We start from the raw sequence: 288,358 nt of genomic DNA, 5'->3' as shown, positions 1-288,358 counted from the left end.
AGATTCTTCATACGGACATAAATTTTTACAAACTTTCTGAAAAGCAGTTTGAAATACATATCCTGAGCTTGAGAAATGTTCTTACCTGTTGACACAGTAATTCAACTTGTAGGAATTTATCATAAGAAAATAACCACAAATGGAAACCAATTAGACATAGATGAAGACGTTTGAGAAACCATTATTTGTAATAATGAGGCTTTGGAAATAATCTACATGTCTAGTAGTAGAATGCAAAGGTAATTATGGGATATCCACATGACAGTATTATCTAGCTATTGAAAATAAGGTTTTGAATTCTTTTTATGATGTAGACAGTGCTTACTGGGGCTCTGCAACTTATGAGCTGTGCAAAAAAAATACGCTCTTAATAAAATAGAATGGCAATAGCAAAGTTTGAATGATAACAATAATGCATGGAGGGATTATGGTTGATGTTTTATTTGATTCCTTATATCTGTCTCTATCTTCCAAGTTTTCTCCAATAAACATATATTGCTTTTACCATTTCAAAAAAGAACACATAAAAACCATACATATTTTGAGGTTGGATGAACCTCCTTAAGTGAAAAAGACAAATTCTTATTTTGAATCTCTAAGTAGCGAAAGGAATGGATGCATCTGTAACAATGGGGCTGATTCCATAGAAGTTTCCCTTTAAAAGTGATGTTGAGGTGCTGTGACAAGAGCACCTGGGGTGGGGATGAGGGTTGGATTTTGTGCCCTTTTCCTCCTCAGGAACAGAAGAGCCTCCTTGGGTTTGGGGACTGGCACCTTAGCTTTGATTTCCTCATATTCATGCATGAGGAACAATGTGTGTGGAGCACCAGCTATGTACCAGATCGTGCCTAAAGTCCTTGGACTTCAGTGGTGAATCTTAGATGGATTAGGAAGTGTTCTTCTTTCTTTTTTAAAATATATTTTTATTGATTTTAGAGGGAGAGAGAGAGGGAGAAGGATAGGGGGAGGGAGAAGGAGAGAGAGAAGGGGAGAGGGGGAGGGAGAGAGAGAGGGGGGAAGGGAGAGGGGGAGAGGGAGTGAGGGGGAGAGGGGAAGGGAGAGGGGGAGGGAGAGAGATCGTTGTCTCCCACAGGAACCCCATCGGGGGCTGTGGATAGAGCCTGCAACAGAGGTATGTGCCCTTGACGGGAATCAAACCCAGGACTCTTAAGTCTGTGGGCCGATGCTTTATCCATTGAGCCAAATCAGCTAGGGCAAGTTAGATATTCTTACTCCCATTTGAAAAATGAAGAGTGAATGAACTTAGCCATGATTTCCATCTAGTAATGGTGGATCCAAGATACAAACTCAGGGTTTCTCACCCCAAAGCTGTGTTTTTAACCAGCCCAACAGTCTGTGCTGGGAAAAGACTGGTGACAAATGATTTGAATTGGGCACCCAGGAGCAGGAGGGAGCCTGAGGGAGTGGGGAGCCTTTGGGAGGCTGTGTCAGACATCTGAGCTGAGTCTTGACGATGAATTGGAGCTAGGTCAGCAAAAAGGGAGAGGCCAGGCATGAGCGTGGCCTGTGTTTGGGAGCTGCCAGGAGTTGGAGTTGGCTGCACCTGGATGGATGCTGGGCGGGTGCAAGAAATGGAGGAAGGGCAAGATTGCAGGCTATTCTCTATTCCAGTGATGGCGAACCTATGACACGCGTGTCAGAGGTGACATGCAAACTCATTTTTTTTGGTTGATTTTTCTTTGTTAAATGGCATTTAAATATATAAAATAAGTATCAAAAATATAAGTCTTTGTTTTACTATGGTTGCAAAGATCAAAAAATTTCTATATGTGACACGGCACCAGAGTTAAGTTAGAGTTTTTCAAAATGCTGACACGCCGAGCTCAAAAGGTTCGCCATCACTGCTCTATTCCCATGTGGGCATTTGGATCTTGTGCTGCAGATATTGGAGCAAGGGAGTGAGAACCATCAGTTTTATGTTTTTGAAAGTTTTCTTTATTTGGAAAGAAGATGCAGAGCTATTGTTGTTGACAGGTGATGGGATTCTTTAACCCAGGGAAGCCAGGGAAAAAGCCTTAGATTAGAACTAATAAGAAAAGGCAGTAAAATAGCTACACAATAGTTTTCTTATATGTTAGCAATCAGCAGTTAGAATATAACAACAGCCCTATAGAATTTGATTAACCAATGTTACCCCAATAAACTCAATAAAAAATAATAACAGAAAACAATCTTATTCCCTCATAGTAGTGAAAAAAATAATTTGTTTTTAAACCCTTCAGGAATAAGTTATAAAATTATAAAACCTTACTGAGGAATATTAACAAATACTCGGCTTCACGGAGAAACTCATCATATTCTTACAAGGGAGGACTCAATATTATAAATAGGTTCTTTCTTAATTAATTTACTGGTTTAATGCAATTATGATATAAATCCCAGAAGGACAGATTTTGGGAAATTTGACAAAGTGATTCTAAAATGCATTTGGACAAACAAATGGGTGAAAAGAGCCAAGAAAAAAAATATTAAGGAAGGCAGTAAGGTGAGATTATAATATATTTAATATCTGTGAGTGATGGGGGGGAAATAAATTTGAAAGTGTGACACTGCTACAAAACAGACAGATTGATGGAACACAGAAGAGAGACTGGCAACAGATGCTAATGTAACACACACACACGCACACGCACTTACACGCACACATACACATGTACCAAATTCATGAAAAAGTTGCTGTTTCAAAGTGGTGTGAAACAGGATTATTCAATCTATAGTGTTGGAACACTTGGTTAGCTGTTTACTTTAGCAATACATCAAGCAACATTTCTGGTGGCTAACTTTGCCATTCTTACTTAGTTTATAACTTGCTTTCTCCAGTCATCTCGGGTTAGTGCAACCGGATCCTGCTCCCACAGCTGCCTTCAGCACTGCCCTCAGCACAGGGAGGTCATGTTCTGATTAATTAGCTGTCTCGATGTCTAGACCACGATCTCTTAGGAAGGCAGCAACTTTGCCTTATTCATATCTGGGTCTCCTAAAATATAGTAGGTGCTCAATAAACACTGTTGTGTGCATGTTATGCACCTGCCTCCTCTTGGTTCATACATTCTAGATGGGCAAGATGACTTACTTCATTTTGCAATCTCCAAACCTTATAAACCATGCATCAACTATAGCTCTCAACAAACATTGGGTGCAAGAATCACAATCACATTGACAGTTGTTTCCATTTTCCCCAACTTATTTTGAGCTTCTGTATGTTGCTATCTTCTTTGTATATTGCACTTTTATCTCTTGAATGCAATTTAATTAGATCACAGATGGGAGGGGCACTGGCAGGAGAAAAGCATCTCAGTATCTGAGACACATTCATTCAGTCTTTCTTCTGTTTTAATTTTTTAATTACAGTTGACATTCAAAATTATTTTATATTCGTTTCAGGTGTACAGCATAGTGATTAGACATTTATATAATTTACAAAGTGATCCCCCCTCGATAAGTTTAGTAGCCACCTGGCATCATACATAATTATTACAATATTATTGACTATATTCCCTATGCTGTACTTTACATCGTCATGACTATTTTGTAACTACTGATTTGTATTTCTAAATTCCTTCACCCTTTTCACCCAGTCACCCAACCGCCTCCCATCTGGTAACCATCAGTTTGTTCCCTGTGTCTATGAGTTTGTTTCTGTTTTGCTTGTTTATTTTGTTCTTTAGATTCCACAAATAAGTGAAATCATGTGGTTGGTTGTCTTTCTCTGTCTGACTTACTTACTTAGCATAATGCCCTCTAGAGCCATCCATGTTGTTGCAAACGGTAAGATTTCATTCCTTTTTATGGCAGAGTAATAACATTCTATTGTACATATGAACCACATCTTCTTTATCCAATCGTCTATTCATGGGCACTAACGTTGCTTCCATATCTTAGCTATCCTATATAATAAAGGCCTAATATGCTAAGTGTCCAGTCGTCTGGTCAGTCATTCAACCAATCAAAGCATAATATGCTAATGATATGCTAAGGCTGCTCAACCGCTCGCTATGACCTGCAATGGCCATGAGGGGCAGATAGTTGACTGGTTGACCAGTCGCTATGATGTGCACTGACCACCAGGGGGCAGATGCATCGACCGGTAGGTTAATTTGCTGCTGGGGTCCGGCCTATCAAGACTGAGTGAGATGGGCTGGACACACCCTGGAGCCCTCCCTCAGTCCCTCCCTGGCTGGCCAACCTCCCACGTCCCTCCCTGGACCTGATTGTGCAACAGTAGGGTCCCTCGGCCTGGCCTGCACCCTCTCACAATCCATGCTGAGTGACCCCCCCACCCCCCCGCCAGTGCATGAATTTCGTGCACTGGGTTTCTAGTTGTAAATAATGCTGCAATGAACATAGGGGTGCACATATCTTTTTGAATTAATGTTTATGATATATGCATTCCTATGGTCATTCAGTCCTTCATTCAACACACATACTTTGACACCTATTATGTGCTAAGCAGTGTTTCAAAGACCAGTGAGTTTCTTTGTTTATTTTAAATATATATTTTTATTGATTTCAGAGAGGAAGGGAGAGGGAGAGAAAGATAGAAACATCAATGATGAGAGAGAATCATTGATCGGCTGCCTCCTGCACACCCCATACTTGGGATTCAGCCTGCAACCCAGGCATATGCTCTTGACCAGAATCAAACCCGGACCCTTCAATCCAAAGGCTGATACTCTACTGAACCAAATCAGCTAGTGCATGAGTCTAAGTTTTAATGGTCTCAGTTTGGGCAACTTCCTGTGTATTATCTCAGCTCTTCCTCTATTTTCTGACTCCCGACAATCATTGATATTCTTGAGTCATTTCTATGATTTCTTTTCCTCCTTGGGGCCTCGAGAAAGAGGAAAGCCATCAGGGAAGTTCTTCATGCAGTAATAATGTCCACTTGAAGTGGCCTGTTCTGGAAACTGCCTGGATGGGTGTGGAGAAGTTTGCCTCCTTCAGCTGGAGAAATGCCATTAATCAAAGCTCCACATGCTTGTGGGAGGCACCAGCCCCAAACAAAGCAAGATTGGTTTCCACTTTCTCCTCTTTCATCAGCAGATGCCTTTAACCAGTTCCCGTTTGACGCAGTTCAGTCATTCTCAGTCAACATGGTCTTTGCCTCTCACCTTCACATTGAAAAATCCCTTTGATATCTTTATTTGCCACTGGTTCTACGGCTCAGGGTCTTTAATCAAATCACAGCGGATGATTTATTGGAACACATTCATCCATGTGTGTGCGTCCTTCTTCAAACCAGTGCCTGTGTTGGACTTACCATAAGACCCGGAGTCATTAAATCTGGATTCTTCCTGTGTGTACATTAACCTCTACTTTTCACCACTTCCAGGGACAAAACAAGGAACCTGGGACTCAATCTTAGAAATTGTCATTATTACCATCATCATCACTACCATTAATTGAGCTCTTACCATGGCCTAAGCGTTGCACATATATTATGTCCTTTAATCCATTTAATTTCCACAATATATAGCCTTAGGAGACAGGCACTGTTCTTGAGGCTATTAACTTAATTAAGCCAATTTAATTTTTGATCCATTACCTATATAGTACATTCACAGCAATGTCATTTCCTCCCACTTCTACTTTACTTTTACTAAACTTATTTCCATCAGATCAATCCTTTTCACATAAATATTGGTTAGAAATGTTTTAACCTCATGGCCTTGATGCCACTTTTTGACCTCGTGAATATTTAACGCCATCATTCTAAACTGGCAAATATTCAACAATTTTGATTTCTGGGGTCTTTGTCTTAAGAATTACTGAAATATTTGGGATTAATGGGGCATTGTGTCTTCAACAAGCTCACAAATGGTTAAAAAAACCCTTTTATTTGACTATGCCCACCATTTGTCTCCATAATTATAATTATCCTGAAACACAAAATCCAAACATATTTTATTTCAATTATTAAATATAAAATACTTCTATAAACCGAAAGAGGTGCAGAAAATAATGTCACAAAAAAGGAACCAAATAAAGAGCATGACAAAGTAAAATAAATATTGAAGAGCGCAAACATTATAACTGAATATCCCGGCTCCTGTTGCACCGTCTGCCTCTATTTGCTGCTCGATCTATCTGGGCAAGTCCCACAACTCCCTTTGTCCCCGTTACATCAACTGTCAAATGAAGGTGACATTAATCTCAGTCTTCCAGTGTTATTTGAGAATTAAGTAAAATAAATCATATGAAGTGCTTATCATATTGACTGATCCACAGAGAGCTCCGATTAGTGTTAGCCATTTAAAAAACATCTTTACTAATTTCTTAAAACTAAATCAAATTTCCCCAGGTAAAATTTTGCATGCCCAAATTTTGTCAAGAATATTTGAATCTTCCAACGACTTTTCTTCAAACACAGACATTACCAGTCAGCACAGTTTTAGCTGTTATCAGTGTTTCTTTCTGCTCATCTTTCAACACGTCTAATTTTTTCCTCGGGTCATTTTTGTGTGTGTGCAGATTTCACTGTTATCAAAAAGTTGTGATTCTTCCGTCAGTTTCTCCATTATAACAAATGTTACCATGTGCAGATTTAACAGCTGTCAGGTTTAGTTTGTGTCATACATTGCTGTGAGTAATATGCATCGTGAATTAGAAAAACAGCTAAAGATGTTTTCTCATCTCTTGCATTGGAAAACACTCATCTGAAAACCAGATGTGTAGTCGTGGATGTGCATGAAAGTCAAAACGGCGAGGCATGAAACGTGCCCTGCATCCTACCACTTGTCTGGGATACAGAGGACTGAGACCCTGGGCAAGCGACTGCATTTTGATTCCTTTAATCCAAAGATTTCAGGATGCTTGTATAAACAAGTCTACACATACATAGCAAGACTTCAATAAAAAGCAAGTGATTACTGCAGAAAGAACCCTGGGTTTTGAATCCAAATAGCTTTGGTCTTAGACCCCAGCTCTCCCCCACCCAAGCAGTGTGACCTTGGGTAAGTTCCTTGACCTTTCAAAGCTCTAATTCCTTCAACCCATGGACACAGACAATAGGGTGCTGAAGGCCTGGGGTAGGGGATGGGGAGGTTGGAGGGGGTCAATGGGAGAAAAAGGGGAGATATATAATACTTTCAACAATAAAAATTATAAAAAAAGAAATAAAAAATGGGGGGGGTACTGTTCACTTTTAGAATTTTGAGGATTGAAGGTGATAATATATAGAAAGCATTATCCCTAGGGCTTTATGGACAATAGGTGTCAACAACTGAGAAGTCCTGGAGAACCTCACAGTGAAGAGATTGAGTGACTAGATACTAGAAGCCCTAGACCTTCGGTGTCCAATATAACTTCCTGTGATGATGGAAGTGTCTATATAGACATTGCCCAGTATTGTTCCCACTAGACACATGAGGCTACTGAGCACTTGCAATGTGACTAGTGTAAATGAGGAACCGACTTTTTAATTTAATACACATAAATTATTTTTTGAGTGTTCTGAAACTATGTATTTTATAAAACAATATGAATCTATTAATGAAACAATTCAATTACTGAACAAGTCATTTCCTGGTCGTGTAATTTCCTGTTTTGGTGATCAGAATTGGCCGCCCAGATCATGCGATTTAACGCCATTGGACTTTTTTCTTTGGGGTTTTTTGAAGTCTAAGCTTTATGCCAACAAGCCCACGACCACCTACGCCTTGAAGGAGGAAATTGAGCACTGTATCAACGAAATTCAGCCACATTTATGCAAAACGGTCATGGAAAATTTCAACAAAAGAGTGTGTATGTGCCAGCAAAGCCGTGGAGGCCATTTACCCGATATGCTATTCCACACATAACCCTATACTGTATACTTTATGAAGAAATAAAAAATTTACAATTTTTAATTATAAACCTGTGTTTTCTATCAAAAGTACTTCTTGCGTGAATTTTGGGACACCCTTTACCTCCTCCCACCCCCACTTTCCCTCTGGCAATAACCGTACTGTTGTTTGTGTCTATGAATTGTTGTTTTTTTGTTTAATCCCTTCACCTTTTTCATCCAGGTCCCCAACTCTCTCCCCTCTGACACTCTTTTCTCTGTATCTATGAGTCTATTTCTATTGTGTTTGTTTGTTTATTTTGTTCATTAGATTCCATATATAAATGAAATCATGATATTTGTCTTTCTCTGACTGGCTTATTTCACTTAGCATAATATTTTCCAGGTCTATACATACTGTTGCAAAATGTAAGATTTCCTTTCTTTCTTTTTTTTTTTTTTTTTTTTTTTTTTTAGGGCTGAGTAATATTCCATTGTATAAATGTACCACAGCTTTTTTTTAATCCACTCACCTACTTAAAGGCATTTGGGATGCTTTTAAATCTTGACTATTGTGAATAACACTGCAATTAACATAAGGGTACATTAATATACATTAATTTAAATTGAAGCAGCCACATATGACTTGGCAACAGTATTGAATGGCATAATCATAGACCTATGCATTTTCAAACTTCCCTCCAAAACACTTACACAAATACCCCCAGATTTAGTCATGACAAACCACCTAGAGTCCTAGACGCCACGAGAATAAACCAAAAGTGCCGTTTGGACACCCATATTTCAGGACTCAAATGGCTTCATGAAATATCTGCAATTCCACTGTTTTCTATCGAGGGCAATGTTTTGTGATCTGCTTGCCAGACCTGGCAGAAGGTTCCAGAGGATGGTAAGAACACACTCCTGAATGGATGCTGCCCAGGGCATTGTCATAGGAATCACATTTGCTCAGGTCTTTGCAATCGTTGAGGTCTGTGTTTTTCTCTGAACTCAGATACGTCTCTTCCCCATTCCTGCCCTCAAGCGCCATGCACTGACTGACTTATTCAGTCATGCATGATTCAACCATTTATGGAGAATGTATGATGTCTCAGGCACAGTTTTAGGCACTGGAGATCAATCAGAAAACCAAAAGAGACAGCCCCTGCCATCATGAAATGTATAGTCTACCAGGGGACCCTAACAAGTGCCTCAATGACATGGTTCCATGCATAGCCCATGTTTTAATTACTATGGCTGGGTAGCAAAATCACTGAAAAACTTAGTGCCTTAAAATCACGGTTGGCTCTCTCTCATGGTTTCTGTGACTCAGGAATTAGAGAGCAGGACGCTGGGCAGTCTCTCATGAAACTGCAGTTAGATGGCGACTGGGGCAGAGGTCATTCTGAATTCTCTACTCACATATCTGGCAGTTGATGCTGGAGGACTCACACAGATGGGAGCTCATACATGAAGGCTCCTTGATCATCTCTCTCACGGTGTTGAAATACAGGTGCATCTTGTAAATATGTGATGAGTGGAGTCAGCATGCATGACCACTAGGAAACAGCACGCTCTCTTTTCTGATGCTCACACTGACGTCCGTAGAGCTCAAAGAAGCAGGAAGGGGATGGCTAGCTCACAGCAATGACCTCTAAATCGGATTGGAAACTTAAAAGGGGCAGCATCACCCCTCCCTTCTGCCCTGCTGCCCTTCTATTTGCTGAGAAGGGAAACACTTCTTTAAAGATAAGAGTAATGGGATTTAGTGTCCACTCTAGATATGCTCAGTTGGTTTTATCAATACATTCATTATGGTAAGCAGTAGTTTATCACAACACCTGGATTGGGAAAACTATAAGTAACTGGTTTATCAGATGATGCCTTTTTGCATGAAAACATTTATTATTTCTGCTATAGAAATGAGGCGTCTGCATTCAAGCATTTTTATGACTTGAGCAGATGAGAAAGCCATATATTTTAAAAGGCCTTGAAATCGACCAAACTGAGGCAGGGGGGTGGGGGTGGGGTGGTGGGGAGGGGACACATCTAAATTCCAGACATTGTCTTTGAGCTCTGTGACCTTGGATAAATCACATGGCAGCTAAGTCACCTGATTTAGTGAAATGACCAAAAATAGGCTTTGGAAATAGAAAGGTCTGGTTCAGATCTTGGATTTCCACATTCCAATTGTGTGACCTTGGGCAAATTAGCCCTCTTTGAGTCTCACATTTGTTATGGGTAAATGGAGAATGAGAACACCAAGCTGGTAAGATTGCCTTGTAGATGAACTGAAATATAACAGGAAAATGGTACAGCATTTGGCACCAGGAGTGTGCTCAATTAATGTCCATACACGTCAATTCTTTTCCCCTTTGTTTTACCTTCTCTGTTTCCTTATCTTAAAAATGGGCAGTTGACCTCAATGGTTTCTAAGTTTCCTTTAAACCCAAAATAATTCTGATTAATTTTTGGGGCTAAGAACCAGGACACAGACAGGTCATGTTAACTTCAGAAACATTCAAACCTGTGAAGAATTTTGTTGTGAGTTTGAGCTAATTTGTCGACAAAGGTTGGGAAGCAGAATCTCAACAGATTGAGATTATGCTCCCAAGAATGGCAGTTTTACACCTTATTTTATACATTACAATCAAGAGAGAAGATGTAAGTGGGTTACATGAAATCCACTGGTGATAGAGAAAGCAAAGTGGGGAAATCTCTGGGATTTGAGGTTTTTACCTAGGTGGCAGCAGAATAGTTAATAGTCCACAATTAACTCAATGACAATGAATGTATTTGTGGTCTCTACAGAGTGGTGCCTGTGCTTTGAAGGGTCCAGAAAAAGGAAAATTACTTTGACATTCCAACGATATATTATTGTAGATGCAAAAAGACAATAGACAGGTTCAGTAAGGTAAAGATTGACCTTTGTAAGAGAAGATATCAGCCTAGGACATGACTACCTACCATAAACTGCTCTTTAGTTAAAAAAGTTTTAATTTAAGACCATCCTTTAAGTTTCTGAGTTTGCAAGGCCACCATGCAGGCTTTCCCTGAGATTGTCAGGTTTAGCATGTGGTCCCTTTTCATCCACAGTCATACAGACATGAAACCAAGACAAGTGGACACGCGTTAGATGTGTGTGGGCACAAAGTTGAAAAATGGTGGCAAAATCAGAGGAGCCACTTATAGGTGAGTAGGATCAAAGATACACTAAAATAGCAACTATTCTTTCATGGGACATAATGAGTGCTTCAGCTGAGGAATGTCAGACCTAGAGAAATCAGGTGAAATGGTGAGTTCAGTGGATTTGCAATTATAGGTTGAACAAGGGCCTTGTACCTTGTGAGAGATGAAGCAGGTGGGAAAGGTCAACATTTTTCATCGATAAAATGCTGCAAATGGAGCTTTGCCAACACGAGAATAAAAACTCACGAACAGCTAGCTTCTTTTGTGCTCCTTATAAGACCCTGTTGTAAATATGTAACATTTGTAACTCATTCTTGACAATCACCTTGTCATGCAAATACTGGTATTATATGGGGTACAGGAAACTAAGTGGCCCAAGATCACAGGTAAAGACAGGGTGGGGATTCAGATTTTCTGAGTCCAGGAGCCCTACTCTCAATTACTGCTTGTGTATGGAGTGTGGGGGGACTGGGCATCTATTATAGTCACAGTGGGCTGAGGCTCAAGACAGGTCTGCTTGGTTACCTGGTGGTAGTCAGGGGTCAGTCTGCGGAAGGGTATTATTGGTTACATAAAGACCAACTCTGATTGGGGCATTTGGGTTGTATCCACCTATCAATCAATGACTGCCACTCAAGCAAGACTATGAGGCCAATAGACTGAAAATTGATGACCCTGCCTGGACCCTGTCTACAGTTTATGGAGAAGAAAGCTTCTCCCTGGTCATGGTCATCCTAGCTAGGGGTCATCTCTAACAAAACCAAAGCTAGAGATATGTTCCCCACGTGGTTCCAGTTTCAAAGAGAAGGCTACCACCGTGAGGTTATAACTAAAGTCAATATCCGGAACTTATCCTAAGGCCAATAAAACTCAAAATTCTCATCAATGATTGAAGAGCACAGAGAATGATCTTTTTATAAGCCTTGCATGCTTGCTGAGTAAGATATTACAAGAATGCAGAGGGGGGAAAAAACACATAACATTTTAAAAACCAAACTAATTTGAGTCTTAAGAAGTATTTTTGAGATGTTGTTCCATTATTTATGAACACCATGACCTTACTTGCCTCACAGGAGCGTTTTGTGAGTCAAATGGTAATCTAGACAAGTTGTATGTAGAACGAGGCAGACACGTCAGGGGTGAAGTCAGCAGAGAGGGGCAAAAGGGGGCACCCAAGCCTCCCCCAACATCTAGCAGAGACAAATCGCTTCCATCTGTTTAACTTGATTCTTGATTTGGTAAAATCGTCCTGTTTCTTAGAACAGATGGACAACTGTGATGGATGTCACCGTGCATTGGAAATGCTAACGCCTCTTAAATGTCAGTGTTCAGATTCATTTAGTGTATGTTTCCCAGGGCTGCTGTAACAAATTGTCACACACTTGGTGGCTTCAAGCGATGAAATGTGTTCTCTCTCAGCTCTGGAGGCCAGAAGTCTGAAACCAGGATGTGGGCGGCTCTGAGGGAGGATGTGGTCCAAGCCCTTCTCCTGGCTTCTGTGGTTGCTGGCAGTCCTGGACATTCTTGGGGCTGTAGATGCATCATTCCAATTTCTGTCTCCAGTGTCACATGGCCACCTTCTCTCTGTATGTGTTTGTGTTGTCTCCTCTTCTCGGGACACAGGGCTCTATAATTTCACCTCAAGGTCTTTCAGTTAGTACCCTAGTTCCAAACAACAAGCAAAGAAATGATATTTGTGGGGGGAAAACAAAAGTCACCTTCTGAGATTCGAGGTGGGCATATCAGTTGTGGGGGACACAGTTCTACCGACTGCAGAAGCCTGGGCCGGGCCTGAGACTCTGCTTTTGTAACCAGTTCTACTGGTGCCCTAGGCCCACAGACCACATTTTTAGAAGCATATTTCTAAAAGACACACAGGATCGATTATTTGCAGCATTTCAGGTGGGTTATATGTCACACAGCTACACACACACACACACCTACTGTAGGTTTCAATTTTGATTAGTCAAAATTCTGGGACTTCTCAAGAGTGCAGCATGAATGCCTAAGAGCAGGAGTAGATGTAGCATGACCCAGATAGGCATTTTCCTGGCCCCCAAACATGACACTGGCTACAAATGGGTAGGTCCATGCCAAAATATGAGAGCTTCACAATCATTTTGTCTTTTTTATTCTTGGGGCATACAGAAATCTCTCCACCTCCCAGAATACCTTATACTAATAATACACATGTTACTATTTAAAGGGATGTTTATAGATATCTGAGTCTCCTGCCATTGAACCAAATTCACATCAGCAAGGGCACATTTTTATCTGGGAGAGAAAACAGGGTCAGTGGCTTGCTGTCTCTAGATTCGAGGTAGCTGCCCAGGTTCAAATCCCAGCTCTGCCACTTGATAGCTGTGTGCCTTCAGGCAAGTGTATTGCCTTCTCTAGTTCAGTTTTCTCATCTGAAGCACTGAAAAGTATTAGTTCTTATTTCATAGAATTATTTAAGAGCTAACTTAAGAATAGTATTTGGAAGAATAGTATCTAGGGCACAGTAAACACTCAAAAAACTTAGCCACTATTTTTATATTTACCATTATTATTATTTTCTTATAGCCCACTTATGAGTCTGACTTAATACCACCTTCTTATCTGGGTGTTTTTTAATAGAAAGTTTGGTCCCAGGGACCATGACAACAAAATCCATTTCCCATTGCCTTTAATATTTCATTTCATTTCATTTTTTTATCTGTTGATTTAATTTATCCCTCAGCTCATCCCCTGAAAGATATGAAACAGAAAGAGCTCTCTAACCCTTCACACTGACTATTTAGGGTCTCCTGATTGTTTTCTGACCTTATTCCTTTGCACGTGAGAAATGCTACACAGCTGCTTACCATGTCTCCAAGTTCTCGGGTTGAGATTGAGAATTAGGAGCAATATGGCCACTGACCTCCCCCCCGCCCCAAGCTGGTGTGGATGAAGATGCTGTGACAGGCCTTCCCTGGAAACCCGTTTTCAGAGGAGCATGGCGTAAGTGCAGATCAGGAAGAGATCACATGTCAACAAGAAGGATCCAGGAGACGACCCATGTCCTGACTCAAACCTCCCCTCTCCTCCCCTTCCTGGTGAAAGCTGTTTTCAAGTTATAAAGTTTGCTATTTATCCAGAATTCCTTCTTCAAGCTACAGTTCTTTGAGGGAATAAAGCAATGGTCCATCCACTAAACTTTAAATACTAATACACAGAAATATGACCTTCCATAATAATAACGTATTTGATTTATGAAGCACAGATGGTGTATTAGGCACAATACTAGAATCTTAGATGTAGTTTCACATTTAATCTTTATAACAACCCTGTGAAGGAGACATCACTGTCCTCATTTACAATGAGATAAATGAGTTTTAAAGAGAATACATGAATTTCCCCAGGCCACAGGATTAGCATATGGCAAAGCCTACATTTTAACCTATGCTCTCTGACTCAAAAACTCTGCTGCTGTAATACACAATATAATACATAATATTCAATATGTAATGTATAATATATAATTTCATCTACTATGGCTACCGTGTTTTTGAAGCCAGGGGAATTACAGTTAGTTTATGTACTATATATGATTGTGAATGTTTGTTTATTTCTTATTTATTATTTTTAATCCTCACCCAAGGACATTTTTATTGATTTTGAGAGGAGAGAGGAAGAGAGAGAGAGAGAGAGAGAGAGAGAGAGAGAGAGAGAGAGACTGAGAAAGAGAGAGAGAGAGCAACATGAATTGGTTGCCTCAAATGCCCAGACCAGGCCAAGGATCGAACTCACAAGCTAGGTATGTGCCCTGACCAAGAATTGAACCCATGACCACAACTGAGCCACACCTGTCCAGGACTGTGAATGTTTTACATTTACTATCATGCACATTTATTTTTCTAATTGTATTTTAAAGATAAGGTTTATCTGTAATAATAAAAGCATAACATGCTAATTAGACCACACGTCCTTCCAGATGAAGCTGGTGCTGCAAGGGAAGCCCGGGTCCCGGGTGCCAGAGGGAAGCCAGTGCCGGCAGCTGGGGGCGGGGGGGGGGGGGGGGGGGGAAAGGAAGGCCTACTCTTGCACAAATTTAGTGCATCGGGCCTCTAGTATAGACATAATATCAGGGGTTCTCAAACTTTTTAAACAGGGGGCCAGTTCACTGTCCCTCAGACCGTGGGAAGGCCGGACTATAGTTTTAAAAAAAAAAACTATGAACAAATTCCTATGCACACTGCACATATCTGATTTTGAAGTAAAAAAATAAAACGGGAACAAATACAATATTTGTATTTGCATGTGGCCCGCGGGCCGTAGTTTGAGGACCCCTGCATAATATCATAGTTTATCATGCTTTAAAGCAAATAGCACAAGGCCAACTAGACAGGGGATAATGATAAAAGATGAGCTTTTTATAAAATTCAAGGCAAATGAAACTAAATTCACCTACGGATTCTAAAAATAATCTGAACAGGCCATTGAGTTTCACGGTCTGCTCAGAGTCAGCCTCACAATATGTGATGGATGCTTTTATATATTTGCTGCATATGAGGAATCAGTGGATAACTGGTAAGAAAATTACATGTCAGTTTCCAGAAAGAACAGATGTCGATAAGCAAACTAGGCTGTTGTGCAAATGGGAGCAATTAGAACTTATTAGACATGGCTTGGAAAGTTGCCTCCTCTTGCAGCTAGAAGTTGTTATTCACACCATTTTCTGAGTAGTTCAACTGGGTGTACAAGAGAAGAAATATGGTAGCAAGCATTTATTGAGTTTTGTGATATTGAGGACACCGTTCTGGGTGCTTTATATATAATAAAGTATTCACTTCTCACAAAAAATCCATTAAGTAAGTGCCATTCTAATCCCAATTTTTATTTGAGAAAACTGAAGTGTAGGTTTTTGAAAATTTAATGGAAGCACCAAGGACATCCAAGTGCAAAGGATATCCAAGTAATTGTTGATAACGGGTACAAAGTTGGAGAACTAATGCTATCCGACTTCTTATAAAGCTACTATATTGACACATTGTGATATAGGCACAATGACAGACTTCTACATTAAAGGTCTAGAGAATCCAGAAGTAGGCTTAAACTTACATGATAAAATGACTTTAGACAAAGACACCAAAACAATTCATTGAGAGGGAAAATAAACCTGAATCTCTTCCTTACACTATCCAAAACAAATCAACCTGAGGTGGATCAGAGGCCTAAGTATAAAAGTAAACAGTACAAAGGTTTAGAAGAAAATATAGGTGAACAAATAAACACACAATCTGGGAGTGGTTAAAAATTTCTTAAGTAGAACACACACAAAGAAGGAAAAAAGGTAAATTAGACTTAATCAAAATTAAATATTTTTGCTCATCAAAAGTCACCATTAAGAAAATTAAGCAAGAAGTCATAGATTGTGAAAACATACTTACAAAACACATACATGATAAATGACTTGCATCAGAAAATATAAGGACCACCTGCAAGTCAATAATAAAAAGACAAACAATTTAATTAAAAATGGACAAAGCCGTGAACACCCTCTCACAAACAAAGATATAGTATAAATTTTGAATAAGCACAGAAACGTGTTCAACATCGTTAATCATCAGGGAAATGCACAACCATAGCTATGCTGACACATCCCTACACCCTCGCCTGAACAGCTAAAACTAAAAATAACTGATAACAGCAAATGTTGGCAAGAAGTGGAGCAACTAGAACTCCCATGCATTGCTGGTGGGTGTGCAAAATGTTGCAACTACAAAGAAACAACAACAAACAAAAAAACAAAATGTTACAACTATGTTGGAAAGAATTGGAAGCCTCTATCTAATAACTCAGCAATTCCATTCTTAGGCATATGCCAAAGAGAAATGAAATCATATATTCACATAAAAAGCTTGTACCAGAATGCTGATCACAGCTCCCTTATAATACCTAAATATTGGAGACAACCAAAATATCCATTAACAGAAAAATGCCATTGACAGAAACAATTTGTAGCATATTTATCTAATGAATTAACAACTTGACAATAAACAGGATTGAACATGTAACAACATCAATAAATCACTTCAATGTTATGCAGAGTGAAAGAAGCCAGGCACAAAAGAGAACATGCTATATCATTTCAATTTTATAAAGTTGTTTTTTGTTTTTGTTAATTCTCACCCGCGGATATTTTCCCCATTGATTTTTTTTTTTTTTTTTTTAGAGAGTGGAAGGGAGAAAAGGCAGGGAAGGAGAGAGAGAAAAAAAAAACCCATGTGAGAGAGATACATTGATTGGATGCCTCCAGCATGTGCCCTGACCAGGGCTGGGGATCAAATCTGAAACCCAGGGACATATCCTTGACCTGGAACTGAACTCTCGACCCTTCATACATGGGCTGACACTCTAACCACTGAGCAACCCTACCAGGGCATCAATTATAAAAGTTTTAAAATAGACAAATCTTGTTGATGATGAAAAACATGGAAAAAAAAAGATTAACTCCTGTGGGAAATTGACTGGAAATAGACTTAAGGGAACTTTCTGGCAAGATAGGAATGCTATCTATATTGATAAAATAGACATATGCATTTTCCAAAACTCATTAATTGTATGTTTAAGATTTGTGCATTTCATTTTATGTAAACTTTACCTAAAAAAAGAATTAAAAACAAAATTTGAGCTCCAGCTAATTGGTTTGCTTTTCACAGTGACATGAGTTAGCAATTCTAAAACTACTTTTTGTGTATCCTGGGCTTGAGCAAACGAGTAAATATTTTGAAGATAGTGAGATCCAGGTTTCTCACTGTTGGAAAAGGCAGTGGCAAATGTGGAAAGGAGGAAAACTAGCATGTTTCTTGTACTGTAGGATTAGAAGTATCAATAAAACTCATGCTTTTAAACATAGGGGGCAGTGTGTGCATGTGTAAGTGTGCATATGTGTGTGTGTGTGTAGACATATGCATGTTCTAGCTCTATTGTTGAGAAGGTCTAGAAGCAATGACACAGTAGTAGCAGTGAGCGCATCTAGACCCAGATCTTCATTTCCAAATATTCTTCTCATCTAAAAGGAACCCAGATTCCTTGGTGAAAAGGCCAAATCCAGGGCTGGGGAAGGAGAGTGTAAATTGGATCTAGAATTCCTTTTTGTGCCAGAAAGTAAGGAAGTGCTCAAGAATGATGTGGATGACATGGGGTCAATGTGAAGAAGTTCCTACTGGATCAGTCTGTACAGTGTAAATATGAAAATAGATAATGATAATCTGTCTATATAAAAGCCTAAGTGACCGAACGGCCAGTCAACCGGTCGCTATGACGTGCACTGACCACCAAGGGACAGATGCTCAATGCACAAGATGGGGCTCCCTCCTGCTGGATTGAGCTTGCAGGGATCGGGCCAAAACTGGCTATCTGACATCCCCCAAGGGGTCCCGGATTTCGAGAGGGCACAGGCAAGGCTGAGGGACCCCACCAGTGCATGAATCTGTGCACCTGGCCTCTAGTAGATTATAACTCATTGAATAAAATAAGAACACGTGAATTAATAAATGAATAAATAAGTAAATGGGAAAGGAAGAAAGTGCTATCTGATGGTAGGATGTCAACTAAGAAATACAGAGAGATTGATGGGTGGGGAAATCATCAATTAAAGTGAAGCCATTGCTTCAAAAGTTTGTTAAAGGGATAGGATATGTACAGTTTCAAGGGGAAAGTAGTGAGATAGTGGAGAAACCTGCAAGACACGTTATCTTAATATTCTTGAGGGACATTCTACACAGTAACCAATCAGAATTCTTCAAAACTATCAAGGTCACGAAAGACAAAGAAAGGCCGAGGAACATTTCAGAAGAAAAAGACTAAAGAGCTGTGACAACCACATGCAATGCGTAACCCTGGATTGGATGGTGGAGTAGACTGGGGGGAGAAAGGAAAGGCATTGTTGGGAAAATTGACAGCATTTGAATACAGACTGGATTTTATGATAGCTTTATATCACTATTACATTGATACTGTGTTGTTTGAAAGAGAATATTGTCGATCCTAAGAAATACTCACTAAAATTAATAATAAAGGGGTGTGATCTTCAACTTCTCCAATATTGCAGAAAAATACATATGTAGAATATGAGTAAAATGGGGCAAATATTAAGAATATGGTTGCCTGGCCTGTACGGGTCAGTGGTTGAGCGTTGACCTATAAACCAGGAGGTCATGGTTTGATTCCCGGTCAGGATACATGCCCAGGTTTTGAGCTAGATCCCCAGTAGGGGAGGGCAGGAGACAGCTACTCAATGATTCCCTTTCATCATTGATGTTTTTATTTCTCCCCTCTCCCCTCCTCTCTCTGAAATTAAAAAAAAGAAAGAAAAAGGAAATCCAGAGTGGAAATCAGACTTAATCCATTAAAAAAAATAATATGGTAAAAGGGTATTGGGATTTCCTTGGGCTGATCTTGCTGCTTTTCTGTAAGTTTGAAAATATATCAAAATCATAGAGAGAGAGAGAAACCCAGATATGCTTCCTGAAGAGCAGGCCTCGGGCCAGGCTGTTCAACTCTGTAAGGTCTTGGCTAAACAAGCCCACACCGTTCCTGGGATTGGCAGGCACTTTCAGGCAAAAAATGATTACAAGTCTGGAAATCAGGGAGCTGGTTAAGACCATATAATTGGAAGTTAAAAAAAAAACAACATGTTGAGCTACAGGTAATTTAATCCCCTTGCATATATTATTCTGAAAGTTACTTTATAATTACAAGCATAACTAATATAAAGTTACATACTTGTTACTAAAGATTTTGTGGAGTCAGGGAAAATAACATCAGAAAGGGGGGCTGGCATTTCTCTGCTCGTGTGTGTGCCAGGCACTGGGCACACAGCGCTTCCCAGGATCTTCCCAGCAACCCTCCTGGTGGCTGTTATCCTCTGCATCTTACAGAAGAGTCTTGTTTTGAAAACTGGCCCTGTACCTTGAATCTAAGAAAAAGCCGGGCCACTGCAGATAGGCAGGTGACTGTTAACAAACAAGGGAACTTACATAGGAGGCCAGTCTTGGATAGTCACAAGACAAGGAGATCTCTGTAACCACAGAAAAATCCTAAAGTTTCTATGGAGGCGTTAATGAGGTTCCACCACCTTTACAGACTAGATGGGCTCAACAACACCTTACTCTCTCGAGGGTGCATCCTTGACACAGCTCCAAAGACAGGTGAGAGGGGAAGAGACTCACGTTGCCTGGGTCCAGCTCAAGCATCAACCACTAGTCACGTACTCTAGTTGGACTCCTCCAACAAGGCGGGGATTGAAACACTGATAGTTTATCTTGCCCAAGGTCACACAGGTAGAAAGTTTTTCAAGAAGGAGGGCTGCTGCAGAGAGAATTGAAAAATGATGGCTTTCTACCCCACTATTCTCCTCTGGAAGGTAAGCTCCAGGTGGGTAGGGATCTCTGCTTCTGATGTTCAGAGATATATGCCAGAACCCAGAGCAAACATTGTTTAAAGAAATGCTCAGTAAGTGGCTGTTGAATGAGTTCCCCATCGGCTTTGGCACCATCTGGGTCATGGTCAACTTCTGGTAATAGCCATTACTGTGCAGTGGGTTGAGGAGAGGATGAGAAGTGAGGAAGTGAAGACAGTGAGTCAAGTCAACCTTTTAGAGGAACTTTGCTGTGAAAGACAGAAGAGACAGTGAGCGTTATCTGGAGAAAATGAGGGTCAGTGGGGGGACTTCCTGTAGGACCTATCAAGTAACATTGATAAACCAGTGGGATGATCCAATGAAGGTAGAGAAATAATGCAGGAGAGAAAGGGGATGCCAGGGTAACATGAAATTCCAGTGAGTCTGGTCAGAAGGGACAGAGTGAGAGCAGAGGGTACCCAGCAGGAGATTCCAATACTAACTATGGAGGAGTGTGTATTTTGTCAGTGTTTCGGACATAACCATGACTGTAAGTCCTGGGGAGAATGTTCATGTTAGAATATGATACAGAATTCTTCCCTGAAAGTCAAAAATTTTCTTTATATTTTTTCTCTGGAGAAAAAGATCCACAACAATCTCATTTCTGTAAGAAGCTTCTGGAAACCTTAGTCTGAGAAGCGGTTTCTTTCCAAATACTCATTTTCCTACTACATATCAGGGTTTACCAGATGCCTCATTGAAACCTCACAATCCTATATATTACAAGGCTAATATGCAAATTGTCCCCTCCACCGGGAGTTCAACCAGGAGTTTGATGGGGGGAGGGGGGTTGGCCTGCCAACAGCCCGCAGCTCCTCCCCCCAGTTGGGTCCCCCTCCATCATCCCCTCCCATCTCAATTGGGGGTGGAGCCAGCCCACCAACCATCCAGGGCTCCTACCCCCGGCCGGACATGCCCTCTATCAGCACCCCCCATCCCGATCTGGGTGGGCCAGCCTGACCCCACCCATGCACAAATTTGTGCACCGAGCCCCTAGTGATATTATAACGTTTGTATTATAAAGCCCACTTGATGGAGTGGAATCAGAGGGCTACAACATCTCAGTAGCTTTCTAAAGGTAACTTCCAGAAATGGAACCCAGTTTGCCCGTCTGGGTTCTTGCTTTTCTACTATGTCTTAGCAAATTTCATTGCATATTTGTTGACAGCAGTTGCGGGGCTCCCTGGACCCAGAGTCCAGCCTGAAGAGAGGCCCCTGTGCCCAGCAGTGTGGCTTCTGATGCTTGTGACCAGCCTGCTTCTCCCAGAATAGCCCCGGAAAGGAGTCTACCTGTCCCTGCCAGCATTCTGAGACAGAGCGAGACAGACCCAGCAGACTTTAATGTCCCAGCAGCGACAACAATATTGTTGCGTCAATAGCACTAGTTTTCTTTCTCTTCCCACAGAGAACTTTTCCCAATATCAGCATTTAAAATGTGCCTTCTCTTACCAGAAGAGTGGATGAACAAATTGTTATCCATTAAAAAAACAAGACAAAACAACTGCTACTTGCAAAAACATGAATGAATCTCAAAATCATGTTGGGCAAGCAGAAAGACACCACAGCACACATACAGAATGAGTCCATTTATATGGAGTTCAAGGGCAAGCGAGACCAACCTATGGTGGCAGTTGTCAGAATAGTAGCTGGTACGCACAGGAAAGGAGCAGTAATGTTTCTGGAATGATGGAAATATCCAATGTCTTGATCTCACAAAGGTTTGGCTATGTAAAAATGAATTGAGTTAAGCACTTAAAAATTATGTATTTTACATATAAATTATACTTCAGTTTTTAAATATCCCTTCCCTGAGCTTGGATGGGGGTGGTTCAGTGGTTGAGCATCGACCTATGAACCAGGAGGTCACAGTTCGATTCCCAGTCAGGGCACATGCCCGGGTTGCGGGGGATGTGCAGGTGGCAGCCGATCAGTGATTCTCTCTCACCATTGATGTTTCTAACTCTTTCTCCCTTCCTTTCTGAAATCAATAAAAATATGTAAAAATAAAATAACATATCCCTTCCTTGAGAACATGGCCTTGTAGAGAAGGGTGGACACCCAGGAAAAACACAGTGTGGAGAGTCTTCCAGAGAAAGAGATGCTGGACGAAGGCAGGTGGATGAAGGGACAACCAGCAGGGTCTGCAATTGGGATGGATAAGAGGGAGGTCTGTGCTGGCCCCCAGGGCTCTCACAGGAGCCTGGATCCCTTAATGGGGTTGGGACTGTCCACACCCTCAGCTTGGTTACTGGAGCCTGGGTGGGAGAGCTTTCCCTGCTCTCTGCCCCTCCTAGTAGCTGGGCAGGGAGGAGGCACTGGGTGCAAGTGCTCTGCAGAAAGCCTGTCTGGGTAGAAATTCAAGTTTGTGCTCAGTTGGCCTTGTTCCTAGGAAGCTCGGAGCTTGCCCTGAGGGAAAGCCCGGGCACAATCAGCTCTGTCAGTGGCTGCCCCTGACACACATCCTCTCTCACCCCACCCCACCTTGGTTTATCACCTGGCAAGCCAGGGCTGTTGTGGACAGAGTTTCAGTCGGTGCTCCATCTTTTTTCGCCTCTCAGAGCCTTTATTTGTGAGTTCATCAAAGAATATTTTTCACAGAGCATTTCAAACAAAATCACAGGCTGTGTAAGGGAGGGAGGGAGGAGTTGAGATCAGGGGAATGAGGGAGGGAGGGAGGGAGGGAGGGAGGGAGGGAGGGAGGGAGGGAGGGAGGGAGGAAGAGGAAATAAAAGCAATGGGATGAGGGTGCTAGAGACAGTGAGATGGCGATCAGGAGGAAGTCAGGAAGAGATGGGAAGGAGATAATATAGACTTCAGAGACTAGATCTGCTTTGTCCTTTGCACAAATCCTCTCCGCATTTCTCATGTTAATCATGATATCCTAGGAAGCATGGAAGATAGAGTGCCAATGATGAATGAATGGATAAAGAAGATACGGTATATAAATATGAATATAGATGAAATATACATATACCTATAAATATTTTTCGGCCTTGAGAAAGAAGGAAATCCTACCCTTTGCAACCACCTGGACGGACCTTGAAAGCATTACGCCAGGCGTCCTCAAATTACAGTACGCCAGGCGTCCTCAAATTACAGCCCGCGGGCCACATGTGGCCCGCCGAAAACATTTATCCGGCCCGCCGGGTGTTTTTGCTACGGCTGCCTGTCCTGCTTAGCAGCCCACTCGTCTCGGGCCCGCAGTGCGCATGTGTGGAATGTCTGAGGGACAGTAAACTGGCCCCGTTTAAAAAGTTTGAGGACCTCTGCATTATGCTAAGTGAGATAGTCAGACAGAGGAAGACAAATATTGTCTCATCTCACTTATATGTGGAATGAAGAAAGCCAAACTCATAGAAGCAGAGTAGAGTGGTGGTTACCAAGGGGCTAGAGGTGGGGGATCGCTTGTATAACGTTGTAATATTCCCTGAAGTTTTAACCATATTTATTAAGTTTTCTGGATAAGAAACCTTTTCAACCTCTTTAGTGGAGAGAATAAGAAAAAAAAACCATAAACCTCAGGCCGCCTCATCTTTACAGCTCCCGCTAAGGAATGAGCAGCCCAACTTTAACTTAAAATCCTTCCTCCCCATTGATGCTGGGCGCCTCCGGGGCCCACAGAAATGCATTGCTTGCCCGCTGTGCATGGAGCTCTGACAGGTTTCGCTGTGCGGAGGAGCAAAAAAAATAAAAGGGAGAACAAATACACATAAATACACAGCGTATCAGTTGTGACAACAAATATAAACAGATCTAGTTCTTGATCATAAGGCAAAAACTCCTTGTAAAAATTGTCTTAAAAATCCAAGTCATGTTGCCTGTGTCTTAAAGGACAAATAGAGGTTACAAATAAAAGAAAAATCAGCAAGTAAATCTCAGGAAAGAAACTTTAATCGTAAACGAAAAAAATCCAAAAGATAAAGGCCACATTCTAGTCAAAGGCAAAGCAGTATAAGGCAGTGAGAAGTATCTGGCCTTGCACTTAGATCTGAGTTTATGTCTGAACCTCAACTGATCATTAAGTACCTCAGTGAACAAGCTGGGATTAACTAATACCTACATTTCTGGGTAACTGTGATCATTAAAATGAATGCTAAAGCTTATGTATAAAACTTACTAGGCACTCTGGCTCAGGGCAGCTAGCCCATTAGAGGGTAATGTTGGTTAGTGATCACGACCTTAAAATAGATTTCTGCTCTAAAAAAGAAATACAGTAGATCACTGACAGTTTCAATGTCTAAGTCCTGAAATACGTATGAATTGTTAAATTCAGACACAGCAGCAACTAAATGACTGGTTCTTGTTCGCTGTGGGCTCCCTGGTTGCTCATAAATAGAACAAACCTCATATTGACAAGACCTCACATGCTATTGAGCTATTGAAATGGACTGTCTAGACCAGGAGCTGAAAGTCAAATCCATAGAGAGATCAAGCTGGAAATGAAAATGAATGAAGCCATCTGGGTTAGATAGATGATTTTGATACAAACTATGATTATATATGAAACACGCAGGATATATTTCAATTCTATAATCCTACATTTTCTTGAGAGATGTGGTCCTGTCTGTTGTGTTTTCCTGCATTTGATGGAGATGGTATAATAAATGTTTCATCTTTTCCTTAATTGCCCTGAAAGGAAAATAGCCCAAATGCAATGATAAATGTTGAGGAGCACTTGGATTTGGACTAAGAGAAGCAATAGGGAGTGGCAAGGAGGGCGGCGCACCAAGGAGTGTAGCCATTGTCAGCGCCAACAGATGGCTGCTAAGTGGGCCTAATAATGCTAGAGTTCCCAATCTTTCCAAAGACATAGGAAATCTGGACTTAAATGGGGGGTATTCCAATATTATAACTCCATTTTTTTTTTAACAGGATGTAAGTGGACATTTGGCCAGCCAAACAAAACACATTTGTGGATGTCTGACCAGTACAGGCCCCTGATCAAAATCGCCTGGCTGCAGATTCAGCTGATACGAAGCACACACTCATTAATTTATTCCACACACATCCACTCCTACTGCGTTCAAAGCATTTGTGCTCGACACTGGCGGAAACCTCAGCTTCGGGGGAGGTGGAATGGAATCTTTGCAATCATGGCTTTTGAAATCAGACATCCTCATTACTACTATTTTATTTAAATTCTTTATTGTTTAAAGTATTACACATGTCTCCTTTTCCCCCCATTGACCTCTCCCCAGCCCTTCCCACCCCCCAGCACAGGCCCTCACCCCCGTACTGTCTATGTCCATGGGTTACTTATATGCATGCATATAAGTCCTTTGGTTGATCTCTTAACCTCCCCGCTCTCCCGCTTTCCCTCTGAGGTCAGACGGTCTGTTCAGTGCTTTTCTGTCTCTGGATCTATTTCTGTTCATCAGTTTATGGTGTTCATTATATTCCACAAATGAGTGAGATCATGTGATATTTATCTTTCTCCGGCTGGCTTACAGACATCCTTATTTTGAATTTGGCTTTGCCCCTGTTCTAGCTGGGTGCCATCAGACAATATTCTTAACTCTCAGATCATCCATAAAATGGGGGTTATGCCTCACTCCCTGGGTTGTTGGGAGAATTAAATGAGATAATGCATTGATTGTGAGTATCAGTTTGTTAATTATTCATAGCCTGGCACCAATAAAAGGCTAGCTCTTATGGTAACGAACAGCCCAGCGATGTGGTCCTGGCATTTTGTCCTGCGTGTTTCTAATTTCCTTCCCTGGCCAGCATCCTGCCAGCGTCTTTCTTGATAACATCCCTTCATGCAGCTACCATCCAAATGAACACAGCTGATGGAGGCACAGATGCCTCCTCTCTGGACATTTCAGACGTCATGTTGAAATATGTGGCTTGAGCCTCATTGTGCCTCCGTGCTTTGCAACACAGTGGTTTACATCGGATACCATGAATCACCGTCCTGTTAGACTCGATTTATGTCCAGCTGCAGAGCTGTAGTTTCTTGTGTCATGTCTTATTATATGCATCCTTCCAGACTGACCGACAAGGTGGCTGCAAAAGTCCCCTAAATTCAGAGTTCTAGACTGTGCCGCTATATCAAAGACCTTCTCTTTCTAGTCCCACACATCCATTCCCAGCCTCTCTGGAAGGCTCTACCCTGTTCCAACCAGAAAGTTCCCTTCCTAATGGCCCCTGACTTCTGCTACTTGCCTTTTCTGCTTCAAGGCATGTCCAAATGCTTGTCCAATCTGCTTATTTGTGTTTGATACAGAAGTGATGCTGACTATACTCTCGATGGTAGTATATATGGACCATTATGTCCTCCTAAATCCCCTCTCTTCCCGTGTGTGTTTTTTCCCTCTACTCTTATTCAATTCTGAGGACGTACAAAACTCTGCTCATTCTTATGGCATTTCTCAGGATTGGGAATAAGCATCCTTTATGTACAGTATGATGTAAAGTAAAGTCTAAAATCTCTGGGATCAGACGGTCACGCATTTGCGTGCTGCCTACCTGGCAGCTGTTTGACTTTTGGCTAGTTCCCGTTCCCCTCGTGCTCCAATTCATCATCTGTTAAATGAGGTTGTTAATGGTAACTGATTCACACAGTTGTGAAGATTGAGTAGACATTTCTGGCACATAATTAGCATCCAACAAATGTTTGCTCCTTCATTCTATCAGAAAAAAAGCTTATTAATAACATGTCACAGGATTTTTAACACCTGCAGGTAAGGACTGTGCCTTAATCATTTCTGAATCTGCAGGGGCATCACAGTGCCGAACGTGTGAAGAAAGAGAGGAACATTGGAGAGGGGGCGTGACTAGAAGACATGAGCCCATGATGCAAGTTCCTTGTTACCTGAGGTGAATAGAGATCTCAGACCCTCTCACCAGCAGCCATGAACTTCCCTCCATATCTGGTCAGAGTGCTTGTAGCACTCTAATAATCTGCATTTCTAACACGTCCCCAGATGCTGCTGCTGGTGGGAGGACCACACTTTGAGAACCCTTGACTTTTTTTTTTATTACACTCCTCTTTACCCCAGTGTTTCTCAACCAGAAGTTGATTTTGCCTCTTCCAGAAGATGTTTGGCAATATCTGGAGACATTTTTGATTGTTACAACTGGATTGGGGGTGGCTGCTACTGGCATCTAGTGGATAGAGGCCAGGGATGCTGCTAAACATCCTACAGTGCACAGGATAGTCCCACGACAGAGAATTATGTGTCCATCATGTCCAGGTTGACAAGTCCTGCTCTTCCTCCCTCATGCCAGTAAGTCAGAATGACAATGTCCATCTGTCCATCTGGAAGTCAGCAGGCCTTCTACTGCTGTCTCTCTCCCTTACTGCTTCACAGAAACGGCCTAATGACTTCAGTCTACCCCAGGGCTTTGTCATTCTACAGCCAGAGCTGTCTGATCACATTGCTTCCCAGCCAAGAGCCCTTTGTGGCTCCTCGCTGCCCTTTTGATCAAGACGGAGACCTTCCTGCACTCACGGAGCCATTTGTTTTGCCAGCTTCCTCTCCTGCACGTGTCTCACTGACTCTGCCCTCCAGCCTCTCAGATCTTCTCTCAGATTCCCAACAGCGTGAAGCCTCTCTCACCCTGAACCTTAGCTCATTTGTTCCATTGGTCCAGAATGTCCTTCTTCATCTAGTTTGCAGGAGCTACCATAACAAAGCACCAAAGTCTGCTGGCTTAAACAACAGAAATTTATTTTCTCACAGTTCTGGAGGCTAGAAGTCCAAGATCGAGGTGTTGGCAGGGTCAGTTCCTTCTGAGGCCTCTCTCGTTGGCTATCTAGCCATCTTGTCCCTGTGTCCTCACATGGTCATCTGCTATGTGGGTCAGGGTTACAATCTCTTCTCACAAGAACACCAGTCATATTAGGGTAGGGCCCACCCCAATAATCTCCTTTAAACTTCATTGCCTCTTAAAGATCCTGTCTCCTAATACAGTCTTATCTAAGGTACTAGGGATTAGGACCTCTACATGTGAATTTTGGGGGACACAATTCATCCCATAGCAGTGGGCAACCAAAATATTCTCTAAGCCTTAACTTCTCATCTCTCAAATAGTGAAGATGATACATGGAATGCCTCAGCACAGGATAGGAGTTTGATAAATAAAAATGTCCTTTCCAGTAGCAACTCAATGGCCTGCCATTCATCTAGCTCAGCCGTGGGCAAACTACGGCCCGCAGGCCGGATCCGGCACGTTTGAAATGAATAAAACTAAAACAAAAAAAGAGACCGTACCCTTTTACGTAATGATGTTTACTTTGAATTTATATTAGTTCACACAAACACTCCATCCATGCTTTTGTTCCGGCCCTCCGGTCCAGTTTAAGAACCCATCGTGGCCCTCGAGTCAAAAAGTTTGCCCACCCCTGATCTAGCTTCTTCTCTAGGGGCGTGTGGTGAGGGGCAGAAGAGAAGGACAGATGAAAGCCTCCTGCAAAATTTACAGTCTGGAATCATGTTCTTAAAAGTGTGGTCCCTGAACCATCAGCATCACCTGGAGGCTTGTTGAAAATGCAGAATCTCAGGCCCCACCCAGACCTACTAAGCAAGCAGCTTCATTTTAACAAGGCCTTTAGGTGATATGCAAGCACACTGAAATGGAGAAACACTGGTCTAGACTACATACAAAGTCATTCAATTGCCTCTCCTGCCACCTGCCTCTCCGTCTCCAGAACCAAAAAGTCTGCCACGCCCTCTTTACCACGCTGATCAAGTCTTCATGCCCCTCCCGGGGGTCATTTTCTCCAGCAGACAAGAAGAGAAAACATTTTCTCAGGAAGACAAGCCTCGGCCTCGACAGTTAATCACTATGGTTTGTAACCTGTCAGTCAGGAGGGGGGCGAAGCTCACCTACCTGATCTTCATGTGGTCAGGCTTCCTGCCTGCTCTTGGGAAGATCACCAAGTCCAGCTCTAAACTCATGCAGCAGAGAAGCAAAGTCATCAGGACAGGCCAATAGCAAGCATCAGGCAGACGGTGTGGGTGGGGAATCGGGGGCCAGAATGTCTGATTGCTCTTAGACCTATCAGGAGGAGCACTCCGTTAATTCTGACCTTCAACACCTTCCCCCAAAGCTTTGCACATAAGAGCGACTCACATTATCGGTTCTTGGAGCTCTCTTCCATGCTGCTAGCTTAAGCCCCACGAATCTGAAGCCAGCTCCACACAAATCAAGCACATCTCACTATGGGCCAATACTTTCAGCTGTGGTCATGTGTCTGGCCCAGGGAGAGCTTTTACCCCCACTTAAAAACAAAAAAGGGCTGCCTCATTGTTCAGCATGGCTTCAGTCCCACTGTTTGGCTGTTCTGCTCTCTCCAACGTAGCTAATCCCACAAAGCCCATCAGCATCTCAGCCTGCTGCCTTCTGCTTCCAAGACTCTGCCTTCTGCAATTGGACCTTGTCGTAGCTACCGAAGCCACAGATGGAACAGTTTAAGAGACAGTGGCACCATTCCGTGTCCCTGTCCATGGGCTTCTCATCGGTTATCTATCTGGATGAATGGCTGCACAATTTCCTAGAGACCTAGACTCTTTGGTCTGTTGCTCAGACACCTGGAGTCCCAAACCCGTGTCCTTTGCAGTTCCTAATTTCTGGCAACTTATAACACACTCGCTGTTAAATATCCATCACCAAATGTCAGCCAGGCCTTTGCCTGGGATCTGCTTCCTAATGTTGCATTCTGTGCCCCCCTTCAGGTACAGAAATAGTCCCCTGACACGGGAAGCAGTCCTGTGAGTAGCTGGTCCCTGCGCCATCCTACTATCGGCGAGTGACGCTCTGAGGATTTAGATGAGCTACCTGAACTCACTTCTCTTCAGTTCTTAAAAGGCGAGTGGTTTTGATTGGATTTGATTCCTCAGCCCCTCTGAAATATCTGAAATATTTTAAAATATAATCTATGGGCCATTGAGTAATGGCAGCGATGACTTGCTGAGACCAACCATGGTAGTAGCATGGTGCGTCCTGAGTTAAATGATTTCAGCACCACTCTCATTTTTTTAAAAACTAAACTTTTTTATTTTAAGATTACATAAATACACATGAAGTTGTAAGAATTAATATAAAGAGATCCATTGTACCCTTTATCCAGTTCCCCCAAATGTAACATCTTGCAAAACTTTGTACAATGTCACAACCAGAATATTGATATTCATGCATCCAACAATACTGTCACCACAAAGGTCCTTCATTTTGCCTTTTTTATATTCACACAACTTCCCTTCATAACCCTCATCTGCTGTAATCTCTATTTCTATAATGTTATCATTTCGAGAATGTCTTATAAATGGAATAATACAATATATAACTTTTTATACTGCTTTTTTCACTCATAATAGTTCTCTAGAGATTCATCCTGGTTGTTTGTATATATCATTTGCTCCTTTTTATTGTTAGGCAGTATTTCATGGTATAGATGCGCCGGTTTGTTTAACTAGCCACCCACTGACAGGCATATGGGCTTTTGGCCATTGTGACTAAAGCTTCTGTAGACACCTGTGTACAAATTTTGTGATAACATAAGTCTTCATTTCTCTGGGGTAAATGCCCGTTGCAATTGTTGGGTTATATGGTAGTTGCATGTTTAATTTTTAAAGAAACTGGAAAACAGTTTTCCAAAGTGTCTGCACCATTTTGCATTCTTGCCAGAAATGTCTGAGTGATCCAGTTTCTCCACATCATCACCAGCATTTGGTGTTGTGACTATTTTTATTTTAGCCATTCAGATAGATGCGTGATAATATCTCACTTGTTTCAATTTGCATTTCCCTAAAAGCTAATGCTGTTGAACATATTTTCATGTGCTTATTTCTACTTGTATATCTTCTTCAGTAAAACATTTCTTCATATTTTTTTGCCCATTTTTTTCTAATTGGGTTATTATTGTTATTTTTACTATTGAGCTTGGAAGTTCTTTAAAATACGTTTTTATTGATTTTAGAAAGAAAGAGGAAGGGAGATGAGATGGATAGAGAGATAGAAACATGGGTAAGAGACGAACATGGACTGGCTGCCTCCTGCATGCTCCCTACTGGGGATTGAACCTGAAACCCAGGCATGTGCCCTGACTGGGAATCAACCAGTAAACTCTTGCTTCATGGGTCAATGCTCAACCACAGAGCCACACCAGCTGGGTTAGCTTGGAAATTCTTTACATATTCTAGATACCAGTCCTTTGTTACATATGTGGTTTGCAAATATTTTCTTCCCAGTAATACCTCGCCTTATCATGGTCTTTCACAGAACAAGAACTCTTAATTTGTTGAAGTCCAGTGTATCAACCTTTTCTTTATGGATTGTGTTTTTGGTATCAAACCTAAGAACTCTGCCTAACCTGAGATCCCAAAGATGGTCTCCTGTGTTTATGGTTTTTACATTTAAGTTTGTAGTTTCATTTTGAGGGTTTTTTGTTTTTGTTGTTGTTTGTTTGTTTTGTTTTGTTTTTTGTAAAAAGTATGAGACTTAGGTTGAGGGTTTTTTGTGGGGTTTTTTGTTTCTTTTTTTGCCCCTCTGATGTGCAATTTCAGCAGCATCTTTTGTTGAAAAATTATCTTTCTTTTATCAAATTACTTTTGCATTTTCATCAAAATCAAGGTAGTTGTATCTGTGTGAGTCTGTTTCTGCAATCTCAGTTTGATTCCACTGATCTACCCCTCCATCAACACCACCAATTCTTAATTACTGTAGTTACGTAATAAGTCTTGAAATCAAGGAGACTGATTCCTCCCACTTTTTCCCTCTTTTTCAAATTTGTTTTAGCGATTCTAGTTTGTTTTTCCATAAAACGTTTAGAATAATCTTGCTCCTTATAACCCTTGCTGAACTCATTCATTTATTAGTGCTAGGAGGTTTGTTTTTCTTTTAGTAAATCACTTGATGTTTTCCACATAGACAATTATGTCATCTGAAAATAGGAAGGATTTATTTCCTTTTCTGGCCTTATTACATTTGCTAGAACAAAAGGAGCAAGAATAGACATTCTTACCTTGTTCCCAAACTTAGAGGGAAATATTCTGTCAAATTATGAAAGTTTCTTTTAATTCCTATTCTTCTAAGTTTCTAAATTTAAAAAAAAGGGCATTAAATTTTGCCAAATGCCTTTTCTTTGGCAACTGATATAACCATGTGATTTTATTCTTTAGTCTGTTAATATGGCAGGTTACACTGATTGATTTTCAAATATTACATCCTTGGGATAAACCCCACTTGGTCAGGTGTATAATTCTCTTTACATATTGCCAAATTCTGTTGGCTAATATTTTGCTAAGGGCTTTTGTGTCTATATTCATGAGGAATATTGGTCTACACTTTTCTTGTCTTGTACTATTTTTGTCTGGTTTTGGGATCAGGGAATCAGGGTAATACTAGCTTAAAATAAATTGGTAGTTTCCCCGCCTTCTCTATTTTCTGGAAGAGACTATGTAGATTTGGTGTTGTTTCCTCTTTAAATGTTTATTAGAATTCTACAGGGAAACTACCTGGGCCCCGAGGTTTCTTTTTTAGGAGTTTGTATTACAAATTCAATTTCCTTAATAGCTATAGAGCTATTCACATTATCTCTTTCATATTGAGTGAGTTGCCATAGTTCGTGATTTTCAAAGAAGCCCATTTCATCTATTGTCAAGTTTATGTGCATAGAGTTGTTTATAGCATTCCCTTATCATTTTGATGTCTGCAGAGTCTGTAAGGAGAACCTTGTTTTATTCCTGATATTGCTAATTTGTGCCTTCTCTCTTTTTTCCTTTGTTAGCCTTACTCGAGGTGTATCAAGTTATCTTTGTAAAGAACTGGTTCTTTGTTTCATTATTGTCTCTATTATTTCTCAGTTTTTAATTTCATTGATTTTTTTTGCTGTTACGTTTATTATTTCCTTCATTTTACTTGCTTTGGGTTTATTTTTGTCTAGCTTCTTGAGGTAGAAGCTTAGATTGTGGATCTTAAACTTTTACTGTTTCCTAATACATGCATCTAGTGCTATAAATTTCTTTTTCAGCACTGCTTTTGCTGTGGACTACAAATTTTCATAAGTTGTACTGTCCTTTCATCCCGTTCAATGCATTTTTAAAATTTTCCTTGACACGTTCTCTTTGACCCATGGATTATTTAGCAATGTGTTGCTTCATTTCCAATTCTTGGGAGATTTTCTTGTTACCTTTCTGTTATTGATACCTAAGTGGATCACATTATGGTTGGAGAACACACTCTGCATGATTTCAGTTATCTGAGGGTTGTTGAGTGACCCTGGACATGGTCTTTTTGGAATGTGTTCCATGGGCACTTGGAAAGAATATGTATCCTGCTGTTGTCAGAGGGAATGTCCTAAAAATGTGAATAGATCTTGTTGGTTGATAGTGTTGTTGTGTCTTTCTATATCCTTGCTAATTTTCTAACTGCTCTATCAATAGGAGAGAGAGGTTGAAATCTCAATTATAATTGAGAAATTATATGCGCGTCCCGGCATATTTTTTTCTACCATTTAAATTTTTATTAATAAAACAGAAAACAAAAGTCAGATAACTGCTTTGTTACTCTTTGATCTGACCATATGCCAGATAAGTGATTCTTTATGAGGAGGTAGGAGAGAACTGTCAATATACCAGTTCCATTAAAAATGACATACTGGAATATCTAATAAAGTTAGGTAAATGAAATTATAAAGAGAGCAAATTAAATATTAAAAGTAACAAGAATCTTTCCCTCAAATATCAGGGATCTCCTTTAACAGTCTTCAATGCAGCTCATTTGCAATTAAGATCAATCATATTGCAAACAGTGTTTTTTATTGTGCTTTTTGTGTAGCTTTTTCAGTGCTGCTGTCGTTATTCCATTATGCATACAAAACTTATCACGGTTTACTGGTTTCACCATTTTACCAGTTCCAGCAAAATATAGACATTTTGCCAACCTTTATGTGGCTTTATCATCTCCATTTATAATATAACGATCCTCTGGTTGGGGCTTTTTTAGTCTTTTCCTATTTGCATTTCTAGGTAGCCAGTTTCTTCATCTCCATATCTGGGAATATGAGACAAAAAGAAAACCCAGAGAGCTCATTACAGTCCCAGTCCTCAGACCCTAAGGTAGCATGCATCAGCACATCATTCCTTTTCGTGCTTAAATAAGATTCCATTAAATAGATACAGAACATCTTGTTGGTAATATCGTTAGTTCAAATATGTTTAGCTTATCTCTCCTTTTCAGATTATTATGAATAATACTGCTATGAATATTCATGTACAAGTTTTGGTATGGACATACATTTTAATTTTTCTTTGGTAGATACTCAGCAGTGTAATTGCTGGGTCATATGGTGACTCTATATTTAACATTTTGAGGAACTGCCAAGCTGTTTTCAAAGCAGCTGCAACATTTTATAATACCATCAGGAATGTCTGAGGGTTACATCATATTTTTTAACATCTCTGAAATTGTCATGTATCTTTTAATTGATAGCACTTTAAAATTGAATTGGCAATGTCTTTTTGCTTTCTTTGTGGCAAATAAAAGGATGCATTTTTCAATCCCTATTAGCTTAGAGTTGACGATATATGGAAACTGTTCAGCACCACATAAATACTATCAGTCTTGATAATAATGTAAAAGCACTGGTGATAAAAATTTGGAAGTAGAAGAGGGAGCAGAGTTGAGGGGTGAATTTTAGATTTTATCTCTAGTTGAAAGAACAAGGAAAGGAGATACGTAAGGAATATTTGCACTAGAAGAACTTATAAATGTGTTATATTTATGAGAAGGAGAAAGGTGAAGTACTTTAAATGAAGAAAATCCTCAACTATCATAGCAAGAAATCAATAGATAATTTATGAAACCCATTGGTCCATAAATAGCAGAATAACCACAATATTTAGAAATATAGACTTAACTATCATGAAAAACAATGAATGGTGAGATGGCTGGTATCTTTGTCATTATGTGTTCTGGGAGAGGGAAGGATGTAGAGTTGGTGATGGACAGGGGGCTGTTCCTCTATAAAATGAATTTAAAGATATACTTTACTAAACTAAACTCTCTTGTGATGAACATGTTGAGAATGCTAAGAAATATAAGCTATGGACCCTGAATAAGATGACAAAAGGGAGGGGAAGTGATAGCAGGCAATGGATCAATCAAAATTGTCTACTTTGCAGTTGCTATTTATCCAACATGGTTCCATGATACCATTACTTATGCTTTTCTCCAACACCTAAGAGCAGCATAAGCTCAAAAAGAGAAAGGAGAGGAAAAGCGTATTTTCCATTTTACCACATATTAGTGGCTCAGAGTTTCACGATGAAAGGAGGTTAACACTGGGTTTCTGATTCTGTTTACGACATTTTCCAGGTGTGTGACTAAACTAAGCTATTTAATCTCTCTGTGAGTCAGTTTTCCCATCCCTAACATCGGAATATAGTTCTCCACTGAGTCCACAAAACTGTCATGGAAATTAGATATAATCAAGAATGTTAAAACCTCTTGAAAAGTATAGATAAATGTTCTTTGTTAGGACTTTCTGCACATTAGCACCGTAGGTGTTTGAGATTGCAACATGGAACTCTTCACAATATGCTGAAAATAATAAATACTTGACATTTAAACTATTAAATTTTCTTTTATTTTAAAATATTAAATATTAAAATTTAAAACACTTGCACATCTTTGTAGGAATCGTGACATCAGAAGTGAATCTGTTACATGCCAGTTGGAAATAAAGTGTGACGCTAACATCTTATGCAGTTTCATGGACAAGAAAACACGCCTTGGGCGACTGTGAAATATTTTAATGCGGTAAATGACCAAGGGACTCTGTTTATGTATATATTTTAGGATCCTCCATCTGGTTTCCTCATCCCAGCCCAAGTGAATGTGGAGCATCCTGAGCAATTTCCATCAGCCACAATAGGACTGAAAGCACTTGCTAGATGATGATGATTTATTTGCCTTTCAGACATATTTCACATATCAGAACAGAGTAAACTCTCCCTCCATCCTTTCTATGAATTCCAAGGGCTTGGTAATAAATGTTGATACCTGAGGGCTGTATACTATGAGCCTTGCCACTCAGCTATTTACTGGACACATACTTCCTCATCTAACTGTTACACAGCTTAAGGTGTGGTACTCATTATTCCCATCCTACTCATGAAATCACAAGCTTAGAGAGATGGGCCAAATTGTTCAGAGCCTTGGGATGCAAGGGGAGGAGCCATAGCTCAAATATTGCCCCGGAAGTCTGAGCTCTTAATCATGATGTTGTTCCCCTCTTTGTGTACACCGGGAACTCACAGAAGATGCAGAGAGAAGAGGCATAATATCATCAGAGCTTCTACTATCTGTCAGGCATTTACATAGAGGCTCATTTAATCTTGGCATCAACCCTGAGGGATTGATTTTACTGCTACCTTTTTCTTTTGTTCTCACCAATAAGGAAATAGCGAAGCTCAGAGATGAGGGTGGAGGGAAGTAAAAGAGTCATGGTCAGAACTGGTGGCCATGAAGCCTGTGGGGCTGGGGAGGAAAGAGGAAGAACAGTCCGTTGAAGGGCAGAAGTTGAGATACAGGTAAGGGGTGCTAAGGATCTCGGGTCAGTGCTCTGGTATGTTATGATGTGCTCTGGGCTGAAAGTATCATGAGCCAACTTAATTATAGTGAAATCTGGAGCTGCCCATGGCCAACTAAGCTAGAAGAACGTAAACCTGGTGTTGGACACAACTTTGATACCATTTGGGAAGCTGATAGTGGAGCCCACAGATAGGATACCAGAATCAAGAGATGAAGAGTGAAATATTCCTATCGCTATCATTTCAGCACCTGGAAACAGCTCTGCCTGAAGTCACCACTGGACTTTCTGATATGTTGAATGATGCTATTCTCTGTTGTACTTAGTTTGAGATGGGTTCCCATGAGCCTTGGTTGCAAGAGCCCTGAAAAGAGATACCTACAACTTTTCAAGGCACACATGGCCAACTTTTCTCTTCATAGGACCATAATGATATCTGGAAAGCAGGAATTGACATGAGAGATTTCCATGATTAGGCACCTGCTGGACACTGAGGCTGAAATCAAAGATCAGAATTAAATCCTGATTTCAACCCCCAACCCCTAGGTAAAACAAAACAAGTATATTTTTAAGGTACTTAACTGGTCAGTATGCTGATCTTCTTAATATTATTTTGGATACTTCAGATCATGTTCCATAAACAGTTTCACACAAAAAACCTGAAAAACGGTTCCTTTTTGTAGGTCCTATTGGAATTCTTTTGGGGGATAAAAGGGTGAAGAAGGGAATGGGAAAAGGAAACTAGCATTTATTGAATACTCCTTATTGTCTGGGACTGTGGAAGCATTTTGGCATAGATTATCTCATTTGTTTCTAATAAAACCCACGAAAGGTGATTATCCTCATTTCCACTGTGTGGATGAAAAAACTAAGAGTCTGGTCCAACTCCATATCCCATATTTTAATAGCTGCACTATAGGCCTCTAAACACAGTGAAATGTGAGAGAGGGTCTCTGTTCATAAAGAGCTTATGCTCATTCTGTAGGATTCATAGCAGAAGGAGCAGGCAGTCCTGAGGTGAAGTCCAGCACCTTCATCCATTAACTGTGATCTTGGACAAGTCACTTCACTTCTCTGAAGCTCAGTTTCCCAAGCTATCAATTCAGGATAATACAATGTAACCTACAGGAGTATTGCGAGAATTCTTGATTAAATGTATTGTAGTTCTCACCACAGTAAAAGGGTAACTACGTGAGGTGATGGCTGTGCTAGTTAGCTTGATTGTGTATGTCATTTCACAAAATCTGTATATCAAATGATCTCAATGTACATTTTAAATAAACACAATTTGTATTTGTCAATTATACCTCAAGACAGCTTGGGGTAAAACACTGCTTATGGAACATCTCCTATGTGCCAACAGAGGGCGGCAGAGGGCACAGTGAAAGCAGTAAGACAGTGGTGGAGAGCAGAGATTCAGATGTCAAGGAAATTGATGGTTGCAGCCATGGGCAAACTACGGCCCGTGGGCCGGATCCGGCCCGTTTGAAATGAATAAAACTAAAACAAAAAAAGAGACCGTACCCTTTTATGTAATGATGTTTACTTTGAATTTATATTAGTTCACACAAACACTCCATCCATGCTTTTGTTCCGGCCCTCCGGTCCAGTTTAAGAACCCATTGTGGCTCTCGAGTCAAAAAGTTTGCCCACCCCTGGTAGGGTCTGTCACCTACTGGCGGGGTGACTTTGAGTCAACCACTCAACCTCTTTAGACTTCATTTTCCTCCTATGTAATACAGAGATAACAACAGCTGCTTCCTTTTAGAATGGTTACATAATGAATGAAACAATGCATATAAGTTGCAGAGCACAGTGCCCAGGTCACATAATAAGGGATCAATAAATATTAGCTGCTGTTGCTGTTACCGAATCTCAATACTAGATGCCAGGGTGGTGGTTCTCAACCATTAGCTGCCTGCATATTAAGGTCACCGAGGGAACTTTTAAAATTTTGATTTGCAGCTATATCCCAGGGCATATAAATAATAAACTTTGTAGGTAAAAGCCAGGGATCAATATTTGTAAAACTCTCCAGGTGATTGCAAGATGTATCAAAGATGTACCTGGTTCCATGGAATCAGAGATGATTTCAGGGAGTGTGCCCTCCCTTGGTGGAGCTCACAGCCTTCTTGAGATGTGCTATTATAACTCTATATTCCAAGAAAGGAGCTAGGAGAAAACAGCAGGAGTGGTCAGTCTGAAGGTGTCTTTGAACTTAAAAGGCATAAAAAATAAAGAGAAAAAGGAACTGCACACTATTTTAGTTGTTGTTTTACATACAGAAGAAAGTAATTGTCCATGACTCATATTCTGGCAAAAGTTTGTTCTCCTGAAAGTAACTAGGTCATTGCAACCCAATCACTAGCAGTTCTAAATCGGTCCCAGGTGTCCATTAACCTCCTTGCTTGCTTCTTCATGAGATGGGTGGGTAACTGTGATGTTCTTTACAGGGCCTGCCAGATGGCGAAAAGAAAAGCTGTTGTCACCTGCCTCAAAGAAGTGTTAAAAGATTCAATTAGACATGGAAGCCCCGAGGAGACACACTGCAATCCAGTCAAGGTGTGTGAGATCAGAACTACCCTTTGCCAGGCAGTAATGCCATCTCACCTGCACTCCATGATTCCTCTGGTTTCTTTTGTTTAAAGAGCTTGATTAAGTCAATTCCCCCATTTGCAGTCACACCAAGAACAAAGAAGCCTGATAAAACTAGTTTGCCTGATGTTGTGCATTGAGCTGTGTTCCCTTGAGGGACATGTTGAATTCCTAACCCCTAGAACCTATGAATGCAACCTTATATTTCAAACTAGGGTCTTGCCCAGCCAGCATGGCTCAGTGATTGAGTATTGACCTATGAACCAGGAAGTCATGGTTTGATTCCCTGTCAGGGCACATGGCTGGGCTGCAGATTCAATCCCCAGTTTGGGGCATGCAGGAGACAGCTGATCAACTATTCTCTCTTATCATTGAAGTTTCTATCTCTCTCCCTTTCCCTTCCTCTCTGAAATCGATTAAAAATATTTTTTTTAAAAAAAGAAACTAGGGTCTTTGAAGATGTAATCAAGGATGGGGTCTAAATCTAGCGACAGGAGTCCTTATAATGCAAGAAAGATGCAAAGTCAGGTGACAACAAAGGCAGAGATTGGGTTGATGCAGCTACAAGCTAAGGAAAGCCCAGAAGCTACGAAGAGGCCAGGAAGGATTCTCCCCTAGAACCTTTAGCAGAACATGGAGCGTAATCAATTTCTGTTGTTTTAAGCCATATAATTTGTGGTAATTTGTTACCGGAGCCCTTGGCAACTAATAAAACTGGTGACCTATCACTTAGGGCCACTGGCTCTGACAGGGAGGAGCAGAACAGACAGGTCATGTCCAATGGGGATTGAGCTGACTGAGTTGACTCTCAGTGGCCAAGGTCTCAGGTGTCGGAAGCTTCATAACTACCTCTCAAGCTGCTCACTACTTTATTTTGCTCAATATGGCTGTGATAGAATTTGTTGAAATAAATTGGATTTAAAAAGACCTAAGTGAAGATGTCTATCTGTGTTGGATCCATCTGGCCACATGGGCACCAATGCCAGGACCCTCCTTGACATCCACAGTAAAGAAAGAGATTGATCTTAGATTCGTTTAGCTTCTTGAGAGCAGACTATACTTAGCTTTGTGGACAAAAAAGGGCCACATGCTCACCTAACTCAGGAAGGCCTGTGTAGCGGCCTTGCAAACTCAAGAGATCTAAAGTAACCACAAAGGATAGTCTGAAATTAAAAACCTTTCATTAAAAAGCAGTTTATAGTGGGTAGTCATGACCTAGGCCAGTATCTTCCCTGACAAAGATCAACTTTGAAACTCCATCTTTACTGAGCTTATTGTCTTTTTTTTTTTAGTTTCAATAAATACAAGGAATGTACCTGTATATTTATTTACGTTGTTCTGAACTCACATCAACAAGAAATACATACTTGCAGTACTGTATGGTAATATAAATGCACATGACACCCCCCTGCCCCCCCCCCCGCTCATCAGCAGTGTTAAATACTGAATATTCATTATTTATTGTTATTTTATTGTTATTTTATTTTATTGTTTAAAGTATTTATAAATAGTAGTACATATGTCTCCTTTTTTTCCCCATTGACCTTCCCCCAGCCTCCCCTATGCCCCCCCCCCCCCCCCCGCACATGCCCTCGCCCCACCCTCCCAGTGTCTGTCTTGTGTCCATTGGTTATGCTTATATGCATGCATACAAGTCCTTAACCCCCTCCCCCCCCAACACTCCCCAGACTTCCTGCTGTAATTTGACAGTCTGTTCAATGCTTCCCTGCCTCTGTATCTATCTTTTTGTTCATCAGGTTATAATATTCTTTATTATCCATAAATGAGTGAGATCATGTTGTGTTTTTCTTTCACTTCCTGGCTTAATGCTCGCCAGTTCCATCCATACTGCTGCAAATGGTAAGAATTCCTTCTTTTTTATAGCAGCGTAGTATTCCATTGTGTAGATGTACCACAGTTTTCTAATCCACTCATCTGCTGATGGGGATTTAGGCTGTTTCCAAATATTAGCTATGGTAAATTGTGCTGCTATGAATATAGGGGTGCATATATCCTTTCTGATTGGTGTTTCTGTTTTCTTGGGATATATTCCTAGAAGTGGTATTATTGGGTCAAATGGCAGTTCCATTTTTAAATTTTTGAGGAAACGCCATACTGATTTCCACAATGGCTGCACCAGTCTGCATTCCCACCAGCAGTGAAGGAGGGCTCCTTTTTATCCACATCCTCTCCAGCACTTGTTGTTTGTTGATTTGTTGACGATAGCCAGTCTGACAGGTGTGAGGTGGTACCTCATTGCTGTTTTCATTTGCATCTCTCGGATGATTAGTGACTTTGAGTATGTTTTCATGTGTCTCTTGACTTTCTGAATGTCCTCTTTTGAAAAGTGTCTATTTAGGTCCTTTGCCCATTTTTTGATTAGATTGTTTATCTTCTTTTGGTTAAGTTGTATGAGTTCCCTGTAAATGTTGGAGATTAAACCCTTATCAGAGATAACATTGGCAAATGTTCTCCCATACAGTGCGCTTTCTTGTTGTTTTGTTGATGAGCCTATTGTCTTTTTGCATAACACACCTGTGAAATGTCAGGGTAACTTGTAACTTTTGTCTTTCCGGACCCCTCAGGGCACAACCAAATGTGCCTGGGCGCCTGGATGGAGACCACAAATTCCTTCTTTGTTATGTTATCAGTGTTAATTGTCTACTGTTAACTATCCTGTACCCACCTAAGTAAAAGAAATATGTGTCTATCAGTTTACTTTTAATCCAATCCCAGAAGTCCCCTCCAGCCCTGCTCCCTAATCTATCACCAATGGATTTCTTGTAACCCACTTACATCTCCTCCTTTTGTTGTAAAGTATAAAACAAGGTAAAAAAAAAAAATGCCATTTTTGGAGCACTATCTCAATATGCTGAGATTCTGCTTCCCAGCAATTGTTGACAGTTTGGCTCAAATAAACTCACAAAAAATTATTTACAGGTTTGAATGTTTTGTGGTTTTTTCTTTATTGATTAAGGTATTACATATGTGTCCTTATCCCTCCATTGTCCCCCCTCCCCCTCTCCCACCCTGCTCATACCCTCACCCCCCTGGTGTCTGTGTCCATTGGTTATGCTTATGTGCATGCATACAAGTCCTTTGGTTGATCTCTCCCCCTGACCCCCACCCTCCCCTGCCTTCCCTCTGAGGTTTGATGGTCTGATCGATGCTTCTCTGTCTCTGGATCAGTTTTTGTTCATCAGTTTATGTTGTTCATTATATTCCACAAATGAATGAGATTATGTGATACTTATTTTTCTCCAACTTATTTATTTAGATTAGCATAATGCTCTCCAGGTCCATCCATGCTGTTGCAAATGTTCCTTCCTTTTTACAGCAGTGTAGTATTCCATTGTGTAGATGTACCACAGTTTTTTAATCCACTCATCTGCTGATGGGCACTTAGGCTGTTTCCAAATCTTAGATTTGGTAAATTGTGCTGCTATGAACATAGGGGTGCATATATCCTTTCTGATTGGTGTTTCTAGGGATTTATTCCTAGAAGTTGTATCACTGGGTCAAAGGGGAATTCCATTTTTAGTTTTTTGAGGAAAGGCCATACTGTTTCCCAGAGTGGCTGCACCTGTCTGCATTCCCACCAGCAGTGTTAACAGCTTGAAGTCAGAATTACCCAACATTTCAATATTGTCTCCAGTTTCTTTCACAAAATCAATGCTTGTTTTCACCTTTCCAAGAACTCCTGACTTCACCGCAGACAGGTTTTCTTCACTTACCTCAATACTCGTTTAGGCCCTATTATTTACCTGTGTCTGAAGCACCCTTATTGTTCATTTAGACATTTGTTACGGTGTCCTTTCCCTGAGAACTGGTATAGCTGCTGGAGATGGATGGATTGGAGAATGGATTAGACCAGCTCCCTGTATTTCTGGAGCTCAGGTTTGGCATTGTCAAAAATCCTACAATACAGAGACTTTAAATAACAAAGAGGGGAAACTTAGGCCTCTGTCCTGAGAGCTTTAACCCAGTAGAGAAGAGGGAAAGCCTGGGAGGTGATAGGGCTCAGGTCAGGCTGCTCCAGAATGTGCCACTTTGGCTGGGCATCGTTTTGAGCTGAGGATAATCAAGGCCCTATAGAGTCAAGAAGAGCCTGTTACCTCCTCCTTAACTGCATAACGAATTCAGATAGGGGGCTTGTACCAGGAGAGAGCTTTACAGAGATAGTTTTGTATCTGCATGGCAGGGCAAACATCTGTTTACCAAACATTTGCTCTCCCCACGTCCTGCAAATTGGCTTTCTCCCCATTGAAGTCCCAGATTCCTACCCCCTTCTCCTTAGTTCAGAGTAGCATAGAAGCCTCAATTGCCTGTTAGTCGGGAGCCCTTACGTATGACATTACATTTGTTTTGTTTTTTCCCCCCTTCGGTTAATCTCTTGGCTGGGCATCGTTTTGAGCTGAGGATAATCAAGGCCCTATAGAGTCAAGAAGAGCCCGTTACCTCTTCCTTAACTGCATAACGAATTCAGATAGGGGGCTTGTACCAGGAGAGAGCTTTACAGAGATAGTTTTGTATCTGCATGGCAGGGCAAACATCTGTTTACCAAACATTTGCTCTCCCCACGTCCTGCAAATTGGCTTTCTCCCCTTTGAAGTCCCAGATTCCTACCCCCTTCTCCTTAGTTCAGAGCAGCATAGAAGCCTCAATTGCCTGTTAGTCGGGAGCCCTTACGTATGACATTACATTTGTTTTGTTTTTTTCCCCCTTCGGTTAATCTCTCTTAAGTCAAGTTAATGATTAGACCAGCCAAAGAACCTAGAAGGGAAGAAGGGAAAAGTTTTCCTCCCTTATGGTGGTAAAATATATTTGAGAAAGTGCTTAGCTGGGAAAACAAAGAGAAAAAAACGGAATCAATTATGGAAATAAAGGGATTAGTTCTTGAGAAACCTAGAGATGCTTATTAGAACACAAAGATAGAGGGCGAGGGAGTACTTTTTTTTTTTTTTTTTTTTTTTTTTTTGTCCTTTAGCTTAGGTCATTTCAATTCTGCTTGAATATCAAGGTGCTGACTGGCTAACAGTACTGCAGCCACCCATGGGCAGTGTTCATACAGAGGGAGGTGGAAGAGCAGGGTGGACAGTAGAGACCAAATCTGGCCTCACCACTCGTCAGCCCAGTGATTCTGACAATTCCCTAACTTCTGTCTACCTTGAATTTCTTATCTCTATGCACTTTCACAGAACAGCAGCCATTAGAAGGAATCACCTACCACATACAGCAGCTGCAAAGGACTAAGTAAGATAATGCATATAAAATGCACCTAGAGTGGTTGGCAAGCAGTGCTAGATGTGATTTTCACAAGTTGTCTATGAAATATTTACTGATAATAGCACTCTTACTTGGCAGCTTTATTTTGCATGCTTGGATTCACAAGCCCCTAATTTGTTTTCCCTGCAGATGCCAAGTACCGCCTCCCGTTTCTATTCTCACCTTAAATTTGGAATTCAAGATAGGCAGCTCCTTCTATCAGGGCTAACTGTGGCTCTTCCTGCTTTATTTCTCCAACAAACGCTGATGGAGTGCCTCTTCCTGGCGCTGGAGACAGAGCAGCGGAATAAAGAAACAAAGTCTCTGACCTTTTGTGGCTTAAATTCTAAGGATAGAGAACAATAAAAGGCACACACAGGGTGCGGCAAAAGCGTGTTTACAGTTGGTCATATAGAAAATCATGCAATAATTAGTACATAAGAATACAAGAATAAACTCTGTGTTTTGCATTCTCTCAACTGTGAACCTACTTTTGCCCCACCCTGTAAATAAGGTCAGGTAGTGTTACTTGTTATGAAAGACACACAAAACAAAATTAACCTGTAATTATGGGACAGCTACTAGACATGGGGGGCTGGGGGTGAAGCTGGGCTGCAGCCACCTGGTGCTGGAACAGAAATAGCATTACCAGTGCTGGACTAATGGTAACAGAGTAGCAAGTAGTCTTTGTTTGGAAGATCGAAACTGACGCAGCATAGAAATAACCAGTGGCATGCTGATTAACCAGCAAAAAAAATGAACATGCGCAGAAGGTGAGGACCTCACCAATAAAGCTGGGAAATTTATCCTCTAATCCCCAGTTAGGTTAACTACCTTTGTTCTAAACTGAGATGTAAATGTGCAAGGAGGAGAAGGAGGAGGAGAGGAAGGAAGGACGGGAGGAGGAGGAAAACCAGTCGTGATCTTTCTAAAAAGGTCATTGTGGGATTTTAATTTCTTCCTTAAGCAGGAAATGGATATAGAGTTTGCCCAAAATAATTTGAGAATATTGCTTCTTCATTTGATTAGAAAATTCTTCCAGAAATGTGTTCACTGAAAAATTCAGTTAAATATAATTTAAAAGATAAACATGCAGATCCCGACCGAGGAGGAAACCCAAGGCTTAAGAGTGGAGGCAGCTCCCCGAGGACCCACTCAGCTCCTCTCTCCCCAGGCAGCTCTGCTCTCCCAAAGACATTCCTCTGTCAGGCAGGTGACGGGACAAGGGCTTTGGCGAAACAGCAGGTCCCGGGGTGATCAGTCCTGTAGGGCATGTGACCAGCGCTGGGAAAGAGCTGCAGCAGGGCCCTGCTCCGGTGCAGGCAGCTGAGGCGTTTTCTCTGCTCACCATCTCTGTAGCCCTTGACAATTACAACATCCTGTTGCCCTAGGGCAATGATGGCGAACCTATGACACTCGTGTCAGAGCTGACACGCAAACTCATATTTTTGGTTGATTTTTCTTTGTTAAATGGCATTTAAATATATAAAATAAATGTCAAAAATATGTCTTTGTTTTACTATGGTTGCAAATATCAAAAAATTTCTATATGTGACACGGCACCAGAGTTAAGTTAGGGTTTTACAAAATGCTGACACGCTGAGCTCAAAAGGTTCGCCATCACTGCCCTAGGGGACAGTGAGCTGTGAAACACCCTCAGAGTCAGAAAAATATGGGTTTGATCACCTCCTCTGCTGGTTTTCAGTGGTGTGGCCTTGGACGTGAACGTAGCCTCTCCGATGGTGTTTCCTCCTCTGTACAATAAGGGTCTGTACGTAGGGATTCAACGCCAGCACATGTGTCAATTGTCTGGCACATAATGAGTGCTTCATAAATGGTCTCCAGAACTGTTGTGATTGACCGCAGATAAATGAAAGTCCACGTAGAGCCTGTGGGTCCTAAAAGCAGAGGGGACTCACAGCCTGGCTGAGGATGAACAGATAATTAAAGTGGGAAGAAGAGCGGTGGGAGTGTGTGATTCTAGTCCCTCTCTGTCTCTCTGGCTGCCTGTGCCCACTCTCGCAAGCCATTTTAGTCCTCGTCCATCTGTTCTCATAAATGGATCTGATGCTTCCTCTCTCTCTGATTCTGTCATTTGACACTCACTGGTGCCATAGGAAGCCCTTTCAAGTTCAATGAAAACGAAGACCTTCTGATCAGTACTTTCCAGCTTACAGACGTATCATTTGATTTGATCATCACAAACTTTTATTTATTTTATTTTATTTTATTTTATTTTATTTTATTTTATTTTATTTTATTTTATTTTATTTTATTATTTTATTTTATTTTATTGTTAATCCTCATCTGAGGATATTTTTCCATTGATTTTTTTAGGAAGAGTGGAAGAGAGAGAGGAGGACAGAGAGAAACATCAGTGTGAGAGAAACATTGATTGGTTGCCTCCTGCACAAGCCCTGACCAGGTCCCAGGCTGGGAAGGAGCTTGCAACCAAGGTAAGTGCCCTTGACAGGAATCAAACCCGGGATCCTTTGGTCCGCAGGCCGATGCTCTTCCACTGAGCCAAACCGGCTAGGGCCACAACCATTTTTTTTAGATCTCATTTTCCAGTGGGTAGCTGAGGTCCAGAGCCACAGAGGGGCTTGCACCAAACCTCAGCGAGATGCAGAATTAGTTGAACCCACTTCTCACGACCAAAGTATGAAGCCCAAATCCCAAATGAACTCTTCTTCCCAGTGCATATAGTGTGCCTAGCACATAGTAGGCACAGACCGATGGGGAAACGAAGTGAATTGATGCCCATGATGAGCTGTAGAGGGCCAACTCAGAGACATGGAGGGAAGCCTTCAAGCAACATAAAGAAACATCACTCTGGTCCTGAGGCCAGGGGAGGACAGAGTGTGGGTGAGCTGATGCTCATTTGGGCCAGTCTGCTCTTTCTCAGTGCAGTTTCCATAGCTGGAGCAGCTACCACATTCTGTGGCTTTTTTCTATGCCTTTGATTAATTGCATCTTTCATGATTCATATTGCCTAATTGCCTCCCAAATGGGTATTCCTGGGTGATCACCTCATGAGGGGAGGCTTGTGGGTCTCTGGCGTGTCTTAAGTATGATGTTGCAAAGCTACAGCTAAATGAGGCATGCTCTTCCAACAGCACAAGGCAGCTACAGAGTCAGTGTGTGTTCTCTCTACAGCGGCGCTGTTCCACAGAACTTTCTCACTGATGGAAAGTTCAGTATCTGCATTATCCAATAGGATGGCTACTGTCTGCTTGTGCAACTTGAAACTAAATTGTACTTTTTATTTCATTTGAATTAATTTAAATTTTATGCGAATAGCCACATGTCCAGTGGCTATCATATTGGGCTGTGGAATGCTAGAGTAATCAAAATATTTGTTTTACAGAATGAAATTAAAATCCTAGCTCTGCCATTCATTGCCCGCATCAGCTTGGACACTTACAATTGCATGTATGAGGAGATTTAAAGCACAGAGGACACTGAAGTGGCAACTTTCCCATCTTCTGAGCTCTCAGGGGCTGTAGAAGGAATCCAGGACCAAATTAGCTGGAATTTATCCATCTAACTATCTACATTCATATGGAGATTACGGAGTGTAGCTGTGGAGACAGTTTATGGCAGAAAGTTTCACCTACTTAGAACACATGTTTGAGTTTGTTGAGGTCCAGGAATCTGCTGTGGCCATGAATGCAACTTAGGAATGTTGGGAGGAGTCATCAGTTCTGCTGATGACCACAGGGACCTTCTGATCCATGACCAGGCTTTGTGCCAGGTAATGTAACTCCCTGAATGCACCCGGCAGGTCTGGGTCTCCATGTCTTTCCTGACTGAAATGTTATCTTGCACACTAAAACAGCTCCCCATGGTCTACCTTATCAATTTCCTCTCTTCAACCTTCTTAAAGAGCCAGCTGAACATTGGTCCTCTTGGAAGTCTTTATTCATTTCTGCTCTGTTCCCCTGGAACAAGCCTTTGTTGCAGCACCTGTGGATGTCTGCATGCCAACTTCCTGTTAGAGGATTATACCTTTCAATCTTTAGGAATTCTCCAAACCTAGTACAGAACCTGGTAGGTTGCAGGATCTAAGTAAATATTTGATAAGACAGTAATGATGACAACAGTAAAGATGATGATGATGAGGAGGAGGATGGTGATATTGGTGGTGGTGGTGGTGGTGTGGTGGTAGTGATGATGATGATGGTGATAATGATGGTGATGATTGTAAACATTTATGTAGTGGTTGCCATGTTCCAGTTACTGTTATAAATGCTTTAAATAGCATTCAACAACCCCCACAGTAGCTGCTATTTTTGTCTTCATTTTACAGGTAGGTAGAATGAAGATTAGCAAGTTTAAATAATTTACCCAAGGTTAACTGAGCTTGGAAGTGAATTCCTTACTAAAATGGCTGCACCTTCAGAGTGCTGAAGGACCTGCTCTCCCAGGAGATCAGGTCTCCCAGCATCTTCTCCCTGAGGATCCCACCATGAGAACAAAGCCGTCCTGACTTCTATTGATCGGGGAGCGAAGGGACCAACACCCTGAGTTTCAGCATAAGTTACGGAGCCTCGGAAATAGCCCTGTGTGGCTCCTGGGGGCAGGAGCATGTCCCCACATCCCTTCCCAATTCCCAGGCACTTATTGCTCGGACAGCTGCAGTGGAATGATTTACAACCACTTGGTGTTTTTCAGCAAGAAGCTGAAAAAAAGTCACATACTGTGGAATACCAATTGCACAACCTCTCACAGAAAGCAGCCACTGGTGACTTTCTGCAGACCTGCCTACCTTCTCCCCCAACCCTACACACACTTGTTAATGAAGGGCTCACCCTGTGGCAGTCCTGCCTCAACTTGGCTCTAAGCTGTAGGGAGGGAAAGACATTAGGGATTGAGTGGGATAAAATTCATACAATGGTGGGTTTTCCCACGCCTCCACTGAGCGTAAGGTTTGTTTCCTTCACAGTCTCCTTCTTACCTATCACAAATGGACTCATTTAACAAATATTGATGGAGCCCCTTCCATGTGCTAGATGCTGGGGACACTGCCTTGAAGAAATATCTAGCCTCTGCTTCTTAGTCTAGTTGGGGGGGGAGGGGCTTGGAGTGAGTATTCGCTGTGCAGTGTGATAAATGCTGTAACAGAATGGAGCCCAGGGTATTATGGGAGCACCAAGGAGGGTCTCACCCTGCTTGAGGAAATACGGGAAAGCTTCATGAAGGAGGGGCCATTTAGATGGTGCCCCTCAGGCTTGTGAAACTGAGATAGTCGAGAGGGAGCTCTAGATGGAGGGAATAGTTTTCAAAAGGCATATGAGGATGAAAGGACACTGTGATGGTTAGTGTATATGTCCACCGGGCTAGGCTGTGGTATCCAGTCACGTAATCAAACACAGATTAGTTACTAATCTAGGTGTTGCTGTGAAGGTATGTTGTAAATGTTATTAACACCTATAGTCAGTTAATTTTATGTAAAGGACCCACACTCTTTGGCATGTGCCCACCATATCATACTAAGAATTCAATGCATGGTATTCATGGCTAGTTATTATTACCATAGTGTCATTATACTTATTATGATAAAACTGAGATACAAAAAGGCCATCTGACTTGCTTACGGTTATACAAATAGCTTTACTTTAGCAAGAACCCTGCATATGCTAGCTGCGTCTTATATACAGTAAATGTCAGCAGCCATTACCATTTACAGGTGAGAAAACTGAGGCACAGAAAGGTGAAGACACTTGACAAAGTTGGAACAGCCAGTAAATGCCAGACCCTGGATTGAAACCCAGAGATTTGGGACTTGCCTCGCCCTGTAGTCCAACCTGAAATTGATGTTCGACTCTGTGCCTTCTCTGTTCGGGCTTCACCAGTCAAGACATCTCTGTTTCTCATCACAGCCATGCCCACCTTCTGAGTAGATCAAATCAGACTGTGAGTTCATCTGTCTGCAGAAGCTGTGAGGGACTGGGACCTGTGTGAGACAGAGATGGGCCAATCTCAATCAAATGTGTAATTTATTGCTGGAAGATGCCCTGGCATCAAATCAGAACATTATCTCCAGATCTGCCAGAACACCTCCTCTGACTGCCCTCAATCATTTGGATTCTGAGAGTGTTTGTCAGGCAGTCAGATATGTCAGCTCCCCAGGATGGGGCTTGCAGGGTGTGCCCAGCCCTGCTGGATTGCTGATGGGTCCTGGCTGACAGCCTCAGGTAGTGGATTTCTCGTGCTGGATAGTTTGGGTCAATACTGCGCTGTCATCAATTATGGCCTAAGGCTGGGCAGCTTAGTCATCCATCATGTCTTCACAGCTCGCTGGAACCGAATCGTTGGGAGCCTGCTGCCCATTCTTCCAGGCTAGGGCCTGAGGTTTCACTGTGAGAATTAAAAGGCACATGCTCTCTCCTCTGATTTGAAACTTCTTTGTATTTGAATTATTGGTATTTGTTGGTCTTTCCTCTGGTGAATGTTTAATGTTAGAGTAATGGGACTTTGAGGTTCAGTAATTCCCTTAATTAATTTCATTTCAATTTCTTTTTCTTCTATTATATCCAGAGAAAAACAATCTAATATTACATTTTTTAAAAAGTCAGGATACTATGATCCCTTTCTTATCATTTTATTTCTATCTCTTGCTCTCTGTCTATTAGTATATAAGCATGGAAAGATGTCTGGAATGATCTTCATCAAATGCTAACCATGATTATTTTGGGATGATGGGATTTGGAGTATGGTTAGTATTCTTTCTTTGTACTTTTCTGAATTGCTTAAGTGTTTTATGGCAGTCATGTATTTTTTTTTCCACCAAGATAGTCATAATAAAAGAGAGAGAGATGTATGAAAGCTCAGAACTAAGAATAGGGGCCCCATATATTTTCAGTTCAAGCCTTGGTAACACAGATGAAGAAATGGAGGCTCAGAGTGGGCAAGGGGTTTACCTCTGGTCATATTGTTATTTGATTGTTGAGGCAAGACATAGATGTCAGTCTGGGTTTTTCTCCCAATACTCATCTGTGCATTCATCAAAATTTAGTGAACATGTACTTGCAAATAAGATGAATCCAATGCAGTACCTGCCCTCAAGGAGTCAGAGAGTTGAATCAAGGTTTATATTGTAATTGATGAAGTTATGGAGGAGAACACAGGGGCTGTCAGAATGCAGAAGAAGAGAGACCTAGTACAGGCAGAAGAGAAGAGGGGGGCTCCAGGTGAGTCCCCTGGAGAAGACATGAATGGCCATTGGTTAGATACAAAAGGAGGCAGGGAGGGGTCCAGGCAAGAGAACTGCATGAACATATCCACGGACTCAATAGAGAACATGGGCCACGTATCAGATGAGGAAGAGTCACCACGTGGCTAAAACAAAAGTGAGATGTAGTGGTTAAGACTCTGAGGCATTGAGCTGGAGAGTTAGACATGGGCAGGTGAGAGTCAAACTCCCCAGAATCTGCATGGAAACCACATGAGGACATGAACCTTGTCTTTCTTTTTCACTGTAGCATCCCCAGCACCTGGGATAAGTGCTCCATAGATATGTGTTACATAAGTGGCTCAGCAAAAACCGGCATCCTCTGCAAGAAGCCTTCTCCGACTCCCTCCTCTTCCCAATGCCAAAGTTAACCTCTCCCTTATTTCTATTTCTTAAGTCTTTGTCCATTTATTTTAGCGCCTACAAATCTGTCTGGTAGAAGAGATCATTTTTCCATGCCAGTCTTCCCCACTGGACCACAGCCTATAAAAAGAAAGGTGAACGTTAGCATGTCTGATCCCTCTCCTTATTACCCCAGAGATTCTGGCACACAGTAGGTGCTCAACACAGGATTGATGAAAAGATACTTATCAGATTCCCCTTGTCCAGGTTTTCCCTCTCACCTTACCTGGAGCTTTTTACTACACGCGGTCACAGTGCCTACCATTCTAAACACCTAAGGAGCTCTGCAGGAAGGCGCCTGTTGGGATAGCAAAGGCTGTAGTGAATATATTTTGGTTCCACCTATTCAAGATTCATTCCATTTTCTTTGGGGTTCCAACACGTTTGTTTTCCCTTGGTAAGCTACTCATTGAATGCAATTTTGGTGGGAATGTCAGTTGAGATGATCCATCCAACCCCAACCTGAAGTTGACCAACAGGGTTAATCCGTTCCTCTCTTTTCAAAATTAAGCAGAGTGATGCAAAGACCAAAACATACTGAAACTAATTTTCCCAAATGTGTTCCCCATATCCTTCCTTATGGGTGACAGAATCTGTTTTTGTTGCTTGCAACTAAAGAATCTCTGCAAACACGGGCACTGAATCATTCATTGCTTGGCGTTTTTCATGAATTCTCTAGGGAGACAGGCCACCAGCAATGGGCCATGCTTTCTGTTCTCGTACAACTAATCAACAAGTCTTCTTGAGTGCCTACTTTGCTCAGGGCACTGTGCTATCCTTTTAAAGTTTATATTACCTGGATATTAACAAGAAAATTTAAGTAACTTCAATTTTAAAAAGCAGGCAAAGTATATAATTAGCCAGTGTTTGGAAGCCCAAAAGACCACCAAACATTTGAAGAGATGCTCAAACTCATTAGGAACAGAGAAATGCAAAGGGAATCTACAACATGCTATTACCATTTACACCAAGGAGATCAACAAACATAAGAAAACTGGGTGATACCAAGTGCTGGCGGGGGAGATGCGGCTATGCCTCTGCTAGAGGAAGTGTGGGTGGTTCAGGCATTCTGGAGCAACCGGGCAGTGCGTGGTCACATGAAATATACTCGTACCCTGGGGGGCAACAATACAGTCCTTAAGGGTAGGTCACATACCAATTTTCTCACTTGTCCATAAGGAAACATGCATGAGAACTGAAGCATTATTTGTGGTAACAGGAAGTTGAAGAAGACTGGGGTGCCCATCACAGAGAAAGTGGACAGGTAAGAAATGAAGGACACCCCTCAAGGAGTACCAGACTGTAGTTAGAGTAAGTGGACTAGCGTCACATCTAGCAATAAAGATGGAATGTAAAAACAGAGCGTAGGGGAAACAGAAGAGAAAGAACAGAATGAGAAATGGCACAGTGCCATTTGTAAATTAAATGACACATCACTGAAACAATAGTAGTTTGAAAGAACATATACAGACAAATGATGCACATTAAATGCATTAGAGTGCTTGTCAGTGGGAAAGAGAAAATGAAATGGGAAGTGGGATTTATCAGTAAGTGGAATAAATACATAAAACAGAAGAGGATGGGGACAATTAGCATGGTTGGGTCTTTTCCCAAAAGGCAGTAGGGAGGAAGCTGACGTTAATAAGGCAAGAGGACGGGACCTTGAGAAGTGGTAGAATCTGACCAAGGACAAGCTTTAGCTTTCTCCAGGGACCGATGTGCAGGCACTCCTGCTTCCTAGAGCTCCCGCTGACATGTTGTCCATGAGCCGGACACTGTTTTATGAAAGACTGTGAGGAGTGACAAAGTCCTTTGCTGCAATCTGTGTTTCTCCTGGGCACCGTGCGTTCTGATATCATGGAGTTACTGACCAGTGACGGTGACCAGACCAGGAGAGGAACACCTTCTTGTGCTGGTTATGTGAGTCACCGCATTTTAGGGCGGAAGGATGAGAAGTTAGCAGCACAAAGACACCACATTACTATTCGGTGTTGGATATCACTAGTGCCAGTCAACTTAGGATAAGTTAGATATAGTTCTCATTTCGTAATCATTTTAAAATTCCTCAATGAAAAAAATCTGTATGTATAGGTGAGTGGTTGAAGGAGCTGTTAATAAAGAATAATGTGGTCAAGATTCTGTGGTTCTCAGCAATTCTATTCCTTTGTGTCTGCCCAAGAGAAATAAAACATAGTCCAGATGGATTGGGGCTTGTGCACAGTTACTGAGCAACCTTATTCCCAACATCCCAATACTGGAAACAGCCCCAAAGTCTGCCAACTGATGACCAGGTGAACCACTGTGCTGTGTCCATACAATGGGATACTACTTAGCAATACAAGGGAACAAACTACGGACAAAACCCATGGGTGAGTCTCAAAAGCACTGTGCTGAGTGAGAGAAGCCAGACGCTGGTGAGTACATACTGCACGGTTCCATTTGTATGAAATTCTATAAAGACAAACATAATTTGCAGGGTCAGAAAGCAGATCAATAGGCAACTGGGGCTGGAGGGTGGGGACTGACTGGGAAAGGGGACAAGGGGACATTGGGATGATGGAAATGTTCTGGATTTTGCTTGTGGTGGAGGTTACACAGGTGTGATAGTTTGATAAAAGCCCATGAATGATACACTTGAAATGTGAGCATTTTATTTTATGTTCATTTATAACTCAATAAAGTTGATTTTAAAAAGGTAATAGGATATTAAGTCAACAGAATAGACAAGAATCCCCCTGTAGTAGGGTGCTAGTATTGCAAACCCTACCCCACTCTGAGTGGATTACACTGCTTTAAAATGACGCTATTCCTTTTCTTACAGGCTGATTAGAAAGATCTAACAAAATAGCCTGTTGGAAATAACAACAACAGTAATGAGGAGGAGGAGGGAGAGGAAGAAGGGGGCATTTATTGATGACTTACTAAGGGTTAGCACCTTCAACAACTCTCTCAGGTATGTACTGTTATGAACCTCATTTTATATAAGGAAATCAAGACATTGAGAATATAAGCAATTCGTTTAAGTTCACAAAGGAAGCAATGGAGTTAGGGTTCAATAAATGCCACTTTCTTCATCTCCCCCTTCTCGTCGTTACTGTTGTTATTTCTAGAAAGCTTGAGTACAGAGGCACACTTTTGAGCGCTAATCCTTGCAGGCTGCAGGGCTCTGTGAGAGCTGTAAAATATATAAACGTCGTAATCAAAAGGAAAAAAGTCAAGAATGGGAAATTTATGCATTAAGTCAAGCAAAACTATTGGAACCCTCACACCTTAGAGGTGACAGTTATCTATATACTTAGTCACAGGGTCCTTTGAATGGTTGAGAATAAACCTTCTATTTTTTTTCTAACCTTTCTTACAATGAAACTCTCTTATTTACTCTCACACCTGCCACCAAAGTTGCCACAAAACCAGTAAACAAATTAACACAAGGGATCAATGAGTAATGGCTGTCTTTCTCCCACGGTGAACAAGATAAATGACATTGGAGGATGACTCTGATTATTTGGACAGGAACATGAAGAATCGTGTGGGCCTCAGCAGCCACTGGGCTCCCCACTCATTGGAAAGTCAAGCTCCTGGCACTAACACAGCAGTGTGGCCAGGCTGGCCTCACACCTGGCGGGGACCATCTTCTCTGAGGCTGGGGAGTCTATGACATTTCCATGTTGCACTTGGCCTGGCACGGGGAAATGAGCACAGAGGGGGAAGGGGCAAGCCCAAAGCGATAGGATGCATCACCGGGTAAGGACTGAGCCCCCTTCAGCCTCATCCATTGGTACTCAGCTCATCAACTATCCCCAAACCAACCGAGGGAAGAAAAGCCCATCATGGAGATTGGAGCTGGGCCGCAGTTATAAAGCTTGGTCATGTGCACTGGTTATAACATTCTGGAGCCAGACCTCTGCATTCAAGCACCGGCTCAGTCAGTCCTCACAGGGTGACTCTGGGAAAGCATGTCAGCCTGTCTCCATCTCAGTTTTTCCACTTGCATTTTCTGAGGTGCTTCTCTTCCCCCCACCCCATTTTAATATATATTTATTAGAGGCCCGGTGCACAAAATTCATGCACTGGGTAGGGGGAGGGGGTGTCCATCAGCCCAGCCTGCACCCTCTATAATCTGGGACCCCTCAGGGGATGTCCAACTACCGGTTTAGGCCTGATCCCTCTCACAATCTGGGACTGCTGGCTCCTAACTGCTTGCCTGCCTGCCAGCCTGATCACCCCCTAACCACTTCTCTGCCAGCCTGACTGCCCCAAGCTGCCCTCCCCTGCTGGCCTGATAGCACCCAACTGCCTTCCCCTGATCTTGCGATGACATGGGAATGGCCATCTTGTGATGACATGGGGCGGCCATCTTGTGATGATGTGAGGGTGAGACACCACCTAGGCTTTTATTAGTATAGATTTTATTTTTCCCATCACCATTTATTCCCCCATACACTCCTCTACCTACCCCCATTTTCTCCCCCCATAATCACACACTGTTGTCCATGTCCAGGAGTTATTTCTTTTTTGCTCAATTCCTCCACCCTCTCAGCCCCTCCCCCACCCCCGCCCCAGCTGTCAACCTGCTCTCTATCTGTCTCTATTCTGCTTGTTAGTTCAGTTTGACCTGGAGAACATTATGCCAAGTGAAATAAGCCAATCAGAGAAAGACAAGTACCCTATGATTTCACACATATGTATTTTTGATTACTCAGTACAGAGTTGGTAAATAGTGAAAACTCAATAAATGTTAGCTGTGATTGTCATAATCATAAAAATTGCCTGTGATTGTCATAATCATAGAAATTGCCGTAATTCCAAGGTGCAGCTCCTTCACATTTTGAACCAGTTAACAAATTAACACAATGTTAATCAAATTGACATTCTGAAGTTCAGAATGTATCTTAAAATTTATGGTCAAGCTAAAATGATCCCAAATAAGAAAGTTTACTTAGAAATTGGTGTATTTCAATTAGATATGGCAATAAAGCTCTCACTATTTTTTAAAATTCCACATTAAAAAAGAATGTTAATAAACCATTGGGTACCTTATAATCACTGGCATCTTAGAATCAAAACAATTAGGTATTAAGGACCCAAGTTTGTGCTGTCGATGGCGATACAATCACGGGTTTTGTATTGTAGCTCATCAGGTGGAGCTACACTGGCTTTTGTTAATCCTTCCTACCCACAGTGCTCTTCCCAGCACAGGACCTTTGCACATGATATTCTTTTGAGATCCTTTCTTCTTCAGCTAGCTAATGCCTCCTAATACATTAGTCCCCGGTTCTAACATTATCTTCTCAGGGAAGTCCTTTCCAATTTCCCCTTCTAGGTTAAAACTTTCTATGTTGCCATTTCATTCTAGTCCACGTCACAGTTGTGGTTTTATGTAAATCACACAAACATGTGGTTACTATCTGTCTCTTCCAATAGACTTTAGGCTTCATGGGAGGGAGGGGCTGTGTCTTCTTTTACTCACACTGTATCTCCAGCACCGAGCATGGTGTCTGGCCCAAAGCGGGAGCAGAATAAGTGTCCTTTGTAAGAAGGAACAATTAAATGAGTTGTGGAGACACCATGGATCTGGTTGGAAAGTCTGGCACCTAGGGTTTTAGCAAACATCTAAATGATAATTTAGTTCATGCCTCTTAAAATCCACTGCAACCTACGCCCCCTGAGAACAGGACTCCTGTCTGCTCTGATCTGTTGTAACCTGGCACTTGTCGCATTTCGTATCGTATGAAAATATTTCTTTCTATACTAAACCTCATCTTTGGGAGTCAGGAGAGCAGGTATTGTCCTGGCCACTCGTACAACAACGAGTCATAAACCTGCAGCTCCAGCTCCAGTTGGTTTCCCAAGCTTCAGTGCAGGGAGTCTCTCTCTCTGAGGCAGTGCACTTGGCTCCCCACAGACAAGTTAACGTGCACATCACAGTCAGAGTCAGCCCTGCCCTCCCCCTAAACACACACAGAGCTCACTCGTTGCACAAGTTCCTCTAGTACCCAGGCTCGCCTTCGCTGTACCACAGGTGATTTAAAAGAAGGGATTACCTCCCCCCTGGCCATTGCATCATCACAGTGGTGGGGGGAAAGGTTCCGGGCAGCGTGGGGAAGCAAAAAGAACACGGGTTTAGGGGTCAACTAGTCTGGGTTCAAGCTCCAGTTCTATTCAACATGAAAAAGGAAGGTGGAAGGAGCAAATAGAATGAGGATTATGAAGCAGTGTGTATGATGTTAAGGCCTTTTTATATAAGAGTAAATCTATGGGGTGGGCATTACTGTACCATTTTAATAACTAGGAAATGGTCATTAAATGTTAATCAGCAGAGCATAGTTTAAAACCCAGATCTCTCTGACCTCAAAAGGGATCTTTTTTCTTTATATCGTCTTACCTTATATCCTGCCTGTGTGACCTTGAGCAAGCTGCTTAACCTCTCTGATCCTTCGTTTTCTGGTTTGTTACCAAGATGATTCCCACACCTACTTCCAATGGCTGCCCTGAGGGTCCAATGACAATGCATTTGGGGCAATACATAAATTCCAGTTATTACTGCACTCAATATCCACAAACAGGTAGATCAGAAGAAATTGATTCTTCTGTTGGTCTCTTTAGGGCAGAAGAGAGCTTTTATTATTCCAGAAAAAGTCACCATAGCTCGAGAAGCAGCAATACAATTCCCTCAATAAATGGGAGTTGTGTGGGCAGGAGGGGGTCACAAGGCAACACAACCCTGTCTTCCAATCCAGCCTGTTTTCATTTTTACCAAAATACAACTTCAAATTAGATAACTTACTCTTCGTCTGAGGTCTGAGGATTTACAGCCCCACTGTTGGGAGCAGGAGCACAGCAGTTAAATACTGCTCTGTGCCCTGGCCCTCTGCTGGCCGCCCGCAGGTGACTCAGCACCTCAGCAGGCAGACTCACAGGCAGCACCATTTCCCCCAAATGATTGCCCTGGTATTGCTTCCTGCATCTCACCACAGGCCCTGCCTTTCCCTGCACAGGTGCTGGTTTCCATGGGAACACGTAATCAACTCTCTCTACTGTCACCTGTTGAAATGATCAATCGTAGCCACTAAGTTAGCAGCTGGCATAGCATTCTGGCTGGTCCCAAAGGATGGTGCTTTCGCTACAGCTCCAGCTTGTCTTGGCTCAGTTTACCTATTTGCTGAGATTTGCTTCTGGGTGAATTTCCCCTATGATGAAACCCAGTTGTTAAGGCTCACAGTACCCAGAAAACCAGTCTCCCTTTGCATCAGAGGAAAGAAAAGAGAGCAGACAATAAACATTCAGGGAACAGAGGGGAAGGAGCCACAGTCACTCCCTCAACGAGGCTACAGTTGACAAGGAGACAAACTGTGAACAAATAAAAACAACAGCAACCATTTCTAAAGTCCTTACTATATGCCAGGCACTGCTCTAAGTGTGTTAAATAAGTGTACTATTCTTTTTTAAAAATATATTTTATTGATTTTTTACAGAGAGGAAGGGAGAGGGATAGAGAGCTAGAAACATCGATGAGAGAGAAACATCGATCAGCTGCCTCCTGCACACTCCCTACTGGGTATGTGCCCACAACCAAGGTACATGCCCTTGACTGGAATCAAACCTGGGACCCTTGAGTCTCCAGGCTGACGCTCTATCCACTGAGCCAAACCGGTTAGGGCAAGTGTACTATTCTTGTCCCCCATTTTACAGATGAGGAAACTGAGGTGAACTTCTCCAAAATCATGGCTACAAAGTGGAAGAAGCAGGAAGTTGGATTTCAAGAGTCTGTGCTCTTAACCACTATATTATAGCTTTGCTCAGATGACTATAATATAGTGTAGGCTTTATAGAGAGAGAGGTTTAAAGATTGTTTGTGGACTAAGGTGTTCCAGACAGGCAATCACACATGCAAAGGCCTTGAGGTATCAAAAAGCCTGCACATACAGGGAACAGAAAACAGCTCATTACGGTTGGAGCATAACAAGGAATGGGGGACAGGAGAAGATGGAGACCTGTGGTAGACACATTACTGGGCTGGAATGAGCCTAGAATGCCAAGTTAGAATCTTGGATTTGACCTAGTAAGATGGGGACCCACAGGAATTTAGAGAGGAGAGTGACATGAGCAGCTTAGAGTCGAGAATAATCTTTCAGGCAGTAGTATGGAGAATGGATCTAAGAGGGAGACCGGAGAGAGGCTGCTCTGGGATGGTGACGGAGGATGGGAGGAATCATCATCTCCTTCTGTTTCCTGTTTTTGGAGGGATATGTGCCTTTAAGGATCTCCCTGTCCGAAGTGACCCTTCTTGGCAGCAGCTTGCTAGTATGCAATCAGCATGTAAATGGGGTTGTAAGGCTTCCAAGGAAGGAGAGTTGGCCAAATGAAACCATTGACAGAGAAGCCAGGAAGCCCTTCCAAGTCAGGAAAGTCTAATGATAAAGTCACTTTTCCAAACACCTGACAAGGATAAAGGAACCACTCAGAGCTGCAAGGAACTTTGGAGAGCAATTGGATTTTGCCTGCTTTGGGGAAGCTACTCATTCTCCACTGGGAATAAACCTCATGGTGCCTGCCTGCCCTACTTCTCCGCAGCTCTGAGGGTGACTGGACCAGTTATAGAACTTCATTTTCCCAACTGTGCTTGCCCCAAGTGGTGGGATGTGCAGACAAGTGGGATCAATCAAGAGATCTGCAACATTTGACCTATGATGGTAGGCCAGAGAAGGGCCTTGCTGGGAGCCAGCATTCCTGACATGAATGAACCTGAAAATGAAGCAGCACTAAGGGAAACAGGACCAGAGATGGAGGACAGAATCTTGCTTATATATTGAGCATAAGGATTTAGCTGAGCTAAAGTCAATTAGATCTATTTGCAATTTGCATCTATATTGCCAACAAATCGCAGTTAAATCTCATTGGCTTATTCAGGAATCAATCAAAGAGGTCAGGGTGATGAAATATGCTGATTGGTCAGGTTTGAATCACATGACCTCTTTTAGGGACGAGGGCTGGGATGTGAGTTGGGGTAACTGGGAGCAACCACATCAGAATCACATAAATTAAAAGGAGGGGCAGGTGGCTTCCCAAACAAAGTCAAGGTCTTATTAATAGAAGAAAGAGAAATGGTTTCCGGGCAGGCAAAATATAACAGATGTGCTCCAAAACCTTTGGTAATTCAAATGATAAGATTACATCAATCTTTCAAACTCATTAGTCCTTGAGCTGGGTTATTTAAAGAGTAAGTAATTCCACTGAGAGCTCTTGGGATGGAGGGACATGGCAAGTGGCTCTTCTTCATTTCTGTCTCTGTTTTTAACCATATCTCCTTGTCACTGCCTTATTAAAAGCCATTGGGTCAGCTAAAACACAAAAGTTTTGTTTCTGTAGGCCTGCGGCCTCCATGTTAACTTCTTATGACTCTGCCCTTACATTAGCATTCATGAACTCAAATTGTCAGAGAGTCTCGGGTAATTAGAAGTAATAAACAAATGCTAATTAGCACCCTGGCAGTACGCAGAGAATGCCACAGGCACCGATCCAAGCCCAATGTTTGTGTTTCCAGGATTCCTTGAACTTCCACCTTTAGGAACTTGTTATGAACTTTCTTTATAAAAGAAAGAGCTCAGAGACAGCATAGTCTTTGTGAAAAGCATTGCCCTTTTAGTTTACAGACTTGCATTTCAATCTCAAGTCCACCACTTACAAGAGCTATATCCATAGGCAAGTTACTTAACCTCTCTGAGTTCCAGTTTTGTCATCCACAAAATGGGAATAATAATCATCTCTCCTTTAATGTGTTTTTTAATATATTTTATTGATTTCAGAGAGGGAGGGAGAGGGGGAAAGAGATGGAAACACCAATGATGAGAGAGAATTATTAATTGGCTGCCTCCTGCATGCTCCCACTGGGGATGGAGCCCTCAACCTGGGCACATGCCCTGACCAGAATCCAACCCATGACCTCCTGGTTCACAGTTCGACGCTCAGCCATGCTGGCCGGGCCCAATAAGTTTTATGAATGATTTCCAGAGCCAACCAATAGCTCTGATTAGGATTGGGAACGGAAGAGATAAAGCTTTGGAAAACGATAGCTATTAAACTCTATTAAAAAGCCCTATGTGCATTTTTTTTAATGCAGAGAAAATAATCCAACTGTTGGATGTTAATATGTGAACAAGACTGGGCTCCAGCAATTCCGGGAGTTGGAATCAAAACCCCTGCAAACTGCCGAGTGCACAGCCGCGGAAGCTTGCTTTCAGCTTTGAGCAACACTGATCTGTGGGTGCGATTGTTTGGGACTTGGCGGCAAGGAGCAGTGAAAAGAATTATTTGGAAATGAAGAGAATCAACAAAACATGAGGGGGAAAAAATAGACAAAAGAAGAGAGCAAATGGAACAAGAGAAAGACTGTCGGAACAGGCAGATTTATTCTGCCTCATGCGGCTTTGGTGGCTTGCGGTAAATGAGTTTCTAATGATGTTTTTAAAAAGCTGGTCCTATTTAGTGGGGCTGATGTAACTCCTGCTGCTTCCAGGCCGGTGTCCTGGGGAACCAGATGAAAGCAGGAGGGAGAAGACTTGAACCTGGAGTTGCCATTCTCTTTGTCCTCCTGGGAAGGTAGCCAGCCAAACGCTCCTCCCTTTCCCACTCCCTGCACTGGATATTCAACTAGCCCTACTATGTGCCAGCAATTCTGACCTTCAAGGATCACAGTCCCGTTGTGGAGAGAGACACAGACAGTAACAATACTGTGCTAATAAGCAGTTCTTTGATGCCTACTGTGTGCCAGGCATGGTATTTCTTTGAGTTGAGGAATGGAAGTATGAATGAAGGAGGAAATGAAACAGATGCTCTGTGGGCCCAGAGATAGAGCACCCCACCTTTGGGGTGAAGTAGGGGGAAAGGAAGGCTTCCTGGAGGAGGTGATGCAGTAGTATTCAGGGAAAGAAGACACAGAGGGGAGTTTGAGGCAGAAGGGAAGGTGGAAGCAAATGCATGAGCTGCCAGAAAGGACATTTCAGTCCAGGGAATTTCAAGTCATTGTATTTAGGCAGAGGCTTTTAGAGGCAGGTGCTGGGAGGTGATAATGATAAACCTCATTGCCTAGGGCAGTGGTCAGCAAACTGCGGCTCGCGAGCCACATGCAGCTCTTTGGCCCCTTGAGAGTGGCTCTTCCACAAAATACCGACTTCTGCGCATGGGCCACAAAGTTTCAATCGCACTGTACTTGCGCGCCCGCACGTGGTATTTTGTGGAAGAGCCACACTCAAGGGGCCAAAGAGCCGCATGTGGCTCACAAGCCGCAGTTTGCCGACCACTGGCCTAGGGGATGGGGTGAAGGAGGAAGAGTTGGGAGTGACTGCGAATGGGCATAGGGGTTCTTCTTGGCATGAGGGAAATATTCTAAAATTATATTGTGGTTATGGTTGCATAATTATGTAAATATCTCTATATATAAAAGCCTAATGTGCAAAGTGTCCCCTCCGGAGTTAAACTGACTGGGAGTTCAATCGCTCGCTATGATGTGTGCTGACCACCAGGGGGCAGCGCAGAACGAAGGAATGCCCTGGTCAGCAGCTGGCAGCTGCTAGGGACCCTACCCATGCACGAATTTCATGCACTGGGCCTCTAGTACTGAATAACATTGAATTGTACACTTATAATAGATAAATTGTATGGTATGTAAATTCTACCCTAATATAGCTGTTAAAAAGATGACTGACCCTAGCCAGTGTTGCTCAGTGATTAGAACATTGGCCTGAACACTGATGGGCTGTGGGTTCAATTCCCAGTCAAGAGCACATACCTAGGTTGCAGGTTTAACACGTGTGGTAGGCAACCAATGGATATGTCTCTCTCACATTGATGTTTCTCTCTCTCTCTCCCTCTCCCTCCTTCCTTTCTATTCTCTCTGAAAAGCAATGGAAAAAATATCCTCAGGTGAGGATAAAAAAAAGATGACTGGTCCATTGCCCCAACTAGTGAGGGTCAACCACTGAACCCCAAGCAGTCTGACTCCACTCACCCACAGCACAACCTTACTCCAGTGGGAGGGTAAATCTTAAACCTACTCAGTCACAGAACCCTTTTCTCACGGGGCCTAGGCACACAGCTTGGAAGACAGGAATGACCAGCGCCAGCTTTGTTGCTAATGGAGACAGTACTGGCAATAGTTCTCTGTGCTGTGCAGTCACCGGCCAGCCCAGAGGCGAGAGGGAACCGGCCTCTGATAACATCTCAAGTGTGATTAAGCCAGCAAGATGTCCAATGTGCCTGCTGTATTTGTATCATGGCTCCCTGCTCCAGCCATTCATCTAGAACAAACTTGGCAGGACTGGGCAGCCAACTAATTAATTGTTGCATCAATAAAACCCAGGTTTGGCCATCTCATGATGAATTACATAGTGTAAACGAACTTAACAGCTGCATTAAAGAAAGAACACAAAGGAAATCAATGCAGAAGAATTTTCTCAGCCAAACAGTCAGCATTTCTCATGGATCAGGTCAGTGGGGTGAGCACCTATTACATGGAGAGATGGTGTTTGTCATTGACAAGACCATCCTAGTTTACATGCGCGGTTTAAAACAAACAAACAAATAAACAAAAAGCACAATGCGGCAGCCCCAGACAGTAGACTGTGGTTGGCACAAAGCCTAGACTCTGGACTTGGCGATACCTTGATTCAAATACCAGCTGCTCCACTTCCTAGCCATGAATTCGGGCAAACCATTCAATCCGGGCCTCAGTTTCTCTTATCTGAAAAAATAGGGACAATAATAGCACCAATATCTTGTGTTGTTAGGAAGATTAGATGAAATGGAGTAACACTGCAGTTCTTGCCAAGTAGGTATTTAATAGAGGTTTGCTATTGATCATGTAAAGTTTTTCTCTTATTACAGTGTCCCCAGAAGTGGCAGCATCATCATTTCCATCTCCCCACCATGGTTCTATTTCTGAACTCTCTATTCTTTCTATTGACCTATGCATGTCAGTCCAGTTGTCAATCCCATAATGTGGTCATTACTGTGGTTTACAGTAAGTCTTTTATTTTTAATTGTTGACAGCAAGCATTACAGATGTCTCCCATTCCCCTTCCTCTCCCCCACCCCCCCCGCTCCCTTTACCTAACCCCCAACCCACCCCAGGCCTTCATCACACTATTGTCTGTGTCCTTGAGCTATGCATATGTACATATATGTTCTTTGGTTAATCTCTTCCAGCCCCTTCCAGCCCCCACCCCCACCCCCAACCCTCTCTTCTCTGAGATCTGTCAGTCTGTTCCATGCATCCATGTTTCTGGACCTATTTTGTTCATCAGTTTATTTTGCTCATTAGATTCCACAAATAAGTGAGATCATGTGGTATTTGTCTTTCTCTGGCTGGTTTATTTCACTTAGCATAATACTTTCTAGGTACATCCATGTTTTCATTTTTTTTTTTTTACAGCTGCATAGTATTCCATTGTGTAGATGTACACAACTTTTTTATCCACTCATCTGCTGATGGACACGTGGGCTGTTTCCAGATCTTAACTATTGTAAATTGTGCTGCTATGAACATAAGGGTGCAGATATTCTTTCTGATTGGTGTTTCAAGATAGGATATATTCCCAGAAGTGGGATTACTAGGTCAAATGGGAGTTCCATTTTTAATTTTTTGAGGAAACGCCATACTGTTTTCCACATTGACTGCATTCTCACCAGCAGTGTACTAGGGTTCCTTTTCTCCACATCCTCACCAGAACTTGTTTGTTGATTTATTGATGGTAGCCATCATGGTAGGTGTGAGTATAGTAAGTCTTATAAAACTGGGTAGTATCATTTCTCTAACTTTATTCTTTATTTTCAAGTTATTTTGTTGGTTGAAATATTATTTTTGGAAGGCTTTTTTTAAAAAAGTACTATGGATAAAATTTTTTTGGTATAGCTAAATCCATTCAGGTTATCTGTCTCATCTTGCTGAGTTTGGTAGTTTGTACTTTTTAAGAAATTGGTTCATTTCATATAAATTCTTGCATTTATCTGTATGGAGTTGTTTGTAGGGTTTCTGTATTAATCTTTTAATGGCTGCGGTAATATTATCCCCTCATTGATTCCTAACATTGGTAATTTGTGTCTTTTCACATTTTTCTTTTTCAGTCTTGTTGGAGGTTTATCAAAATCAAAAAACCAGTATCTTTTGGTTTTATTGATTTTCCATACTCCTTTTCTAATCTCAAATCCATCAATCGCTACTTTTCAACAACTTTGTTGTTGAAAACAAATATAATAATATTGTTCTGTTTGCTTCGGGGGAGATATTTAGCTCATTATTTTCCGATTTCTTAAAGTGGCGGCTTAGACGGTTGATTAGAGACCTTTCTTTTTTTAAATGTAAACATTTAATGCAAATAAATTTCCCTCTAAGCACTACTGTTTCCATTCCACAAACTGCTAGTGCTATATTTTATTTTCATTAGTCCCAGATATTTTGCAATTTCCCTCGCAATTTCATTTGAACCTTGGAACCATTTTTGGTTTCTCATAGCCCAAAGCACTTCCTTTATCATTTCTTTTGGGGATGATTTGCTGCCAACAAATTCTCTTATTCTTCCTTCATATAAACGCTGTATGGTGCCCGGTGACTACTGGACTTATGGACTGGGAAGAAGGGGAATCACTTCATAAATTATATAAACATCTAATTGATGCTGTATACTTGCACTAACATAATAATATTGACCGTGACCTGTAATTGAAAAAGTAAAGAGTTAAAAAAAAGAATGTCTATATTTTACCTTCATTCTTAAAGTATTACTGTCTCTGAATATCAAATTCTGCGTGGACAGTTTTTTTCTTCCACATTAAAAACATCATCCTGCTATTTTTTGTCTCCATAGTTTCTGATGAAAAATTTAGTCAGTCAAATTGTTGTTAATGAATATTCTGAATATCACACTTTCCCTGCCTTAGTTGCATTCAATATTTTTCTTTGTCTTTAGTTTTCTGAAGTTTGATTATGATATGTCTGGGCATGAAGGTTTTGGGGAAAGTTTTCAGCAATTATTATTTGAAGTATTTTCTACTCTGCACTCTTTCTACTGATCTCAGGACACGGCTCTCATACCTGTTAGTGTTGTCTCTGAGACTGTGTTCAGTGTTAAAAATCTTGCCTCTCTGTTGTTCAGACTGGGTAATTTCTACTGATCTATCTTCAAATGCTCAGACTTTCCTTTGTTATTTTCGTTCAGCTATTGCATCCTTTCAGTGAGCTTTCATTTTTTTTATAGTGCAAAAACAAACATATGTACAGCAATGAAGGAAAGCAGTCTTCTGTCAAGTGGAGAATAAGATTAGGAAGGAGCTGATTTGGGGACCGACTACAATGAGAAGACTTGCTTTGTAGCCTTCAAAGGTTACCTCTCTTCACCTGACACTCCAGCAGCTTTTTAAATGGGTCTTCCTGCTGGCCTGCTTTTCTGATCCTTTATGATAGTCAAGCTGGTGTGCCACACAGCCTGTGCTCCTCTCCCGTCTACCCAGGTGCTTTCCCAGGTAGCCTTAGAGATCAGATTCATTGTTGGCAGAAGCCACCGCCTTGAGGTCTAGCAGGAGCTCAGTTAACTTGCTCTCCAGCTCCAGAGCAGACTCTAGATGTGTACGCCACTTCCCCAGCTTTCTCGGCCAGGCCTCTCAATCACCAGAAGGCAGATTTTACCCCCACATTTCCTTAGATATTGCACGAATTGCATTTTCCCGAGCTTCTATCTTCTGCCCTGTGATCTTCCCAAAATCTTTTGATTCCTTGGTTCTACCCATTTTGGTCCTGAACATCCCCATGTATGAGGTCAAGAGGGAAAAATGGCAAGTTGTTGCCTCACCTTCTTGAGACCATAGCTTCTTCAATCAGAAACAAAGTTTCCTGCTCAAGAATTTTAGGTGCCCTGCTGCTGCTGTTCTGACCAGGGTACCCCTCTCCTGTTCCCAGAGCCCAAGCTAACGGACTTTTCCTGGAGCTCTCGCTGTCTTCACGTGCTCACGTCTTGGTTTGGGGGCTACTTTGAGCCCAGGCCAGGGGATTTGAGAGGAAACGATGCTAAACGTACTGATGGTCCTATGGGGCTTCAAATTTTAGTCTTTCCTCCAACCTGCCTGTTAATTTTTACTTCTCAGAGTTCTCAAAAGCTGATCCATACCTGTACCAGGTTTTGTAGCTCGATTCAGTCGGAGAGGCAGGGTGCTGAGCGCTCACCCTATCTCACCCAGAAGTGGCACAATCCGGCTGCTTTTGAGCCACAGCAATATCCTTATAGACAAGAAATAGGTAAGGGCTTATTCACTAAAGTCAGAGTAGTTCAAGTTTGAAAATGGTTTCTTACCTTACAGGTTTGCCCACTTACCTTGTGAAATCAGTATTATCCCTTTTACAAGGGCTTACCTACATTAAATAAGTTCGCTAAGAGCACACAGCTGGTAATTAGCATAAGCAGGACTTGAACCCAGTGTGTGTTCGCTTTAGGGCCCATTTGTCTTGATATCAGTACCATGTGCTGATATCGTATCATCATTTTATTACCTGCAAGCATAAAGCTTATGCTCTCCTTTCTCAGATAATGTTGATTGACGACAGCCCTTGAGTGCCGGAATTAGATCATCAAGTCCCAGTGCAATTCTGTTCAATAAAAACAATAAAAACCAAAGACAATGCATTGCTTTCTGAGCCTTTGTTCGTTCACAGTGATTTGTGAAGGAAATGGCCACCTTCTCTCAGTGTATGCCTTATCCTTCGAAAACACTGCAGCGGGAGAATCCTGACCCTTCACTCCAATTTTGCAGATAAGCATTTTGGAAAAGAGACAGAGATGAGGCTCCTCATGTCAAATGCAGGTAACATATTTAAGGAAAAACAATCCATTTTTTACTTGTGAAATTGAGAGACCTGTAGCTAGCAGCTGAGACCCAGAGGAATTCTGTAATCACTACACACTCTGTCTCTAGAAGACATCTGCCCAATAGGTTGGCTCCCTTTGATGCTAACGTGCCTGATAAATATTGGCCAGGTGTAGGAGAAAACGGAATTCACCCAGGCAACTTTCTGACCCACTGGAATATCTCAGTGAGTTGGTAGCTTTCAATCAGATGTAAAGAAAGGCCTCTTCTATTCAGACCAGAGAGAAAGTGGTGTCTAAAATGACTAAGGAGTTAGGATAGGAAGCCTTAGCCTTCTTAGAGAAGATAGTGGGGCTCTGAAGTCCCTGTCAATTTTTAAATCACAAATGCCAGGTAGAGAGCATAGAAATAGAAGTCAAGAGACTGCAGTAGCTGGGATTCTTTTAGGTGGTGGTGTCAGAATCCATCTCAAATTAGGTTAAGGAGAGGTACAAAAATCTACGGGCTTCCCAAGTAATTAGCTTATGTCTCTTCAGATTCTCAACATTGTGTTAGCTCAGGTGTGGCTCAATCTGGGCACTCAGCAACATCAGGAATCTCTCTCTACTACACACTCTCCTCTGTGTTGGCTTTATATCCAAGATGATTGTCCACATATGATGGCAAGGATGGTCCCCAGCAGCTCCTGACTCCCATCCTAGCTCTTTAGCAATCCTTCTAGAAAAATAACATGTCTTTCTCAATCTCAAAAAAAGCTTTAGGGAAGATTCTCAATGACTCTTGTTGAGCCAACTTGGGTTAGATGCCCACTTTCTAGCATCACTGTGGTCATGAAGATGCATTTCTCTAATTGGCCACGCCACGCTTGGACTGTTTGGACAAAACCTGACCTAGGATAGGTCAGCTTAACCTAAATCACAGGGATGGCGAGGCAGAGAGAGGTGTCATCCAAAGGAAAATTGAAGTCCTGTTGCTAAATGAATGGAGAGGGCAGTGGATGATGGATAGAAAAATAAAATAAAGTAAAATAAAATAAAATAAAATAAAATGAAGGAAGGAAGGAAGGGAGAAAGAAATGGTATGCCCACTACATCTGCTGTCCAGTACTGGCTCTGACATTTACTAGTTCTCTGTGACTTTAAGCAAATCCCTTTCCTTTTTGATCTTCTATTTTTTCATGTAGAAAAATGAGGGATGTGGACAATGTGTTTAAGATGATTTCCAGTTCTAAATAGTCTTTGATTATGAATCACGTACATTCACATGCTCCTCAAATTTCATATCATAGTCTGGGAGCTCAAAGGAGCACCACACCTGGAGCTCGAAGGAGGCAGTTTTAGGAAAAATACAAGAACTGGCTTTCTCAGAGAAGTTACTGCTTGAAGAACATAGAAGCTGGAGCACAGGCTTGCATGCCAGATGACTGAGCAACCCTGGCAAGTATTGAAGCCTCTATGCTGACATGCACAATGGCTATCATAAAAATTCCCACCTTGCGATGTGTGATGAGATGTCTGGCAAGCACAATGCTAAGATGGCCCCAGGATTCCCACTCTGGCATCCATGGCCCTGACAATCCCTGCCCCTGAGTGGTGTGGAACCTGTGCATTGCTTCTATCCAGCAGATGGGATGATTACTCCTGCGATTGCATTACATTATATAGGACTCCATCTCAGCCACTGGAGCTGGAGATTCTGCTGTCCTGATATGAGAGGAGGGGACCAAGGCAGGAGCCAGAGGGCAGCCTCTAGGACCTTAAAAGGTCCCTGGCTGACAGTGGCAAGAAGACAGAGTCCTCAGTCCTACCACTGCAAGGAAAAAAATTCTGCCAAACAACTAGGGGAAATGTAAAGTGGAGTCTCCCCCAGTCAAGCTTTTATTTATTTATTTATAAATACTTATTTACTTATTTTACTTCTAACATTTACCCTTTTTTAAAAATATATTTTTATTGATTTCAGAGAGGCAGGGAGAGGGAGAGAGAGACAGACACATCCATGATGAGAAAGAATCATGGATCGGCTGCCTCCTGCAAGTCCCCCACTGGGGATCGAGCCCACAACCCGGGCATGTGCCCCCAACCGGAATCAAACCTGGGACCCTTCAGTTTACAGGCCAACGCTCTATCCCCTGAGCCAAACTAGGTAGGGCTAACATTTACTTTAATGTCTATACTTCAGGCCATTTTTAGACAGACTCTTTCATTGGTGCTTTGTCCATTTTAAATTGTGTGAATAGATTCATCCATTTTAAATTGTGTGAATAGAATAAAGTTGTAGGTACCACAAATTAATTAGGAGGCACATTTAAACCAGATACTCTAGATAAACACTAATTAGGATGTTATGAGTAATTTTCTGTCAGATTTCTGTCATCTTAAAACACAACAGTGAAAATAATAAAATGGTCCAATTAAAGGTAAACTTACAAATTCTGTGTTTGTCATTTACAAAGCAATTTTAATCGAACCAGTTATAGTCATTAAGTCCTAAGTAGTCCTTGACTTTTACAGAGAATTGACTGAAACATCAGAGTGCTTGCCACGTCCGAAACACTGTGCCAGATATTAAGAAACAAGTTTAGAATGCAAAGGTCAAGTGACTATACAGAGGAAGAGAGGGCAGTTATACTCCAGCTATGCAGAGGGAGGAGCAAGAAATAAAGGTGCAGAGAAGTACACTTGGTCTCAACATTCCAAAATGAAGCAGATGTGGAAAAGCCATTTTCAAACCCAGTTCCCTCAGTCAGGCCTTTAAATAGGAGGACAGTCTAGCCAACACCCCAAGGGCAGCCTGTGAAACCCTGAGCACGGGAACCATCAAGCCAGCCTGGAACCCTACCTAACCCATGGAAAAGGGAGATAACACATGTTTGTTGTTTTAAGTTGCTCAATTATTATAATTTGTTATGTAACAATAGAAAACTCATACAAGGGGTACATAGATCATGCATGTAAAGTGCATACACTTAGCATGGTGCCCTGCTAAGTAGTCTATATTAGCTACTGTTAGTCTATATATATATAAAAGCCTAAGTGACCATTATGACCGGTCGACCGAATAACCGGTTGACTGGTCGCTATGATGTGCACTGACCACCACGGAGCAGATGCTCAATGCAGGAGCTGCCCACTGGTGGTTGGTGTGCTCCCACAGCCAACCTCCTGTGGCCAGCCAACCTCCTGCAGTCCCCCGCCACTCCCCCCCCCCCCCAGCTGACCGCCACAAATTCGTGCACCAGGCCTCTAGTATTATAATGAAAGAGTTTGGCACTGTAGATTCAAGGTAGTACAAGGCTATAAACTTCCCTGCATCCATCAGTAAAAACCTTCTAGGCTGGATGGTCCCTGGTCTAAGGCCACACTTCCATCCTAAAAGTGCCATCTTTGCAGACACCTATACAGCCAAACGATGACCAAACTGATGCACCTTTGATTTGAAACACAAGTTATAATCATTCAATTTCAGCAGAAACTGTTTTAGTGTAATGGGAACTGATGCAGAGTATTAGTGTTGGAAATGTACCACTGCGCTTACCCAATAATGAGGCAAGAGCAGGTAAGGACGAACAGGTGTTTCCAACCACCTCAGTGTAAAATACTAAAATTGGGTTCATCTAGTGCAGGGGTCCTCAAACTATGGCCCGCGGGCCACATGCAAATACAATTATTGTATTTGTTCTTGTTTTGTTTTTTTACTTCAAAATAAGATATGTGCAGTGTGCATAGGAATTTGTTCATAGTTCTTTTTTAAACTATAGTCTGGCCCTCCAACGGTCTGAGGGACAGTGAATTGGCCCCCTGTTTAAAAAGTTTGAGGACCCCTGATCTAGTAGGCCAGTGGTTCTCAACCTTGGCTGCACATTAGAATCACCTGGGAATCTTTTTAAAATCCTGATTTCTGGGCCTCATCCTCCGGAAATCCTGTTTCTTTGTTACGGGGTGGGGCCACAACATTAGTAACAAAGAAACAGAATTTCCGGAGGATGAGGCCCTGAAGTCAGGATTTTAAAAAGATTCCCAGGTGGTTGTAATGTGCAGCCAAAGTTGAGAACCACTCATCTAGGCTTTGGAAACTAAGAGAAAGGAAAATAACATTTACTGAGCACTGCCAGGTGGTCTAAAACACATTGTGGCCTTTAATACAAATGGCTGATGGGAAAGAAATTATCCTCTCCATTTTATAGGTGAACAGGTGAAATGAAAAGTGAGCTCAGAGAAGTTCAATGACATGCCCAGGGTCACCAGGTCTGACCCACATTGTCACTGACCTTGATAACTGGGAGAGTCCTTGGAATCTACCATGACGTAATTGTAATATTTGTATGTGAAAGGAATGCAGCCCACAAAAAATGGGGGGAGAGAATGGAATGGGTGAGTAGGATCTGAAGCCGAACAGCTTCATTTGAAAACATTGACATTTGGCTTAAAAAGTGTGTCAAATAATATGTTTCCAAGGTGGGGGGAGGGAGCCCTTAAGAGAGACAACAGGGACACATATAGCCATTCCTAGTGGGAGAAAGGAAATAAAAAGCAAATAATCTTCCTTTTAAAATGTATTGTGGTAAGAGCACTTAATGAGATCAACCCTCTTAACAGAATTTCAAGTGTTCAGCAGTTTTGTTATCTATAAGTGCTGTGTTGTAGAGCAGATCTCTAGAATTTACTCATCTGGCCTGACAGAGTTTATATCCATTCATGAGGAACTCCCCACTGCCCCCTCCCCCCAGGCCCTGGCAACCACCACTCTCCTCCCTCCTTCTCGGAGTTACTATGTAGGTGTCTCATATAAGTGGCATCTTGCAGTATTAGTCCTTCTGTGATTGGCTTAATACACTTAGTCCTCATCATTCATCCATGTTGCAAGATTTCCTTCACTTTATGGTACAAAACTCTCCGTTATATGTATACTAGTAGCCCTGCACACGAATCTGTGCGCGAGTAAGTTGCTGCCACTTGCCTCAGCTGGCCACTCCACCCACCGCCACGGGTAGCCCTCCACTGCTCATATCTCGCTGCCCCACCCTCCTGTAGCTCTCTGGCCACTGACCCGTCCTGCTATAGCTCTCCGCCACTTGTAGATTGGTCATGACATTACAGTGTCCTGGCTAATTTGCATATTCCTCTATTATTATATTAGATATCACATTTTCTTTATCCATTCATTCATCAATGGACATTTAGGTTGTCGAGTGCATATATCTCTTTGAGATCCTGATTTCAATTCTTTTGAATAATTACACAGAAGTGAGATTGCTAGATAATTTGCTAGTCCTATTTTTAATTTTTTTTGAGGAAACTCCATATTGTTTTCCATAGTGGCTACACCATTTTTGGATCCAATGGAATACGAGGGTTCCAATTTTTCCACATCTTCACTAATACTCGTTGAATTTAAAAAGTATACAATAACCATCTTTTTTTAAAAAAAAAAAAAAACACAAACAGAATTTTATTGATTTCAGAGAGAAAGGAAGAGGGAGAGAGAGATAAAAACATCCATGATGCGAGAGAATCACTGATTGGCTGCCTCCTGTATTCCCCATCACTGGGGATCAAGCCCACAACCAGGGCATGTGTCCTGACTGGGAATCAAACTGAGAATCAAATCGTGACCTCCTGGTCAATAGGTCTAAGCTCAGTCACAGCCATGCCGGTTGGGCTATCATAACCATCTTAACAAGTGTAAGGTCATATGTCTTTGAGGTTTTGATTTGCATGTCCGTGTTGACTAGTGACATCGAGCATCTTCTCATGCACCTGTTGGCCATTCATAGGTCCCCTTTGGAGAAATGTCTGTTCAAGTCCTTTTACCACTTTTTAATTGGGCTGTTCAAAAAGCACCAGCAACAAAAGCAAAAACAGACAAGTGGCACTACATCAAACTAACAAGCTTCTGCACATCACAGGAGACACCCAATACAGTGAAAAGGCAACCCGCGGGATGGGAGAACACATTTGCAAACCACATACCTGACAAAGAGTTACTTTTCAAAGATACTTTCCATTTCTAAAGAGTGGGCATTAATCATTTTCTTCGTAGCCTCCATATTGATTTTTTCTTCTTCCAATATTTAACAAATTGACCACTGAAAATTGAAATGCCAGAGGCTGCAAAGGTGTTTTTTTTTTTCTTCCCTTTTGTACGAGAACCTTTCTATCCTAGCTCTTCTAAATAGGATTTGAGGCAGATATGAAAGATATATGGAGTATTTCTGCAATAATAAATCATAACTGATTAATTAAGAAGATGCAACTATAAAAAAGCCCCAACCAAATAAACAATGACGTGAGGGAGAACCAGGAGCAATATTTGTTACACAAAATCCATGCCTGCCGGAGGGTGGCCACAAATCTGCTTCTGCAACCTGCCGGCATCTGACTAGAAGAAGCAAAGACGATTAGTTATAAGAATTGCATGTCTATACATAGAAACAAACAACATGGCAATGAGCATTTATTGAGCACAATGCAGTACCAGGCCTCCACATATATAATCTCACCTAATCCTCACAACAAACCTGCAAGCTAAGTCTTAGTATTAGCAAGCTAAGTACGAAGTATGAGCCTCCACGTCTGAGGATAAAAGAGAGGTCCAAGCTTACTGAGCTAAAAGGTGGGAAGGATGAAACTCCTGCCCAGGTCTGAGCTCTTCCAGACCTGCCCTTCCCATTGCACTGCGCTGCACGTTCCCACTGCAGCACTTTGGAGAAACACAACCAAAGCTACCCAAAATTTACCCCAAGGCATCTCAGCAGGAGGGCCCAGTGTCATGTACTGAGCCTGGCTGTCAACAGCCACCTCAGAGCAAGCCAGAAACAAGTGGAAGGGTTGTTTCTCACCTGGTCCCTCAATATTAGTGGGTGGCACCCTGTCAAGGTCAAGTGTGGCACGCAGGCATCCTACAGGGAGGCATCCAAGACATGACAGGTTGTTGTTTTATGTCTTAAACGTGCTGTTGTCAAATGACTTCAACAGAGAAACTTCTGGTCCGCAGCGCAGAAAGGTCACGGAGGCCCCAGAAATCAAAGTCTACATTCTATGTGGGCCTCTGACTAATGAACTCCTAGGAGGCCAGCTCTGCTTCACTGAGCACCTCGGGGAGGTAATGAGCTGCGGCGAGGACCGAAGCAACCATCCAGGTTAGAAGCAGAGGGAGGCGGAGCTGTGCCCACCAGACACAGAGCTGCCCAGAACAAAAGCCATGCGGGCATCTGCAGGAACCAGCAAGAGGAAGGAGAGGTGGTGAGATGTGTTTGGGAGGCTGTGAATTTCAATTAAGCACAGTCTTAATTAGGACTGAAACAGCTCAAACAATTTTTTTTATGTCCTCCCACAAGTACCAGCACAATCTTGGCCTGATCCTAGACCCCAGTCCTTTTAACCATTTCTTTATGCAATAGCAATTCTGAGGATACAGAGTGGGCCCTTGCCCTCATGGAGGTCCCCTCTGAGGGTGTCTGGACTCTATCCCTCCACTGGGCTGCTGAGGGAAAAGATCTCAGGAAGGGACAGTGGAAACAGGCTGTGTCCCCGTGGTTGGAGATTAAGGTGGACAGCTTCCTTGAGTGCCCTCCACTTGGCATCCATAAACCTACGCACCCCCAATCCCAGTGGATAAGGAGCTAGCCTCCCCATGGTATTTGTAGGTCACCAAGTCTGGAATTAGAACCCAGTTCTGACAGGCTCTAAAACCCATTTTGTTCTACAGCATCTCACTGTTCCTGGGCTGGACAATCAAGAGGTCTGTGTCATGACCCGGCAGGTGCATTGGCTTATTCGCAACCCTCTCCTTTCTTGGGCAAATCTCAAATGAAATAAAACCCCTGACGCCTGTTATGCAGATAGGATGTGTGGTTAGTACGCCAGTGGTTATTTTTACAGCAGCCTTGCCGCTTCAAATCTCAGTGAGGAGCGGGGATTGAGCCAGCAACCACCACATCAAAATGCCATAGAGAATCCAAAAGCAATGTCACCAATATTGCTCAGAGCCAACTCTAGCCTCTGACGTCTGCATTGGAGGCAAGTTATCTCACACTTTGCATCCAACTGAAGAGACAGGAGAAACACAGGGAAGCAGGTGGGAGAAGGGAAGGCAGCTCACAGCCCCTCTGCGGAGGACACAGAACCCCATGAAGAGCAGATACAGCTCAAAAGTTCATTATTCCTAACATCTAGCCTACTCAGTCTTGGATATTTCTGAAGCCTCACAGTATCTTGGTGATGTTCCCGGAGGTGCCATGTGCTCAAGGATATTAATAAGTCGGAGTTACCTGGGCATAACATTGCTTGCATCAGGTTCAATATTAGTTACACTGAATGTTCCCCCTACTCACCAACATTCTGGTAAATAGCATTTGACATCATCTCCAGGAAAATGGCCATGAGTGACCGGGTATTAACATAATTGATTTTGCTTTCATTTCTATGGGCATTTCTATTAACTCAATTAATTGCTTTAAAATGCCTGTTATTTCCATTCATCCTTCAAAGAGGTGTTCAGCTCCATTGATTAGGAAAAGCATAGATTAACAAGGCATCCTCAAAGTGGAGTATTGAATGTCATGGTGGGTCTGTAAACTTTGGGGGCATTAGATTGTATTATTATAGCTGAACAGACTGGACAAAAGCTTCCTCAGAGAGCTCGTTTTTTCTTTTCTTGGCGGAACTTCTGGGTCCTTTGGGCAGAGCAGATGTCTCCAGTACTCACCTGAGCAGAGAGAACACCTAAGCAACACCAGTCATTCAACCAACATGCTTCTCTTCCAATTAATTTCACAGCCTCTTCGTCACCTTGCATTCACAGCTCAAAAATCCTTCCAGAGATTCCTGCTACTCCCCCCACCCTTCTTGTATTCTAAAGCCACAGTTTTAAGGGTGTGTCTCCTTAAGTGAAGGCAAACAGATCTAATAAAGGTGGAGCCGACACAGCCTTGTCATTGGCTGAACTCATGCTTGGTTTAGAGGGAGGCATGGGGGGAAATGCCCATCTGTGGAGTCTGTTACCAAAAAAGTAGTTTGTGTTACATTCTGGGGTTCTTAGAGCCAGGAAAGATTGTTGACATAATCTTGTCAGCTATCGGTGAGTGTGAGGCGAGGCTGTATGGAATCCCACGGAACAAGGTGGAGTTTGAATTCTGTGGTTTGGGGGAGTTGGAGAGAGTCACACAGCGAGAGGTGGGCGGACCCCAAACCACCAAGGACCTTCTGTTTTCACCTCAGGACTTTTAATTTTATCCTGTAAGCTGGGTAGTGATGTACTCAGATATGTTTTGGAAGGTGGACATGAGTAAATGAAGCCAGTTAAGAGACAGGGAGACCATGAAGTTCCAGAATCCGGGATGTCACAGAGACAATTAGGGATGAGGAAAGGGCTTGTATGGGGACAGGAGGATGCTGGCTAGCTCAGTAAGGCCAGCCCCTCCAATCAGATCACCTGCGTGGCTCTGTTCTGTGACAGCAATTCACCTTTCTTCCTAGTCCTCCCCTGTGGCTTCCAGAGGTCCCGATTTATTGGTTGTCCTGATGCAGGTGCTCGGATTAGCCTAAGCTAGGACCTCCTGGGTCATTTTCCTGGCTGGACTCCAAGTTCACCTCTCAAACATTATTCTCTGGCCTACGCCCTCTCACACTAATACTGCTACACTGACCTTTCTGTTCCTCAAACTGCCAAGCTCATCTCTGCCTCAGGACCTTTGCACATACTATCACTGCTGCCAAGAATGTACTTTCACCTCACTCTTCATCTGCAAATGCTGCCTCATCTTTGAGGGCTAAATTAATATCATATCTTTAAAGCAGACTTTCCTGGTTAAACACCAGCCCCCTCCAGCTAAGTTAAACCCTTCCTTTTGCTTTATTTTAATAGCCGTTTTCACAATCTGAAATGATATAACCCATTCTGTGTTTAACAACAGTCCTTGTACTAGACTCCATGACAAGGACTGCTTCTGTTTTTCAACTCTGTATCCGTAGCATTTGCCCTAGCACGTGGCATAGAGTTGATGGCCAATGACCATTTATACAAACACTCTGGGTCCACCTTGCAGCCTTATTCTGTTCCTTCCTTGCCTGATGCTCACACAGTTATAGGAAATGGGTTTCTGGAATATTAGAACAGTCTTATTAGAAAGGAACCCCATTTGATGGACCTTTGGCAACCCTAATACCGGGCTCCAAATCCCAGCTCTGCCTCTGGGTGGCTGAGTGGCCCTGGGAACATTACCTAATCTGAGACTCGGGTTTCTCAGAAGAACAATGTAAATCTTCACTTTATTTATAGGGCTGCTCTGAGATTCAAATAAAAATCTATATCCATCCCCAGGGCAGTACTTGGTGAACATCAGCGTCCTTCCCGGCCACGAAGTGAAAGCTGTGATTGGACCGGAACTGGCATCTATTAGGTAGAATTAATTCTAATCTTCAATACTGACCAGAGCTCGGAGCATTTTTTTCTTCTTCCTGGAAATAAAATAATATTTTAATTCAGTTCCCCTTAGAAAATAAAAGTAGTTTCCTTGTATCCACCGGAAGCCACTAACCACACTTTCACACACAGAAAGCTTAGGAACAGCCCGCTGGTTTACCAGATGTCTCCATATAGTGCATTTACATCCCTGGGAAGTATATGAGCTTATGTAATTGCCTATATTTGTGACTTCTGTCTCTGGGTTGGAAGCCTGACTCTGCCACTCACAACCTCAAGGACCTCAGGAAATTTACTCATCTTCTCTGAGCCCGTTTCCTCACATGTAACATATAGATGATCACATGAGGTTACTATGAGATTGCAGTGAATTCATATAGAAAGCACGTGAAGCGAAATCTGACACGTGTCAAGTTCAACATCAATTTCAGTGATGATTGTTAATATGCTTAGCACAGTGCCTGGCGTGCAGTAAATATGTTCTCACGTTAGCTTTGACTGATTAACTTCTGCTGAAGTCCATTGGATAAGATCAGGAGCAGTGAGAATGGACAGGGCAGGTGGGGGCTGTGCTGATGACCAGTTTATAAAACCTGATGGTTTGGCCTTGCAGGCACTGATGGGGTGCTATCACTTTAAGGGAGGAAATCAAAGGATACTTTTCCTCTAAAGCAGTGGTTCTCAACCTTGGCTGCACATTAGAATCACCTGGGAATCTTTTTAAAATCCTGATTTCTGGGCCTCATCCTCCGGAAATTCTGTTTCTTTGTTACTAATGTTGTGGCCCCACCCATAAAAACGAAACAGAATTTCCAGAGGATGAGGCCCAGAAATCAGGATTTTAAAAAGATTCCCAGGTGATTCTAATGTGCAGCCAGGGTTGAGGACCACTGCTCTAAAGCCCACAAACAAGTGAGCATGTCAATGTTTTGAAAGGGAGCTTGAGATTTACACATTTCACGTGATATGACATGCACCTCACACGTGCAAGCCCATCTCCTCTTTGCAGCATACTCCCACAGTTATATTGAGTGTCTATCCAGAGGTTTTGGAGGTTTTTTTAAGCACTTGGAAATATTTGAGGCCTTTAAGCCAGAGTTTGGAGCGAAGGGTAGAGAAGAATCCTTATTTTTCCTCTGATAACTTATAGCTGGGCCTCCTCCCGAGAAATGAAATGGGAACAATTTGATAGCTAGTGTCAAGGGCAGGGCACTCCATCTGGTTGAAATTTTTCCCCAGCTTATAACTAGTAAATTAGCACATGCTTAGATCGCCTGGGATGTAATTCTCTTTAATGCCTGCTTTCTTTTGGCCTCTGAGTGGTTTGTCAAAGAGAAAATCGAAGATGCCAAAAGAACACTGCAGTTTGCTGGGTTCTGACTTCTTAAGACTCAGAGAACTAGGACCCGAGAGAGCTGTTTGTCCATTTCCAGAGCGGAAGCTGCAGCCTGGAGGGGCCGCCAGGCCACACAGTGGGTAAGTAGCCAGGACTGAGATTTGAACCCAGGACACTGTGGCCTCTGGGGCCAGGGCTCTTCTTTCTGATGCTTCGGAGTCTTTATTTATTGACTGTCCCACTCCGGGGGGATCATTGTCTAACAGCAGGGTGCTTATCTCGGCACAAAGCTTTCCTTCCAGGAGAAGAACCCGAGACCCTAACAACCTCTTTCCTGACACTGGCTGATACTGCCTTTGTGTGATGCCTGGAACTGTGGCAGCCGTCTTGCGGCCATGAGATAAGAATAAACCCTGTATGATGATGGCATATCAGAAAAGGGAAAGGACAGGAGCCTCTCGCATCATGCTCTGTAAGGTTTTAAACTTGGAGCCATCCAGAAGATCTCATGGCCTTGGATGTAGAAAACTGGGCTAGATCTTCCCTGTAAGACAGCCAGTAGGATAACTTTGATAGATTATAGAAGAAGTGACATATGCAGTGTAGTCTCTTTATATGCACACAAAGGGAGGTCTGGTCCATGTTTGACCAGGACAGTGCTACCCACGGTGGGGGTGGGGGTGGGGCAAATAGTATCTCTCTCTGTGTCTCTTTTTTTCTGAATGGAAGAAAAGCTTTCTCAGACTATCCTACAGCTGATTTAGTCTCAAGGCTTAATGATCAGGTTGATGTCACCTGCCCAGAGCACAGTATCAATCACTTGACAAAAGGAATGGAGTCTCCATGACTGCCTTAGATCAGTGGTCTTCACTGCTGGCTGCCCATTAGAATCACGTGGCACATCAGTTCTCCCCGTGGACTAGAACTCTTTCTCCTTGTCCCACATCTTACGGTCTTGAATCTGGAAAACTCCCCTCATGTTGAAAGGTAAATTTTTTATGTTATAAACCTGACTCTGTGATACCCAAATGGCATGTAACTCTTCATTGAGCATCTACAATGGGACAGACATTGTTCAGATCATTGGAGATGTTATTTTAGTGAGACAGGGAAGTCCTGGATCTCATGGAGTTTTATACTCAATTGAAGGGAAACGAAAGAGTAAACAGAAACCTAAAATAATTTTAGATGCTGTTACATGTCAGGAATAACCTAAAACAGACGAATTTCATAGAGAGAGACTGGAGATGGGGTGCCAATTTATATTGTCAAGAGAGGTCACTTTGAGACAGGGTCTCTGAGTTGCGGCCGAATGGCTAAAAGGCAACATAACATTCTTAGAAGAGGAAGCAGCATTCCTGATTAAAAATGAGCCTGGTGCGCAGCTGGTATGGCTCAGTTGGTTGAGCATTGTCTATGCACCAAGAGGCCACGGGTTAGATTCCCAGTCAAGGCACACGCTGGGGTTGTGGGTTTGATCCTAGTAGGGAGCATGCAGGAGGCAGCCGATTGATGATGTTCCTCTTTCATCGATGTTTCTCTCTCTCACTCCTTCTCCCTTTCTCTCTCTAAAATCAATAAAAACATATATTTTTAAAAATGAGCCTGGTGTGTTTGAAGAACAGTCATGAGGCCCAGGTTCCTGGGATGAGAGGGTGGTAGGGAGCCTGGTAGGAGATGAAGTCAGAGGTAGGAGCCTAATGTCCTAGAAATTATAGTGGGTTGAGTGGTGGCTTCTAAAATATATGTCCATCCAGAATCTGTAAATGTGACCTTATTTGAAAAATGGGCCTTTTCAGCTATCATGAAGTTGATAATCTTGAGATCATATCACCTTGGATTATGGTGGGCCTTACATCCAATGGCACATATCCTTTAAGAGAAAAGAGGAGGAGAAATACACACAGGACAGGGTGATATGGAGACTCAGAAGAGATTGAAGCGATGCATCTGGAAGCCAGAGGATGCCAAGGATTGCTGGCAGATGCTGGGAACTGGAGAGAAGCATAGAGAGGATTCTCCCTCAGAGCCTCCAGAAGGAACCAAACCTGACAGCACCTTGACTTTGGACTTATGGCCCCCAGAGCTGTGAAGGAATACATTTCTGTTGTTTCGTGTCATCAAAAATTGTGATAATTTGCTACAGCAGCCACAGAAAACTAATACAGAAGCCGTGACTCAGAGAGCCCTCCATCGTTCTGCTCTGAACTGGTGCTACATGTTGGCAGCCCATCCAGCCCCCGAGGAGCCATGCCAGGCTCCTACACACTTGTCCCCTCCCTGGAAACATCTGCCTCCTGATTCTGCATGTTCTAGGAAATGTATAAGAGACCATTATTGCGCTGCAACTCAATTCACTGGAATCCATGTGGCTTGAAAAGATTACATCTCCACGTTTGAAATTTTAGTTCAATTGTTGAGCATGCCTTGGCAGCCATCCTTGCAGTGAGCTGAAATTATCTTTCTGGTATCATCAAAATCCAACAGTAGCATTACTTGTGCTGGGTCCAACTCCAATGGCTTCAAATAATTATTAGCAATTGCTCATTATCTCTTTTGGAAGCCCTAAATATATACCTATTTTGTAAGACATTGGCTCAATGGGACTGGAAAGGATATGAGACTTTCTTTCTTGGGGTTGATGTGAACGAGGGCATTGTTCAGGAAAACTCAAGTCTGTGGGTGGGTGGATGCCAACTTGAAATACTGATCAGCTAAGCCAGCTGGGATATGAAGCCTCAGTTTTCAGATGTGAAGCCCAAAATAAGATGTGGGGAATAAGAAGGAAACTATTTTAATTTGTTCTCTTAGCCACCTAAGTGCCTTTCAGGGTTGCTTTCTCTGTATTTCTCTGACACCATCATCTCATACCTTAAATGTTCAGCTGATCTGGACTGATCTTGAAGACCATCTATGGTCAGCTGGCTGGGGCTGGCCCTCACCTACAGGACCTCACTTGCCAGTCCGGTGGTTGGCTGGCTATTGGTTGGGGCAGAGAGTGATTGGGTCACATGTCCCTCATCGGTCAGCAAGCTAGTCTGGGCTTCCTCACCTGGCAGTAAGTTTCCAAGAACAACAGCAGAAGCACACAGGGCCTCTAAGAGCTCGGCTCAGAATCGGCACATGCCGTTGCCTCCACCGCCATGTTTTTTTTACTAAAGCATGTCCTGAAGCCAGCCCATGTTCAAGGGGTCTGGAGGTCACCTCTGCCCTCAGGATCCCAATTCTCTGAGGCTGCCTCTGTTCCAGCCTTCACAGAACCAGTGTGGAATTCAGACCTTCCTGAAGTACAAGGGCAAACGTACACAGCATTTATGAATGTAATAAAGTTGACTGAATACAAAGACACCTGCACAAACAACTTTAAACTAGGAACATGCATATCCTTTTTCTTTTAAATGTCCATTCTCTCTTCAGAAAATTTCCACTAACCCATAACCTCACACAATATTTGTGACTCCTCATTCCTCTCCTTGTCTTCTCCCTACTCCTTCTTCTCAAGAGCTTTGTGAACCTTTCCCTCATCTTTCTATACAAGAAGAATCTCTCTCTCTCTCTCTCTCTCTCTCTCTCTCTCTCTCTCTCTCTCTCTCTCTCTCTCTTTCTCTCTGACACACACACACACACACACACACACACACACACACACAGCAGTATGCCTAAGCTCAAGCTCATATTTTACACCAAGTATCTTTCCAAAGTATTTTTTCAGACCCTAAAAGAAATTCATGGCCAGGCCTTAGAATAATATTTTCACTTTATATCTTCATAGAAAACTATCAGATAAGAAATACCCCAACATTTAAGTAGTGTCCGATTTTTATTTCTTCTTAAAAACAAACCTATATTTCTAACTAACTTTCAGTGGAAGACATATTACATCATTATATAAATATCCCGCCCTCGCCCCCCACAAAGAGTTTAAAACTTTATTTGTAGCCCACCCACACAGCAGTACTAACTGGTTATACTTAGACGCACAGAGCCTGGGCTCTTCCGACAATACATGGGCTCAGGAAGTAATATCTAACACATCTGGTTCTAGCCTCTCTTTCTGGAACAACTTCAAGGCCATTTTTTCCTGCTAAACATTGATCCTCACAGCTCAGAGAGGTTGAACAATTTTTCCAAGATCACACAGCTACAGAGAAGCAGAGCCAAGATTCAGACTCAAATGTCTGACTCCAAAGACAATGGTCATTTTGCTATTGCACATCTCCACCCAGAGAGCCAGAGGCTGGAGATTCAAGGAGCCTAGACTGTGGAGAGAAGAAATATAAAGAAGCTGGGAAACACTTGGCCAGGTATCATTTGTGGTTTTTCTCAGCGCTTACACTCTGTCATAATAGTGACAGTATAGGCATAGGAACATGCTGCTAGAGGAATGGGTAACTTTCACCTCCCTCCTTAGGCAACAAGCACATCTGAGAAGACATGCCCAGCATTCCTGAGCACCTCAGAAACACGTTATCTGTGCGAAATCATGCTGGGAATGACCTCGGGAACAATTACCTCTATCAAATCATGTGATTGGAACATGGCCTTATAAAAATGGATGTGATCAAGGCTCAATTTGGCAGTAGTCATTGGAGACACTAAATCATCAAACCTCTGTTAGAACCAGAGATGGGTCGCCATGGTTTTCTGCCTGGGAGGTTCTGATCGAGTCCCTCCACTCCCTTTCGGGAACAAAAAGAAAGTGAGCTCTGAATAATGTGTCTCCATCCATGTGCATATTGGTGATTGCGCACTGAATTCTAGGGGCAGGGAAACCAGCGATGCTCACAACAGACCCCTTCCCCAGCTTCTTCCTCCAGGCTTTGGGCTCTGTTTTACTTTGAAGGCAATGAACTAATGGAGGAGAGAGTGCTACTAGGCATGACCACTGGCTGACTTGCAAGCTGGTCCCAGGCCAGAAGGGAGGTTGTTTGTCATTGAACTTCCCATTGAAGCTCATTTTTATCTTAATCATTGTGTGTTCTGGCACAAACCATCATTCCTTCCCTGTCTCCTACTACAGGCTGGATCTGGAAACATTCCTGTAGTCCTGACCTGGTCAAGCATGCAACACAATTTCCTGTACTTGGTAGCTGTCACGCACTAGTACTTGTGACTGTCACCCCCTTGTCCTTCATAATTCCTTAGCACTTGTTAAAAATTATGAGCAGGTCCTGGCCAGGTAGCTCAGATGATTAGAATGCTGTCCCAATACCCCAAGGTTACGGGTTCATTCCCCAGTTCGGGCACATACAAGAAACAACCAATGAATGCATAAATAAGTGGAACAACTCTCTGTCTATCTATCTGTCTATCTATCTATCTCTAACCCATCTTGCAGCTGCCTAAGATATATCTTGTATGTCAATTCCCTTCATAACTCTACTAATTACTGCATTGGCGTGGCCAACCCCTTTATTCAGTCCTTCCCTGCCCTCTGCTTCCAGACATAGGTTTTCAGTCCTAACCTTAACTCTAATCATGTAAAAGAAGGTGATATAGTACAGTGGCTAGGAACTTGAATTGGACTACTTGGCTCCTTTGATCATTCATTTCACAAACAGTTATAATACACTTACTATGTGCCAGGTACTAGTGTAGGTGCAGTCCCTAAGCTAGGATCTTTGCTTTCATAATGTGTCAGGTCAAGTTGAGGGAGAAAAGAAATAATATATAAGCAAGAACATAGCAGATGGCGATAACTGATGTAAAGAAAGCAGAATAGGGCAGGAGATAGAGGTGGGGGTGGGCTGCTTTAACTGTAGTGGGGGAGAGGTCAGGGAAGACCTCTCTGTGGAAGTGACTTTTAAGCTAAAACCTGAAGATTGAGAATGAACCAGTGTGGGGATTTCTGGGAGTTGAATTTCAGGCAGACATTGCACTTACCAGTTGTGACCTTGGAAAGTTCCTTAACCTCACCAGGACTCAGTATTCTCAAGTACGAGATGGCGGTAACAAAAGGCCATTGTTAGAATTGCATGCCATGAGCCATAAGCCATAAACCATAGGAAGCCCAGCATGCTGGGTGAGGCTGAACCACAGGAAACTAATGAGAGCAGGATGGGAGTGATGGACATGGAGGGAAGCGGATGGAGTCTGAGAGAGGTAGGGTGGGGCTATGTATCGGTACGTGTGGGGCTGAGACAGAAAAATGACAAGAAGGTTCTCTGCTCCCTGTATTGAGCTTGAAAGATGGTGGTGGTGGCCTCTGCAATGGGGGCGGGGGGTGGTTGGTGGGACTAATCTGCAGGGTGAGCAAATGGACTTTGGGATGAGACCAGGTTTTAGTTGGGGCAGTGTTCACTCTAATATTACTGTTAGATATCCAAATGGAAGTGTTGAGTAAACAAAGGAAAATTACAAGTCTGAAGCTCTCAAGGGAGGTCTACAAGAAATATGAATTTGAGAGTCATCAGCTTACAGCTTGGATTGATGTCATGAGACTGAGTGGGGCCAGACAGAATACAGGCCGAAAGAACACATGGAGAAATGCAGATTGAGCCTTATGTGCTCTGTAACACACATGCACCATGGACAGTGAATGGGGGTCATGGCTATTTGAATTCTGTCTCTGCCCTTCACAACCTTTGTAACTTTGGGTGTTACCCCACCTCTCTGAACCACACTTCCCTTACCCATAAAATAGGAAAATGTCATATACATCCCAAAGTTTTTATGAGGACTGGCAATGAGGCAAGTTAATCCCCTTGGGCATGTCCTAAGGGCATTACACGTGGGTAGGCTTGGGGGCTGCTTTTCCTCCTAGACCCCACCCACCCATCTCCCAGCCTGTGTTCCCAACTCTGCACTTCCTTGATTCATACCACATTCCTTCCTCGTCTCATTCTAAACCCCCAGCAGCAAAAAGCAGTTCATTGATAACTCTCCGTGGGGCTTCTTTGATATCAGATTTTCCTCTACTTTCCTGCCTCCGAGTAATATCTGGCTCATCTGAGCAATCTGCAAACTTCTCATGTGGAAAAAAAAGACTATTTAGGATGAGCCACTTTCTAAGCTGCATGCTAATAAGTGGTGTTCTTATTGTTATTATATTTGCTTTCAAATCAGCAAGAATTCTGATTAGATTGTGTAGTCAGGGGACGGGAGACAATATTAGCCAGTGGTGTGAAGAAAATAAAAGCTATTCTTAGAAAATCTCTCTTTTAATTAAACCCTAATGCTCATTGGGTAGCTGATGATGTCAGTAGATAATCTTGACATGATGTCAGGAGTTGTCTGGAGGAGCTGGTGGACACAGGTGGGAATAAATGGTTGCACAGAGCAGAATGGTACCCATGCTCCTCTTGTGTAGGCCTTCTGCAACTATAACGCCCCTCAATCGGTGCTTCCCACGTGTGACCTGCACCAGTTGCTTCCTAAATATTGTGCGTGACCAAGGGGAAGATGACTAAGACTCGGGGTCCACACAAGTTAGGTTCAAATGTGGTCTTTTCCATTTCCTGTGTGACTCGGGCAAGAGAATGGTCACTCTAGATGTCCACATCCGCATCTATGGCATGAGGGAAATGATACCACTTGCCTCATAGCTTTGCTGTAAGGATTAAATGGGACACTCCTATAAAGGAACAAGGACTTCAGTTGCAATGTGGTGACTGCTCTATAAATGTCAGTTTTTATCATCTTATTTAATTATCATATTATGTAAGGCAGGTGCTAATATGATGCCTCAAAAGAGGAGAAAGTACTGACCTGACGAGGCAAAGAGACAAGTGTCTGACCTGGGATTTAATCATAGTCTTCCCTAATCGAGGCCAGTGTTCCTTCTGTTACACTGATCACCTTGACTCTGTGATGGAAAACCAGTGACCGACCACCATGACGACGTGTAACTGACTGAATGACAACATTCTAGGTGTGAGTGCGTAGATGGGCGACTGGACAGAGCAAAGAGCCATGACCAGCCTGAAGCCATGCCTGCTGCGTTCAACAATACACTTCCACATGTTCTGCTAATACTGGGGGAACTCCTAGAAATGTCACAAACTGGACCAGACACTGAAGTGAGTAAAAGTGGTGCATAAAAGGTAACTCAATGCTCTGTCCCCATGGAGCTTGCAATGGAGTTTAAAGGGCTGGTATAATGCAAATAATCACCAATAAATGCAAAATGACAATGAAGATCATTTCTACACTGAAAAGGTATAGGGTTCCTATTTTATATATATATACATACATCCTGGTTCCCTGACCTAGTCTGAGGGCTCTGAGAAAGCTCTCCTGGGTAATCATATCATTATGTAATAATAATTATTAATGCTTTTATAACATCACTTACTATGTGCCCCACACTGTTTTTGTGTTATGCTTTCATATTATCCTTATACCAGCCCTATTATATATCATTACTATTATGCCCATTTTAGAGATGAGGAAACTGAGACACAGAAAGGTTAAGTGATTTATTTTCCCAAGGTTACATGGCTAGCAAGTGGCAGAGCTGAACCAAAAGTTGGCTCCAGAGTTCATGGTCTTAACCATGTTGAGGTCTGAAGGGCACATAGGCATTAACTAGGCAAGGGATGGAGGTGGGAGTGCTCCTGGTAGAGGACGGGAGCACAGAGAGTGCTCAGGACTGAGTGCAGCTGGGCAGAGCTAGAGATCGGCAGAGCAGGACCCTGAAAGGCCTTCAGGCTATAGAATACATTTCAGTAGTTAGCCTAAGAAACATGCGCATAGGTGAAAAGTTTTTAAATGGAGAAATCACATTATTTGCTGTTTGGTAAAGAACAGGTGGAAAGAGTAGCAAAAGAAGCAGCAGGAGGCAAAGTTCGGAGGATTTCTTAATTGTCCAGGATGGGATGATAGCGGCCTGGGCTAGAGTGGTAAGGGTAGATGAGAGAAACACTGACGGATTAAAAAAACACAGGAGGCAAAACAAGCAGAACTTTGTGGTTCATTGGTGTTGGGGGTGAGGGAGAAGGAAGATTAAATGTCCAAAGAGAAAGGAAAAGACAGTTGACTACAGCTGGTCATCTAAAATGACTGCATAGGTTATTGCTTAACTGGGATAAAGCATAAATTCTTGCAATTGGGCCCCAAATACCCACTCTCCAAGAACATGGGAGGGATGTTATTGCTAATAAGAGCATGTGGCAGGGGGAGACCTTGGAGTCTGAATCAACTAGAAATATGGTATGAATCATCTGTGGGCACCAAAAAGACATATTATCTTGGGCTATTCCCCCAGTAAAAGGGGACACATATCCTTGTCTCAGAAGACACCTGGAGTATGATGCATGCAGTCCTGCACATCAGACATTTACGGAATTGACAGAGCCCACCCTGTCTTGATGGTGTCTGGGATACTGACAGGGAAACGTAAAACATTGTCTGAGCATTTATTTCACATCAAGAATTTGCTAGGCTCTTTACACACATAGCCTCTAATTCTTCTCCTGACCTTATAATATGTTAACCTGTTGACAGGAGGATGGCAGCTCAGATATTCAAGTGACCTGTTGAAGGTGGTGTAACTCATAAGAGACAGGAGAAATTTTGATTTGGGTCAGCCTGACCCAAATGGCCATGCTTTTCCCACTATACTGCACTGTCTCTCATGATGGAAGAGAAAGAGCTGATACAATGGGAAAATATTTAGCCTTGAAAATAAAGACTTGGTGGAACTCAATGTTTACTTTCTGATAGTTGCCTCAAATTTCTCATTGGTAAAATTAATAATAGTACCTACCTCATAGGGTTATTTTAGGTACCTATGAAGGACATAATGTGAGTAAAACACTCAGTCCTATGTCTGATGCATAGTCCATAAAAAAATGTTTTATATCATCATCATCATCATCGTCGTCGTCGTCATCGTCATCGTCACCATTGTTGTTGTTGAAAGGAAATCAAATTTATTCTAGGTGAGTCCAGAAGACAAGATGAGGACAAATGGGTAGAATTGATAGAGAATTTGTTTTGTCTCAATGGGGCTAGGGGTAGAGCTGACCCATAGTTCAAAGAACAGCCTCAGGAAGGGGTGAGCTCTTCATCACTGGAGCTGCCCAAATCTAGGCTAGACAACCACTTCTGAAAACGACATACGAAGGGCCTGCTCATCAAATTGAGTTATACAACCTCCAGTGGCCCTTTAAACTGAAAATCTGATTCTACCTCCTCCACCTGTTCTAAAGTGACAATTTTTGTTGTGACATGGAGTAAATCTAGGGCACCTGTTCCAAAAATAGCTGCAGAGTAAGGCAGGAGGAGGAGCTGGGGTTGGTGTACGTCACCTTCCCTTTGACTCACTCCTCTTGTATGTCACAAGGCCAGAGAGGAGCAGGGAACTGACGAGAGTTCTTCTGACCCATCCTTTGACTTGGTCAGGTCCCACCGCTCCATCTGGCTCTGGTAGACCCAGCTTTGTGGCTGCCCCAAAGGGACATGCACCCTAACTCTGGCAAAGGCATCACCCCAGGCACACCATTCTCTTTAAGGCGCTGATTTAGAACTTCAAGAAATCATCATATTGAAAGGAGGCTGGGCTTCTGCTCTTAAGAGCATAAGGCAAATTCATACTGGAGACCTCTGGAGGCCCTCTGTGGAGGATGAATTGACATGAAGCAAAATGAAAGCTCCTTTAAGACAGGGAATATATTTTATTCATCTTTGTGTGTCTCATAGTTTAATACAGGGCCTTGTACATAATACTGGTACACGCTCAATAAATATAGGAGGTAAAGAGCAAATATTTGAATGATGGAATCTAATTATTTGACAAATATGGATCTACTGTCTTTCAATTCAGCTTGGTATTTACAGTATAGGGGGAATTTGATACAATGTTAGTGAGTGGCTATAGGTTCAAGAGACATATCTAGGCTAGAAATAGTTTCCAAATTTTGAGCAGTACGATTGATACTTAAATTTCTATGGCCAGGGCTTAGATGGATGAAACATCTACCCACATGCAACAAAATATAAGAAACAGAAAAATAGTTGAACCACCTAAGATAAATAAGGTCAGCATGCTAGGTCCCCTCCTATAGTCAGCTTTTTCTCTCCCTTTCTCTCTCTCCAGCAGTCCTAGGGAGGAGGGCCCCGAGCAGTGAGAAACTGAGGTCCCTGCTCACAGTCATGTGCGTGAGCTTGGAGGAAATCCTCCAGGCCCTGTTAAGTTTTCAGATGATTGAAGCCCTAGTTGCCACCTTGACTGCAACTCATGAGAGACTCTGAGTCAAAACCACCAGCTAAGCTTCTTTCAAATTCCTCACCTACTTGAATGTAGCATGTGTTAATTGTTTTGGGACAATTGGTTTTGTAGCAACAGATAACTAATGCAATTTTCATTCCCATTTTTGGTTCTAAATTCTGTATTAGTGAGGGTCCAATCAGATAAGAATCAGTGGGAATAGATAGATAGATAGATAGATAGATAGATAGATAGATAGATAGATTTATTACATGGATTTGATCTCATGTAATTGTGGGAGCTGATAAAACAGCATCTGTAAGGCTGTTGACTTCATGTCTAATGCTGAAGATTGGAGTCCACAGCAAGGTCAGCAGGAAGGAAAGATTGATGTAAAGGGAATGAGAAGATCAAGGGCACTGTGGAACCCATGAGAATGAGGCTGGAACTTCTGATGACGGATTGGAGCCTGTGTCAATTCTCACTGCCTTCAACCAGATGAAATGATGTCCTGCTGGAGAAGTTGGCACCCTCTGTCATGGAGCCCAACACACGCCTGGTTTCAGAGCTGGAGAAGCTGAAGGGAGACCCAAGGGGAAGTGGAGCAGTTGGCCCCACCCCAATGAGTGGGCCAGCAGGTAAATAGCAACATGTATGTGCTACCCTGACCTTCCAAGCATAGAAACAAATGACTGCTTTCTCCCTCCAAAGCTCCCCCATATCTCTTGTGGCCCATCTTAAGTGGGAAGTTAACACAGCACAAACCCAGCATATTCTCTCAGGTGTTCTTATTTACATCCATGGTTTTAATTATAATCTGTGTCTTGGTGACTCCCAAATTATCTTTTTAAAATATATTTTATTAATTTTTTACAGAGAGGAAAGGAGAGGGATAGAGAGTTAGAAACATCGATGAAAGAGAAACATCAATCAGCTGCCTCCTGCACACCCCCTACTGGGGATGTGACTGCAACCAAGGTACATGCCCTTGACCAGAATCGAACCTGGGGCCCTTTAGTCTGCAGGCCAATGCTCTATCCACTGAGCCAAACCGGTTAGGGCCCAAATTATCTTTAACTCAATCATTTTCCTGTGCCCCACACAGCTCATTATTTTTTTTAAAACCACTTTATTGAGATGTGACTGACATGTAAAGAGCTGTATATATTTAATGTATAAAACTGGATGAGTGTGGGGATAAGTATACATGCATGAAACCATCATGACCACCAAGGCCATAGATATATCCATGACTTCCCAAAGTCTCCTGCCACTATTACTGTTGTTATTGTTGTTGTTGTTAACATAAAGTCTACCCTTTTAGAAAGTTTAAGTGTTCAATACAATATTTTTTAGCTATAGACTCTATGCTGTATAGGTCTTCAGAACTGATTTATCTTGCATAACTAAAACTTTGTGTCCTTTGACCAATATCTCCCCACTCCCCATCCCTAACCCACCATACTCCTGGTAGCCACCATTATACTCTCTGCTTCTATGCCTTTGATTATTTGAGATTCCACATGTAAGTGAGATCATGCAGTATTTGTCTCTGTTTCTATTTCACTTAGCATAATGTCCTCCAGGCCCATCCACGTGGTAACAAATGGCAGTAGTTGCTCCCTTTTTTAAGAACGAGTAATATTCCATTGTCTGTATATATACCACCTTATCTTTAACCATTCATTTACTGACAGACATTTAGGTTGTTCTCATATCTTAGCTATTGTGCATAATGCTGAAGTGAATATGGGAGTGCAAGTATCTCTTCACGGTCCTGATTTCAATTCCTTTGGATATTTACCCAGAAGTGGGATTGCTGGGTCATATGGTAGTTCTGTTTTTAATTTTGAGGAAACTACATACTACTGTTTTCCATAATGACTACCAATTCACATGCCCACCACAGTGTAACAGAGTTCCCTTTCTTCCACATCCTCACCAGCATTTATAATCTTTTGTTTATTAAAAATAATAGCCATTCTAACAGTTGTGAAGTGATATCTCATTGTGTTTGTTTTGCATTTCTCTGAAGATTATGGTGTTGAACATCTTTTCATGTGCCAGTCGGGTCACATAGACCATTATCTTTATAGGAAACTTCACAGTAGGGGAAAGTAGATATATTAAAGGGACAAATAACACGCTACACTGAAAAAGTGTCCAAAAAGTCACAGGAGCTCATAAAATGGAGCCACTAACTCTATTTGGGGAAACCCAAGAAAGAACCCACAGAGGTGAGTCAGGACTTAAAAGATAACTCTGTTTTAAATAAAGGATATTCATGAAGAGAAAACAGTATTTTTTAAGGACCCACTTGGGAGGTTACAAAGGTTTACTTTTGCTGGATCAGCATCTAAGTGCAAGAAAGGTGTGGGAGGTGAGGTTAGAGAATCAGTGACAGCAAGAACAGACCAAAAAATCCTTGTCAGGCATGTCAAATATTTTGATCTTTACTGTAGTCAATGGGGAGCCATTAAAAGACTCTCAGTTGGGGATATCATGATCCTAATTTTACTTTAGCACAATGACTGGGGCAGGTATATGGGGAAAGAAAGGTCAGTCAATATCGGCTGCAGGGAGACCTATCACCAGACTGTTACAATAATCCATGTGGGAGGAGATGAGAGATGGCAATCCAGCAGTGGGGATGGAAAGCAGGAGGCACGTAGGAGGATTCAGACAGGGAAATTCACCAAAACTGGGGGAGGGAGGGAGAGAGAGGAGTCAAAAAGACTGAGGATTTTGGCCTGGTGGGTGGAAGCCTATGATGCTCTCCTCTGAGGTAGGAAAGAAGAGACGCAAGTGCTGGTAGCAGGAGGAGAAGGGTACATTTTGTTTTGAATATGTTGAGTTTGGAGTGCCTTCAAGATATGCAAGAAGCAGCTGAAAATGAGTTTCTGTGTTATTATTTTTACTTACCTTATCTTTGATGAATAAATGGGAGCTTGATGATCCTGAGCTTTATTTTTTATTGCCAAATATCAAAAATGCCCCAAATCAGTGAAATGCTTTCAAGGTCTGAAGGCAATACCAATACTCACATGTCCTCCGCTGCAGCTTTTGATGGAAGGTGAGTTGTTAAGATGATGGGAGAGGATTCAGGAAGGTGTCAAATGTGGTTTAATCTATCATAGAGGATTATTATAAAGCCTCTTATGAATATTGATTGCACTGAAATAGCTCCCTTGTCACCATATTTATTGTTCTGCTGGTGTTTGTACATCTTGAAGTCAGTCAAATATTCTATGGGTCCATGAGCCAGAATAGGCCCCGACTTCTTTGTATTCCTCTGAGCATGCTATAGGGGCCACAGATAATCATCTTCTTCAGCCACAGCATTTTAACTTTCCAGGTAGGAGTCCATGGGCTTGTTCTTCATTGTGCTCAGTGATGGGGGCAGAGAGTGGGATCCAGGTGCTGGTTAATAGGGGATAACCTTCTCTTCCTTCTTTTTATTGCTGCATATTCTTATTCCTTGGATTCTGTTTTCATTAAAGGCCCCAAACAATCAAACTTAACAAAAGCAGTGAGAAAAGCTGATGCCACCAGGTCCTGGGGCCCAAGCCTCTGAAAGGATGACCAGAGTTTCTTATCTGCTTAGGAAGAAATGCAGGAGGAGGAGGCTGACATTTGGAACACAGGGCTGCCTGCAGTGCTGCTGAGTTAGGTAGGGCCAGGCTGCTCTTTCTTTCTCAGAGACAGATTGAGAGGGAGGCAAGAGAAGGAGAAAACTTCTGAGACACCCTGGCATGTCAGCGGGGGGTGGGAAATGGGAGAGAGTCGGACACTTCCTCAAGAGAAGATAAAGACTTTCAAATGGAAAGTCACAGCACAGTCTGCTCCTGGCTTCTGCCAGCACGCAGCCCCAATAGAAGTTTTTGCTGAACCAAGTGCATCAGTCTTTGCATATGCATCCTCAGAAATTTTAGCATTTTGGATATTCTGGAGGCAAAAATGTAAACCTAATAAAAATAAAAAAAGTGGACCTAGATTCTACCTCCTGTTTTAGGAGAGTAGTGAAGGCTTTGCACCTACTAGTACTTCCATGCAACTTTCAGCACCACGGAGAGCTCAGGAAAATAATCCTGGGTGACTTTCTGTTTCTTTAGGGAAAGGCCTAAACCATGATCTCTAATTCATGGACCATTCACATCCAGGGAAAGACAGCCTCTGTTCCCAGCACACCTGGGGGCAGATGTCATGAACTTCCTGCCGTTTCATAAGGCAGTTGTTTTTCTTTGACTACTAGAAGCCCGGTGCACAAAAATTTGTGCACTCGGGATGGGGGGGAGGTAAGTGGTCCCTCAGCCTGGCCTGTGCCTTCTCGCAGTCTGGGACCCCTCGGGGGATGACCACCTGTTGGCTTAGGCCTGCTCCCTGGGGGATTGGGCCTAAGCTGGCAATCAGACATCCCTCTGTCAGCCCAGCAGCCCTTGGGGGATGTCCACTTGCCAGCGGGGAGTAGACCTAAGCTGCAGTCAGACATCCTTAGCGCTGCTGAGGAGGCGGGAGAGGCTCCCACCACCACCCCTGTACTGGCAGCCATCAGCCATGTGGGAGCTCACTGACCACCAGAGGGCAGCTCCTGCATTGAGCGTCTGCCCCCTGGTAGTCAGTGTGTGTCATAGTGACCAGTTATTCTCAGTCTTTCTGCTGTTAGGGTCAGATAGAGGCCTGGTGCATGGGTGGGGGCCGGCTGGTTTGCCCTGAAGGGTGTCCCGAATCAGGGTGGGGGTCCCGCTGGGGTGCCTGGTCAGCCTGGGTGAGGGACTGATGGCTGTTTGCAACTGGTCATACCCCCTTCAGGGTGGGGGTCCCCACTGGGGTGCCTGGCCAGTCTGGATGAGGGGTTGAGGGCCGTTTTCAGGCTGGCCGGTGACTGAAGCTCCCAGCCTCTCCTTTTTTTTCTTTTTTCTTTTATTCTGGGATTTATTTACCTTCTATAATTGAAATTTTGTTGCTGCTCCAGCTCCGAGGCCACAGCCAGCTGAAAGCAGGTATCTGGGGTTTGTTTAGCTTCTATAATTGCAACTTTGTTGCTTAGAGTGAAGCTCAGAGCCCGGCCACAGCAGGGAAGAAGCTTGGCTTCCTCCATCACTGGAGCAAGCAAGCCTCCTGCTCGCTTCAGCTGCATGGCTGCCATCTTGGTTTGTAGGTAATTTGCATATCTCACTGATTAGCCAATGGGAAGCGTAGTGGAGGTATGGTTAATTTAATTTCAATCTTTGTCTATTATTAGATAGGATACCCTGAGTACAACTTCTACATTTTGGAACTAAAAAAAGTGCAAACAGAGTTATCTTTTGTATTGTATGGTCAACCATGCCTCTGCACAAGCCTATGAAGAGGGAAGAGTTGGAGCTGAAAATTCTCATTTTACAGATATGCATGAGAAGACTATGAGAAGGATCAGAGGTTTGGAGAGACTAGCCAAAGTTCACAAAGCTAGGATGTGGTCAAGAACCTAAGACATTCTGGCTCCTCTTTCTGCTACATGTTTATTTAAAAATATGAATGGAGCATTTACAGTGGATAAGGGATTAGGGACACAGAGGACGTACCTGCCTTACTCTATTGCAGTGGTTCTCAACCTTCTGGCCCTTTAAATACAGTTCCTCATGTTGTGACCCAACCATAAAGTTATTTTCGTTGCTACTTCATAACTGTAATGTTGCTACTGTTATGAATCGTAATGTAAATATCTGATATGCAGGATGGTCTTAGGTGCCTCTGTGAAAGGATCGTTCAACCGCCAAAGGGGTCGTGACCCACAGGTTGAGAACTGCTGCTCTATTGGAACCTAGGTAACACTGAGCATAGAACTAGAAATAAAAGATCACGGGATGTGGATTCCAGCTGACCCACGCTCACCCTGACTCCTGCTTCACAAGGGCCTGAACCACTTCAACTCTCTGACTCTTGGTTTCCAAATATATAAAAGGGAGATTATAATCCCTGCCACATAGAAGTGTTCTAAAGTTTTCTAAAGGGCTCTTTACAAAAATGGGTTAATTTAATGAACTTTGACAAATTTCATCAGCGTTCTTAGAAAAGAAGGTAAATGATCCCAATCGGTCCATTTCTAGCAGAAGACTACAGTCTTCTAAGAGAAACATTTTTTTTTTATTTTATCCTCAGAATTATAGCAAATTTGACTGGTAAGTCAGAGATTTTCTCTCTCATGAGACCATAACTGCCTGTGAATTAAATTTGCTTGGCTGTCTGGCTATCTGGCTTCAGCCAGCAGAATCTTGGGGGAGCAAAATAAATAAATAAATAAATTGAACTATTCTGGATAACCATGTCACTGGCAGAAGCAAATGTCTCAAGTCCCAACTACAAATATCTCCTAATTAGGAAATAATTATGCCCCCCAAATGGGGCTACATGGATGTAAAAGCATCTCACAAATTGCCGATTAGTTTCATAGCAGCGATGGTATTTAGTGCCACTTCAGTTAATAGAAAATGTGTTGGAAATGGCCCATCTTTAGGAGAGGGAGAGGGAGAGGGAGAGGGAGAGGGAGAGGGAGAGGGAGAGGGAGAGGGAGAGGGAGAGGAGAGGAGAGAGAGAGAGAGAGAGAGAGAGAGAGAGAGAGAGAGAGAGAAGGAGGCTGGGGATGAGAAAAGGCTCAAAAGACAGGGAATGAGGCAAGAGAAAAGGGAAAATGTATCCTTTTTTCTTGGAGAGTGTACTGTAATATGAGTTAGGGACATGAAGTTAGAATGGGAAGAATTTTTATTTTATTTCGATTGTAATGGAAAGGCATTGAAAGCTTGAGAGAAGTTGAGGGATATGATCTAATTAACGTCTTGAAAAGATGACCCTGGCTTCTGTCTGGAGAACGGACAGACATGAAGACAAGCGGAAAAGCTAGGTGGAGGGTTAGAAAGCTATTGCAGTATAGATGGGAGGTCAGGGGCTGGGGTGACAGTGGTGGACACGATGAGAAGCAGATGGATCCTGGATGAATTTTAAAGATCATCCAGACTAAGCTGGCCATTGGATTGGATGTGAGTGGGGAAGAGGAGTGAAGGATGACCAATAGGTTTTTGGCCTGAGAAAGCATGTCAGTTGTAGTACCATTTCCTAAGATAGAGAACTCTCTGACTTCTGTGTATGTTGTAGGGCGGTCCAGAGTACTTTTTAAGACATTTTAGGTTTTGGATGTCTTTAACATCTCTAGGTGGAGTTATAAAATATTAATATGTATGTGAGCTCACATATATGTGAGTCCAGAGTTTACAAGGGAGGTTAGACCCAAATAAAGAAATTTGGGGATAGTCAGTGGCATTTAAAGTCAAAGGACTGGATGAGATAGTGTAGATATAGTAGAGAGTGAGGTAAATCAAGAACAGATTCCAAAGGACTTCATCTATCTGCCCATCCAGCCATGCACCCACCCATCAGCTAGCCACTCTCCCAACTAGCCATCCTTCTACTCACCCACAAATGTTTAGTAAGTGCCCTCGCTGTGTCAGATGCTGGGTGGGGTGCTGGGATTCAAATGTGAAAAATGACATGGCCCTTGCCTGGAAAAGCTCACATTCCAAGGAGAGGTAGCACACATGAAAAATATAGTAAAACCTGCCAACGCCTGGATCAGCCAGCTGTTAACTCTGCTGCTGGGAAGAGCTTGGAAAAACTAAGAAGGGGTTTCTACTGACAACACATCTTGGAGGAGGACTAACTTTTTTTTTTTAATATATTTTATTGATTTTTTACAGAGAGGAAGGGAGAGAGATAGAGAGTTAGAAACATCGATGAGAGAGAAACATCGATCAGCTGCCTCCTACACATCTCCCACTGGGGATGTGCCCGCAACCCAGGTACATGCCCTTGACCGGAATTGAACCTGGGACCTTTCAGTCTGCAGGCCGACGCTCTATCCACTGAGCCAAACCGGTTTCAGCAAGGAGGACTAACTTTGAAGAGGAGAGGAGGAGACCAGCATTCCTGGAGGGAAGAAGAGCGTGAGTGAAGCACGGGAAAATGAGAGCAGATGGTGTCTTTCTTTGCAGAAGAGCAGAAAGGTCTCTGACATGGCATAAGGCACATGGTAGACAGGGGCATGGCAGGGACTGGAACATCTCTGTGTGCTGGGCCATGGAACTTGAACTTGGCCTGTGGGTCATTGTTTTAAGCCAAAGGCTTTAAGTGAAGGAGAGGTGGAGTAAACATGGTCATATTTTGGTTTTAGAACTGTCCTTTGATCTGGGGGCTGTCAAATAAAAATTAAATCTGGCTTTAGTAAGGTGTGAAGTTGTTCAGAAAATTTATCTCCAGGGGGAAGAAAGGGGCTACAGCAATAAGGGAGAAGGACTATTGGAAAAGGGAGAATGCTCTGAACATAGATCTGCGAGCAGCTTAAGGGTTAGGCGAGAAGAGTTTTTTTTATAGGGAGGAGCAAACAGATAGAAAGAATAGGGTGTGAGGAAGTGAGATGAATGGGAGTAGCATGATTGGACAACAGATCAGAGACTCTGAAGCCAGCCCATCCCCAGGAGGGGCTGTTAAGGAGAGGTTGTGTGCCTGCTCAGGCTGAAGGTGGGCCAGAGTCAGGGACCCAGGAGAAGGACAGAAGCTTAACCAAAGTTCAGTCAACAAACATTCTGTTTCCAATCATCAGTGGGGACAAGAAGCTCAGCAAATCCTTTGTGAGGCAAAGGAAGGGAATTTGAGAGGGGTCTATGTGTGGCCTTGGTAAACAAGAGGGACGGACATCCATGAGTCATATCTAAGTCACATAAAGAAGGGTGGTTCTCTGCAGTACACGTTGTTTCCTGGAACACAAAAAGGAGAAGTCTTTAACCATCACTTTTTCCCACAATTCACAGTGCTTGGCAAAGTTCACCATTATCCAGAGTTGAGACTGCAAGTGTGGGACCTGCACAGGAAGTTGAGGCCCTGATAAGGGACATTAGTAAAGAATGCAGCTAAAATCCTGAAGCCAAACCATGGATTCTTCCCAATTCCACACTTCCCCCTATACCCCTCCAGTGCACAAAGGCGGGAAATCAAGCTACTTCCCCTTTGCAATAATAATAAGCCTGCCTGCAACATCAGTGATGCCCACCAGGGCAGCAACGATGACAACAAAGACCACAAATCCGTTTCTCATTTTCATATCAATCGGCAGAAATTATCTTTATTAGAAAAATGAAATTTTCCTGTATTTACATTTTTACACCATAGGACCGGGCACTTTCATTGCCTTGTGAGTTATTTACAGATCAGTTTGCACACACATTTCAAACCCCATTCCTTAAAACAGGTTGATAACACGTTGAACAAAAATAAAAGACATAACTACAAGAAGACAACCATAGTACGTATATACTTCCTCTATCGTAGAAAGGTGTTAAGCAAACGTGTAATTTAGTAGCTATGCTTGGAAATATTTAATACAGTTAGTAGCACTTCCTCATGCAGTGGATTAAAATATGACAGGTAGAAGCTGCTGTGATTGGTACATGAACATCTATCCCCAAATGGAAACCACTGAGTAGAGCACACAGCTTGCTTTGGGCTCCGCCGTACAAGAGATCGAGCCAGCTCTGATGTGGGGTTTGGACTGTGTTTGAATGTGGCTGTGAATGGAAACCCTCTCTATGGAGCTCAATCCCATGCATGTTGGGTTAAAATAGACTCAGATATGGACCTTCGAAGGTGCACCATTCAATTTCTTGCTTGTGTGTAATGACCAGCTTCTGTCTTACCCAGTAAGTCTTCTAACATGAGTGAACGATGAATAGTTTACCCTCTGCTTCTGCGTAAAAGGACATTATTTGTTATTTTAGTGACCTACTTCTCATTCAAGCCACCAAATTAGCTTACCAAATTCTTTCTGAATATTCAGCTTGAAATATATATTAAACACGTAAACACATACGCACAAACATTCCTTCATGATCAACACCATTGAATTGTCCTGACTACATCATTTGGCAAATAAATGCTTTCCACTTTGTTTTAGCAGGGGGATGAACAAGATTAAGATTCATAGTTAAAAATAACTGGTAAATCTTTGGGGACTCTTCAGCTTGGAATGTGTCTGAGCCACATCTGGCCATGTAACTAGTTATATCGAGGAGTTTATTAAATTTTCTATGAAAATCTTATTCTTCATCTTATCTCTTATTTGAAAAAAAAAAGAGGCAATTGACATCCTTTGCCAAGAATTTGGGGAATATGAACGTTACAAGTGCCATGTTCATCTCCCCCAAATGCATCAGAATTTGACCCCAAATAGTTGTCTGAAGCTTTCATTTCTAAACATTTCCTTCATGGTCATGGCCTCAGAGAAACCCAATACACTTACAATTTTAAAAAATAAAACAGGGCTAAAAGTCAATACTGTTCATTTATTTGAATCAGGTTAACTGAGAATAGAAACAATTCAATGCCTCAGATGGCTCATGTAAAAACCTTAATTGAATTCAAAGGGCTAAAATTGTTTTTCCATGGAAAAACTGACCAAATCTGGACCTTCTCTATTTGTTCAGCTATCAATAGTCTTTGATTTGAGCCCTTTACAAGCTTAAAACAGCAAAATGTCAGATCAATGAGAAGTATTTAAAATGCCAAAGACAAACTTTTGTTTGCCAGAGAACAATTAATCTTATTAATTTAAAAGGCAGCTGTGGTATTGGTTACATGTCATGTTAATATCCTTTTGAAGGCTCATCTTAAATCCTTCCCAAAGGTGTGAGGGAGAATTAAGTGGAAGAGGTTATGACTCAGGGTTATGGCTAATGAGGAATGTTCTGGAACTGCAACAATGCAAAGACATTGTTTCATGGATAAGGTGCATAAGAGGGATTTATGAGTGATAACCTCTTGCTTGTTTCTGCATACTGCTGACATCTTATTTGAGGAATGTAATCTGAGAAATGATTCCATTTTAAACAATTTGGTCTCTGCTCCCTGGAGAGCTGTGTGCTTTGAAATATGGCCCCGGTGAAGATATATCACTGGCCAAATTGTTCTTTTGAGCGTTCTGGATTCTACACAGCTCAACATCCCTAGGAGGATATGGTCTTGCCCTGTAGACCAAACTGCAGGACCTCCAAATAGCTATTAAATCATATAATAACCTTTCTGTCCTGAGACTTTTTACTGCCAGTTTGAAACAGCTGGAGAATTTCTCAGGGATGAGGACAAGGGTGCTTACGTGAGGTTAATTGACCATCCTGAGGGATTGATTCACAGAACCTTCTAGAAAAATATTCCTTCAGATCTCAGATCAGTTTTCTCATCTATAAAATGGACCTGGTATGCTGCCCCTCACAGTAAATGTAAGTGCCAGGAGAGACAAGTGTGGCTGAAAACATGGTAGGGGGCATGCAAAAAAAGAATGAATGGGCTCAGTGTCATTGCCTACACGATACATTAAACACTACATCATTCGGGACTCCTAGAATGCCTAGTGAAAATATCGAAAGTCAACACTCTGTAAAGAGACAAACTGAACAAGCGTTGGCTAATTCAATAGTTATCGTGATGTCAGTTACTAGGAAAGTAACTCTAAGATTTTTTTGGGGGGAATAACAGAACAAGAAGGGAAAACAGTCTTACTAGTTGGCCCTCAGTCATTCTGACCACCAAGCTCTTAATCATTTATGCAAAACTCTATCTGCTATTCTCTGTCACACCTCAAACCTTATTCTGTCTGCTTGGTGAAAATAACCAAACATCTAGAGGAAACAGAAGGGCCAGTCCATTTGTAAATAATATGGCCTTTTTGAAAATGTGTCAAAATGTTTAGTTATGAGAGCTTTAATGGGGGCCACAAGGCAGCGTGTGTGCGTGTGCACGTGCATATGTGTGTGTCCGTCCACACACGTGAAAGAATACTATTTGCATATGTTTAATGGAATTAGCCCTGGTGTCTATTGAGAAAAAAAAAAGGAAGGGGATATTTAAGATTAGGCACATGCTAAGTAGAGAAAATAACTCTCCACGGACCAGAAAAGTAAATGCTAAGCACAAGCATATAAGGGAGAGACACAAATGGCATTCAAGTCTCAGAAGGGACTGAGAACAGATCTGAGATCCCCAGGAGTTCTCAATGCACCCCAAACCAGGTGATGAGGGGTGGACACTGACTAACTTCCTCACCACAGAGGCTGAAACTCAAGAGAGAGCTGTGGGGACCTCTGAACAGCATATCTCTCTTTCTGACTTCTATTCTGACCTCTCTGGAGGAGATCAGGCACTTCAAGAATATGCCGGACATTCGGGATTTATTAGCAAGCTTTTGTTACTGATGAGGCTGAGATTGCCCTGAGCCTTGGTTTCCTTATCTGTAAAATGGGAGCAACCAGACTTCACCCTAAGATTATTTTGAGAATCGCATCCTAGGATATGACTGGAATATTGTCTGTACTCAACGTGGATATATTTTAATATTTTCAAATTCAACTTCTGACTCAAGGCATGTACTTGGGATAAGCAAAGAAGCTAACATTCCAGTAATGCAAGAATAGGATGGACAGAGAAAAAAAATAAGCTCCATATCCGCCCACCATCTTCCTGAAATTACCTTGCCCCATTTTCTCTTGAGGGCACCTGGTGTGTTCTCTTCACCAGCCAAAACAGTAGGCACTTGGGACTCAACAAGGAATTCTCCCTACTCCCTTCCCTGATACATTTATACCCTGAACTATCAAAAATATTTTTCACAAGTCAAAAACAAAACCAGAGAAGAAAGCTTTCAGGAAATAGTCTTTTTTATATCATGATCTATTTTTTAATCCTTTGAGATTTTTTTTCCAACCTTTCCTTGAAGCACATGACAGAAAGCAGAGCTGGAAGGAGGCATGATTTGGCAAGGGCTTGAGCGCCGAGTGGAATCAGATCTAAGCCTGTCTGTGCAAAATGTGGAAGGGCAAGTTTATTCACCTGGTTAGATGCCCTTAGGTTTCCATCTTTGAAGATTAAAGTAACCAAGGCATCCCCAGGAGCACAAACTGTATCCTCCAAAGTTACTTACAGATGTTTGTTTGATCATGGAATCAGAATACATTTTGATTTCCTGGCAAGAATTTTATTTACCATTTCTAGTTTCTACATCTACTCTGTGTTTGCATTTCATGGGTCCTTGGCTATCTTTTGTATTAAGAAACTGAATTTCTAGACCATAAGCTACTATTAGAAAAGACAATTTTCTTTTCCTTTGTGGCTCCTCAATCCCAAATTGGCCTTAAAGAGAGATTAGACACTCAGTCAAGTGCTATCAGCTGATCAGTGTCAGTCAAGTGCTATCAGCTGATCAGTGTCCTTTGCTCATCCGTGGCTCACAAGAAAGAGAACTCTATCATCTCAGCGATCACTGCCAGCTCACATCTTTGGTTTGAGGTTTTAAACTATATCCTTCATTGACTCTTCCCAGGGAATAAGTCCCTGAAACAAGATATTCTCTTTTCCGGGACTCTGAGGCAGGGATTGCTGGGGAGCTTGAAGGAAAACTAAAATTCAAAGAGGGATGTTTGGGTCTGCATAAGGCAAGAGGCAAAGAAAGATGGGTCAGTTCTATAAGGCTCTCTGGCTCTTATCCCACAGGTCCTCAGGAGAGCCCTCAAGAGAAACCTAGACATGAGTCAGCTGGTCAAGAGGACCAAGCTGGGAACTGGGCCATGAAGCCTTGGGTCCTAGACCTGGCTCTGATACTGTCACCTTGACAATCCTACAAATTACTGTCTCCTTGGGAACTTCATTTCCTCTTAGTTTTCTCACCTCCCATCCCCTTGCCTCAAATCTTGGTGACTTCTTTCAGTTATGTTTGTCTAAGGCCCTTCTGGGCAGGCACCTTTAGCTGATACTCTTCTGAGAGTACTTCTGCCCACAGAAAGAGTTCAGGTGGGGGAAGAGAATAAGGAATTCAACAGAAAAAAATGCCCTCTGATGACTTTACAGAAATCGCATTCATGTCTTTATCAGCATTGTCTTCAGAAGCAAATGTGAGCAGAATATACTCCATGCCTCTAACTCTAGATACATTTTTTAAGAAGGGGTCAAGAACACCAGCATCCAAATCCCACTTGGCTCTGCCACCCTCCCTAGAACTGAGATTTTTTTTAAAAAAATAGTGCCCTGTCTACATAAACATGATCCCATCAATAACCAGAATGGGTTTTCCATGTGTTAATACCATCACCACCATTTAATTGTTAACATAAACTTTACAGTATGTACAATTTTATTTGGATAATACACTTACGTGTGAATTATAGAAATCAAGCATGTATAGTATATACATGTGTACACAAGCATTTGTATTCACAAGATAAGTGCATTTGATCATCTCCGATCTCTATCAAGTGGCAAGCTGGCCTCATCTGGTACAAGTAGGTATGAACACAGTACAATGAAAAGGGAGAAAATGGGTACAGGGCAACTGCATATTGGGAGACCTTTTCAAGTATAAACCCCACTACACCTCTCATTAAGCACTTTCAACCCTGTTCACCAAAAGAAGATGGGGGTATCCCAAAATGTCTCATTTTGTCTCATGTGAAAATAAACACTGCTTTTGGAATGGAAATTGTCTTTATCGAGAACCCCTAGCTCATAGTAAATATCAACCAATGAGTTTAGACTCCACCTACTCAGTTTTATTTTGTGTTTTTACCTTGAAGTCCAATTACGTCTATTATAGCCATGGGTAATACAAACAGGCTCTCTCGCAGAGACAGCTCATGTCCCCCTTCCAAGGCCTCATGCACAACAGCAACGCACAAAGAAACAGTATGGGATGTGCATCCAGTTAACAAATACATTCAGCTCTTCTGAGAGATATTTAGGTTTCTCCCATTAGTATTTATTTAGGTCTCAAACTGCAAGGGATTTCAGTGTGAGGTATTTATTTATATGACAACTGATTATTACAGCTGCACTTTTTAGGTTTAAAGAAGATAAATTTTTAATCACCATTTAATTAACACCAACTTTTTTTTTTTCCTTTTTCATTAGCAATTCTATTTGCAAAGAATTCAGGGCATTTGTCATTTCCTGAGGAGGATGCAGAATATTAAATACACATCAGCGGTAAGAAATGTCAAATAGAGTAAACAGTGTGCGACTGTATGGTGGCCGTGGATCTTTTTACTAATTAGCTGCCTTGGCTAGAGTCCCACTTAAGTGAAGCTATTTCATTTGTAAACAAGGTGTAATTTTCTTTTTTTTCCCTCCCTTGAAAAGAAGCGTGAATTGATTTGACTGATTTTGCTGCAATGGGTGAATTTTAATGCCTTCATCAGAAAAGCTACGTATGAAACCTTCTCAGGCACCCTCTGAAACAGCGTTCAGGAGGAAACCAAGTATACGCCAGGAGACACTCGGTCATGGTGCTGGCCAAAATCCTGCGGTGACATTTGCATAGGATGCAAGAGTGATGCAATGCGTGGGGCGATTATCATCTCACACCTCTCATGGAAGCCCCACTGGCAGAAAAACAGACCCATCAGGAACTTGCCTTCTCAGAGCACTGCTACCGGAAGTGACCTCACAACCCCAGTGTGTGAGGATAAGGAGCACGCTTTTCCAGATGTGCACATGTTTCCCAGAGCAGAACTCATGCCCTAGATTAGAAGACTCTCTTCCTAACACAGAATATTTTAAGTTGGTTACGTGTGGGCAGGAGCATGAGCATTTGCGTGCAGGCGTACCAGTTGGGTGCTCTCAAGTGGAGAAAATCATGTAGAGCTAATGAAACTTCATTACGATGCCAGCTCTGACTGCAGTCAGGTGAAACTTGGGCACAAAGTTGGATTCAGAGATTCTGGCTCCTTGGCATCAACACATCTAAGATCACAGAACCCTTGGGGATGAATGCCTAAGCTCAAGGCTTCCTATTTCATTCTTGTCACCTCCTAAATTGTAGGCATCATTTACAGTTGGGTGTTATATTCTGATATTCTTTTTCCAAAGAACTGACTGGATGTGGATTATCTCTGAATAGCTCCACAACATGGCCTGTCACTTAAAAATTGACCATCTGATCTATGGCAATTTTCTTATGCTTGGGATCATCCCAATTAAGATTAAGTGCATCAGTGGAGGAGGGAAATTAGGTATTTATTATATACTATCCAATTCTGATTGTCTTTTAGAGAAACTATGGGTATAAAAGGAGGTATATTTTTTCTAGCACACTACAGTACTGTTGGTTCTTCCAAAAGCCACACTTTTAGTTTCTTATCCAGAGAAGCGTGGGATTAATAGCAGAAATAATGCTGTTATTAGAAGGTTTTAGGGGCCAGGGAATCCTTCCACGTGTAATTTGCACTCCCCCTAGAGATCTCTATCACAGTGGCAGCCCCATGCGTTTTGAGGACACCGGAGGAAGACAAAGCCTCTTTGGATTGATGACATACCACTTTTCTGTATTCTGGGGAGACTTTTTAATTCATGTCATGCAAAGACGTGACAAATTTGTGGGGAAATCCTGGCTGGGGGAAGACAGGTCTGGAATGCAATGGAAGGGCAAAGGCAGAATGTTCTAAAAGACAATCAATGGTATGCCTAAGATTAGAAATTGGGGTGACTATTCAAGATCCTTCACAGTATACATTCTTCCATTGTTGGGTCTAGAGGCAGCAAAGGTGCAACATCCATGAATAAAATACAGTGTTGCAGTGCATTTGTCATCAGTGTCTAGTCAGCCTTTTCTCCTTTCTACCGCAAGGTTGATGGGACACCTTCTCACCCATTGCCTTCCTCAGCCTCTCTACCACTGACTGAAATTTATTGCAACCAGCTTTCATCATTCTGGGAATATTGTAAATCGGGTACACTTCCCCAAAGATGGAGCCATTCAGTGAATTCTCAAGCTCCAGGAGAGTTATTTCTGGCACCTGCCCACTCACAGGAAAACACTACCTACAAAACAGAACATACCATGAAGAAAGGAAATAGGATAACTTTTCAACCTGCCACTCTGTTCCCTTTTCCAAGAACCCAAAGCAAAATGCAGGAGGAAACAACTGTTAAGCTAGTCTACATTAGCTTAGGGTTTCTGCAGCATGTCGCCAAAGCACACTGAGTTACTCTGAAAAAAACGCGATGGCTAGTTCTCCCAAATATTTCAGGGATATTAATGTATTTAAAATACATTAATTATTAGATTAAAACTGTATAAAATATTTACTCTTGTTTGTGGTCTTTATAGTATTTAATATTTAAATATTAAAATTCTGGTCTGATAAAGTATCATAACATAACAACTGTCTTTATTTATTCATGTAGGCACTTTGCATGTGCCAGGCACGGTGCTAAGAGCTTCCCAGGCATAAAGTTTCCCCTTTCTCCTCCAATCCTGCTAGATAAGTATCATTTCATATCACACATGCACAGGTTTGAGTATATTAAGAATGAGATACTGGAGGGGACTCAGAAATGACAAATGCTTTGAGAAATTTTTCATCTGTCTCTGTTGGTGCCAATGAAACCGTTAGCCTCTGACAGGGTGAATATTTCAGAAGAGAGAACTCGCTAGTCCCACTGATGTTTACCCACAATTTGGAGGATGCTCAGGGTAGATGCAGGAGTGTCTCTCATGTTTTGAAGGCTTTTGATTTGAGGAGGCTGGGGTGGAAATGAGTGTCCAACTAAATTCCATGACGGTAAGAAACATAAACGGAAAACCACACTAGCCTTCTGCAGACAGATGGCATTGTACTTCTTACAGATCACAGCGCACATATGGCTGTTGGTGCCTGCCACCACATTAACAACCCTGGAAACAGCAACACACAGTTGATTAGAGCCACCATGGCTGTTTGGGGACTGAACGAGCTATGGTTACTCTGGAAGGAAAGGGATAACAGATACTATACAACCCTGAGTCATCACCAGAAGGGGGGAAATGCAAACTTACGTACACAGGAGTCTTCAGGATAAACTATAAGGGCCGCTGTGTCATAGACAGAAGATCCACACTTAGATATCGAAGACATAAATGTCTTAATTTATGCAGTCCTGAACAAGACCAGAAGCCAAGGATGAGAGCGCGTCTGTGAAACACACAAATGGACATCCAAAGAGATTCTTATAGCTCTGTGCCTGAGGGCCCTTCTGGCCTTTTACTCCAGATGTGTCTTGGAAATGGACTCTAATGAAGGTAGTAGCAGAGTTAGCATGAAACGCACTGATTTGCTATTCTTTGGGGGAGCCTGGAGTTCTGGGGTTGGGCCTGGACTGTGATGGAAGGCATGACAAAACAGCTGAAATGGTTACAAAGCCAAACTTCCTCATCTCTTGCACATGTCAATCTCGCTACAATGCAGATGCATTCTTAACTGTTTTATTTGGTCTGTGTCGGATTTACATGCATACCATATTGCTTATTCTGTATTAGAGAAACCGTTAGGTGTTTATGATGAGAAAATTGCATGGTGGACTGGCTTAATGGAATTTGGAATATAGGAAATCACAACATCACTTCTGGCATCCAAGGCATCATTATTGCCAACATACCTAGTGGGCACGTCCAGGAGACTTGCCCTTTGATTTATTATTTTTGGTTAAGGACTCACCTATCTGGTATCTGCTATTCTCAGCACACACCTCACAAGATTCCTTGAGTGGAAGACTATGGCATGGAGCCATGTGCAAAAGAACCAACAAAAAAAAAAATACCTTCCTAAATCCTCTTCCTCTTTGCAGGGCACTATTGGACATCCAACATTTTCCCTCCAGACTGTTGGCCATTACGTATGTTTCCCTATTGATAAAACATTAATGGAAGGTTTTAAACATCAGATTCAATACTAGGCATTTTCTTGTACACACGTCTATTGCTGCAGGAATTCAAAACCCTGGGGGTAGAGTACGTATTATTCTTATTTGCAGCATAAGGCATAACATGCTCGGAAATATACACATCGTTGTGGCCTCTACTGTCCCTGGAACAGTACGATGCCGTTGACCTCAAGGAGGATCGAAGATAGCTGTCATTCATTGTCTGGGATGGCAACGAGTGTTTATAGGAGTCCGAGGGGCATCTCCCAATGACTAAGCGTTGGTCATCCCCATAGGAGTGGAGGAAAGGGTTATTGGAGGTGTGGTCTGGCAAGAGAGACTTGCTCCGCTTGCCCTCCTCCAGACCCTGGGGGAAGAGGGAGCTTTTGTTCCCCAAGAGTTTGCTGGAGGGGACACTGACAAGACTCCCGTACAAATTTCCCTCCAGAAGCCGTTCCCTGTCCTTGAGGCTTATGCTCCGAGAGGGCCTGCTAAGGTCTATCTCCCTAGGCTTGTCGAGGATGTTATCATAGGAATGCTGACGGCTAATCCTTAGCTTGTTCTTTTGGAACTGGAGGGCGTTGTTCTGTGCCCAGTCCTGCTGGTAGACCTCCTCCTGGGTGGCTGGATTCGCTGTCTCCTGAAGCATCTGGTCTTCATCAATGTCGTAGAGGTTCCCCATCCGTAGGCAGGCATCACACTTGAACGGTGACCTCATGGTGAAATGGCCTGAATAGGTGGGCAGGTTGGAAAGGCAGCTCCTGCAGTGTGTGGAGTTCTGCCTGTAGCGGTCGCTGCCCTCGCTGAGAGGGGAACTCTTGTCCTTCAAGGTGAAGTGCTTGGAGTAGAGCTTATACTGATCATTGTTGGGAAGCCCATCTTCATTGTGCAGAGGGTTCCTGTTCATGGGCAGCGTGGAGTCCCCCTTGCGAAAGTTCTCACTGTGGTCCTGGTAGGCATCTGGGAAGTCCATGTTCTCGGGGAGGGCCATGTTTTCAACAAACTGGGGGGGATCTAGGTGGAAACTGGGCTCCTTCTCACCATCAATGGTGTAGATCTTGTCCCTGGGGGAGCTCGCTTTGGTTTTCAAGTATGAGCGCTCGACCTCGCTGCAGTCCTTGGGATACTTGGAGGCCATTGACCTTTTGAAGTTGTCCTTGGTCTTGTGGCTCTTATTGTTGTCAGGTTCCCTGTGGCACGTGGCCCGACTTGAAGTTTCTGAAATGTCTGAGTGGGCCACCTCCTCTGGAAGGTACCTGGGGCTCTTCAGGGAGTGGGTCCTATTCTCCAATGTTCCCTCCTCCCTCTGGGAGACTGGGTTCTGGGTCATTGAATCTTGGCGTAGAGAGTCCATGGATTTCTTCCAAAGCTGCCGGGGCCTGGAGTTCCCTTTGGATTCTGTGCTCACGGCCACCTCCACTGTGTTAGGATTAGATTCATTGAGAGTCAGAGGGTGCTGACCCTGGAACACATAGTTATTGAGGTTGTCCTTGTGCCTGTTGGCCACAAATGTTTGGAGTTCATTCATGTTGTCCCCAAAAATGCTGTCTTTCCCCTGAAAGGACCTGTTGTCTGAATATATCAAGTTTCCCTTGTCTGAAACCATGTCCATGATCAGGGAACCTCTTTGGATAAGGTCCGCAGCTCTTTTGGGAGAATCCATTCTTGAGGAGTTCATGTTGGACATGTTTTTGGCTGACCGAAGGAATTTTAACATGTTGCTCTGTGAGCCGGTCAGGTTGAAGTCTGGAGACTTCTTTTTTTCTTCAATGTGCACTCCGTGAATGCAGCTGTAAATGCCCTGTGGGAAGTGACATAACACACCATCATCAGCAGCAAGAAAAGGAAACCACTCCACACCTGAACTCTATCTGCAAAGGTGAGATATGGCCTTCTTGTAGGAGCGCTGGAGAAATAGCAAAATCCAATACGAAGCCTGATAATGTTTCTTAATGGATGAGACCAGTGGCAAAGTATCAGGCTTATCTTTTCTCTCTGGCTCAAAGTTATTAAACACTTTTGCAAATAGTCATACATGAAGCTTGAGAAAAGGCATCAATGAATGTTCATATAACTATGAGGGTATCAGTGCCTCCAAATTGACATGTATTTAATCAACCCTATGAACACCCAGATCACCAACTCATGCTTTTTATTAAAATTTCTCAGAATCATCTTTGGAGTTTGGATACCAGAGAATCAGCTATTGACAAACAAACTAAGTTGGCATTAAAGGACAACCTATTATTATTTTGGGGAATTACCCCTACCCACACACTGAAGCTATCATTCAACTCATGAGACCCAAATAGGTCAGTCAGAAAATCCTTTCTGATTCAGTATAGGCATGAAATCTATTAGTATGTGCGATGAATCAGATTTTTTAAAATTTTTTTAGGAATAGACATAGATGCTAGGATACAAGTAGCAGTCGCAGGGGACTAGTCTTGCCACCACGTGGGGACATTATCCTGAGAGTGAAGCCACCATAGAAAAAAGTAGAACCCAGGGGATAGAGAACATGACATAGGCCAAACCTTTTGGGCCACTCTCTCAAACTTTTCTCTTACTTCACTCGATATAGTCTTTGTGTGTTTGTTTGTGTGTGAATTTGCTCAACATAGAGTTGGGTTTTAGCTGTGAGGGACAGTGGAGAGTCCTGATGATACAATGTGCTGCATTTAAATCCATGTAGGGACTTATGGACTCCTGGGGAGCTCAAATATAGGCACGTCCATCTATATGTCTCTTGTTTTCCACTACACTTTCTTCCATTCTTAAAAATAGCTCTTTACTTCTACTTAATAGTAACTCCAGGGAAGAATTCGGTTCATGTGCAATAGTAGGCAAGAGGGCATCGGTGACATTGTGTTTTGCGGTCCCCCCTGCCCCACTCCTGCTCCCAAAGTTTTGGCAGCCAGACCTAAAAGGAACAATCATATCAAGCCTGCAGGATTTGACCTGGTCCTCCCAAGACTGATGAGGAGCCAGCCTGAGAAGGGGTCTGTAAAAGCGAACATGGCAGCTGCTGCTGACTTTGGCATGGACTTGTGCAAAGTCTACGTGAGTAACTGTGGGCTGTGATAATAGTGGCTCCATCAGTTCCCCATGGTGGGGACGAGTTTCACCCGCAGAGATGCTCAAGGAACTGTGACAGCCGCGAGCCTGCTGTACTTTTCTTGTAGTTTTCTGGAGACAGTCTCCACTCCAGCCTTCTAAGAGAGGTCAACAGAAAAGCCTACCTACGGTTGTGCGTTTGAGCTTCTCTTTCTCTGACACTCAACCCTGGGCTGCGTGGCCCTGACATCCGTGCCCTTTCCCCACCTTCCTGCAGCCTTGTCTTTAGTCTCCTTTTCTGTGTCCTGTGTGGCTGGCTGTTCACCTGCCAGGAGCTTCTCTCGCCTCCTTATTATAAATTTTTGAGCTGCTCTGTTCCCCCTGATCTGTCCTTCCTGTGTCACCATTCCTCTCCTTTCACACCAGCATGAACATGCACTGCCCATTTTGTGGGAGCGCCAAAGAAAGGCCTGCTACCCTTTCCTACCAAAGGTTTGTTCTCCAAAGCCACTGTGGCTTCCTGCTTAGGTGAGCAGCCAAGCCCCTCCTCGGGAGCCAAATCCCAGGGCTTGTGTTTCTATCCTTCCTGCAGAGTTCTCTCTTTCTGTTCTCCTCTCTGTTATTCATAATCCTGGCTGCAATTCATGGATTGTGGAATTAGGGTGCCCTCTTGAACCCACAGGGGGCTCATCCCAGGTCTGGACGAGCCGGAAGCCTTTTTCACTGTTTCCAGCTGTCCCATCCAAGCTCATCGGGAAGGTGCCTGGGTTCCTTCTCCCGAGTCCTTGGCTTTGCTGTGTCCCCCATTCCTTACATCTCAGGAGACAACCGAGGCAGTTCTTTGTGCTGGTGACAGTGAATATTTTTTTCTACATGAGAGGGAAAGCATTTCAGAGAGAAAACAAACGTTAAGGGCATCCTGCAGACAAGAGGGCACAGTTTGGGAAGTTGTTGGAGACAAAGGCCACAGCTGTGGGAGAAGCTTGGTTCTGATGTTAAATAAATGGTTTCTTTGAGCTCTGGCCTTCTCCCTGGGCAGCTCCACACGTGCATGTATCTCAGGTTTGTATTGGTTCAAATTATCGGAGCTCCCCAAGGGACAAGCCCACAAGGAGGGTTGCATGTGTGTGTCTGTGTGTCGCAATAACTTTATGTCTATTGTCTGGCTAATCAATATGCTAAAAAGAGAAATGGTGATGGAGAGACCTGGCTTTTATGCAGAAACCCTGCCTTGGGATAGAAGTGAATTTCCGATGAAAAGGTGTCTGACACTGACAAAAACAGGAGACCCAACCCTACACACACAGACAAAAGTTTCTCTCTCATGCTTATTTTTCTGGCATGAGAGATGGAGTGAGAAGACCTCTGTTGTTTCAAGGAAACGTAAGTGAACAGGAGGGTCCAATTCTAACCTGTCGGGACTCGGTTTCTCCATTCATAGGATGGGTGTGATCAACTCAACCTCATAGGATATGGCGAGGATTAGAGACAATGGCCCAGGCTTTCATTTACACATGAGGCATAATTCATTGTGTCCTTGTAATCTTCTATTTGTAGGAAAGTAGGTTCTTTGCTTGGGAATTCCCCACTGCAGGTTTTATTTCACAGGAAATGATGGTGTGTACACACTGAAGACACTTTTGCTTCGGTGTATGCAAAGCACTGTATGCAAGCATATATGTAAGGTGGCATGTGTGTGCATATGCACATCAGACCAGTTTAAAAAATGTGTGCTGGCCCTTGACCAGAAAAGGAAGAGCACTTTTTAGCAACCCAGAAGCCCTTCTAGGTACAGCATCGGGGGCTAAGCCCATTCTGAGTTCCCCTAATAAATGAGAGAGAGATTTATTAGGTAAACTCGGAATGAGAAAAGTACATTAAGGATGAGATCTTTTTATTCACACGTACCAGGCTGTGCTTATTTTAAAAGACAAATCTCATCTGGGGAGAAGGAGGGAGGGCAGTTGCTGTTGTAGGGTTCCCTGCAACCGTTGGGGGAACGAGTGAGGATTGCTGGGAGTTTCAAGGGGGCACACAGGTCCCTTCAGTGCTCCTGTGGGATGAGGGGTCTACTCTGGTTTAGGGAAGGGAGGCTGATATTCAAATTCCAGCTCTTCCAGCCCGTCAATGCACAACACAACAACAGCTGCTCCTGTGGGCTCCGTCTCTTCTCCCCCCGCCCCACCAACACTCCCATTCTTCAAGATGCTTGGAACAGGAATGAGGGATTTAGTTCATTTCTTATAATAATGATCCTATCAACTTGGCTTCCTTAATGGTATCTCAGACAGAGGAAATGCTCTTCCAAACACAAGCAGGATTTATAAGTAAATGCAACAGTATGCATTTGCCCATAATAATCCCAGAATCTTTGGATATGGAAAGCCTTTAGTAATTGGCAGAGAGAATTAGCTTAAAGTTGGCATACCTAGCTATATGCACACACACTGTTATTTTTAAGCAATCTGTGTGTTTAGATGCCATCAAGCTAATTAAGAAATACGTATTTGCACCAAACTCAAGTTTACAGTGCCATTGAATGGAGAAAATAAATCCTCCTCACTAAGCTAATGTGTACCTTCTGAATCTCCGAGGTTTTTAAAATCACTAAATGCTAAGGATACAAAAATTCCTTTTTAAACAATGATTTAGCTTCCTCAATAAAGCCTAGCATATAAAATTAGATGTTTTTAAGAAATATTTTTCACCATCTTTCAAATACAAATTCATTAAACACATGTGAAAAAAAATTCCAAGGAGAGTAAATGGAAGAAATAGGGAGATAAATAGATTGGATGGGATGGATGGATAGATGGGTGGATGAATGGATGAACAGACAAATGAATGAACAGATGGATGAATGAATAGATGGATGAATGGATAGATGGATGGATGGATGGATGGATGGATGGATGGATGGATGAACGAATGGGTGGAGAAAGAGATGGGCAGATGATTGATACAAAATCTATAATAATAAAAGCATAATATGCTAATTAGACTGGAAAGCCGAACGACCTTCTGTACATCTTTCTGGACAACCTTCCAGATGAAACCAGGGCTGCGAGGGCCGAGGCAAGCCACCAAGGCTGTGAGGACCGAGCCCCTTGCACGAATTTCGTGCATCGGGCCTCTAGTAGACAGATAATGTTCTACTATGTTAGATGATGAATAAACAATATGCATGTATATGCTTTTATTATGATGCAAGTAAATTACTAGATTGTGTTGAATATGTAAACACATTATGTGAGTTCCATGCACATATATATTGTATAGTATGATTTGTATCAAATCTCTCGTGTTGCTTGCATTTCCTATTTGTTGGATGTGTAAGAGTGTGGGCTCTGGACGGTACACTATTTAGATTCAAACCATGGCTCCACCACAACTGTGTGTCCTTGGATAATACCCCTAACCTCATAACTCTGAGTTCCCCTAGCTGTAATCTGGAGCTAATTACATAGAGTTGGTTTGTAGGTTACATGAAATAGAGGGTATAAAGTTCTTATAAGGTGCCTGGAACATATAGGTGCTTCACAAATATAAGCATTTTCCATGATGGTTATCATTACTGGTGAATTATGTCACATGTGCTTTTTATGGCAACACCCACATGCCATGTTATACAGAATAAAAGGAGATTTTCTTGTATTGCATGGGAACTCCCATCGCCTGTGTACTCTGTGCTGTAGTTTATGTTGGGTTGAATGTGTAATTTGTCGTGTTTGATGTGTGTGCATTTTCTCATGGGTCTTCACGTCTGGTTTCATTGCAGACACTATTGCACTGCACATGCTTTCCGTGTTTTGTTGGGGTGTGTGCACAAAGCGTGCCTGTGTGTGCAGATTACGTTTTGTCCTGCACGTTCTATTGGAATGCATGCGCACACTGTCACATCCTGCCTAGGGATGTTAGTAGTGTGCCATAGCATGCCTGGGTGCTAATAATGGAGGCCACAGACTGCTTTGTTTGGCCCACATGATGTTTTGTGTGTGTTTTTTAATGGAATTAGTTACTAATATTTAAAATAGAAAGGTTTCACACAAAATCAGACCACTATTTTCTCTTTTACAAATAAGACCTGATGATATTCGCTCTGCATTCCCGTCATCCACTGAGGAGGACTGCCCCTTCAGGCATGGTGAGCATTATGCACAGTTTGTCACAGGTCCTGGGATCCTCCATTGTTCCCTCACCCAGACACCCAATTTCAGAAGCTATTTTTCAAATCATTGGTGCTGCCTTTCTCATGCCCAGCCTGCTTCCCCCATTCACCCTTCTTTTCTGGCTAATATAGTCATCTGGGTTTGCAAACCGCGGCTTATAAACGCCCAAGATTCAGACCCTTTCCTGCAAAAAGTCAAGACCCCCTGATTCTCTGGACGCCCGATGCTTCCCTGGACCTGCTACTACAAAAGGAAGTGGCTGCCAGGGGTACTGACCCTGCTGATGGAGAAGAGCAGCCCCGGCCGGTCAGAGCAAATGCCCGTGAAACAGAAGCGCAGCTTCCAGTAGAAGAGGTGCTCCCAGATGAAGGTGATGAGGCTGAGGGCCATGGCGGCCGCCAGCATGTAGAACACGCCTGCCATGTTGTCGATGTCCAGCTGACTGCTCATCACCTCGTTCTTCTCGTGGTGGCAGATCCCTGTGAGCCACAGCGTCTCCAGCTCCTCCATCTCACCTGCACAGAAGATACGACCCACAGGCAGTGAGAAGCGGGGCATACACTCTGGGGCAAGCATCTTTGGGTTTGGGATACACATCCATGATCTGTGGCTGTGTAACCTGAAGGCAAATTACTGAGCTTTCCTGGTCTGCATCACTCACTTGTTGAGTGAAGGTGATGATAATAATACCTACTTACTGTCTGTTGTAGGAAGATGAAATGAGATAATGTATAGTTTGGCATAGTCCCTTTTTTGCCTTTTTGTATGTTTTTTTGTTTGTTTGTTTGTACATGTCATTATCATTATGTTCTTCCCATCTTATTTTTCTCTATCTCAACCTCAAACACTCCCGATCCTGGAGCAGGACATGGGCTAAACTGGCAGCCAGCTACAGTGGAAAGACCTGCAGCCCAGTTATGACTTCATCACTCACTAGCTGTGACTTCGGAGCTATAGTTATCCTGCCTGTGAAATGGGTATAATAACACTGCCTATTTCCCACATATGTGGTGAGGATCCAACTCACATATGTAAAATCACAAAATGCAGTGCCTGAATCACAGGAACTCATTAAATTGCAGCCTTTGTGGTACTGTTGTGAAGAAAATGCCCAGCGCAACGCCTGGCACACCATCATCTTCAAATATATTGGTTTCTTCTTCCCTCTTCCTTTATTTCATTTTATTTTTTTAATATTTTTTTATTGATTTTTAGAGAGGAAGGGAGAAGGAGAGAGGGATAGAAGCATCAATAATGAGAGAGAATCATTGATCGGCTGCCACCTGCACGCCCCCTACTGGAGATCGAGCATGCAACCCAGGCATGTGCCCTTGACAGGAATCAAACCCAGGACCCCTTCAGTCCACAGGCTGACGCTCTATCCACTGAGCCAAACCAGCCAGGGCTTCCCTCTTCCTTTAAAAGAACATCCAGGATTGTTCCAAATGGTCACCCACAAACTATGCACTTAGGCCCCAAAGCATTGATTGAAAGGAAACACCCCAACCGGCTCTGAATGGCCCCTGGTAAATTAAACACCTCCCGCTCCAGTCAGCACTTAAAGAAGCAAGTGGGGTTTTCAAAGAAATAAGGTAATAAGCATGCTTAGCATTATTTTGTCTCTCTCTTATGTGCATTTTATCCAGTTGCCATTAGGAGGAAATTTTCTGATCTGAATGCCTAGCAATCATACTAACTGTCTAGCAATTCACTCAACTATGGCACTTAGACTAGGATTCAGCCTTTACACACTACCCTTCAAGGGCAGTGAAAATCAAGGAGTCTGCACATAATGCTAAATGGAAGCTAGAAGTGCGTGCGTGCGTGCGCGAGCACCTGTGTGTGTGTGTGTGTGTGTGTGTGTGTGTGTGTGTGTGTGAGAGAGAGAGAGAGAGAGAGAGAGAGATCTCTAAGATACAAGAGACATGCAGAGCAAAACAAAGGAAATAGTCCACCTGATTACTGGATCCCTCTCGAAGAACTTAATCAAATGACTGTTTTCATACTGCTCTACTGTTCCCTTTTTATGTTTCGGGGAATCAGTGTGTATTGCTGGTGGTTTGTTCTAGCTCTTGACTGATTCGATGGGACACGGAAAGCTACGTCGGCAGTTATTGTTTCTTGACCTTTTGAAGATGTTATGAGTTTTCCTCTGATCTAGACTGCAGCTGTTATTAGAAGTCGGCCCGTAATTACTTGCTATGTAATTTCTATTTTCTCTCTACTCCTTCTGAGAATTTCATTTTGTCTGTGGTGTGGAATCTGGGTGTGGGTTTGTTTTATTTGCTCTGCTTTTCAACCTGGTGACTCATAACTTTAATTCTGGAAAAATCTCACCCATTGCTGCTTGGCGTATTAACTCTCGCCATCCTATCTTTTTAAAAAAATTAATAGACTTTCATTTTTAGAGTAGAAAGTACAGAGAGTTTCCACATACTCCTAGCCCCCATTTCTCTCACTTTCCCCTATTAACTTCTGACATTGATAGTGGCATTTTTTTTTTTTTTTTTTACAATTTATGAACCAATCTTGATACATTACTATTAACTAAAGTCCACAGTTTACACTGTGGTTCACTCTTTGCTTTGTAGGTCTGTGGGTATTGCTGAGTACTTAATGCTAAGCACCCACCATTGCAGTATCATAGCATATTTTCACTGCCCTAGAAGTCCCATGCTCCAACTATTCATCTCTCCCTCCCTCCATCCCAACCCCTGGCAATCACGGGTCTTTTAACAGCCTTTCTAGTTTTGTCTTTTCCAGAACATCATATGGATGGAACCATGTAGTATGTAGCTTTTTCAGACAAGCTTCTTTCACTGAACAGAATGTACTTAGGTTCTTTTGTATCAAGTCATGTGTTCAATGACTTGATAGCTTGCTTCTTTTTATTGCGGAATAATATTCCATCACATACATGTATAGTCTGTTTGTCCATTCACCTGCTGATGGACATCTTGGCTGCTCCCTGGTTTAACCAGTTATGAATACAGCTGCTATAAACATTCATGTGCAGGTTTTGTCTGTGGATGCAAGTTTTCAATGCATTTGGGTAAATACCTAGGAACATATCGCTAGATTGCACGGTGAGACTACTAGTATGTCTAGCTTTGTAGGAAACCGCCAAACTGCCTTCCGAAGTGGCCGTGGCATCATGCATTCCCACCAGCAGTGAATGGGGGTTGCTCCGCATCCTCACCCGCGTTGATTAATGTTCTCCACGTTTTGGATTTTAGCCATTCTAAAATGTGCAGTGAGTGGTAACACAATTCTCTAATGGCGCATGATAATCCTGGCTTTTTTCGCTTCTAACAATTTTGTTTAAACTATTCTGGACCCTCTCATCCTATCCTCTAGGTTATTAACTTTGTTTTAATATTTCCCATTCCTTTATCTCTCTGTCCTGCCGTTAGATGATTTGCACACTTTCCAGTTCATTTATTCCTTCATTAGTAATACTTAGCTTTCTGTTTTAATTTTCATCTATTTTAATTGTGACACTCATCTGCCTTTTTTTAAAGTTCTGCCAGTTTTTTTAAAATTTTGTTTTATTGCTTAAAGTATTACAAAGAGTAGTACATTTGTCTCCCTCCCCCCCCCCTTGACCTTCCCCCAGCCTCCCCTATCCCCCAGTGTCCATTGGTTATGCTTATATGCATGCATACAAGTCCTTCGGTTGATCTCTTACCACCACCACCCCTGCCCCGCCCCCCAGCACAATTCACCATAGCTAAGATTTGGAAACAGCCTAAGTGCCCATCGACAGATGAATGGATTAGAAAACTGTGGTACATCTGCCAATTCTTTTGATCGTAATGTCCTACTCCTCTGTTATTTTTTAAACTTTTATATTTAATGATTCAACCCTACAGTCTTTGGGTTGTTCTCTGCCCTGCCTCCTCCCCACTCCCTTGGTTCTTGGGGTCCCCACCTTATTGGTTGTGTGTGCTGCATCTCATGGTGGCTTACTTCCCTGTGACATTAGTAACTTTTGATTATGAGCTCATCTTCAGCAGACTGGTTCTCCCCCTACACCCAGAGGGCTCCCAAGCATTCTGGGCTATAGAAGTGCCCCCGCTGCGGGGTTCTGGGTTTGCTTCCATCACGGTCCCAGGGACTTGCAATGCACCAGCTTTAGTATGAAATTTGTTTACTGTAATTACCACACCATTTCAGTAGCATACATTTAGACCTCCATACTCATTTTGGTGTTAATTTCTCAGGGCTTCAAACAGATGGCAAGCCTTCTTGTACTTTCTTCACTTTGATGGACAGTTTTATCTAATCTCCTTTTCACAGATGCATTGACTCACTGGAGGTTTCAGCCTCATGCAGTGGTATCATTTTCTACTCCCTTGCATGATCCATGGACCCAAGTGGATGTTAAAGGCCGTCTCCCCTTAGATGCCGCACCTCAGCTGAAAAGTGCCATGGGAACATCTGAGTCCCCTCTGTTTCTGGCGCCTAAAGAATTCCCTTTCTTTTTCACTTTGTGCACTGTGGGGGTGTGGGAGGGCGTGAATGTGCATATGTGCAATTGCATGTAATCCTGAGTTCTGTGTTTGCCGCATGAAAGGGCACATGGGCCTTGGGTTTTCCGTTGTCCCACAACCATATACGCATGTACAACTTTTGTAATCAGGATTTAAACCGCGTATGTATTCATGGAAGGAGAAAATAGGAAATGTGCCTCTTTAGAAGTTCTTCACAAGGAAGGGTGCTGGCTACTCAGTGGTGCAGGCAAAGTGATGGGAAGGGCTATCCTGATTTCCAGTCCTCTCCTCCCAGCAGCCCCCGGTGCTTCCACAGAGCTGCAAACGTCATGGGAGACACAGTCATGTTATCTCATTATCCACTCAACGCCGTGAGTTGCAGTATGGGTTCGTCTTGTCAAAAAACTCTGAGGCCATCCCCTCAAAAATACTGTGTGCAGCCGACTTCCCACACTTTGGAGTCTGTGGGGACACAAAAGTGGGTCTTTTCCCCACATTCTGTCACATTCCCAGCACATCTTCCTTTTGCTGCTGTCTCAGAGACAGCCAGGCTTGTGCGCCTGTAACAGGGTCAGCTTGGGTGTAAGACACATCATCTTGATTCCTTTCGGAATGTGAATATCAAGACTTTCCCTTGCCCTCTGCCCCAAAACCGCCTCTCTGTTTGAATAAGTCCACTGGGTAAACCAGACCCACATCCAGAGAGGAGAACAAAACGCAGTTCTCAACGCCAATTGCAGCCTGTTCCAATCACTTTCCAGTTATTCATTTCCTGCCTCACAGCCTTCTGCTACGCGTGTACTGAACTGCAGTTCAAATACTTTATTTCGTTTTTAATTTACTCAAGTATATTGTAATCTCCTTGAGGGAGACGAGGGACCATGTGTTATGATTTTGGTGTTTCTCGTGGCCTGCAGCACATAGCAAGCGCTGAACTCGTATTTTCCGTTTGTTTCTTTCCTTACAACCCCAGGCTTAAATGGGGCAGCACTGCAAAACGCGCAGGTCTGTGGGGCGAGCGTTTCTGCCATATAAATAGAGAAAATGCAGAGCAAGAGGGAACGTGCAGTGGGCCCCAGCGTAAGAAGCTGGGCGTTTGCATGTCGTCGGCTGGCAAAGCGGCAAGTGCCATTTTTCCGAGGAGCAGCACTGTGGTGTTCATTCGGCTGTCAGTTGCTCCGTTACAAAGAGGCCGTGATCCCTGTCGACGTGATCTTGTAAACTGGAGCTGGTAAATGGGACAATTAAATGTCTTTCCTGCAGCAGACTCATTCTCGCTGCAAGGACAAAAGCTAAGAGCTCTCCTGGGAGGAGAGGAAGCCTGAGCAGCGTTGAGTTTGCAGCCAGGCCTGTATTGTCTCGCTCTCTGCACCTGAGAGCCCAGAGCTCTCTCTCTCCCTCTATTTATACCTCTAATGACAGGCAGGAAGCTCACGCGCACTTGAAGATGCCTTTGTATCCATGGAAGTTACACCTGTTCAGAGGACCTTCCTATATCTATCTTCAGGGAAGAAGGCATTGCCAGCACGGGTCTCTCTGCCAGCCTCGGAGTTCTGTGCCACCCTAGGAAGGCTGTGTGTCAAACCAGGTGTCACAGACCTCTCTCTCTCTCTTCCCTAAAGTTGCCGGTTAAAAGGCAGCATGGTGGGGCTTACGGAAGCAGGAGCCAGAGAGATGTAAAATCTAGAAGGGAACAGGCGAGGATTTCAGAGACAGCTCTGTGCACATGTATGTCTGAGACTTGCTGCCATTAGCACTTTGGGTGATGCTGCAAGAGGCTGCATGAAACATACAGAATTGGTCAGACCGAATCCTGTGCAGAAAGGACACAGACAGCGGGCCCACCCACCAGCATGGACTCTCACATCATCCATCCACTCACTCACAAGGTAGAAGTCACGGCTTTCAGATTTGCAAAAATTAATGAATAAAAATTTAAGTAGACACCATCCAGCACATCATAGGAAAGAAGGTTTCAGGTAGAAAACACTGGAATGAGCTACAAATGGTAATGCCCTTTCCCGAGGGTTTGGGGAGCGTATTGAATCATCCTGTAAGGGCTACATAGTCACAGGGGAGAGTATGAGAACCAGGCCACCTGCATTCAACTCCCACCTTCAACAGGTGCTACCCACTCGATCTTGAGCCAGATACTCCTCTTATATATCCATCCCCACACCCATGCATTTATCAACTTTTCAATTCTTTTATTTAACAAAGTTACATAAATTCTCTTCTCTTCCAGGCACTCTATAGAATTTTCCGAAATTAAGCCACAAGCCCTCATATCAACTTAATGTGGCTGGTGCCATTATCACACCCATTTTACAGATGGGGCCAGAGAGGCGAAGGAACCTGCTCAATCTCTCTGAGCACCAGATCTAACACCTACCAAACCTAGGACAACAGCATCTACCACGTGGGAGTTTAGTTGGAATTCAATGAGGGTGCACACGTGCAGTGCCTGGAACACACTTGTTACGCAATTAGTATTGCTGGTGATCACATTATTTCCTGCCTCAAGCCAGGGAGGCTGGGGCACTGGGTAGATCACATTCTCCTTCCCGTACCCTCCCGTGGAGCCTATGAGTCCAAGGATACATGTCCAGAGAGAAGGTGTAGGCCTCCAAGAAGAATCTATGTTCAATGGTAAGAGAAATCAGTTCCTTATTTAGCCCTCAGACTCATTCTCCCCACCTCCCCAGGGACTGCAGTTGCTTTTCAGATTAGATTTCAGCCTGTTCTTAAGACTGTCCAAGCACTAAGGGCATTGCTTCCGGAAAGGATTTACAGCATGCAATGTGACCAGCCGTCAGACTGTTGAGCATTTCTCCTCCAGGTCAGTGGTGAACAGTCAGTTGTGAACCTATACCCTTTAGGTTTCACGCAGGGCCTGAGACTTTGCTGCAGTACATCTTCTAAAACCGGCCCACACATGTACCCTTGCAGGCACACATCTACATATTTTCTTCCCTTGGTCTGTGGCCAAAGCACCTGACCCTAGGCAGTGATCGTATGGAAAGAAATAGTATGTGGTTTTTAGAAGCTGGGTTTAATATTTTGTTTCATTTCTGGTCAAGGCAACTAATGCTTTTTGGTGTATGGGCCGACACTCCAACTGATTGACGTCATTTAGTTCTGACTTACTCCTTCCCACATTCATTCACTCACTCATTTTCATCCATCCATCCATCCATTCATCCATCCATTCATTAAATTACTTAAACACTCAGCACGGAGTCAGCATCTCTGTATTTGTACACAGAGATGGATAACACACAGTCTTTGGCCCCTACAAGCTCAGAGTCCTGAGAGACAGACCTGCAGACCAGTGCTTATGGCAAGATAAGATGATTGAATTTGCATAGGGCCATAGGCAGGAAAACAACGTGGAGTGTTTTGAGATCAGAGATTTGGGGGAAGGAAGAAGTGATCAAAGAAGGAGCCTGAAGGGCAGGAGCTCATTGCAAAGGACTCAGCTTTCATGCTAAGAAGTCTGGGGTAGCCTGGGAACAGTGGGGCCATTGGATGAGACCAGCTGTGTGCTTGGTGGACCCAAGATTCTTCAACTGTTGTCCACGGAAGCCCAGTGTCTCCTCACATATAACAGAAGGCAGGCTGTTACAGGTAGGTGAGGGATGAAAGATTTGAACAATGGCGCTATAGTGTAGAGGAAGGTCACCAGGAAATGTTACCCCAGTAACACAACCACTAGTAGAGTTGGGTCATGGCCTCAGAGGCAGGCAGAATGTCCAGATTAAACTCTCCTGATTCCAAGATATGTAACAACTGTCAGTATCACCAGCACCATAACAATTTATTATGGATATACCAGCTGCGTAGTATCATATTGAAAACTTGGAAATGGCTATATGTGGAGTTCATAGCTCAGAGGTCTCTATCTCCAGGAAGTCTTCCCTGAATACACAGGGATGTTGGTAAGAGACCACAGTTTCTCCTGAGGCATCAGGATATCTTGTCAATAGAAAATCCGTAACACTCAAGTATAATTGTCAATTGCTTCTATGTCCTCCCCATTGGGAGGTGAGTTTATTCAGGGTGAAGATCTTTCCTTGTTCTTCCTGAATGTCCAGTCCCTGGCACAGATCTTGGCACATAGTCGGTGGGTCCATAAAAGTGTGTTGACTGAAGTCTTGGCTGAGAGATGCAATCAGTTGGAGTTTCGTCCCATACACCGAAAAGGCTGTGGGTTTGATTCCTGGTCAGGACACATACCTAGATTGCAGGCTTAATCCCTAATCTGGGTGCGTAAGGGAGGCAACTGATTTATGTTTCTCTCTCACGCCAATATTTCTCTCTCTCTCTCTCTCTCTCTCTCTCTCTCTCTCTCTCTCTCTCTCTCTCTCTTCCTCTCCCTCTCTCTCAAAAATCAATAAAAAACACAAATAATCTTGTTGAGGATTAAAAAAAAAGTGTGATGCCCTAGCTGGTTTGGCTCAGTGGATAGAGTGTCAGACTGTGGACTGAAGGGTCCCGGGTTCGATTTCCAGTTAGGACAAATACCCTGTTTTCAAGCTCAATCCCCAGTAGGGGGCATGCAGGAGGCAGCTGATCAATGATTCTCTCTAATCATTGATGTTTCTATGTCTCTCTCCCTCTCCCTTCCTCTCTGAAATTAATAATAAAAAAATAGAAAAAAAAGGTGTGCTGACTGTAGATGAGGCTTTCCTTCTTGTTTAGCTGGTGATTCACTGATCTGAGAATCAGCAAGAGACCAAGAGAGGAAAGAATCTGTGAAGTCACAGGCAAAGGGGTCAGGAATAGTCTCTGGAACCCGGAAATCAAGGCTGACCCAGGGGGCAAGCACGTTCTAAGCAAAGGTCCCAGCAACAGAGTCCCATGGTTCCCCACAGGGAACCGACTTCTATCCACAGCCAAGACGTCAGACTGACGTTGCTGCTGATCCCATTAGGGTTTGCTGTGAACACCAAGAGGGGAACTGACCCCATTTCAATCCTGTTTCATGTCTTGTCCAGGGATTGGGCAATTGGAGTTTCTCAGAAGCCCGAATGGAATTGGAAATGGCAAAGGAACAATTTTCTTTGTAGAAAATCTGGGGCACCATCATCGGCAGCCTCCCGTTCTCCCGGAGAACAGATTCAGCCACTGTGAGCTGTGAACTGCGGTTGGGAGTGAGGACAGCTTGGGGTCTGCAGGTTTGAGGCCAACTCTGTTTCTTGCCTAGTTGCCCTGGAAGGAAGCCACTGGTCAGATCTGGGATTTAATATGTGGCCTTAAAACAGCGTAAGGTCAGCCAGACCATCTTATCACTGACCTTGGGACTTTAGTTTCATTAATTCTAAACTCTTGAGTTTAAGTCAGATGACCTTGGATCTGGAAATAATAGCATCTGGAGCCTATAATCTCTGTATCCATAATCTCTGAGGGTTACTGAACAACTTGCTAAAGAGAAAAAAAAATACCTTTGCTGTGGGCTGGGGAGCTGGGGAGAGGAAGAATACAAGATTCTGGACACAAATAGACTAACTTTGGAAGATAAATCTCCCTTATTTAAATGTCAGAATATTCCATTTCTGTATAATGCTGAGAAGTCACAAAACCAGAATAAAAATAGGCTTAAATATATCCAGTTATATGCAGAGACAGGCTGTCTTTGGCATAAATGTTCCACCTTCCAGTTGAGGTCTCTGCTCTCTGGATGGAGCTCGAGCACCGTGGAATTCATTGCGGGTTGTCGCCATCTGGCTGGGATTTTAGAAGGCCACGTGACCAACCGTGCAAGCTGGAGTTGGGGAATTTTGTGCACACAGGTCCTCAACCTGTGTCTCTTAAAGAAGAAAAAGGAAAAATAGGAGCAAGAATTGGGCAACTCCATCAGACATCAAATGATGTATGTGGTCACAATTTTCCATTCGAGGGTAGAATTGGTGAGAAATAATTATCTGGAGTTATGACTGTAGAACATTTTCAAGAAGTCCAGGAAATTCTGTGTTTAACAAGCACTTCTGGAGTCTGCTTAACTAATTTGTCTCTTACACATAGAGATGGTCAAGTTGGTATGACTTAAAAGGCATATGCATTTGTGAGCACAAATGAATTCACAGTAACTTTTTGACATTGCACATTTTCTCAATCAATAGTCCTCTAATTCCTATGACTCACTGTGTAAGAGCATGAGGGCTTTTTAATATCACAAAGGGATCCTTGTGTTTTAAAAGGCTATAGATGTAAGAAGATAAAAAAAGGACAGCAAAAATTCCACATCCCATGCCAAAATATATCTTTCTCTCAGCAAGTAAAATGACGTCACTGCCTTTTAGCTCCCTTTCTATTGAAGAGCACTTAATAAGCTTCCTGAGACTGCAAGGTCCTTAAGCAGAGGAGCTCATCCCCGTTTTATCTGCATTCCCCTTGCCTAGGACAGTGCGTGTGAGTTTAATGGGCATTCAAGACTTGGTTGTGGCATGAAGGAGAAAGAAGAGAAAGCAGAAAGAAAAGCAAAGGGAAGAAAGAGAAAGAAGGGGAAAGAGATAAAAGAAGAAGGGTGAATAACAGAAGGGGAAAAATGGGGGGAGGAAGTTCTTATCTGGCTCCCGTCCCCCTTATCATAGGTCAGAAGTACCGGATGGCAGAGAGACCAGAGCCAGGGATGAGTGGGAGAGCATATAGGGATAGGGGAGTAGTTACATACAGATTCCAACTCAGGTAAGTATGTAGGGAAGACACTAGTGACTTTTTGCCCCATTCTACAAATGATGCAGCTGAAGTCAAGTGAGAGGAATCAAGGTCATGAGTTAAGGAAGCTGGGGAAGAAATCTGCATCTGTAAACTATTGGCTATTGGGGGCCACTGTTCATTATGATTGTACAATGATATCCACCCACATGGCCACCGAGGAACACACCCAGAGCTCAGTTATGCAAGCCTGCTTTACCTCTCTCCTAGAAGATAGAAACAGGGCGCGCAGAAATAGAGGAGCCACATGCATTACCGGTGGGAATGTAAATTTGTTGTACTTCTGAAAACTATCTACTGGGAGTATCTACGGAAGCAGAGTATATGTGCACTTATGACCCAGCAATTTCATTTCTACGTGTATTCCCAAACAGCTAAGTGCCTACATGCACAAAAATGTGCAGAGATTTTCAAAGCAGACAAAAACAAAGACTAACACAGTGTCCATCAAAGCAGATGTACAACTAAACTGCAATATGTTTGCACAATGGAATACTATGCAGTAATGAAAAATAATGAGCTGTAGTTAACTCATTAATATGGATTAATGCCACAAAAGATACACATGAATATACGTTATATAATTCTACCATTTATTTGCAATTCAAGAAGCAAAAGCTGTCCATGATCACGGAGAACAGAGTGGTGTTACCTTTTGGGGGGATGTTGGCTGGGAGGGGCCATGAGAGAGCTTTCTGGGGTGCTGGCCATGTTTCAGATCTGGATCTGGGTGGTAATTACACAGTGGTATAAAAATGAATTGCACATTGAGCTTTGTGCCAGAGAGTGATTGTACATTACAGTTGATAGAAAGCAAAAATAGAATAAGAGTGGCATACTAAATAAAGGTGAAGGTATTCTTGCATTTGGGGAGTCAAGAGGGAGCATAATAAGTAGAGTGAACAGAAACAATATTTCTATCCAGAAAAAGAAATACCTTTTCTAGAAATATGAACTGTTTACAAAGAAAATAAAAAGAGTCTTAAAGGATAAAAAGGTATGTACTATGTTAATTTCATCCAAACTGTTGGAATTATTTTAAAATAATTTTTAAAGAATACATTTTTTACTTTTGTAATTTAAGCCAGAGGTCAGCAATCTTTTTCTGTAAAGGGCTAATTGGTAAACTTTTGCAGCTTTATGGACCAGATGGTGACTGTCACAACTGCTCAACTCTGCTCCTGCCGCACAAAGGAAGCCACAGGCACGTGGAGTGCACGGATGATGCGTCTGTGTTCCAACAAAGCATCATTCACAAAGCTGGCAGTGGGCCACAGTTAGCAGATCATTATTTAAGTAATCAGTGCAGGAAACAAAATTAATTTTAAGAAAAACATATATGTGAATAAGAATAAACCCCAATTTAAGATCTTCACCATTGTTATCACCTATGATACACACTGGGTAGTCTCATACCATTCAAGTTTATGAGGTTGGTGTCATTAGAATCCCCAATTGAAAGAAGAGGAAACTAGCCATTAAAAAGGGTAACTTCCCCAAGGTCATGGAGCAAGTAAAAATCACTTCTTGCAACCCAAAGCCTTTGTTCTTAGCGACACCCCTGATGCTACATTTATGACTTTTTGTGTGTGAAATAATAAAAGTTTTAACAAATTACTAAGAAATAGGAAATTCTCATTAAAATGTATATGTAAAATAGTTAAATGGTCAAAAACTAGATAAAAAGACAACTCAGATCTCCCCCCTCCTGTCTTTCTCTAGTATTCAAAGGAATTCAAATGAAGGCAACCTTGAGGTAGCACATCATACCTTCTGTAATAGCAAAAAGAACCACAATGCTCAGAGCTGCTACATTGTTCTGAACTTGGTACAGTGACTCATTATTAATAGTAAATTTATTTGGCAACAACCTTTTGGGGCAGTAATATGACTATAAATCAAAATTCCTAGGAATAGTTGTAGCCATTTACCTTTCAAACTCCACATTTAAGAATTTGTTACACAGAGAATAAAAAAAACAGGTATGAAGATGTTCCTTCCATCATCTATAATAATAAAAGCATAATATGCTAATTAGACCGGATGCCCTTCCAGGGCGAAGCCTCTGCTGCAGCTGCAGGATCGAGGCAGCAGCCTCAGCGGCGAGGGAGGGATCCAGGCAGCCGTGGCTGCGAAGGCCTACACTTGCACAAATTTCATGCATCGGGCCTCTAGTTATCTATATGAGCAAAAAATGTTTAACATTAAGAAAATAAAGTGTGAAATATTATTTAATAATGAATATGATATTTTATGCAAAAATTAATTATGAGGACCAGATTATGTAACATGAAAAAATGTTTAAAATATACTGGCAAGTGGAATAGTGGAATATAAAAGTGTACATAACCAATAATTATTTAAAGAATCATGTCTGCAAGTAGCAAGGACCAGAAGGTAATTATATATTGAAAACAATTATGTTGCGGTAGTGGATTGGGATGCTTTTCTAGGTATATTATACTGCTTTGCCAAATCAAAGTGTTTTTAAAAATGTAGACTGAGAGGGAGTTGGGGCCACTGTTTATTCATCCTGTCACTCCTACGTGAGGTTCTATGACATCAATGTTTGATTTACCAGCAAGTCCTTCATTATGTTGTATTTCAACTTTAATGGTTCTCTTGACATTTGGTGTTCCTGATTTGAGCCATTCACTGATTGTCAGGAATAAGTTTGGCACTGCAGTCTTATTCCAATCCTGGTGTCAGATTGATAGTAAACACTGCAACTGCAGATCTCAAGGGACCAATTGGAAAATTCTCTGAGAACTTACACAGATAAATACCCTTGGCGCTTCAACTCAGAGGGGCAGTCAATGACTCTCTGGAATATTTATAGATTTTACCTGTTTCTTAAGAAAGTACTGTTTCATTATTATTCCAACGATATCTCTAGTTAAAATTAAGAGGGAGATAAAACAAGTCTAATTTTTATGGTACCATCTAAGTCACAGCCCAGTGGCAAAGCAGATAGGCCCTTCACTTCTACTTTATGCTTAAGGTGGATACTTTCTTCTGTTGAAAAACTTCATTTCCAAATAAGTAGTTTGTTCTGAACTACTTTCTAGGTCATAGGAGGTGTCCATTGCTGGGGCATCAAAAGTGTCATTAATCACCATTTGGGGTTTATATCATCAAAGCTGGTATTTTGTGTATAAATGAGGTTTGGGTGCATGGAAAAAAATTAGACTCAGTCAACCCATCACCAGGAATGATCTCAAGCCACACCTCCCTGGTGGTTTCAAATGGGTCCACATTCACATGTGTACGGGATCAGGAGAGCCATCGGGTCCAAATCTAGTTTCCTATTGAATTTAATCAATAAAAACAGTGGGTCACTGTCTGCCCAAATGTGGGTCTTTCCGTCTTGCCTGCTGTATTTTTGACAGTTATTACATGAAAATGAAACCTTTGGAAGCAACAAACACTTTCATGTCTATGTTGTTTCTTTCTGAATGAGGAAGCTTGCCATTCAAGCCTATGTGACGACTTCCGCCATTCACACCCCACACCGTATCTCCGATGCTCCTTATTGTGGCCACTGTGCACACGGACGCCTCCAAGTTCCACACCATTTGGTCTCAGGTTTTCACAATCGCCAAGGGCTCGGGATATGGAAACCCAGTTAGGACCCCTGAGAGAAGGAGGACGAATGAAACACAGGGCCAACACCCAGTTTCATGGACTTCAAACGGGTGAGCTTTTGGCCAGGGGCGTATGTACGCAGTACTTGCCGATCAGAGAATAAGATGCTCCTAAATGCTAAACATTGTTAATCTGAAGAGTGGTTCTTAAATCTTTTTTAAAATATATGTTTTTATTGATTTCAGAGAGGAAGAGAAAGGGAGAGAGCAATAGAAACATCAATGATGAGAGAGAATCATTGATTGGCTGTCTCCTGCACACCTGCTACTGGGGATTGAGCCCAAAACCTGGGCATGTGCCCTTGACCAGAATCAAACCCAGGACCTTTCAGTCCACAGGCTGACGCTCTACCCACGGAGCCAAATCAGCCAGGGCCTTAAATCTTATTGTGTATTAAAATACCCCTGAGTAGATGTAAAAATGCCCCATGGGGATAAAATGTCAGTTTCTGTGTTGTCCACAGGCTCCCCAACTGAGTCTGATGGACACAGAAGTGACACAAGCATCTTTATAGGGAAGGTTACTGTTAAGGGCAACAGGAGTCTTTAGTTATTTTTATATCCCGCCACCTTGAGCTTTGAAGCTTCTCAGTTATTCTCTGTTGAACACAGATCTACAGGGAGAAGGAACGAATGAGCAAATGGCTTTGTCAATGGCACCCGGTCTTTGCTAACTTGATTAGACGTGATTTACAGATTAGCCTAGCTCAGCCCAAAATGTGATTTCTGCCTTTGAAGTCTCAATTTGATTAAAACATGTTTAGCAAGAAACCATAACTTTCTGAAATGCCAGGGATTATGCAGCTCCGAGATGCTCTGTGGGAAGCAAGCAGTTTGGGCGACCAAGTCGGGCCTTTGTGAACCTGGAGAGGCTGCCTGTGCTGGGGCCGAGCATCTGACTCCTCTTAATTACATTCTGTCCTTGTTTCATTCCTTCTCATCTCTTGCTTCTGGGCCCGGAGTTTTCCCCTAACTGCCAGGGTTGAATGATTTCAAAAATTAGGTTGAGCCTGTTCCCACGGTGCCGGGGCCCGGGGCATGGACAAGTCTCCTTCTCTGTGGAAAAATGGAACGAAGTGTAGGTCACTGTCTCTCCCACCCTCAACCTTTGTCACCAAGTCATTTTTCCCAGCATCCTCTGCAGGGGACAGATGCTGTTCCTTCAGGGAAGGAGAAGGACATGGAATCTGGATTCTGACTGGTGTGTGTTTCAATCACAGCTTTGCCCCTTTCCAGATGAGAAAGCCTGCCTTAGGGATGTCGATGAGGGTGACAGCAGAGAAAGAAGCAATATTACATAATGATTAAAGCAAGGCCCTGGAGCCCCCTTGCCTAAGTTCCAATAGCAGAGCTGCCATGTACGAGTAGCTCGACACCTTCCTTAACCTACCCGTGACTCAGTTTCCTCACCTGTAAACAGGGACTAATAATCATAACTAATGCCATTTAATCATTTTGAAGATGAATGAAATTAATACATATAAGGATGGAGACGATTTTATGACCCTGGTTATCCCTCCGTAAGCGTACCTATTATTATAAATGTCTGTAAGGATAACAATGATAATGGTGGCTGTTGAAAGATTTCCACTTAGAGAATGGGAAACTGTTTCTTCCCCTCCAAAGCAGTTCTCAGAGTCTCAGAACTGCCTTTCCCCAAACCCCCATCCTTATTTTGGCATTTATCTCTTTAAATGGTTGCAATCGGGTGTTGCTGAGTCATCTGAGGACACAAGGACCTATGTCACGAAAACTGCTAGCCGGGGACGCCAGCGGGAGACCAATTAGACATCTCCGAGTCCGGAGTGAGGCAGCCAGTGGTCTGTGCCTTGCTGCACCTCGGAGCCGAGATGGGCCAGTAGACACTCTCAGATGTCTTCAGTTTCATCTGCAACATGGCTCAGTGCTCAGCTGAACAAATCCAGTGTGCCCTGCCGATGCCCAGGCTGAACACTGCCTGACTTGCCACCTACCACACCTCTCTGATCTCTCTTCCCCACCCCTTCCTTTCTTTGTGTCTTCATCTCTCCTCTTCTTCTTTTTCCCCTATTACTCTCCCTTTCCCTTTCTTTGCTTTCATCTATTCTTTTCCCCTTCATCATTTTCCCCTCCTCTCATTTCCTTTCTTACCTTTTATTTCTTCCCCTCATATATCTGTGTCGCTCTTGCCCTCCCTACCCTCCTTGTTCTCCATTCTTCCCTTAGGCACCTTAATCTTTTCCCTTCCTTGCAATTTTAAGTCTTTTCTGCCCTCTTGTCTTTCTCCAGGCAGTCTAAGACCAGGAGTTATCACACTTTTTCTAGCAAGGGACAGATAGTAAATATTTCAGGATTTGCAGGTCATAGAGTTTTTGTTGCAACAACTCAACTCTGCCATTGAAAGCAGCCACAAACAACACCTGAATGAATGGATGTGGCTGTGTTTCAATAAAATGCTATTTTCAAGAATGCGCAATGGCTGGATTTGGGCCGTGGCCATAGTTTGGGCCATAGTATGCCACTCCCTATGGAGAATACTCTTTCTCTTGTTTACCAACTTGACCTCAAACCACAAAATCAATATTAATTTATGATCCACTCCATGCTAAAACCCAGGAAATATGTCATCTTGCTGGTTATAGCCATCCCAGAGGATTTGTATTAAAAAGTATATGAAGTAAAAGAGGAATATTTGACTACTACTGCACACAAATTAGACAAAGGAGGAATCTGCCTCTGTCTTAGAATAATTACAGGCCCAGAGGATTGGGAAGACTGTTTGATTGGACAGTGACTTCCTCCCGTCTCTCTCCCGAGAGACAGATAGCTAATGTCCTTCCTAAAGAAAATAGCATCCTCTTCATCAGAAAATGTATTTAATTGAAGAAATAAGCCCTGCAAAAGCATATCTGTAATGTCACCAAATCTTTTCATTTGTTCATTCAACTAATTTTATTTGAGCACCTACTGTGTGTCAGGCCCACTAGTGAGCCCTGAGGGGAGAAAGAGGCAACAAAAATGGACATGACAGGGTGTGCCCTCGAGGACTTACAATGCAGTGTACTGCAACCAGCCAGGGTCATGGACAGATCAGCAATGAGTAGGCACCTAATGCATGTCAAGCACTGGGTTAGTTTCTTTATGTTTGTTCGCACACTAATCTTTAAACGACTCTCATTTAAAGATGAGAAAACGGGAACTCAGAAATTAATGTGCCCAAAGTCACACAGCTAGGAACTTATAGAACCTTCTAGCTTACCCCTTCACTTGCTTTGCTAAATGCCACAAGAATGCTACAAGTATGGAGCTAAAGGACATCTAGGCCAGAGCTGTGGGCTCTAAGAAAGTCTTTCTGGAGGCCCTGAAGGATGGGCCAAATGTCAAATCAAGAAGCACAGTTAGGAGAAGTGGGAAGAAGGAATTCCACTGAAAAAGGAATTCCATTTCTTAAAGGTGGTGGAATTTCAGACATGGTAGAGAGTTAATGGGAAAATATTTAGGAGTGAGTGGGCCTTCGCCAATTTCCGTACCCACACCACCAGGCCATTCCTAAGCCAGCCCTAAGAAGACGGGCCATAGAGGCTGCTCACAAATGTGTCCATCCGGAGAAAAGAGGCACCGGAGCTCATCGCCACCCATGCTGCGGGGCATCCAGCTCTCCCAACCCCAAGCTCAGACGGCAGCTCAGAGATATTAAGCTGGGAAGCTGGACAACGGCAGGGCTGAGACTATTAGCGACCCATCCAGTGGCTCAGAGCAATTTATGAGAATGCTAATTAGATACACAAAGAGCTCCTGTAATCACACAAACGCTCTGTACCCTGGCTGGCAGCATGGGTCCCAGCCATCAAAAGCCAATCCTGCCCGCTTCAGTGGAAGAGCAGCCGACAAAGACAGGAACTAGGCATGTTGACTGATTGACCCCCCGGAAGCAGGGAGTGGGCTTCTCCACAGGCTCCACTCCACCACTCCCCACTCCTAGATCTGAGCATCTCTATCCTGGAGGGGTGCTTCCCAAAGCTCTGGATTTGTGGGCAGCCTGGCTCCTTACTAATACAAGAGCAGAGTGTGTGGTCCCTTCTAATTTATCAATCTGGATGAGACTTTAAAATGACTGCTTACACACTTGCAGTACAAAAGGGATAAGGGGAATGGAGAGGTACCCAATGTACCTATCCAACTGAAATCATAGATGTGGTGTATTTCAACTATCTCATATAGATCTATCTTATGTGTCCCAATAAGCTATACCTGGGGTCACTAGCTAGGTTTAAAACTGGGAGAGTCCCACAAAATGGGTTGTTGGTCACCTATTTAATACAATATTAATACAAGAGGTGCATATGTCATATCTTTCACATGTTTCACATTTGATATCAGTCACATATACCTAAATATGGTCTAAGTACAATGGGACATACCATATAAATAATTTATACAAATATATGGTGATCACTGGCAATTAGGAAAATGCAAATCAAAACTACAATGAGATATCACCTCAAATCAAAACTACAATGAGATATCACACCTATGAGAGTGGCCATTATCAACAAGACAAGCAATAACAAGTGACGGAGAGGTTGTGGGAGAAAGGGAACCCTCGTCCACTGCTGGTTGGAATGTGGACTGGTATAACCACCATGGAGAGCAGTCTGGCAATTCCTCCAAAAATTGAGAATAGAGCTACCAAATGACCCAGCAATTCCTCCCCTTGGAATAGACCCAAAAACCTCAAAATCATGTATTTGCAAAGATATACGCACCCCTATGTTCACTGCAGCATTATTCATGGTGGACAAGACATGGAAACAATCAAACTGTCCTGCAATAGAGGACTGGATAAGATGTGGTACATACACACAATGGAATACAACTCAGCCATAAGAAAGGATGAACTAGTACCATTTGAAACAACAGGGATGGACCTATGCTAAGTGAAATAAGTCAATCAGAAAAAGCTAAGAACCATATGATTTTACTCATGTGTGAGATATAAAACTGAAACTCGTGAACACAAACATCAGTGTGGTAGTTGCCAGAGGGAAGGGATTGGGGGGGAGAATGGGGTCCTAATATATGGTGACAGGAGAAAATTTGACTTTGGGTGGTGGGGGCACATGGTGCAATGTACAGATCTTGTAACATAGAAACCCACACCTGAAACCCATATGTTCATGTTGATCAATGTCACCCCAATCAATTTAATAAAAAAATATATAGGGTGTATACATATATTTAATTTTATTTGTTCAATACATTCAGACTAGTAATGTCTCAGACACAGACTAGTCATGCATTTTTGAGTTTAAAAATAAACCTATGGCCCTAACTGGTTTGGTTCAGTGGATAGAGCATCGGCCTGCAGACTGAAAGGTCCCAGGTTCGATTCCCATCAAGGGCATGTACCTTGGTTGCTGGCACATCCCCAGTAGGAGGTGTGCAGGGGGCAGCTGATTGATGTTTCTCTCCCACTGATGTTCTAACTCTCTAACCCTCTCCCTTCCTCTCTGTAAAAAATCAATAAAATATGCATTTTTTTAAATAAACTTATGCTATAAAAATTGAGCAAAGTACAAAATGGAAGATTAAGTGTTTGTCAGTGCTAAAGCACACTCTTGAAACTAAGGTGATCTGGCTAATCATGACCAAGGTTTCTCCCAGCAGCGTGGTTTAATGAAAAGATGATCAGAACTGGAGTCACATGAACTTGGTGCAATTTTTATGACAATCTAGGCAGAGGGTTGTCCATAGACCAGCAGCATCAGCATCACCTGGGAGCTTGTTAGAAATGCAGAACCCCAGGCTCCCCCTCCCCAGACCCACTGAAATCATAATTCCCAGGTGGTTTCCATTCACGCTCAAGTTTGAGAAGCTCTGCTGTAGCTCACTTAACCTAACTGAGCCTCATCTTCCTGGTCTGTAAAACAGAGATAATAAGATCAACTCTAGAATGTTGTACGAAGAGTTACTAAAACTATTTGGGATGTACTTAGCATAGAGCTGGACCATTGAGTGGGAGCTCAAAAACAATCATTTTCTTCCTTTTTCTCAGCATTACTTGCTTCTGAGCAATATTATTATACAGTCTGTTCTCCTCAATATCTTTTTCCTAGCTCTATACATCAAAAGGGCTTTAACCCCTCTTATCTTCCTTCTTTCTGTCTCTTCAAATCCCAGAATCACATAAAATATTTACAAAATCCATGAGATTGGTGGGACCTATGAGATCACCTGTTCAACACCACCGCCCCCCAAAGCAGAAATGCCGTTTTTAGGTCCCAGATTTACTCATTATCTATGTTCTCACTCAAGTGTTACCTTTTAGGTGCCAGAGAGATACCAGGCACTCAACAGATATTTGCTCAGTGCTGAATGAGGTTCTACTAGTATGAGCTCTGGCCAATTCTATTCTTTTTTTTTATTATTGATTTTTTACAGAGAGGAAGGGAGAGAGATAGAGAGTTAGAAACATCGATGAGAGAGAAACATCAATCAGCTGCCTCCTGCACATCTCCTACTGGGGATGTGCCCGCAACCCAGGTACATGCCCCTAACCGGAATCGAACCTGGGACCTTTCAGTCCGCAGGCCAACGCTCTATCCACTGAGCCAAACCGGTTTCGGCATCAATTCTATTCTTTATCTAAATCTCACTACACTTATTTTTTGTATGACCTTTTCAGTCCTTTCATTATTCCATTAAAAAAAAACTAGTTTATCTCATATCTCACCTTGACTACTTTCTAACCTACCCAAGACACCTAAGAATATATATATATATATATATATTACTTCATATACATGAATTATTGTAAATATGTTCATATTTTGAGATTAGAATTTTAAGTTTATATATTACCCACCAACTAGACTATAAGTTCCTGGGAGAAAAGAAAAAAAGACTGTGACATTCCCTTCTTGAAACATTTGTGCCTAGAAAGATATACTTCCTTTTGGTTTTAGATCCTCATTCACCCGAGGATATGTCCATTAATTTTAAAGAACAGAAGGGAAAGAGAGAAAAACATCAATTGTGCTGATGTTTCTCTCATACATGCCCCAAAGGGGGACTGGACCCAAAACCTAGGTATATGGCCTGACCAGGAATTGAACCCATGACCCTTCAGTGCACAAGACAACACTCCAACCAACTAAGCCACACCTGCCAGGTGGAAGGTATATTTCTCAGTAAATGATAGATAGTCATGATCAAAGCTGAAAAGAACCCATGATTGTTATTAGTAAACTACTGAGAGCAAAGATCCCCACAGTGCATTCCACTATTTCAGAAAGGACACAGTGATCATACAGGAAAAAGAAAGGTAAGATCTTGTTGGGATCCTGTGTATCTCTTAAGGCAGACCAGTGGCCTTTTTCCTAGGGAAATGCTTGGTGGGCTTCATGTAAGAAGTCCCCCCAATAACCTTACACTCCTTCAAAGGCTATATTTATACAGCTCATTAAGAAAAATTTTTAAAAACATTTTTGAAATTCATTACACTCGTAATTGTCCGCCAAAGCTACTCTATAACAAGAGATAAACACTCCCTTCTAGAGGATGAATAATAATTAGGTGCTGCTCAGCGCTGCTCTTTACAGGTCTAACTTCAGAGCATAATTAATCCTGTTGAAGCTGCATACGATAAGTGAAATATTTATGCAGCTGTGTTAATTTATGTATTTACTCCTAGAGAGGCATTCAGAATTGGACACGTGGCTTTCCGGGAAGATTATGCTAAGACGCCCCCTGGAGCAACGTCATTTCTCTCCAATGTCTTTGCCTCCAGATGGTCTCTGAAGATGAAGCTGAGGAGACACATTTCCCAACACCGACAGTCTGACCAGGAAAGCAATGAGCCAGAACATATTTATAAGAATCTAGACACTGCTAGTACAGGGAACATGCCTCTGGCCTATCTGAATGCCTTTACTTTTTATTTTCCAAAAGGAGGACATTTTCTGTTGTTTCTATGATACCAACTGGACCATATTCTCACCAATACAACACTAACTAAGGTGTGTTGAATATTGGAATTGCGGATGGACAGTGATGATGAGAAGGAGGAAGAGGAGGAGGAGGAGGATGGTGATGGTGGTAATAATGGTGTTAATGGTGGTTATGATGACGGTGATGATGATGGTGTTGGTGATGCTGATTATGGTGGTGACGGTGATGGTGATGTTGATGGTGACAATGATGACAGTGGTGGTGTTGGTGATGATGATGGTGATGGTGATAATAATAGTGTTGGTGATGATGATGGTAACAGTTACCATTTATTTAACCATTTCTATATTCAGGTGCTGTGCTAGCTAAGTTCTTTACGTGCATTGTCTCATTTCATCCTCACACCAACCTTATCAGGTAAATACTTTTATACTCATTCACAGATAAGGCTAAGAAAATCACCTCTTTTGCAGAAGTATTTATAAATGGGACAAAAGATTTAGTTCAGTTATGCATTAAATAACTCCTTCCTAAAGGTGTCTACAAATCTTAAGTGTCTAATTAGCCAATTTTGAAAGACATCTTAGAGAATTAAATGTATCAGGAGTCTTACATAATTGACCCCCTTCTGGATTAAGGCCCCTTGAGGAGAGGCTTTTCCCCTTACTAGGTAGGGGGCTCATAAGTCCTCTGAGCTTCAGTTTTTTCTCTGTGAAATGGGTAAAAGCAATATTTCACTTCATAAGGTTGTTATCAATATTAAATTAAAGAACACATGTAATGCATCCCGTATGATAATTGACATATCTTATTCCCTAAATATGTTGCTGTTTCATAGCAGATTCTGATGAGTGACAGCAATGGTGGGTAGGAGCAGAGTTAGAACTCATTATTTGACAGCTACCCTCCATATTTAAAAGTTTCCTGTCAAATGAAACACATCCCAACACTAATCATTCATCCATGTGCGTATTTATTCATGAAATCCTTCATTGGCCAGTTATCTGTCATGTTCAGAATTTTGTGTGCTTACTGTTATAAATAATACTCTTGTTTGTTGAGTAGTTCACTCCATGTAGGGTTGCTTAGGCAACCACAGCGGTAGAAGGAACCATCAGTCCTAATCTTTCATCCCTGTTTGTGTCTATATACCTTGTCCTATAACATCAAACTCCTCTCATAAAAGGTAGAGTATGCCTCCAATCCTTTGACTTTGGGCTTGGCCATCTATCTAGACAGAAGTTGGTTAGTAGATATGAATGTGACAAGGCAGCCAGCTGAAATGTGCATGTGCGGTTTAAGTGTTGTGCCTCTGACACAGCCAACACAAGAGCTTCTCCTAGGTGGCTGCTGACCTTTCAACCTGAACCCCAGAATAGACACACGTGGAACACAGACCACACAGCTGACCAGGGACTTGCGGAGAGAGTACAGTCACCGGAGCCATCACAGCCTGCGGCGTGGCTCCTCCACTCCACCTGCACTCCCATGAGCAAAATGAATGTGTATGCCTCTTGCAGCGGTTCTCAACCTGTGGGTTGCGACTCCTGAAAATAAATCCTGCATATCAGATATTTACATTATGATTCATAACAGTAGCAAAATTACAGTTATGAAGTAGCAGCGAAAATAATTTTATGGTTGGGGGTCACCACAACATGAGGAACTGTATTAAAGGGTCGCGGCATTAGGAAGGTTGAGAACCGCTGGTAGGTTTCACAGCCATAGCTGGCCCACACAGCCCAAAGCACTGTTACACAGTGGAGAACGTGGCTCACGATCTGAGGAAGGCACAAATGCTCCATAGGGAATTAAGAGAATCAGATGTCTATTTAGGAGTTAAATATAAAACACATTTAGATTTCTTGATGGCACTGTGAGAATCGGGGTTCAATTCTGAAAAAAGAAAGAAGTTGCAAGGGATGATGTACTTGGTTCCAATTCACACCAACCCTATGCACTAACCTCTGCCCATTTCAATGTATTGGCCACAGGAGTCGCCAGATTTTCCTGTCCCAGCTCTAGGCAGGCATAGCATATTCCGTAACCAGTCTGACCATAGCCTCCCCTCGTTCTTGAATACAGCTGCTGCCCTGTGTCCTGTGTGTCTGTACCCTACTCACACTCTCTCATTCTTCACTGTTAACCTGCCATCTCTGCTGGTTTTGTCTTTCCTATCTCAGTGCTAGCAGTTGAGAGGGGAACCAGCCTGCCATCTGAGCCATGGCAGAATTGTAAAAATGATGTCATGGCAAAGGCTATGGTGAGATCACCAACTAGGAAACAGAGGACAGACAGAAGGAAATGCTGCTAGAAAGAGTTGGCCCAATTAGCTTCCATGAATGCCATAATCCCTAAGAGGGTGGAAACTTCTTTTTTTGCATGATAGAAAGTCAAGAAGTGAACTGTAGTGAAAGCCCACGAGCTTTCTGCTCATGATTCCTTTTCTAGAAATTGCTTCTGTTTCATTCCTTCCTCAGATAATAGCAAGAGCTGTTGTGTTGGTACAACATAACCCTGCCCTTTTTTTTTCAGTCCTGATGGGCCCTTGACCCCAAATGCTCCAAGAATCCTTCCTCTGGGACTTGGAATTGAGAATTGAGAGACTCGAGATTGGGACATATTATGAGCTGGTTATGTAATGTCACTGCTCCAGGGCAGACTTTCTCAGCTCCAGTCCTACTAACATCTGGGCTCAGATAATTCTGTGTTCTGAGATATGGGGGTGGGGATGTGTTGAGCATGGTAAGATGTTTGCCAGCATCCCTCATCCCTGACTTCTGCCCTCTAGATGCCAGTGGCAAACAGACTCCAGAGTCATGACAATCAAAAATGTCTCCAGACATAGCCAACTGCTCCCGGGGGGTAAAAGTTGTCCCCCCTCTTGAAAACCACTGCTGGAGAGAGAGAGAAAGAGAGAGAGAGAGAGAGAGAGAGAGAGAGAGAGAGAGAGAGAGAGAGAGAACCTGTGAATTTGTGCCGTTGAGGCCCCAGGACTGCCCCAGTTGCTGTTCTTCCTCTAAATCTATGTGCTCAACTCTTTTCTAAATTCACTGAGATGGATACTTCTGCATCCCCAAAATAAATGTCTTTTAAAAACATGGCTATCTATAATTGGTTTCCATTATAAGCAACCCAAAGAACAGTGGTATCATGTGATAAGCATTCAATAAATACTTTTAGTGTGCAAGTTCATCACAAAAAAATCCATTGGAAAGCCAATAAAGAGGGGGGGAGGGGAACAAAAGTGCAAGGGCCTCAAGTCCCCCAAAGTAGGGGGTCACCCACGGTCTTACCATCACCCACAAACTGGAGCAGGGCCAGGTCTATCTGCCTCTTCCAAGGTGAGCCCTTCTGGAGGGCAATTCCATAACCAGTGGTAGCAAAGATGTACCCACTCCCGATGGTCACCAGCTTGCAGCCTTCATCCCGCCCAGCCTTGTAATTCAAGACCGCCGCATCGTAGATGAAAGCGTCCAGTTTCCTGCAATGACAAGAAACCAGGGAGTCATGGGAATGGCGGGTACCATCTCAGGGCCCAGCTCCCAGCCCACTCCAGCATCACACACTTTCTTTCCCATGGGAGACGATGGCTCGGGCCGCTCCATCCTCTCATCATAAAAGGATCTATTTTTAATGAAGAGATAAAAGCCAGAACTTTTTCTCCAAGTTACAAGAGGCAGCTAAATAAAGACGTGAAGAATCCTTATGCCCAAGTGAGTAAACAGTTGAGTTTGCTGGTTTAAGTGTTGCCCTTAGTACTCCCAACAGTGGAGGACAGCGGCCTATTTAGAAAGGCTGCATCAGAACGAAGTAAACTATTAAGGGGCAGGACGATTCGGGAGTAGCAGGCAGGCAGGCAGGCAAGGGACTCAATAAGAATAAGGTCTCTTCCTCCCAAAAGAAACATGCTTACTGTGTATTCATATTACAAAAATATGATGTAATAATTTTTAGAAACCCAAATAATGTAGAAAATACTGACAATACAAGCACAATTAAAATTGCCCATAATTCCATAACTCAGAGGCAATCGTATTGATGAACAACCTTCCAAATTAAAAAAAAAAATTTTTTGATTGAAAGAGAGAAAGAAAGAGAGGAAGAAAGAGAGAGAGGGAAAGAGAAACACTGATTTGTTGTTCCACTTATTTATGCATTTATTGGTTGATTCTTGTATATGCCCTGAATGGGGATCGAACCCACCTTGGTGTATTGGGACAATGCTCTAACCAACTGAGCTACCTGGCCCAGGCCCAATCTTCCAAACTTTTTGTGCATGTGCACACACATGCACAGAGTCACACACGTACACACACCTTTTTTAAAACAGGGTTGCCAAAACCGGTTTGGCTCAGTGGATAGAGCGTCGGCCTGCAGACTGAGGGGTCCCAGGTTCGATTCCAGTCAAGGGCATGTACCTGGGTTGCGGGCACATCCCCAGTAGGAGATGTGCAGGAGGCGGCTGATCGATATTTCTCTCCCATCGATGTTTCTAACTCTCTAACCCTCTCCCTTCCTCTCTGTAAAAAATCAATAAAATATATTTAAAAAAAACCAAAACACTTTTGGTCACTTTTCTGAAAAGACAAGATAATAACTAGTTTAGGCTTTGTGGGCCATAGGGTCTCTGTTGCAATGACTCAACTCTGCCATTGTAACATGTTATGGGCCGAGTTGTGTCCCCCTCCCCCCAAATTCATATGTTGAAGTCCTAACCTCAGCACCTCACAATATGATCTAATTTGGAGATGGGGTCATTGCAGATGTTATTGTTAAGATGAGGTCATCCTGGAATAGGGAGAGCCCCTCCTCTATTATGACTGGTGTCCTCATGGAAGGGGAGGTGTGGGCACAGACGCACAGGGAGACGCCCTGGGGAGGTGGGAGTGATGCTGCTACAGGGCCAGGAACCACCAGAGGCTGGGAGAGAGGCGGAGCAGCTCCTTCCCTGATGCTCTCGGAGAAGGCACGGCCCTGTCAACACCTTGACCTCGGACTTCCAGGCTCCAGGACTAGGAGACAAATAACCATGTTGTTTAACCCTTACCGTTTGTGGGATGTGTTATGGCAGCACTAGGAACTACGCACAGCATGGAAGTAGCCACAGATAATATATAAACGAATGGACTCAGCTCTGTTCCAGTAAAACAAGAGATTGGCCCATGGGCCATTGTTTGTCAACACTTGTTTTAACCCTGCGCCCCCTCCCCCCCCCCCCCCCCGCAAATAGAATTTTACCAGGCAAACTATTTCACAAATTGTGTTCTCTTTTCATTTCACACCACACACAGTGAACATGTTTCATGTCAATGAACGCAGCACTTTCCTGGGATACATTTATTGTTATGGAAGTATGACGTATATAAAATAAAGTGCTAGATAAAAATTGACATATGCACTCATACTTGAAATCATCATGCAGATCAAGGTATAGGACATTTTCATCATCTCAGAAGTCCTCTATGCCCCTCCCAGTCACGTCCCCTCCAAAAGGCTAGCGCCATAATTCCCCTCCATGGCATGGCTGTAACTCATTCATTCCCTAGGTCTCTATTAGCTGGTGTGCATATTGTTTCCAATTTTTTAAGTTATTTAACGAGGCAGGAATGACCACCATTGAACATGGAGATGGATACTTAATTCTAAAGTAGGTAGGAAAATGAAATTGGAGATAACTCCCCTTCTTTGGCAACTTCTCAACATTACTGCCTTTCTTTCTTTAACAAGAAAACATAAAACAGTGAAGCAAAGAAAAATGAAAGTGGCAGGGAGAGGACGTAAAATGTTGCCTCCTTTCAGAGACAGCTGCTGAAGGATGCCCTATGGGAATGAAAGTATTTGGAAGGTTTACGGCTGCGTTCTTCGTTTTAATTTTTTGTTTCTGTAATGGTGAGAGTTGGAGCGAGCCTACAAGGCTTATCTCACCAACAGAAAGACCCTGAAGCTTGTATCCAAAGCTGCAGAATTGGAGACGTGGTTTTATACTCTGAGCGCATTAAAAGGGGATCAGAGCATCCAAGCAGAAGAGGAAGAAAGCTGGGCTTTGTCAATGGTGATGGTGATCCGGAGCTGACAACCCCCGAGGAAGCAGCCTCTCTGGAGAGCCGGCAAACTGAGACCCGGGGAAACAGGGGCTGGGGAGATTGCAAAGGTCTGTTTGTATGTGGTGGCTGTAGGGATGTGAGGGGAGCAGTGGACGAGCAGGTAGAAGAGATCTGGGTTCTAGTCCAGCTTTGGCTGATGGCGCGTCCTCAGGAAAGTCACTTCCTTCTTTTGTGTGGCCGGTGGTCCTGCTGAGATGCCCATCGGCTCTGGGATTCTATCATTTCACAAGCCAGCAGTCACCTTCTGTCACTCTTCATAGGGCAGTTGAGACTGGATAACGTGTGTTTCCTGAAGACGTCAGTCATGGATGGCATCTGTCCTCTTGATGGAGAAGGTGCTTGCAATGCCCGTACTTCACATATCAAGGTTTCCATGGAGATGCTGAGAACCTGGGTTTTAATAAGACTTTCCAAGCCTCACCCAAATCTTTACTCTCAGTTCCTCCAAAAATAAACAGAAGCACACACCTATGCGTGCACAGGGGCATTCAAATGTCAAGGCCATAAGCTGGTATTCATGGGGTGAAAGTTTTCCCCCTCCTATTAGCCCACCACAGGCTGATGCGTTTCTGGGGTGGAAATCTAAAACTGTACCCATCAGCGAGACATGTCCAACGGTGGTTTAAACCGTTAAGCACAGATTTCAGCAAATCAGTACTGTATTGCATGACAAATCTTTTTCTTCAACTGAAAGAAACATATTCCCATTGTCAGAAAGAAAGAAGTTAAAAATCGCTGACATCCTCAAGGGTGGGCTTTGTGGTCCAAGTCTTTGCGCACGGAGTGGACAGAATCTGACCTCTGTGGGCTGCTGGGAGCAAGGGGGTCACATAAATAAAGTGTGTGCGCAGTAACCGGCACAGAGCAAATGCTCAGGACACACAGGTGCATCCAATCAAATTCAGATTTTACAAAGGCGCTCACAACTTTCATGCTTTCTACATGATAAATCCAGTCCTAAGTATTTTATATCTCATTTACTCCTTCTCACTATGCACAGGTTTACGTCTATTGCCATCCCCACTGTGAGATGAGAAACTGAGTTACAGAGAAGTAAAGCAACTCTTCACCACCGCCCAGCTTAGAAGTGTCAGAACAGCCTTTGGATTTACACAGTCTGATACCCAAGGCCACAGAATAATAACCATGACCACGTGATCCATAAGACTTATGAAATTAACTAGGGCAGCTCTGTCTACTGCTTATGAAACTCAGACTGGGGGCTACAGCTGCACATCAAGACCAATGATATGAAAAAGGAAGCAAGGATGAGATTAGAATAGAGTTTGAAAAGATTTGGTGGGTTGTTCGGCTTCATTGTGTCTCTTTCCCAGCACATGCGTAGTTGTGGATGGTCTGGAGTGATCCCCACAGAAGACGTGTTTGGCCCATTTGATCAGGAGACATTTAGGCGTGGATGGCCAAGGCTTCATGTTGAAGGTAAAGGTAAGGAAGAGGAAAAGGCTCCCTGAAATTGAAGCCAAATTTAGACCAGAAGCACCTGGGCGCTGGAGTTGGGATGCTGAGATGGCGATACATTAGGCTGCCATGTGGCTACTGGCAGCTCTGGGTTTGAAGCATCACAGAGATGAAAGGTTGGCGTGAAAGAGGCCTCAGAACTCAGAGCAGTCAGCTGGGTGCTTGAGGACTCACAGGTGAGGAGCCCAGGGTGCTTCTCTGTTCCGAGTTTTCTCCTCCTGCTTTTCAAGAGGAAATCGCCTTTGTCCCCACCTTCCCAGCTCTTGCTGAGGCCACATAGCTGCCACCGGCTAAGTGCTTCTCCCACTGGGCGGAGGAGGCTCAAAGATCAGGACAGAGCCCCTAGCCAGCCAACTCCATCCAGCCAACTCTACTACCTACAGAGGGCTGATCACTTCTTCAAACACTGGTGACAAATGAAACGACACCTGGGCTCTCCAGCACGAGGGCTGAAACAGAAGCGAATGAGTGCCGTGCTGGTGTCGTGACATGCCCACCTCCCTGCCAGGCCTGATAGAGGCTGTGTGGGTGCTGTCACCCTCTCCTCTCACCAGCAGTCCTCAAGGGAAGCAAATGATTAACAATGACAGTGATTCAGAATGAGAGGGGGAAATAAAGCCTCCCTTCTGTAAATTTGCAAAGAACAAAGTAAGGACGACTGTCAGATGTGCCCCTGCGACTTTAACCTAGCAGCTTCCTACCAGGTTTTTCGACGGCTTTGGAGAGATACTACAGCTCACTGGAGCGTGTAGACAGGACCCTGTTACCTCAGTCAGCCTTTCTTGTGCCTGCACGATGGCTAGAAAGTTCACTCCAGACCCAAGACTGTTTGTGGGCAAATCTGATTCCCCCAACACAAAGGGAGACCATGGCCCTTTTGAGAATGAGAGCTTGCCTTGTCACGTGGCTTGACATTTCCTAATCAAAAGTTTCCGGTTTTAGCTCTTCATCTCCTCATGCATGTTTTCAGATGCTCTCAGGGGGGGTCATATTTAGCATATTTAAAGGCTAATTATATAGCTAAAGTTAATTATCCATTCAAGAAGCCTTGAACAAGACACTGACTTATTCTGATGAATTAATGAAATCTGTGTGTGTGTGTGTGTGTGTGTGTGTGTGTGTGTGTGTGTGTGTGTGTGCTGGAGGTCTCAAGTGTTACTGAAAGTTAAACATGTCTTTGATGATAACTGCATGTATTTTTTTAGGTCACCTCGAAGCCTTTTCAGGAAGGAAACATATCACCCAGCCATTTAGGCCAGTCATGTCCGGGCAAGTGTGGAAGATGGATGGGGTTCAGATCCACCTCTGCCAGCTATATGGGACCATTTGGAGCTTCTTATCTGCAAGATGGGGAATAACAGCTCTCTCGAGGGCTGGCTGTTGGATGGATGAAACAGAAATGAAGGTGTTCTGGAAACTACAGATCCTAATGCACAATCAGGAGCTTGTAGTGGCAGTAATGACTGCTTTGGGCAGGAAGCAATGGGGATGCAGACCATCTTCAAGCACCCAGACATGGTGCTATTCATGGGTGAAGGGTACTAGTGGGTCCAAGAATTGGTACCACTGAGGCATGACTACTTTTGCAAGCACCTGCTCAGTCAAGAGCCACTCAACATGCACAGAAACTATACCTGCCATCAGCAAAGGATGGTCTAAAACTGGCTTTAGGGAAGTGGCTTAGAATCAATCACATTTTGACTCTAAGTTTGTGAACACAAAATTTAATGCATTTTCAATAAAGAAGCATTTTTCAGAGCAAACTCCATTAAGCTAATTTAATTCCTAAATTGATGTCTTGCATAGCATAGTTAAATTGTTTCCATTTTTTTTGTAAACTATTTTCACTGTGATCAATTCTTTGGTGTTTAAATGTTATAAGGCTTTGATTCATTGATCAGCATTCGAACCATAACAAATTTTACAGATTTATAACTTCTGCTCTTCTGACGTTTCTTTTGTGGTTATGATTTCCACAAGTCCAGTGCATCTGGGTCAAATGGTGCAGAGATCCAAAACTGGCCAAGAAGACTGGAGTCATCTATGGATTCTTAGTCAATGACAAATTTCACCCTGTGTGCTTTCAGCTGTTGTGAGTTTAATTTGTGTTAATTATTTCTACCAGTAATAGTCACTGTGAGTTGGATTTTAAAAAGACTGATAGCTAATATTTACTTTTTAACTGAGACAATGCCGAGCAATTTTGTAAACAGAGACAGAGAGAGGCAGAGATAGAGGGAGGAAGCAAGGGCGGGAGAGGGAGAGGGTGGGAATGATTCAGATGGAGGTAAGCACCCAGTAAAACAAAGACAGGGAGAGAGAAAGAGAGATCGAAGGGAAAGAACAAGGAAGAGAGTGGGGAAAATACATAGTACGACTCAGAGAGGGAAAGAATAGGAGGGAGATGGACTGATAGGGATAGAATAAGAGACAAAGAGGGAGGGAAGGATGGAGACACACAGGGTGAGGAGATGGGGAGGGAGAGGGAGAGAGGAGAAAGGAGAAAGGAGAGAGGAGAGAGAGAGAGAGAGAGAGAGAGAGAAACATACACTTGAGCTATTGACTAAGGAGCTCAAAAATAAGAAAGAGTTAAAATGATAAGGCAATCTCCTGCTTTGTTTCTGTTAGATTTCACATTAGACCCACACTAACCATGCCCAAGGAGTTGATAGAGTATGTAATGCAGTCTTTTTAATTTTGCGGAAGACTTGCTAAAGGGCTTCCTAAATCCGAGGGCAAGTCCTCGGCTGGCATGTAGAGTCAGAGGAACAGCACACAGGAAGGTGGGCAAGTCTGTGTACTTCTCTAAGCCTTGAGTTCCCCATCTGACCAGAAGGCAAACAAGCTCTCCCACATGACTGTACACCGGTTAAAGGGATTTGCCATGAATCTGCTACACATTTGCTATGAATATGCTGGGTGAATTATAAAGCCCTATGCAAATGCTATGCTCTGCTCACGCTACCACTCATGTTCTGTCTGACACAGAAAAAGTATTGATTCCTCCTGGAATGTAAACATTTTATAGAGCTCCTTAGAATATATTCCTCAAGAGTTGGGATCAGAGCTGACCATTTACTGCAAATCCCAAGGTGCACAGTAGACAATAAAGAATGCTAAAACTGTTTTCTTTGTTCAGACTTTTCTTAAATGTTTACCATGGGCCAGACAGTGCGCTCTTTGCTTGCATAATGCACCTAATCCATACAATGGTCTCCTAACGTGGAGGAACCAAAATTAGCGCCATTTTATAAAAGGGAAAATGGGGTTTAAGAAGTTCATTTGTCCAAGGTCCCAAAGCTGGTCATTAGCAGGGAGAGAATTCGAATTTTGAGCATTATACTGATAGCGGTAAGTGATGCTGCAGAGCTTGTCATACACTAGGGCTACCAGACAGGGAATCTCAAGGGCCAGAAAACATGAAAATGAAAGAGATAATGGAAAAAGAATCAATATTTGATAAAAACCTTATATGTCAGACACAGTGCTGGGGACTTTCCCTCAGTCAATTCATTCAACTGTCAAAGGAATTCCAGAAGCCAGGCTCAGGGAGGTTACTGCTCTGCCAAAGGTTACACAGCTGGTAATTATCGGAGCCAGGGTAGGAAGCTAGGTATTTCTCGCTCCAAAGTCTGTGTTCTGCATGAGGAGGCCACTCAGAAAACAAGGCAATCAATCAATCAATTGGCAGAACAGGACTACAATTTTCAAGACAGTTTGAATATTCTGGCCCAGAAATTCTACTTCTTGTGGTCATTCCTAGAGAACTATGTGTGGAAGTGTACAAAGGACTCATCGAGGTTTTTAACACAGACACCTGACTAATATCCCCCAGAGGGAAATGGTTAAGTAAACTGTGGTGCATGCATTCCATGGAATTGTTTCCAGCAGTCAGAGACAATGAAGGCAAAGACACCTACAGATATGGAGAGCTCTTCAGAATATATGATTAATTGGAAACCAAACTGCAACATATTGCAAGTTTGATAGCATCCCATAGAATGAAGTTTCATAAGTATGCGTAGACATATGAGTATATGCCAATATGTAACAAAGGTCTAGGACAGTGATGGCGAACCTATGACACGCGTGTCAGAGGTGACACACGAACTCATTTTTTTGGTTGATTTTTCTTTGTTAAACGGCATTTAAATATATAAAATAAATATCAAAAATATAAGTCTTTGTTTTACTATGGTTGCAAAGATCAAAAAATTTCTATATGTGACACGGCACCAGAGTTAAGTTAGGGTTTTTCAAAATGCTAACACGCCGAGCTCAAACAGTTCGCCATCACTGGTCTAGGAGAAAGGACATGAAATCAGAGAGCAGTGCTTACCTGGTGGTGGGGGTGGTTTGGGATTGGGACATGGTCAGGAGATGCTTATATTTGTATTTTTCATTTTTTACATGAGAATATATTTTTAATGGGAAGCATTACAGCACAATGGTTAAGGGCGCAGATGCTAGAGCCAGTTCAAATCCCAGCTCTGAAGCTAACCAGCACTTTCCTGGACAAGTGACTTATCCCCTCTGCATGACAGATTATATATGTATTTCAGAGAGGAAGGGAGAGGGGGAGAGAGAGGTAGAAACATCAATGATGCGAGAATCATTGTTTGGCTGCCTCCTGCACGCCTCCTACTGGAGATCAAGGCCGCAACCCGGGCATGTGCCCTTGACCAGAATTGAACCCGGGACCCCTTAGTCCGCAAGCTGACGCTCTATCCAATGAGTGAAACCAACTAGGGCCCTGTGACAGTTTCTATTAGATTTCACCCTGGACCCAAATAACCATGTCCACGGAGTTGACAGATCATGTAATTTTTCAGATGAGGGAACTGAGGCCCAGAGATGTACCTAATGGAGATGTTGGGCCTCCCATTCTCAGGGGTCCGCTGTGAAAATTGAAGGAGGAATAGATAAAGTGCTTACAGCAGCGCCTGACACAGAGTGAGGATCATCAAACAACTGAGATGAAGAGGCTGGGATGGAGAAGGCACAGAAAACCAGCCAGCACAGTGATCACATCCCTCCATGGTGAGGGGTTCGTGCGCAAGAGCTGTATTGCCTACGTGTGCACTGAGCAGCCAGTGTGTATGGCGTCACTCCCAGCAGCACCTGCTCTGTGAAGCCTGCACACTGAGGCCTCGCCCCACCCAGAAACCAGAGGAGAGCCTTCTCTGCCTGTGCTGAGGTCGGACACCTGTCAGAGATGGTGCTGGGAAAACCACACTGTAACCCAGGTGACTGTTGAGGTTGAAGGTCCCCTGCAAAATTCACGTCCACCTGAGAGCTCAGAATGTGACCTTATTCATAAATTGGGTCTTTGCAGATGTCATTAGTTAAGGATCTTGAAATGAAATCATTTAGGAGGGTCCTCGATCCAATGACTTAGAAGAAGAATCGTTTACAAGAAGAAGAGACACCCAGGACAGAAGGCCATATAGAGACAAATGCCAAGGCCAGAGTGATGCGGCCACAAGCCAAGGGAAGCCGGGAGCCCCCAGAAGCTGGACCAGGCAAGGAAGGATCCTCCCCTAGAGTCTTCAGAGGGAGCATGGCCCCGCAGCACGTTGAGTGTGGGCTTCTGGGAGAACTGTGAGAGAATACATTTCTATTGCTTTAAACCCCCAAGTTTGTGGGAACTTGTTATGGCAGCTTCAGGAAACGACTGCATGGGGGTCACCCGAAGGGGCGCGACCTGAGTTTCTGTCACTTCTCCACGTGCATCTCTCTCTATAGAAGGAGACTGGAGTTGCCAGGGCAGGTGCAGCTGTTCAGGGTTGGCCCTGGGCACCTACTAGGGGCTGTAAACCGGGTCTCCCAACCCGTGCTGTGGCCTTCCACAGCCTCAGCTAGCCCAGCCCCAGGAAATCTCACTCCTCTGCCTGCTGCCAGATCAAGACATGGCAAGAGAACACAGGCGGAGGCTGTAGCCCCTGGACTGTTTCAGCACCGGGGTCTGTGGGAGCCTGTTTACAATTTCCACAATAAAGAAAGGCAGCACAGCACTGAGATTTTCCGAATCTGAGCTGCGGGTGGGCAAAAGCAGCCACTTCCCTGGTCCTAGTGCTGCCACTTCCTAACGAAGGTGCCTAACCCTCCCCTTCCAGGTTGGCGCTTGCCTGCAGGAGCAGAGTTAGCCCATCGTGGGTAGAAAGAGAAGCTGGGTCGAGTTTGAATGCTGGCTCTGCCACTCACTTAACCTTTGAACGAATTGTTTCTGCTCCCTGAGCCTCGGTTTCCTCTTCGGTAAAATGGAGAGAATTCTCTTTTGGCAGAGCTGAGTGGGGATGAAATGAGATCGCGTATCTGAAGTCCTCTGAAATGCTCATCGATAAAAAAGAAGAGGCGGTCCCTAAGGAGAGGGGATCCCCAGGGAGCTCAGCTTCCTCAGTCCCCCAGGAGGGCCTTCCTGACCAGGTGGGTCCCAATATCAGGGCCCTTCTTTTGGCTTATTTCCCCCTGCGAGTTCATTTCTTTCCTCCATCTCAACGGGAGGAGAAATACTGGCCCCTTTTAAAGCAGTTTAAGGCTTTCAAAGAAAAAGGAAACGTTTCCAAGTAAGAACAGAATTGGTTCTGGGGATTGTATAATAGCAGGCGATTGGAAACAGGCTAACTGTGCAATGTTCCAGGAACATACACATTTCCTATTTTAAGATGTGACTCCACGCATGGGCTCTGGAGCAGGTGTGACCTCAGACGCGCTACTGAATCTCTCTGTGCCTATTTCCTCTGTTGTAAGTGGGCAGCATGCTAGTCATTGTCTCCTAGGGTTGGTATGAGGTTTAGACAAGATAATGCAGGCCAAACATTCAGAACAAATGCTATCAATTCATTAGAGATACCTCATGTTGTTCCCAAAACAACTCAGATAGCTTATGCAAATTGCAGTAGAAAAGGTTTTAAACCTATGGATAAAGCCATTGGAATTGAGTGAGATCAGAGGTGGAAAGTCCAAACGCAGATCTTCAGGACATAAGCTTTTCCCAGTTGCTAACAGAGAGGATCATAAGTAAAGCTCTGAATTATGTAGTAGCCCAAGCAAAAGGAAAACTGTAAGTAGGTTCAGGAATTATGGTGTCCACAAGATAAAAGCCTGCCTTATAGTGAAGAAAAACAATGCTGTTCGCAGCACAGAAGTCTGAGAAATGATGTCGGGTGAGGATGACACTCTCAACAAATTGGTCTACAGTAATGGTAACAGCAAAGCTTGCAAAAAAGATCTGCCTCTTGTAGGGCCCTCCAGTGTCAGTCCAGGTATGATGAAAATGCAGAGCAGCAAACATTAATGAATATTCCCCCAGCTCAACGAAATATCACCTAGTCATTAAATGTGAAAACTGTCCAACAAAATGGTACAGAGTTAACTGAGGAAAGCAAAACACAGACTTGCACGCATACAGATTCAACGTATGTAAACATGTGGACAAATACCCAAAGGCAATGCAGGAAGAAATAAAGAATTATGTTCAGAACAAACATTTTTTCCTGATTATTAGGAAAATGTGTTAAATATAAAAATATATGAAAAGGACCATGATCCTAACCATCTAGGAAGATTTCTGATAACATTTTGATGTATTTCATTTTAGCCTCCTCTCTTCTCCTCCCTCTTTCCATCTCCGAGTTTACAGAATTGAGATCCCCCTTTATTTAATCCACTATTTTTTCTATTTTTAATGCGTTATGGGTGGCTTTGAAATTCTGTTACTATAATTTTAATAGAATTTAACAAGAAATAATTCTAAGTACAAAAAAAGGCGTCTGTGCTTTCCTGCGCTTTTATTAAGGAAAAGAATTCCTAAGTCTATGAAGTGGTAGCAATTATTTTGGAGCTTTAGTTGCAGTGTGGGGGTGGATCTCAGAAACCAGGTCATTGTCGATCTGATTTTCTCTGGAGATGATGCTATCCCATTTAGGAGAACAGCTCACTGAACCCTGATGCCTATGCCTGCTTTCGAACTCAGCCGCTGAAAATGAACCTTCTGAGTTTGATTCTGCTTGACTGATGAAATACAGCTAATAAAGCCTGCTCAAACAGTGTCCTTGAGAGAACTTCCCCTGCATAACAACTAACTCCACTGAGGATCCTTCTGCCTTCATGGTCTACCTTTGCCTTGGAAATTTCTACACCCCTGCATCAGTTTCTTTTGAGGATGGAAATGAGGATTCTGTGATCTTGTCAACTCTCAGGTCATCAATTAATACATATATATTGTGTAATATATGTATATTGTATACAATATTAAGCGTGCATGTGTCTGGTTATATTAAATACAGATCCTCAGTTTCCAATTCTCCCCTAAACTCAAATCTCACATATCTAACTGCTTATAGGCATTGCCAAGTGAGGAGGCAAGCCTACCTCCTACACTTAATCGTGCTACAATGTAGTTACTCAGTTAAACAGCCTGTTTGTTGGGTAATGAGTTAACCTCGTGGAACCTCAGGTTCTTCATCTCTTAAAGGAGATGAGTGGTACCCAGCTCATAGGAGTGCTCTGAGGATTTACTGAGATTATGCATGCGAAGCGCTCAGGGCTTCATGTCACAAATTGGTAGGTTCCAATAAATGCAAAGATGATGAGGAAATATGATGTGGTCCCAAAGGCGCCTCCAACTTAACATGCTCAAACCTAAACTCATGTTCCTCTACGCCCCTGCTTCTCCTGAAATGCCCTTTCTCTTTCTTGTTCTGCCCACTCCACTGAGAACACCATGTCTCAGTATTTACCTAACAAACCTCTCAAAGCCCTGTACCTGAGTCACTAGAGGTGCTCATCAAAACATGGATCCCCGGACCCTGCAGGCTTTCAGAATCTGTGCTCTCAAACAGGAGCTCCAGGCCCACCTTTGCTATGAAGACAGGTCTAACACTCACAGGTAGATGTGACCACCCCCTCCTTTTAATGATGTATAAATACATCATTGTGTACAATTTGAACCTTGCAAAACAATGCTTATTGGTCAAAAGATAACCCTGCCTTCTAATTCTCTCAAAGGAATCAATGTAAAAAAAAAAAAAAATCCAAAGACGCTTGTCTTTGAGCTGGAAATAATATCAGATAGAAAACTGAGGGGCCGGAGGGCTAAAGATTGATGCTTCTGAAAGAAATGGGGACTTTTTCAGAAATATTTATACAAATGATTGTACATAAAATCAATTAAAATTAAAAAGTCATCCCACTGTGTCTTGAAATATGAGGCTCCTTGGAGTCCTAGGGATGTTGATAGTTTCATTTAAATCTGGCATGAGTGCTATGCTTGCAGTTTCGCCCACTTGCCAAAACTTCTTGGAGAACATCGGCTCCTGATGACTGAGCATTTGTAAATCTAAATCTGTCGCCGCTCATTTCAGCTTCAGTTCCCTCTTCTAGAGCAGATGTTCCCAAATCTGATTAGCGCACAGCAGAATCAACTGAGGAGCATGCAGATTCCCAGGCTATGCCCCCCCCCCAATCTAAATCTGTGGGGTTCAGTATCAACATTTTTTAAAATATATTTTTATTGAAATCAGAGAGGAGGGGAGAGGGAGAGAGAGAAACATCAATGATGAGAGCATTGATCAGCTTCCTCTTGCACGCCCCCTACTGGCGATTGATCCCGCAACCCTGGTATGTGCCCTGACTGGAAATCGAACTGTGACCTTCTGCTGCATAGGTTGATGCTCAATCACTGAGCCACACCAGCTGGGTCAGGATCAACGTTTTTACTAGCACCCCCACTGCTTCAGATTTAGGCTAGGACTTGAGAAACACTGGTCTAGAAGCCTGGGGTCATGAACAGCTCATCCCCATTGGTTCAGGAGCGCCCCCCAGGTCACAACAGGCCTCTTCCTTAAAAATCCCATTCCTGTTGATGTTGGCACACCAGATCCTATTTTCTCACTGATTTCCTTGGTAATTTCTGTAACTGAACGCTTTAACTGGAATGCATTTCATTGTTAATTGAAATTTATTATACATTTAAATTAGCAATGAAACTGAACTGCTTAGTTCCAATTTTCTTGCTGCCTATGTTCTTCTTAAAAGCGATTTTGGATCCCATTGATAAACATTTGGTTGACTTAATCTTTATGTGCTATCTCAATAAAATGTGATTATTGAGCCCCTTTAGAACCTCTCAAATTTTAGCAAGAATCAAAATCACCCATAGCAGGGGGCGGGGGATGCTTGTTAAAAATGCAGGTTTGTGGCTCCATCCCTGGAGAGAAGGTTCTGTGTTGGGCCCAAATGTTAACAGTGATGAAGGGAGGGTTAATCCATTGGCCAGGTTTGAAGATGATCAACTTTCCAGCTTTGATCTAAATCCTCTCTGCAAAACCGACAGCCGTTTATATATATAGTATGTCTGGATTTTGAATTTGTAAGAGCTTAAATAAGTGTTCAAGTGTTCAACAGAAATAAAAGAATCTTAGAACTATTTTCAGAGGATGAAGAGTCCAGTCCTCTCACTATTTAGATGGGGAAACTGAGGCTCAGAGAGGTAACACTTGTCCAAAGCCACAGCTTGCTAATGAGAGAGCCAAGACTCAAACCAAGCTGGGACTCTCATTCCAAAGCCCCTCTTGTGTTCTAGACTCTTCCAAGAAGTTACAATCTATGAAGGAGCCGTCCCATCTTACTGACCCTGGTGCACATGTGCGCAAGTAACAGGTGGGTGTCACTGAGACTTGTGGGTGGAGGGGCGGGACCCAACAGCTGGGATATGTGCTCTAGGATGTCGAACTCAAGGCTTACTGGATTTTAGGCTATTAGGGGAATGAACAATTCAGGAGCATATGGGCACCTACCTCTACCTTCCAGAGCTGCTGCATGTGGTGAAGGAGGCAAATGGCTATTTCTAAAAGTTGTTGTTGAGTCCATGAGGGGTTCATTTTATTAATCATTATTCCTCATTATACTTACTCTTGCAAAATTATTTTATCATACATCTCATATTTAAAATAATATATTTCCTAATGAAAAATGTACAAAGGAAACAAGATGTGAGAGGGAAGACAAAGACCTCCAAGTGTGGCAAAGTAGACACTTGAGGGACAGAAGTGGAGATGAGCAGACGTGGTCGGCACAGTCTGTCTGATCTTGTGCTGTTCTGTGGTGGCCGTTCTCAGGATGGGGTTCTCGTTGTCATATGAGGAGATGGAGTCCTATGTCACACTCTACACCCAGAAAAATTCTAAACAGAAATGCAACCAAAATAGAAAGAAACAGGAGAAAACTATTTTGTAGCCTCAGAGTGAAGAGGGTTTTTGAATTTCGACCTAAAATCTAGAGGCCATAAAAAAAGGACTGGGAAATGTGACCACAAAATATAATAGTCTGCTCGGAAAAAAATATACCATCCTCAAGCTCAAAAGACAGACAAAACAACTGGGGAAAAACATTTGTAATCATACCACAAATTTCTACTATAGAAATTACTAGTAAGGGGGAGAAAAACAACAAGCCAATGGGAAAAAATAATGTTCATGAAAAGACCATCGTGGAAACAAATAAAAACCATTCCCATGGCTAAGAAGGAAAGGGCTATAAAATGTGTCTTTTTGATATCTACTAAAATTGAACATACATTTTATAGCTTAGCAATTCCAGTCTTAGGTACATACCAAGATAAATGCACTCACTTGTGCAACAAAAGACATGCGAGAATGTCTTTCAAAACATCACTCATAATAGCCTCAGATGGGACACTACGCAAATGTTCATCAAGATTTGAAGAAACAGATGAATTTGTGGTGTATCCCCACAATGACATTCTATACAGCAATGAGAATGAGAGAACTGGAGTGATATACAACCATCTCATAAACAGAATGTTGAGCTAAAAGAAGACAAACAAATAAAAAAAAATATGGTATGCTTTTATTTATATGTTAGAATCACAGGGGAAAGAATCTACTTTAGAAGAGACGATGGTCCATGGAAAATAGTGACTGGAAAAGGCTGTGGTTGGCTGGGTGGGGTGTGGGAGAGTTCTGGGGTTTGATGATGTCTTGTTAATTGACCTTGATGGTCAGTTTGTACAAAGCCATCAAACATATTTCCTGCATTTTTTGGTTAATCCTCACCCACAGATATTTTTTCCATTGGTTTTTTTTAGAGAGTGGAAAGGAGAGGGAGAGACAGAGAGAAACATTGATGTCAGAGAGACATATTGAATGGTTGCCTCCCAGACGCACTCCAACGGGGGCTGGGGATGGAGCCTGCAACCGAGGTCCGTGCCCTTGACTGGAATCAAACCCGAGACCCTTCAGTCTGAGGGCCAACGCTCTAACCACTGAGCAACCGGCTAAGGCTATTTTCTGCCTTTTTTAGCTCTATAAAACATTTTTAAAATCCCCTGCAAGCCAGAATGAGCAGTATGTCCATGAGTTTTGGGTAAGGAATGGACTCGAAATCCAAACACATGCTGTCCTAGCCCCTGTCAGGATACCAAAGAGATTCTGAGACTGAAAGGACAATGCTATCAGCCCAAGGGCCTGGGGAATTATGCAGAGACCTGGGCTTGGTGGTTCAGAGGAAGCCCCTCTGCCCCAGAAGACAGGGAGCATCGAGGCCTTTGCAGAGGGCCTGCGAACAACCTGAGGAGGGGCTGTGGACTCAGGAGGATGCACTGTAGTCACATTTCATTCAACAGGAATCCCTGTGCCTGGGACACTCCATGCAATTTAATTTTCTGGAGAGGCAAAACTTTCCTCATTAAACGGCTCCTTCATTTAAAACAGGATCATTTTTAGTGACACCCTTTCAAAAATGTATTCTGCATGTCCCTGATATTTTGGTAAGTCCACAGAATAGAGTGGAACCTTTACACCAAGCTACAACACTAACAATCAAGTCAACTTTTTGTGCCAGGCAATTTCTGAAATGCTTGCCGGCACATTTTCTCACCGAACCCCTATCAATGAGTTCCTAGTAGTATTCCCATTTTATATATGAGGCTGAGAGCCATTGAAACACTGTCCAAGTTCACACAACAAGTAACAGCAGGGGAGGAGAAGTGCGCTCCAGCTCCACAGCCTAAACTCCTAACCACTGTTCTGTCTTTTCTTACAGCCTCAGGCATTTTGCATCTGCTACACTCTGCTGCCACAGGTACACAAGAATATTAGGTTGAGTTCTCATTGCTTTTCTCTCCATATTACCTTTCTCCTTCATCAATGTTATACTGTTAGTTTTCACATAAAGCTACATCAAAAGCTTCTACCTAAAATCAGATAAAAATCTATAGCTCTATGTTTTCAAATAAACTCTCAATCTCCTTAGATCTTTCTGTGAAAGAAAGAGAGAGAGAGAGAGAGAGAGAGAGAGAGAGAGAGAGAGAGAGAGAGAAAGAAAGGAAGAAAGAAAGAAAGAAAGAAAGAAAGAAAGAAAGGAAGGAAGGAAGGAAGGAAGGAAGGAAGGAAGAAAGAAAGAAAGAAAGAAAGAAAGAAAGAAAGAAAGAAAGAAAGAAAGAAAGAAAGAAAGAAAGAAACCAAAATGGAGTCACTTACGCTAAGTCCCACATCAGCAAAACAAGACTTAATTGTGGTTTCAGCTTCTCCTAAGAATGTGACCTTTAACCAGCTGATCTGGAATTACCTGGTCTGCACTACTGAGGTAATCTGCCTGACTACCTGCCCTTCCCCAAAGGAAAGTGACCTTGCATGAAATGATCCACTTTTTGCTAGAAACTTCTTTTCCTGCCCCCTTCTGCCTATTAAAGCCTTCCATTTTGCACAGCTCCTCAGAACTTCTTTCTAGTTGTTAGAAGGGACGCTGCCCAATTTATGAATCCTTGAATAAAGCCAATTAGATCTTTAACTAAACAGTGGGGGTTCAAAACGAATCACCCCAAGACATGCCACTCTGTCTTGCAGATTATTTTAAACTGAATACAATGGAGGCCCAGGAGGCTCTGAAAGAAACCTTGTCCTCGCCCCTTTACTGCCTAAAAGAACCTGCTCTGGGGAAGGGGGTGTCAGCATAGGTAACTTTAGTTAAGGTGACCAGGTGCAGTAGACAGGGAGGAACCTACCAAAGCCCATTTGATCAAAGTCCTCCATGTCCCACTGTTTCAAGGTGGCCCAGCAAACCTTTGTTTACTAAACATTCACTTTTTTCATCCCCTTGTAAATTGCCTTAACTTCCGTTTGAAGTCCTGGCCCCTTCTCTCCCCCGCCCCCCGCCCCCCTTAGTCCTGAATGACACGTATACCTCATTTTACCTCACTGTCCTTGGAATTTGCATGCTTATGTGAATTTCCCTTGTGCATGTATTAAACTTGATTTTCTCCTCTTAATCTGCCCATGTCCTTTTAATTATTCTACCAGTCAGAAGAATTAAAAGGAGCAGGAGAAGGTATTCAGTTGAATTCTGTTTTTTCACATTTCTATTTGGGTAAAATAGCCCATAGAGTTGGGCCAACTTCTTTATCAGTTTAAGAAACCCCACTGGCTCTCTGCATTTCAAAGTGTCCTGGATTTGCTTTTCCTTAACACAACTCAGAAGGAAACCTGTGGTGCTCATCAGATTAACAAAAGCAGCCCTTAACTGGGGTGCATCTGGCTGCCCAGCTCTCCAGAAAATATGCAGTGGGGGCAGATAAGGACCAAGGCGTGCAGAGAGTCATTTTCTGTGAGGCTTATCAGCTAGCAGGCCTGCGGAGAAAAAGAAGCCACCATCCTTACCCTGTTTTCAAGCTGACCAAGGCGTCCTCTACTCCCTTCTGATTAAATTTGGTCATGTACTGATGCATGTAGGGGTAGTTATTCCGAATGTTTCTTTCCGTACTGCCATTGGGCACCGTGCCAAATCGAAAAGGTGGGGAATAGTCGTGAGGTCTCTGAAACTGGAGAGAGAGAGAAAGGAGAAGGAAGAGGAGAAGGAAAAGAAGTCAGCCATCACTTTGCCTTGTGTCAGGAGTTAAACATATGTATGCTTTAGCACAGCAAAAACACATTCTGTTTTGTGTTTCTTAATCACATCTCCCACTGGTCTGTGAGCTCCAGTGTCTGTCTTGTTCCATGCTCTTCCCCAGTACATACTGCCTGGGTACACAATAGATAACTTGTTGGACTGAACTTCTTGGTGCCATTGTAGACAGTAGCCTAGTGGTGAGCACTGGGGACCTGGCAGAGCTCAGGAAATGTTGGTTGAGCAGGAATGATGGTATTATTTTCATTTGGTTAATTTATCCATCTTATGATAAAACTAGTGGCCTGGTGCACAAAATTCGTGCACGGGTAGGGTCCCTAGGCCTGGCCTCCATCAGGGCCAATCAGGGCCTTCCGGCTGCTGGCTGGGGCCTTCCTTCCCCCGGCTGCCGCCCCCTGGTGGTCAGCACACATCATAGTGAGCAGTCGAACTCCAGGCCAGTCGAACTCCCAAGGGGATAATTTGCATATTAGCCTTTTATTATATAGGATTTTCTGTGATCCCCACCAATCACTCTGAACTTCATTTACAATGACCTTCACCTCACCCAGAAAATGATGAAGGGGAGCAGATTTTGCCACCCCAAAATATGTTTCTTTGCCATAAGGATTCCTTGGGGCTGATTATTTTTTTTAAAAATCAGCAGACACAGTAGAAGCTCTGAAAACCATGTAGAAGTTACCCTCCTGAGAGAGACATTTACATTTATGAGGAAAATCCCCATTTGTAAGGGTGTCTTTCTTGCTGTACCTCGAAGAGGAAGATGACTAAGTCTCTAGGAACTCTTACCAATGGAAAAGGCAACTGACTTAAGTCTACATAACAAACATACCCTTGTTAACTGTGCTTTTCCTGATAACCTTGGGTAATTGGTCTCCCCCCAACATCTTTTGTCTTTATTTAGCTGAAAATGGTATTTAAGGTGGTAGCTTGGGCTATTTAAGGGAGTTACTCCGTTTTCTTGGGTATCTTCTTGTTATTAATTTTTTTTTGTTTTTTTCTCCTGTTAACCTGTCTCTTATTATTGGGGGAAAGGGGCATTCTCAACTAGGAACCTAGAAGAATAGAGGAAAAATTATTTTTCTTTGTCTACAATAACTATATGTCATCACTGACTCATTCTCTACTCACTCATTCATCCATACATGCAATACTTACTGGAGGCCTAACATACTCCAGGCATAATGGCAGGCTCATGAACATTTGTTAAGCTGATGTCCCTACTAAGCATTCGTTTCTTAGGGGTTCCCATGTTGTGAATGGAACCTCCAGCCTTCATGAAAGCTCACTGTCCATGCCCCACTAGTCTTCCATGATTGGCTGATACTGTCCATTTACAACTTCAGCATTTGGGGCAACCCAACTAGATTAGGAGTCCAGAGAACTGGGTCTGAGTCCCCAAAACACAATGAAAATCTAGAGGCAACACAGGCCAATGGCTACAATTCTGAGATCGGGTCCACAGGTTGTAAAATCAGGTTCTATCACTTACAAACTGTGGGACCTTAGATAAGGCACTTTCTTCACACTGTCTCCATTTATTTTCCATCTGTAGAGTGGGAAACATATCAGTACCTCTCCTTTAAGGTCAATGGGAAGGTCTAAAATTATAACATTTGTCAAGTAATTAGAATAGTGCCTGAAACAGAGGAAGCACTCAGAAATAAAGCTATTATTGTTTTCATTTTTACTATCACTGTCATTATGGGCAAAAAAGGAAGGTGGGCCTCAGTTTTTTGTAAAATATTTAACTCTGAAAGTAGAAAGTGATGTAATGAGACAACGGGCTAAGGTCTAACTTCCATTGCTCCTCAGAGATCATGCTAGTAGCCCTTCCTCTTTCAGGGGCAAGGACCTTGAGACCCAGAGAGGAAAAAGATACCCAGCAATTCCATGGCAGGGTCAGGGCTAGAATCCAGAAGCCCCTTGGACTTCCAGGCCAGCATGCCCTCCACGGAGCTGAGAACTGCCAGAGAAAGTGTGCAAGTTTACCTAAGAGTCCGGCCAACCAGATACATTATTCTTTTTTTCAGACTTCATTTCACTGTTAAAATTTCCAGTTAAAAACCATTTCCCCTAAATTAAGCCGCCACAATAGGATTTGAGGGAAGTGGCCATACATTGTCCAAAGGAGAGCCTCCTGAGAGTTGTGGCAGGGAGTGTGGGTGTGAGTGAGTGTGTGTGTCTGAGTGTGAGTGTGTGTGTGTGTGTGTGTGTGTGTGTGTGTGTGTGTGTGTGTGTGAAAAATAAAAAGCTCTTTGCACTCAACCCAGCCAACAGCAACTCAACTCATCACTGAAAGAGGAGGCCGAGCCCAGGCTCGCTCGCCGGGCAGCTGTCTACTCTGGGAGACAGAGACAACAGTGGCAGTTCATAAATCCAGGTGTGGTAGCAGCCGCTCCCAACCTCCAGAGACATCCAGAGAGAGCCAATTTGACTCACTGCCTCCACTCCCCTCCCCATCTGTTGCAGAGCAGCCGAGGAGCTCTGTTAGAGTCCCTTTCGTCCCTGCCTCTGGTTTGCACAGCGACAGGCAGGTCATCAGCCTCTGTGATGAACTCCCATGCTCCACTGGCCTTGACTGTACCGCTATCCACACAGAAGTCAGCGCAGCACCGGGATCCAGGAACCTTTCCCACTGGACTCACGGCTATCAAAGGTTTTACAGCATGACTCACAATGCATCTCCCACTGCCACCTTGCACACACACACACACACACACACACACACACACGCCACTTCACAGTGCTCACTCTTTCTACATGTGGTATACTCGATGGCATTCATTAGGCTCTGTTTTTTGAATGGTCACACCCCTTACATTAATTTCACGGTTAAGAAGCCACTGGCCTACAGTGTGAAAAAGAAGGGCAAGCATGACTCATCTCCTGAGTCCCAGGCCCTCGCGTCAAGGACACATTCTGTGTTTCTTGGGGGAATAGTTTCTAGTGCCACTTTCTCCCAGGGAGTTCCCCGTGCAAGTAGACAGAGACCAATGTGGGCGTTAGCGTAGGAACGGGGGATGCAGAACAATGCAATCACGATCCCCAAAGCCAGTGGAACCCTCATGGCTTCTTTCCCCAGGCCGCCCTCACTGTTCTTGTTTACTGGCTTCCCTTGAACTTGGGCTCAGAGCATTCAGCTTCTCATGTGCCACTTAGGAACGCAGTCATTGCGAGCAGCTGCGTGAGTTCTCTGAGCCTCAGTTTCTCTGTCTGTAAATCGGGGGTTGCTTTTGCGATTAATCACAGAGAGCTTGCAACACTTCCTGGCATCCGCATGCTTGATACGCATCACCTGTTGTTGCTGAGCGTGCCTTTAGCCACAGAATGAGCCAGTGTAACCTTCCGCTGTGGAGAACAGAGGATTAGAAGGGTATAATATTCTAATTATTTTCCTCATCCAGTATGTGGCCAGGTCTGAAAGTCATCCAAGTGATTGAGACGTGGCAAGCAACTTATGATGGAGGAAGTAGAGATGCTGGTCTGGGAAATAAATTGTGCAGGAAGAATGTGGCACTTGACCAGGACCTTTCTCTGTTCCTCTTATGAACCAACACTACACATTTATTAGAAATATCTGTCTTCTGTGGCTGTAAATCAGGAACACTGGCAACTAGAGGCCCTATTTCTAGTGCAGTCTTCTCCCCCTGGTGGAGTTCCACGGGCTTCCTGATGTCAGCATCGAACAGCTATGGCCCTTAAGAGGCTCAGAGGCCTCCATTCAACCAGTAAGTATGGAGGGCCAGGGCCTCCAGCAGCACAACCGCAGTGCCCAGAGGCAGCACGACTCCACAAGAACCAGGGCACTTCCCCCAATTCCCTCCATTGCTGTCACAAAAGGCCACCTCAGTGCAATATCACTTTAGACTCCAGAAGTGAGGAATGGTTGAATCAGTCAGGGATGATGAAAACGAGGAAGAGGAGGGTGATGAAGAGAAGGGCAGGGAAGAAGCAGTAGGTTACTTCTAATCCTCACACCAACCTTGCCAGATGATATTAATACCACCACCCCCACTACCACCTTTTATTAGGATACTAAGCCTTGGGGATACTGACATACTGAAGGCCATATAACCATTATATGGCAAGGCTAGGACTTGAATCCAGGGCCATTTGATCCCAAATATGACACTGCTCTTCCCACTATGTTAAGCTGCCTCTCAAAGATGGGTTTTCCCTACCATAGTGAGTCCCAACAGTTTGGATTTCCAACTTTCCTTTAATAATTCCTGGGGGAGCATCTACCAGCGAATCCGCCCACTTGTTATTTAAACCCAAGCTCATCTGATCACACCACGGACTCCAAAGGTGCCTCTGCACAGCAAGCACTCATCCTGCAAATGGCTTCACGTATTGTAAACCTGAGTTGTTACACAGGTATTCGTGTTTTAAAGAGAGAGAGAGAGAAACCCACTGTGAACAGTATTAAAACAAATTGATTCAATATAGATTTGTATTGTGCAAACTTTCTCGGTGTATCTGCTATTAATCTTCTGGGAGCACTTAGCTTATTTACTCCAAGAACGTTGCTGTTTATCTAATTGTATCAAACATTTAATTAAAAGAGCTCTCTGCTTGCCGCCGACGCTCTGAGGTTGCATCTGAGCTGTGTCCCATGAGGACGCAGTATCTGTTACTAGGTGTTTCCAAATGAGAGAAGGTCAGTCAAATTATTAGTGGTTCTAATTAGTTTTCCCACAAGCGGCCATATTATTTAGAACCAAAACTATGTATCAGGGGATTTTTTTCCCCTCGTCTTTGAAAATAGCAACAAAAAGCAGAGTAGATGGCCAATGATTTTCTTAAAATATCCTCGCATCCAGGACATGGCTCCCCAGTGCTTCCCCTGCACCTCCGGTCACTTCTTCTAGAAACTGTACCTTTGCTCCCATAATGTGATAGAGTTGGGTCACGGGGCACGGTGCCTGTAGGGGACTTATAGGCTCCAAGGCACGTGCATGCTTGCAGTCTCCTTTCATCCTCCTCCAACTAGGATTCCCAATAGACAGGGAGGGGTAAGGAGACCCGACAAGGCTACATGCCAGGAAAGCATCTCGGAGCCTGTATGCGGCAGAGAGGCAATGGGACCCAGCCTTCCATCTCTGAGTGAGGGGCTTTCTTTATCTGCTGCCTCACAGATGCCGTACGCTTTAGGCGGGAGTCAGCCAGAAGTCGACCCTGAGCCAAGGACTTGGGTGAACTTGACTTATTAAGGAAGGGAGCCAGGAGAAACCAGGGAGGGAGTGGGAGACGGAGGTCAGGGGAGGGAGGAAGCCAACCCAGGGTGTAATTTTAGGCAAAGTCTCAGCCTCCGCCTGATCTAGCAGGGGGCTCTGGACAGGAAACTGCTTCGAGTTTGCCCTGCCTGGAAGCAACAGAGCAGCTGGGCGTCTGTACCCTCACACCGGTTGGTTACAGGCAACTGAAAAGATTGGGAGAAAGTTCATTCCCAGTTCCTGTGCCCAAAGGTAACTGTCCTGTGAAGATCCCTTGTAGGAGCCTTTACAGCAAAGGTGAGGCTGGGCACACAGCGGGAAAAGGGATCTCAGGACACCTTGGGGATGGGGGGAGGGGGGGGGCATGCCGACAGTGTCCAACACCATGATCTCTTCATTCATCAGCAAGTATGAACTGAGCACCTACTAAGTGCCAGATAACTCTTTCATATGCACTCTCCTGAGATCCCCTTCCCCAAGTCCATTTTAAATTTTTAAAATTTGATTTATTGGGGTGACACTGGTTAATAAAATTACATAGGTTTCAGGTGTACAATTCTATACTACATCATCTGTATATTGTATGGTGCGTTCACCACCTCAAGTCAAGTCTCCTTCTATCACCAATTATCTCCCCTTTACCCTCTTCTATCTCCCTGCACCCCACTTTCCCTCTGGTAATCAGTATACTGTGGTTTGTGTCTATGAGTTTTTCGCTGTGTGTGGGGTTTTTGTTTGTTTGTTTGTTTGTTTTTGGGTTTGTTTGTTTCTTTGCTCTCAGTCTGTTCTCTGTATCTATGAGTCTGTTTCTATTTTGTTTGTCACTTTATTTTGTTCATTAGATTCCACATATAAGTAAAATCATATGGCACTTATCTTTCTCTGACTGGCTTATCTCACTTAGTATAACACTCTCCAGGTCCAACCATGTTGTCGCCAAAGGTAAGAGTTCCTTCTTTTTTATGGCCGAGTAGTGTCCCATTGTGTAAATGTACCACAGCTTTCTTATCCGCTCATCTGCTGATGGGCACCTGAGCTTCCAAGTCAATTTTAATCTCATTAGTTTTATCTCCTTTATAGCACTCATTTCTGCCTGGGATAGTCTCCATTTACATTTACTGGTTTGCTGTTTATTTCTTCCTACTGCAATGAGAGTTTCACGGGAGCACCAGCTCAGGCTGCCAAGTTCACCACAGTGAAGACCAGTCCCAAGAGGGGAATGTCATGGGGGAACCAGCGGCGAGAATGGGAAGACACTGGAGGCAGAGGACACAGAGTGCAAGAGCACCGGGTTGGAAATGAACTTGGAGTTTTTAAGGAATGGAGAGGGGGCCTTAGTGATGGAGAGGGAGAGATATATAGCGTCAGCCAAAAAATAAAAGGCTTTGTCGCCATGGTATGTAGGATGGCATTTACTCAAGCTACAGTGGGAAGCCATCAGAGAGAGGCCACGCACTACCTAGGGTGATGGCACTTTTGGGAGGGTGACTCACTCCAACCCCTCATCATCTCTCTGATGACAGGCTCCTCGGTACCTCTTTCAACCACAGCAGATAGCACGGAAAAGCTGTGAGGGCGTTTTCTGGACTGATTTTCTATTCAGCAACTTATTGATGAATGCCAAAAGCGTATATGTAGACTTATGTCAACAAGATGTGATAGTGAGATTTTATAGAAGACAAATTATCCACACACACGAGACAGAAAATCTTTGCAGCACTGCAATCCTCATACTGCTGAGCTTAGCAAGTTGGGATTTGTTTTTGGAAGCTAGGATTTCAATAGCAGGATGCACCCGTTTACCTCCTTTCTTCCTCTCTGTGCACTTCTGAATAGCCACGCACACCCTGCAAACCTCCTACATTTCAGCGGAGAATGAGAGCAGGTGTGATCATTCCCGTCTCAATGCAGTAAGCACAGCCCCATCAGGGAGGATTGGAGAGGTGGTGGAGTTAAAGAACTGGTGGGAAATGAAAAACTGATCCTTTCGAGTCCTTTGAAGACATTTCAGGTGAGTCAGGTGTGCTGAAAATGGGGCTGATCGGCCACAGAGTAAAAAGCAGCTGTCAGGCTCGGCCAGCATGGCTCAGTGGTTGAGCGTCGACCCATGAACCAGGAGGTCACAGTTCGATTCCCAGTCAGAGCACATGCTTGGGTTGTGGGCATGCAGGAGGCAACCGATCAATGATTCTCTCTCATCATTGATGTTTCTATCTCTCTCTCCCTCTCCCTTCCTCTATGAAATCAATAAAAATCTATGTTTTTAAAAAAGCAGCTGTCAGCTTCCTCTCTGAGTAGGGCTTAGAGATGATTATTTTTTCATGTCATAGATGAGGACTCCAAGGCATAGAGTCTTTAAGAGACTCCTCCAAGATCACAGAATCAGGAGGTACCTTTAGCCTAGAGCACCCCACTTCACCCCAAGTTTGTCCTTATCCAGGCTCAGGATCTTCCTCGACATAACACTCTCCCAGAAAGGAGGGCTGCAACCAGAGCTGGAACCTTGAGCCACAGGGCCTCATCACCGGCAAGAGCATCTAAATGGAAGGACTGACCACGTGGGGAAACTGCTCCCAAATTAGATCTGGAACATTTCACACCTGGGAGAGTGAAGCTTATGGTTCTGTTCCTAGCATTTTTAGAAATATGCCCATTTAAACTGAGAAGGAAAAAATCCTCTGGCTTTGTGCTTGAGTGGTGGATCTGGATGACAACGCCTGAATCGCTCCCTTCTGATGGAAGAGCATTTGTGATCCGCCCTCAGGCAGGGAGGATAGCAAGGTCACCTTACCTTTTTGTCACTGAGGCCCGTCACTTGGTCCACAAATTCCTCCTGGATCATGAAGGCAGCCAGATTGGCTGTGTAGCTGGCCAGAAATATGACGGCAAAGAAGGCCCACACGGACACCATGATCTTGCTGGTGGTGCCTTTAGGATTCTGGACAGGCACGGAGTTATTGAACACCAGGCCCCAAAGGAGCCATATAGCTTTTCCAATCGTAAAAGAAGGCCCGTGGGGTGCTGCAAACGACAGAAAGGACATTCTCAGCAGCTTCCCAAAATGCGAGTGTTTAATAACTACTCGATGGCCGCTGACAGTTGCTAGAAGATGGAATTACGTCACAGTTGTGTTCCTTCATTGCCCCAGAACCACAGCCACCATATCTCCTTTTTTTTTTCTTTAAAAATTAGAATTCGCCCTATATTTCTATCTAGCTGGGTTTTGCCACATTTCTTAAAAGAAAATAAAAGAAGAACAAAAAAGGAAGAAGAAATGATTATGCAAAATGTGGATTTGAGTGACAAGTAGTGTTATGACCAGTTTTAAATTTCGATTTGATTTCCATTGGGAGGGCAATCTCCTCGATACACGTAAAGAAAGCTTTACAGAAACGTGGGGTGGGGAGGGGCTATTCACCCCATGTGCTATCGCATAAGACCCATGCGATTCAGTGGGACTGGTGTTTGGTATTCTAATGCGATTGCCCCTAGCACTTGCTCCTATTCAAACTCAGATGTAAAGTGTTCACAATATAGGAATAAAACTCTCTCCAAATGGAGACATGAAGGAACAGAACTACAGGGCTTAATTCTTCAAACACTTCACAGACGGGAGACGCTTGGTTGCAGGATCATGGAAAACGAACTGTGCTATCAGGCACTCTTCCTCTCCGTGTACCCTGATACACGTGTGTCCCCAAGATTCTCAGATGTTCCCTGCAGCAGCCTTAACTCAAGAGGCAGAACCACATGTTGAAATGTATTGGGCTGAGGAGGGTGCAGACCAGAAAAAGTACATGTTATGGCTTTCAGGTCTGTTTCCCCTGCACAAGAGGGGGAAAAAAATCAATGTATGCCCTCATTTCATTGTAGGAAAGGTCTTCCTTTAACAGAAGGTTAATTTTTATGCCATTTAAGTAAATGAAGATGTAAAAAAATGATCTGCTCAGACTTCAGCTGGAGAGGCAGGCAGAGTGGGCAATAAATCAAGTGGCAGAAGTGAATGCAGATTGATGGGAGTGATGAAGTTCTGGGCAGGGAGCCTAGGAGACACAGGCTTTTCCCACACTGGAGGCCAAATGCAGGCTACAGCGAAACTTATAATATCCATACACAACGCATAAAAGAAAAGGCAATTAATTGTATTCTTTCCGACCTCAGTCTCTTCTGTTTCTCTTTGCCCAGTTTTATGATCTTCTGGGCTCGTTCCCAACAGGCTGAGAACTCAAGAAAAAAAATAATGAGAGTCAATCCACTTAACTTCACGAACCACTTCATTTTATTAAGAGCGCATGTTGATCAGAAGTGACAGCTCTTTGGGAGTCAGGAATGGGCAGTTGCAAAGGATCTGTCTGAGACTTCTGGGAATTCCTGATTCATGAATACTATTACCAGGCTATATAATTTTGCCATGAAGTGCAGTGAAATGGAAGCAAAGGCCATTTTGCACAAAGAAACAAGTAGCTGCTATTTCCTGAGTTTCCACATGCAGTTGAGCAGGAAATCGAAAGCCCGGATGTAATGGAAAGGCTGGAGAGTTCGCATGCTAGGTTCTTTACTTTACAATGATCTTCTCACGAGTGCTTTGGCCAAAGGAGAAATTATTGCACATGATGGCCTCTGAATGATTTTTTTTATTCTCTGAGATATATCTCAAATTTATCCACTTGCCTCCATCTCCATTACCCCATCCAAGTCCAAACCACTGATCTTTTCTCTTGGGGATCGTACACCTTCCTACCTAGTCCCCTCCTTCCCAATGCTGCCACCCTTCTCATTGTCTTGACAGAGTGGCCCCAGGGACCTCCCACACCAGCCCTGTTTCATTCCCCCTCTTCCCTTCCATTATATATTGAGGAAAACCTGAAATGCTTACCACAGTCAGCAGCCTATCTTTCTGACTTCATCTTATACCATCGTCCACCTCTCTCACTCACATCTTCTCTGTTTCTTAAGCATATCAAGATCTATCCCATGCCAAGGCCTTTGTATTTGCTGTTCCCTCTGCATGGAATGCCTTTCCCTCCATTTTTCTCATGACTGAACTCTTCTCATTCTTCAGGTCTCAGCTCCAATGTCATCTCTTCTGAAAGTCCTTCCTTGTTCAACCATCTTATTTAAGTAGCATCTCCATTCCATCAATTCACTTTGTTTCCCCCTTCTTCTTGAGAATTATTACAATCTGTGATTTTTAATTCGTGTATTTACATGTTGTCTCCACAACTAAACTCCCAGCTCCCTGAGGGTCAGGAAGTGTCTATCCAACTTACCATGTTATCCCCCTGCACCAGTACAGTGCCTGGCACATAGCACCTACTCAACAAATAGTCACCAAATAAGTGCACAAATTCATAAATTGCACAGACGCTCATTCTGCACATGTGAAGACCTACTCTATTGATCACCCACAGAAAATTGTCTCAGGTTCCACTCTATCAGAAAGCTCCATACTTGCATCATCCTGTTTGTGAAGACCTGGGTGATGCTCCCATTCAAATTCAACATGATTTTTATGGTATTTTTACTACGTTTGGTTGACTGGAGATGGTTTATGTAGTAATCACCACTCTTCAATGGTGAAGAAGAAGTGGGAGGAAGTCAATAAAACAAAGTTCCTAATAGATTCCCAGGACTTGTTGGCTGTTTCCAACATTGGATCTTCCGCATGAAAAGTATATATCCGAATTAAAGCATCTTGTTTTTAAATAACTGTACCTTGAAGATCTGCTGTCTTCTACAACCTCAAGTCATTTTTCAGGAAGGAGAGTTGGTCCTGGCACCTTTCTAATATACCATCCACTTAGAATTTATTGTGCACTGAGGAAAATTCACTCAAAATGATGTAATGTGTTTATATACATTACATGAATATTGGCTTGTGTGGGAGCCTCTTAATAAGTTATAGCCAATGAATGCCTCCCAATTCAATTTCCTGTCTACTGATTGCCACTTTGTCAAATACATTGCACTAAGGTCAGGCACTGTCAAGAGGAAAATATAACTCTTTGGGAGAAAATACCATTTTATAATTACATTTATTGTTGAACGAGTATAATTATGATGCAGTACTTTGGATGATATCCTTAAACTAGATTCTGTAAAGCCATTTTCTTACACAGACTAAAGTTGAGACTCCCTTCAATTTTAATATTTCTTTTGACACAGGTATTTTAAATTAATTGCCAAAAAATATTCATCAAATCTGCTTACTCAACAAATGGAATACCAGTTTCCACTTAACTATGAACTCCAAGTTATAACAAGACAAAATGCTTCATCTTGTTTTATCTTTTTTTTTCCAGTTGAAGTGAATAAGCAATACTTGTATGGGATTAAAAGTAATATCAATGACCATTTGTACAATGGTTTAGCACGGCAAATAGAGGGTCCTGTGTTCTAAATATGAAACGTTAATGGAAAGTAGATAGCACTAATGTTGAATCATGTTTATGAAGGGGTGCTCACCTTTCCCTTTGGCTAGGTTTCTGTTGTATCCAACAGGACTGAAGTATTCGAAGACAAACACAGCGATGGCGGACACGATGAGCAGCATCACAAACATCATCACCCAGACGGAGGCGCTGAACGGTTCTGCAGAGAAACAGGCCAGAGGGAGGGAGACATGATCAGTTTGCTCTTCCTCGCAGCCAGGGCCAGCAGGAAGCCAGAGGTCCATTTTCAGGCTCACCGAGAAACTTTCTCTAATGTGCATCTGATCGTTCAAAGGGAGCTAGTCATTTTTTATTCATACATTTGAACCATTCTTTATTCTACAAAATATTTGAGGCACTTTATAAGACTGCACAGACTAGGATAAAAATAGAGAAGAGCATATGACATTTTGCAAATCAGGTCAAGGATAATAAAAACAAAATAGAATGATAATACCAGGGGAGGAAGCTAGAATGCAAATAAAGAGGCCACAGGAGCCTATATAATCAGAGAATCATCCAGGGAACCAAACCAAGGCTAGACTCCAATAGTCAACCATCAGGCTCCTGTCAATTACCATGAGTTTTATTGTTGTTTCAATTTTTATTTTTACATGCCAGAGGGATGGTATGCAGGGGATTCTAGAAGTAATCGGGGGAAAGTGTTAGAAAAGGATCATAATGCGTGGGGTTGATAGGAATATTGGAAGGCCATGTCTGCACCACTGCTCACACACTCTCCCTCTCACCTCCTGCTAAGACAGGTGAGATCTCTACAATTTCAGTACCTTGTTGATGTTGGTAATGGGCTTCAATGCAATTGGAAAATCATTTGACGGCATTCCCATGACAATTCAATCAAAGGGCAGAGGAAATGAAGTAGTAGATGGATAGATGACTATTGCCCCTGAAAGTAGTTTCCACAAGTTCATTTTTATGTGGAGGTCACAGGAGGGCAGGCCAACTCACAAGGTTCTAAATCTTAGGACACTCTAAAAAGTAAGAGATATTCTATAAAATAAATGAACATTTCTATTCAATCTGATTGAGGATATGAAAATGAGCTGAATAGAGGCATTTTATCTGTGTATGACATAGATTTACTAGAAAATCAGCAGACTAAAATATTAAAAATGAATATACAGCACTGGGCAAAATAATAGTACAATACTTAATAAGTAATAATACAAGAATAAACTCTGTGTTTCACATACTCACAACTGTACACCTACTTTTGGCCCACCCTGGATCCTCACCGGAATGCATCATTGAAAAGAAATTGCCTTTGAAACTGCCTTCCAATATTCCTATCAACCCCACGCATTGAACTTATAATCCTTTTCATCATAAGCAAACATTTTCTGAGGGTAAAATGTAAGAAGCCCAATAATACCTTTTGAACAGTAGATATTTTATTATTTTTAAATTGTTTTTCTGATGGAGCTAGTAATACTCATAAAGAACTAGGCTGATAGCAAACCACCATCTTATTAAAATCTGTGATTACCTAACAGAGCTAGAGGTCATCACAAATTCCCACTTAATGAACTTAATATATAACAAGAAACTAATATGTCTGAAGCTTTAACCGTATTGGATACTTCTAAAACTTTGTGATGCTGTTTTTTAATGTGGTTTTTTTTATTGTTTGATCCTGAGAGAGACAGGGAGAGGGAGGGAGAGAGAGAGAGAGAGAGAGAGAGAGACATCGATCTGTTGCTCCACCCATCCATGCAGTCACTGGTTGACTCCCACCCTGTCCAGGGACTGAACCTGGAACCCCTGTGCATCAGGATGTTGGTTAGAACCCCAGTTCTAACCAACAGAGCTACCCGGTCAGGGCTATATTTGACTTGAGGAATTTCCAAAACTTGCCTATAGCAGCTGTACTATTTGCAATGCAGTTTTGAGAGTGTAAATATGTTAAAAAGCAACAGATAACAACAGAAATCACTTGACTTGTATAACACAAGATGAGCCTGAAGAAATCGTTAATACAACTGAAATTTATCTTGGTTAAATTTAGCTTGAGTAACAAACAATATTAGGTCCCCGAAATAACAGAATTTGGTAATGAGGTGTATCCAAAAAAGGGGGAGAAATAAATGAATAATGAAGAGATTAAAATTACTTAATATTAAGAATAGAGATGTTAAATTAATTCTCCAGGTTTGGTATACTAATGGGATAGTGTGTCTTAACAGAGAGGATCATTGTGATGAGCAAATGAACATGTGCATGGGAAACATTTGGTAGTATGTGCTGCACACTGTATACATGTAACAGATTGGATGAAATGGCTGTTTGATTGTACAGCAAAAGCCAGACTTGGGGGTGCAGGGTGCTGTTCAGGGTCCTGAAAATGCATCCTGGTGTTTAAAACATGCCCACTTAATTGCTCTGATAACTCTCTTTTTTCTGCAGGTTGCCATCATATTATAAAACATCAGAGGAAACCCTTCCTGAATTCCATTCACATGTCAGAATCTGTGAATCCGCAGTGGGCTTCATTTGGCAATTGATTCATCCTAGTCACTGACTGGTCAGAAAATTAGGTGGAAGCTGAGAAAGTAACTGATGCCAGATGACTTCCAACTTGGAAGGGACAACATCTATCCCTTGACTTGTGCGCATGGCACAGAAATATAAGTGTTCTGCTGCAGGATTCTGATTTTAGTAAGTTTAAATTAAGTTCCTATTAATGCCCTAAAGGGTTGCTATTGTCAGATAGCACACATGCACGCACGCGCGCACCCACCGCGCCCCCCCCCCCCCCCACACACACACACCACAACAACAAAGAAAAGCACTAGAACAGTGGTGAATAATGTCTAAGGAGTGACCCAGAAATATGTTTAGATAACTCTGGATGACATCCTCTACTGGCTTAAAACAGATTCAACGTTTATCCATGAGGGAACTTCAATCTATGAGACTCCAGGTCAGCATTTCTTTGGATCAAAGAATCCAACCTGCTTAGAAAGTCTTTAGAATTAAATGAATGGAAATATTGCAAGAGATGTCATCTCTGTCCTTGAAGAGCCGCTGGTTACATTTTTACACAAAAGCTTAGAGGCATTACCTGCAAGGGTTTCAGATGTGAGCTAATGGGGCTTGCGGAGGAGAGAGAATAGGAAATAATGAAGAGCCATGCAATCAGATTTTGAATGTTTTGGCTCTTCCAGATGACTGAGCCAGCGAATGGAAAAAATGTAGCTTAGCACGCTTCATTATGGCTTTGAAAACCTGCAGATAATGACCGTAAATAAAGAGGTGCACAGTCGATCGAATAGGGATGTAATTTAGTGACTAGGAAAAATATTAAGCCTACTGGGTAAAAACAGCTTGGAAAATAGTGTCCTCCAGCTACAATTTATTTTGTTTTGTTTTATTTAAAATGCAGTAGGAAGAGTAAGGGAAAAAGAAAGTTTGACTAAATTTAGCAAAAATACTTGACTTTTTATGGAAATGTTCTACTAATGCAGATAAGATAGAAACCTAGGGAAACTGGGTTGAAGCCAGATTCAATATCAGCGACCCATTTTTATGAAACAAGCCAATTGATATTTTTGTCTCTCTGATTGAACTGGAAAGAAACCTCTGTCTAGCTCACTAAAGAGATATGTGGACAATTTGTGAAAAGAAAGAGATCTCTTTCCATGAATTCACCTCCTCCAACCCTTTCCTAATCTCCAGGGCCAAAGGTCCCTATTAAAGGGTCTGATAGGAAACTGGGGGTTGGAGGGATGACTAAGAGTGACTAATGAGTGAGAGTCTATCCAATAATTATTAAGATTCTGTACATGTTGCATGTATGGATCAGTGGTTTGAAATATGGATCATACTTCATGGTACAGTGAGGCTCCCTTCTTAAGACATGGGCATTGTTATCCATATCAGACAAAGGCACAAAAGGAACACAGTGAGGTGTATATTTGTAAAGGTCTACCATATGCCAACAAAGGCTATGACATTTGAAGCAACGGGTGCAAAATCGTAATCCAGTGAGTGGGATGGATTTCAACAGCTTAAATGGATTATAAAAAAATGAAAATAGTAAATCCATGTTTCTGTGAGTAAGGCAATATCCAAAATCCTGCTCGTCAACATTTCACTCAGGAGAATAAAGAATAAAAGTGTTGTTGGGTGCTGACATTACAAGTAAATGAAGACAGTGGAGGAATAAGGCCACGGGCTGGGAGATGGTGTCCACAAATTGGCTCTAGTCTGCAATCTTAATTCTCTAATAGACACAGGGTGCTGTTGTTGTTGTTTTTATCTTTTAAAAAAAGTGATAATTTAGTTGAACTTAATCGAACTATTTTTCACCCTCATACTGTTTTCTTCTAGGAGAAAATGTTCATCTTAACCTTCCCAAATTTAGGACAAAACCACTAAGAGGGGAATGTCAAGGGCAAGTTCATCTGAATTCCATGGTCTTCAAGATAGCCACTATCAAAAAATATTCATGCTAACCAAACACTCAACTTAACCTTTCTCTTTAAAGAAAAACTAAATAATGCTTGGCTATGTTCTGTGCAGTTTCAATTACTCTAGACAGGCTACCTATAGCATATATATTTATAGTGCTAAAAAAACCAGTTGACAGAAAATACAAATCTACTTTGCCTTAAAACAATCTTATGTAAAAACATGAATTTATGAAATAGTTAAAAGAAGCGTAAATAGAATTTCCTCCTTCATAAGCCATTCAGCTTAAAGGATAGTCATTTACTAGTAAAATATGACTGTTAATTTTAAATCAGTGTTTACTCTTCAGACTACTCCTGTGTTGTTGATTAGAGTAGTGGTATAAATCACTGTGCAGTCACCATTATTTTCACTCTTATATCCAGAAATAAGTGCCTCTCATTCTAGTGAGGATGGAGGATAGGGATATAGATGCTCACTAATGGTCCATGGGATGACTTAAATTCACTGGGGACAGACAGGTTTATACTTTAAATGTCTTCAAGACTTTAAGAAATATGTCTACTGATCTACATTCTACACAATCAAGTTCAGTATCTAAATATGTGATTGTGTTTTCAGCAGATTTTTCCAAGTTCAAGGTAAATGAAAGATGTTCACTGAGGAAAAAAAATGAATTGGGATCATTCAAATGTGACGTTTTGGAATATGTTGATGTGGTTAAAATGGAACTGAACCAGTTCCTACCTGGTTCCGTCCTGGGAGCAAACAAGACAAAATACCCAAAGTTCACTGCAGGAAAACAAGAGAGACTATGAAGGTCAGATACCTAGAAAAGCCGAAGGTGACACGGTGCCGTTGCTTCTTGAAACCATGACACTGATTCCCGTCTCCACAAAGGGCACAGAGAAGTCCACCACTTCTGAACGCTCCTCATTGATGGTGAGTGAGCCGACTGCCATGACCGCCCGCTGATTGACCACCTGGGTACAAGGCGAGAAAGCACAGCACCTTTACTTATCGTCCCCCTAACCCCAAGGACCTCAGGCCCTAAGTCTGAAGGGGAGCCCGTGGGATGAGAAGAGAACTTACTTCCCCGATCATTCCATTCCACACGTTGTTCACTTTTTTGCCATGCTTCCCATTCGTCACCAGGTAGAGGTCATAGGTAAACTTCACAGTTCTGGAGAGCTTCTTTAAGATGTCAATGCAGAACCCCTTGCAGCATTTTTTCACATTCACTCCTTCGTTGGTGGAATTACTGTAGAGGAAAATCCCAAGACCATGGACTGTTAGTACTGGAAAATTTGTTCATAATCATTAGCTACGCTCTTCCGCTACTTTTCACAGGGAAATTGCGGCTCAAAGTGAGGAAGTGGCTTTCCCAAGGACGTGCGGTGAGTTTATAACAGCAAAAGTGGAAAGTGCTCTTAATTATGAGATAAGCATGACAACGGCTAACAGTTACTGAGTAATTACTACTGGCTATGCACTGTGCTAAATGCTTTGTACTAATTATTGGATTAATCTCCAGGACATTCCTCTTAATTAGGTAGTATTTGTATCCCGATTACACACTGAGAGTGACTGCCTCTTATGGTTAAAAGTTTATAGCACATGTACCCTTTTCAGACCAGATCTGGTCTAAGATGATTTATAAAAACTTCCTGGAAAATGGAAAAGGATGTGAAATTCGCAGGGGAAGGAGAGTTTGCGGGACCCTATCACTGCAGATAGAGGTGCGCATCCAGAGGGACAAAGGAAGGGTGACTGGATTAGGAAATGCCTTTCCTTATTGAGAAAAAAAACCGCCTCAGCTAAGAATCAGGAGACTTGAGGTTTACCCCCCGCCCGAGTCCATAGATTCATGTCTCATGATTGAGACATCTGTCTAACCAGGGCACCTTCATTCTTAACATTTCCCCTCCCTACCTACATGGCAAGGAGTGTAAACGGTGAAACTATTAAATAGCAATGCCCTTAATCAGAAAACCAAACTTTGTTAAAATACAGATTTTTTTAAAATTGTCTTAAAAGCTATCATAATCTACCAGGGTTATAGTCACTGCTCTGTGCCTGCCACCTTGCTTTATTTACCTGACGAAGTCATACTCAAAGGACACCCACAAAAATCACCCACAAAAAAAGGAAGCAGGGGCCTTGACAATTGTTAGCCAAAAGCAACTTGTGTAGGAAGATTGGGACCTCTCTGAGCAGCCCGGTGATTCTACCTTGCACTTGGCGATTCTATTAGCTCGACTCTCTGCCTTTGAGTCACGCATGCCATGAGATATGTGCTCTGCTTGAATATCCCATTGTTGGCACATCTACACTCAAACTATTACCTGAGCACAGAAATGATGTTTACAGAAACCCAACCTCATAATAAGAAAATACGTACGTTTCCACATCATATGAAAAAGTAGGCTATATAGTGCTACATACAGAATGATCACAGCTACATAAAAACAGATGAGCTTAGGAAATATCTGAATGGAAAAACAATAAAATATGAAGCCTAGCTATTTTTGAATGGTGAAAAGTGTTTTTTTTCATATTTAGACCCCTTACAGTATCCATGATGAGTGCATACTACATACATAAATGGATATAAACACACACCAAGCACCATTAGTGTAGATCTGCATCTACACCCATGAGTATAAAGAGATTTGATCAAATAACTGTGAGATGTGAAATTGGATTGCCAAATGAAATCTTTATTTCAATGTTTTGCTTATCTCATAATCACAGATCACCTATTCTGAATGGCTGTTTCACCATTGCCTCCTTCCTATCCTGTCCCCAATCTCTGTTCAACCAACTTGCTTCTCTCAGCCAGGACCACCATGGAGACCTAATTTCTAGCCTAGAGGCTGGATAACCTGCTCTGACCCTGCCACCCTCAGCTTAGGGGTCATGGGAGGTTACATCTGTGTACATTTACATATAATGACTGGTGGACGCAACTCCACAGTGTAACAGGAAGTAGGTACCTTGCGTATCCCCACAAGTTCCCAGAGCAGAAGGGGGCCAGGCTGGAATTACAACTGCTATAAGTATATTAAGTTAATGGCATGTCCAGATATGATTTCCTTCTTGGTATCTGTGACTCTGAAAAATGTGTCAACATCAAATTATCTTTCTTCCTGGCCGCTATAGGCCGTGCATCGATGCCTCTTGTCCACCTCTTCCCATTTGTGTCTCCCTCACTCTCTGCTGCTTTATTTCTTTTATCTTCCTTCCCCTGGTCAAGATTCCTGGAAGAGTTTGGACAAGAATTACAGATGCCCCAGGTTTAAGATTCAGGGTCACAGGCATATGATGACTTATATGATTCTTTGGCCTCCCTGGGCACCTTAACCAGTTTATGAGTTAATTATACCCCCACACTCCGTAATACTAAGTTATTTCTAGATATGAAGTCATGGAATCATTTTCACCCAGCAAGTACCACTGAGTACTACTCTGTGCACGACATAGAACTAGGCCCTGGGGACATGGGACGAAGAAGACATGCAGCAAATGCAATAGTTGAACTTATCATGGGGGTTATGGAAACACAACCAGCTTGTAATGGGGAGCTTGTAGTTGATTCCTATAACAGCCCATGTGTGTGTGTATGTGTGTGTGTGTGTGTGTGTATGACTTAATTACATTGACATCTGAGAAATGGTGCCCCTGCACTCTCTCTCAGCTCTCTCCCATCACCCAAAATTAAAGGGTGACTCATCAAAACAAACACAGGGAAAGGGATCCAATAAATCCAATTCTTTGGCTCTACAGTTCCCCAGTGTGGCCCCTGGATGTGAGCATGGCTGTGCCAGTCAGACAGAGCTGCTTTCAGATGCCAGGCCTGCTACTAACAACCACAAACACTCAGAGAGCCTGTTCACTCACAGCTCAGTTTGCTCTTTTGTAAATTGAGAGGGCTAACACTTACCGTGCAGGATAGCGGAGGAGATAAAGTACCCAAGCACCTCTCGCATAAGCACTTAAAACTATACCTCCTCTCCTCTCACCAATGACTTAACAGTTTGGGGGATTAATTGATAGTATGGCCACATTCCTTTCTATGCAGCAAGGCCAGATAATTTTTCCTTAACATTCAACTAGCAGGCTAGAAGAATACTCTGATTTCTCAGCTCATTTCCTATTGCCTGTGATTTTAGAAGACTTATGGGTGCCCTCAAGACCCTACCATTTACTAGAAGTGAGAGACAAAGAGTTTTTCTCTGGGAGAACAGCATCAAGAAAACAAACATAATCATGTTATCTAATAAGAATCCTTTTTAGAATCAATTGGCCTGCCTCATGTTACCTTTAAGAAATGCAATGGATCCAATCTGTGTTAATGTTGGGATTAGTGGAACCTAGTAATTTTCCATTGCTTTCAGGTAAAACAAAGACTAACGCTATCTAGATGCACAGTAAACATTTTATGTCCCCAAGTGAGAAAAAGAAAGCTGCAAGTCATCACCTCCCACGGGAACTAAACATGTGAATCTGAACCTGTTAATGTGTTTATATTCTTCAGGGAAAAGTCAATTCTTTCAGAGAGAGTAATTTATTTGGGGGTTCATTTTCTCCATACAAACGTGACTCAGGACTTGGTGGTCTATTGCTTTTGGCTCCAGGGCTTTTGCTTTTAAGAATTTAAACCTTATTATTGATTGTAAAGCGCAAGAGGTCCTACTTACTGGCCATACTGAATAGAAAAGGCATTGTTATCATACGGGAGGCTCCTCACGGAGGTTATACTCTTTGCTCTGTGCCAGCCACTTTGTTTTCTTCATCTGACCAAGTTCTGCTCAAAGAACATCCATTCAAATCAAAACATTGACAACTTCTCCATTGTTTCCCCAGCTCATCACTCTATAGCACTGCCCTAGCCTCCATTCTGTTTCCCAAACTCGGTAATTTCTTTCCTGCCTCAGGGCCTTTGCAACTGCTGCTCCCGCTTCCTGGAAGGCACTTCCCCACATTTGGCTCCTTTTCATCCTTTATATATGACCTTAATTCTTACCTGTGTGAGCTAAAGAAGTCCCACATCCATCAAGCTACCATCCTCTCACACCACCTTCTTTACATCCTTCCCAAAGTTTATCATAACGTGGAACTGCCCTGGTCCTTCATTGGTTGAGTTGATTTTTACCTGGTGCCTGCTTCATGACTGCAAGACTTTTGTCTTTTGTCTTTCCTGTCCATTGATGCATCCCCTGTGTCCAGAACTTTGCCTCACTCATAAAGTGTGCTTAATGTGTATTTATTTATTGATCAACTCATTCAAAATTTCAGTGCCAAAGAGGCTGACAACTCCAAAAAGGCTGATCATTATCTTTTGAATAATTTCAGAATTTCAATTCCAAATTGGCTGAGTATTGATAACAAAGTGTTCTCCAAACTGAAGTGTGCCTTCAAAATATATTTAGCAATCATATTTTTAAAAAATTATCTCTATCCCAAGAGCTGAGCTCTGGGGATTTGCATCTTGTATAATGTGGGAAAAAATATCCTTTTCCCCGTGATTTCAAGCATCATCAATATCAGTATGTCACGTTTTGTGCTTGTCACTGGGGGTACCAAATTAATAAGTCACATTTCAAATTTGGGCAATTAACAATCCAAGAGGAAATACAGACAAACTATAAGCCACACAAAAGAATGGTAACAAAGAAAGAGATAGAGTCGTAGGGACTGGATGTTTGTGTTCCTTCAAATTCATATGTTGAAATCTAATCCCCAATGTGATGATATTTTGAGGGGGGACCTTGAGGGTAATTTGATCATGAGGGTGAGGCTCTCATGAATGGAATTAGTGCCCTTATAAGAAGAGCAAGAGAACGTGTTTCCTCTCCTCTGCAATGTGAAGATAGGACGATAAGCAGAGGACCCTCATCAGACAATGAATCTGCCAGCACCTTGATCTTGGATTTCCAGCCTCCAGAATTGTGAGAAATAAATGTCTGTTTTTCAAGCCATACAGATTATGCTAATTTCTGACTAAGACATGGACACATATCCAGAGTACTGCTGAAGTATGGAGAACTAACCCAACTTGGGGAGGGAGTGGTTAAGACTTACAGGACAAGCAAGAACTAGTGAGGTGAAAGGAGGCAATCAGAAAATACTCTGAACAAAAAAAGTAGATTTCCATCCAACCCTAGGCCTTTTCTTTTGGTGAATCCACCACAAGGGTGGTATTTTTGTTTATGTCTGCAATAGCAAAGACTATAATCAGGGCCTTGGACTTGGCCATGAAGACTTGTGCTTCTCCAACAGGTTTATATGTTAGGGAGAAGCCTTCACCAGAGGCTCTGATACAAAAGTCCATTTCTCTTTCAATTTTAATGAAAGAGGAAGTGACATAGGTGCCATGCTTGCTTGCTGCTGCTAAGCTGGGATTCTTCCAGGAGATCAGGTCCCCTTGATCACACCAGAAAGTCATTTGTAACATGTGTGTTGATCCCCAAATGGAGAGAACTTTTGAAAAGTTTTGAAAAGTTTGGATCTAGGAAATATAAAAGAGATGGAAGGAAGTGAAAGAGGTGAGGTTGGGGGAGGGGGGTAGCCAGAAAAATACAAAGAAATTAATTGTTTAAGGAAAGATTGAAAGAGAGGGTTGATTCAACATAATGGCTAGATACAGCCGTGGGCAAACTACGGCCCGCGGGCCGAATCCGGCCGTTTGAAATGAATAAAACTAAAAAAAAAAAAAAAAAAAAAAAAGACCGTACCCTTTTATGTAATGATGTTTACTTTGAATTTATATTAGTTCACACAAACACTCCATCCATGCTTTTGTTCCGGCCCTCTGGTCCAGTTTAAGAACCCATTGTGGCCCTCGAGTCAAAAAGTTTGCCCACCCCTGGGCTAGAACATGGACCAGCCTTTGAGTCCTGCCCCTTCCATTTACCAGCTGAATGGCTTTAAATGCGTTTCTTAATTTTTTCCATAACTCCATTGTTATCATGTCTAAAATGTCAAAATCGCTTACCTTGCATTGTGGTTGTTGAAATTAAATAAGGCAAACCACTTGGAGTAGTTCCAGTTTAAGTATTTTTAAAAATCTATCATTATATTATACTTACTATAACAGGGCCTATTTTACACTACACACACTGTATTCTTTTATAGATTTTGTTATTATCAAGGACACATGCCATTGAAAGGATTGGGCACATTCAACGTGACAGGGTCCCCGACTCACTTGATTTTGACGAACTTCCGACAGGGTACAGTGTTCCTCACACACGACTCGGTCAGCGGGTCTATGTCTTCCACGATGACAAAGGGGGCCTCCTCGAGGGTGACAATGCTCAGATGGTTGTCGTCCGGCTCACAGTCCGAAAAGGACTTGTACCTCGGCCACACCGCGTGCCTCAGGCTCAGGGTCTGGTTCTCCCACTTGCCCACCTGCACCATAAAGACAAAGACAGGCCTGTGCTTTCTAGCACAACTGGTTTCTGGAAAGGCGAGTCTTTCCCCGTGAGAGGAGCAGGAGAAAAATCCATCCCTCTTAAGGGTTTTTCTGCTACTTGCCTCAACGTACGCATCTGCTTTACATGCTGAGAAAAATGGGGACAGACGGAGAGCAGAATATTGGGCACAGACTCACCCCAGACTAATGACATCACGGGGGTTTTGCCTAAGCACTAACACAGTGGTTCTCAACCCTGGTTGCACATTAGAATCACCGGGGAATCTTTTTAAAATCCTGATTTCTGGGCCTCATCCTCCGGAAATTCTGTTTCTTTGTTATGGGGTGGGGCCACAACATTAGTAACAAAGAAACAGAATTTCTGGAGGATGAGACCAAAAATCAGGATTTTAAAGATTCCCCGGTGATTCTAATGTGCAGCCAAGGCTGAGAACCACTGCCCTAACACTTTTGGAGCTCCCCAGGTGATTCCCGAGTCCTGCCAGAGTTCAGGATCACTGATGTCATGAAAATAGCATGAATTTTTAGAATCAGAGAGACCTGGGCTTGAATCCGCAACTCTGCCACTCATTAGCTGTACAACCCCCAGGCAAGCTCTTAATCACTATGAGCATCTGTTTCTCATCTGAAACTATTCCACCTGCTTTAAAGGTGCCTAACGTTGGCATAATTCCAACTACTTTATAAAGATGTTGTGAGAATGTTTTATTGATTTGAGAGAAACATCAATTTGTTCCACTTAGTTAAGCATTCATTGGTTGATTCTTGTATGTGCCCTGACCCGGAATCGAACCCACAACCTTGGCGTATCGGGATGATGCTCTAACCAACTGAGCTACCCGACCAGGGCAGGATGTGTGGGAATTAAGTAAGGCAATTTATGAAAAACTTACAGCACAGTGCCCGGCACAGAGTTAAGGACCACATACTTTTCCTTTTAAGTATAGAAGAGAGACAATGAAAAGGAGGAAGGTTTTTTTAGTGCTATAAAAAAAAGAGGAAAGGGGAAAGGAAGGTGAAGTAGAGGGAAGATTAGGGGGAGAGACAACACCAGGGACAGAGCAGGTGAGGAAACAGAAGCAACACTTCACCCTCAGATATGGTTCTACTTAAGTTGCAGATTGAGGTGAACTTTTATGAATCCAGCACCGAGTGGAGACTTCTGCTTAGTACACATCAAGACCTGTCAAAACAGAATCGATGTGTTCCCTCTGAGCAGCAGCCGGCATCTTAGTGAAATCAAATTAAAGGCTGTGTGTTTTGAACTTTAATTTTATTTGACAGCTTGTTGGCACTGTTCGCATGCACGTGGGAGAAAGCTGCCCCCAGCATCGCACTTTCTCTCTCTTTGCCCTCCTCCCACGTGCAGTTGTTTGACACCACAGGTCAGCCTTTTATTTGTAATATCAGCCTCAAGAAAAAGGCCTCGTCTGAAATGCTAAGTGCCAAGTCCAGGCTCGCCTGTGTCGACATGACCCACCGGCCTCTCCCCCTGGAATGTAAGTGTCACCAGAAATGAATCGCAGGTCCTTCAAGAGAATTCAGACTCTCTGGACACCAGGAAAGGTGAAGGGGTGGGAGAGGGTGGATAAGGCAGCCAATGTTCTCTAAGATGACCTCATCATTTGGACCGGAAAATCTTTGCTTCTTGTAGAGAAATATCCCATGTGGCTAATTAAAAAAAAATTGTCCAGCTTCACGGGTACCTTTCTTTTTAAGATAGGAAGGGGAGCAGAGTAGTTTGGTCAAACTTGTTCATCTACCCACGCTGTGATATGTAACACTAGCTGGAGAGAATGTTGAGCCCATCGAATTCTTCATTCATTCAACACGGATTTATTGAACACCAACTCTGAGCTGGCACCAGCCCGGGAACACTGATAGATAAAAACAGAACAATTGCTTCCTTCTTGGAACTATCAGTTGGCTGCAGGTCAAAGATCAAACCTTTAATAATAAATAGATTAAAGACACAGCCAAACTTTTCCTTTTGGGGAATGTTATACCAACTCCCCCCTTGTTTTTTTTCCCCAGATGGTAGTTCAGTGGGCAAGCAAATGGCTTTTGGAGTCAAACAGAGCTAAGTATCAATCATGGCTTCTTTACACATACTCACTACATATACATATACACAATTTCTCATTGGCTGAGAAGCCTTGGGAAAGTCACTCAACCTCTCTGAGATTCGCTTTCTCTATCTGTAAAATTCAGATAATAACAGGATACACCTTTCAGGACTATATGAGCCAAAAATATACAAGAAACATTGAGTATAGAACTTAGCACTAGTTAAGTACCTACTAGTACCATGCATGGTAGCTGCTATTATTTTATTATTGTTGTAGTAGGCATTTCAGATGTAGCTCAGATATCACATAATCTTTAAAGGAATTCCTGTCTTCCCTAGTAATACAGAACTTTGCGCCTATCTCCACCATAGCATTTGATGTTATAATTGTAACAATATCACTTTGGGGCCAGGAAATGTGGCAATATCACCCAAAATCCTACATGGTGAGGATTATTATTCCAACTTCACAATTCAGACAACAAAAGCACAGCTAATAAATGGTGGAACCAGAGCAATAGTATGGGGCTATCTGAATCTAAAGATGTTTTCCTACTAGTGCATCTATTAATTGATCTGCATTCATCATATTATAGCTCCAGTACCCTTTCTTCCTTCAGAGACAAGCACTGAAGTCCCCAAAATACCTAAATAGAGGCAAAGACTGTTTAGCTAGCAGATCTATGGTGATGTCATTGACCACATCTCATACCCTACACAGTGGGAGGCAGGCAAAAGCTCCATCCAGCTCAAGGCTGACTCATGGAGAGAGAGAGGTTGCAAAGGTTTATGAGTTCCCAGAGTGCAATCACTTCCTAAATCTTCTCTCTCTCCGTTCCCAACATGTCTAAGAAAGTACCCATGAGTCGGCCAAGGAGGGTGGAAGTGAGTGGTAGGTGGAAAAACTTGACCAGAAGCTGAAGTTGCTGTGTAAACAATGCCCTAGATCCTCAGAGCACTTGTCTACTTCTCTGAGTCTGACAGGCTCCCATTCCAGACACCAAATATCTCAACTTCAAGATTTTATATACCAGACAGAGGAGAACAGACATCCTTATATTTCCCCTCTGATATCCTTATTTCAAAGGACTATAAATGAGCCCAGTGTTTATAAACATAAGTATTTATTGAGTGGCTACTAAGTACCAAGAACTGTGCTAGACACTAAGGATACTATAGAGAAAACAACAAACTTGCATGGAATTCTTACGCTAATTGGGAAGACACACATGGGTCAAATAATCACACAAAAGTATATATCATGCAGACCAGGAGGAAGAAAAAAAAAAAGTGAGTAGGTATATGAGAGAAGAGAGGGGGGAAGAAATCACAGGAGGCTTCCCAGAGGAGGTGACACAAACTGAGATTATAAATCTAAGATGAGAGGGTGGGGAGTAAGAGGGAGTGGAGGAAGGAAGAGTACTCCAAGAAGGCATGGGCCAGATGATGCAAAGTCTTGTAGGTCCTGTCAAGGAGTTGAGATTTACCCTAAGAGTTAATTTAGTCTGTTTAGCCAAAATGGAAAATGATATATGGAAGTCATCATGAACATATTTCTGTATATTACCTGTCCAAAAGTGAAGGTTCTTTGCTTCCTCAATCCAAATTCTTCCTTTTTTATGAAAAAAAATTAACTCATACAAAAGAGAGCAGTAAAATGAATCTCTATATTCCCATTATTTCGCTTCATTAGTTACCAACTCATGCCAGTCTTGTTTCATTTATACTCCGCCACTTTTTCCATGCTATATTAAAGAAAGTCCCAACTATCACGTCATTTCATTCACAAATTCTTACTTTGATTTAAATATCTAACCTCCATTTGCTTAATAATAGTATACCTCAACAATCTATATATTTATGTATTTGCTACATTTGTTAGATAATGATTCCCCAGTCTAGCAGAGATTGGTTTCTATGTCCCCAGCTTCTAACTCAGGCTCTAGCACAAGGAGGGACTTAATGGATAGTTGTTAATGGAATGAATGAACACACAGCTTGAATTAAAAAAAATGTTCATGAGACAGAAAATGCTAGTAGATTGATCAGTGTATCCTTATATGCCTCAGCTATGGAATCTTGTAACCTAAGGAATGACGTAGGCTGAGCCAATGGGAATTTTCCCTGGGACTTTTGCTGGGACTAGTAAGATAGGGTGGGCATGACAAAAGAACCAATCAGAGATTAAACATGGAGCTAAAAAATAAAGCAGAGATTAATAAAATCTTGATGGTATTGCCTGAGCTCTTATAACAATAAAAGTTGACAATCACTAAGCACTTATGTATTAGGTACCATTCTTAGCACTAGCTTAATTCTTATAAACACTTTATACACAAGAAAAAAAGTGAGGGCAGGTGATTTTTATCTCTATTACGAATTTTTTTTTTGTACTTAAAAACAGTCCCAAACTCACCCAAATAGACTGTGTGAGAGAAGAAAAAAATTTTTTACCTTCAAAATAAACTGCATTTTGGTGATAAACCTTTGAGTGTTTTCAGCAAGTATATTGAAGTTTTGAGGACAAAGAAAACTAATTGACCTCTGATGGAGAAAAGTTATTTTGTTAAAAGAAATATGAAAAGGGTAAATTAACTTTGTAATGATTTTTTATCCATTCTTATTAATAAAATTTAAATTTGCTTTTAGAAAGCGAATTGCTCTTAAGGTCCTAAAAAGCATTTTGTGAAAGGGCAGTGATTACTTCTTGAAAAGTTCAGCCAATACTTTCCCAGAATAGAGTCTCTTAAGTTAATATTTACCCCTTCGTGTCTGGGTAAATTCAGAGACATGTCATCTAGGCTGCAAGAAAGAAGGTTAATAGATGTGTGTGGCTCTCCTTTCAGAGATATGAGTGTTGGATCTTATTTGATATATTCACAAAATGCTTACAAGAGACAATTAAAATCTCTTTATTACTGGCCTCCTGGTTTTTCAAACCATCCCCTAAAACATATATCTAAACACCCCTACTCAACTCCTTCCATGATGCATTCTGCCTACAGAATCCAAACCAGACTCCCCTTTACATTAAAGGACCCTGTGATATAGGTCCAACTAACCTTGTTACACTCTCATTGATCTCTCTCTTTCCCATTCTTGTACACCCTATACATACTCTCACACTAAAACATGTGCACCTTCAAAACACACATACTCACTATGCATACCTACACATACTCACTACATATACATATAAATGTCCATGTGTGTATATGTGTATATATGTCACATACCTATACATCATACATAAACCTATAAACACACACCTGCATGCATACACGCATACCTACCCATACACAATACACACATATATACACTCACACACATGCACAATTACACAAACACACATACCTAGCCCGTACCTAAACACACTTCTACACACACACACACACATACACACACACACACACACACACACACACATACACACACACACACACACACACACACACACACACACACACACACTACTAAGCCACAATGATGTATCTAGTTTTCAGTTCTCACCACACACACCTTGAACAACACCCACTTTCCTACTTTGCCTGGACTATTTCTTCTCTACCTGAAATTCCTCACCTTATTATCGGCACAGTTTGAAATCCTACCCATTCTTTCCAGGTCCAGCTCAAATACCACTTCTCCCATGGAGCCTAATTCTCCAGCTGGATTTCACTTTGCATCTTCTGTGCCTCCAGAACATTTTCTTTTTGAATTCTCCCACTTGTCCATTCATGCCCTCAATACACATGCATCCGGTGCTGTACCCTGTGCCAGGCACTGCAGGAGGCTCTGGGGCTACAACTGTGAACAGGCCCAGGCCCGGTCCCCACCCTCAGTTTCCAGTCTGGCTGGAGAGAAGTTAAAGCTCAAGGGCAATAAAGCGAGATGACTGCCTGCTGGGGTAAGCACAGGATGCTACTGAAGCAGACAGCCACCTGCTCTGGAAGGAACCCAAAGATGCTTCCTGTAGGAAGTGGCTCCAACTATGAGCCAGACCAGAAGAGTTATGGTGTGGCTAGTTAAAGGTTTTATCATTATCCTCGGGGCAACTGAGGGGTGTGGAGGGGAGGGGCGGGGTGACTGAAGACTTTTAATCAGGGGAGGGCTAAATCAATCTGGTGTATTAGAAAACTTCTTACCAAAACTTCTTACCAGAGACAGGGCTTGTGGCTAAAAAATTGTCAATTCAGACAGATGGGTTAGGAGGCAGTTGCATTAATCTGGTTGAGGCTCACATAGGACCATATCGGTGAGGCCGGCATAACTCATGAGATCTCAAAGTGGTAGAATCAATAGAACTTGGAGACCAATTGTATAACTGTATGTAAGTGGGGAGCGATGACCCAGGCTGCACTGAATTACAGTTCTGTTGAGTATCTGGCCTGGCCAGCTTCCACAACCATGTGACCCCACCCCCCACCCCCCCCACCCCCCATCGGACATGCTATGGCATTCACCCACAAGCCAGTTCAATAAATATTTGCTAAACTGAGCTCGACTCAGACTGCAGCATACCATCCATTTTTACTTGGAATTCAAAGTTAAAAGAGGAAAATGACCTGTTTACTCAGCTCCTCTCCTTGGAGGTAAGACAATAGGGATTACAAAATTAAACATCAGAAAGGAAATTTATTAAAACTGACGACGGAAGCAGAGTTCACGCTGCCTGGGGTCTAGCTTGCCTGTCCCCGGTTAGCTCGTTGGGTGATTTCATAACCAAGGTGGAAAGAGGCCTTCAAACAAACACCCCGTGTGTGCAAAACATCGGAAAACATTTCACTTTGGATAATAAGCAATGATTTACTCCCAAGCTAGAGAAAATGCGTAATTAACTCCTCAGAAAGATAAATTTAAGGAGAAAAACAAGGCAAACAAGGAGGCCAATTTCTCTCCACCCGAAATATAAAGTCTTCCAAAGGACATGAGATAAATGGCCGTGAAGGAAATTTAAAATGATTTAATGTCCATATTTAGCATAACTATCATCGATTAGCATCACCTCCATGCCTCTGCATGCAAATCTAATACTGTAAGCAAGCTGATAGCAGGGTTACACACAAGTAAGTTTGTCTTGGGTTGCTGCTTGAAACCTGACACAGATTTCAATTTGATTGATCAGGAAACTAGAGTACAGATGTGTAAGCCACGGCCTGATATGAAGTTGAAATGTACTCTATCTGGAGAACCTTGCAATTGAGTCCAATGGTATCTTTTTTTTTTTTAAACCAAATCCCAAGTGAAATTTCATCCAAAACAGCTAGAGTCTGCTGAAACAAAACGTCTTATCGGAACCCAACTTTCCCCTTCACGGTATATTCAGTTTCTGTTACAAAGAAACTGTTGCCCGGGGCGGGTGGCTCAGGTGGTTGGGTGTTGTCCTGAGCACCAAAAGGTTGCTGGTTGATTCTTGGTCAGGGCATGTACCCAGGTTGTGGGTTTGTTCCCCGGTCGAGGTGCATGCAGGAGGTAACCAATCTATGTTTCTCTCTCATATCAATCTTTCTCTCTCTCTCCTTCCCTCTCTCTCTAAAATCAATTTAAAAACAGATATTTTTAAAAAGAAACTGCTGGAAAGCAGATGTGGGTCAAACCTATTTTGTCTTCAATGCCCTGGGGCCACAGATGCCACTGGCAGAGTGACACTAAGAATTGCTTTCCAGATACAGAGGGGACAATGTCTGCTACCTTTGAAGGCACTGTCTTAAATGGGTCTATGAGGCTTCAGCATGAATAAGAACCTCTCATTGGGGGCTAATTAAGAAGGCAGACTCCTAGCTCTCAGGAGTGCCTGCCTCAGTATGTCTGGGAGGAGGCCTGGGAACCTGGCTTTTCAACCAAGGTCTAAGTCATTCTGTTCCAGGTGGTCTAAGCACCTGAAGGACTGTGCCTGTGGGTCCCAGCAGGATTGAATACGGCATAAGAAAAGATGGAAATCTTTCTTCTTGGGTTACTTATGTAACCAGTAGCAATTGCCAGCAGATCTAAATGAGTTTAATCAGCTATTAGAGCCTTAATTAAATTCCTCTCAGTTGAAATTTCAGAATTGCCTAATTGTTACACAGCTCACATTGGAGCAGTTGATTTTTTTCTCCTATAATAACCGCTCTCAGGATAATCTAATATCTTCATGGATAACCATGTCAGCTATTTTGGAACCCAGCACTGAGATGGAAATTCATGGAGATGTGTTTTGATCATTGTTATTTCCATAAAACAACTTGCCTATTTGCTTCTCTTCTCTTGATGTTCCGCCTACAGCGGAAGAGCTCAGTGCTTGTTCGACCTCAGATTTGGTGAAAGTCTCTGGGACCATGAGCCACCATTTCCTTTAGAAGTTCATGTATAATCTTCCATCCTCCGGAGTTCCTCTGTTCCCCAAGTTCTATTTCTCTGGTTTTCTTCTAATTCTTTGTGTGCTCTCAAAAGTGATGTGTCTGGTAATTAGCTAAACAGTTAATAGTAGGGTTTTTTTTTTTATCTTCTTTGGTTCCACACTGGAATGATATAACATGAGAGGCTTGAAAATTCAGCAGAACATAAAAAAGAAGCTCTTTCACAATTACTAATTAATTTTTGTAACATGTTCTTGGGAGTCCTTTATTGAGCAACTTCCATATCAATCAATCTACTGCAGGCTGTAATAAGGACTATTAAATAATTAATAAGTATAATAACTGGCAATTCTTGAAGGACCACCCCACCATGCCTTTTTTTCTCTTTACCCTCACAGACCTGTAAAGAAAAGGCCATTATAACCTTTAATTTTCTGATTAGGAAATGGGGGGGGGGGGCTTAAGTGACTTGCCCAAGAGCAAACAGTGACTGAGAGCTTCTGGAATCTGAGCTCAGACTACCTGATTTGAGAGCCTGGGACCATTATCAGCCTTTGATGTCCCCAAGACTGTCATCAGACTTGCTTTGCGAAATATTAAGGCAAACAGGAGCATTTGGCTTTGTTGCTGGAATGTTCCATGGATCTGCTGCAGAAAGTGGTGGCCTGGGGGCCTGGAGCACCTGAGTTCTGCCTCGCACTGTGCAGTCTCCCCACTTTGTGGAGGGGCAATGTCTTCCTTTTCTGTGAGGTACAGCCAGAGGTGGTCATCTTGCACATTTTTTTTCGTGTACACCAGTTTTATTTCCTCACTTTACCCATGAATTGATTCTTCTAAGGACCTTGAATTCCACCATGAAAATGCCTCCACCAGCAGGGCCGCAGTGAGCTCTTGCCGGCTGGAGGTTGCATTCTACTGCTATTAACACTGACATCCAAGAAACGATTAGAGTAAGAGATCAGGGGGAAAAATCCACCGCTCAAATGTGACCTGAGTGACAATTAGTTAATTTGGGGATTTCAACCAAGCGGAATGTAATTAAGTCTCTAACAGCTGATTAGCCTTTTTCTTCGCCTCTGTAATCATCCCCATTCCTTACATAAGGGGCCTTAGAAGACAGGATTCCATCTTCCCTTTGTGTCATGCTGTACTTGAGATGCTGACGGCCAAGGCCCCGCAAGTCTGTTTATAGTGCTGCATCTGTGATTATCAAAACTCAAACATAAACTTGGTTGAACTGCTTAAAGGGCTGCTGCCTTGGAGAAGAAAACCAGAATGCACATAGATCTGCATCTCCAGGAGGAGATGTGGGGGGTTGGGGAGGTGGAGATGGGACAATCACAGAACCTGAAAAGGGTGAGGGGGAGGATAAGGATGTAATATTGGATCAGACCTTGACCCAAGGTCAGTCCTCTTTAACAGTAATAGTGATAACCATTATTCTTACTTGTGACACCTTCACAAAGACAATTTAGAAAAAATGTCAAGGTTTCTCTTTGACCTTCTAATGTACTTTTTTGGGTCAATTTCAAAGATCAGTGTCATTTCTACTTGTAAGAGAAATGAAATGCCGTTTGCAATCTGGCAGAGTAAACAGCCCTTTTTTGGGAGTATTTACCTGAATGACATTTAGCAGCTCTTATTCCCTCGATAGAGTTGCCAGTAAGAGTTAGGATGCAGTCAAGAGATGCATCCTCTGATGCTGGGCTAATTGCTGAACCACCTTGCATTTATTGGGATTATTGAGTCATTCTTACTAGCCTAGAAATTATGACAAGGTTGGGTATGAATACAGATGTGACTTCTCCTCTTACTATTGGGCAACTTTTAAAAATAAAAACCTTGAAAAGTAGCAAACTTTTGGACTGTCCAACAGTTCATGAAAGGAGGTAAGTTCTAGGTAATTAAGTTGCAGACCAGGGAAGCAGGAGACTTCAATGCATGAAGCCTGACTTAGGCGATGGAATAGGCCCAAAGCTGATGGATTTCCTCACACAGTATTATGTAAAACGGCCAACTTCATTTGGATCTTGGCCCTGAGCTTTCAAAGTTAACCTCATTGACAATGTCTGCGGAGTTTAAAAATAAGGTTATAAGACCCGGGGGTATCGATCAGCTGCAAAGCATTTTATCCCCTCATCCGTGAAAAGTTACTGGATTGTGAAAGTTGAAGTGTTTGGAACTTGATGTCGGGTCTCTGATGGGCATTTGTGTTTGTTTGTTTTCATATCTGGGGCAAAACAATAAATTTATATTTTTGATATGGACATTTTCCTCCTTCCATATGAAAGGGTGAGCCAGGGGTTGGTGCCTGAGGCCCTGCTGGTTATTAGGAAGATGCTAACCGAAGCCCTTGTGCATGGGTGAAATCCATCACTGTGATAAACGCACACGGATCAGAATTTCAATTCTCTGTAGATAAGATGGTATTTTGACAATCATTTTTCTTTGCTCAGTTCTGGCCCCAAACTATTTGCTCCAGGCTTGTCTGAGCCCTAAAGTATTCCAGGGAGAGGATCCTCTGCAATACTAAAGCCAGCAGAAGATTTAATGGTGAGGAAACAGTAATAAGCTTAACCACAGCTTTGCCCACTGGTAAGAATATGATTAGAAAGCAGTGGTTGAGACGAGGATCCCCTTGGGATGGGCCAGATTAAGTCTTGGTATTTCAAAAATAAAGCCTAAGGAACCCTCTACTGTCTGGCCCAATTTCATCCAAACCTATTAACCTTATCTTGGACACCAATGAACAATTCCAGAACCCTGTAGAGTTACTGGGAGGAAATGACAATCATGGTGACTAACCAGGCAAGCATTGTTTTCTCTGTTGAATTATACCAGCAAACTCAGTAGGGTAAAAAACTCTAGAAATGGAGTCAGAAGACCCAAGTTCAAGTTCAACTATAATGCTTATAAGCAACGTCACCTTAGTTAAATAAAAAAAAAAATTCAGATTCACACAAACTGTAGCCTAGGCTAGCACCCCAAGGTTCCTAATTATTCTGACTGTTACAACCAGTAAGTGAAGCTATTTCCAGGAGTTCGGTTACTTAGGGTTGGATGACATTGATTTATTGGTCAATTCATTCAGCAAATGTTTACCTAGTGCCTAGTATGTGTCATAAACTGTTCTATCACTGGTGATCAGCAGTAAATAGGCTCTAAGCTGGGGATTACCAAACTTCAGCCCAAGGGCCAACTATTTTTGTACAGCCCATGAGCTAAGATGAATGTTGCATTTTTAAATGGTTGAAAAAGATGAAATAATATTTTTTGACAGGGGAAAATTATATGAGATTTTAAGTTCAGTGTCCATTAATAAAGTTTAATTGGAACACAACCATGCTCATTTTCTTATATGTTATTTATGGTTGCTTTCACACTAAAACAGAAAATTGAATACTTGCCATACACCCAGTATGGCCCACATACAAAACTAGTATTCATTAGCTGCCCTTTACATAAAATATTTGCAAACCCCTGATTTAAGTCCCTGTTCATAAGAGACCCACCCAACAGGAGAGAAAGTAAAATAAAATGCCCTCAGAACTAATTACAATATAAAACAGAAAATGATAAGTCCCAAAGGAGGAAAGGTAAAATAAATGCAGAGGGCACCAGAAATAAGAGAGAAAATCTGATGAGAGAGGAAATAAATTATGAAAGGAGTGGCAACTGAGGGGAGCTGTGGAGTAGGCAAAGGAGCTGAAAAGTCAGAATAGAGAGAAGGTGTGACAGTGGGGGAATTGTGATCAACCCCACCATTCTTTTGACATTGTTTCTGGAAATACTGACTCTGACTAATATGTAGCTTGTAGATATGCAGCATGTTTGTATAAGAACCCTAGGAGCTAACTTCAGAAGGTACATACTCTGACATTCAGGCATCCCAGTTCCAGGAGATTTGCTGACCTTCAACCATAGAACCAAGTTGATGCACACTAGACCATCACTTGACCAGTTTTAAGATCCTTAACAGAATGGGCTGTGCTGGCCTGCACATAGGAAACTTGTCAACACTCTCCGCTTTATTTCTTTATTCTGCTTTCTCTCTCCCTCTTAAATAAGAATCTCTGCCTGCACTCAAGTGAGGAGGTGGGCTTTGCAACAAGAGTCTTCCATCTCTTCAGGTGACCAGCACTTGAATAAATCTCTTTCCTTTTCACCAGAACCTGTCTCATGAATTTGTCTTTCATGGTGGCAGGCAGTCGAAACTTGGACTTCTGGGTTGAATGAATAATGTGAAAGCATAGAAATTGAGTTTAAGGGACATGTTTGTGCACTAGGAAGTTGTTAGTGTGGCTCAGTGGTTGAGTGTCAACCTATGGGCCAGGAGGTCACAGTTCAATTCCCAGTCAGGGCACATGCCCAGGCTGTGGGCTCAATCCCCAGTAAGAGATGTGCAGGAGGTGGCCCATCAATGATTCTCTCTCATCATTGATATTTCTCTCACTCTCCCTCTCCTTTCCTCTCTGAAATTAATAAATGTATTTTTTAAAAGTTGTCTAAATTGGATGAAATACACAATATACAAGGAGATTGGAAAAGAAAGAGGAATAGAGGAAACATTGAGATAAGATCACAGAAGCCCCATTGGGGTAAAATCCTTATGTGCACGTTGGAATTCGGTGGCATTTGAGTTCAACTTGGCAAATGGCCTTGGGATCCCTTAATGAGTTACTCAACATCTGAGGATAATATTGGTGATTTCATCCATGTAGGGCTGATATTTATCACCATCCACATCTTTTGGGATTTTCATATAATTGTATAATTTATTTTATAAATCCGTTCATATTTGTCAGGCTATTTTGATAAAATTAGAGGTCAGTGTTTTGTTTTGTTTTGTTTTACCTTCCCTTTATTGATCACCTTCAGTTCACTTTAACTGCCCATTTCTATAAAGGGGAAATTCACTTAGAATTGCTTGATTTCAAAGTTTCTAAATTTAGATAATTCACAGCACTCTCACTCAGCTATCCTCATGTCTCTTCTCCAATATTATTTTGGCCATTGGCCCTACTTTCTCCCAATTGAGCTACTCACCATGCCTCCATGTCCTCCCAGTTCCAACCTAGACTTCTTCATCTATCAAATCAATAGTTGTTGTAGCTTTTTATGCCATACCCACAATTATCTTGCTCCCACTTTGTCCTCCTGTCATACCCACCTGGCACTATTACCCTCCCCCAACTCTGAGTCAGTCCAACCACTTCTTCACCTGTAAACCACAGAGTACGGGCAAAAAATCTTACAAAACCACTTTAAATGTAAGGACTCCCTCTCTGGCTGGAAATCCTTCTCCCTTTTCCTGATTGGCTATCTCCCATTCTCTATAAACTATTTCAAGCCTTCACACCTGCCCACAAGACTGCAATTTCGCCAGCTCCGTCCTCACTCCTAGCTGATGAATCTGTCTCTTATTTCACAGGGTCTGTAGACAACCCACACACTCCAGAAACTTACCTGCCTCTGCCCATATCTTCCTTCTCCGGTCCTTTAATAATGAAAGAGGCATCTCTCCTCTAGCCAAACACTAATCCCATTATTTTTGCTCTGGACACAGTCCTCTTGGGTACCAACCTCTTCTTGCCTCACCAAGATCAGCAGTCACTTATTCATCACTAAATCCAACATCTGACATTGAAGCTACTCCCGCCCTCCTTGAGTCTTCCTGCCCTAGACAGTCATGATCCTGCCCTTTCTAGGCTATTCCCCACCTCTTTGCCATCTCCAACTCTGCCAGAATGTGAGCTCCTCTTTCTCTGCACATATTTTAAGTGTCCTTCCCCTCCCTGGTGCATCCAGATATCTATGCTCAGGCCTCTGCTACTGTCCACTCTTCACTAATCATCTCTATGTCGATGACCCTCACACCTTACTATCTTTCGTCAGCTCCTCTCTAATGCCTCCAAGAAACCTCAAACTTAGTGAGCGTAGAGTAGAACTTATCATTTCACCTTCAACAGTTTTTCAAAAAGCACAATTTCTCTTCCATGTGCCAAATATGAGTTATTGAAACCCCAACCCTGGAAATATTCATTCCTCTCCCTACACCCCTATATATATTAAATCAATTGCCAAGGCTTGGTAGCTATAATATTTGAATATTTTCCCTTGTTTGTGCCTTTTCTGTGACCACCACCCTAGTCTTGACCTCTGATGGGTGTCCCTGCCCCAGATGGTGTTCCTCTCAGCAGATCCTCCAAGCAGCAGCCTAAGCCATCACTCTAAATAGCTCTGCATATGTGATCGTTCCACTCTGCTCCTTAAAACCTTTTGCTGGTTTTGGAATCGAGTGAAAATGCCTGACCATAGTCCATATGACCAGCCCATTTCCAAGCCTCTCTAGGTCTCTGCACTCATGCGAACCTCATTTCGGACAACCACCTTCCCATTCCACACCTGTCCCATCCACATTGACTCATGAATCCCACAGAACTAATCACAGGCTTCTGAATACAATGAACTTCTCTCACTGCCCGTTCTGAATAGATGCTACTCACCCTGCACAGAAAAAGCTTTCCTACTCTCTGCCTTGCACCCTTTTCCTTGACCTTCAGAACTCTACATGGAGGACAGCTCTTCTGGGAAGCAGACCCTAAGCCTGTAAAACTGGTCAGGTGATCTCCTCTTTGTTTATCTCATCAAGTATTACAAGTAGTCATATGCTAACCTGTCTGCCCTCGCTGACTCACTGAGGGGGCTGGGAGACTGTATTCTCTCTGTTGGCCTTAGAATCCCTTATACCCAGCTCAGGGCCTCTTATATAGAAGATGCATAAAATTTTATTATGTAAACCACTGAATAAGTACATGTACCAACATGACCACCATAACCCTGACCTTCCTGTAATCAACTATCAACTTTGTTGGTCTCTTCTGGTAATTAAAATGTACTAAAAATAATGTGGATTTGGAGTCAGCTGGAACTGAGTCTGAATATCAGTTTCTTTGCTTATGAGCTGTGTGACCTTGGCTAAGTTTATTTCCCAGGCCTTCCTTTCCTCCTCTGTCAAGTCGGGATAATAGGAGTAATCATATCATATGATTATTGTGAGAATTAATAAAATAATGCCTACAAAGCACTTACCCTGTTCACTACAGTCTGGCCCATAGTAGGTATTCAGACAAGGTTAGTTCCATCCCATCTACAATGTGCGTGTCTCATGACGTTGACGTGAACCCCTGGATGCGGGATGCCGGCTGTAACTCCAGAACAGGGGAGGCAAGGCATTGATTTTATCAATACTCCAGGCCCAGGGCTTGTATATCAAAATGACACTTAGGAAATGCATTTGCTTTTTGTGCCCTAAGGGGAGACAGATATGTTATTCACTTACGGCTCCCTACTGTAGACAGAACGGGTTTGCCTATTAATATAATTCTGTGCACAGAGAAGAAGGTTCTGCCAAGAGCAGCCTGGCATTACTTTAGCTCTATCAATAAGTCCAAAGACCTGATGCTTATTTCTAATTCCATTTGCTGGTTTGAGGTTCTGCACAATTAAGGCATAGCATTAATTTCATACCCCTAGCTTTCTTGGATCCTTATTCCAAGAAGTGTGACCTATGGAAATACTTTTTAGAGCTCACTGGCTAAGAAGCTGTAAGAGGAGCAAAAGAAAGAAATAGAAAAAGGAAACTTCAGATGATAGACATAGTTGGAAGAGGCACCCTGACCAGAGTGCTGTGTCATTACATGGATAATAATATTAAATTCCCAGGGTTTAGATAGCCCAGTTGCTGTCTATTGTCTCATTTCATTTGACCTTCATGGTGGAGAGTCACAAAAAGGTGAAGAAGATATTATTACAATATTTCAGAGCAGTAAACTAATGTGCATTCAAGTAAGTTGGACCAAAAAGTACAGCAAATAGAGAAAATAATTACTTTTCTGACTGCTGGCTGAGGACTTGCTTAATCGTATATGTCTCAGCATTCACCTCCTTGTGTGGGACTCAAAGAGAAAACAAAGGGATGATGATTCTTGAGTGTGTTCATCTTAAATTTTGGCCCAGCTCCTCTGAAAAAAAGAGAATGCCAGCAGCAAGCTTCTAAAAATCCTCCAAGTATAAAGCAAAACAAAAGCCCCATCAAAAACCACCCTAATAACTATCATTTAAAAATCCATATTGCACTTTACATAATAGTTCCCATTTATTAAGTTTTAGCTATTATGTGCCGGGCCCTATGCTAGATGCTTTACATACATTATTTATAATCCCTGCAAGTTATGAAGTGGCTGGGTGACTATGTTCTAATTAATTCACTTCTCTGGTCCTCAATTTCCTCATCTGCAAAACAAAAATAATTATACTTTCTACTGATTAGGGTTGTGGTGAACTAAAATGTGATTTGTGTATATAATATGTTTGGCTCAGGGCCTATGCCAGAGTCGATGTTCAGAAAATAGTTAGGCTTTTTGTTTTCGTTATCTGAATTGCAATTACATAGGAAACACAAACCCCATGCTTTCTTTTCCCACTTGAACCCTGTGTTTCCCACAACACTGGGTGATGTCACCTGCATCCTGGAATTTGACTGAGGAAGATAATAGAATTTAGTGATCAAAGCCTGGGTTTCAGAATCAGACAAATGGGGGTGCAAGATCCATCTCAGATTCTTGGAAATTAACTTGTTTGCTGTATTATTTCGTTTTCTCACTTGTACAAATGGGGATAATAATAGTAACCACATAGGGGTTTTGTGTGAATTGAGAGAGATCATGTTTCTAAAGCTCTTTGTGACCCACAGCGAGCATTTAATAAATGGTAGAAGTAATATCTTCACAGAAACCCCTTTTTACTGAGGGAAACACTGGTTATCTGAGAAATAACAAAGAATGACAACTTTTCAGAGTAGGCGTGGGTCCCAGAACTAAGTGTTGTCCATGGCCAACTCAAACCTATAAAATTGATCAAACCCCATTTCTCCCCTAAATGTCTCAGCTACTAGACCCCTATGAGAGCTTCAGTCCATTTCCTCTGACCACGGTGCTGACCTCTCTTTGTCAGCAGGAACCTATCCCTAATCTTTTTTATTTTAATTCAATCTTTGTATTGTATAAAACCTATAGTGAAGTGTTTGAACGCTCTTTTTAAAAATTTTCTTGTTGACACTATTACAGATGTTCTCCCCCACCCCCTCCACCTTTACCCACCTCTATCCAGGTGCCACCCCCACCCTCTGGCCAACACCACACTGTTGTCTGTGTCCATGGACTATGCACATACGTTCTTTGGCCAAGCTCTCCACTTTCTTTCATCCAGTCTCCCCCATCCTCTTCCCCTCTGACTTCTGTCAGTCTGCTCTATGTATCCACATCTCTGGTTCTAGTTTGTTCACCAGTTTATTTTGTTCATTAGATTCCACATTAGTGAGATCATATGGTATTTGTCTTTGCCTGGCTTATTTTGCTTAGCATAATAATATCTAGGTCCATCCATGCTGTTGCAAAAGGTCAGAGTTCCTTCTTTTTTATAGCTGCATAGTATTCCATTATGTAAACATACCACAGCTTTTTGCACTTGGGCTGCTTCCAGATCTTGACTATTGTGAGTAACACTCTATTATCATAAGGGTGCATATATTCTTACTGATTGTGTTTGGAGGTTCTTAGGATATATTTCCAGAAGTGGGTTGCACTACCAGTTATCAAACTATACTACAAGACCACTGTAATCAAAACAGCCTGGTACTGGCATAAAAACATCACATAGATCAATGGAACAGAAGAGAGTCCAGAAGTCAATCCATCTCTCTATCGTCAATTAATATTGACAAAGGAGGCAAGAGGATACATGGAGTAAAGACAGTCTCTTAAATAAATGGTGTTGGGAACAGTGGACAGGCACATGCAAAAATAATAATAATAATAAAACTGGACCACCAACTTACACCATATATAAGAATAAACTAAAAATGAATAAAAGACTTAAATGCAAGTCACAAAACCATAAAAATCCTACAAGAAAACTTAGGCAGTAAAATCTCAGACATTTCTCATAGCAATATTTTTACTGATATGTCTCCCAGAGAAAGGGAAACAAAGAAAAAAAATAAAGAAATGGGAATACATCAAACTAAAAAGCTTCTGCACAGCAAAAGAAACCATCAACAAAAACCCACTATATGAGAGAACATATTTGCCAGTTAAATATATGAGAAGGGGTTAATTTCCAAATGATATAAAGCACTTACACAGCTCAACACCAGGAAGACAAACAATCCAATTAAAAAATGGGCAAAGGACCTGAATAGACACTTCTTCAAAGAGGACATACAGATGGTCAATAAACATGCAAAAATTGCTCAACATCACTAATCATCCTAGAGATGCAAATTAAAACCACAATGAGATATCACCTCACACCTGTCAGAATGGCTACCATTGATAAATCAACAAACAAGTACAGGCGAAGATGGTGAGAAAAGAGAACTCTAGTGCCCTGTTGGTGAGAATGCAGATTGGTGCAGCCACTATAGAAAACAGTATGGAGGTTCCTCAAAAAATTACAACTGCCAACCCCTTATCGTTTGGCATTGTTTTGGAATTGGGAACTTTGCATTAGACACATCCTTGTCTCCAACCTCTGTCCTGGTTGATTGATTGTATAACTTGATGGGTGTCCCATATTTTTTAATCTTTACCCAGTTTCAAAGCATTGACAATTCCCAAATGCAAAACTAGGGTATTATTTTAGTAACAAAACTCAAGAAGTCTTTCTGTGTTGATTCAAGTTACCAACTCAAATGCTATCTGGAGAGACAGTGTGTATGGTCCTTGCTGAGGAACCTTGAAGAAGTCACCCGTCCTCTCCCAATCTCAGTGTCCTCCCCTGTTAAATGGAGGTTAATATCCCTGCTGCCCCTACAGAAAGAGTGGTTGTCAGGATCCAATATCCAAATCTGATTCTTGCCCTCCTTTCCTACCTTATATCTGCCTATCCTATTTACTTCAAGCACATTTTAATCAGGAAAGGAAAAAAAATGCCATTAGCTATAATCTTCTGGCAGACTTAGAGATCAGCGCTGTGGGGGACGATATGAAAAATCAGGATTCTTCCAACCCAGATGGTATGTTTTAAACTTAAAAGTTAGACACAACATAAGAAAGAGGCCATCGTTTTCTTCAAGTCATTCTACAAATCCCTTCAAGGGAATAAAAGTTGATTCCCTTGTCTTTTCTCAGCTTCGGATTTTTCCTTCATATGCATTTCCAATAGACTTCATTTGCACACTGAGAGAAATCAGTTGGTTCAGTCCCTACCCGCTTCCTTCTCAAACAGGTCCATTCAGTCTTTCGAATTTGCAAAATTATAATTCAAATGGAAGGAAAATAGACTCCAAGAACTATAGATCTGATTGTGATGTCCTTTAAAACACATTTTCAAAAGACAATGGCTACAGATAAGGAACCATATGGTGGAGTAATAAAGAATGAACAAGCAGCTTACTGCAAGGAGGGGAGGGGGGGGCGGGGGGAGGGTGATTTATACCTTCAGGTTCCAAGAAGAACGCTGATTGGCTTTGCCCAAAGATGCAAGAGACTGATTATGTGGCAGGTTTGTGTGCAGCTCAGTGGGATGCTCTGAGCTCAGCTCAGGAAGAGGAGCCTCATTAGTGAGGGCATTGTGTACCTGTAATAGCCCTTCCTGCACACAGGGGGACATGTCCCCATACAGGGATGAGGGGCTCCCAATGTAGTTTTCATAATTAATGCAATGACAGCCTTCACTACTGATTGATACAAAGAACCCCCACCTCTACCAAATGGTGTCATAGAAAGAAAATGGACTTTAGTATCTGGCAGGCTTGAGTTGGAATTTAGACAGCGTCACGTGCTCTTTAACCTTGAGAAAGGCCATCAATCCTCTCAGAGCCTCAGTTTCTTTATATATAAACTGGGGGGATAGGGGATCTTACTTAGGCTGAATGTCTGTTAAAGGGGGATGAAAGTAATGCATAATACAGTCCCTAGGCTATAACCAGGGCATAGCAATTATTATTTTTATTATTAATTATGTTATAAAAGGTGGGGAGTTATCTCAAGGTATCAGGTGGCCAATGTTTTGATCTTGGCAGTCTAGAAAGTACAGTAAGTCTTCCACAGCTTAGAGATCAATGTTGGGAATATTCAATCCCTCTCTATCTCTGCCTCTCCCTCTGGCCCAAGCCAGGCTCCAATGCCAAAAACACACACAAAAAAAACAGCATAGTGGGGTGCATAGCTACTGCTGCCAATAGCACAGCTGAGAAAACCAAACTGCAGCTCCAGAAGGCAGCCTGACCCAGCCACCTGTAGCCAGAAGCAGACTGCTGGGCTAGAGCGCTTCGCTGTTCTGTCTCTTTTCTTACAGACAAGTGTCATTCCTGTCTGCACCAGCAGCCTGCAGATGGGAAAATAACAGAAACTGACAGAGACAATGCTGAGAAAGTAGGAAGCAGGTCCAAACGACAAACCACTGAGGTCTGGTCATTGTAGGTGGGTGGGAAGTAACTCAGCTGCTGCTAACCAGGTGAATTATGAAATGAAGAAAAATAATGAGGACCTCACATGTTTGTAATTGAGCCAATACAGTGGGTCAGATGACCTTCACTCTTCGAATAAAGATTTATTCATCCTTGAGGACAAGGGCATGCATTAGCTTTTCTCATTCCTTTCATAGCACCCAGGTTGGGTAGGGAGCCCAGTGCTCAAGGCTTAATGAACTACACTATCAGCAGTCCTCTTACTATGTTGTAATTGAAAGTCCATTTCTCTGTCTCTGCCAACAGATTGTGAGCTTCCTGATGGCATGGATATTGTATTTTTCACCTCTGCTTCACCCATACCTACCACAGGTCTGGCACAGAGTAGGTAATTGGTAAATACTTGCTAAGCAGATTAGTAGTGGGTGAGTGGGTGGGTTCAAGAGTGGATGACCAGATGATAGAGAAAAGACAGTTGTTCAGATGGGTTGATTGATGGGTTGATGAATGGATACATGGATGGATGGATGGATGGATGGATGGATGGATGGCCAGACAGATGGTTTATTAGATGACTGATCATTGGATGACTGGCTTGGTGGATGGGTGAATAAATGGACGGACAGGTAGTTTAATCACATCAGACATTCATAGTAGTGCTTTATCCTAAAGGGTAAGATTTGAGTCTATTTAAAGGGCTAGTTATTGTCATTTTTCCCCTCCACTGAACTTCAAAGGTAAATACTATCCACAAGAATCTCTAACTCTTTTATGAAAATTTCCATCATTTATCCTAGAAACTGTACAAGTGGTACAATGAGCATTAGACTTGGAGACTCACAAGACCTAAATTTGAATCTTGTCTCAGCTATTGATAAGAAATGTTTCTGATTATCTCTAAGTTTCCCTACTCATAAATCAGAGAATACCACCTGCTTCACAGGGTTATCATGTAGCTAAAGTGAAATAATAAATATGAAAGCCAATATTATAAGGTTTGGCATATCATAGGTACTCAACCAATTTGAGCTTATTCAGAAGCTCACTAAAGTCAATCCCTTTACTTGACTCATTTTCAAAATTATTTTAGAAATATTATATCTTTCCCCCCAAATAAACCTCACTCAGAGCACCAATATAGCCACCAGATAAAGCGTTACCATCTCTGGTTAAAGCTGGATCCTGTCTTGGCAACCCCGGCTGGCTCAGAGACCCCTGCGGCACTCTGAAGGAATCCAGCATTCCAGGGAGCATAGGAAACAGCTTTCTCCCACATAACACACGGAAGTTTCCATCTCCATTCTGCAGTGCTGGGCCTACAGGCCTCTGTTCTCAATCTCCCTGCCTCCCTCCCACTCTCCTTGGCCTCCTCCTTCTGTCAGAGGAGCTCAGGGCTCTGCATTCATCTGCAACACAGAAGAGTTGATGGCCCTGTCAGCAAAATAAAAATGGTTTTTCACTGAGTTCAGGAGTTTCTAGAAATAAGCCTTCTGAGAGGCTTTTTGAATAATTTACTCATCTGAGATCATTTAAATAATCTATTCACTCATTTTCATAATTGATGGCAATGGAAAACTATCAAGGGTGCAGCTTTTGTCTTACATTCATACCATCTGTCAGCTTAATCATGCCCCATAACCCTCGGATAGCTTCCTCACCAACTGGGTTTGGGAGTTGGGGAGCGATGGATACTTTAGGCAACATAGTTGTTGACTCTGGCTCTATTATAGTGCTGCTTGGCCTCAATTCTGCCTTCATCACTCTCACCTTGGGCAAGCCATTTATCCCATGTAGCTTCCAATTTCTCTCCTATAACCTGGAGCTCCAATTATAATTGGGCTGGCATTTATTGATAATCTATTGTGCCCAGTCAGTGTTCTAAGCACTTGATATATTATTTTATTTAATTTTCCCAACAACCTCCTTTTTAGATATGAGAAAATACAGAGAATATTATGATATTTAAGCGAAATAATGCATTCAAACATTCTGCACAGGAGCTGAGCTAATGACTTCTGCTAACATCATGATTATCACATCAATCACCAACATCACCACCACCATCATCATCAGTCATCTTTATCATTAACATTCCCATCAATGTATGTTTCTATACAGAGATGTCTTTTCTATGAATTGCTTTTATTACATTTTGGAAGTCTAGAAAAATTTTTGCAGAATGTTGCCTCGCAGGAGAGCACTGGTTCAATTGCTCTTCTTTTTGAAGTTGGGCTGATGTTATAACTGAAAACAAAATAAACAAACAGTACAAGACAGAAACACACACACACACACACACACACACACACAGAAATGACATCACTTATTTTAGTTTGATGTGTTAATTTGTTAGAGACTTACTATATTTTCCCCACTGTGACCTAATGTACTGTACTTTGTGGTTATTTAAATTAGTCACTATGCATGATGCTAGATGATACTTTCAAATATTTTGTAATGGCTTAACTTTCCCTCTCTATGGCTCACATAATTTGAGAAACTTAATGATCATTATATAAGAAAACAAATTAAATTTCACACAGACTCTGCTAAGGTAGTGATATTACCAAACCTATTTACAGAAGGGCACTTAACTTTGAATGTGGATTGGGAGGGGAGACAGGGAAGGAAGAGGGGGAGAGGGAGGAAAGAGAGTTGAGCCATGTTATTTACAGGAATGGCAAATTTCCTCCAAAATTCCTAACTACAGGCCCATGCCTAAAAAAATTGTTTTAATCTGACTGATTCCTCTCTGCCACAAATCTCTCAGCAAACATCCAGCCCATGTCATGTGCTTTCAAGTCTGGTTTTGACATTTCTCTCAGATCCCACTGCCACTTTTCTTGCTTACACCTACGTCCTCTTAAACCTGAGCCACTTAAATAGCCCCTTAGAAAAATTTCCTAAAGATTTATGCCAATCACCATTTTATTTCTAAAGAAGAGACTAGTTTATGAGGTTCATATATCCTGGCTTTACGACTTACTAGCTCTGTGACCCCGAGCAAGTTATTGAATTTCGCTGGGCCTCATTGCCTACATTTGTAAAACAGAGTAATAGTAGTTTCCATATTACAGTGTTCATGGGAGGATGAGATGAGTTTATGTATTTGAATGCTTAGCACCCTGTGTGGTATAGTATCAATACCAAAGAAATGTTAGCTATTACTATTATTATTTTTATGTTTTACTCTCATAATCATTTTTATAGTGCCCAAAAGATTACTGAATCGAGTCCTGTGGTCTGTAATTTGAATTCCAGTATGGTCCTTCATGCCCACAATTTCCCTTAGAACAATCTGTATTCATTTTCTATTGCCATATAACAAATTACCTCAAATTGAGCTACTTGAAACAACACCCCGTTATGATTTCATGGTTCAGCAGGCTCAGCTGGGTTTTCTCTTCAGAGTCTCAAAAGGCTGAAATTAAGGTGTCAACTAGGATGGGCTCATAGTTTGGAAGAATCAACTTCCAAACTCATTCAGGTTGTGAGCTGAGTTCAGTTCCTCGAGGCTGTAGGACTGAAGTCCTTGTTTTGTTGCTGGTTATTGGCCAGAAATTAAATTCAGCTGCTAGTGGCTACCCACATTCCTTGTCATGTGGCCCTCTCAATGCTCAAATCCCGCAGTCATTCAAATCTTTCTCATGGTCAAATCTCACTGACTTCCTTTTCTATCAGTAGTTGCAAAAAAGTCTCTTGTTTAAAAGGATCATGTGATTAGGTTAGGCCCACCCTGATAATCTTCCTTTTAATTAATGAGAAGTCAACTGAAAATACCCTTTTGCTATCTAACATAATTACTGAAGGTATATCTCATCATATTCATGGTCCCACTCAAGCTCCAAGTGGAGAGAATTATAGGAAGGTGAGGGTTATTCAAAACACACAGCTATGTTTCTAACACACTGAACTCTTCCTCAGATGGGTCATGGGCACTCTTGCCTCTGGACTTTGACCTTCAATGTTCCTCTTAAATGGAATGGCCTTCCCACACATGTTCAGAAGTCCACATCATACTTATTCTCTGAGAACTTGTTCAAATGAGGAGTCCTCTGCATAGATGCCCGTGCCCCTCCTCCCTACATTTAACAAAGCTATTCTCTAAATACCAGAGAGTTTTATCAGAAAATCTTTTGTGGCACATTTCACATTATCTCATAGTTATGAGCATTTCCTAGTGCCTTAATAGACTTTAGTTATCTTTTTTAAAAATATATTTTTATTGATTTTTCACAGAGAGGAAGGGAGAGGGATAGAGAGTTAGAAACATCGATGAGAGAGAAACATCGATCAGCTGCCTCCTGCACACCTCCTACTGGGGATGTGCCCGCAACCAAGGTACATGGCCTTGGCCAGAATCGAATGTGGGACCTTTCAGTCCACAGGCCGACGCTCTATCCACTGAGCCAAACCAGTTAGGGCGACTTTAATTATCTTAAAAGCTGGTCCATGTCTTATTGCCGCCCTCTACAGTGATTTGCACATAGTAGGTACTCAGGAAATTTTGTTGAATGGAATAAATGTGTGAATAAATAAGGGTTGTATATCCAAAATTCGACATACTCTGTTTATGGGAGACAGATTTAACTGGAAAAAAAATTTAATAACTCAATACTTATTGAGGACTCACCAGGTGACAGGATCTAAACTATATCCATAAACAACCCTTTATTTGACATTGCTACTGTCTCATTCATCAGAGATTACTCAAGGCAAACCGAGACTCCAGTTTCCTTATTTGCTTGTCTCCCATATCATTTCTCTTAAGCATTGCCATTAAACAGTGTATTGCAAAGGAATAAAGAGGCATAAAGACTAAAAAGCAAGAACTCTTGATAAGTAGATGAAACCATTTTTGTCAGGGTTACAAGGAATAAATCTGTGCCCTAAAGCAGTGGCTCTATATCTTTAATGGACATGAGAGTCACTAGGGGAGCTTATGAAAAAGCAGAGACAGAAATGATTATTCTCTAGGTTTGAGATAGGGCTAAGGCTTTCCCATCTTTCCCATGGCGATTCTGATCTAGGAAGCCCAATCGAGCACACTTAAAGAATGATCACACTAAACGATATTCCTCATATAGGGGAGTTCATTAAAAAATGTTTCCATTCCTTCTCATGTTCTTTCTACAAACTTTTATTGAGTCTCAGCTATTGAGCACCAGAGATTTAATGGTAAAGAAAAAAGTGAAAACCTGAAAGCCAACAAACAGTATTCTTTCAGTCACAGCCAGAGTTTATGGCCTCATCAACAGGCTGCCACTGTTTTTCTCAGCTAAGTGAGCACATAGTAGAAGCCATATATGTTTCTGTCCACTTGTAGAGTATGTAAACAACGCATTTCATTGTCAGCAATCCACACAAGTGTTCTACCAATTGTCATTTACTGGTCTCAATTATGATTTTCCTCCATTTTTCTTCTACATCATTATTGGAATGTGTGTGTGGAAGCACAGTACAATGTTTGCATAAATACTTCAATCCTTTAGCAGGGTGAACATTTCTGCAGGTTATTGATATCACACACCAACACACTCACACACACACACACACGCACGCACGCACGAAATCTTTGCACATTTCTCATATTCTCATGTGTTCTGGGCCATTCTGGATTAAATGTGGTCGGAGAGTCATGGCGGGGTAGTTAAAATACAGTGATGTAGAAGGGAGGGAGTTAGAGCATTCTATAATTAGAAACCACTTCACCCCACGCACACAACATTGTTGATGAAAGTCTCACTAGATCTGATAACACATTGCTATGTCACAGTCAAAACTATACACTTCATAGACCAACCTAAACTTTTTCTAAGATACCCTTTATCATATCTGTTCTAGGAATTCTTTTACTGGCATCTACTTCATAAGGGACAGGTACAATCCCCTTCTTTAATGAGACAAATTGGAAGTTGGAATGGCTCTGTCCACCACAAAAGACAGGGCCTAGGACATGTGATAAATACTTATACCCCAAGCTCCAATGAGCTGATTTGGGTGGAATCTGCTCTACCCAGTGAGAAAAAGGAGGTGGATTTCATTTTAAGGGTAGGAGGAACTCCCTTAATTTCTCCTTTTCCTACTATCAGAATGATGTCGCAATTAGGAATGCAGCCTTTGGGATTCAGGCAGACCTCTTTTCACATTTACTCCCATCACATATTAACTGAGGGATCTGAAGCTGGTCATTAGCCTCTACAAACCTGAATTTCCATTTATGAGGCAAGGATAAGAATGCTGACTTTAGATGTTGACATAACAGAATGGGATTATGGATGTAAAATTCTCCGTATGCTTCTCGGTTCAGTATAGCTCTTAATAAATTACCAGAAGTTGTCTAGAGGCCCTTCTTTGCACCAGAAACAAAGCCTTGAGGTAGAGCCAAAGAAATATGAAAGCAACAGACCTATTCCTGATGGGTCTCCTCCAGTCTAAGCTGAAAAGAATATGCAAGCAAACAATTACAGTGCAAGCTGTTTCCACTCTTGGGAGGTCTGTAGAAATGAAGTAGAAAGAACTGAACCCTCTTTGGATTATGCAGATGTAGAATCAATGGATAGAATGTCCTTGGCAAAGAGGGGGAAATGTTCAAAGGGACATGAACATCAGGACATGCTATGCATGAGCAGATGACAACTGAATACGAGGGCCTGGGGGATATTGAGAGGATAATAATAAAGCTTTCTGTGCTGGGGCACAGGAAAATAATCATATTCATGAGAGAAAGATGATGACTTTGACTTTAGACAAGATGGAGTTGGAGGTCAGTGGACGGTCCATGTGGCCATGTTCTGCAGCCCAGTCTGGAGATCGAGGTATCTGGGCTGGAGGAAGGGACCACAGTGTGGAAGGCAGCTGAAATCAATGGCACCAGTGAGAATACAGAGTGGTGAGAGTGAAGACGGAGTAGACACATCAGAGCAAAGAGAATGGGACACTTTGTTCAGGAAGACATAATTATGGATCTACCTTATGTCTTCTGGGGCATCTTTGTCATCATTAATTAGCACTTGTCTAAAAAACAAGAGGGTTGTTTTTCTTTGCTATTTAAGGTGTTTGTCCTATTTATGCTTGAAATCAAAAACTGCTTTTAAAAATCTTTCTTTACATACATCTTTTTGTCTCTAACTATATATTCCTTTTAAAGCTAGTCTGTATGTATATACAAGCATATACAGCATATATACATTTTTAAAAATTTCAAACAAGTATAACCCTAAAATGGCAAATAGGATTATTTCCAAAGCCTTTTTTAGGTAGTTAATAAATTGATTTGGCTTGGAAAAATCCAATCTATCACTCAAGGACCAACATCAATGTCCCTACCCTTATGAAGATTTCCCCAACTGACCTGGTCAAGTTCATCCCTCTTTCCCCAGAGATGGCTCAATTATGAGCTATGTGAGGAGAGGGATGGTTTCCTACTCATCCTTGCAGCAGCCCTGGTGCCTGATGGAAAGTTGGTCATAGAGTTGGCACGGAGGGGATATCGGTTGTCCTGGCCTGGGTTGACAACTGGCTTGCATCCAGAGTACTGTTTTCAAGCATCTCTGGGAAGTGTTGGACCACCAAGCTCCGAGGCAGAGCAAAACCACTGAAGAGAAGGTGAGGCAAGAGGCACAAAAGCCCTGGTTTGCAAGAGAAATCCTGCTCAAACCAGAGTGCTGTGTCTGCTGAACACAGGCAAGCATTGTGCATAGCGCTGGCTTCATCCACAGCAGCCGCACACAAAAGGCTCAGCAGAAAGCAAATCCCCTTCTAAGGGCTTGTCACCTTTTGCAAGACACACATTCCATGCTGCTACCTCCAGTGACGCCACTGGGTGACCTCAGAGATGAAAAGACCCTCTCAGTCCCAGAATAACAGATCTCCCCTTCTGCGGGCCTTGCCCTCGGCTGACCTGCCGTGCCAGGGCGTGCTGCAAGGGGGCGTATTTGAAGGAAAACATGACGGGTGTTTTCCTGCTCCACTAGCTTGGTCTGCCTTCGAGCCGGAAGCACAAGGAGTTATGTCTGAAACACTGGATCTCCTGAGAACCAAGAGAATAGACCAGCTACGGGAAGCATTTGTACATTCTAAGCTCAACTCAGCAGCAACTCCCCGAGCTGCCTCTTTGAGAAATTGCTGTATTTCAACAGAAATTTGAAAGAGGACACACAAAATATTAAAAGGGCATTTTCTATATCTGGTAATGGAGGATATCAACGGTAGCCTTCTTTTATGTGATGTTATCACTTACCCTGCAGTGGCCTCCCTATAAACAGGCTCCCTGGCAAATAAGCTAGGTCCAAAGGCAAGGCGAAAAATTTATAGGCATGAGTCAAGCCTGACCTGACCCGGGACTGGTTATAGCCAACCAGGGAGAATGGTTTTACAGCTTTAAAAGGGATCCTCAGATTGTGTAACTTCACAAGGTTGAAAAATAACCCCAAACTCAACATCACAGGCAGAAGGGCTCAAGTGCTGTACCTCCTATTAAGGGTAAGAAAACAACAGTAATAACCTGCGTTTTGGCTCTGCATGTGTAAGATGAAGGAAAAAACAGAATCTGAATGATGAGTGAAAAAAAGTGAGGATAACCCTAGTCAATTTGGCTCAGTGGATAAGAGCATCAGCCTGCGGACCAAAGGGTCCCGGGCTCCATCAAAGGGTTCCGGTCAAGGGCATGTACCTGGGTTGCAGGTTCCTCCCTGGCCCAGGCCCTAGTTAGGGCTCATGCAGGAGACAACCAATGTGTTTCTCTCACATTGATGTTTCTCTCTGTCTTTCCCTCTCTCTTCCACTCTCCCTAAAATAAATAGAAAAATATCCTCCGGTGAAGATTAAAAAACAAAACAAACCAAAAAAGTGAGGATAAGGAAAGCATTCCAAGCAATAATAATAATAAGGATAATAATACTCCAAGTCCCAGAAGCATAAAGGAACCCACTTAGTATGGTCGTAGGGTGGCCACAGGTCACAGTAGAGGTAAGAGAGGAGGTGTCACCTAGGGACATTAACTAGAACCCAATGCTTCCCTCAAACATCACAAATGTACACAGAATTCCACCCCACCTCCCTCCCCACACACTAGAATCTAACTTCCATGAGTACAGAAATTAATTTTTTGTCTTTCTTGCTCACAGATTTCAAACCTCAAGAATAGTGCCTACATAGTAGGCACTGACTAAATATTTGTTGAATGACTGAATAATCAAAGTTGTCACTCAGTACTTTGGTGTACCGCCTGAAAGAAAAATAAGAGTAGGCGTTCACTAAGCAATGGCTAATGTTGTTATAATTAGTATTCATGTCTGGGAGCTAAACAGGAAATTCAGTAAACATTGGTAGTTAAAAGTACTGAGTATCACAATTTGAAAGGTTTAAAAATTTCTTTTAATTAAGGTACAATTACATACAATAACATAAACATATCTTGTGTGTTAGTTTGATGCATTTTGATAAATGTTCAAGATAGAGAACACTGTCATAAATCTAGAAAGTTTCCTGTGCCCCTTCCTGTTAATGACCCTCCACCACAAAAGCAACTATTTTTTTTAAAATATATTTTTATTGATATCAGAGAGGAAGGGAGAGGGAGAGATAGAAACGTCAATGATGAGAGAAAATCATTGATAGGCTGCCTTCTGCAACACCCCACACTGGGGATCAAGCCTGTAACCTAGGCATGTGCCCTGACTGGGAATTGAACCGTGACCTCCTGGTTTATAGGCTGATGTTCAACCACTGAACCACCCTGGCCAGGCAAAAGCAACCATTATTTTGCTATCTAATCCCATAGATGAGTTTTCTCTCTTCTTGACCTTCACAGAAGTGGAATCATACAGTATAATCTTTCGTGTCTGGCTTCTTTTGTTCAACATAATGTTTTTGAAATTCATTCACTCTGTTGTGGGAATTACTAGTTCATTCCTTATTAATGAGCAGCATTCCATTTTATGAATACACCATAATTTATTTATCCGTTTCCTTGCTGATGGACATCTGAGTTCTTTTTGATGTTTTACCATTATGAATAAAGTTGCAATGAATATTCTTATACAAATATTACTTTTGGGTATATGTTTACATTTCTTTGCAGCAAATACCTAGGAGTGAAATGGCTGGATCAAAAGGTTTGTCTACATTTTACTTTGTAAGAAACTGCTAAATACTTTTCCACTGTCGTTGAAAGTTTACATTGCCCCCAGCAATATATAAGATATTCAGTAGCTCCCTATCCTTACCAACACTTGTCATTCTTCTTCATTTTAGCCATTCAGGGTGTGCTAAGTGCTATCTCACCGATGTCAAAGGTGTTAAGCATGTTTTCACGCTTAAATCAATTTCCCACATTTAATTTCTTTTTGTTCTTTTCATTATTGACTTAAGTTTTTTATATATTCTGGATATGAGTCTTTTGTTCAATATCTATATATATAAAACTCTAATATGCAAATAGACTGAACGGTGGAACAATTGAACAACTGAACAACCAGTCCTTGTGACGTGCACTGACCACCAGAGGGCACGCGTGGAACATGGCAGGCATCGGCAGCAGCACCAAACCAAGGCAGGGCTCTGGTTTCTATCATCGGGGTGAGCCTCTGGTGGTTACTGAAAATTCTTTGTTCCCCATGCGCTGTGGTCCCACCAGGTGCTTGCACCTGTTGCTGGTGCTGGCCCTGCTCACACCCACTGTCAGCGCTGGAGCCGCCACTCGCTCCCACTACCGATGCCTGGCACTGGCCCTGATCGCTCAGTGCTGTCAGAAGGTGTGAGTGGGGGCTGCCGGCCCTGATCGCCCCTGAGGGCTTCTCCACCTCCTTCTGATCCTGAGGGATGATCAGGGCAGCAGCTGCTGCTTGCACCCACTGCTGGCATCAGCCCCAATTGCTCTGCGCTGGCAGCAGGTGCAAGCAGGGCTGGTGCCATCAGTGCATGGGAGCGGCAACGACAGGAGTGGGGCTGCCAACAGACAGGGGATAATAGCTGTAGCGGGAGGGGCCAGGTGGGGGTGCAGAGGATGGGCCGAGACCCGCCCCTGTGCCCACCGCAGCCTCACAGCCCACAGTTCCTTTCAAGGTGCACAAATTCATGCACTGGGCCCCTAGTATATTATCAAATATATATCCTATATAATAAAAGCCTAATGTGCAAATTGTCCCCTCGACCAGGAGTTCGACTGGGAGTTTGACTGCTCACTATGATGTGCACTGACCACTAGGGGGAGGCGCGGAACACAGCGGGTGACAAAGACACAGCGCTGGCAGTGGGCTGCAGTGGAGGTGCTGCCAGCTCCAATGGGCCCCAACGAGAGCGGGACTGCGGCGGGATGGTGGAGCAGGTGAGGGGGTGGCACCGTGCCAAGGTAGGTGCGAGTGAGGTCCAATCGCTCCACTGATCGCCCTACAGATGGAGACCAGCAGCAGCGGCGGGGGGTGGGGCTGCTTCCCAGCTCCCAGGCACTGAGTGAGCCAGGCAGGGGGCCCGATGACTCAGGTGGAGGGGGATGCGTAGGGGCCCTGGGGCCCAGAGCCCAGAGGTCAGCTGGGATCTGCCCTTATACTCCAGATGCTCACACTTCAATTGCCAGCCAGGCCTAGGGACTGCACCCGTGCATGAATTTTGTGCACCGGGCCTCTAGTGTGTGTGTGTATGTATATATATATATATATATATATATATATATATATATATATATATATATATATATATAGGGTTCAATATCTGTGATGATATATATATATATTCCCCAGTTTGTGGCTTACCTTTTTCATTTTTAACATGAAAGTTTTAAATTTTGACGGAGGCCAATTTATTACTTTTACTGTATGTATATTGCCTTTTGCATTCTGTTTTCTCAGATTACAAAAATATCCTCACATATTTTCTTCTACAAACTTTATACTTTTAGCTCTTACATTTCAGTTTGAAATTTATTTCAAAGTATTTTTATGTATAGTGTGAGGTCAATGTTTATTATTTTTTTCATTATGGATATCCTGTTGATCTAGTACCATTTATTAAAAAGACTTTCCTATCCCCCACTGTCATAATTATTCACCAAACAATGTGAATGTATATTTGTAGATCTATTTTCATTATTTCATCATTAGACAATATGTTAGTTATATGGTTTTCATAACCTTTATCAGATCAAGAGATCTACCTTCTTTATTGTGAATGGACATTGAATTTTGCCTAATGCTTTTGCTGCATCTATTGAGATGACCATATAAGTTCCTGCTTTACCAAGCTTGTATTCTTAAGGTAAATTTCTCTTATCCACGACCAGTATCCTTTTTAATATATTGCTGCATTATGACTACTAATATGTTGAAAAACTGTGTAGTTTGGTGTTATTTCTTTTTAAAATCTTGGTAGAATTCACAGTGAAGCCATCTAAGCCAAGGTTTGTTTTTTTCTTGTTGTTTAAATGGGCTGGTCTTTAGTTATGAATTAAATTTCTTAGCAAATTTAGAGCTATTCAGAGTGTCCATTTCTTTTTGTGTCTATATTGGAAAATTATGGGTTTTTCAAGTAATTTTCCCATTTATCTACATTGACATATTTGTTGGCATAACATTTTCCTAATTTTAATGTTGCCCGGCCAGTGTTGCTCAGTGGTTGACCATTGACCTATGAACAAGGATGTCAGGGTTCAATTCCCAGTAAGTGCACATGCCCAGGTTGCAGGCTCAATCCCAGTAGGGGGTGTGCAGGAGGCAGCCAATCAATGATTCTTTCTCATCATTGATGTTTCTCTCTCTCTCTCTCTCTCTCTCTCTCTCTCTCTCTCTCTCTCTCCCTTTCTCTCTTTGAAATAAATATAAATATATTTTTTAGAAGTAAAAATAATTTTAATGTCTGTGGGATATGTAATGTCTGTGATGATATCCCCTCTTACGTTTTTAGTATTGGTTTTTAGTACTTATGTTTTCCCTTTTTTGTATGATCATTCTTGCTAGGAATTATGAATTTTCTTAATCTTTTCAAAGAACTCACTTTTGGCTTTGTTAGATTATGTCTCCATATTGTGCTCTACTTTGTCAATTTTTACTCTTATGTTTATTATTTCCTTCCTTCTACTTCATTAGTGTTTACTCTTGTTTTTCTAGCTTCTTAATGAAGAAGCTTAAATCACTGACTTTTCATTTTCCTTTTTTTATTATAAACATTTAAAGCTATGAATTTCTCTCTTAGCACATCATCAACTTTATTGTTCAAATTTTGATATGTTGTATTTTCATTGTTATTCCATCAAAAATACTTTCTAATGTCTTTTTGAATTCTTCTTTGATGCGTGGATTATTTAGAAGAGTGTTCCTTAATTTCCAAAAATCTATTGATTTTCTAGATATATTTTTGTTATTAATTTTTATTTTAATGCTGTGGTGGTCAAAAAATGCATTCTGGATTATTTCAATCTTTTAAAATATATTTAAACTTGTCTTATGTAGGATTGGTCTAGTTGGTGAATTTTCCAAGTGCACTAGCAAGGAATGTGTGTTTTGTAGCTGCCCTATGTAGTCGTCAAAGTTTTCCAAAGTTTCATCATTTCCTTCTGGGAATCTGTCCTTAACCCCTACCCCACCCCGCCAAAGTCAATGCTATGGTTGTACAGTATTTTCTTCTGACCTTGTTAACTATAGTATGGTACCCACACTACACTCGGTATCGTCCTGCTCCCCTAGAGTCTCTCAGGTCTCCATCTGATGAGCAAATTGGAGATAAAGCTGCTGAAGTAATTTGGGGTCATGCATTGCTTGTCAAAAAAGACGAGATAACAATATAGGCTTCCTTTCAGTCTCTTTTATTTCATTCTTCATATGATATTGTGGTGACTAATTTGAGAGTTCAATTAGGGGGAAGGAGAGAGTGCAACCGGGACAGATACTGTCATTGTATGCATGACATCAACTGTAAATCCCTGTGAGGTCCCCCCTCTCTGGCTCAGGACGTGATTTAGACGGTATGTGAGATGATTGTTTCTCTACACAGTGATTTTTTATAGTTAATATATATGTACTAGAAAATGTGCTTTACAAACAATATAACCTTCCTTTTCAACCTATGCTTTATAGACGCGGCACACTTAAATTTTGGAAATTAGTTGATTTAAAATAAAAGACTAAGTAAATGAAAATATAGGGGTTTCATCCAGATGCTTAAATGTGTCAACATGAAACACAATTATGAGGTTTAGGCAAACTGGTGTGATCACTGCTATAGAGTCAACATCTGCTACTGCAATGATGTGAACAAAATCTCGCCGCCTTGAAATTATCCTAAGTCCTTCAAGGACCCTTGCTCCTGAGGGCTGAGACCCCACAGAGAGAGCAGCACACCATTAACAGTGCAGCCGGAGGAAGCAAACACTGCATCTTACAATATTTGGCTGCCTTGTTCCAAAGGCAGCTGCTTGGGATGGGACCTGGAGCAGCTCAATGGGAAGGGATTTGGGAAAAGAAGTAATTCGAGCCCTTGGTTTCCCAGGCTCTCTTCCCTCCCCTGCGTTCAGCACACAGGACACTCACCTTTTCCCACTCTCGGTCCTTGTTCAGCACAATCACCACCAGCCTGGGGTGCACCTGGTAGCCCTCCTCAGTGAAGGACAGGTCTTTGCCGTCCCATGTCACATTGACCATAAATCTAGAAAGAGGAAGAGAGAAAGAATGTTTTTAAGGGAAGAAGAAGACAGGTGTGAGACCAATGAGTGGATGCCACCATCAGGGTAACAGTGAAAAAGCGTACACTCACGACGCCATCCCCATCTCAAGCAGCCTCCATGTGTGGAAGGATTAGTACGCATGCCGGCACTGCCCCCTGACCAGGCGCTCTTCCATGAGCCTATACTCATTCTCAGAATGCCCACTCCTGTACAGGCTTTAGTGACTGACTGTAATTATCACATGAATGTTGTCTTTCTGTCCTGCCAGATCCATATACCTTGTTCAAATGACCTTAAAAAAGGATCCAAAAGCATGTTCTATCGTGTTTTAACAAGCTTCCCTAAAGGAAACTCATAAACCACATGACCCACAACTTCAAAGACATAATTTCCCCTCCATTCATTATTCATTCAACTAATATTTATTAAACATTTGCTACGTGCCAGGAGTTAGCTAGTTGGCTGGGAATAAATAAGGAAACAGACATGATCACTCTCCTCATGAAGCTGATAGTCTAAGGCTGTGGTCGGCAAACTGCGGCTCGCGAGCCACATGCAGCTCTTTGGCCCCTTGAGTGTGGCTCTTCCTCAGCCTTAGGAGTACCCTAATTAAGTTAATAACAATGTACCTACGTATATAGTTTAAGTTTAAGAAATTTGGCTTTCAAAAGAAATTTCAATCGTTGTACTGTTGATATTTGGCTCTGTTGACTAATGAGTTTGCCGACCACTGGTCTAAGGGAAAGTGTAGGCATTAATTGAGTAATTACAGATCTATGTCAGCGTTACAATGGCAAGGTGGGCGTGCTAGGTGAAAGTGAAACAAGTCATCAGACAAGACTTCTGTAAGGAAGAGCAGCTGGCCCTGAAGGATGAGTCAGCATTAACTGGAAAAGATGTAAGCATGTTCCAGGCAAAGGGAACATCGTGTGCAAGAGCCCTGTGGTAGTGCGTACGAGGGACTGAATGTAAACCTGTGAGGATGAAGCTGAGAGAGACAGGAAAATGCAGGATGTGGGGTGACTGAGATGATGCAAACAATGCAAAGCTTTTCAGGCCATGTTAAGGCGTTCCATCTGGTTTTAAAATAATGGAAGACAATGAAAGTTTTAATTAGGAAGGTAATATAATCAGACTTTGCTTGTATAACATGACTCGAAGGCTGTGTACAGAATGGATTTGAAGGGACCAGAGTGCATGTAGAGGGCTTGGTTACTGTGTACTTATTAGCCACGTTAGATATGATGTTGGCTTTGGTCCTGTTGTGGCCCTGAAGAAAGAGAAGGGAGAGTAGGAGCAGCAACCAATAGGACCAAGTGGAGGTATTCGGTGATGGATTAGATGTGAGGGCAAGGGAAATAGGTTATTAAGGACAACGCCTCAGTATCTTTCTTATATAATACCTCTGCAGTCAGCTTTTGGCATAGGTATTTTCATTGCAGGTGGCATCTGTCTGTCTTACAACACTCTTATCGCCACCACTCCTCAAAGCCACCTCGCCTGCAGTAAGGTTGACTCAGGTGGGGAGACAAGGCAGGGCTCCTCTCCCAGCCTTTGGGTTGGGAGTCCCCAAAGGTGCACATTTTCTTGCAACTTGAGAAAAACGTGATGTTGGCAAAGACTTCCACAAAAACACGCCACTAAGCAGACACTCAATGAATAAAGTATGTTGGATTGAAGCATTCAAAGACTTCCTAGACAGGCACAGTATCTCAAAGTCATAGCATTCTCTTGGTCTATATTCTTTTGACACTAAAAGTAGATAAAGTCGTAAAATATTAAAGAGGAATACTAGACCACAGAAAAATTCCAAAAAGACACATCGACCTAACTGTCTGCCCTAGGCCGTCCTGCTGAGGAAGATCTGGCTGTGTTGTGTGTGGCGGGGGAGAATCAGTTCTCCAATGGCAAGATGAAGGAACTGGGCAAAGTCAAAGAACTGGGATATACAAGGACTGTATATCCATTCAATGCACTAGAAGGGTCATGGGGCAGGGCGGGGGGGGGGGGGGGGGGGGGGGGGGGGGGGGTGTAGGAGATCAGGAAAAAAGGGTGAACATCTGTAATACTTTCAACAATAAGGACAAATTTTAAATAAATAAAAAGAAAAAATCATGTTTTTAAAGATAAGTTAATGGCATGGAAAAATGCGCAGTATTTAACGTTAATCAAGCAGAAAAGAGGATAAAGATAGGGCTTGTTTGTGCATGGAAATTTTATAGGTACTTTTTATTTTCTTTGTGTATCTTTGTAGTCTCCAAAGTTATGCAAATACTTTCCATTTTTAACAAAAATACTGTTTTTAGTATGAAGCACTGCTATTTTAGAAGCAGCAGCAGAGTAATCACTATTTTATTTGGTACATTTGAGGCATCTCAGATCATTTTCCAGTAAGAACATTTATTGATTCAACAACTATTTACTGAATGTCTACTATGTGTCAGGCCTTATGGTGAGTCCTATAGATAAGAAATAAAAAACACAGTGCCCGTCTGCCCTCTTACCTACATTCTTATAATTCAGTGACACAAATACATAAACAATAATCGCACTAGAATGTCACTTGTGTAGTGATGGACAGTAGTGTGAGAAGATGTGAGAACATGGAGAATGACCCCTAACTCAACCTCAGGGATTTAGGGAAGGATTCTTGGGGAATCATGAGGAGTGAAGGGATTGAGGAAAGTCAGGATAAAAGAATTCTGAGCAGGGGAATAATCTTAAGTAAAGAAAAATCAACACAGGGAGTGACATATGCGAGAGGAAGTAGAGACTAGCTTAGGAAGGCTGACGGGCAGTGGGATTTGTCTGGAGAGAATCTCTGAAGCCAGATCATAAGGGACCTTGGATGACACCCTGAGGGTTTGGATTTTGTTCAGAAGGCTGTGGGGATTCATGAAAGGTTTTAAGGGGAGGTATGATGCACTCAGATGTGTTGCCAATAGAAGCAGAAGTAAAAATGCTTCTTTGCATTTAAAGACAACCTCAACATTTTTGTTTACGGTTAAAAAAAACATTCATTATCTCGATAATCAGACCTGGGTTTTTGTTGTTGTCGTCGTTTTATCCTTTGCTGCTTCCTGGCTGTATTTGATGAACTGAATGGATGCGGTCCAGGCAGCACATTTAAGGAGTGTTCCACTTCACACTCCCTTTCTGAGACCCTTGAGAAGACAATTTGCATGGATTGGGAATTTGGTCAAGTTCCTCATTATCAGCCAGCTTTCAAAGTACTAACTGGGGTCTAAATTAAGCTATTTCCAAGTTAACTATTTTGGTTTTGTTCCCCATGGTTATTTTTGGCTCTATCACATTTTCTGGCACACCAATGAGCGAAATGAATGTTTGGTGGTAGAGTGTGTTGATAGATATTCACCAGAAGTGCCATCCATCCATTCACCCATCCATGACCATCAATCCCTCAATACATTCATCCACCCATCTAACAGACATTTTGAATACTTACTATTTATCACACCCCATTACCAAAAACCATGCTAAGAAAATAGTCCAAAAATAAGCAAATATACAGAGTGTCCCAAAAACATGTATACACACTTTAACAGCTGATAGCTCAATTAATGTTTCTTTCTTTTCAGCCAGACTAAGCTTTGAACAAAGGAAATCCTATATAATAAAAGCCTACTATGCTAAGTGTCCGGTCATCCATTCAGACAATCAAAGCGTAATAAGCTAATGATATGCTAAGGCTGCTCAACCACTGGCTATGACATGCACTGACCACCAGGGGGCAGACAGTTGACTGGTCAACCAGTTGCTATGATGTGCACTGACCACCAGGGGGCAGACGTTCCAACCAGTAGGTTAGCTTGATGCTGTTGGGAGCGAGATGGGCAGGACACGCCCTGGAGTCCTCCCAGGAGCCGGCTCCTCCCCCCGGCGAGACCCCACTCTTGCACGAATTCATGCACCAGGCTTCTAGTTCATCATAAAATGCTACTGGAAGTTTGAAACTCAGTTGAAGTACAAACACTGCCTTTATAATTATTCAAAGCTGATAACTCACTTAATTTCATTCCTTTTAAGTTCAACTGATTTGAAATAATGGGTGAAGCCAGACGAAGTTTTGAACAAAGGAAATTTATCCACTAGACTTTTTTATGGGGATACATACAACATAAAGTTTACATTATAAAACTGGAAGCAGTTGACAAACTAAGGGCACATAAATACCAAATGCAATGATTCTTGACATTTGTGATTCCATTGCTTTGTGTTATCAGCAGTGCCTGAACCAGAATGGCCATGGTTTTAAAAACAGGTGTTGACAAAAAAAATTATTCATTTCTGTAGATTCCTTTAAATTTTGAAAATGAACTGTATGTTAATAAACACTAACTTTATAATCATTCAAAGTGTGTACACATTTTTAGGAACACCCTATATATCTGCAACAGATAACTGCAATAAAGAACAGGAAGTGTAGCCCATGTGGCTCAGTTGGTTGGAGCATCATCCTATGCACCAAAATGTGGTGGGCTCAATTCCTGGTCAGGCAGGGCACATACCTAGATTTTGGTATGTGGACCAAAATGCACATGGTTGGACCGTGTGCAGAAAGCAGCTGATTGATGTCTCTCTCTTACCTCTCTCTCTCTCTCACTCTCACACACACACACACACACACACACACACACACACACACACACACTTTCTCTCTCTCTCTCCTTCTGTCTAAAATCAAGTTTAAAAAGAGCAATAAGTATAAAATTAGAGATATGTACTAAGTAGGCTGGTGAAGCACATGAGGAATAGATGGCCGATTCTATTGTGGAGGCCGGGCTGAAATGAGGAAACAGAGAGGCAGATGCTTGGGTTGTGTCAGAAAGAAGAGCAAGGGCTGGCCAGGTGAACGGCAAGGGGAGGGAAAGGAGATGCACTGCATGGAGAAAACTGCCAAGTCCAAGGCATAGAACCAGGAAACAGGACAGAACTCTGTTCATGGAATTTCAGCATAAATATTCAAAGACCACCAGTGTCCTTTCAAAGGCCACAGAACCATGAAACAGGATGGAACTCTGTTCATGGGATTTCAACATAAAGATTCAGAGGAAGACCACCAGTGTCCCTTACCTGGGCTAGAGAAAATCTGTTACCAAGCCACTTTGTAGCTGCTCCCAAACTCATAGTTAGGCCAGCTAATTCACTGAATTTTATTTTTATTTTAATTGAATCCAATGAGCTCCAAGCCAGGTGTTGTTATCCAACACTTTGAGATAAATAGAGTTCAGGTTGCATCTACCTAATGCCCTATATTTGGGTTAAACTGGAAAACTTTTTGATTATCAAGAGGTTTGGAAATACTCTATATGTTATCTGTTTGGAAAAGGCAGACCAGAGAACAAATGTTTCTGGTTTGACCTAGACATGTGTCTTGGAGAGAGTCATTCACAGGGCTATGTTGTATGAACTAAAGGCCACAGTCACCACTTTTATCAAGGAGCCAGCATGTGCTGTTGATACCCAGGTACCCAGTTGAATTTACTTCTTCTTTAATTCCCCATCTCTGTTTCCTCCACTCATTCCCTTTTCTCCCATTTGTAGTGCAATTAGATGGAATTAGCAGGGTGATTATTTAGATGCAATCACTCTTCTTCAGATTTTATGGGAATGATTATTCAGTGGTTCTCAGCCTTGGCTGCACATTAGAATCACCTGGGAGTCTTTTTAAAATCCTGATTTCTGGGCCTCATCCTCCGGAAATTCTGTTTCTTTGTTATGGGGTAGGGGCCACAACATTAGTAACAGAGAAACAGAATGTCCGGAGGATGAGGCCCAGAAATCAGGATTTTAAAAGGATTCCCAGGTGATTCTAATGTGCAGCCAAGGTTGAGAACCACTGGATTATATGGAAAGTCTCATGCTTCAGATTTTCCTCTGTTCCTTTAAAATTCAATATTCTGGATCAATGAGTCCATATACTCAGTGTTAATATTGTCTTCTTCCTTCTCTTTCTTTTTTATTAGGATCTTCAGTCCCTCGGGAGGAAAAAAACAACAACTCTAACACAGATTTTTGCTGAATGGTAACTTCATTATAAAGTTGGCAGGGAGCAAGTACCTATTACCTTCAATTCCCCCATCCAATTTCTAGGAAGGACAATCCATATTTCCTTGGGCTTTCTTCCCATTTAAACTTGTTCCAGAGCAAAATTCTTTACTAGGGAAATATCATTGCACACCCCATTGCTTAGTTCCCATTAACACCTGCTGGGCACTTGTATTAAACAATAAAGTTTTATCACTGGTTTGTTTACTTCTCAAAAATTGATAATAAATATTTAGTGACCAGATAAAATATGAGAAATTCTGGCTGCTGCTAAGCTTCAAATTTCACTTTTAAAATTTCTATCGGGAGCAATAAATACATGAAAGAAAGCTGGGAAAATGTAAGGGGGGGGGGCTCTGATGGTTTGCAGAGGGTCCGCTTCTATGTCATCATCACCCATTGATGGTAAAGTGTCAAGTTGTGTTTTATTGTGAGTGATATACCCAACACTAAACCAAAAAGTGTGCAAACCTACAGGTTCAGGCAAAAGTAGGTTTACAGTTGTTTGTATGGAAAATAAGATAATTAATAACTAATAATACAAGAATAAACTCTGTGGCTTGCATACCTACTTTTGCCCACCCTGTATATGACTTACATACAAGTTTCTTTTGGTGTCTAGTCTTAGGGATATGAAGCTAAAGTACAAGTGAAGGAAACATTACTTGCTTGCAATTCGTGCCCTATGATGTTGTGTGTGGGGATCAGAAAAAACACTGAGAAACAGGTAGGCCATTTTTCCTGTATAATTATGACTACCAAAAATTGGGCCAGAATGTCATGTTCTGTCTAGAACTGCACTGTCTAATTTGGTAGCCACCAATTACTGAACACTTGAAAACATTGTTAGTCTGAATAGAGATGTGCCATAAGGGCACGATACACACTAGACTTGGAAGACTTTGTATTAAAAAATTGTGTAAAAGAGTTCATGAGTAATTTGATATTGATTTCATGTCAAATAGTTTAGACCTATTGAGTACAATAAAATCTATTACTAAAATTAGTTTTACTTGTTTAAAGTGCTGCCAGAAAATGTAAGATGACTTCTGGCTCTTGGGAACTGTCTATTGGACAGCTGCTCTAGACTGTCTTTGGTGAGTGTGGTTCTTATGAAACCAATAGACAGTATGCATCATGCAGGCAGCCACTGCCTCTGCCCTGTTTAGTGCTGTAGAGTGTCTGGCACATAGCTGGTGCTGAATGAACATACTCAGGATGGATGAAAGAACAAACTGCTATGTCTACATCGTGGATGACAAACCGGCTCCACCACTGCCCAGATACGTCATTTTGGACAGTGTATTTAACATCCTCCTAGCTTCCATTTCCTTCTTTGTAAAAACACATCGGGTTAAACCATATGAACTAGCCATGACATTTCATGTGGCTTAATATAATACATACCTACCTCCCAGGTTTGGAGTGGGATTAGCGATAGTGCACATAAAATGCTCAGCACACTGCCTAGTACGCAGCTGTTGCCTAATAAATAGCAGCTAACATTTAAATTTTCAGTGCATTTTTTTTACTGTTTTTTTACCTTGCCATGTTTTCGAACACTCCACCCCAAATGCAAGCTGATTTTTCTAAAACCACGCTTACCACTGCCATTCAGTACACTCATGTCCAGGGTCCCTCTGTCCTTTCATCAATAGCCAACTGCATGTGGGCCCCATCAGCTCCTTCAGCTTTACTTAAAATGTCTCATTCCTCCAGATTTCTATTTTCTCTCTTTTGCCTTACAGTGGTAAGTCTCCTTTAACTTCCAAAATCTTATTATTTGGAATGTTCTCTAGACATATTTATTATTCGCCATTTCCCTTCAGACTTTAATTCTCTTACTGTTTCATAAATGCCACCATAACCCATTTAGTGTTTCTCAATTTTGGGTTAATTTTCCATCTGCTTTGCCATTTGCCACATTCCCCAGGGCCTTTTCCCAAATCACACTATCCCTTAAATACCTCTTTGAAGTGCTTTGGGTGTCACCATTTTTCGTTTGTCATTTAATTTACATGTGTGTTTTTTGTGTGTTTTTTTTTTTCAAAAGAGTCACTGGTTTCTTAACCTCTTTTAAGTTCTCAAGACACTATCATTTTTTTCCCGTGGTTTTGCTCTTCCCAGTTTTCTCTTGTCAATTTGAAATCCCCTCGCCTTTGCTGTCTCACTTAGCACCCTTGCATCTGCATTCCCTTATGGACATGAACCCTCCCCTCTCTTTAGAACAGAGTCATGGAGCTATCACCTTTCAGTTCCCAACTCCTGCACTGCCCCTTCCCCGGACACACCCTTGCACATTTCTTTTCAGCAAGTTCTGAACGAATGCACTTTCTTTTTTGCCCAGGGCTCAGTTTCTTATACTCCTTGGTGGTTTCCCATTTCTTCTGAACAATTATTGAAGGCATGACCACAGAGCTGAGACTTAAATGTCAGGATAGAAATGTAATAACTTGAACACACAGACCTGCATTTTCTAGCCCAGCGTCATTCAAAACAGACCCAGGAACTACATCATAAAGGAAAAGAAAGAACTGGGCTTTAAAAAAGAGGGGAGTATTTATTCTTTCAACTCCAACCTTACTGTGGACAAGGAAAACAAAATAATGTTAATTGTCCTGGCTGAGCAGTACTGAATTTTTTTAAAATAATTAGAACAGGAGATGGTATGATCCATAAGGCAGGGATCCTTGTTTGATCGCTGCAATTCTAAAACACCTTAGAGAATGTGTATCTTGCAAGAAGCTCTGAAAAGTATTTGTTGACTAAATGAATGAGCAGACAGAGGCCTCCAGGAAATTGCTCATCCAATGCTTATTTCCTGTGCAGCAACTTCAGACAGGCAATTCTGCAAGATGTTGGCTTTGGAATCTGAGAGCCTGGGTTATACTTCAGCTCTGTGGCTTTCAATCTCAGGCAAGTGTAAGTTCTCAGGGCATCCGTTTCCTCTTCTGTAAAAGTGAGGTTATAATAGCTACATCATTGTGTAGTTATAGGGATAAATTAGATGGCATTTAATGAGAAGGTATATAATGTGGCCGGCAAAGTGTTTGTCACATAACAAATGATGGTAGCAGTTGCCATGGTTTTACATACTTATCTTTTCTCCTCCTAAAATTTGAGATTAAAGACTTTCTTTTAGTTGTTGGAGGATTGTTGTGGCTGCTGATTACAGTCCCCCAAGGGAGACAATGAGCCCCGTAGGCCACCGCCTCCAAGGAAAGAGGAGGAGCTAATCTGAGAGCTCAGAGCCCTCAGTACCCCCAGACCAGGCTATGGCGCAAGGGTGCCAGCCTGCCCTGCACCTCTCCTGGTTTCTCGTCTCTATTCGGTGAGCACACCTCAGACAAAGGTGACTTTTGGGGACATGTTCCACATGCTGTCTTTTGTAATGCAACTTCTACGTCTGAAACCTGTAGTAAGTTAGGACAAAGCTTACTCTGTAAATATGACCCTTTCCCCTCTCAGGCCCTTCCCCAGAAGACAGCACACCTGAATCATGTGGCCAAAGGTTTACATGGGGAGCAGGACATATAGAGTAGGGTCTAAGATGCATGTCCTAACTCTACCACATCAGGAGTTATTGGAAGCCTGAGTGTCCATTACTAAAGTGGTTCTCAGAACCTCACTCTCCTCTCGTTCCTTATGTGTGTGGTTCTTTCAGGAACCTGGTTGGGGATCTGGACAATCTTGAAGTTCTGGATAGTATTTTGTAACACTCTCAAAATAGCTCCAAATATATCACCATTCACCTCTAACACCTGCCTCCTCTAATCGTTTGGAACTGAGATCAATGGAACCATCCTTGTAATGAGCATCTATTCCAAGAGAGCCAAAAAAAATGAGGTAATGTGAAAAGCAGTTTCTGTGAGCTCACCTGCGTCTATGCTTCCATATTAATTGGGATCGCAAACAGGCAGTTGTGCATAAATGTTGCCTCCCTACCCCCCAGTAGTTTATAGAATGAGATGATATGGGTCAATTCAAGGTGAGATTTTGTCCAAGCATTTCTGGGCATCCCACCCTGGAATATAGGCTCCATGAGAACAGGGCAATTGTCTATTTTGTTCTCGGTTGTATCAACATTCCAGAACCTGGAACAGTGCCTGGTGAAGCAGAGATGTTCAATGCATGTTCACTGAAGGGATAAAAAGTCTCCGTTCTTTGTCATGTTCTCTTGCCCTCTGCCAATGAGTCCTATTTTATCCCTTCATCCAGTGGATGTCAGTCTGTGTTCCATGGATCACTGGGGATCTGATGAGGTAACTCAAAGACAGAGGAGATGTTGGGGTGAAGGCACTAGGCTTCTAGGATTTCCACCTCTGTTTGAATCTTTAATATATTGCCCTTCCTTTAAGTTACTATTTGGGAAAAATCTACTGCTTGTATCAGCTATTTAAACAAATAAGCTAGAAAACAATTAAGAAACTTGCCCTTCATGCTGATGCACAGGAGGGATTCTGGTCTTCAAATAAGGAGACCTAAGATCTTGTCCCACCTCCCTGTATATGTGACTAATAGCAACTTCTTAAAGAAAGGGACTAAAATGTATTTGGCACCTAAGACCTGCTAAGTGTTGTACCAGATATTTTCCATATGTTCATGAACTTTCTCACCCTAAGTGTGGACTTTCCCATTTTACAGAGAAAGAACAAAGGCTCAGAGGCTTTTAGGTTGCTGCCAAAGGCTACAGAGGGTGTCAGACACTTGTCTGTCCATCAATATCCTCTCTCTCTCTTCTGCTTTAGGAATAGAAACCCCCATATTTAGCTGGCACATAGCCTTTTATCATAAACTTTACATTTCCCAGCCTTCCTTGGAGCGAGGCATGACCATGTGACTATGTTCTGTCCAATAGAAGAGAGAAGATAGGACATGTGTAACTTACAGGAAGTATCTCATGGGGAGGAAATGGGCCCTTCTCTGTTCCTTCCTCCTTCCTGCTGGCTGCGAGGCACAGACGTGAGTGCTGTAGCCCAAACAGCCACATCTCAGTCACTGTTAGGCAAAGCCACCAACTGAGGTGGCAGAGTCACAAGGCAGAAGCAGCCGGGGTCCCTGACACCATGGAGCACCACACAAGCGCTGGGCCACCTTTGAACTTCTTTTGCAGGAAAGAGAACTCAATGCCTATCTTGTTTAAGCCACTTTTATGTTTGGGGTTTTGTGTCACTTAAAAACAACATTAATCCTTGCTGGAGTAAGAGGTCGATTGACTATCTGAACCAAAATGGATTCAAAGACTTTGAATTAAGCTGTGCCAGCTATTTGGCTTCTCTGCACCTCAGTTAACCTTCTCTGAAAACTATGGGCATGGCACTACATATTCTTTGTTTCCTTCCAGCTCTGCAATATTTGATCCTATCTCCTGTTCTCCCTCCCAATATTTGGTCCTACCCCGACTCCTGGTATATGCTGTTCCTCTCCCTGAGAATGCCTTCCCTCCTCATTATGTTCAATCTAAACCTAATCCTTTTTTTTTTTTTTTTTTTTGGCAAGTCTAATTTTAAGCTCCATTTCTGCCACATGGCGTTTCCTGATAATCTTACCTTTTAATCCATACCTCATGTTATAGTCCTTAGCAATACGTCATCCCCTACTGTTCTAAGGATTTCCCATCCACACATTTGGTCTCACTAGAAGCAAAGATCGGATCTTGGCTTTAGTCATTCATATTTCTCTAACACCATGCTGTCAGGCACAGCATGCTCAACATTTATTGACTCAATTTGAAACGCAGTTCGTTAATCTTCACCTCAGGACTACGTTTTGCCCACTTAACACCAAACACAGGACTGAGTGAGGATGATAAGCCGGGCCACGTGTCTTTGCGTACATTATGTTCTGTAGATATAATTCCTTTCCATCCTCTTCATCAGGGGTGGGGAATGAAGGCCCCAGAAATCATTTATCTGGCCTTGCAAAGGCATTAGGAGTGAGTTAATTACATGTGTGACCAAATAAGGCAGGCTAAGTTTTAAGTTGATAATTCTGTATGGCCGGCAAATGATGTTGTAACTATCCAAATGGCGCTTGGAGAAAAAAGGTTCCCCACCCCTGCTCTACATCATGTTTATTGGCCGCCCCTCATGATCATTTCAAAGCCTGCCCACTAAGTCTTACCCAATTCCTCCAAATCAGATATGTTCTCTCCCAATTCTCAGCCTCTGCATCGTATGTGGTATGTTCCTCTCTTAGAATACACCTTCATTGTTCATGTATTGTCCCATCCAGTTGGAGAGAATTTTTAAAAGCACCTTTTTATGAAGACCTTTGTGGTGGTGAATTTTATGTTATTTCTGGGTGTGTCAGTGAGAGTGTGTGGAAGAGATTAGTGTTTGAATTGGTAGAGTGAGTAAAGAAGATAACTCACCCTGGTCAGGCGGCTCAGTTGGCAGGGGCATCGTCCCATAACCAAAAGGTGCGGGTTTATTCCTGGTCAGGGCATATACCTAGTTGTGGGTTGATTCCCTATCAGGGTGAGTATGGGAGGCAACTGATCGATGTTTTGCTCTCACATTGATGTTTCTCTTTCTCTCTCCCCCTTCCTCTCTCTCTAAAATCAATTAAAAATCGAGTGAGGATTTTTTTTAAAAAAAAGAAGATAATTCTAATCAATGTGGGTGAGCACCATCTGATCCCTTGAGGATCCAAATAGAACAGAAGGCAGAGAAAAAATGAATTTGTTTTCTCTGCTTGAGCTCAGATGTCCATTTGCTCCTGGCCTTGACATCACTGCTCCTGGTTCTCGGCTTTTGGACTTGGACTGGGACTTACACCACTGGCCCTGGTTCTCAGGCCTTCAGGTTTGGACTAGATCTACATCTCCAGCTTGAAGATGTCAGACTGTGGGACTTCTCATCCCCTATAATCATGTGAGCCAATCCTTCATAATAAATCTCTTTATCTATATCTATATCTAATCTATATCTATATCTATATATCTTATTAGCTCTGTTTCTGTGGAGGACCCTGCCAAATACAACCAGATACTGCCAGAGTTGTGAATATAAAACACAAACCTTTGGTGAATATGATGCAAAGGGAGACTCCTAGACTTGTATTATTCATAGCCTGCACAACTTTATCACTTTTGCTAGATTATAAACTCCTTGAGGACAAGAGTTCCTAACCTAGTACTTTGAACTCTGGGAACAGAGTAGAGAGAAGAGCAGATTTAGAGATAGACAAGTTGAAGTTGAGTTTTAAATCCATTATTATTGGCACTATACCAATCACCCAAGTTCTCTGAGATTCGGCTCACTCCTGTGTCAGTGGGCATAAACGATTGTCCCTACTGGCTGCTACCAACTACCATAGACTGGGTGGCTTAAACAACAAGTATTTCTCTTTCACAGTTCTAGAGGCTGAAGTCCAAGATCGAGCCCTGGCAGATTTGAGTTCTGGTGAGAGATCACTTCCTGGTTTACAAACAGTCTCTTACTGTTGTGAGCTCACATGGTTAAAGAGATAGATCTCATGTCTCTTCCTCTTCTTATAAGGGCACTAATCCCAACATAGGGGCCCCATCCTCCTAACCTCATCTAACCCTAATTACCGTCCAAAGGCCCCATCTCCAAATAACATCACATTGGAGATTATATTTTCAATATGTAAATTGGGGGGGAGGGGCACAAACATTCAGTGCGTAGCAACCACATAGTTTCATGGTGGTAGTGCTAAGAGTTAGATGAGGGCCTGTAACAATACATTTTTTGATTGAGATCCATAAGTAGTGTGAACAATTATCCTGGTTGTCCTGGAACTGGAGGGTTTCTTGAGACATGGAACACTCAATGCTAAAACCAGAACCATAAATTAAGAGTTTGGTCCACTAAGCAACATCTCAAAAGCACATCTACAAAAAGGCTTCAAGTCCATTTCTTAACCAACACATCAATTCAAACAAATATTAATTGAGTAGTTGTGGTCCTTTCCCCAAAGTCATTTAGAATTTAAGGGGAAACAGTTATCATCAGGAAATAATTACAAACATATAAATAATTACAATAAATGAAAATATATTTGCAACTAAAGCCCCTGATGCTAAAGGATCATTAGCAGGAGGACCTAATCCATCAGAAAACTGGTTAGTTTTCCGTTACTCCATTTCTACCTTAAGGATCGCACCAAGTTGAGTTCTCAGGCGGAATAAAAAACTCTCATGCTTTCCCAGACAGAGAAGGTAACATCCATGAGTGAAACAGGCCAGGTGCAAGATTACAGACAGTGGGAAAAACACCAGCTAGAGGCATTCATTCAAAGTCATTTAAAAACACTACTCTAAATGAAATAAAACAAACCTACTGGTCACTTCTTTGAAATCTGATTTCTATTCAAACTTAAGAATATCTGTGTTTCTTCCTCTAACAAAAATGCAGGCTTTCTTCTATGATTGCATCCCTTGTAGGGTGGCTTACTGACATACAAAAAGCCCTCTTCTTAGGAAAAGCCCTCCCCACTACATACACCTGAACATCTAGGCTTCCCACCATTGCCCCCACCCACCCCCCCACCCCCCGCCATAAAAAACAGATCTGGTGGGGGAGGGGTGCACCTGTTCCAAGCTGGGTCCATCAGATTCTCTCTCCTGGAATTTTGAAACTTGATGGGTGAGACAGAGACCACAAGTTTTGGGATCTGGACCCAGGCGATAGATAGTAACTTTCCCCCACCAATGAATGGTGCCTCGCCTTCTGATCTTTCCAAATCTTGGCTGCTCAACTTCTCCTTTGATTTTTAAAGATCCTCTGATAGTCCCAATATATTTTCTATCGTTCCCTCTCCACTACCTCCTTTTGTTTAAATTAAGCTAATCAGAGTTCATTTATGTCACTTACTGCCAAAATAACTTAAGTAATATTCACTTTGTTCCTACCTGGACTATTATATCGTATCTAGTCTCCAGATCCCTTATATATCATCCTTCATATTAATAAACCCACCTGCCAGGTAAAGGATCTTAAATCTTTAATGCTGATTATATAGAATTCTGCTCCAAAGCCTTAAATGACTCCCTATTGTCCAGAGATAAAAATCCATGCTCCTTAGCCAATTTTAACTTCCACCCTTACTTCCCACAACTGTTCTTTATGTATCCTGCTTTGGAGCAAACCCAAGCATTTCATGGTCTCCTGCTAAAGCCTTATGATATCCCACTTCCTGGCTTTTGCTCCTACACTTTTTTTCCACTGGGAAAGCAGTAATCACTGTTATTTCTGACTGTTTTCATTTCCTGGTAATAGATCCTCCCTTTCCTGGCCAATAGGAATGCCTCTGGCTACAGTGATTCCTTCAGGGGTGGGCACATGACTCAGTCTCATCCAATCAGATTTCTTCTCTGAGAACATTCTCTTGCAGCTAAAGTAGATAACTATCTCTCTTGACCTAAGAAGATACAATGATAAAAGTCAGTGAATTCACACCTATTTTAGATGACGCTTTCCTATCTCATGGTGTGAGGTGGGGACAATGAGCCATAATGGAGAGGAACATAGGAGGGAGAAAGAGAGAGAGAGGGAGAGAGAACTGAAGATACCATTTGAGGCTGGATCTAGATGTGTCAGAGAACAGGCACACCCCCAACCTTTCCAGTTGAACGGACGAAGAAATTCTTTAGCTTTTGCTTAAGTTAATGAGAAATGGTTTTCTATTGCTTAAAATCACAAATATCTTAATTAATGTAAAATACTTTTCTGCCCTAAATAGTCACACATTCAGACTTTCCAAAACTAAGCACAGAGTTCCTCTTCCCAAAGGTCTCACTCCCTCCTCAGAAGCCCCATCTCTCCCTCTCTCTCTCTCTGTCTCTCTCTCTCTCACACACACACACCATTTCCTTTGCTAGAGGGTAAACTCTGGGAGAACAGGGACCATGTCTGAGTTGTTGCCACATGGCCCGCACCCTGAGCACCGCATCCAGCATATGGCAGGTGATCAGTGACCATTTGCTAAATGCACAGGAGCAGGTTTTCATCTGGCCAGAGCTGGAGTCCTCGGCAGCGTGGACACTGCCCTGGTGTGCTGGACGGCACCTCAGGACCATCAGGACAGAATAAATACATCCTGGCCAAAGCAGCAGCCTGGATGCTGCCCAGTCTCACAGTGAAACCTGGCATCCTATGTACATCCAGCAGTAACAATGTTTCACGTCCTGCCACAGACTTCTGGGGTGGAAATGCGTCCCCAAAGACTCAGCTTTGCAGCCCCACTCCCTGCCCTGAGAGTCATATAGTTGCCCATAATTGCTAGCCACTTTCTTGGTGGGGAAGAAAATGCTGTGTTTACCTCCTAACAAGCAAAGAAGAACTGAGAGATCAAGGAAGGTTTGGGTTTTTTCTTTGTATAAATGATAGAAAGAATATAGGTTTTGATTTTCTTTAGCTCCTCTTCCTACTTGTTTTTCAAATAGCTTTTTAAAAATATATATTTTTATTGATTTCAGAGAGGAAGGGAGAGGAAGAGAGAGATAAAAACTTCAATGATGAGAGAGAATCATTGATTGGCTGCCTTCTGCACGCCCTCTACTAGGGATCAAGCCCGCAACCTGGGCATATGCCCTTGACCAGAATCGAACCTGGGACCCTTGAGTCCACAGACCGACGCTCTATCCACTGAGCCAAACCAGCTAGGGCTCCAAATAGCTTTAAACAGTTCATTTTAGCCCTGGCCAGTGTGGCTGAGTTGGTTGGCGTGTCATCCCGTGCATGGATAGGTGGTGGGTTTGATCCCTGGTCAGGACACATGTGGGAGGCAACCGATGGATGTCTCTCTCTCACACATTGATGTTTCTCTCTCTCCCTCTTTCTGAAATCAATTTAAAAAATAGTTGTTTTTACAATGACAGGGAAATAACTGTAAGAAAAGTAAGAAGGAAAAGAGTAGAAAGAAATAAAGAAGGAAGCAACGTTAAGGAGAAGGAAAAGCCTGGGGAAGGCAGAGAAGGAGGGACAAGAGACTGGAGAGAGAAGTGTGGGGAAGGGAGGGCTGGTGTCTTCTCACACTTACATAACAAAACAAAATGGAGTTTGAAGCTGAGCAGGGCCCTTCGGGAAAGCTGGAGAGGGCCATGTGGGAGGCGATCCTCGTCAGTGGGATGGGAGCGAGAGTGACAAGATGGAGCGAGCCCAGCGCTGGTCAGCAGCAAGCAGGAAGGGGAGCAGCGAGAGCAGGGCCCATGCTGTGGTCTGGCTCCACGCCCTCCATGGCGACATTGGGAAAGTAGGTCAGTTTCCGAGCTGGCGGGGAGATGAATGGTCAGCCAGGAGCAAGTGATGGGAAGTGAGGCTGCGAGGGAGAGGCTGACCTGACACAGGACCTGGGAAATGCGACACTTCCCAGCGCAACAGGAAGAATGGAAGCCAGTTCCAGCCAGCGCTGCCCAATAGCCCTTTCCCCAAGGATGGAAATGTAATGCATCTGATACCTGACATGGCAGCCCATCTTTGCGATGCCCAATAGGAGAGCCGCCCATCACCTGTGGCTACTGAGCCCTTGAAATGTGGAGAGTGTGGCTGAGGAACTGAATTTTCAATTTCATTTTATTTTAAATAATTTAAATTGAAATAGCCACATATGGCTAGTGGCTGCCATATTGGATAACTTATATCTAGGAACTGTGTGCAACATATTAAAGAAGGAATTGAGCCCTAGCTGGTTTGGCTCAGTGGATAGAGCATCGGCCTGCGGACTGAAGGGTCCCAGGTTTGATTCTAGTCAAAGGCACATGCCCAGGTTTCAAGCTTGACCCCCAGTAGGGGGTGTGCAGGAGGCAGTCGATCAATGATTCTCTCTCATCATTGATGTGTCTACCTCTCTCTCCCTCTCCCTTCCTCTCTGAAATCAATAAAAATATATTTAAAAAAATAATAATTGATTGCCAAGAGGAACCAAAAGACTGCTTTCCCAAATGTCAACAGCATACTTCAGGTGGTGCACAGATAGATGCATTGGAATGGTGCATGGGTTGACTTTATCTTTAGAATTAAATTTGTTTAATTTAATGTATATTTGAAAAATGGAGCTAGTACAATAAACCCATTATTTCATAGATATCATTGCTAGGAAGAAACTATGGTGGAATTTTATATCTCTAAAAAAGTAAATCAGTAAATAAAAAGTACTATGTGACAAATGTCACAGAGGGTTTACAGATATGACAGAAAGCAATGAACATATTTCATATAAATGGAATCATACAATATGTGGGGGTTTGTGCCTGGCTTCTTTCACTTAGTGTAATGGTTTCAGGGTTCATCTACGTTGGGCATGTATCAATATTTTATTCCTTTATGTCTGAATAATATTCCATTGCATGGATGGACCATATAAATGTATCCACATATCTGGTGATGGACATTGTGTTTTTTATACCTTTTAGTTATTGTGAGTGATGCTGCTATGAATATCCCCATATAAGTTTTTGCTTGCATACCTGTTTTTCATTTTGGGGACATGTAATTGTTTGGAGTTATAGAAAAGTCATGAAACTAGAGAGTGGTGATGATTATCCATTGTGAACATACTGCCACCAAGTTATACAGCTTTAAATGGTTAAATGCCAAATTTTACGTTATATGTATTTAACACAATAAAACTTGGTTTTTAAAAAAATAATGAAGCCCTGACCGGTTTGGCTCAGTGGATAGAGCATGAGCCTGCGGACTGAAGGGTCCCAGGTTCGATTCCGGTCAAGGGCATGTACCTTGGTTGCGGGTACATCCCCAGTAGGAGGTGTGCAGGAGGCAGCTGATCGATGTTTCTTTCTCATTGATGTTTCTAAATCTCTATCCCTCTCCCTTCCTCTCTGTAAAAAATCAATTTAAAAAAAAGTAATGAAGAAAGTAAGTAGATGGCTGAATAGAAACTGAGTTGATTCAAATTATATAAAAAGTGGCTTAAATTGAGAGATTAGATTTTTCAGGGATCCCAGAGTATCCTTTTATCTAAGAATCATTTCTACAATATCTCTGGCAGAAAGGTGAGCCTGACACCATAAATACAAGAAAGAAAAGCAAAATTAACAAGTGAGACTATATTAAACATGCATGGCAATATAAGTGGTTTAACAACATAAAGCAACAACCGTTGGAATGGGAGAAAAATCTTTGAAAACCATGTATCAGATAAAGGGGCTAATATCCAAAATATGTAAGAAACTTACAACTCAAATGGGCAAAGGACTTGAATAGACCTTTTGTCAAAGAAGACATACAAATGGCCCTCACCCCCCTGTTGTCTGTGTCCATTGGTTAGGCTCATATGTGGTGAGGTCATGAGTGGGGGGGTGGGGAGAGCAATGGGGGGATAAGGACACATATGTAATACCTTAATCAATAAAGAAAACAAAGAAAAGAAAAAATATCACATGATCTCACTCATTTGTGGAATATAATGAACAAGATAAACTGATGAACAAAAACAGATCCAGAGACAGAGAAGCATCGATCAAACCATCAAACCTCAGAGGGAAGGCAGGGGAGGGTTGGGGGAAGAGGGAGAGATCAACCAAAGGACTTATATGCAAGCATATAGGCCTAACCAATGGACACAGACACTAGCGGGGGGTGAGGGTACGAACTGCAGGGTGAGGGGCCACTGGGAGGATAAGAACACATATGTAATACCTTAATCAATAAAGAATAAAAAAGAAAATAAAATAAAATAAGTAAAAAATAAAAAAGACACACACATATTTTTCAGCCACAGAAAAGGAGAAAATCCTTCTATTTGGAACAACATGGATAGACCTTGAGAGTATCATGCTAAGTGAAATAAGTCAGACAGAGAAAGACAAATACTGTATGACCTCACTTACATGTGGAATCTAAAAACAAAATAAAACCAATAACAGCAACAAACCCCTAACCGGTTTGGCTCAGTGGATAGAGCGTGGGCCTTCGGACTGAAGGGTCCCAGGTTCAATTCTGGTCAAGGGCATGTACCTTGGTTGCTGGCACATCCCCAGTAGGGGGCGTGCAGGAGGCAGCTGATCGATGTTTCTCTCTCATCAATGTTTCTAATTCTCTATCCCTCTCCCTTCCTCTCTGTAAAAAATCAATAAAATATATTTAAAAAAATAATAACAGCAACAAAAAAATCACCAAGCTCATAGATACTGAGAACAGATTGGTTGTTCCCTGAGGCAGGGGGGGTGGAGGGGTGAGTGAAATGGGCGAATGTGGTGAAAAGGTACACATTTTTAGTTATAAAATAAGTTATAGGGTGTCATGGACAGCATGTTAACTATAGTTTATAATATGCTGATGTAAATGGGAAAGTTGCTAAAAGAGTAAATCCTAAAAATTCTCATCACAAGAAAAAAAAATGTGTCTAGATGCTAACTAGACTTATTGTGGCGATCATTTCACAGAATATACAAATATCAAATCATCGTTGTACCTCAGAACAGGTACAACATCATAACCGCATTATTATGCCTCAATAAAAACTCCTCATCTCCTAGGGCTGCTGTGACTATTAAAAGAGCAATGCACACAAAGCCCTTTGTGAAGAGCCTGGAACAGAGTAACTGAAAAATAATCATTAGTTATCATGTTATTAATGGGCACAATTAAAGGAGGAGGGATCTGGGCCAAGGAACAAACGGTGTGGAATCCCGCATCTAATGGGCAGTAACAGCTGTGCTAGTCAGCAAATGTGAATGGTAATATTCTAAGACAGAGAAATCAATAGACCTGAACGGTCTCCACATAGAGGGCTTTAAGGTTATTCATCTAAATTGACAGAACTACCTCCTATCACACTTGACCCTCACCACACACTGCAGAACCCCTTCCTGACAGATAGCTGCCCATCTGATGCGAGGTGTCCAGTATCTGAGTGAAGAGAGCCGCTTCATTGAGAGCTCTAAGTGCTTAGCAAAGACTCCTTCTACTGAGTCCGAATTATTTCCCAGCAACGCCAACCCACGGGCTCTAGTTCTCCATTGCAACAAAGGAGACTAATTCTACTCCTATTTCCAGATGGCAAACCTTTAAACTCTGAAGATGACCCTTGTGTCACCCAGACATACATTAGACACTGGCAGATTCTTCTCTCTTCAATCAGAATCCAGAATTTTCAGAATGTTTTCAGAATAAAATTCCATCCCAGGGACCTTTGTAAAGATTTACAGGCATTCGTTACAATGAGTTCCACAATCTTGTATTTCTTGTCAAAGAAGTAATTGAAATAAGTTTCTTACATCTCCCTTCTATATATGAATGATTAATAATAATATTAAATTGGGAGTCCAACATATGTTAAGCGAAGTGCTGGGTGTGTAACATAAGTTATCCCATTTCATACCTCAACGGCTCTGCACTTAAACTGCTAACACAATCAATTTCAACAGTGTTCACATGTTTCAGAAATTGGGTCTTGTGTCCTGGAATGAAGCCTATTGTACGCTTCATTTGCACTTCACTCATAAAAGCGCCCGTTGGTAGGAGCTATTTGATGTACGCGGTCCCTTTTCTTAGCTTTTGCCTTTAACTGGGAGGTCACATTTTGCATTCTCCAACTCGGTCCTCAAAGGCTTTCAAGCTGCTTAAAATGTAGAAGGCAGGTCCTATTGTGTGGGCTTGAAGTTTGGGAAAACGTTTTTCCCATCTCGCCTTTGGGAAGAATAATGTACTTCATCCACAGGAGTTCTTTCTACTTGTTGCTGATTTTCAAAAGAAAAAAGAAAGGAAGGAAAAGATTCCATAACTCCATTAGGCGAGGGCACTGGAATCAAGTGTGAGAAAACAATGTAGAACAGAGGCTCCTGAGAATCCAGGCTTTCACGAGGGGTAGAAAACCATTCTTGCTCAAAAGATGACACACTTCCAATATTAATATAAAATCAGAGACTAATTTCTTCTGGTTGAAGTAGAGCCAGGAATCAAAACTGCCAAATCATCATTTTCACAAATGGCAAGTCTTAGTATTTCTCTGCTGGACAGAAACGCCAAGAAAGACAACGAAACTTTACCGAATTCCCAGTTTCCAGGATGCTGGCAGGCAAACCCAGCAGATGTACCACCAACAAAGGCAGACCAAAACCTGCCTAGCAGGGGCACCACTCGGCAAATGGGCGGCCTGCCACCACGCTGGTGTCTATTTCAGACAACAAAATTGCCCAACACTGGCTAATAGAGCTAACTCAACCAGCTGTGTGGCTGACAGGTCTGCACCTGCCTACAATGTCATATCTGGCTCCAAGCAACACAGTCTATGTGGGTTCCTCTCACCACACTCAAGCGCAGGAGAAAATGTCCCGATACACTATGTCTGGAACCAGTTTCCAGTGCCTACGATCTGCTGGGGGAGAAGCTGAGCTTATCACAGATGTACAAATGGCCCCGGACGAAAGGAGCTGGAACCTAAGGGGCTTTCAGACCCAAAGCTGAAAGAGAAGTCAATGGCATGCACTTGCCCTTAATACCATGTTAGCTGCACCACCTGGATCGGCGGCAGCAGTCAAACCAGCCCCTGGAGACGTAGAGCCTCAATTGGAAACTGAAGCAGGGAGCTACAAAGGCAGCTAAGGGGCACACACCGCCAACAGCGACATTTCCCACAAGCAGGGCGATGCATATGTTTCCATTTATTTGCATCCTATTGACTATGCAGATCGGAATTGGGCACGCTGATGAAGCTGAAGCTGACAGCAAAATACAAGTTGGGGAACCAGGACTCAACTGGTTAAGAAACACATCAAAATTGGAAGGTCTGGAACTGAATCTACTTAAATAACAGCAACCCCTTTCCTTAGGAAGAATGGCAACTATCCAAACATTTTGATTAAAGTAGAAAATAGCTATTTTTTTTCTATGATGGCAGCTTTACAGGCTGATTATTTATCAAGGCAATTGCTCCAATTTTTCTTTTATTGCCTATGTTCATCTTGCTCATCAAACTTCTAGCAAGAGAAGAGATTTACAACTAGGAATATGCTCAATGCAACGCGATTCCTATTAATATCAGAAGTATGTCATCAATAGAGACAGTTGAATTGGTGATGACAAGTGGGTTTGGAGTTAAACTGTCAGGGTTTGGGAACTACCCCTGCAACTTGCTGGAAGCTGGACAAGTTGTTACTTCACCTCTTTCAATCTCAACTTCCTCTGCTGTTAAATGAAGATAATAACAGCACCTACTTCGGAGCATTGTTGTGAGGAATAAGCTAGTTAATAAATAAAAATAATTTAGCACAATGTGCCAGGCACACTCGATAAACGCTGATTGTTGTAGAAGTGGTAATACCATTAGTTGTTATTATCAACATCTTTGCTCCCTGAGATCGTTGGGAGAGTTGGGACAATATCACACTTCCAATCCTTTGCAACTTTATCTTCTAGACTTGGAAGCGTTACAATTAAGTCGATGTCTTTGTGTGATCTTGATTATATCTGATCACCTCTAGGAATTTTATAATCTTTATCTGTTAAATGAAAATAATCTCATAGGACTCATAACTGTTACAAGGATTAAAGGATATTTTGTATTTGAAGCTAAAACACTCTACATAACATTATTATAATAATTATTAATTATGGCGATGTAGAAGGGGAACCAGGCAAAATGATGGTCCTGTGGCTAACATAGACTCTCTCACACAGCCCAAAGCTTCCTCATGACAGAAGGCCTGGTGAAAAGTAAAAATAGAAAGTTACATTAAAGTGCCACCCAACTTCTCAAAGGAACCAAGAGGTTGGGAATGGGAGCTTTTTCATACACCGTGACTTTGCAGACATTAATAAAGTGAAATCTTCTCATTCTTCCCTTATTTTCAAGTGCCTCCCGTTGGGAAGAAAGGGGATCCAATGAAACCATTCAGAACTGCACAGCACAGCTTTAAGAGCCACCGAAATACCAGGACAAGTGCAAGGTGTTCCCCGCTCGGTGGGTTAACAGAGACACCTAGTGTTCCAGTAGGGAGCTGGCTCTGAGCAGGGGTTGGCTCAACTCAACCAGAATTATCCACCCCCAGCTCTTCTCCCGCCATCCTCCCATTTCCATCCCTTCAAGGTCATCCTCAGTCCCCCTCCAGATCTCAAATGGAAACTCTTCGAGCGTCTCCTCCAGCTTTAACAGGACAGGAACGGAGTTGATCACAGAATATCTGAAAGGAATTATCCATCCTCTGGAGGATTAAGTAATTGATGTGAGACAGTGACTGACACCCTTTGGCAGCCACTACTCCATGGTTTTTCTTGCACTTCAAACACTCAACCGTGGCCCTGCCTTATAAACACCGAAGTCTTTCCTATCCCCAGGACTTCGCACACGCTCCTCCCCTTGCCTGGAAGGCCCTATTCCTCTCTGGCTCTTTTCATGTCTGGTTCTTCATCCTTCAGCTTAAGATGGAATGTTACCTCCGCAGAGACACATTCTCTCCTCACCCTATATCAGTGATGGCGAACCTATTACACGCGTGTCAGAGGTGACACTCAAACTCATTTTTTTGGTTGATTTTTCTTTGTTAAATGGCATTTAAATATGTAAAATAAATAACAAAAATAGGTCTGTTTTACTATGGTTACAAATATCAAAAAATTTCTATATGTGACACGGCACCAGAGTTAGGGTTTTTCAAAATGCTGGCATGCCGAGCTCAACAGGTTCGCCATCACTGCCCTATATAGAGAAGTGCTCCTCCCATTCTTGAAATTTTCCATCTCAGGACCCCATCGCTTTCCTTCTCGGCAGCCCTAAAAATGTGTACTTATTTTATTTATTTGACTCCCTTCTCATTTTTGTCTAAAGTCCCTATTAGACTATAACCATATTCATGTTTTGACAGTTTACACTAGATAAATTCTTCACATTAAAAAAAATTCTTCAAATGAATGGACAAATGCAGCTGTGACTCTTGTCCACTAATGCTCTGACCTTGAAAAGGTTACTCGCCTTTCCAAAGCCTCAGTTTCCTCATTTATAAAACAAGGGTATGCCTACATTATAGGTACTTAGAGCACTGGACATGGAAGGCCCTATTCCTCTATTGCATCAATTTTAAGATGCCCATTTTTTTGCATTTTAAATTTTGTAAAATAAAGATCACTTTATCATTGCTGGAGTCTTAGATTATAGAAAATATGGTAACATCTCACCCTTATGTAGGACCCAAGTGCTTTTTACGTTAAAAAATTTTCCCCTGGAAAGACATGGTTATATGGCTCCATGTGGCTAATTATTTAAGGAGCAAGGTAACATCAACACTAATGCATTCTGCTCCACAATGTCACCGCTGCCTCCCTCTCACTTCCTCTCTAAGCACTCCTCCTCCCCAGTGTCTCAGATAGCAAGACTACATTTCTAAATTTTTAAAAGTCTGTTTTTCCTTCAGAAAGCCCCAGGGAGTTAGGATAATGAAACACAATTAAGCTATGCAGAGCAATCCTGCCATCGAGGTGACATTTTCTGTCCCAATTTCCTTGGTCATTCTGAGAATTACATTATTATACAAGCACTAACGTTCATAGGTCACTTCGCATGTGCTAGGCACTGAGCTAATTGCTTTGCATGCCTATTTAATTCTCATAAACTCCTCACTAAGATTGGGACCAGCTTTATCTCCATTTCACAGATGACAAAAATGAGGCTTAGACGTATTTAGTTACCTGCTCCCACTGCTAATAAGTGGCAGAAAAAGCTAGAATCTGATTCCAAAAACCTGTGGATTTATGGGCTGAAATTCTCCAAAAACTACAAACATATACAGAGCACAAGTTAGATCCATCAGGGAGTTTTCTGTCTGAAATTAAAGGGCCATCGCTGTTTTGTGTAAAACAATCTTTTTAAAACTTTTATTTATAATATCCCCTTGTTGGTCAAATTGCGCTTTACTAAAGGCAACCATGTTCATTTAAAGAGTAAGACACATCAACTAATTAGCACAATACTACAGATTAACTGCCAAATATGCATATCCATCAAAGTTCTTTTGGTTGCCATTAGCAGAAATCAACTTGAACAAATTTACACCACGAAGGGAGTCTGGTGGTTAACATCCAAAAAGATCAATAATAAGGTGGACTTCAGGGGAAGCTTGGTCATGGCTCTGGCTGGTTCTCCATACCACAATTCCCTTAGTTCTTTCCTACGTGTAAGTCACATTTATCCTCAGTCTGATCTCTTCTATTGTAGAAATATGGCAGCAGAAATTCCAGGCCTCACATCTGCATGCTTGCCATATGTCAAATAGTCCTGAACTTCTCTCTTTTAGATCAACTTCAACAGGAAATGAAATGGCACAAGGGAAAGAAAAAGCAATGAGACTCCAGATACAGCCTGCGCAAGCTCAGGGGTCTTTGCAGCAGTCGACCTCACTCACCTGCTAAAACTCTCCAATAGTTTCCCATAGCACTAGAAACAAAACCCCAAACCTCCACCCTGATCTAAAACACTACAGAACGTGGTCTCTTCTCTAAACGCATGTCCCGCTCGTCCATTCTGCTTCTACCATTCTAACCATCTTGCTATTCCTCAGTCTGTCCAAGCAATTTCCCAGCTCCAGTCTTCTGCAATTGCTGGTCCCCTACCCAGAACATTCTTTCCCCAGATCTTCACATCACTTTCTTATTCCCTTCTGTCAAAACTTCACCTTCTCAACCATTTCATCTAAAATAACCACCTGTCAATACCAACTTGACATTATATGTTTATTCATTGATTTTTGGTCTCCCCACCAGAACAGGAGCTCCAGGTGGGAGCTTTTGTCTGTTTTGTTTATCATGTGTGTGTCTCCTACCTGTAGTAGGTATGTTGCTACCTACTCCAGGTAGGAGACACATACTAATAAGTGTTGAATACATGAAGGGGTAAATGAATGAAAATGCACGTGTGAATGAACAGACAAATGAATGAGTGAGTGCCAGGCAATCAGTGGATGAACATGGGTAACAGATGCCAGGAGACTGTTTTTATTGGTTGTTTCCAGCTAGTCAGTTGAAGAAAACACTTTCTCTCAGTCCTGTGTTTAGGGCTTAGAGTCTCTTTAAGAAACACTCTGTTTCGAAAGCAGAAGATTTATGAAACCCAGCATCTGTAAATAGTTCAGAGGCACAGGGGTTTCCACCCCCGCCTTCTATACTGAGGGGTAGATGTTTTCCAAAGGTTTGGCCTCCCTGCAAATGTGAATGCAAACTTTAAAAATCAAGGCAGACAACCTCATTTTGACCTGGTTTGTACCCAGTATCAAAATTAAATTAGGCTTCCCTCTTCCTTTCTACCCTTTATTTCCTCCCTCCTGCCTCGTCAGAATGACTGAGACACCCCTGCTGACATTTTTGCTCAATTTTTTTTGCCTCAAATTCATATTCATTAGCCCTCCTCAGGGATGCACAGAGTCTGAAGGGACTCATTCTAGAACAATTTAAAGGAGGTTGATGACTATGCAATTGAGCTTTTGACTATTATCATCACAATTCTCCCAGCTTCTCCCTCTGTCCTCCACTGGCTTTATTCTTGGTGGTGCCAAACATCAATCTCCTTGATACTGACAATAACAATAATTGATATTGACGCTGAGAATAGTAACATTTTCAGAAAGGTTTTGTGGTTTAGAAAATGAATTCCCATTCATTTTTGTGATAAATTAACTCAAAAGACAAACAAATGATTCTTGCCCACAGTGGGAGGACCTGTGTATGTGCTTTACGCCGGCACTGGGAGTCTTCCTAGGGCCTCATGGAAGCATACCCGGAGCCTCACCTTTCCCTGAAAAGCCAGAAAATCAGAGGATCGGTGCTACAGTCAGAGAGGCAATCCTAATCCCAACTCTACCAGGTGACCCCAGGAGAGTCATTTTTATCTCCGAGATATTTTTCTCATGTGAACATGGGAATAATAATAATACTGCCTATTTCATGGAGTTGCTGTGCGAATAAAGTAAGTTAATGCATGTAAAAATGCTTAACATAGCATCTAGCTCAGAGCAAGTGCTGTGCTAGCAAGTGTCATTATTCACTCACTCAACACATTCATTAATGTCTACGCTATGCTAGGTACTGGTGTACACAGATAAAATGAAGTTCTTCGTCATCATCCATCATCATCATCACATTATTATTGATCACCAAGGCCCTAGAAGGAGAGGACTGGGGCAGTGGAAGCCACACACCAAGGTCTGGGCGAAAACAATATGGGGCTCTTAGCATGCACTTGCCACTAACCAGTCTGTCATTAATGAACTCTGTGTCTTTTCAGCCTCAGTTTCTTTATCAGTAACAGAGCACAGAGACATGATTTGTGATTTTGATGTTATAAACCCTGTTGAAAATCATTAGTTACAACTAATAATGTCTTTTACAAATCTGATCTGAATGTTATAAATTATTTATTTTAAAAATATAAATTACAGCAGACTCACTATCATCACTTGCTTGCACTCTAATGTTTTCTTGAAGGGGGAAAGAGGGGCTGGAATTACACTTACACCTTAGGGATCATGATAATATTGCACAAGCATCCAGAAGCTTCTTTATGTACAAAAAAGAAAAATATTTTAAAATGATTGGTCTCAGTGATTTCCAGCATCCCTTCCTATTCAAATATCATGCAATTCAATTCCAGATTATTGTACCCAACACAGATGAAGAAGTTGAGACCAAAAAAAAAGTTTAGTTTTTCCAAAGATTACAGCCATATATAAGAGCAAAGCTTACATTAGAACCCTATGTCCTAAATCTTAGTTTGGGTTCTCTGATACTTAATTTTAAGTCAACTTGACTGGGTCATGAGGTGCCCAGATATTTGGTCAAACATTATTCTGAGTGTGTCTGTGAGGGTGTTTCTAGGCGAAATCAACATTTGAATCAGGAGATTGAGTAAAGTATGTTGCTCACCCCACTGAGGTAGGCCTCATCCAATCAGTTGAAGGCCTGGATAGAAAAAAAAATAACCCTCCCATGAATAAGAGGGAACTCCTGCTACCTGACTTCCTTGAGTTGGGACACCTCTGTGGGAAAGCATGGGACTTGGTTGGAAAGTCTGTAAAGTCGGGGGCCTCTAGGTGGACCTTGCCGAAGGTGGTAGCCCCTGGCTTGACTTTTCCAAACTAGTCCAAACCCCTGGGTATTTTACTAAAATCTCTGTTTAATCTTTAAACCCGACCTTGTAGAAGCCTGTGTTTTCTCAAGGATACTTACCCTGTTGATTGGATCTAGAGCAGTGGTTCTCAACCTTGGCTGCACATTAGAATCACCTGGGAATCTTTTTAAAATCCTGATTTCTGGGCCTCATCCTCCGGAAATTCTGTTTCTTTGTTACTAATGTTGTGGCCCCACCCATAACAAAGAAACAGAATTTCTGGAGGATGAGGCCCAGAAATCAGGATTTTAAAAAGATTCCCAGGTGATTCTAATGTGCAGCCAAGGTTGAGAACCACTGATCTAGAGGTTAATTTTAGTTCAAGCTGTTGTTACAACAAAAGCCTAAGGAGGCAGGCAATCGAGGCTATTTGCTCCTAAAGCAACAGCCCCTTAGCCTCTCTTTCACAGAAACATGTGTCCGAGCAATCAGTCATCCATTGTTCAGGGTCTGCCGGTCAGCCCCCACACGCCTCAAACTGAAACATCGGCTCTTGGGTCTCAAGGCTGCCAGCTCTCATGTTGGAATTTACATTATTGGCTTTCCTGGGTCTCCAATTGGCTGATTATAGATCTTAGGACTTCTCAACCTCCATTAATTATATGAGCCAATTAATATCTATTCTCTCCCCATCCCCACTCTTTCTCTATTGGTTGTGTTTCTCTAGAGAACCCTGACTAATACAAGTTCTATTTCCACCATCACATAAAAACTTTCATGATGGCAAGGAACATGACTTGCCAGAGAATTACACCCACACCCATCTGGACCCAGTTTTCTATTCATTTTGTCAGTAAACCCATTCTTTATGCCCTTACATTCATGCACCTCGGTGTGGACATCAATTCCTGACTGTCCTGAGCAAAACTGAACTGAGCAAGTAGCCATATGTCCCCATGACTTCATTACTTTAGGATCTACCTTGTGTCTGAATGACAAACAGTTTCCCATTGTTGAGGCAAGAACTTTCTATACTCAACCCAGTCTCCCAGGAGGTTTTCCAATCTGGCTGGTGGGAACAGACCAAAAATAACCCTCACTATTCCTGGACCCAAGTGAGTGCCAGCACTGCTACTTCTAATCTTTGGGGGTGGTCCTTTCCCTGGCCCTGATTGCTGTCCTCACCCACTTGTATTGGTCAGTACTCAGCTCTGTAATCAAGAGGGACCTTAGGCAGATCTCCTGGCTTCTCCGTTTGTGCAGGTCACTTTTCTCAGATCTTGTAAACTCCAACCGCTCTTATGTTGAATCTAGACTCATCTCCATCTGGTCAGCTCCGAGATTTCCCAGGATTTACCTGGGTTCCCATTTTTAAGTTCCAGCCTGGAAACTCAAGGCAGTGAGATGGGGCATTCATAGGACTCATGTAGTTTATTTCCTATCATCTTTTGCCTGCTATTGAGTGTCTTAAAAAAACATGTCATATAGTTTTGCCCATTTTTGGTTGCTTTGTTTAGTAGATTAGAATATATCCAATCCCTATCACTCTATCTTGGTCAGAAATAGAAGCCAACAGGATAAAATTTAATGAAGATAAATGTGACCATTAAATCTCTCAAATATACCCCTAGCAGTTAGAATTTACACACCCAGGAGTTATTTTTGCAGCAAATATTGAAAACCCCAGAATCATTAAAAAATCAGATTAGAACCATATATTTTACTGGGTTGAAATGGAAAGCTAACATCTTCAGCGGTGAGCCTTCACAAGCACCATGGGTTTGTTCAGACTCCATCACTTGCCATGCATCTGACAGATTTCAGGATATTGCAGAAAAGCTGGACACTCACCTCACCTCCTACCAGAACAAATATTTTCTTCCGGCTTTAGAAGAACCTCTATAAATGAATCTAATCTGACAAGTGAGAGCCCTCTTTGGGAAATTCAGTAAGCTCATGCCTACTGCAGAGTGGGCAAGCCATCTAGGCACAAGCAACCCCAATTCACACCTGTCAATTGACAGGAGAAGTTAATGTATGACCTTTGGCCACATAAAATGACCCTTTGTCCCAGATGACTTATCTCCCAGACATCTCCAGCTGAAACTTTAAAAGACAGTTTTATTTTGTTTTGAGAAAAATGTGAGTTAAAGATTAGAGGCATCTCTCCAATCCCATGGAGACTCTAGTCACGGAAAATTAGCAGTTCTTTCTGTGATTTTGCCAGCTGTTTGCCCAGTGAAGCTGCAAGCATATGGAAAGAGAGAGACCTAGCTGTCCTCAGATCTTTGTTGTACTGACTCATGTGTAAAGAACCCTGGAGGTAAGACATCAAAACCTGTCCGGCCAGTGTTGCTCAGTGGTTGGGCATCGATCTATGAACCAGGAGGTCACAGTTTGATTCCTGGTCAGGGCACATGCCTGGGTTGTGGGCTTCATCCCTAGCGTGGGGCGTGCAGGAGGCAGCAGATCAATGATTCTCTCTCATCATCGATGTTTCTAACTCTCTCTCCCTCTCCTTTTCTCTCTGAAATCAATAAAAATATATATATTTTTAAAAGATATCAAAACTTCCTGTCGTCACTCATTCCATTATCTATCACTCAAGTTCTTGTTTTGAAATGATTATAAATGATGATAAAACTAATAAAATAAACACAAGACATATTATGATATAATAAAATACTTAAAGAGGCCATGCAGATCATATAAATGAGTAAGCGGTTTAGGTGGGCACTAAGGTAAATTGAGCAGGCCCTCCTTGAACTGAAGTCACTGCCCACATTCAGCTGACCATCTCCAGGTGGGAGGAAGCTTCCAGTACAAGATGGTGACCTAGGAGGCTGCTGAATTCACTTCCTCCCACGACACACTGAATCTACAGCTGCACATGGAGCCTTTGATATACATGAGCTACCCAGGCACAATTCTCAGTGAAAGAAATCCAGAAACTAGCTGAGCAACGCCTACAGATCCAGTGAATGAGAAAATATCACATCAGAATGAATAGAAGAGGGTTGACACACACTCCATAAACCCCACTCCCATCAGCAACACACAATCGGGAGGAAATTCACAATGCCAGGTTCTCCCTGAGGAGCGAAAGGTTTGCACCCAAATGCAGTGCCCCAACTTTTAAGACTTCCAGGCAGGAATGTGGGATTATCATCAGTTCTTCATATTTTTCAAGACTAGCTAAAAAATATAGTTTTTTCATGAAATCTTACAATTTTGAAAACAGTAAAACCATCCTGTGAGTCAACAACAACTTTAGGGTCAATTTGCAACTTCTGAAAGTAGTATAATAGGGTTTAGATCCAAAGGAAACTGGATTTAAATTTTGGCTTCATTTTATATTAGCTGTGTGGCTTTTGTCAAGTTTACTAACTTCTCTGGTCCCCAGTTTCCTCATCTATAATATGAGTTACTATGATTTATAATTGACCTGCTGGTCATCTACTTAACACCCATTCCCCTCTTCCTCCTTAACAGAACGCATATTGGTTGAGCCTTCATGCCTCCCACAAGACTCTATGGCCTTAGGGAAAGCTTACTTCATCCCCAGTTCTAAGAGTAGGACTGGTTTGTTGTAACCTAATCCTATTTGCCTTCTCGGTAATTGGGTCAGGAGTCCAGAATTAAGCCATTTAGTATATGGCATTGGTCCAAAGATGGGCATAAGACCTAATTTGGCCACATAGAAGTTATCCCAGGCATTGCTGATGGCAAACTTAAAGTCATGAAGGAAGCCGTTTGAGAACAAAAATGACAATTCCCAAAGAGGAGAGTCAAGAGATCACAGGGAAAAGAACCAGAACCTTGATCATACTGCACCTGAAGTCCACCCTACCTCTGGAAATACAATCAAATCATTCAATCACAGAACTGAATTAGTTGATAATTATCTGTAGTGAAAACATCCAAATTCATACCTAAGTATTTAAGATACTGTACCTGAAGTGACTGGCACAAAGGAGGCACTTACTACATGGTAGGTTGTAGCACTAGAGAACTTTAACACTTCTATTATATCACATTTTAAAATATATATATATACTTCCATAATATAACCTATGAAACTCAAAGTATCCCCTCCCATAATAATGTATTATTTCAATGTAATTAAATTTATAACATCTTGTTATTAATCGTGATGGAATGAAAGGGAAATGAGCACAGGTCTCAGGAGAGCTGTTCTCCACGATGCAGGATGCTGAGCAGTGTATGTTTATTCCTTGCGGTGGAACCAACTGAAGCAAATCCTCAGGAAACTGTCTATGGGAATTCGGGCAAGAGTACATCAAACATCAGCAGATCAGCCGATTCATTCACCAAACGTTGGGACTTGTCGAACACTGTGGCTGGCCTCCCATGCCCATGCAGAATCCAGCTAGCGTCACCAAGATGAACAGAGACTCCTCCATTCCTGGGATCCAGCCAGCCAGCCTTGAGGCACTACGAGCCTGCACCAGGCTCAGTCACACCCGCAGGCAGGCAGCCCTCACATAGAGGTAGGAGATGGGGAAGCAGAGAAGCCGGAGGACAAAGGCAGAGAACAGGTGAAGAGGCCCATTCTGGCTGTGTAGCTCCCACCTGGAAGGGATGACAAGGAGGGCTTCTGTCCTACCTATGGGGAGGTGCATAGACAGACACTCTTCCAGAAGAGCCAACAAAAGCCAGCTTGCAAAGGAACCAGCTCTGAGCACTGGCCCCTCACACTGGGCCCCATGCTCCGCTCTTGTGGTGGAGAGAAATCTTTAACTTCATTGTTTTGTGTGACAGCAGATGTTTCCCAGACATGTCAAAAATGAAACAAAAAGTAGAGGTTTCCCCTTCCTGAGGTGTCACCTCTCTAAGGTGTCACCATCTCTAAGATCCAAAGCTTGGCTCACCACCTATGTCACAGCTCCAGCCCAATATGGTATTGGCTCCCTTTGACTCAGAGGATTCCTACTCTATTTTCCCGGTAGTTCATCCTATGATACATTTTACTTTACAACGAGGTTGCACTAAACCCAGGTAGGTTAGCACTGGCCATGGATTATAGAGCTTTGGGAGGTCCATAGTACCATCACAATGTCTAGCATACAGCAGACACTGCACAGACATCGATCTGGCTCCACAACAAAATAAAGACTGGGCTAGGAAGTCTCCAGGGGGGAAAGGGAGCTGAAATTCACATCTCCTCCCCCCCCCCCCCAGTATTCTTCTCCCCCTCTGGTATTATTTACTAATCAATGTGAAATTCATCATGGTTTGAACCTGGTCCCTCCTCTGATTCTTCATTCTTCCCTACGTGATCTCACCCAATCCTCAGGCTGTAACTGCCACCAATAAGCTCAAAACGTGTGTATTGTATTTTCCGTCGAACCTCAGACTCTTCCCTCCAATTGCCTACTTGAGATCTCCACATGGATGTCTCAAATGTGTGTTTACTCCCCCCAATTTGTTTCTTCACCGGTTTTGTAAAAGGCACCACCATCTATTCAACTGTACGAGTGAAAAATTATCACATATCTCTTGTATCGTCTCATAGTCATCTATCAAGTCTTGTTAGTTTTACCTCTAAAACATGCATTGAGCCTACCCACTCCTCCCAAGTCACCATCTTCTCTCCCCTAGAACAGTGGTTGGCAAACTGGCCCCTTGAGTGTGGCTCTTCCACAAAATACCACGTGCGGGTGCGCACGTACAGTGCAATTGAAACTTCGTGGCCCATGCCACGGGGCCAAAAAGCTGCATGTGGCTCGCGAGCCAAGGTTTGCCGACCACTGCCCTAGACTATGTCATAGTCTCCCAACTGGCCCGGTGCTTACACATGAACACCCTCTGGCCCCAGTATACTCCAGACCAGCAGGCACCAGAGTAACAAAGAGGATACTTTGCTTTATCTTTTCCCAGAAGAGAGTTGCAACAAATTATTAGTGTGCGTCACCAAATTAACAAGTTTCAAAATGAAAATTTTCCCCAGAGCCCTGAAGGAAATAGATCAATACATCTGTCTGTTAGGCAGGCTGGCCTCCACCTCCAGACTTGCACCGGGACTAAGGCAAATTCGAACAATACTTACATTTTCTGTATGACCCCAAACCAACCTAAACCACCGTTCCCTCAAGGTGAAGGCACGGCCAATTTCGGTCCTTTCAAGTTGCCAGCATCAGGTTTCTACCATTTGTCAAGCTATTCACTGGATGCCAGCTGGAAATGATTGACTTGCATTGCAGGGCTGGCATACGGTGCTTTTGACTCCCAGCCAAGAAAGAGAGGCTGTGTTCCAGGAGAGATGCCACACACCGAGATGACGCCGACGAGAGGCTGTTGACTTAGCTCTGAGGCTGAACACCCAGGGGGCACAGCCCACTTCTCATGGGTCCAGCAGGACACACGAGGGGCCCAGCTCAAGCTATGCATCTGGTCCAGAGAAGCAGAATTAACCTCTGTAGGGTGCCAACTACATCCTAGGTGTTAGGCTAAGTGCACTGCGTGCATTTAAATGTTGCCATAACCCTCTATGGTTAGAATTATCTCTGTTTTTAATCAAGGAAATGAAGGCTTTAATCAGGGAAGTAGCTTGCCCAGGACAACCCAGATAAGGAGAGGCTTTGAGCACAGCACTGTCCAAACTCACATCCCACTAAGTCACAGAGTGCCATGGAACATGCTTTCGGGTCTCAGCATGGCACATGCCCTGGCTTCTCTCACTACATATCTCTTGGAGGCTCAGCCTGTCCCTGTTCCTGAGTCCAGAGACCCAATCAGTTTTACAGCACAGACCCACAGGATGGCTTGGTCTCCTGGGTGCCTGGTGTCATTGCCAGAAATGTTTGTGGAGCATATGGTGGTCCAACAGACAAATATTTGCAAAAAGTTATCACATTCACCCTGTTTTAACTCCGGTCAAGCTCAGAGAATCAATTGAGCAGGCTCTTCTACTGGCATCAAAAAGGAACCAATGGTGATCATTCTCGTTGTCAAATAAAAATATGCCAACCAGGCCAGTGCGGTCTCTTCGTGGGTCATTAAATCAGGAACTTTTCCTACAACTATTTTAGAAACAAAGGCTGAAAAAAGCATCAGTGTAACTTGGATATGAAGTAAACTCACTCTCACTTATATACCTTCCATTCCTTTCCTATCAGTTGGGTAATAATTTACAAGGTTGTTGCTCCTTAAAGCAGAGGCCTGCCTGCATAAATCAAGAGGTTAATGTAAAACACGTAAGTGGTCATGTCAGGTGTCATCATTAAGGCCAACTAACTTTCCCTCAATACTAATGCATACTACTCCCAGGAGAAGATGTTCTTTTCTTACGTGTTTGGGCCATAGATCTACTTGAGCACTTCTATTTGGCTTGCTATGCAGTAACTTCTCCATTTCCTACTCCCTCGACTAACATCAGAGCCACAGGACATTGCAACCCATATAGTTGCAATTCAGTTGTTAAAAAATGAGACTGGAATACACCTCCATTTCTCACATTCTTGCCTGTACATAGCTCGCAGTGTAACAGTATCAGTTAAAGTAATAATAATGATGATGATGATTATCATAAAATAATAAGAAGGCAGTAATGACAGTTGTGAAATGCGTACCACCAGCCAGGCTCAATGAGAAGTGTTGTACATAGAGACTTTCATTTAATTCTGCTTTAATAAGAACAGATGACTATAACACACACACACGCACGCATTTTAGATAAAAACCTGGATTCAGAGTGGCTAGTAACTTACACTTGGCCAGTATGTGGCCAATTCAAAACCAGTTCTGTGATATTACCCAGCCCATGAATTTCTCTATGCCACACTGCTCTTCTTCGCCCTAGCCAGATTCCTCCCAAGGTAATCCCTTGGCAAGAGGATTTAGATCTGAAATGCATCTACTGCCCTAACTGGTTTGGCTCAGTGGATAGAGCGTCAGCCTGTGGACTGAAGGGTCCTGGGTTCCATTCCTGTCAAGTGTACATGCCAGGGTTACAGGCTCGATCCCCAGTAGGGGGTATGCAAGGGGCAGCCGATCAATGATTCTCATCACTGATATTTCTCTCTCTCTCCCTTCCTCTCAAAATCAATAAAAATATTTTTTTAAAAATTAAAAAATCCATCTAGCTATCCCTCTGTGATCTCTTCCTCAGTAAGTGTAACATGTGTTCCCTCCAATGAAGAACACATGAATACATGCACATACATTTTATCTATTACAGTAACCATGTACAGACTGCTTTCCATATGCCAGGCTGTGGGCTAAGACGTAAATACTTTTCTTACCCCTGTATTTCACCTGAGGGAGCAGACCTGGAGGAATTAGGTAACTTGCCCAAAGTCTTAGAACAGAAGAGTTCTGATCAGGGATTCAAACCAGACAAGCTGGCTCCAGTGCCCACACCCTTAATCACGAGGCCACAGCGCCTCCCAGGGAGCCCCATCCACCAGTGAACTGGACAGATCTTGGGACAGACTGGACAGAACAGCCTACGTCCCACCCCAGCAAAACAGGTCCTGGTTTACCTTCCCAGCCCTGGGAGTCGCCAGCGAAAACTCTGTGCTTGGCGAAAGAACAGATGTTTAATAACTTTGCAGTAGCGAGGAGGAGGTTACATAACATGGCTGAGCTATTTTTGAACTTTGGAAAATGCTGACTGCTCTTTTCAGAGTGCCTTCTGTAAAACCAGGAATGTTCAACCTAAAGACTATTTCCCCCTTGCCTTGCCCCTACTCTTTTTATTCTGGAATCCCAGAAACGGAAACAGGTCCACAGTAAGATCAACACGTCACCCAGAGCAAGCCCTCCTTCGTACCGGTCCAGCATCATAAGCAATCAGTCACTGTTGCCATAGCCTAACTACACCAGCTCTGTGCAGATGATTACGAATAATACCCATGAGGACCATCAAGGGGCATCACCACTAGCCCCGAGATGTGCTCACCAGTCGGAGTGGGACCCAGAGCCTCTCAGTAACGAAGCGTGAAACCATCAGGTGTGGCTGCACCTGACGCTCTTCTGAAGCCAGTTGCGTCCCCCACCCCCACACAGTGGGGGTAGTGAGAGCTATTTCTTCACTAGATGCTTTACCAAGGAAGACGTTTTAATCCAGCTGAAATGTAACTTTTAAAGACTGGCATGAGAACCCCTAACTCTAGAGTCCTGGGCTCCACTGAACAAGTGATGGGTCTACCTCTGTTCTCTGCCTTCAGCCATCCAGCAAACAAATGTCCATCCAACAGGGGTGATTAAATCACAGACGCTTAAGTAACTTCTACAACAGAATACAAAACAGCAACTGAGAGGAATATGTTGAATTCTATGTATCTGCATAGATCACTCTTGAAACCATAAGGTTGAGGTAAAGAAAATTCTAACACTTTAGATACAATTTGGCACCTAAGACAGAAATAAATGGGGTCTAAAGTTGCACATATTTCAACAACAAATGTGCATGGATTTGAATGACATGATGTTTATTGTAGTGTTTCCCCTCCCGTGGAGAGGAAGGGAGAGAAGCAGGACTGGACAGAGGTATGATCAAGATTTCTACCTTATCAGTAATGTCTTATTTCTTTTAAAACTGTGAAACACATATAACGTGTTAACCTTTGTTCTCTGTGGTAAGTACTAGGGTGGGCATTTTATTGGACTCCATACTTTCCCATAGTATTCTTTCTGAGAGAGAGAGTTAGAGTTCTTGTTATCTGAGTTTGTCTTCAGACAAATCTCTCCTGTCCTCATCAGATTGTACATTCTCTGAGTGGCAAAGTTACACCAGGCCTAGCACAGGGTCCATTGGGTGGGAGGGGTGATTTCTGGAGGATGGAAAGATACAGTCCCCTTAATCCTTTTCTTAACAGCCGCCTTCGTTGGGCTTTCTCAAGCCCCCAGTGCTCGCCGTGCCTTGGAAAGGGCCGCTCTCCCGGGCATGCTTAGGAGCACTGTGATGATGGGGAAATGTGATCCGGGCCTTGCTTGTGCCGGATTCCAGCCCCACACACTCAGTGAGCACCACCGCGCTCCATAAATGGAGAAAAGTTTCATTAAACACCAGGCAGCAGATGATAACCTACCACACCTGACGCATTCCTCCTCTGGGGCTGAAACATCAGCTCCGAAATTGCCTCCCTCAAAAGCACGACTCCTGGAAATAGCACGACAGCCTTCAAAGCAGGAGGAATTTTTTAGGAATGGAATTCAGGGTGGTCACTGGAAGGAGATCTGAATGCCTTGCCAATGATCCTTCTCAAATTCCTTTTCCTGCATATATTATATTTCAATTGCCCTAAAATTGAGTTGTGTTGCCATCGAAATTATACATTTCTGAATATCCCAGTTGCAGGGCACTTCTTGTAATGAAGAGTGAGGATCATCAGCCCAGCGCTTGTCTCTGGGCTGGCAGCAATCCTGCCTCAGTGAGAGGCGCCCGTGTGTCCTTCAGATTGCCCCCAGTTCCTTCCTGCTATTTGAACAATTATTTAAAATGCTGGAAGTGGCAATGTAGAAACAAGATCATTAAAGAGAGGGGTGGAGGGGAAAAGGGAAAATTTCAAAGGGCCATGATTTCCTAATTCAAGAGTTGTTCAGGATTATGTCTATTTTATGCACCGATTACACACACACACACACGTACATATATGCACACGTGCAAACATACACACACCTCCAGCCCCAGCCCAGAGATAATCCCTGAACTGGAGCAGATTCAAAGTCCTAAAACCTCCCAGAACCATTTTAGAGAGAGGCGTCACTCTGCTAATAATCAACCAAACTAGTCTGCTGACCCTCATTTCTGGTGACCAGAAAAACTTCACTGGTCACTCTGACAGTCACTCAGTCATTACTAGGTGCTGGGCACTGTGCTAAGCAGCACTTTTCATGCATCGCCTCATTTCATCCTCACAAAACACCTAGCACATGGTTCTTGATGCATGACCCCCAGACCAGCAGCACCCGCATCGCCCAGGCACTTGTTAGAATTACAAAGTCTTAGGATCCACCCAGAACTTCTCAATGAGCTCAGAGCGTGGGGCCCAGCAAGCTGATTTAACCAGCTCTCCTAGTGGTTCTCATGCATAATGACGTTCAGAACCGCTGTCTAGAAAGTAAGTGCTGTTATCATCGCTCCTCAACAAACTGAGGCCCAGAAAAGTAAAATGATCGTCCAAGTCATATAGAAAGTGGTTGGCACAAGATTTGAACCCTGACAAATCTGACTCCAGAGTCCAGTCCCTTAATCACGGTGCCACGCTGCTTGTTATCTGAGGGTTGAACATGGATTAAATCAGCAAACAGCAGGCAAAAGCATGCAAGACGGGTGTACGAGTGTGATCCTTCTACATCTTAACAGCTGAGTCATAATGATGGGCCACAAAGAACAATGATACTTCTCCCAAACATACCTTTTAATTTACATGTCTACCAAAATGGGAGTGATTATATAAATTATGATACATCCATGGGATGGAATATAATGCAGCTTTGAAAGCATGTTTGCCAAGATTTCCAATGCCCTATAGAAATACGTAGGACACAAGAAGGGGAGAAATTCAGCTACACACTCAGCCAAGGAGCACCACTGTGGGCAGCTTTCCAAATGTTAGCATGTTGGTGAGGATGTGGGAAGTGAAGTGATTTCACAAATGGCTGGTGTGAATATAAATTGATATAGCTACTTTGTAGGACAATCTGGCAGTAGATACTTAAATTTTAAAATGCACATGCCCTGTGACCCCCAAGTTCTGCTTCTCGGAATCCACCCTAGAGAAATACTTGCACATGTGCATAAAGAGACACGTAGGATGATTAGCACTGCAGTTTAGTTTCTAATGAAAAGAAACCTAAAAGAACCCAAATTTCTATCATTATGAAGGCTGGATAAATAAATCATGGTATATTCCTATTGAAGAATGCAATGAGTAAGTTACAAAGAATGTAGGTTTTCATATGTGTATGTTTATAAGTGTATATCTACATATACACATATCTATATATTCATACATATGTATGTACACACATATATCTACATATATGCACATACATATTTGAAATATATCTATAGATAGAGAATTGATGGATGGATGGATGGATAGATAGATCTCAACTGTAAGTTTTCATGGGATATTGTTAAGTAAAAAAATTAAGTTTCAGGAAACAATATAAGAAGTTACTTAAAAACAAAAGGAGAGGAGAAGAGAGGAAGAGGGGAGAGAAGTGCAGAATCAAACAAAATAATCCCATACGCACAAACACAACACTCCTGATTTTCAGTGCACATTTTCAGCAATGAGTACGTATTGCTCTTAGTATTTAAACAAACAAACAACAGCAACAAAAACACAACTCTGATCCCAAGCAGAGAGAGACAAAGCAAAGTGCCGCCTCTTACTGGTGCAGGGTGTGCAGCGGGGCCTCCAGCTTCTCCGTCTGCCCGTAGCAGCTGGCCTTGGCCTCCGGGATGTAGGAAAAGCTGTCCAACATGGAAGACGCGGCAGTGGTCAGGATGCCCAGGCCGTCCCTTACTCTCTCCTGCAGGCTGTAGTCCCAGTCATCATAGGAGACTGAAATGAGTCCCGATGGAAACTCTTTGGGGATGAGTTCTGTGTTCCCAGAGACCAAGCTGGGGACAATCCAGAAGAAATCATACCCGGTGAGGCCCAGGGAGCGGGCCTCGCTCAGAATGAGGACAGCCTCATCTTTGGAGCAGTAGAGCAAGATGACAGAAGAGTGGATCTTCTTTAGCTGGACTTGCGTCTTGGCATCGTCAAAGGAGGTGTCCAGGGTGATCACGTTCTGCATGTCCCAGCCCACAAAGCTGTTGTCCACTGTGGTCTTAATGAAGCTGATGAAGTCCCTGTAGCCAGGGTAGATGGTGGTCACCAGGGAGAAGACATGCCAGTCGTAATCCTGCATGATCTTCATCATGACCACGGCTTGTTGCTGGATGGACGCTCCAAATTGGAAGAAGGTAGACGTCGGATCCTGCCAACAGGTAAAAAAAAGAAAAACAAGATGAGGCAGAAGGCAGTTTATACAGCACCATCTGTCTTTATAGGCTAACAGAAGCTCCTTCCTAGAAGTGAGGGGAAATAAATCACATATCTATTCATTCGCAAACATTCCTGAGCACCTACTGTACACCCCACCCTGGAAGAGATACTGAAAATACAAAGAGAAGTCCTGGAGTTGGAGCCCACACCCTGATACACTGAGGAACATCTGTTACTTCTGTCATCTCATCCTCTATTCTCCTCATTTTCCTCTAGTTCATCCCATCCACCTCGCCCCTTTGAGTCCATATGTTTCCAACAGAATGAACTCTCTCTGGCCCCCAGGCTCATGGCTGGGAAATGAAGCCATCAGAGACAAAACGACATCAGTAAATAGAGACAGATTCCTGATGACACTTAGACCACCTGGAGCCTGCCGTGCCCATAGCCACTGACTCTGGACCTGTTGGTTTATAAGCCAACAAGTTCCCATGTTCACCTGAGCCAATTGTGGTAGAATTTCTGTCCCTTGAAATATAGACTCCTGTGTAATATAGAGGATAATAAATGCTGGGTGGACATCTATCTGCTCAATCAACAAATATTTGGTGAGCACCTAACTGTGCAGCAGCAGCTTGGAGAAATGATACATACGGCAGGCACAGACATTGCCTCTGTCTTCATAGATCTGCTGGGAATTTGAGAAAGAGCAACTTCCATGAACTGGGGGCTGAGAGGAGCATGAGAGAATGTTGAAGGAGAACCCAGGTGTGGAAAAGGGGAAACGGGTGGATATTAGTCAGAGGAGCCCCGAGAATACATCCTGACTATGCCAGGAACTACAGATAAATGCATTATGGTTTGTGAAACAGAGGGGATGAGATGATGTTGAAGAGCTTGGCAAGAGCCCCATCACATGTGGCCTCAGGGGTTGTGTTCAGAGGCTTACGCCTTATTCCGAGCACAAGGTGGAGCTGCTGGGTGCTCTTATACTGAAAGTGGGGTGGTGACTTGCGTTGGGTTGAGGGACTTCTAATAGCCCAGACACCTCCCCAAGTCTATGGTCTAATCCCAAGAACAAGTTTCCATTTGGAAGAGGCAGCTGATACATACAGTTGTCCAATTACAAATTACCTTCACACTCCTTAACTCACCAAAGCTGCATGAGGACCCTCAGAGGGTGGTCTATTGTTAGCAGAGGAAATAGGCCCAAACTGGTCGCAGCCAGTAGTATCCAAACTCAGGCTCTGATTCCACGTCCAGCACCCTTTGCAACACAAACCACAGCCTTCTTGGGGTCACTGAAGATCAGCTTCACCCACGGTGCAAAAATGCCAATGAAGCAAGGTATGTCTCTGTGTTGTAACAAATCGGGATTTGACCAACGCTGAGATATATTTCTTCCCGGGAACTAAGAGAATTCTCGAAGGGTCCTCGTTGTACCACAGCCATGCGTGTTTTCATTCTGCATGCTGTGTCTACCACGTGTATTCCCACAAACTTGGAAGTACGAATATGGGAATGGGAACTCCATTGTGTGTGTGTGTGTGTGTGTGTGTGTGTGTGTGTGTGTGTGTGTGTCTTAAGAGTGAACAACTCCATTCATATCTTTCACAACAATACTTTGTAGCTGTGTATCTTAATTCTGAACAAGTCTGCATAATTTTTGCTGTGGGCTCTCACTGAACAGGAAGTTTTATCTGAATGGGCCAAAAGCTATAGTTCTTCGAAATACTTCCCTTTTCCAAAATGCAGGGGTTAGGGGGATAATTTGAGTGCGCTGTGGCTTGAAAAAAGAGAGGAAGGAGAAAAAAAAACAGGAATAAATGCCTTCTGCGCCCCTTCCAACATTACAGTTCTATGAATTTTACCTAATTAAGTCAATTAAAATGGGAAACAGGTTTAAAGACTTTGGGTAGTTATCTTTTTCCCTACAGTAGCTTTTGGAGAATTCTAATATTCTTGGATGGATTAATCATTTAAAATCGCCCTCAACAGGACTGTGGACTACTGAAGGGCAGAGATTCTGCTGTCCTCATCTCTCCGTCCCCAGCACCTGGCAGAAGGCTTGGCACATGACACATCAGGTAATGGAGGGTGAGGAAATGCGTGAGTGGGTGAATGTGCGAATGAAGCCTAAGGAACATGTCCTTGGTTTGAACATAAAGTGAAAGGGAAGAATTCAGTATCCGAGGTTGTGCTTCGTATGGCTCTTGAATGTCATGTTCAAAAACTAAAACCTTTCAACATCATCACCCTACTACCATGAGGAACCCCTTCTCCATTAAACACCCTAAATACATTTAGGGTGTCCTTTATTTATAATGAGATATAGGAGCCCTAGAAGCCCCAACAGGTACCCATAGAACCTCAATTAAATACTAAAAAAGGCAACAATATACAGAACCCACCCACAGCAGAAAGCACAGAAATGAAGTCAGAAGGCAGTTATAGTCATCAACCTTATGTGCTGTCACGTGCCTCTTGGAATGGGACTGAAAAGTTCCAAACTTAATTACAAAAGAAATGTAATAAGGAGCAAAGATGCCTCTGAGGAAGCCAGTCACCAGGTACAGTATGACCGCAAAGGCAATGGGACCAGCATCTCCTTGCACTGAGCACACAAGGAACTAAGGAAGTTCTCAGGAGGACATATGCTAAGGGCACAGTTGGAACCTAATTTTAAAAAAAAGTCTCTGGCCCTAACCGGTTTGGCTCAGTGGATAGAGCTTCGGCCTGCGGACTGAAGGGTCCCAGGTTCGATTCCGGTCAAGGGCATGTACCTTGGTTGCGGGCGCATCCCCAGTAGGGGGTGTGCAGGAGGCAGCTGATCGATGTTTCTCTCTCATTGATGTTTCTAACTCTCTATCCCTCTCGCTTCCTCTCTGTAAAAAATCAATAATATATATATATTTTTAAAAAGTCTCTGAGACAACCCACATACACAAACTTCCTTGGAATGATTGGTATTGGTGGAGGTGAAGGTCAAACATGTTACATGTAGGAGTTGAGGGTATGTGGGATGCTCCAACACCCTTACTCCATGTACTATGAGCTAGACATGACCAGTGTACCCATGAGCAGCTTTGTGCACAAGGCAGAATTGTATGCAAATGCAGTTTTATCTGGTTCTCCACATAGAGAGGAGGGCACGGCTGCACTGGGAACTTTATGAAGGAGGAAGATAATTATAAGGATAGCAGTTCATTGGCCAAGAGCTTGGCACAGGCCATCTGGGGAAGAGTATGTGCAAACTCATTGCCTTGTGCCATCCCCACCCTCCTGTCTTGCCTTACTTTAATCCAAGTTCAATCTCTCCTGTTACTCTCTTGTGATCCTCACTAAGATCTTCTCCCTGGAGGAATAGCAGTGTAACTTCTGGGGTCAGACTACCCAGGTACCATTGCTAATTGTGTGTCCTTGGGAAAACTCACTTAACCTTTCCAAGCCTCAGTTTGCACATCTGTACAATGGGTATGGCAATGGTAATATTTACACCAGCTAACATGACAGAAGTGCTAACTATATATGACAGTCATGTGGCTAACAACACTTTTTTTGGTGAGATTATCCTTTAATCCCACCCCCCAACCAACTTCCTAAACTGGTATTATCCCCATTTTAGAAATGAAGAAATAGATTAAGGATAGAGTGACTTTTCCATGGTTACACAGGCAGTGAATCAGGTTTATCTGCCTTCAAGATTCCAAGCTTTTCAGCCCTGCACCATGCTGTTGGCAATGATAGCATTTTCTCATTGAGTTGTATAGAAACTTCCAGTACAGTACCCACCACATATCAAATGATCAACAAATGTACTAGTAAATCACTGTTATTTCCCCATAGCCAGGAATCTCAGTGTCTCACATCAGGGGCTCATGCTACCCCCTCCACTAAGGCGGTAATTCACACTCTGAACTTGAGAATCTCAATAGCTCACCCTATTCATGGCTGCCTGATGCTTTAACCAATTTCCTTCTCTACTCTATAGCCAGTCACCTATGGCCTCCCTAGACCTATCACGTTAAATTTAGACTCTCTAGCCTACCCCTGCATGCTCACCAGTCAAACCTTGTAGTTGAAATAGCATGGGCTCTGGTCTATCAAACCTCAGTTCAAGTCCGCATGGGGTTGCTGTGAGGATGGGATGAGCTGGTAGAAGTAACGGGCTCTTCTATCTATGAGGACCCCAACAGCTTGGGGTTCCTCTCCATGTGCTCTGCCCTCTAGACCACAGAGACACCCCAGAAACCTAAGGGGATCCTTATCCTATTTCAGAAACTGGTATCTCCAGATCCACTGGCATGCTGCTCTTACATTCCCCCTGCAAATCAGCCTACTCTCCCTGAGCACAGGAAGCTGTGTGAAGAGAAGAAGGAACTGTCTTTCCTCACAGTGATGAATAATGCTTTGGAGAGAAACCATCACTTGTGTCCTTCATGGACCTCATGCGGTTACCTTATACCACTTTCATTTCCTCTGACATCTGCAACAAACTTCAAAACCCATTGTGGACCAAAGGCATTGTAATCCCCTGAGGGATGGACTCGAGAGTTATTTGCAACACATAATTGCACAGTGAGGCATTGAAGAGCCTCACGTTTAGCATTGGATTTTTCTAAGGTGGTTTTATGGACTGGCAGGAGGTGATGGGGGAATCTGGCCACATTCCCAGGGCCTGGCAGCTGATATGCCAAATGGCCCTTTCTTTCAGGGCCCTGACCATTCTTCCTGCTCCCTGCATGGATAGCAGAGGCTGTCCCTCCTGCACTTAACCTCCTGCCACCACTCGGCCTGTCCTTTTCGGATTCTGTAGCGCAGCCTCTGACCACCTCTGGCACCAGCCTCCTCGGCAGCGTGAAGCCGGGGGAGAGGAACAGATTTCAGACACCCACTTTGGTTCTGAAGCAAAAGCAGTTTTCCCCATGCTCACTGCTCTGCAGAACACAGAACAAACTGTTTTAAACACAAAGCGAGGGAGGCAGAGAGGTGTGGGATTCTGGGTGTCTGCTCTCAACTCTGTGCTTCAGTCCCACATAAGGTCTCACTCTAATGTTCTAGAATGTTGCAGGGCCTGACTGGGTGCTCAGGGTCAGACCTGACTCCATGGGGATCAAAGTCTGATATTTAATAGAGTCTAATTCCAACTTTCATTTCACTTACTCATTCCACAAAGGCTATAAAGGGCACCCACACCCGTTATCTCTTTTTTCTTTTAATATATTTTATTGATTTTTTACAGAGAGGAAGGGAGAAGGATAGTCAGAAACATCAATGAGAGAGAAACATCGATCAGCCACCTCCTGCACACCACCCCCACTGGGGATGTGCCCGCAACCATGGTACATTGCCCTTGACCGGAATCAAACCCAGGACCCTTCCGTCTACAGGCCGAAGCTCTATCCACTGTGCCAAACCAGCTAGGGCCCATTATCTCTTTCTGATTCTAAGTCCCCAAGAGATGAGGTATTGCAAGTGGTTATAACAATCATGGATGGCTTTTATCATGAGGACACAGGAGGAGAGGTGAAGAGATTTTCCTAAATGTACGTAGCTCCAAGCTGACAACATCTGTTATTGCAAAATGCCATGCAATGTTTCCTTACACCCAAGAGTAGCTCTCATTCCTGGCTGCACAGAGAATCGCTTGGAAAGTTATTTAAAAGCACCAACACTTGTGCCTCACACCAGCCCAACTGAAATGAATTTCTGTGACCTGAGTATATGAACTCCAACACTGATTTATTTGTTTTCCTCTGTCTCATCTCAATGGCAGGATGTTATTCAAGTCAGTGTCTTCAAAGCCTGGCACCGTGTCTGACACACAGTAAGGGCCCAGTAAATATTGGGTGAGGAAATAAATGAGCAGAAGCCTCCTTCCCAGGAAGCATAAGAGAAACAGGGTCAACCCTGCCCCCATTTCTATAACTTATTTTCCTTCTGCCTGCCAGGGTGGGTACCAACAAAAAGGATAATGATGCAGGTGACCCAGCAGAGATCAAGAGAAACTCCTTGGGAATTTTCTTTCTCCTGTCAGAGGATTGCCTTAGTGAGCCATGATTTACTGTCTGCCACTCTTATTGTGTATCACCTGAGCTTTTAAACATTTTCATTTCAGTTTCCATGGATGAGATAAAAAGTAAAGGTATCAAACTTGATAAGCTTGAGGATTCAGATGAATAGCATTCTCACATCCATATAAGCTACATCTGTCTTACAGGAGGATTTCTATCCCATCATCACCCATCCTCCTCATCCTCCTCCTCCACCACTATCATCATAATCATCCCCCCATCATCATCATCATCACCACCACCGCCATCATCATCATCCCCCACCATCATCATCATCAGTCACCATATCCATCCATCTTCATCATCATTATCCACCACCACTATCATTATAATCATTCCCCACCACCACCATCATCATCATCATCATCATCACTCACCATCATCATCCTTCTCCTACTCATCATCACCATCACCATCATCATGGTTATAATCACAACTAATAGTAATTGGACATATCCAATATGGAGTGAGAATGCAGCTTGCCCGAACTCACCTAGCTTGGACTTGGCAGGGCCAGGATTCAAGACCAGGCAATCTGAATGCTTAGTTACTGGAAAGGTGATTTCAGGTATGCAGAACAGGAAACAAGTGTGTGTGTGTGTGAACAGGAAACAAGTGTGTGTGTGTGTGTGTGTGTGTGTGTGTGTGTGTGTGTGTGTGTTGAATAACCACCACCCAATAAAAGAAAAAGAAAACCTCCAGAAATGAGAATTAATGTCAAAGATCTCCAATCAATTGGCAATCAGTTTATGGAGGAGACTGGGGCTGAGGGGAGAAATCATCCGAAATCATCCGCAGGTGCCATTTCCCAAAAGCACATCAGCTCCAGCATCCACAAACACAATATTTCATCCCAAGCAATCTCCGCTCATTGGGCCATTTCATGACTCATGTGTCAGCCTTCATTTTTTTTCCTATCAGGAAAGAGGAAGGGGTCTCTTCCCACATTTACCACTGCAGTTAACCACCACTCAAGCTCAGATTACTTCTTCATCACCCCCCACGTTTATTTCTTTTTCCTTTCTCTATTATACCTGCTTATGTTCAGACTGTCAGCAGTTCTCTCTCAGACTATGGAGTCCCTACCCCAGTCTCACCCACATGCCTCACTGCTAACAGAGCTCTTTTTAATGTTCACATTGGAGCACTGTCTCCCCCTGCTTGGTTTTTCTCAGCAGCTCCTACAACGTTCAGGATAAAGTAGAAACACACACCAACCCCATGACTGTTCAAGTGTTTGGAGCTCAGCATCTGTCTCAGTACCTGAGAGAGGCCAGGTACTCCATAAACATGTAGCAAATTGAATTACTGAGAGAGCTAATGAAGCCAAATAATGATGCTTGGAAGGAAAACCAAAGGAAGCCTTCATATTTTCCCCTGTCCATCATTCCCCAAAACACATCAGCTCCGTCACCCACAAGCACAGAATTCCACTTCAATCAATCTGCACTCATTGGACCTTTTTATGATTTATGTTCTAGTCCCAAGTTTGCTTCTCTTGGGAATAAATCCGCCAGCATTCTTCTAGAATAGCCTAGCCCTCTTGGCTCTGCTTTCTCCTCCTCTCTCTTCAAATGAGAAGTTTAATCTTAAATTCCTGGTGACTGTTGGGTTCCCAGCGAGGGTAGCTAGCCAAGGTGGCTGGAGTGATCTGATTCAGAAACCAGGAGAGCAACACCAGTCTTCACTCAGAGTCTGTTCACTAGTCTCTTGGAACACAGTGAAGGGGATGGGTGTTAAGTAAGGTAATTTCTAAGAAGAGCTCTACAATTTGGGGACCAAGGAAGGGAGCCTTTATCCACTGCCAAGCCTGGGCTTCCTACACAACACTGATTAGCCACATATGACTATTTAAATATAAATTTAAATATTTGGTTTCTCAATCACTCTAGCCACATTTCAAGAGTTCAATAGTCTTTACACTTTAAAGCCGATGCTCTCCTACCCCTGCCAGCCTCATCCCTAAAGATGCCAATTCAGTTGGTCTGGGACAGGGTCCAGGACTTTTTTTATTCCCTCAGTGAGGGTAATGTGCAGCCAGGGTTGAAAACACTAATCTGAGCCTTCAGTATCCAGCCTGTAGCTGTGCATCAGCTCACTTGGGGAATTTTTTATGCTTACAGATTTCTCAGCTCCACGCCATCCCCCACTGCATCGGAATCTCCATTAGGGAGCCCTAGATAATATGTACTAATATTTTCCCCAGAATATGCTGATGGACAGCAAGACGTGGTACAGCTAGTCCAGCTGCCCTATTTTCTAAGTGAGGAAACTGAGGCCCCAGAAGCTTGGACGACTTGTTTCAAATCAGTGGAACCATGTGAACAGACACAGGGCCTCTCGCCTTCTAATTTGGTGCTCTCTTTGCCGTGCCATGAAGCCATCAGGTACGAAATGTTTTCTACAAGGAACAGGGGCTTTGTAGGAGGGACATGGGCTTTGCTGACAGCCCGCCTGAGATCTGCTTTTAGCACAAGTGAGTTATTTAACTTACGCCTCTGTTTTCCCATCTGAAAAATTGGAATAATAGTAACAGTCACAGCCTTAACGGGCCGCTGTGTATATTTTCAGAGGTAATGCACATAAAGCACTTGGCACATAGGAGGTGCTTGCTCAGGCTGAGTTGATGTTAATAGGGGTGATGATGGTAGCCCTGACCATCAAGCCCCAAGTACCACATCCATCATGGACTTCTTAATGTCTCACTTCCTACTTATTCCTACCCTTCTGAATTGCCAGCACTTTGTCTTTACCTCCCATCCGCAGCCCTGACTTGTGTGTGGTTGCCTAGTTGCTGAGAGGCACAACCTTGCCTGCCCCTCACACTAGAATTCTACGGAGCAGGGCGCCAGGCCCTTCTGAGTCCCCCTCAAAACCTTGCATGGCACCAGGCCACTGCCTTAGGAACTTAGGAATGAAAGTAGGAGAGGCATTCCGAGTCTGCAAGGCTGCCAGTGGGATAAAGGGAGACCAGTGCTTATGTATTTATGAACCTGCCAGATATGCTGCTCTAGAAAGAAACATTCATATACTGATTGCCTTTCTTAAATATATATATATATGGCCCAGTGCACAAATTCGTGCACCTTGAAAGGAACTGTGGGTCGTGAGGCTGCAGTGGGCACAGGTGCGGGTCTCGGCCCATCCTCTATGCCCCTGCCTGGCCCCTTCCGCCGCAGCCCCCGGTCTCCTGTGTGCTGGCAGCCCCGCTCCCACTGCCACCACTCACTCCCACTGATTGTGACCCAGCACTGTCAGCAGGTGTGAGCAGCCCCAATCGCCCCTCAGGAGCAGGGGTAGATGGAGAAGCGCTGAGGGGCGATCAGGAGTGGTGCCAGGCACCGGCAGCAGGTGTGAGCAGGGCCAGTGCCGGCAGCAAGTGCAAGCACCAGGCAGGACCGCGGCAGCGCGTGAGAGCAAAGCATTTTCAGTAACCACCAGAGGCTTGCCCTGATGACAGCGACCGGTGCCCTGCCTTGATCTGGTGCCCCTGCTCACCTGCTCCACCATCCCGCCACAGCCGACACCCGCCATGTTCCATGTGTGCCCCCCTGGTGGTCAGCACACGTCATAGCAACCAGTTGTTCAGTTGTTCCACTGTTCAGTCTATTTGCATATTAGCCTTTTATTATATAGGATATTATATATATTAAATATATATATATATATATATATATATATATATATATATATATATATATATATATTTCAGACAGGAAGGGAGAAGGAGAGAGAGAAAGAAACATCAATGAAAGAAACATCAACACATTGGGGATCGAGCCTACAACCTGGGCATGTGCCCTGACTAGGAATTGAACCACAACCTCTTGGTCAAACACTGAGCCACCTGGCCAGGCTACTGATTGCCTTTCATTCATTCAATGAATTTAACAAACTCTGATTATGTGCCAGGCATTGTTCAGGGGAAGTGAATCTAGAGAAGAAGGCTATCAAAGCGAAGGTCCCTGCTTTTATGAAGGTTCCATTCTTAGGGGATTAGATAGACAAGGAAGAAGGAAATCAATACATAGACTAGTTTCTAGGAAAGCAGATGAGCAATGGTTCAGGAGTGGCGTGGAAAGCCCGGGAGCTCTGCTTTAGATCACCCGATCGGCCACATTGGCACTTATCAAAGGGATGCCAAGGAAAAGCCAGCCAGGAAAAGCTGAGGGTGGGGGTGCAGGTAAGGAGAGCCATCCAAGCAGAAAGAACAGCGTGTGCAAAGGTAGGAAAGGGTTTAGCAAGTTCAGGGAACAGAAGGAAGGTCAAACAGCTGTCATTTAAAGGAAAGTGGTGGGAGATGAGTTAGGATAGTAAATAGAGGCTATATCACACAGCAACTGTCCAGTACATCTGGAAGGGCGTCTGGATTTAATTCCTAGGCCAATTTCATTCCAAACAACACCTCTGTTAAATGCACCATTAGTGTCTCCCAGCAGGGGAGCTGGGAGGGGACGTGGAACAGAGCATGTTGAGGTTTCATGTGAGCCAGCCCTGTTCTTCCCTTTGGAATTCTGATCTGTGCCCAGGGGGCAGCCTACATTGAAGATACCGTAAAGCATGTAACTGTCAGCTGTACCAGTTAGTCGATTGGTACCCTAACCTCTAATGGGAAGGCTGGAACTCCCATGTCTACCTGGGCATTCCAGACTTTTTCTCAGTTCATCATGCAGAGCTAAGCTCTCCCTCCAGCAAGTCATACAATGCTGGAGGAGAGAATGCACAAATGCATGGAGAGATGTATTTCTTGACTACATCAAGAACAGCCCAACATCCTCTGCATCCATCAGAACCGCCGATGATTGATGCTCTTGGCCCCAACCCGGCTTTCTGGATCGTTAGCAGGGCTGGCCAAGAAGGGACACCTGCTGAGACTGAGGCTCTTATTTCTATGCAAGGACATAGCAAAGGCGGAAGCTGGCTTCACCCAAGTGCTCTGTCAAACTGCAGGTGAGCATCGAACTCAAATCTTCCAAACAGGGTCGTTAGCAATTACAGATCACCGAGGCTACACAGGAGCACCATTTGTTGTTGCTGCTGCTGCTATAGTTATGTTTTATTTTGTGTGTGTTTGTTTTTCTGTCAGTTCCAACTGTAGCTAAGCCATTGGCCTTGCTCTGTGCATCTGAAGCCATTTTTTTCAGATCCCTTTTCTTAAAGAAGCATGAACCTCCCTGAGGCATATTATAGGCATCTGTTATTCTGACCACCGACCATCCTTTCTTCCTTTACTGATAATAGTGAATTTCCACTGGGAGCCATCCTTCCCCCTCTCTCAGTCAAGCCAATTGGCTCATCCAATCCCCACAATGTCAGCAATTAGTTCAAGGGTAGGAGCATGTCCTAACCTGGCCCATTCAGACTGACTCCCAGGATTTGTGGAGAAAGCAACTAAGAAAAGACAGTTTCTCTTATTGTTAGACTTGAGTTTCTGGCAGCCATCCTGCACCACTATAGTCCATCCTGAGAAGGAACCCATCAAAGCCAAAGGCAAAGCTGAAAGACAGGAAGTCACCATGTTCTAACATCCTTGTTGAGCACCTTGTTCAAGCCACCCCTGCAGCCAAGTACCAATGCTGTCATTGCATGTCCCAATTAATTCTCTCTTTCCAGTGGTTCTCAACCTGTGGGTCGCGACCCCTGAAAATACATCCTGCATATCAGATATTTACATTACAATTCATAACAGTAGCAAAATTACAGTTATGAAGTAGCAACGAAAATAATTTTATGGTTGGGGGTCACCACAACATGAGGAACTGTATTAAAGGGTCGCGGCATTAGGAAGGCTGAGGACCACTGGAGCCAATTCAAATTAGCTTTTCTGTCACTCGCAACCAAAGATTCCTGGTGTCACTAAGACTAGGAAAAAAAAAAAAAGAATAATGTGATTCATTTCTAACTCACCTTCCAAACTTAGATCAAGAGAATTCAAATTACACAGTGGTGTGTTTCCCTTCACTATCCTTCCCTTTTCTTACCCATGCTTTTCCCTTTGGACCAGCTGCCTCTCTCCACATATCTCCCTCTTCCTGCATGAGCTCTTTATCCTTTTTTTATTGTTGATTTTTCTTCAATATGCCTCTGTGATTGGTTTCTTCTCACAGTCTGACAGCCACCGCCACCACGACCCAGATGAAAGACATGACAGTTGCCACCAGTAATAATCATTTGTCATTAAACTGTTGCAGGGAAGAGAAAAAGCAAACTGGCCGTGTTCGTTACATCTCCATCTCTGGCTGTCACACTCGGAGGGGCTGCTGTGGAACTGCAGGAGACAGCTTTATTTTTGGAAAAAGGAGAGTCTCTGGTGTTCCCATAACACCTGCTGGGGGCAGGCCCTGGTGGTAAACATCAGAGTACAAAGGTCCTCTTCAAAACGCCCATTTCTCCAGGAAATGTCTACAAGCAGCTCTGAGACCTGAGCCTGTGGAGAAAACTGCTTCTCCCTTTGGGAGTCTGTATGTTCATGTTCTTAAAGGCCCAGAGGTTGGTGCCAAATAGACAGAGCGTTCAAGCCTTGGCTCTTACTCTTACTAATGTCAGGACCTTGGGCAAAATCCTTAAGATCTTCGGGACACCACTTTCTCATGTTAAATGGAGGGAACATTAGTCCCTACTCTCGGGAGGTTGGTGGGACTGCGATAATGCATAGATTGCTCTCAGCACATACCAAGAGCTCAACTCACGGGAGCTGGGATTAGGCTGTTGTCACCATGAAAGAACTACAATGACAACAGTGAAACCCAAAAAGGACAGCCCACCAGCACAGCATCAATGCAAACAGAAGAGGTGCCCTATGGCATGTCCCAGTAACAACCTGACACCAGGCTCCAGAGCAGCTTGTACTGTGTGCCGGGCACGAGCTGAGGACCGACAGGTAGACAGCTCGGCCCAGTGTTAAAACTCAACCCCTTCGTATAGTTTCAGTTTTGCAAGATGAAAAGAGTTCTGGCTACGGATGCTGGTCTTGGTTGCACAGCAATATGTAGTACTTACTATCACTGAACTGTACACCAAAACAGTCAAGATGGTCATGTTTATGCTACATATATTTTCCCATAATAAAAAATATTTTAAGGGAGAAAAAAACACCTCAACCCCTTCAGTGCTGAGCAAACCAGAACCGCTCCTCAGCCAAGGAGAGTTTCAAGTGCATTTAGTCCTCACACTGTCCTTCCCATGAAGCATTTCTGTTCCCATGCTGCAGTTGAGGAAGTTGGGGCTTATGAGGACGTGCCTTGTTGCTTTAATAAACATAGGGAGCACCGGGGCCTTGTCCACTGCAGGTGCCACCCGGGGGGTGCAGGCTGGAGCACTGCCCACAAGCTCCCAGGTAGCACGTATGTGCTGGTCCAGGGACCGAGCTTGAGGAGCAACATTGGAGAGGCTCAGTGGCATGGCCGTGGTCCCGGGCAGCATTGGGCAACGCAGAGGTTCAGACCCGACCCGGGGTCTGACCCATAGCAGCCTTCCGCCATGACGCCAGGGGGCCTCTTTCTTCCAGGGAGGAGTGGGGAGTGACACAGACAGTGTCTGTGGTCGGAAATCCTCACCTGTGAGTTTCCATCAGGCCTCCCCTCTGGGGCTGCGACAGCCGCATGTCACAGCCTGTCAGCACTGTCTTATCCGACAAAGCGTTTGGGAGAGGCTGTGAGTCAGAAGGCACTGCACTGCGTGGAACGGAGGAAGAGGGGCTGCTCTGGGGTGAGCCACCCCACTCCTGGGAGAAAGCTGGAGCCCCCCAGGAACCAGCGATTTCGGGGAGGTAGGTGCCCACACCCATCTGGGTGAGAAATGATTCCCCTGGGAGCAAAGCCTCCCTCTCTCCTGCGTGCGGCCCTGAGGTGTTCACACTCGAGGGAGTGGCTGAGTCTTTCCCAGCCTCCGTGTTTTCATCTTTGGAATGGCCCCAGGGGGACTGGTTACCTGGAGGGGCGGTGGGCATCAGGGACACCGAGAAACACAAATCTCCGTGAACTGCAAACTGGGGGCCAACGTGCCAGCTCTTTGGGTACAAACGAGCACTGCCACCTCCTCTCTCCCCTCCTCCCCATCCACCCCCACGGTGCTCCTGGGTACACACTGTCCAGGCCTCTACTGTGGATCTCATCACCCGGTATTTTAAGTGCCTGTTTAAATATCTGTCTCCATGTGACTAGATTAATGCTAATGCACTTCTGCAGCAACAGCACCCAGTCCAGCTCCTGGTACATGATGGAACCCAGAACATGTTAGCTGGAGGCATAAGTAAGCAAAGGAAGAAAGAAAGAAAGAAGAAAGAAGAAGAAGAAAGGAAGGAAGGAAGGAAGGAAGGAAGGAAGGAAGGAAGGAAGGAAGGAAGGAAGGAAGGAAGGAAGGAAGGAAGAAAGAAAGAAAGAAAGAAAGAAAGAAAGAAAGAAAGAAAGAAAGAAAGAAGAAAGAAAGAAAGAAAGGAAGAAAGAAAGAAAGAAAGAAACGAAGTGGGTTGTAGGTATGACAGAGTGACGGAATGAATGAATGACTATTCAGTAAGAGTGGCTGAGTCAGAGGCTCATCCATGGAGTTAGGAAGGTGAGCGCTGCGTGGATGGGGGTGTGACGTGCAGGGAGCTGGGGGGCAAATCTGAGTTTCTGAACCACAGGAATCTTTTGCTACCCAAACATTCATGACCTGAAGGCACGAAACAAATACAGAATTTAGGGGGTGAGGTTGGCATTCCTTGCTATCTGAACTCTTGCTACCTGCCCTCCAGAACTCAGGAACCAAACAGTTCCAGAGGAAAAGGCTACCCCTCCCTATCCAAACCCAGGAATGGAACAGAGTCCATCAAGAGCCTGTGTCCACGCTGCTGTCAGCACTGACTCTGGGCTCTCGTGAGCACGGGACACACTGCTTCCCTTCCCCAAACTCCACCTCACTCCCGAGCCCCCTTTTCTGCCTTCCCCTCCCCATTACATACCCTCAGCATAGCAGCCAGACACAAAAGACCACAGACTGCCTGGCTCCGTGTATATGGCGCGTCCAGAACAGTCCAGTGCACACAGAGAGCAGACCAGTGGTTGCCCAGAGCTGGAGATGACAGGAATGGGGAGTGACTGCTAACGGATATGGGGTTTCTGTTTGGGGTTCGGGAAATAGATAGTGGTTCCCTGACATTGCGGATGTACTTAATGCCGCTGAATTGTACACTTTAATATGGTTACAGTGGTAAGCCTTAAGTCTACTTTATCACAATGATAAAGATAGAATAAATAAAGAAAGCAAGCAGGCCCTACAGCTGGGGTTGGCTGCTTCATCTAGGTCCCTTCAGTCTTGTAGCCCCTCTGGTGAGATGAAGGTCCTTAGATCTCATGGTCCCTTGAGGAAGAACGCCTGGGAGCCTGCAGGAGCACGCTGTCATCCATATCTTCCTGCTTCCCCTGGGTATCTGAAGTCCCCAAGCAGCCTCATGGGCATCAATCACCCACCGACCTCACAGAACCTACTGCTTGAGGGGCTGTGACAATGGTCTGCTCCCAAGCAGGCGTGGCCCTTCCTGTCCTCTCACAGGCTCAAACGGGATGGTACAAGCTTGGCCAGAGCACAGACCCAGCAGGATCACAGGAGGAGAGCTGGTGCGGTGGAAGGCACACGGATATCGGGATGAGGCATATCTGCGTTCACACCTCCGTTCTGCCCCGTGCTAGCCTTGTGGCCTTGAGAAGCTGACTCAACATCATCAAGCCTCCGCTTGAGACAGGAAAAGCAATCGCCACCCACCTCATGGATCAGCTGAGCTCATGTACATAAACCTGTCAGCACCATGCCTGACCCACACCGGCTACTACCTACCGATTATTGCACGCCAGTCCCTTTTCCACATTACCTTGTTTAATCGTTAGCACGACCCCATGGAGTAGGCAGTATTCATGTCAAAGTGAGTTCATTGGAATGCTGCTGGATGTTAAAGCCCTAGCTTGCCACCACTGGGCAATGTGCACCCTGCTCTTCTTCAACCGTAACCTGTTTGCTCCCTTTCCTTGACCCAACGCTGGCTCCTGTTGCCTATACTCTAATGTTGCCTAAAGCTCCCCCTTCCTCAGCACAGCGCAGGTCATTGCAGGCTTCTCCCTCTGAAGTAATGCCTCCACAGCAGAAGTATGAGCCCTAAACTAATGCCAAGAGATTTAGCAAGCTAATCTGCCCCATTTCCCTTGGACATAATATTCTGCTTTCTAATCACTTGCCCATGAAGTTCACAGATCCCGGAGCTTCCTGTCACGCATGTAGACTGAGGCATCTGAAGGGCCTCAGATTTATGCATTTCATGCTCTCAGAGACAAATAAACCAATTATGGAATACCACTGCCTCTTCGATCAGGGCCACCGTAAATGCTCATGTGCGCATGTGCGTGCTCCCGCACATCAAAAAGCCAGCATTTGTTTGTTCTCTGCGACAAGCGTTAAGCCGAGATCCACTTGAAGCTCAAAAAAGAAGAGGATGAGTTGTAATCAGAGTTTACCAACACAATGGTCCTCTGAGCACAAATTAGGAGCATAAACTAGGGCTTGGAAGGGAGTGATTTTAACAGAAAAATTGATGGTTTGACTGTTTTCCTGAGAAGTAACATAAAAGGGGAGAGCGCTAGCCTCTGATGAGGGTTTCAAATCACTATTTATTACTTACTTATTTATTTATGAAAAAAACACAGTTGACAACGGTCGGGCTCTGACCTGGGGCCTCCCAGTTGCAGCCACACTCAGTGCTGGCTTCTTGCAGGGCCCAAGTCAGCTGACTCCTCCTCGAGCTCAGCAGGTGTGTCTTCTCCAGCCTCGGACACAGAGGAACTTCAGGGCCTCAGAGGCAAGGGGAGCCCTGACAGGTCACCCGCTGCCCTCCAGCCCCAACACTCCCCCTCACCCTCAGATAGTTCACATTTGTTTCGGCCCTTGCAGAAGCCATGGGAAATCGGTAGATGGGTCCCTTTCTTCCCTTTTTAGAAAGAGAGACCTGAGGCCGGAGGGTAGGGGAGGAGGTGGGCCCCAGGGGAGGTCCTGCCTTCTGGCTCATGGTGTAGAGTGCCACTGACTCTTGTTCCAAAGCACTTAACGCCTTTATGTTCCAAACAATTTCTATGATTTATTTATTATGTTTATTGTTTCCTATCTGACGACTGTCCCTGATAGAATATAAGGAATATTTTTCTTGTTCATTGATGCATTTCCAAGTATTTGTAACAGAGAGTGCGCTGTATAATGGAGCATAATACATATATTTGTGAAATTGAATTGAAGATATTCAAATTGTTGTTGGAAGGAAGGGAGAAAGTCAGGCAAGGAGAAAGTAGGGAAAGAGGGAGAAAGGAAGACAGAGAGAGAGGGAGGAAGAAATAAAAGAAGGGAGAAATGGAGGGGGTGGGAGGATGGAGAGACAGAAAATGAGTGAGGGGGGAAGAAATAAGGAGCTAAGGTTTTCTACAGTTGATGAAAAGAATCCACTGAGGGATTTTAAGCAGAGATGTGACATAATCAGATGGTTTCTTCTGAAGGGACCACTCTGGCTGGAGCATGAACAGCTGGCAGAGGGGAAGACTAGAGGCAGGAGGAGCAAGTCAAGAGGACACGGAAGCAATCCCAGAAAAGGGGGAAACACCTGAACTTGAATAGTGTCAATGGAGACAAAGAAGAAATATCCCAAAGATGCTTAGGAAGTCGATTCAATTGGCTCTGGCAACCAACAGATGGGATGGGATGGGATGGGATGGGATGGGATGGGATGGGATGGGATGGGATGGGATGGGATGGGGTGGGATGGGATGGGGTGGGATGGGATGGGGTGGGGTGGGATGGGATGGGATGGGATGGGGTGGGGTGGGGTGGGATGGGATGGGATGGGATGGGATGGGATAGGATGGGATGGGGATTTTGGCGTTTGCAGGGGGAGGGACTTAAGGAGAATGATTAAAGGAATGTGATGTCACTTACCAAGGTGGAGAACAGGTGAGAACACTTGTACCCCTGGCACCTAGCATGGTATCTGACATAGAGAGGTAGCTCAGTAAATGTTTGTTAAATGAAGGAGGGATCAAGGCAGACAAGCAGGTACTGGCAGGAGAAGGGAATAAAGGTTTGGACGAGCTGCTTGTGAGACGCCCAGGTAGATGAGCCCAGCAGGCAGCAGGAGATGCAGGTCTGAGAAGAGAAAAGAGGATAGAGCTGCCGTGTCAGAGACAGGAGCTGTGCTCCTGCAGGGGCTTGTGGACAGCGGTAGATGACATCTAACCCACGCAGAATGAGACGAGCCTTGAGAACTTTAGGAAAACATTAGACTGTATGGGCTAGCAGAAGGAAGGATCCATGAAAAGGAGACAGAGAAGCCATGCGGGAGAGACACAAGGAGAAAGCAGGGGAGCATGAAGGCTCAGAAGCCAAAGGGAGCAGAGAGCTGAAGGTGGAGGGAAAGGTGAGAGGTGTCCCAAGTGTCCAGGAGGACAATGACCAGAAGGGATTGCTGCACAGGCAGTGAGAGGGTCACTGGGGCTTTCGCAGGAGTGGAGGCACAGAGGCCAGACCTCAGCGACCCAGAGGGCAAAGGAGACACAAGAAGTGAAGCAGACAGTGGGAGAAGACTCAACACTCCAGCTAATCTGTGCTTCCTCTCCAATGCCAAGGTGTTTTGAGGCAGAGAGAAGAATCCCTCTGCTACTGGGATCGAACTGGGGGCAGCTGGCTCCTCCCCTGCCTTCTTTTCCCATCCACCGGGTCCTTGACATCCTTCCTCCTGTGCCAGACAAAGAAACGTGTGCAAGAAAACACAGGACGTCCTCAAACAAGTCCCTCCCTGCTGAAGGACAATGAAGGGAATGTCCTCCTTATTGTTTTATTCCAAATGCAGGCTTGCAATATACCTTCAGTATTGAAGAATGGGGTTCCTTAGTTCTTCACTTTGGGCATCCTTTTCTCTTTGCAGAGAAAATATAAAACCTAATTGTGTTCTACTCCCCAGAACATAAATGAAGTAAAGGCCGGAGGCGGTCAGCCGACTGAGACAGCCTGAGCCTCACCGACAGCCTCTGGAGTAGGGACGGCCTCTCTTTGCAGCTCACACACCCGGCGTTATCTTCCTGTTGCCGGCTCAGTGAGGGCTGCCAACACCCTCTCACTGGAACAGGACAAAGAGAACCGGACACGTAGGGGCCACTGAGCACTCGGCTCATTAGCAGCCCGCTCAGATGCCTCTTTCTCTAAAGCTCACGTGAGATGGCGATTGGACAATTCTGGCATAAAAACCCAACTCTCTTCACGTGTTTCATCCCTTGCCAACCAAATTTCAGGCCACAAATTAGAAAAACAGAAGCACTGCAGGTACCAAAAAAAGCTGGGGATTTAATGAGCCTTTTGCCTCTAAATGACTCTATCTCTCCACACTCAGATGAAATGCCTCAATGAAGCGAGCCAGGCTGTGGCACAAGCCCCAAGACTCACTCTCCGTCAAAGTCCTCCTTTCTCTGGGTCATAGCATGTTCATCCTGTCAACCAGTGTCAAGTTTATAGCCAGAGGAGGGAGATTTGCCCCGTGGTGGTTTTTATGCGAATAGTGGCGGTAACCATGGGGTTGCCCTCCCCTGAGATCATGATGCACTTATTCTGCAGGCTGTCTGGTTGGGATTGGGAATGAGTTTGGCGTCATCCCTGGAGGCATTCTGTAAGTCCTCGCAACCAGTGCCTGAGTCAGGAGGCGGTTTCGCTGTCCTGACACCTGAATTTCTCTCCACTCTGGTGCTGACGACTCAGTGTCAAATGGCTCTCAGGACAAATATCACAAACCACAGTGTGGCCTGCAGATGCCAGCTGGGCCCTGTTACCTACCTGGGTAGGCTCATCTCAGACCACACGCTGCCTTGCTTTCTCCCCGTCTGCTGCCGTGACCTCTCAGCCCCCTGGGCCCCCTGCAGTGCCTTTGCCCATGCTGTTCCATCTCCCTCCTTCTCAGTCTCTTACTCATCCTTTATTTCACTGCTTGAACATCAATTTTTAAGGGCGGCTTTCTCTGACTTCCTTGATTAGGTAAATGTCCTCTCTCCTATGTTCTTCCTTGGATTTGCATAGCACTGAATGTGGTTGTTAATTCACATTAAGTAAGTCCCCCCTAATCCACAAGAAATATGTTCCAAGACCTCAGTAGGCGCCTGAAACCACAGACAGAACCAAACTCTATGTATACTATGTTTTTTTTTTCCTAAATATGCATGTCTATGATAAAATTTAATTTATAAATTAGGCACAGTAATAAATTAACACAAACAATTACAACAATATATTGTGATAAAAGTTATGTGACTGTGGTCTCTCTCCCCCCCTCTCTCTCAAAATCTTACTGTACTGTACTCACCCTTCTTCTTTTTTTTTTTTAATTAAATCTTTATTGTTCAGATTATTACATTTGTTCCTCTTTTTCCCCCCCCATAACTCCCCTCCTCCCAGTTCCCACCCCACCCTCCGCCCTCACTCCCCACCCACTGTCCTCATCCGTAAGTGCACGATTTTTGTCCAATCTCTTCCCGCATCTCCCACACCCCTTTCCCCCCCCGGCCAAGAATAGTCAGTCCATTCCCTTTCTATGTCCCTGATTCTATTATAATCACCAGTTCATTCTGTTCATCAGATTATTTATTCACTTGATTCTTAGATTCACTTGTTGATAGATGCATATTTGTTGTTCATAATTTGTATCTTTACCTTTTTCTTCTTCTTCCTCTTCTTAAAGGATACCTTTCAGCATTTCATATAATACTGGTTTGGTAGTGATGAACTCCTTTAGCTTTTCCTTATCTGTGAAGCTCTTTATCTAACCTTCAATTCTGAATGATAGCTTTGCTGGATAAAGGAATCTTGGTTGTAGGTTCTTGGTATTCATCACTTTGAATATTTCTTGCCACTCCCTTCTGGCCTGCAAAGTTTCTGTTGAGAAATCAGCTGACAGTCGTATGGGTATTCCCTTGTGGGTAACTGAGTTTCTTTCTCTTGCTGCTTTTAAGATTCTCTCTTTGTCTTTTGCTCTTGGCATTTTAATTATGATGTGTCTTGGTGTGGTCCTCTTTGGATTCCTTTTGTTTGGGGTTCTCAGCGCTTCTTGGACCTATAAGTCTATTTCTTTCACCAGGTGGGGGAAGTTTTCTGTCATGATTTCTTCAAATAGGTTTTCAATATCTTGCTCTCTCTCATCTTCTGGCACCCCTATAATCCTGATGTTGGTACGCTTGAAGCTGTCCCAGAGGCTCCATACACTATCTTCGCATTTTCGGATTCTTTTTTCATTTTGCTTTTCCGGTTGGGTGTTTTTTGCTTCTTCGCATTTCAAATCTTTGACTTGATTCTTGGGCTCCTCTGGTCTGCTGTTGGGAGTCTGTATAGTATTCTTTATTTCAGTCGGTGTATGCTTAATTTCTAGTTGGTTCTTTATCACAACATCGAAAGTCTCATTAGATTTCTCGAGGATCTCATTAAGTTTATCGGCGGCTTCTAGACAGTTCTTGAGAGACCTTAAAAGTGTGGTTCTGAACTCTATATCTTCCATTGACAATTTTGTCCTGTTTCTTTGTCTCCGCATTTTGTTATGCTTCCTTGGTGCACCCCCTAGTGGTCTTTGTGCGCAGTTTTGTAGTTAAGCCTTGATTGTTATAGCTAATACCAGGGGGGATTTGACCTCCAGGCCAAGTGGCTGTCTCACCCTTCTTCTTGTGATGCTGTGAGATGGTGCAGTGCCTATGTGATGAGATCAAGTACACAGAATGGGGTGCAACGTAACCCTTATGGATTGTTTTTTTCTGAAATTTTCCACTTCACATTTTCAGACCATGGTTGACCATGGGTAACTTAAACCGCAGAAAGTGAAACTGCAGATAGGGGACTACTGTATAGCTCTTTTGAATGCGTACCCCCACCACACACACACACACACACACACACACACACACACACACACACGAACTATGTGTGGTGTTTGGTTTTGTTCTCCTTTGTCTTACTAATCACTATATCCCCAGCACACAGAGAGGCCTGACTTGGGTTTTGGTTTGGTTTACCGGCTCGTGGTGAATGAGGTTAGGAGTCTTGCCCAAGTGTGTCAGTGTGCACAAGGGCCTCCAGACACACAGCATCAAGGAGGACATTTAACTGGGGGTCTCTCTCCGCCTCCAACTTCAGCAGCCAGGAAGCACAGTAGGTTACATGACCTCTGGTCAGGAATGCCCAGCAGCCTGCGTATCATGCTGACAAGTCCCAGCCAGGCATCGGGGGCCGGTCCCTGCCATTATTTCCATGTCATGCCTTAATGTTGCTGGAAAGGTTTTCCTGTTCAAGCTGGTGATCAAGATGCAAAATGATTTTGCGGGAATGAGCACTCCCGCCTACTACCTGGTGAACACCGAGGACTGTGCCAGGCAAGTTCAGTGCAACAGGCAGACTTTGTTCAAATGCAGCTCACACCGAGGGGAGGAGCTTGAACAGAATCCATCATCCCATGGGCTCCGTTGTCTGTCTTTTCTGTTATTGTTTTTGTTATTGTTTGCTCATTTTAATTCCTAAAGTTTTAAAACTTCCGCTTTTACCAATAAGCAACATCAGATCATATTTTAAGCAACGATGAATAAAAACTCAGATTCTCAAGGGTTCTGAGTGAGTCTGGTGTATGAGGTGTGTGTCTTGGCAAAGACATTTCATTTCACTGATCCAGGGAACCTTGGTTTCTTTGTGGAATGACAAGTAGAACCAGCTTCACCAACTTCCCAGAACTCTACAAAGGACCAGATGTCAAGTGTCACTTAACTGTGTTTCCCTTTAGTTAATTCATTCCTTCATCCTGTTATTTATTCATCTTTGTGCTAAAGGTTGGGGATTCAGTGGTGAACCAAACCAGCCCTGGAACCCGCACCCACAGAGCTTATGGTAGATGGAAAGACAAGCATTCATCAAACAACCACGCACATGTAAAATTGCCATTGACATTTGCATTTTAAAGGAAAAGTATATGGTGCTTTAAGGGCACAAAATGAAAGAAGTTGAACAACCTAGGTGCTCAGAGATTCTCCCAGGAAGGGATGCTGGGACAGGAGTGACTGTGGTGACAGGAGAGGAAAGAATGCCTCCAGGGAAGATGAGCTTCACATTCAAAGGCAAGAGTGGGGGTCTGAAAGGAAGCCTTTGGGGCAAGGGGGGAGAGCGACCTGTTTTCTGCGCATAAAATATATTTTTATTATTTTATGCATAAAGAACAAGTTATTATCTATCTCTCAGCCCTCAGTTGCTCAGGGATCTTTTCACAGTTTCTGTGTAGTCTCTTTCAATAATTCCCTGGCTGCTAATCAGAGAAAAGGTGCTAATTACCTTATTAGCACTGTTTTGTTTCTCTGTGACCATGAAATGCTTTTAACTTCCTCCCACATGGGAATAGCATTGGCCTGTCACTCTGACCCTGTGTGTTCCTGCCTGGAGCCTGTTCTCAGCTACGAAGGAAGAAGACAGACTACCTGGCACCAGACCCTCCTTACTCATGGGGAAGGTGAGTTAAGGAACCTGTGGGTCCAGGATGGAACTGCAAGCCCAGGGCTGCGTTTGCTGCCTGACAGTCGCCACTTGCCTCATGGGCCACGTAAGGAACATGGTACTTCACTTCCTCAGCATCAGGGTGCAGATACTGTGGTTTCCTTTAAGGAACCTTCTTTTTCATGCCTCCTCTAATGAAACCCCAAT

General features: G+C 42.9%; 1 protein-coding gene across 1 annotated transcript; it reads right to left on the bottom strand.

Annotated features, from left to right (window-relative positions):
• Positions 1 to 101,319: 101,319 nt before the first annotated feature.
• Positions 101,320 to 278,047, bottom strand: GRIN2A (glutamate ionotropic receptor NMDA type subunit 2A). The gene is made up of 13 exons (XM_036310006.1): positions 277,817 to 278,047; positions 272,977 to 273,156; positions 263,972 to 264,564; positions 222,380 to 222,494; positions 186,749 to 186,954; positions 180,631 to 180,799; positions 180,368 to 180,521; positions 175,142 to 175,267; positions 171,468 to 171,697; positions 163,211 to 163,371; positions 144,243 to 144,430; positions 118,440 to 118,678; positions 101,320 to 112,738 (listed from the first exon to the last, which is right to left on the bottom strand). The coding sequence occupies exons 1-13, from the start codon at positions 278,045 to 278,047 to the stop codon at positions 110,948 to 110,950; spliced, it is 4,383 nt and encodes a 1,460-aa protein (XP_036165899.1). The 3' UTR covers positions 101,320 to 110,947.
• Between the last annotated feature and the right edge of the window lie 10,311 nt (positions 278,048 to 288,358).

Source organism: Myotis myotis, unplaced genomic scaffold, assembly GCF_014108235.1.
Source record: "Myotis myotis isolate mMyoMyo1 unplaced genomic scaffold, mMyoMyo1.p scaffold_m19_p_5, whole genome shotgun sequence".
Taxonomy (NCBI): Eukaryota; Metazoa; Chordata; class Mammalia; order Chiroptera; family Vespertilionidae; genus Myotis; species Myotis myotis.
The sequence above is the reverse complement of the archived record's forward strand: the minus strand, read 5'-3'. Positions and strand labels throughout refer to the sequence as shown.

What these genes read in the sequence shown, in the direction of transcription:
- GRIN2A (XM_036310006.1), bottom strand. Translation starts at nt 278,047, where the DNA reads ATGCCACTGAGCCTCTCCAATGTTGCTCCTCAAGCTCGGTCCCTGGAC. An exon ending in CCGCTGCACACCCTGCACCA is followed by an intron (nt 222,495 to 263,971) that starts GTAAGAGGCGGC and finishes TCCTCTTTCTAG; the next exon opens with ATTTATGGTCAATGTGACAT. An exon ending in CGGGCCTCAGTGACAAAAAG is followed by an intron (nt 163,372 to 171,467) that starts GTAAGGTGACCT and finishes CTCTCTCTCCAG; the next exon opens with TTTCAGAGACCTCACGACTA.